Here is a 288,358-nt window from a genome sequence, read left to right as displayed (position 1 = left end):
ACAACAACGTTAATGGTTATGTGGTTTTGGAGGGAGCTAGTTGTAGGGGTTAATGGTGGACAGACTATATCAGTGCCACATCACTCACACCAAGGGGTACAACAGAAGCATAGAAGCAGGGCTATGGGTTAATACAACGGAGGCTCTGACCATCCAGGTATCCAAAGACCCACAACACAGCAGCACCTACTTTGCCAAAACACTCGCAGAGGCGCTGAGAGGAGAAACACACACGTAATGAAACTCATCACTACTAGTAATATCCAAACCAAGAGGAACTGCTGCATACAGTACATAGATGATCTCTGACTTGTGCTTTAAGGTACACCTGTAAACAAAGCTTTTTTTGTAAAGATGTAGATTGTTCACAGGTCGCCATGTAACACTTCTGTTCTTTCTCCAGCTTGGCATAACACAATGTATTCTTGTATAATAATGCTTGACTTATCTCTCCAAGGCATTCTTTCTCATTTTGTCCTTTGATTTTGCTCTTCTTTTTATTTTCTGCACCTGTTTAGCTATTGTAAAGCTTTCAGCTCTGATTCCTATACTGTACTGCTAATGCTGAAGTATATGTATTTATCATATTAAGTGCTGCAGGTATCTCGGTTTATTAGTTTTGTTTTGTTTTTTGTTTCCATTTTTCAGTTCTTCATAAAACGTCTGGGACGCTGATTTTTTAAGTGTATTATCTAAAAAAAATGGAAAAGAATTAAAGTTAGATCAGTGGTTTAGGTAACACCTGTTTGTATATTTATCTTAGCTAGGTCTATTTTGATACTTTTTTGTCTCTGTACTGCATTTATGCATTTTTAAGGAAAGAAAAAAACAAATGGAAAACAAACAAAAAAGTTACTTCATTATGTATTGATACCTCAGAAGGACTTTTTCTCAAAGACAGGACCAAAACCTCTAAATAGAAAAAGAGAAAAAATGTAAGAATATGTAGCCCCTTTGCTTTAAAAAAAGCAACAACAACAAAAAAACAGCGGAGCTCTAGAAAGATATTGCTGTTGGTCCTCTCAGGTGCCAATATGTGTCCCAGCTCCCTGTGACCCCTCTCTCTGACCCCTGACCCCTGTCATTCCTGCGCTGAACTCTGACCCGGAGCTGTCAATTATCTGCAGGCGCCATGGGGGTGTCACTGAGTCACACACCTGGCTGGTGGTGACCAGTCACAAACCTCATCTCCCAGTCCCACAGAGGCAGATCAAAGCCTGACACTGTTGCATTTTTTTTATACTCCTCCTCTTGCGTAGTAGTCCCAATACCAAAATGTGGAATGACTCTCAGAGATGCAGCTCATCCTCTGACTACCAAAGGCATTGAAAGCAACCATGTGCTTAGTCCAAACTCCTTAACTGTAACCAAACTGCAACCAAACCAATGCCACAACCTTAACCAAACAAAAACCAAGCTACTTCCAAAAGTCTCCATCGACTTCACTGATCATCTTTACTGATAGCTGTTATCTCTTTTACATCCACGTAATGGTGTTGTAGGACCAGCCTGCATCCTATTGGCTGGCGACTGACTCAAAGGACACAAATGGGAGCCCAAATCCTGACTTGTGATTGGACAGTTCTGAGGTGTGTGAGGGGAAAGGGACTCTCAAAGTGGATGCATTGCCTGACGGTATTATCAAGTAGAATCAAGTCAGAATCCGATGAAACTACCACTTCAGCTCTCCTCTGGTTAAACCTAAGGAATGTGTGTACATTTTCAGCAGTGACTCTCTGTATCGTTTCTTAGTTTCAGTTTAACTGTTTACCTCTCTTTATCCTTTGGTTTTTGTTTTGTTTATTGTTATTTGAAAGTGTGACCCGAGGAAGAGGCGGGGACAGGGACTGGGTGGTGGCTTTAGACAGACAGTGGAGCCCAGCCCTCTGACCCTCCACCCCGGGTAGCCATGTAATGCCAGTCACTGCCCTTTCCTTCATGCTGTATAAAAACACACACATATATCTGTGTATTTGTAACCTGAATCTTCTTGTGTCTGTCCATGCAGACAATAAAAAACTGTACAGTAGGTCTAGTTGCATGTAATCTGTACTAATTATTGACAATGGCATTATAAAATGCAATAAAATACTTATTACACTGTCCTTTTGACTGCGTCCTTGTTGTTTCTTCTCCAAAGGTATATAGCAGAATAGGAATGAAGAAAAATTAATTTGTTACTGCTTAACTTTTAACCTCCTGAGACCTCATTTGGGTTTGATATATATCAGCCTGCTATGGAAAGATTACACACAAACAAAAATTGAAAAAGCCTTGATATACTTACAGAAAATATACAGTATTAAATGCAGCTACTCCCATCTGTGACCACTGCCAGAGTACTTTGTGTAAATGCTTGACTCCTTAAGTCTCTATCCACTATAACAAGGGAAAAACATTCAAGGAAACTGTTATTAACAATGAATGTCGCATCTTGTTGAGTTATACTGTAAAACTATTAGAATATTACAGTTACACCAAAATAATAATGCTGTACCAAATGTCCATGTTAAAATCAGGTTGACACAAGTTTAGTACTAGTCTTTCATTTGAGTAAAACATTTTTTAAATAATAATAATAACACCAAAGATTTATGTTGTGCTTTTCAAGGTTTTCACAGACATTCTGTTGGACGAAAGAAAAAAACAGCATTAAACTCTTTAATACGGACATAAAAGTGAAAGAAAATATTAGAATAAAATTGTATTGAATAAGAAATAAAAACAAGTCTAAAGGTTTTTTGATGATTTCCACTGAGAAGTGGCGACAACTGAAAATGTCACCCCGGGTTTGGCGCTTTGTCCTAGAGATTTCCAGGATCATCAGGACGGGTGTGCTGGAGGTCAAAGAGGTTTGGGAGACCCAAGTTGTTGAGGGCCTTGCAGATGATGATAAGAGTAAATTAACATTTTACACCTCATAATGTCATCAAAAAGATAATTTTATTCTAAAAACGGTAAGAGTTTCATCCAAAAATCTCCCTTTTTACAACCACTGTCCTAATGTGTTTGCTGGTGAGGGTTCATTATGAATGGAGTTGTCCTAAGGACAGTTAATTTGGCATTATATTAGCTAAGGCCGTGAGCTTTTTTATAAAGAAAATTCTCTTCTTTTAGTTAATATTCTTGATATCGAAAAACATATACAAACATTTAAAGAATAAATAATAATCAAACAATTTGTGTGGTGTCATCACCATAAAGTAGGTAATAAAGCCTAACTAACCCTTATTAGATGACAAACTGCTGCTCAAATGGTAACATTTCCTTGAGTTACAAGTTCAGCCTGTGTCAGCCATGCAAAGCCTTCAGAGGTCAGCATGTGTTGTGATACATGAAGTGGCCACCAGGAGGAGTAAACAAACCGGACAACACAAGCAGCATCTCATAAACACAAACCCAGCAACAAACATCACTGTGGTCCACTGACATCGTCCGACCAACAGGGTGGGCCAGAGAGTGAAGAACAGACACTGAATGAACTACATGTAGTATGTGTGATGGATTGAATGACATGCCTGCAGGTGGTGGCTGAGTAGGTGCTGTATATGGTAGAAACTAGTTTTTGTGACCTATCCATACTTTACTTACTCACTTCCTTTCATTTTTCCTTCTCCTTCATACCTCTGTCTACCGCGCAGGTTTAGCACATTGCCCTACAGCTTATCTTTAAACCTGTGCACTGCATGCATGGTGGATGTGTTGCCACAGGGAGAAAAAATGGAAACTGGCTGGATGTATTTTGGAAAGTTGAAACTTTGTTTAATCTTGTGCTTTTAGTGAACTTCTCCGTTAGTCAGCTGGGAGGAAACTCACTCTTGAAGCTTAAATCCCTGTGACATTTGGTTTGGGGAGAGACCCCATCTTAATCTTATTGCAGACACACATGCACATGCACACTCACACAGAAACACACTCACTGGCAAGCACACATCATGAATACTAAGCAGAAACGTAGTGAGCCAGGGTGCAGAACAACACACAAAGAGGTTATTCTTGGCGTGACACAGTAGTGTTTGGCATTAAACGCTGAATATATTTCTTAATTCTTGTGTGGACAGAGTAAGCAGTAGGTTTCTGCACATGAGTGTTTATGTTGTACGTTTGCAAACCTGGATGTGTATTCATGTTTATGATCTGCTTGTCTGTGCATGTGCATTGACTTGCAACGGTAAATCAATATGTGTGTGTGTGTGTGTGTGTATGTGTGTGTGCGTGTGTGTGTGTGTGTGTGTGTGTGTGTGTGTGTGTGTGTGTGTGTGTGTGTGTGTGTGCGTGTGCGTGTGTGTGTGTGTGGAGTGCTGCTCATTCCAGCATTGGAGAGCACTGAGGTCCAGGCAGACCCTGTGAGTCATAAAATAAATGTACTGAGAGCCATGCTAGCATACCTCTCCCTATTTACACACTGTCATCGTCCCTCGCCCTTCTTCTCCTCCATATTTGTGACTAAAGGAGTGGGCTGTCCCCCAGACAGTATATTGACTCACTCAAAACAACACAACATGCTATGTATCTGCTTCTGCATGCATTCACATGGATCTGCTTATTCAAACTAATGAGATGAGACTATTAATTTATATTGTGTCTACACATAAACACTTATCAACTGATAAGATTCAAAGTACATGCAAATACAACTTGTGTTTGGTTCAGATTGAGGCAATTCTTATAAAAGTCGAAAAAGTCATGAAAAAAAAAAGACCGGGATTTCGAGGACCCCAAACCATTTGTTTTTCTTGAAATTCAAGAAAATATCAATCAGAGTCCATCAATAATCCAAAAATCCCAACATATAATAACATATCATATAACAATGATATAAAACACAGAAAAGCAGCAAATTACTTAAATTCCTAAATTCAAAATTTAGAAAAATAAATTGATTAATTGACTAATTGATTAATAACATTAATCTGTGTAAATAAATCACTGATCAGCAAGGACCAATCAAAAAACATTCTTTGAATAAAACCAATATATTTTGCAAAAAAGAAAATACAATCATACATTTAAAAATCATGGCAGACAAAGACAGCTATACGATAGAGCGAAAGAGAGAGAGAGAGAAAGAAATAGAGAGAGAAAGAGAGAGGGCTCCAGCTACGAAACAAAAGCATCTTTGTGAGTGATTGGAACCACATTTTCAGCCTCCTCTCTCTCACACTCTCTCTCCCTCGCTCTCTCTCTCTGAAGACCACTGAACAATCAACGTCAAAAGTTTAGCATAATATTCAGAGACGGTCTACGCAGATACTCTATGTGTGCATGTGGCTCCAGTTCACCTACACACATTGTACACACACTGTACACACACATTCTCTCCCTTCTCTGGCTGGTCTCTCTCCCTTTCTCAATCTCTACATTTCCTCTGCCTGTTTCCACCCTGCCTCTGTGCTGATCTGATGCTGAGTAAAGGCTCTGGATGTGGCATCTAATGCAGTCTGGGCAGAAGTCCTGGAGCAGTGGAGCAGCTCTCACCTCAGTCCTCCAGTTCTGGCAAGCATGAGAAGGAAACCTACTCTTTCTCTGCCGGATCTCAGTGGACTCGAAAGCCACTGAAGCCAAACAAAGAACAGGTATACGTGCTGTGAGAAAGGTAGAAATGCTTTCACTTTAGTGAAGCTTGACTTGATTGCCTTTGCAAGGACACGTTGCCCTTATAACTTTCCTTATGCATTGGTACTTAAAATTGGCCTTTAAGCTAGAGTCAGAGCTAGACTCAGTTGTCATTGTAAGAACAATATCACTGTCATGTCTCGTACTTAGACTTTATGAACATGGACGCAGTCTCTGTGAAGTCACCCATTGGGCTCTGAAAGCTCAAAGTGTCCGGCCTTTGCCATCTTTGTAGTGATGACACAGCCTAAGGCCCGGCTAATCCAAAATGGCAAAGAGGTGGATAGTCGGTTTAGCGGAGGCTGGCCTTGATAATGCAGCAGTCGAGACAACTAGCAGCTAGCAACCCGGTACGGCACCCACCTGTCACTTAAAGTGACCATGCCCTTAATCATGCCTACATTTAACTTTAATGTAATTGAAGCGGGTGAGTGTAAGAGAGAAAACATTGGCCCATATACAATTAGGAAAATTAGCTAAAAAACAAAACAACACTAGCATTTACTTCCTATCATAAACCCCCTGTGAAACACTCAATTGTAATGTAGTATGGATTATGGATTAAACAAATGAGACATATAGGACTAAAGGTTAAGGTAGGTGGGATTTTGTTACCTTTTGATAAAGCCAAGCTCTTTCATATCTACTGTGCAGTCATGAAAGTGGCAACCTACTTATTTAACTGACAATAATATTCCTCCACTTTTCAGTGCTTGAATAGGAGGGGCGACTGAATCTCGTACAAACACACACCACTTTAATAGCCACAATGTAATTTCAAACGGTCTTCAGGGTCTTTTGAAGTTTCTATTCAGTTTATTTATGCGGGTCTTCTCTTTCAATAACATCATATTTGTACGGCATAATTTCTAGTTGATGTGATGATATCAGATTGAAGATGATAATTCATCTCATTAATACATTCAACACATTGTAATCCTATGAATTAGTTGAAATGAGGGTGTATTTTAAGTTGATACAATTTGGGAGTGGTCTTTTACTACCCTGTTAAAAAGATTTAGTTATGCATGTATTTTAAATGTTTTGATATGAAAGAGACTTTGAAATGCTACCATTGATTGATTATTGTAGTGGTAGGCTTTGTTAAAATAATGGGACAGGTGACGTTTATACTTGGACAGCCTCTCAAGATTATCTGTCTTCATATCTATAAGAATTGCGTGTAACAAAAATACCTGGATGAAAAAGTGAGGTTGGTTTGTAGTACCCAGCTGTCGTGGTAAAGCACAGTATGTCCGAATATATTTCACAAACAAAATGACATACAGACAATAAACAATCCTACAGGAACTCTGATCACTCTAACTGTTAATTATTGCTCTGACCAGACAGGCGCTCAGCCCCCACAAGGCAATAATCATACAACAATTTGTTGTTGTCAAAGCCTGTCTGTCTCAGATGAGTACACACAAATTGAACAGGAGGCCACCTAGTTGTTTGCAAAAAGGAAGCCTGTCTCAGAAAAGGCCTCAGAAGAGTTGTTGTGAATTAACTTGTGTTCCTGCCACGCCCCAAAACATCAATCACAGAATGCATTCTCATCAGCCACAACCTCCAGGTGTCAACATGGCACGAGCGGACAAGGCCTGTCAGTCATGTACTGTATTCCTCTTGTTTGTCATATCAATAAGTTAAGACTATTCTCGACTATTCTCAATAATACCCTAAACAAAGTTAGGTACATTGTGGTTTTATTTGTCAGAAAAATATTGTATAGAGTGACAAAACCCATTTGGCTTCAAATTAGACAAAGAGGCTCATTACGGTCATTATTGGTGGCCAATAACCTATACTAATGTATACTATTACAAATTAAAATACATTACATAACATGCAGTGTTTTTTAGTCTTATTTTCTTATTTACTTTGAAACATATGCCGGGTGAACGGTGGTACCAAGAGTCTTAAAACCTGAATACCTGGCCCCTATTCCTCGTACATGGCTCAACTAAGTCGATCAAATGTCCTATTAGCCAGCTAAAATTAAGGCTTAATTTTTTCAAAGGCTGATCCGCACTCAAACCATCTCGTTAATTTGAGCCAGACGTCAGTTCACAGGATAGTTGCGCGTGCCCGTCCGACTTCACAGAAGCGTCGATCACAGAAAACATGATATTCTAACAGCACAAAAGCAAATTAACCTCTTTTTCTCCGCTGACGAGCAGGAGATGATCATGAACATATATCAGGAATTACAGACCATAATCATGGTAAAATCTAATTCATTCATTCACTTCACTCGCGCTTGAGAGGGGGTGTGGCTTATCTCCATGGAAACTTTTATAACTTCCGCCATGGAAGAAATAACCACTATTTCTGCTTTATACTTGTTGTGGAAATCCCACAAACGTCGGTACATCTAATGCCCTCGTGTTTGGGTTCATAACATCCATCCATCCATCCATTTTCAATACCGCTTAATCCTCATTAGGGTCGCGGGGGCGCTGGAGCCTTCATAACATTAATATCATATATATATATATATATATATATATATATATATATATATATATATTTATACATAATATCCCCCGTAGGCTCACACAGCTCGGTGACTTTCACCGACTAATGTTACGTCTAGATAATAGAGGAGGGGAGGTGAAGGGGGGGAGGAGGTGAGGGAGGGGAGGGGGGAGGTGAGGGGGTGGGAGGTTCCTTCCTTGCCTCCTTGACTGACTTCCTTCCTGTGTGTGTATTAGTGGACACAGAGACACACCCACATTTCCATATCTCTCCTCCTCAGCGATGACCCCACTACGTATTATAAATGAGAATCTGTGTATGTGTATGTGTATGTGTGTGTGTGTGTTTGTGTCTGTCAAACTGCACTAATTAGAACACCTGTTTGCTGCCAACATCAGACTTAACATGGAGGGATTACCTATCAAACTATCTCAAAAAGTCAGTTAACCGTAGCTCTATTTTTTTCACCAATATTTTGAGAGGAAGGATGACTTGATGAACACATACTGTGACCGTTGGGACTGTCGTGTATAAAATTTGTCTGTAGTCTCGATTTACAAATCAGGTCTGACTGTCTGTGAAAAGACGTTTTGGAGGGAAAGTAAATATAATATAATGGAGGCGGATGAGGCAGAGAGGTGGACTTGCTCCCTCGTTAAGGTTTCTCCTGACAAATGTGGGAAACATTGTGGATTCCATCGACACGTGAGGACCAGCACAAGAATCCCTATGTTTTGATCCATAAATGGTGTAAAAAGAGTGACAATTGTGAAACTTGTGGCCAAATACGTTTTATTTTTGTAGGACTTTCGGTGTCTCCCTCTCACTCTGGCAGTTGGCTCTGTCACTCTAGATCTGAACATTCCGTGCCATACACACACATTGAAAACTCTCAAACGACCTGAAGAACACATAAAACTAAAACGGAGACAGTTAAATAAGTATAAAAGCTATCAAAGGTTATAGCTACCGATTTTGTCAACATTTTAAAATTGAGCTGAAAGTATGCGGACATTGGACGCTTTTAAAGTTGAAGAAGTTTAAGCGGATTTGAAGTTTTCCTCCATAGGACCCCACGATTTTGTCAACATTTTAAAATTGAGCTGAAAGTATGCGGACATTGGACGCTTTTAAAGTTTAAGAAGTTTAAGCGGATTTGAAGTTTTCCTCCATAGGACCCCATTAATTTTTTTATTCCATAAAAAAATTAATTATTTGAAGATGTGAAAAGGTAAAAAATATATGAAAATATACAGTAATAGTTGAAGGTTCTGTCAACATTTAAAAATGTAAATGGTGTCTTTAGCTGACAGTATTAAGATCTTATAAGCTTTTAAAGTTAAAGACTTTCTCCATCGTGATCTCATTCAAAATAATAACCATAAAAGATTTATAATAGGAAATATGAAAAGTCTTTCCGCACGATTCCCGAAGGAGCTGAATATTTTAATATTTGAACGGTTTCTATAGCTGAAAATATGAAGGAATAGTTACAGTTCAAAATACGTACTGTAAAAGTTCCGAAAATCTCGAGCTACCTGGTGCTTGGAAGAAGAAGCTCCGAAGCCAGAGATATATAATCAAAAGTATTTAATCATAACAAACAAGAGTCATCTGTATACATACATGGTCCAGGCCCGGACGCGCTCACATGGCTTCGCTTCCACAGTCTCCTGACGTAGCCAGCAGTTTCTGTCTGGCGTCACCAAGTAAGAGACCAAATTCACGTCTTACAATTAGTTTTATTCGCAGTGCATTCACTGAGCTAAGCTCCAATTGTTTAGTGGAGGTATTCATGCAAATACCTTTCAGAGACACAGCATGCTACGCTGACCAGCGAATAAGACATAAGGTTCACACCTGAAGGTTAGTTCCATTGGCCACTTCAAAGAATGCCTCAAATCGATAAAATAGCGGGGTCAAAGCTCACACTTCCGGTCAAGGACAGGAAGTTCCCCTTCAGAATAAAACCCTATTATCCTGCCTTCAGAAAAAAAGCAACATCTCAGGTTTAAATCGGCATCCCTTTAACTATTGTCTAAACAATAAAACATCCATTCATTCTCATGCATCATACAATTAATCATTACATTTGTCATTAACAAACAGAATAATAAAACAGTGATCCTCTCTTATGCTTCATAATACATTCCTCAGAATATTCCTCAAATTAATTATCATAACTTTCTTTATGTATTAATTTAAAACATAACCTCTCTTATCTACATGTGCACGTGTATATAAAATCCACTACAACTCAACAGTACGGAAGAAATAGTAGAGGAATAAATTGAAGAAAGATTACAAGAACAATAGTTGGACTACTGAAGCATTCCAACTAATAAGCCCGCAGGAGTACATGCAGTGTGGCTTGCTGCAGCAAGGCTCTATGAGCCTGCTGCTTCGCATAGCCACACAAATAACTATCTCAACTCTTTCAGAACAAGTAGATAATATATATATGTATATTCATGTATGTGGAGATGACCATATATAACTTTTATTGCATTTACACGGAGATGGCCAGGGAACGTAATGAACACATCCATGAGTTCCACCAAAACCACGGCATACAGCGGCTTTCCCGATGTTCTGCATCGCCAACACTAGAACAATGTACCACAATGTAAGGCTCTGCATACAGTCTGTGAGACAGTCAATGCTGCGGCGTTTCGTGTTCAATGTACGGCTCGAGAAAGTCTTTAATAAATGATTCCTTGTGGGCAGAATTGATAGCGCTCGTATAGGAAGTCAACATCACGTGATAACGGATCTTGGTGATCTCGAAGAACTCTCTACCTATAAAACGTTAATCTAACTAATATCGCTCCTTCATCAATGAGGAAGTGAGTTGCCACTTTCTTCAGGGGGCGTGGCCAGATTATCCAGCTAGACTGAATGAGCCTGCGCTGGAGCAGGTTCAAATTTTTGGATGTGTTGCTATGGTGATTTTTCCAAACTTGCTTGGAGGAAACGAAAACCCTGGTTTGTGTAATCTCATCCGCAAAATGATCCTGCTAAACACATTAGCCGCGTAAGAGAAATAGGGCCCAGATCCTTTGATACACATGACACTGAAGTTACTGAAACATTTACGTGTTCAGTGAATGATGCATGGTAAATCTGGGTCAGTACCTCTGCTTTTGACATGAAAAGTTACTATTACAGCCCAGGCACGTGCACAGATAGACCCCTAGTGGTGCTCAAGCACCTGTCCTTTTGTCCTGGATGGGAAAAGTGCCCCTTCTGCTGGAGCCCAATTTTTTTTCTTCATCAGTATTTAAGAATAAAAATTACTCTGTCATCAATTCCCCCCAAATATGTTTTGATATCTGACGGGGCATTTATTTGAGTTCTTGTGAGTTTCGACCCGACATGCCCCTCCGCGCCCCTCCCTCCTCCTCCTCCACTTAGTGCTCACGCAGTGCTGAGCGCCGCCAAACGGGTGCAGCCTACTTCTTCTCTGACCCGCAGCATCAGACAAACAGGGAATGACAGTGTTTGTGCAATCCCCCAACGTTGTTTGGTGATAAATTAACCACAACATTAGCGCCGCTGAAAACATTACGTCGCAACTGGTCCGATGTTTCCTAAAAAAACAAAACAAAAAGTCACGAAATCTGTGATTTCAAAGCCTTGTCCAGCTGTTTAATGACGTTTGTCATGTTTAACCCTCCAATGACCTTTGGGATCAATTTGACCCCATTCAATGTTTAACGTCTCTAAATAAATGATTGACATCATTTTTTTGCTTCATATTTCATGACTTTTCCTAATTTATTGGGGACAGCTGGACAACGGTGTTCTTTGGGGTCAATTTTACCCGAGGCTTTTTTCCCCTGTGTAAAACATAAGAAATATCAATATTTTACACAGATCGGTTTTGGTTGTTTTGGATAATATTGAGGTCACGATAACATATACGTATAATCTTCAGAAAGTTTTAGGGCCCTAACCTTACATAATGAAGAGAGAGAGACTGGCACCAAGGAGGATGCTCTTGTGAAGATCCTTTAATGTATCCAGAGTTTTGATAAGTTTTAAGTTAGAATATGTTTTGATTGCATGTGGTTATACAATATGGCCTTGTTTTGTCTTTTTGCCTGTTATTCATTTATTTATTCAATTTGATTTGAGATAGTTTGTTAACAAAAATAAATATATAAGTTTAAAATATCCTACTGTGTTTTTTATTGCCCTTTTTTGTATTGCCCTTTTTTAGTGCCCTTTTCTTTTGTTTGATCACCTGCCTACCAAAATGTCTGTGCACATGCCTGATTACAGCTGTTGTATGTATACATTGTCATATTCATGTAATGTGTTTATGTAACTCTGTAATGCTGTTCATTCTGTACACATGACATCTATTGCATCTGTCCATCTAGGGAGAGTGATCCTCCTCTGTTGCTCTCCTGAAGGTTTCTTCCCTTTTGTCCCTGTGAAACTTTTTCCTCATCTGATGTGAGGTCCTGGGACAGGGATGTCGTATGTGTACAGATTGTAAAGCCCTCTGAGGCAAATTTGTAATTTGTGATATTGGGCTATACAAAATAAACTGAATTGAATTGAATGTCAATGGCAAATAGGGTATATGGTGGGAATGTGTTTTCTTGCATTTCTTTGTCATTCCTGTTCGTCATTATCATCATCATCATCATCATCATCATCTAACTACTTGAGGAATGTTTTGTAACCTTAAATATATCATTACATGTTTTTCGAAATTACAAAAACAAACTCTTGAAGGGGATTATTAAATCAGACTCAGATTCACATTCAGGTTTTAAGACTCTTGACCAGTCATGACCTTGTTTGGTCTTGTGCTACGAAATATTAAAAGGTCTCGTGAGCACAACAACATAAACTGAAAACAGTGACACAGCTACTAGATAGTTCCTCAACAAGTAATATTTATGTTTTCACAGTTTCTATAAAGTTGAGAGACAAGAAATGCTGACCCTGCAAACACCTACAGTTATTATATTAGTATAAGAGATTTACAATGGCATGGATATAGCTAAAATCAAGGCAGGCCCTGAGATTTTGGTGACCCTAAACAAGATTTAGTTTTTGTTCCCCCTCCCTCAAATTTGTTTTTGTGGATTGACCTCTTTGGGTGCCATGTCCACCAAAGCCTTTTCCCATCTGAAAACGCCTATAGCTGTGAGCGGAGACAGACCTGCGGGTCGAACAAGGAGGGTTAGGCAAAAACACTACTTGGTTAGGTTGAGGAATAGATTGTGAAATACTTAGTCAGGTTTAGGCAACAGAAATACAAAGTTAGGTTCAGGAAAAGATTGTTGTTTGAGTTAAAATAATTACTGAAGCGCCGTAATTACATTAAGTGTTTTTATTTTTTACATAACAAATTACGCAAGCTGAATAGAATCATATTTGTGTGACGCTTTAGCGCAGCCACAAGACAGCGCTCCCGCCTGTGCGAGGCAGTCAAACTTGACTACGGTTATAGTATTTATACCAGCGGACGGTTTTAGTGACTCCATCAGTGGTTACAGTTTAGCAGTTTAGGTACACAACCCTGTCTAAAATTGTGACTATAGCTGAGCACCACATATATGCTACATATAAGTGATTTTGAGTGAGTATACAATTGTTACATTGTTCTATTGTTAAGGACAAAACATATGGTTCCTGGGCTCATAATGCTGCCCTGTGTTAGTGCTGTGCCTGGTTTGGGTTAAGGGGATAATTATATGACAGTGTAGTTCAGCCCAACTAGTTTGTAGCCTGGAGGAAGCACAATCACTGCTGACTGTAGTTTCCTGTCAGCTGCAGCACAGAAGTCTGAGTCAAAGTAGGCTATTGTGTGAATGAAGAGACAGGAGGGATCGAGTAGCCTACATAGGACATAGCACTGCTCATTTAAAAAGAAGTTTGGGACGGTGGTGAAGCCTATTTGGGCTTTGTTTGCAGAAACATAATAGAAAGTGAGGAAACCCTGCAGTGCAGATAAAGAGTAGTCAGCGCGTTGCCTGCAGAGACACACACACTTCCCAACATCTGGTCTGCTGGAGGACGGGGCGAGCCGAAGAGAGAAACTTTGGAGGCGGAGAGAGAACTATCTTCGCTGGAGAAATATGCATTGCATTGGGAGTTTTGGGCATCTACATGAGCCGAAAAGAGATTTGGCGTTCGTGTAAGGTGGAAATAGTGGAGGAAGAGAGGACGGAGAGGGTCTCCAAGGCCGAGAAGTCCACCTGTAGCGGTGAAAGAATGAATTAGCCGGAGGTTTGTTTGCCCCGTTTCCAGCCAGAGAGAAGGTGAGTCATTTTTTTCTGTGCGTTTTTTGTAGATCAGAGCGCCTTATTCTGCACAATCTAGTCAGAGAAATGATCGCCACACTGCAGCTGAGCTCGGTCTGAGCATGCAGAGTCTCGTTTAGTAAAGCTGGGCAGAAACATGCAATACATGTAAACAGAATACGTACAGTAACGCATATACTATGTATACCTTCAATCGCAGCATACACTTCTCTTGAAAGGTACATATTGCTATTTAACAACGTGTACACGTCATCTACATTTCAGCTAGAAGTTCCGCACTGTTAATGACTGCGCTGCAATGTATTTTTCTTTCTCCCCGAAACTCCTTTACACTTTTTACCTTGTCAAACTTGTCAAAAACTAAGCCCACCGTAGTTATTTACGGGTGAATAAATGTTTCATGAACTCGTTAAACTTCGCTTCATCAAGCACCAAAAACTCAGTTTAAGGTTGTCAAATGTTTTGGGGGCAGCGAGTGCGGAGCAAAAACCACGGGAGCGAACAAACAGCTGTCCAGCTGAGCTTCTCTGGCTGGGTTGGCTCACGCCAAACATACATTGGCACGTGACACACTCAATTAGTCCCGTGTTAATGATGAGAAGAGAACGTGCTGGGTGCTTGTTCTGCCTGCTTGTCTCCTATCTAAAGTATTAGATGAAACCCACGTGACCTCATTAAAGTAAGGTAAGCCTATATGTCGCTGAGCAACCATTTAGTAAGAACTGTGTCTTGGGCCAACAAACTATATACAAAATAACAGTAATTTTATAATAATTTAAGTATTATAGCTTCGTGGTTTTAATTGTAATCATCATCATCATCATCATCATCATCAAACTACTTGAGGAATGTTTTGTAACCTTGAATATATCATTACATGTTTTCGAAATTACAAAAACAAACTCTTGAAGGGGATTATTAAATCAGACTCAGATTCACATTTGACCTTTTATTCCCTCTTTTGTTACTGTCATCTTTTTATCTGATGTTATTAGTAAATATATTGCCTTGCTATAAATACTACCCATGTTGTTATTTTTTGCACAACATAGGTTTAAAAAGTTTAAACACTATTCATTAAAAGTAGGTTATGATTAGGCACATTGACATGAGTCATTGTTATGTTTAAAACTTTACACACAGATAATTACTAATCGTTGAGTTCCAGTGACTCCCACTGAACACCCCGAAAACTGACAGTTGTGTACTGAGGTGATCGGTCTGTTTGGGAGACATGCCGCCTGGGATGATCTGAGGGTTGAGGACCAATTCAAGTTGTGCCTGATTACACCTCTGTCTCTCTTAAGCACGACATGTTGACTTGTTGCTCAATTTAAAAAGATAATGAGAAGTCTTTCACATGACCCCTGATAACATCAATAATAATACATTTAATAATACATTTATTTACATAGCACCTTTAAAAACAGGGTTTACAAAGTGCTCTACATAGAAGCAATGTAAAACATAACATCAATACAAAGTAAACATTTCAGAAAATACATAAGGAAAAGGAGAAAATGCCATATAGGCAATGAACACAATAGAGAAATAGAAAATTACAAATACAAAATAAAGCAGAACAGACAAACTAAAATAGGGGAACCAAAGAACTGCATAAAAGGACGACATCTTGGAGGTAATAAAAGGTGTACCAGTCCGGTTTTGGGGAGTGGAGTCAGCAGGAAGAGTAGAGGGTGCTGGGGGAGCTGTAACAGTTCCTAATTATGTGCCACCATCTCGCTCTTGGGGACTGTTGTTGTGATGACGAGCTGCAGCGATGCGCTCGGGCGACCAGAGGGAGGGGATGGAAAGCGTGGAGCGATCAGGCCAGGAGCAAACAAACCCTACGCGGGAGGCTCTGTGGATGCAACGGGGCCGACGAAGGAGTCCGAGCGCCCCGATGGCCGAGACGAACGGAGGAGCAGAGAAGCCGTTGAGCCCGAGGAGCTGTGAGGTGGAACACTGCAGAACCATGCCAGCCGGGGAGGATGCAATCACCAACCACGGACCGGACCACCGGAGCACCAGGACCGCTGAGAGGCGACCAGCCTCAGAGCAACAGCATGGAGCAGGGAGTCGGCCGGCTTGCCGGCAGCAGCCGGCCGGCAAGAGACCGTCGGCCAGCCAGCAAGAGACTGTCGGCTAGCCAGCCAACGCCAGTTGTCCAGGATTGTTCAGGCGGCAGCGGTGGAGAGCATCCAGCAGGGAGTCGGCTGGCTCGTTGGTAGCCGCCGGCCAGCAAGAGACTGTTGGCTAGCCAGCCAACGCCAGTTGACCAGATCGCAGTGGTGGAGAGCAGGAGCCAACGGCAATCACAAAATAAAAAATAATCCAAGATTTGCAGAATAATTAAGTCAGAAGAATGGCTACACTGTTAAATAAAATTAAAAATAATTTAAATGAATGTTAAATTGTAAAAAAGGTAGAAAAAAAACAAATAAAAACAGTTCTAGACGGAGCGGCGTTAAGTTTCGGCAGTGTCCCCGTTGCCAGGACAACACAACAATAAACTATCAATCAATGTAACAATATTGAATATTGTTGTTAATTAATTGTTTATTATTAATCAAAAAATATAGTTTATTGTTGTTAATTAATTGTTATTAACAATGTAACAATATTGAATATTGAAAACAATACTGTTGGCGATGTCCTCTCTCTGCTTTAGGCTCACTTCTTGGCCCCTCCACCTCCTCCCATAAGAGCCAGGCCTACGCCCATGGATGAGGAGAGGAGTGCCCCTGCCATCTCCCCAGAGCCACCTGATGAGGGGGATCCCAGTATACCAGCTCCACAACCCAATTCACACGTAACCTCAACAGAAGAGTGCACAAACAGCTGCCCAAACCCAAAGCCCTGTCCTAGTCCAGGTAAGGAAGAGGTTGCAAAAACAGACAGACTACACAAACCGCTCTTCCAACTCTGGTGTGCTAGTTATGTGATGGGTCTGAACAAGACTTGAATAGGCTCGTGTTTATAACTACTCCCCCAAAGTTCCATTAAACCATTAAATCCATAAATTGCTTTTTTATGTAGGTAAACCTCATTAAGTAGAAAGTTTGCCAATATGTGAGATAGTATATAGCTGGATGCAACATATTTTCCTTTCTTTACAAGCTATATATAGGAGACCTTCCTTGCCGCAAAAAGAAAAGAACAGTTCACCTTTGTGAAAGGGTGTATAGTTTTCCAGAGTGGAATAGTCTTGAGTCATTGTTATGTTTAAAACTTTACACACTAATTACTAATTGTTGAGTTCCAGTGACTCCCACTGAACCCCCTAAAAATTATTGTGTGTTTTTGGTGGATGTCGTGGTGACTCATAAAGTCAGAGGCCTTCTCACTGACAGATAAAAACAGTTGTGTACTGAGGTGATCGGTCTGTGTGGGGGACATACCATACCGCCTTGGATGATCTGAGGGTTCAGGACCAATTCATCTCTATGGAACGCTTAAAAGGCCGCAATGAGACTCTTGGGAATTAGGGAATGACCCTTCCCCTTTGTGTGATTGGTCATGGTAAGGTTGACTGACACTGAGCCGGGAAGGAGGGAACATGGACCAACTCAGGCCAGTATTATGCCTGAATGACTCATCCAGGATCAGCCAAAATGAGTCAAGTTCCCTCAACATTCAGGGAGAAAAGGACAGCATTGACTTTAGATCAGAGTGCAGACCCTATGAAGAAATTGGGGAAGGTGTGGTAAATGGTTATGGAAGTGTGTATATTTAAGTGGGTTGTTTCCATGTAAAACTGCCAAATCTGCCACTAAAACTTTTTTTTGGTTTGTCTGTTTTTTTAAGTCAAAACCTAATCTATTTTAATTACTGTGTTGAATGTGCAAAACATAGAATCCACACATGCACATCTCTGTTCTCAGCTAACATTAAGGTTCACCATGATGAGTACAGCATCAGATTTAATGATGCAAAGACTTTTAGACTTACTAAACTGTAGGTGTGTGCCTAAACATGTTCTTGTGGCTGTGCTGACTTTACCTGTGCTTGCTCATTGGGCAGCCAACACAAAGTACAACTGTGGCTTCTCCCACTAAAGTTAGACAGCTTGCCTGGCTGACTGGTATAATTTGTGTGTGTGAGTGTTTGTGTGTAGTATGCTGACGGTAGGTAGGTGAGCCAGGGGTGGGGAGGAGAAGATTGGTCAGGCTACTACTGAGGGCAACAAGGCCCTGCTTTCAGCACTCTGCTTCAACCCCCACCCATCCCTCTGACTGCAGAGTGCAGGGCTTTGGAACAACACAACAGGCTCATACATAGATCTAACTGAGACTTGAATCTTTTTGCCCATTTTCGCTGATGGATGCCTTATTAGAAAAGGCTCCAAGATGGCACTCTTTTATTCCAATTGAAGCTGCTTAGCCACCGCACACAACATAACACTTTTCTTCCTGGTTTACAGACACATTGTACAGTTCATGACAAATGTGCAATGCTATTTTTTGTACCTGTTACCCCAAACAATCAATAGCAAAAGACATATCAATCCCAACTACATCATATGTAATTGACATGGAATCGGCGATGACAGTTCCTTAACCTATAAACTTGACTTTTTTCAAATTATTAAATTCAAGTACATTTAAAAGTTGTTATTCCTGTAAGTTGACTAACAACAACTCAGACATCTGTGTAAGTGTCATCCACACCTGTCGTCATATTTATTTTGCTATTTTCCAATGCATGTCGCTTGGTAGCTAGCTAGCTATATAAGAAGATGCCCAGTCTTAATCCTGATTGTTCAACCACTTTCTCCAATATGCTGAACCTATGTGACCAATCTGAAATGTGGATGATGATCCTGACGGCTTGTTCATTATAAAGACGCTCAAAAAGTGGCTAAATACATAACCCTTTAAGGTTTAAGAATGCACATAATACAAATAATTGTGTCCAGTCTAAATCTTTACGATCTGTTTTTTTATAATGTTTTCTGTGCCGTGGTAGATTTGTGTTGCAGTATCACGTTTTGTCACAGGGACAAATTGGCATGATCTCTGCCACGCCGTGCCCAACTCTCTTAATTGATGCTTTAGGCTCAACGCATTGTGTGTCCAGTAGATGCTTGCCCGTCACAAACTATGAGCTAATACTATGAACATCTGTACAATCAAACGCAATTGGAGGCAACAAATCATAATCCTGTTCAGTCAGGTTGATTTGATTCCTACTGTGCTCAGTTTTTGAGGCATAGTTTAAGTATGACAATGCATCAAAGTGGGAGCCGGCAAATCACAATGCATCAGATGAGTTCGGTGAGAGTTTTAGCCCTCTTGTCACCTTACATTTGGATTGCAGTCTTTTCTGCTGTAATTGAATTAAGCTCTGCTCAGCGTGTTGATAGCTGTGTGCCTCTCGCTGTTGTGACATGAAGATGCAATGAGGCTGTCCGTTTGAGACTCCAAATATACCTTGAAATGCTGATTCCCCTTATTCTCTTTCATCACTTACATATCTCTCACTCTTTTTTTACCCTACTTCCCTGTTTTGGTCTCTGCTTATATTTCTTGTTGTCACTCTCTGTATTAGGGATGAGCAGGTTTTTTTCTTTTTATGTTGCAATTGCAATTTGAAAGAGAACAACTTTCACATCACTAGAGCTATAATTCTAGCTTTAGTGATGTGACGTACAAGAAGTGTGTCATTATTTGTCATTAGCTGTCAATACAAAAGTGTAATTATTTTGTCATAACAGAATAAGCTTGCAATAATGATTAGTAGAAAATGTATCTTGTTGAATACAATGTGGACCGCAAATACAGCCCTGGATATATTATTAGATATTAACTGTCAATATATTTTTGTCACTGACCTGTTTTCACAGGTTTAGATGTTTGCTGCTGTCTCTTTATCCGTTTTTCTCGGCGTTCTTTTATTCTGTCTAGAATAAAACATTTACAATTTACTGTCTACAACATTTATTTGATCTCTCTCTGAGCTCCAGTGTGCATATTTGCCTCTGTGTCCCTCTTTAGTCCCTGAGGTTTGTTGAGTTTTGTGTCTAATTTGGTTTCTCACATAGATAGAAATAAACTGGGAGCAGTTTGAGGCATTTTTTTTACAGCATACTTGAACTCAAAACTGAGCATGCTTTTTTTTTCTTCACCTCGCACATATTTGATAAACTCTTGCTGCTGCTTTAGTGGCCTGCTCTCTCTCTCTCTCTCTCTCTCTCTCACTCTTACTCTCACCAACTCCTGACTATCCAAATCCTCATAACCCATGTCATTTACTGTTGACAGTTAGTGTCAGCATGATGTGATAGGACTAACCATCCAGCAAACTGCCTGTCTTGTTGAGACATTTGAGCCAGGGGCCTGTTACTGTACAGCAGTGGTTTGCAAACTGTGGGGCGCAGCACCTTCCTCAGCAGAAAAGTTTAGCGGTTTCACTCTGAAGCTGGAGATGTGGGACAGGCGACTCGATCAGGGGAATATTGATTCCTTTGAGAATCTGAGTGAATTCAGTGTAAAACATGTTAATTGCATCCACAATAAGCTATTTGCCAAATATTAGTTCTTTTTTGCACAACTTTTTTTGCATCGTTCTAACAAAGTGATTGCACTTTTTATTTGTTTTTGTGTAATGGAGCAATCTGATTTAATTAAAAGTGATTGCAATTTTCTTTATTCTATTATTTGAAAAAGCACAGATGGAGGAGTCACAAAAAACATTTTGTTACAATTTTGTTGGGGCATGAACATTTTCCTTCCTCCGAAGTGGGGCGTGACAGAACAAGTTTGAGAACCACTGCTGTACAGTATGGATGGTCACCCCTTCGATTGTGTGGTTGTTGTCTCTTCCAGTGTCAAGTCTACAGTTGTAGAAGAGGTGTTAGGTAGCCTGAACGATACTGTTGATTAAGCTGATATTGATGAATTAGACTACTCTAATACAAATCAGACAGCAATATATCACATTCACATTTGCAATAACTCAACATCTGCCTATAATTGACATTGTGTGCATTAGAGCAGCGGACCCCAACCCCCAGGCCGCGGATGGGTCGGTTGGTACCGGGTCGCACAGAACGAGTGAATGACTTTTTTATCAAAGACGTAAATATGTTTTATTTTGAAAAAGGACCGGATACATCCGTCTGTGCATCTGATGCTGCGTTCACACCAAACTTTTTTCGCGCGAGTGGATCCCATGCGAAGTCAATGCACAGACGCGTTAGCCTCTCACAAGGTCACGAATACGTCACACATCTCAAAAGGTCATGTATTACGTATCAGTAACCTCTTGAGAAAAGCTAGCGAGCTATAGCAAACCCACAAGTGAGAGAAAATGAGTTAAAAAAAGGTTGGGGACCGCTGCATTAGAGCAGAGTATATACAGTATATTTGCCACTGTACTTTGAGATTGACGCTCTTCCTGAGTGTAACATCCGTCGGATTTCTGTTTATTCTCTACTTTTATGACCGTTAAACTGTTTGTCCTTGGTTTCAGTACAGTGTGTGTTCTGATGATGGTGTCTTTCTTTCAGGCTTCTTGTGTTAAATGTTGCAGTACAGCATATTTTCCTATGAACCAGAGGATTCTCAGAGACAAAGTAACACAATTAAATTCCTACTTAACAGTTGAACGGCAGACAGTCTTTGTCTTTAATGAGCTTACACTACTTGATTCTCTCAGCAGCTCTGAATTTTGACATACTACTAGTGCTGCACTCTCACAGCCCCTTTGTGCAGTGTGTGTGTGTGTGTGTGTTTGTGTCTTCTTTACTTTTTCTTTGTACGTGTGCATGTACGGACGGGAGTATGTATATTTGTTGAGAGATGTTAAGGGATCGTTTCTGAAGTTATGTGTTCTTTTCTTTGTGTTTTCCTTCATGCTTGTCCGAACCCCAGCAGTTGTGTGCGGTTTCAATCAGTTGCAGCCATTACTCCTGGCCAGAGAGTGGCTACTGCGTCAGTTCCATGAACTACGCTCTGCTGAACATTATTCTGCTTGGTTGCTCTTCACCTCTTCTCATTGTATCTTATTTCCAATTCTCTCGACTACTATCTCTACCTTTATGCTTTTAGAGATGAGTCAGCAGGGTCTGCACCCACTTTTGTATGTGCGTGCCTGAATATTGCACTTTAAGTAGGGCTGCAACTGTAATGATCATTTGTATTATTGATCTGCTAATTGTTTTTACAATAGATGTATTGATTATTTAGTTTATTAAATGTCAGAGAATAGTACAAAAAAATAGTATTAACATATCTAACACTATTTAATTTTACATTGCATTATATTACTTACATCTAAATATAACAATATGATACAAGATCAGCAACAGAAACACATTTATATTATCGGGATAATCGGGAATATCCTTTCATAAATGACTTGAAAAAGCTGTCTAGCTCCCTATCATAATAGAGAAGTGAAAAATAGAGGATGATTAAAAGAAAAAAAACTGCAGGACTCACAATCCTTTAGTCATGCAGAGGGATCATATGATTTATGATTTATCTTATTTAAGATTGGCTGGTTGTTAGTTTTTTTCTGAAGATGTCTGTCCTCTGTGATGCAGTGAAATGTATGTTTCCGTGCCATTTTTAGAGTTTTAAAACATATTTTGATAATTATTAGTATATTATTGGGATTATTATGGCCAGGACATCGTGGCATGACATTTTCATATTGTCGCATGCCTATTAACAATACTATATTACTAACAGATTGCGATTGTGCTTTTGTAATTTAACATGATATGTTTTATTGTGGGGGCTACATTGTCACCTCACAGCAAGAGGGGTTTGATCCTCGATCCCGGATGGTCCTTCTGTGTGGAGTTTGCACGTTCTCCCCGTGACAGCGGGGAGAACGTGGGTTCCCTCTGGGTTCTCCGACTTCCTCCCACATTCCAAAAACATGCAGCTTAAACTCAGGTTAATTGAAGACTCAAAAATTGCCCGTAGGTGTGAAAGTGAATGGTTGTCTGTCATATGTGCCCTGCGATAAACTGGCGGCCTGTCCAGGTTGAACCCCACCTTTGCCTGATGTCATTTGGGATCGGCTCCAGCCGCCGCGACCATAAAATAGGATAAGCGGTTTGGATAATGGTATAGAATGCTTTTATGTAGTATTGTATTCCACTCCATTATTTCATAGTATTGTTCTACTACTAGTATAGTGGCTCTACTGTATAGTTCACATGCTGCATATATATATATATATATATATATATATATATATATATATATATATATATATATATATATATATATATATACAAAATAAAACATTTGTTAGATTATATTATTTTTATATTTTATTTTTCATATTTAAACCTTATCCTATCTTTTTATCTCAATAAAATGTCCATCACAATTTCCCTGAGCCTTCAAATTGCTTGTTTGGTCCAAACAGTCTAAAACCGAAAAATATTCATATTTACAATGATATATAAAACAGAGTAAAGCAGCTAATGCTCACATTTCAGTATCAATAAACAGTAAGTGACTCATAAATATTCAATTTCAAATTTGTTGTCAGTTAAGTTTCTTTTGATTGAATAATAGTGTCATACAGTACATGTGGGGGGCACATGTACTGTATGTCTTTGGCAAAGAGATGTACACACCTAAGAGACCTAATTATTTTGCAAATGCCTCTGAAAAAGTACGAGTGAAGTTGTAGAAACAGGGTTGAGGTAGGGTTGAGGTAGATTAAAAGGAAGGTGATTCAGGATATGCCACACCATTTGCCAGCTCACTTAGCTGGCAAATGGATATGTGTGTGTTTATACTAACCATTGCCCTTCATGATCCATATGTTTTTGTTTTAATGGTTAACTGTTTAGAGAAATTCTTCCGGATCACCCATTCAGGCCAACTGACACGTGTACATACACCAATTTATAAACTCGCATTTACATGAAGCACACACGCACACAGCCAAGCATCCAAAAACAAATACACATACTCACCCACATGTGTAAACACACAGCCAGATCTCCTCGGCGGCTCTTGCTTGCTCTGGTCTGATTTGAATTAGAGGCTCATCTTTCTCAGATAAAAAAAATGTCTCTGAGGTTGAGCGGTTTGGTGGCTTGATGCTGACGCCAACATACAATTGGTTGAAGGCCTGCTTGGATGGCACAAGGGGTTTGGTGGGGATGTGCTTAGCTCCAACAATCGTGGTTTTGAACGTTTACAGAGAGAATGCTTTGAATCCCCAGACCTTTTAACCCATAGTGCTCCATTGGGAGCAGGAGTGTAAATGAGAATACATAACAAACTACTGTACTGAAGAATAAAGTGCTTCAGCTGACCAGTAAGCATGTGCAGGTGTGAAACAGATATTGAGATACTTGCTGTACGTATTTACTGCGTATCTTTAATGTGTCCTTTTCCAATATGGGCAGCAATACAGACTTCTGTCACACTTCCAAGGAGTATGCACAAATGTTTGCTAATTTTGCTAAATATGTGTTTCTCAGATGATGGATTGTTCTTAAAATTATTTGTTGTGCAGTCATGAACCTTACACCATCCTTTCCTTTCCTGTAGTTTACTATTGCTGGGCTCTCATTTGGCTTTGATAATGACACAATTACTCCTAAAAGCAGCTTCCACAGAATGGGAACAAAACATCATGGGAAAGCAGATGAGTATAACCGTTAAATGCGACGTAAAGCGCTTTTTGTTTGAATTATATTCCTAATCTCGATATTTTCAAAAACCTGCCAACTGTCTTCTATCATAAAAGTCAATTGTTGCCTGCCAGCACATAGTTAAATATTACTTTTTCATGATCCATCCTTAATAATTTGATAAATGGATACTAGCTGCATAGAACGTGTATAGGTACATGAGTTAATTGATAACTGATTATAGGAATATCAAACATGATATTTAAAAAGAAAATCAAAAATACATGACTAAATGTATTGTTGGCATGCTGGGCCTTTGGTGTATTACATATATTGTCTCTTGCGTATATTTTCTTAGAGTGTTATCCGAAGTAATTACAAAGAAGTAAAACAATGACGGACGGGGGAATGGATGTAATGATAGACAGACATGTGCACTTTTTGCCAGTGACATGCATAACCTATAATAACCTAAAATAGACATTTGGCAGTGTTGAGGGCAAATATTTTCACTAGTGGCTTTCATATCTGAAGCTGGCTAATTGAGACTAATAGATACAACATGGGCCTTAGAAAAGGCTTCCACGTGCAAGAGCATGTGTGTGTGTGTGGAGAGACCTAGTACTACATATAGGAAGGTAACATTGGCATACGTGTGTGTATGCGTGTGTGTGTACGTGTAGGTATGTGTGTGTGTATGTGTGTGTCTGTGTGTGTGTGCGTGTGTGTGTGTGTGTGTGTGAGCACAGGAAGCACTTCCCATCCCTTCAGGTCCTGTTCACATCTCCTCCACACGCACAGAGATCCCATTACACACAAAAATGCCTCCATTGCTCAAAACACTGTTCCTCTTCATCAATGTAAGACCACCTTACATAAGTGATTCATACCAGTAGCTTTGTTATACTTTGTTTTCTAAGAAATTAAAGATACAATAAGTGAACAAAACTTTAAGTAGGTGTAGTCAACATGGGGGAAATATTGCAATGAATATAGCAGATTTTCATCTCTTAGTATGTCATATTGAATTCCTTTTCCAAACATAACATTGTAACCAGTAAAACTCATGCCCATCTCATAGTCAAATGCTTTTTACTTTTTTTGTTTCTGTGTATGTGTTTTACAGAGAACACAAACAATTGAAGCTGCTTATTGTTTAATCTGCTGATTATTTATTAATTCATCGTTTGGTTTGGTTTAGTTTATACAAATTTAAAAAACAATGAAAAAAGAGTCTAAGAAGACGTCTTCAATTGTCAGGAAAGGACAAGAATTAAGAGTTTACAATTATATAAAATAGGCAATAGCAGAAATTACTTTAACGATTAATTAATTATCAAAAAGTTGCAGATGAAATTCATTCCCAGATTCCTTTGACTCGTGATGTATGAATACAGTGCGAGAATCGTGTCATTTGTATATAGCAAAATACCCTCACTATTAATTTATTGCTCAGCCCTAGAATGTTGAGTTTGCGTGATATCTTAGTAAATAGGAACTAAACTGGTCCTCTCTTCAGTAGTTAAACTGTGCACTGCCTCAATAAGTTTGACCTCTTTTCTTTCACTTCATACGAAGCACTCTGTCTACAGCTGAGCTACCTGTGCATTGACAGCTAAACAGTGTATGTTTAGCTGTAAAAGTGGGAATTAATCGATGGAGTTATGCCAAATATGAGAAGGAATTTATTTGTATGAGTAAAGAGGGAATGTGAACTGGAGACGGATAGTGCAAGAGGCAGGGGACAGGAAAGAAAGGACAGATAGAGAAGTGAGCGAGAGTGGATAGAGTAAATAAACATAACCGGGAAGTGTTGAGTCCACGCACAGGACGAGGTTTGGTTTGTGTGTGTGTGTGTGTGTGTTTATCAAACCCAGCTGGCTCCCATTTGCCCAGGAATGAGTCTGCACCTCTCAGAGGCCCAAGCCTGCACTGCTTTGAAGGCCTCTGTATGTATGTACATGGGTGCATAATAACAGCTACATTAGAGCTCTGCATGGTACCGGTGAACACAAAAAACACCCAGACATGTCTTTACAGTATGTATATTATGTGTACGTCCTCTTATGTGTTCATTTTGAACACACATACATCCACTCTCAGTCATTGCCACACACACATAGACCCACACATATTTCAGGTTTCACAAGCATGCACATAGACTCCTTAACAGTCCCAAGGGGTTGCATTTAACTGCTTCCAGATGCAAGTTCAGGACAGAGTGCACACATACAGACAAAATCTTCTGCTTTGTTGAAGTCAGCAGAACCACTCTGTTTACATTTATTACGTGCCAGTGGATGGGAAATGACATGGGAGTAGACACGTTTACTACAAGTGGGAAAACACCTTGCTGCTGATACCTGATAATATCCTCAAGAAAAGAACCTACACACTCAAGAAAACCTGAACCCCAAAACCTTAAAAATAATCCTAACATAAAACGTTGTGGTCTTACAGAAAACCTTTTTTTTTTTATTGTATCTGTAATTGTGTGTGTTTTTTAGATGTGGCCCACACTTATACTGAGCCCCTCATATTGAGGTTAAACGGCACCCCAGAAAAGTTGCTAGGCGATGATGGAGACAAGTGGAGCAGCAGCCTCTCACACTCGGAGCTTACAACACCCAACAAGAGCATCAGATGTGAGTAAAAACACACACACACACACACACACACACACGCATGGAGGCACACACTCTGCGAGGCTGGTGAGAGTTTTGTTTCCATTACCAATCATTGGTCTGATGAGTCACATTGTCCTGACCTTAAACAAATATATTTGCACACCCTGAAGAAATAGGTCAGGTAATCATACAGAGAGAATATCTACATTCTCTGCTAAGCAGGTTAAGTTTCTAATTTCTGGTTACAAGCACCCAAATAACCCAATTTTAAATGAAACATCTTTCCTCCTCTTTTGCTCTTTATTCTGCATTGTATTCTCTGTCTGTGGAATTTACTTGACTTATTTAGGGTTCCTTGGAAATCTTGGTATCAGTAAGATCAAAATAAATAGCCCCAAAGAGTCTCCAATTTGATCAAAAGTGAGTTGAGGTCCTGTCATATTGAGGTTAGCTGGTTCCACTAGTGGCTTGAACTCAATGCACTCTCTCATGAAAAAGTCACATGTGTTTCTAGGGGTTTCTATCTATATTTTAAGAAACAGTAGATGAGTACAGCACTTGCTTCTCATAAAAACTAATACCCATCGTATTTTTCCAGCACAGCCATTCCTTATCCATGATATTCATCCACATTCATGTTACGAGTGTCATTTTTCCAACATATTAGCTGTAATCTCTGGGGCCTAGGGGTTTAAAATGGTGACCAATTTATTACAACATCCTTGATTTGAGTCAGATTTGGGGACCTGTTGTCTCAAGCCATCCATCCCTTTCACTCCTCATTTTCTGTCACCTCTCCACTGTCTATGAATAAAATGAAGGAAAAAAAAAAGTTAATGCAAAGAATGCCTGAAGAAATACATCTCTGCAATTTGTCCCTCCCTGTTTATTCGGATAGTTCATCACTCAACTGGCTTCAGTCTGTTGATCTTTTCATGTTAACCCACAACAGTCTTTTGGAAAATGGGAAAGTGTTTGAAAAAGGTTGCTTTAAACTAATATGTGAAACAAACTTACTATTACAAAATTCTGTAAAACATACAATCCCTGTCTAGACAGAAGAACTAAACCACACAACATACATTTAAGTATTTTTTGGGAGAGCTGTATTTTTTGTCATTTGCATTATTAAAAATGTCAATGTGATTTTTAATTAGGTTTTCTTACTTCCGCAACAGAAAGCAGAAGTTGTACTCTATTCTTTAATCTGTGATGCTGTTTTCTGACATATTCTCTCCAATAACATTTCTAATTGCTTTAAGAAATTCTTATGGGTATTCACTGTTGTATTTAAGTAAGACAATTGCAGGAGGAGAAATGACTCTCTCAAATTGTGTTTTTTTATTTACACTCAGGTTTTCAAGTCTAAACTACTTCCCAAAATATACAGCTGTCCAGTCATTACTCTCCACCCTAACTTGCTGACGCCATCCAGGTCCATTACAACACCTGGAAGTTCTCCTTCCAGAGTCATATCACCAAACGCCACCACCCATTTCACTCCCTCGTATTATTAGTCCCACGGTTATGTTTCAGCCAAAGACACTCTCTTTCACTCTCTTTGACGTGCAGTCACTCCAACTCTCTGTAGCAAAGCCAAAGGTTACGTAAGCACGCTATGTCGTTACCCCACCACATATAATTTCCTTGCTTTCACTCCAGTTTGAAATGAGTAGGATCTGAGTCTAATTTTCGAACTAGAGCTTCGCAATAATAAACACCCACAAACTTCTAGCTAAGTTGTCTGGATGCTTAGCCACTAACCTAAAAGCACTGGTAAAACAATGTAAATGCCATTTAGTGATCTAAATCTGCCCTTCCTGTCATTCACAGAAAAAGAGTAGTGTAATAGGGTTGGGTAACCTGTAACCTGAGCAAGTGTTACAAAGCATTTTCACAGGAATCCAGGGCCAGCCTTTACAAACACACAAACCTGCCCCATGGAAATAGCAAGTTTGCCGTAACTGAATAACCAGCAGTTCATTCAGGAAGTAGGTGAATTCAGTTTGTTTTGAGTGGGTGTGTGTGTCTGCTGTCTCTGTCTATGTCTATGTTTGTGCCTCTACCTGTCCTGTCTGCTATGTTTGTCTAATTCAGGCCCAAGCTGAAATTAGATGTTCAGTCTGCCATTTGCTCCCTGCCTTATTTTACATCCCAATAAAAACCATGAAAAGTACCAGCTCCATATGCTGTGCAGGGAGGGTTATTTATGCAGCTACAGCAGGCTTGGACAAAATGTACCGCCACAAACACCAGTCCTCACTGTCTTTCCATTTGCCTTCATATGCCTCATCCCTTCATCCATAGTCTCCTTCTTCTTCAACTTACACAATCACACATGCATTCAAAGGACTTGAACCATGAAGTAAACCGTGAAAGTTCTCAACTTTCTCAGGTGTATATGAAAATCGCCTCATTCTGTGTGCTCTGTCTCGCAGTGATGACATCAGAGCTATAGTATGTGTCTGGCTCTGGGCCTGTGACATGCTGTCTGAGAACAATGTGCACAGAGAGGTGTTAACAGATGTGAGTGTGTGCGTTTTATGGCCTGAGTCAAACACACAAACTCACTCTCAGTGATATCATGAATACACGTCTTTGGCGTCACAGTCACACATGTTCACACTCTTTTGGACTCACAAGAAACCTATGACACATGTAATTCATCACTGACAAAATAATTTTATTTGAAATATCCTCATTAAATGAGATCTTAACATGAACCAGAGAGAAGACAGTCCTTTATTATGCATCAGGGAATCAGGACATGGACGTGTGTGTAAGCGATGAAAGGGGAGGAGTGTACAGAATGTTGTTGGTGGAAAATCTAACAGGACTGTGATATTGCCTTTAATTAGAGACCAGTCACTGTGCTAAAACTGTTTTCTATCTCTGCTCCTCTGCCTTAATTCTCTCTTTCATTTAATGTCTGTCTAGGTTGTCTTACTCTGAATGTACTATCTCTTTCCATACACATGCACACATAGTTTACATGTTCTGTCTCGTGCAAATAATGGTGACACTGTGGGATGTGATGTCACAGGAGTCCATTGTGAATGAGGTGGTTGGTTGATGTCTCAGGTCAAAGATTAGTGTTTCTGTGTTGTTCTCACAAATCCGCAGTCCTTTCCTTTTTTATTCAAAATATAGGCCTAACCCTCTTCTTGAAACATTTGCACACTTTTTCCATTCATTTATCAGGAGACCTTCACGCAAAGGAGTCAAATGTTGCAAACATTTTAAAGGGGGTGCTTTTCCAACAGCTGGGTTCAAGGGAATATATAGTGATTCTGAATGTCAAAATGCCACAAGAAAAAAGTATTTTTGCAGAATTAGTATTAGGCCCGTTGTTCTTTTGCATCGGCTAATGTAATATTTAATGTTTCCATCCAAGCACAGAAACAAAGAAATGTACTAGAGTAATGCCCATGCACAACTGTGTTTTCCCTGCTATAAATATATAGCATAGCATGCACATGTTTGTGGAATACCACAAACATGTGCATGCATGAACACATCAGAAAACTTGAAATCGTCGAACCTTTGATTCTTGAATAGTTTGTTTATATTCAGGCTATTGTATGTAAACACTTAATTTGTGGTTTGTACGTATTCAATTTTTGCAATTGAGGATTTGTTGGGTTTAACATTTCCTCAAATACTTAACTGAGATACATCGTCAGGGGCCAAAACAATGGAATCAGATCTGGCTATTGTACATCTAATTGCATGGTTTAGCTTGCTTATTGGGATGAAGCATATGTGAATTATATTGTATGTTCTGTCAGTATGAACATTGGAAAAAGGTTTCACCACAGTCTTTTATTGGTAGTTACAAATAAGGTGTGGGATGTTTTGCAGGCTTTGGTATCTTTAACTTGGCTGCATAAATTACTTAAACATATAGTAAACGTAGCAGCACCACTGACGACAGTAGTTCATCAAGATCACATTGACTTTTATAAATGTTGTAGGACGAACATTAAGTCTCTAAAATGTTGTAGAGTTAAATTGAATTATGGGATATTGTGAATCACAATGTTGTCGTGCTCACACCTAATTTTGAATGCATTTATCTTACTTTTCCAATACAGTGAATGGGTGCAACTCAACAAGCCTCATTAACACTCTAGTGTTGGTTGGAGCTCTATATACGTGTAGCAGCCAAAAATGTTTTAAATAACAAGCAGCAACGTATCATTTTCCCATCCTCACACTTTTGGCCCACAAATAAAAACAATGCTACAATGCGAGAAAACCTTGAGAAAGGAGTTAGAGGATTTTGAAATGTTGTGCAAATATTGTGAAGCTGCGCCAATCAACTCAAGCCCACATCATGTTTTAATTTCATCATTAATGGCATGTATCCTCATTGACAAAACAATTACACTGCAAGCAATCATAATTTGTGAGCAGAACATATTTGATTGGACACCCATATACTTTGGCTCTTAATAATGCAAAAAAGCACTAAAAGCATGTATGTACATTTTTGTAAAGTTAGTAAGGAGGCAGAGTTGTTGATGATTCCACCATCCATAATAAATTTTTTTTTTAATTGATGTGATGAAAGAAGAAAATGTCTGCTTTTTTTGACTGATCTCATGTCTATAGTTTAGACATTTCAACACTTTGACCTACTTCACCAGAGGAGATGGTAGGATAAATTATCTACCTCCTTCTGTTTCATGGATTGGAGTTCCATTCATACATTGTCATATTCATGTAATGTGTTTATGTAACTCTGTAATGCTGTTCATTCTGTACACATGACATCTATTGCATCTGTCCATTCGGGGAGAGGGATCCTCCTCTGTTGCTCTCCTGAAGGTTTCTTCCCTTTTTTTATTTTTGGGGAGTTTTTCCTGATCCGATGTGAGGTCGTATGTGTACAGATTGTAAAGCCCTCTGAGGCAAATTTGTAATTTGTGATAATGGGCTATACAAAATAAACTGAATTGAATAAAGCAGCTGGAATAGAGACAGAGTTCATAGTCATTCTGGTGACTCATTCCAGCAGAGGATCAGAGAGAGCGAGGGAGAGGGGTGAACAGCGGATCTCTGATCTGGGAGAGAGGTGTGTAAGTACATGGTATCTGAGAGACACAAGGAGAGAAGGAAGAGGTGTGCAAAGTGTGTGCTGCTGCATTCAACTGATGGTGACTCACTCATGCTCGCTCACCAACCAAACACATCTGCACAGACCTACATGTACATACACACACACCACAGAGGTCGCAAGACCCCCAGTCACCAATGCTGCCGGTTAGCCTCACACACGCACGCGGTCTCATGTTAATCACAGTCATTTGGCTCTTTATTAGCTGTTATTTTTAACTAGCTCCCACTGCTGAATCATTGTGTTTATGAGTCACACCCATGCTTCCTCCTGGTCCAAATATGCACAAGCAGCAACCCATTTCTTCAACTTTGTTTTCTCTCTTTCTCACTCAATCTTTCTCCCTTAGCCTGCTTTCTTGATCTCAGACAAAGGGACCTTGTGTTTTTTCAGTGTGTGCGCATGTGCATGAGTGTGTGTCCGCACGTGTCCTTGCATACATATATTTGTGTGTGAGTGGGCCTAACCTCAAGCTCTGTTTGGAGACAGTCCTGACTCCCAGTCTCTCTCTGGCTGTCTGGCCGTTTGCCTGCCAGATCCGCTTATGTACTGTATTCTCTCACACACACACACACACACACACACACACACACACACACACACACACACACACACACACACACACACACACACACACACACACACACACACACACACACACACACACACACACACACACACACACACACACACACACACACACACACACACACACACACACACACACACACACACACACACACACACGACAATACAGACCTAGAGGGAAGACAAACAAAGTGTGCAGTTTCCTTCCCCTCACTAATCCCCTTCTTCGCTTTCCGACCTAAATTCTGTCCATCTCAGAGTATTAAAATACAGTATTGTGCAAAAGGCTAAGAGAGCACAATAAGACAGAGAGACAGAAAGGTGGAGATGCAGTTTTGTAGGAAAAAAGAGGAATACATGACATAGGAGAGCATTAGGTATTGACTTTTGACATACTTTAGATGAGAAAGTATGGCTCCGTCTTTCTCAATTGCCCTGAATACGCATACACGCCTACACACTAATGCACAGGCACACACATACTGGCCCTGCAGCCTGCCAAACATCTGGAGCAAAGTTATAAAATGCTGAATGAAAGAATCTTTAATAACACTGGATTGGTTGTGTGACCACGACCATCAGCCAATCAAAACAGGCCTGGATGGGTTATCTGTCTCTGAGTGGTTATCGAACTGACGCTTTTATTGCCACTTGTGTTTCATAGCCAGAGCTCAGGACCACGCTCTGTTGTGCTCTCCCCTGCACTGTAATTCTCACCACACCTCTTGACACCAGTTGCTTTCAAGTCAAGAAAATGGTTTGGGCTACCTCAATAGGATGGTATTAAATACTACCATAATATATACAAACTAGGCCTCCATTTTATTCTTCTTTTCAAAGTGTGTGTTTGGTTTGGCAGACAAGGTGGTCTTTTCTGCCTCCATCTGTCTTGCTGAATGAATTAAAAACGTTGTGTGCTCTCAAGTGTTTACATTTGTAGATACTATATATGTGGTATCAAAACTGCATTCTTCCAAAATCTCAGGCATTAAAAGGATGGGCTTTTACAGTGAGAAACTGTCCTTTCTTCCTCTCTTACATTTAATTTCTCCAGTTTTTTCTTGTCTCTTTATAGTTATGCAAGAGTCTAGAGATGTAGAATCAGTGGTCAGTTCAGTATACGGAGCTCTGGGATTTGTAATTGAACTCAGTTTCCCGGAGCTTTCCCGCATCAGCACAATTCTGCACGCACACACACACTTAGGGGTGCCTCAGCTGTACAGTGATCCACTGCATTATCCACAAATGATGGCAAACCTGCTCAAGCACTTACGACAATGCTCACATGATTGTATGTACGTTGACACTACTGCTGTTGACTGTAATGTAATTGTTCCTCCTGTCCATACTGGCCCAATTGGTCAAATCTACAGTCTCTTCTTCCGTGTAAAAATATATTCCATAGTACAGCCAAAGCAGTCTGAGTTAGACAAGTTTTTACCAAGTTACAGTCTTTCAGTCTGCCCCTACACTGCGCTCAGAAAGGGATTTGGTAGAAAGAATACATTAACTTTGGATGATACCCATGTGGTTTGACTGATTCAGAGGGCTGAGGCTTCATTTTAGCTTCAGCTGAACTTCAGAATACATTTTTTCACAAGAAGAGGAATGTAGGTCTTGTCCCACATGTAAATTGAAATTGCTTTAGAAAGGGATTTATTTTTAAAGCAACTAACAGTGTTTTCAGTGTATACTGGATATGCGGAAAGAAATGGAAACCTGTCATTCAATGACAATAATAAATAAATAGACTCATCTTAAAGAATCAACATTACAGTAACAGCTAGTCATATTCTCTACTGTACTATAGTACAGTAGAGTGCGACACAACAAGCGCTGAATTTGTTTACTCAATTGTTTATCAAAATTTCTTCACTGAACAAATTCATCAAGTTAAACATTTTTCTGGTTCCAAATTCTCCAATGATTTGCTGCTTGTCTTTATTGGATATTGCATATTGAAAGTCATTGGGCTTTGGCTTGTTTATCAATTCAATTCAGTCAAAATCACAAATTACTAATTTGCCTCCGAGGGCTTTACAATCTGTACACATACAACATCCCTGTCCTTGGACCTCTCATCGGATCAGGAAAAACTACCCAAAAAAACCTTTCACAGGGAAAAAAGGGAAGAAACCTCCAGGAGAGCAACAGAGGAGGATCCATCTCCCCAGATGGAGAGAAGCAATAGATGTCATGAGTACAGTATCAGAGAAAAGGATTAATCGTATCAATAATCAATGGCTGGCAAAATGTTATTGTTAGAATACAGTGTCATACAGGGGGGATCAAAACTGTAACAGCTGTGCAATATACTACAATTCAACACCTAATGGGAGAGGATATTTTATAATTTGTAGGACCTGAACACAATAATGGGAACACCACTGATCCGAATTGAATTTATTTAGCATCATTTTAAAAATGGTTATTGTTACATTACATTTAGCTGACGCTTTTAGCCAAAGCAACTTACAATCATACACCGTAGACACAGCTACAGGGAGCAATTCAGGGTTAAGTATCTTGCTCAAGGACACATCAACGAGGGCTAGCACAGCCGGGGATTGAACTGGTAATCCTCTGATTGAAAGACAGACCTGCTAACCACTGACCCACTGTCACCCACGCTATTGTCCACAGCTTATTGTAAATGGATGTCCTTTTGTCCCTCTTCAGCTCAACCAGCAGCCAGATCCACGCTCAGCCACCACACCCAGCCATGTCGGACACAGCCCAGCAGCCAACTACGCAACGGAGCCAAGCACCACACACACTCTTCTCAAACGCACTGTACGCATTACACGCACACCCTCCAGTCCAACGGGGTCAGGAACGGAGGCCCTCATCCTAAGCTCGGCTCCCTCCCGAGAGGCGGCTCATCCACATCCTCGTCTTCTTCAGCGGGACCCAAACACACCAAGAAATTACAGTCCAACCCCTCCATCACTTCCCAGAGCAGCAAAAGAAGCAAGAGCAGCTCCAAGAGCAATAGCTCTCAGATGCCCACAGAAGCACAGGACGGTGAGATGCAGAAACTGACGGAGAGGCTGGTGGTTGCAGGAGAGGGAGGGATAGGTTAAACTTTAAAGTTTTATTCCACATGTCTTGCCAGAGGATCAGACTTCTTCTTTGCACATCTTTTGTAATTCAAAGGGTTATGTTTGCATTGATGGTTTATATAATATACTGTAAAATCAGCAACTAATGGTTCTTTTGAAGAGTGTATTTTGAACCCACTCAACAATTATATTTATAAATCTTTACTAATTGTAAATGCCAACTGAAAAAATACAAATTGCAAGCCAAAAGAGAAATTCATCAGGATGGCAACAATTTAAATATGTTAACCTTGTCATTCCTTTAACCATTCCTGCTTTGAGGTAAAGATAACTTATTTCCACCAGAAATATTTTACTCCCTATTAAATGCCATCTGGCACTGAAAAAAAACAACTAATCATATTTCATGATTTCTGACCTATCATAGTGACAGCATTTCTGACAAACTCAGTTTCCTTTTTATATTGTAATTTGCTTTATTGGCATGACATGTAAATATATACGTTTATGTATCCAAAGCATATAGAGAAGGACAAATGTTGCATAAAGGAGAAAAAGAAAAGCAGATTAGAAAACAAAATGGCTCCATCAGAATATATTCATGAGTAGTGACTCTTGAGAAACTCACTCTGTCTGTGACTCTTTCTCTCCAGACTGCTGTGTTCACTGTATTCTGGCCTGCCTCTTTTGTGAGTTTCTAACTCTGTGTAACATCGTCCTGGACTGTGCCACCTGCGGCTCCTGCGCGGGGGACGATTCATGTTTCTGCTGCTGCTGTGCGTCGGAGGAGTGTGGCGACTGTGATCTGCCCTGTGACATGGACTGTGGCATTATCGACGCCTGCTGTGAGTCTGCAGACTGCCTTGAGATCTGCATGGAGTGCTGCAGCCTTTGCTTCTCTTCCTGAGGGCCCCAACCACCACCACAGGGGGGCAAAGTAGATGTCTGCTACACACTCCCACAAACACAGGAACAACTTTAACCTATGTCTTATCAGAGCAGAGAAGCACTTCATCCAGTCTTTGTTGCCTGGGATCCTTGGTTTACACTATATTGGCTGGCCTAGTTGGCTCCACACTATGTCCAATGTTTCTTACAAGGTTTGCCAAGCAAAGGATGTTGAGAGCAGTCTCTGGTGAATTATTCCCTCTTTTACGGGACAGTAGTTTCCCTGCCTTGACTTTATTGTCGGTCTATTGCTGCACAGCTGGATGTACGGGGCAGAGCGAGTTCCAGCTGTGGTCCACAAGTGTCTGCCAGGCTATGTGGACCGGGCCTCTGGACCCTTACAGAACGCGCTATTATCACAATAATAATTGTGATAATATTATCACAATTATTGTGTCTGAGTGACTGGAGTTCTCCAAGCATGAAAAATGACCTCCAAAAGCAAATTAGAGAATGACTATTTAACCGGATTTTAGTGTTTCTGTAGATAAGAACAGCAGCATAATGGGAAAATGGACGCTCAGATCTCAGTAGAAATGTAGTATGTCCTCCTGTCCTTGGCAAGGTTAAAGTCTTCCAGTTTGATTGCATACAGCGCCTTTGTGACACACACACACACACACACACCTAAGAGAGGATGTTGATTCCACCACTGTCTTTGTTATGTCTGTTGTTGCAACGTACAAAATGGAGAAAATGTTAATGGTGGCTTGTGGCAATATTATACACACATTTATTTTGCTCATATGATCTCACTTGGCAGACTTATTCAAAGACAAATCATGAGAAAATGGGTCCAATTAAAGATGGGTGCAATTAAATAAGTACTGTCGGTGTTGTGTGTGCATCTGTCATGGACACATGCTCTGATCTTAACATGTGAAGGGAGAGAGTTCTTAATCAAAGGTATCTCCTCATTTAATGTTTCACATATTTTACATTGTTTATTTTGAGGGGCTTTGGCTTTATTCAGTAGATTCCTCCTTGTCTGAATTGTCAGAGATGGTGACAGACTGGTAGAGGATTGGGAGTCATCATCTCTTTTTTAATACGTTACATTTTTTTGTCGTTCTTGCTATGTGAACAAATGGCCTTGGCTTAGCTTAAGGCCTGAATTTTAAAGTAAATTTCTCGCCTTTACCAAATCTCTATTAATCCTTGTTTTGTAGATTTTGGTTAAGATCTTTGCATTTCTCCTCTAATGTGAAAATCACATTTCTGTGTTATCGGGTTTTTGCCGGGCTCTCTGTAAAGCAGACATCGCTCAACATCTAATTTAATTCCTTGAGTGAAAATCTCACGACATTATGCTAAGATAAATCCATATGCTCGTAGTGTGAATGGTACACTTTTGATAACAGGCCCGCACTTGTATGCTCAGATGCATACCTTCTCCAACCAATACCTCTTGAGATGACGCCTAGAACTGTTGTGAATTTTAAAAAGACGATACAAATCTCTCTCCTCTATGATCAAATACTGTTTGAGTAATCCCTTTCTCTTGCAAATACCAATGAGTTTTTTCCTCTTACTGGACCTAGAATAACTTACTTTAAATGGTCTTTGCTATGCTTATGTGGCTGTGGTTGATTAAACCCTTTTTTAAGGGCTGAACTATAACACTGTTGATATAAATATACTTTAAGGCTGATGACACCGTAACTGGTAAAGAAAGTTTTCAGAAAACAACAAATGCAACTTGAGAAAATATTAATACTCTTCATGTCAGTTTACATCAGAATGGATGCGTTTTACATTTTGACATGTTGCAACTAAACTGAGACAACATACTGGACCGCCCTGGAAAACAATGCCATTTTCTATTTTACAGTACAAAGAGATTAATGAAGGGAGAACTGGAGTTTATAGTGTTGTATATAGATGTGATAACAATATCATTTGTTTAGTTTTACTACATTCCAAGTGCAGATTCTGACAACGTTGCTTCATCCAAGGACATGTTCTCTGTCATCAGACCAAGCTTGTCACAAAAATATGAGGGGTGGTATCTGATACATTTCTGGGGGGTTTGCGAGTTTGAAACCAAAATAAAAACACTTATTTCTTAACAACAGAAGTCGATTGTTAAAATAAGAAAAATTCCCCTACAAAAGTAGTTAGCTGCAACAAGCTAACTGGTCTCCACTGTTAGCCGGCAGTGTTGTAATAAACAGTTTACTTTGATTTCATGCAAACCACTTTGTTAAGGTGAGTAGAAATATGAATACATATTAACAAATGTTTTCTATTGCACAATTAAACTAAAACAATAAGTTCACTGAGTATTTACTCATCCCGACTGAAGTGATATTTCCTATCATTTATGACTCGCTCACGCTTGTTCAAGTTTCAGGATTATTATACTGCCGGTTCTCACTGGACTCAAATACAGCTCAAGGGGGCAATCTTAAAAAACTAAATCTATATATATTTTTTACAAAGGGGAAGCTCACTGACAGGCTTTCTGTTAAGTTGAATTGATTTGAGTTTTTTTCCCAGAAAAGAAGTAACTGAAGGAATAAAATCAACAAAAACCTGTGCAAGACAGCATGGCTTGCAAATCTCTTTTTCACAGTAGCACATTTATACACGTCTGACTGTCCTGTGAGGTTCCTGGTTTCCAAAAGTATCTTCACCTGGGTTTTTGAACAGGTCCTATTCGACTGTGAAGCGCAGTCAGAGGGGGTAGCAGAGTGGTATGTCTGTCAATACTACAGCTAACTTATGCCATGCAATATAAATCATGTGTAAGAACATTTTAATAAGGTCTGGATTGAAAAACAGTGAACACATCATTTGAGTTTTATTTAATGATGTTGGAATAATATTTTATGACCTGATCATTAAATACTACATTATGTCTATAGAGAGAAGTGCCTAACACTTTGTGTAGAATGGAGGCAGTCTAGAAGGATAGACAATACTGATTGGTTGGTCTGGAGATGAAGAAAGTCCTGAGTTGAACGACGTGCTTACATGTAGGTCTTTCTCTGGATTGTGGATAAGGTTTAGTGTTTGTACCAGGTAATCTCCAAATATTTATCTTGAACTCAGCCAAGCTATTATACTGGAAGAAAACAAGTTTACTTTCAGTGTTGTATTATCAGTATGTTTGTTAGTATTAAACTTGACTACAGAAATGTCTAACTGTTTCCTTTCATGGATTTATTATCCTATTATGAGATGTAATTTGGATATTGATTTAAAGGGCCAGCTGAATTGTAACTAGAGTGTAGTCCACTATAATGTCATTTTGTTTACACTACCCCCTTTGTATGTCAATTTGAATTGCTGTCCTGAATGTCACATTCAAATCTCTTACTTTAATACCGAATAAACAATGTGAACTCTAGGCTACATGTATCATTCTTTTTTCATTTTCACATAGACACTCCACGCTTATTACATTATGGCCTTATTACATTATGGTTATAAAAATACTCCAGTTGTACTCCACTGAACTATTTCAGGAGTTTATGTGCACAGAACGACAATGAGACTCCACAACAATTCCTCTACCGAGTAATTGGACTTAAACAGAGAATACTGTTTACATCTAACCTTCCTGATGCAAGCATCAAGTACAGCAGAGCTACAGTCCAAGATGTCTTCTTACACGCAGTGTATCAGGGACTGGGACACAAACATAATGATATCCGCAGGGAACTAAAATCACTTCTCTCAGATGCTGAGGTGAAAGATGAGACAATTCTCAGACGTGTGATGAGAATAAATGGTTAGGAAAGTGAGAGACAATGGAAATTAGGCCCAACGCCCCGCCAAAATCAAACTGATGTTCGCAGTGCACAGTTTGGCGCCAGTGCAAAAACAAGAACAGTGTTCTAAGCAGCAGATCACCGAACGTGCAGCTGGAATGGACATAATACAACAACTCTGCAAAAAATTGAAGCACTCACCAGAGTAGTAGACTCAATGAAACAACCCATACAGCCACTGAAAACAGAGCAGATGTGCCAGTGCTCGATGAGAAAAATGACTAACTCAACTTCCGGTTTAGCGAATGGTGGAGTAGGCAGCTCGCCGGAGGGCTCTGTCACTATTTTACATTTATTTGGCATTTGATTTACTAATTACCCATCTTAAAATGAAAGAACCAACTTCTCAAAATTATGTTCAGCATGGGCAAGCCCAACACAGCCAGAGGACTCAGAGGAGGTAAAAAGCCCGAAAGCGATCGCAAGGGAAGACATGATGATGGCGACCTAGCATCAGACCAGGGCTAGTGACGACCCTCTCTGCCACTGGCTCGTGTCCCTGCAGGTGGGCTTGGCCAAGGCTCATCAGAAGAGTGGGAACACCTGAGCTAATCAGCAGCACTGGCAACACCTGGGCCTTGTGTGCAAGTGCTGCACTTAAAAGGCCCTCTGGGCTCAGTAGCTCACTCTCCCGCGCCGTCCTGAGACCCCCTTACTGGCTGTTTATAGGAGAGTATGATTTGACCTAACACCATACAACATCGCACACACACACACTTCCCACGCAACCACTCACCTCCACCACTGTTTTGCTACTATAAAAAAGGGACGAGTATACTGGACGCCTCGGGCTTAAGGAAAAGTCAGGATTCAATAGGTTTAAAATTAACAATATTTAATGGAAAAAAGTACCAGACAAAATAATACGTTCACGATCGTGAGGGCCGGTTGAACAGACTTCCACAAACTAAATCACTTTCTCTTGTGAAGTAGGGAGTTGTCTGGTCAATTCAAGCTGAAAGAAAAGTAAAAAGAGAACGTTTCCCTCAGCACAAATCCCTTTTCTAAGTATTCAGTCACACCTTTAACACCTTTAAATGTTAGTAATTCGTCGGGTCAAATACACATCACCTCTGATTGGCTTAAGGCCATAATAAAAATCACGGGGTCAAACGTCACACTTCCGGTCAAGACGAGAAGTTCCTCTTCAGAATAAAACCTCTTATCTTGCCTTCAGAATAAAACGTCACGGGTTCCCACTCCGCTTTCAATTTTAACAACATCTCTAAACAATAAACTATCATTCATGCTCATGCATCATACAATTATAATGCATACAGTTACAATAATATTAATTAACAAAAACACCTCTTTTCATCCCAAGAGATTATTAGCGACCCAAACGGGAGATATGTTATTGTTACTGGACAACTCTGGGCTAATCCTGTGATTTTGGTAAACGTGTATGCCCCTAACTGCGACAACAGAGGCTATTTCTTGCTATACCTAAGCTAGTCAATGGATTGATTATAATAGGGGGTGATTTTAACCTTGTGCTGGATGTCACCTTGGATAGGTCATCCCAGAATCCTCAGAATCTTTCCAAATCGGCTAGAGTTGTGAACGATTTCATGCATGTGTGGTCTTTCAGATATTTGGAGATTTAAGTTTCCCAACACCAGAGCTTACTCCTTTTTCTCAAATGTGCATCATACCTATATCCGCATAGATTTCTTACTCGATAATAGACTGCTGCCTAAAGTTAAGTCCTGCTCATATAATAGCATTGTCATATCGGATCACAGTGCCATTCTATTTGATTTAGACCTCCCAAACCGCCCCCCCCTCCAAACAGAATCTGGAGGCTCAACCCTCTCTTACTCGCAGATGAAAATTTTGTGAAGTTCATCTCAGCCCAAATACAATTCTTTCTAGAGACTAACTCCTCCGCAGAGATCTCGCAAGCTACATTATGGGAAACTCTTAAAGCATACCTCCGCGGGCAAATCATAGCTTATTCCTCTACTATCAAGAAACGGAAAAACTACAAACTGACCGAAATTTCCCAACAGATCCTGGATGTGGACTCTAAATATGCTCATTCCCCGACTGCAGGTCTTTATAAGGAACGGTTAAGACTCCAAACTGAATTTAATCTCCTATCTACTGACAAGGCAACACGTCTCATCTTAAAATCCAGACATAATGTGTATGAATTTGGAGATAAATCTAGTAGACTACTGTCTATGCAAGCCCGCCAAATGGCTACCACCCGTAATATCACAAAGATTCAATCAGACACAGGAGAAACGTTGATAGATCATAATGACATAAATAAAGCCTTTTTACAATTCTATTCTAACCTTTACACCTCAGAACTTAACAATGACCTTGGCCACTCATGTGCCCTAATAATTTGACTATCCCTACCGTAGAGGTGGCCCGGGATGGCATTAAGTACTTGGGGATTGAGGTCACGCGCTCCTTCCATTCTACTTTTATAAATAACTATATTACCCTTTTGAATAAATGCAAACAGGATATGACTCGCTGGGCCTCGTTACCACTATCCTTAGTGGGTCATGTTAACCTAGTTAAAATGATAGTATTACCAACATTTTTATATCTCTTTCAAAATATTCCTATCCTGATTAAAAAATCTTTTTTCATAAAACTTGATAAAAATATAATTTCTTTCATGTGGGGGAGCAAACCTAGTCGGATCAGCAAGACTCAACTCCAAAGACCAAAGCGTGCAGGAGGCTTAGCTTTACCCAATTTTCTCTTTTACTATTGGGCATGCAATATCCACAAGCTACACTGGTTTAAAGACAGGCCAATTCTAGGAAAGGCGGACTGGGTACGAATAGAATTCTCCTCCTGCCGGCACCACCTCGGCTCAGTGGTCTGTGCAGCCCTACCTCTGCTTGAGTACAAACATAATAGTAAATCACACAATAAGAATATGGGCTCAGTTTAGGAGACATTTTGGGCTACAAGGAACCTCCACCCGCTCCCCCATTAAATGTAATCATATGTTTATTTCCTCCTGTACAGAAGGCGCAATTACTCTATGGTTTGATAAAGGGAGCAGGTCAATCCATAATTTATACATAAAAGACACGTTTGCTTCATTCTCCCAATTATCACAAACCTATGGTCTACCAAAGAAATTTTTTTTCCGCTACTTGCAAATCAGGAGCTTTGTACAAAAAACTTTTGACTCATTTCCGAAAAAGCCCATGAAATCTCATGTTGACAGCCTCCTAGAACTGGACCCGAACAGTAGAGGATTGATATACCAAATTTACAAGCTCATTAACAATATCGACCCACACTCCTTGGATAATTTAAAAATGGCCTGGGATTCAGATCTTGGAGTGGCTATAACAGATAACCAATGGGACTCTATTTTATACTTGATATATACATCATCTACATCCGCTAAACACAACTTGATACAGCGAAAAGTGGTACACAGGGCTCACTACACTAATGCTAGACTGGCAAAAATGTACCCTAACTCTGATCCGTTATGTCCTCTATGTAAAGGCCAGCCAGCAGACCTGTTACACGTGTTTTGGCTATACCTGAATTTCTCCACCTTTTGGATAAGTATTTTTAAAGCTTATCTAAAGATGTTTGCGACTCAATTTGACCCAGACCCAATTTGCGCATTCTTTAGCTTAACACCAGAGGAACTCTGTACCCGTTTACCAAATGAAGCCAATGTGGTCGTAGCCTTCACAACACTCCTTGCTCGACGTTTGATCCTTCTTAGATGGAAGCAACGTGCCCCTCCATCATTCTCCCACTGGGTCAAAGATGTTGTGTATTTCCTGACACTTGAAAAGATTAAATATACTCTCAAAGCTTCCTCCCAAACCTTTGTTAAACTATGGAGACCTTTTCTAGATTACTACGACGCCTTACAAGAACCTCTCGACGAAGACTAATGTCGATCCCTTATCTGTCCCATAGTAACAGTGAGCAGCCCCCCCACCCCCTTTAATTTATTTTTTTAATTTAAATTTAATTTATTTTTTATTTTTCTTGTTTTCCTTAGCTATTAACCATTTTATTTTTCTCACTTTATTATTTGAGGATCGATTAATGCAATTATTTTGATACCTGAATTTACCTAAAGGTATAAATTCCATAGCCTGTAACCCTACATTGGGTGGGTGGGGTGGATGGGGTGGTGGTGTGGGTAGGGTCGGGAATGAGGTTTCAAATGTCAATCTATAACTGTCCTACATGTGTGAATCCTCTTCCCTGGTGGGATAACTGAAAATCAATAAAAACATATTTTCAAAGAAAAATGACTAACTCAAGAAGGGAGAGAATGTGTGGAGCCGGGCCTGTCAAACTCTAACCATTGCTTCTACTGTGGTGAAGAAGGTCACAGAGCCGTAGGTTGTCTCAAAAACCACCAGGGAAACTGGAGCCGGTCGCTGCAGGGGGGGGTGTCCAGTGACCGGGTCTCAAACGTCCCAGCGTGGTGTCAGTGGAAACCAAACTCGAACAAGAAGCATCACCAACACAAACAATGCTACTCCGCCAGTAGTATCTTGTACAAAAGGGAGAAATGGAGAGAGGAGGATCTCCACCGAGTTACCACAAGAACCATTGAACACCAGAAATGAACAAATTGCCAGATTAATTGGTAGAAAAGCCATAATCCAATGTTACCTCGATGGGCTAGCTGTGCATGGTTTACTCGTTACAAGGGCTTAAGTCAGTATTATCGACCAAAACTGGAAAGACAAACACCTACCTCATCTTGAGACCCGGCCAATTGCTGAACTGATGAAAGATGACGATGAGCAGGAAGTGTATGCGGAACGGATGCCTCATCCTATTTAATGGTTGGGTTGCAGTAACAGTGAAGTTGCCTGGGAATGAAAACCCCAACTTGTGATCAGTGTCCCATTTTTAGTGAGTAATCTACCCCTAGAGAGGCCGCTGGTTGGTTTCAACGTAGTGGAGGAACTAATCCTGGGACAACCAGAGAAAATAATTCCAATGCTGGTTACCCTGTTAAGTGGGGCCATCTCAATTCCAACTGACAAAGCAGAGGCAATAGTGAGCTGCATGTCCACCACAAAGCAAAGCCTACAGCATGGACGCTTGAGAGTAGGCCAACATGACATTGTCATTCTTGCTGGCCAGGTCGCCTGGATAAAGTGCAGTGCCATCCAACAAGGATCCATCAGACCGCCTTGTATTGTTTGAACCATATAACCTGCTTTCCAGCACCATGGAGTAAACCTAAGGCCTGATAAATGTGAACTCTTCCAGTGTGAGGTCCGTTACGTGGGATGACTGGTATCTGCGGAAGGAGTGAAAATTGACCCAAAAGACCTAGAAGCGGTGCTGTCGCTCAAAACCAAGACACTATAGACAGTAGGTGATATCAGAAGGATCCATGGTTTCTTAAGCTACTCCCGATCCTATATCCAGGACTTCTTACGGATTGCAAAGCCTCTTTACGAGTTGCTGCATGTCAGTGAATACAACACACAAATACAATACAAATCCAAAGGACCCCAAATGTCCTCCAGGATTCCTGTGGAATGGTCAAAACAACACCAAGCAACACTAGAGTGTCTCGTGGACATGCTCACAAGCCCACCTGTTTTGGCATACTCGGACTTCAACTTACCGTTCATACTGCATACTGATGCATCAGAGCAGGGCCTCGGGGCAATCCTTTACCAGCAGCAGGAAGGGAAGTTGAGGACCCTTGGTTATGGATCGAGAACTTTGACAGCTGCGGAGAAAAACTACAATCTACACAGTGGTAAATTGGAATTGCTTGCCTTGAAATGGGCAGTGTGCGAGAAATTCAGGGATTACCTGTATTATGCCCCGCAATTCACGATCTATACAGATAACAACCCCCTCACCTCATAGGTCACGATGAGCTTGTTCGAGCACAGGGAGAAGATCCCACCATTGGAGAGGTCTTGAAGGAAACAAGCGAATTGCTAATTACTTTAAGTTGGAACACCTGGGATTGGACGGGCTCTCAGTGAATCTCTCAGGAAACATGTCAGCAGAGAGAGAGAGAGAGAGAGGCAAGGAGGATTCAACTTATGGTACAGCCAAAGAAGCCACTGGTACTGTAACAATACTTTTGTTGTGATGTGCTTTCTTGTTTGAATTCATTTGTTGTGAGGATCTTCTCAAACAGGAGGTGAGACCTGAGACACCTAACCCACTGACTAGGAGGGTACTCCTAAGCCAAGTAGCTGGACTGTACGACCCAGTTGGCTTAGTTACACCTGCCAAACAGAAAGGGGCAATCCTTGTCAGGAAAGCATTCCAGGAAGGTGGAGTTGGAAAGCTGACCCATGAAACCTGGGATAAACCTCTTTCAGAAGGTCTCAGAGAAGAAGCCATTCAGCTTTTTGAGGAGTATGTGCAGCTTGGACAAAATAGATTCCAGAGGAGCCTCACACCAGTGGACTGGACAGGTAAACCATGGGGGATCACATTCTCAGACGGAAGTGACAGAACCTATGGAGCTGTAATTTATTTGAGGTGGGAGACAAGTGAAGGAGTTGAAGTCCGATTTGTGGAATCGAAAGCGAAGCTTACACCACTGGATCAAAAGTAAGAAGCAGTCAAAGCTGAGGTCTGTGGAGCTGTCTTTGCAGCCAGGATCAGGAAATATGTTGAAAAGCATGGAAGGTTGGAGATTGAGAGATGGTTCCATCTAGTTGACAGTCCTGGGGGCCATTCAAAGATAAAGCTATGGTTACCAGACCTTCTTCGCAAATAGAGTGGGGGAGATCCAGAAGGCTGGACCAGTGCAAGACTGGTGGTGGATACCTGGAGATCTGAACATTGCTGACATCATTACAAGAGGCGGCACTCCAGAGGATCTAAAGGAGAGTTCCACATAGCAGAATGGACCAGACTTCCTGAAGTGGCCAGTGGAGGAGTGGCCTAAAAAGTCTGCTGGAGAGGTTGCAGCTCGGGCCAGGGAGAGTGTAAACAAACTCCAGAGGAAGGCATTCGCAGCTGTAGTGACGAGAGCTCAAGCAAAAATGGGCCAGGAAAAAGAAAACTTGCGAGCCCTGCAGGGGAGCCAAAAAAGTGAAATTCAAGAGGAAGAAACTGCATCAAACCCATGTCCTCCCCTTCCAAGAAGAAAACCTGCTGGTTGGGTAATCAAAAATCTTGTGGAAGTGAGGAAGTTCAGTAGCTTGTCTAAACTGGTCAAGGTCATCGGCTGGGTGTGGCGAGCTGCACATAAGTGGCTGGAGAAGAAGGGCCAGCCCAGAGGTTAGTCAAAGTGGGAGGCAATGTCACTCAAGGAAAAGACCAAGGGAGCTGTGCTAACTGTGGAAGAACGTGAAGATGCACTCAGTGACCTCTTTCTCGCAGCCCAGGAAAGTGTCATTTTTCCAGACACGACTCTAAGCAGATTGGCAGTGTACAAAGATTTGGACTTTGGACTTCTTGTTTGTGGAGGAAGGATTCCGATGTTTGATGATGACAAGACTGCAGTGCCAGTTTTGCCATATGAAGCATGGGTGTCTACATTGTTGACACAAGAAGCCCATAACACAAACCATGAGGGAGTGGCGGGGACCCTTCTCAGAACGAGGCAGAAGACATGCTAAGAAAATTGTAGACAGCTGTGTGGTCTGCAGGAAAAACAAGGCAAGGCAGTGTCGACAAATCATGAGTGAACTTCCACCAGAGCGAACAGGCATAGCGGCACCATTTGAATTCCCAGCCATGGACCTGTTCGGCCCTTATGAAGTGAGGGATGAAGTAAAGAGAAGAGTCAGACGCAAAGTGTGGGGAATTGTGTTCTTTTGCATGGCCTCCAGAGCAATACACACTGATGTGGTAAGTGACCAGTCATTGGAAGGATTCCTGCTGGCTTACCAGAGGTTCACTGCACTGAGGGGATACCCCAGGAAACTGTGGTCAGACCCTGGCACTAACTTTGTTGTGGCCAAGCCTGCTCTGGAGCAGCTTCACACATTTTTTGAGCAACTGAACAAGTCGGAGCTTGAAGAAAACGCTGCCAAGCATGGAACGATGTGGTCTTGGAGGATCCACCCTGCAGACTCTCCCCATAGGAATGGAGCAGTTGAGGCAGCTGTCAAGATTGTGAAGCGGGCTTTGAGCAACCTTGATGGAGATGGAGGTTTCACCTGGGGGGAATTTCAAACAGTTCTCTTCATGGCAGCCAAGCTCGCAAATGAGAGACCCATCGATGCCAGAACTCAAAGCAGGGAAGAATGTGTGGAGTATATCACCCCCAATTCTCTGTTGCTCGTACGGGCCAGTCCAAAGGGTGACCCAGGAGACTTCAAGTTTGACAGCCACCCATACAAAATACTCCAAAGTATTCAAGGAGAGGTCAGCAGATTCTGGAAGAAGTGGTGTCAGTTGGCTGGTCCTAATCTGTTTGTAAGAAACAAGTGGCACACAAAGGAGCGAAATGTTGCAGTAGGAGATGTGGTATGGCTGGCTGACCAAAATGCCCTGAGAGGTCACTACAAGGTGGCTAGAGTGGTCAGTGTCAACGCTGATAGGAAAGGCATCGTAAGGGATGTACATGTGAGAACCTTTCCCAGCTACCCCATCCTAGTCACAAAGCCAAACAAAGGAGAGATCACAAAAACAAACAAGGAAGGAACCAAGAGGCTCTTAACAAAAATCCCTGTGACAATTCTGCATAGGGATGTCAGACGCCTAGTCATCCTACTACCCTTTGAAGAACAAGCAGAAGCTTGAAAGACTGGTGTGACCTCCCTGGGTTTAAAAAACCAGGAGCTCAAGTGGGAGGTGTTGAGACAAAATGGTGTAATTCTCCAATTTTGCCATTAGTCAGGTTTCTAAAATACCGCAAATCCCATAATGCACCACCGGCAGGCCAGTGCAGGCTGCTAATTACTTTAAGTTCGAACACCTGCGATTCTCAGTGAATCTCTCAGGAAACATGTCAGCAGAGAGAGAGAGAGGCAAGGAGGATTCAACTTATGGTACAGCCGAAGAAGCCACTGGTACTGGAACAATACTTTTGTTGTGATGTGCTTTCTTGTTTGAATTCATTTGTTGGATTGAAGTTGTTTAAAGTTTATTTACATTTTTGTATAACTTTTGCTTTTTGTGTTTTGAAGGTTTTCAACCTGATGAATCAACCAGCCAACAACTAAACAAAGAAATATTGAGCTGTGTTGGAAAGAGTTGTCCCGTGCATCCTTTGGGGTTCATGTACCAGGCCATTTCAAGTTGGGCAAAAGTTGAAGCAACCACGTAGGAACTTGACAGTGTGGCCAAAGCAGTGAGTGGGTTTCTGTACTCTCTGAAAGAAGCCAATCGAGTCCAATAATTAAATAAATGCAGCACTAAGGCAATCATTATCAACATCCACATGAATATTAAAATCTCCTACAATCATAATAATAATAGCGCGATGACCAGACGTGAATGTGCTTGGTGTCATCTGTGTGTCCTGTTTGCAGAATCACATCATCTGGCTACTTGGTACCAATCCTGGTACCTGTAACAAAGACATAAAGTTAACATCCAACCAATAATTAACAGATGGAGAATAAAGAGACAACGAAGTTTGCCAAATAGATAGCGTTTTAATATGACGCTGGAACTCACCTTAAAATAACTTCACAGAGTAGCGCTTCAACATTCGCCATTCTGCCTCACGCAAAGGACGTCTTCAGTGGTTAACAGCGCATGCGTATTCGAGTCGAGCGCTGCTGAGTGCGGCCGAATTTCTTTTGAGCTTTTGAAGATGGTTCCTCGTCACTCATTCTTTTAAATTAAGGTTACTTGAGATGATAAGTTTACTCACCAGAAAGTGTTCTTTTCCAAGTTTCTTTAAGTAAGGTCAATAAAGTAAGCAGAAAAGAGTTAAGCTCACTATTTTTTTTAAAGTAAGGCCATTGTATAAAGTACAAAAATAGCTACAATATAAAATGTAATATTTTATAATGTAAGTATGGATTTTTGTACTTTATAAAATGTTTATCATTTAAACAATTGGAAAGGTTGTAAAGGGGCTATCGGTGTATCATTCTAATACACATAATCAATAATAATAATAAAATATCTCAAGAAATGTACACATAATGTACTGACTTGTCCTTTAACTCCCACGTTAAGTAAATCTCAAGGACTGCATTTTTTCATCTATGTAACATTTCAAAAATCAGGCACATCTTGTCCCAAAAAGATGCAGAAAAGCTGGTTCACGCGTTTGTTACTTCCAGACTAGATTACTGCAATTCCTTATTATCAGGCTGCTCTAATACGTCTCTTAAGTCCCTCCAGTTGATCCAGAATGCTGCAGCTTGTGTACTCACAAAAACTAAGAAAAGAGATCACATTACTCCTGTATTAGCTGCTCTGCACTGGCTCCCTGTAAAATCAAGAATCACTTCTCCTCACCTACAAAGCCTTGATTGGTGCACCATCATATCTTAAGGAGCTTGTAGTACCATATTTCCCCACTAGAGAGCTGCGCTCACTAAATGCGGGGCTACTCGTTACTTCAGTTATCAAGCTCCTCTTTTATGGAACCAGCTTCCACTTTCAGTCCGGGAGTCACCTCATTTAAGAATAGACTTAAGACTTTCCTCTTTAATAGTGCTTATAGTTAGGGCTGAATCAGGTTTGCCCTGGTCGAGCTCCTAGATATGCTGCTATAGGCTTATAGGCTGCTGTGGGATGTTTTAGGATACACTGAGCACCTATCTCCTCTTCTCTCTCTACTTATGGATGAATTCACATCTCTCCATTGCACCTTATTAACTCTGCTTCCTCCCCGGAGTCGTTGTGACTTCACATCTCATAGGGTCCATTGGACCTGGCGGTGTCTGATGCCTGGTGAGCCAACCCTGCTGATCATTCTGTACACATGACATCTATTGCATCTGTCTATCCGGGGAGAGGGCTCCTCCTCTGTTGCTCTCCTGAAGATTTCTTCCCTTTTTTCCCTGTGAAAGGTTATTTTTGGGGAGTTTTTCCTGATCCGATGTGAGGTCCTGGTAGAGGGATGTCGTATGTGTACAGATTGCAAATTTGTAATTTGTGATATTGGGCTATACAAAATAAACTGAATTGAATTGAATTGAAATATAAGCATGAATAAGATATACTAAACGGCAACATATCAACATATATATTTTATACTTAAAAAATGTGTGCATTTTAATACTAATACATTTTAACACATTCCAAAATAATAATACAATTAATATATTAAAATAATAGCATGAATAAGTTTACTTACTAATTACAAAGAATGTGGTATATTTAAATTGTTATACATATATTTAAAATATACTTTTGGTATAATACAAATATAATTTAAGTGAACTATCACACATAGTGTGATTAGTACATAGACAGCCATGTACTTAAATTGTACTAAGTGTACTTAGCACGATATTGATTTATTTAGAATGTGATTAAAGTACACCAAAGGTATACTTTTGGTATACTATTAGCATACTATAAATGTATTAATAATGTGATGTTTAAATCATTGTAATATACTCAAAATATATTTAAAATATACTTAAAATACAATAAAAATAATCTTTAAGTGAACTATCGGCAATCATATTAGCACATACACAGTCATGTACTTAAAGTGTACTAAGTATACTTAAAGTTGTTCTAATTTAGCATAAAACAATATACTAAATATACTTCAAATTGTACTTAAATACTATTTAATCACAACTTAAATATATTAAGTATACAATTAATTGTTCCAAAATAGCACACTTTAAGTATACTTATTATTAGGGCTTCAAGTATGCTAAGATTAAATATACTTAGCATATTTATTTATAACACAATTAATATATCAAAAATAATAGCATGAATAAGTTCACTTACTAATTACAAAAAATATATTTATCAAATGTGCTTTAAATACAAAGTGTCAATGCTAATTTAGGTACGTGAAAGCATGACTTTAGTATACTTGTTATATATTTGCAGAAAGTACACTTCTTTGATAGTATATTTGCAATATAATATTGACATTAAAGTATTTTTTTTTTCGCCTGGGCAACTAATTAATTATATGATAGTATTTAATGAAGTGACCATCTGTGGTAGAATCAGTGTTGTTGCTCATCTTTTCCCTGCTGTGTTTTATTATGTATCTATTATTATATTGTCACAATCATCTTCTAGCATGTGCAGTTTTTCCCATAATGACACCAGATTAGCTGCCTCGGAGCAGAGCAGAGCAACAAAGGGGATAAAGGGAGAAAACAGAGCAACAACTGGGATCATGCAGAAAAGAGCCCTTTAATGTTTTTTTTTAAAGGTTTGCCAGTCATTCTGTAGGAATGCGTGTTCAGGCCAATACATCAATGTGTGGAGAAATGCCGGGGAATTTTACTGTTTGAGGTTTTCTTCTTATTCTGCCCTAATCTTTTCTCTTTTCATTCTCTTTCTTTCTTGAAAGTGGCAAAAGCAGTAAGGTCTCATGAAAAAAATTCCAGTCTTCTTTGTTTGTGCGTGTACATGTGTACTTGTGTGTTTATATGTGTGTGCTGTCCACTAGGTGTAAAATGTGGCCCATCCTATGCTTCTTGTGTCTAGAGTTCACTGATAAGAGGATCAGAATTCGGCTGTGAGGCAAAGGCCTGTAGAGGTCAGCTACTGTAGATGTGTGTGTGTGCGTGTGTGTGTGTGTGTGTGTGTGTGTGTGTGTGTGCGCGTGCGAGAGATAGATAGAGAGAGAAAGATGAGTATAGTGTGTGTGGGAGGAGATTCAAATGTCAGAGAGGCAATTCAAACCCCTCAGTGGGAGTAAAGACACAGAGGACATCTCTGGACATATGCAACTGTTTTGCAGGAAGCCACAATGTAGTCAACCCTCATTTCCTTTTCCATGTATGCACACATGCACAAACACACCTACACAAACTCAACAAATCAAAAATGATACACACCCGCTCCAGAAAGTTCACATGCACAAAGCGGGCACAGGGGACAAGTGGCTATTGAATATTAACCATGAAATTACAAAGGCTGCATTCTAATGGAGGTGAAGAGGTCAGAAGCTGGGATGGAAATCATAAATTAATACCCCTGACATGACAAGCAGCTTGCCCTTGGCTCCCACCAAACACAGCTCTACCCTCCTCAACTGAAGTCACAAAGACACCTAGGAAATACTTGATTTTTTATTAATTTTGGGTCAAAGGAATGCCACAACAGACACAATAACTCATACAATATGCCTAATACATTTCTGATGTGACTATTATATGAGGTAATAACCATGTAACCTTCATGTGTGGCTACATCTATAGGGGTTATTGTAAAAGTGTTCTCAAGGGACTTCTATTACAATTTCAACTATTTTGCATCCTTTGCAATCCATTCAAATCTGCTCCTTTCATATCAACGCTTTGGCAATGTAATTTGTGATGATTCTGAATGGCAGTTATAGTACAAATGGTTGCTGATGGTGTGTGAGAGTTAGACTTTGCCAGACACAGAGAACATAATGTTCAACTGCAAACTTGAATATGTTTCTACTACTTGTTCTTTCACCCAGTGGCTCTCAAACAATGGCCTTCAGATGAATTCATGAGTGCTCAGGCACACATGAAACTCATGAAAATACATTAGTTTGTCTGAAAGTTGATTATTTAATTGATTTATAATATCATGTACATGAAAGTGCTAAGATGAAACAACACACAAAAGATTATTCATTATTCAAAAAACTCAACATGGTGAATCAAATAATGTTTCTCCTCTCAAGCTCACCAAATAAATTGTCACAAAAAAGGTTATCTTTCTAAAATACAGTTCAAGTCTTTCAGAGTCATCCAACCAGGATAAATGTGTGGAGAGGGAGGACATTTTTCTGAAGCGTAGTTCTTAAATCTTTATATGGAGCAATGAAGCATAACATGAACTTTGTTTTAAATCTAAATCACATAGCATAATCTTTTTGCTCAGGGAGAGTATTATCAGTTTCTTTATGCACGTAGAGTTCTTTGGAAGTTGGTTACATTTTGATTTACGTATACGGTTCAAAGTAATAGTTTTTTGCAGGTTTACACAATACATCAAGAGAAGCATCACATACAACTCTGATTCACATCCAGAGTGACTTACACAGGTTTCAGATGAAGAGCCAAACATTCCAGCCAATACAAAAGCAGCGGCCAAGAACTCCGACAAGGTACTGAATATCCAATCCAAAGGACTTTTTTTTTTTTTTTCAAGTTAACTCTCTTTATTTATTGCATAAATCACATCCTGTCACATCCTGTAAAACAGGACAAACATATCTGCACACATTGCAGAAACACAGACAGATGAATTGAAAGTGCCAATAAATAACTCTGGAAAACAACAAAACACTTATAATACCACTACTGGTTGTAAATCAGAGAAAGCAGAGCTTTATTGGGACAGCTGTGTGAGTCAATGGAAGTGGTGCCAGTGACGATGAAGAGGAGGGGGAGCTACTTTGGCATCACCTTTGTACATGATGTACAGATACTATTTTCGTCTCTAAACATTAAGATATGATTTAGACCGATTCAAATTAATTAATTTAAAGTCTACAGCAACAAATCAACATAATTTAAGCGCATATAACCATCTTTCATAACATGGCACACTTTTTTCATTAGACGCTGATTACATGTTCTCCTCTTTAATGGCAAAAACTGTGTTTTACAAGTTGAACTAAACTAAAATCATGGCAAGCAGACAAGCTAGGATCAGCAACAAAAATGTCTGTACTGTATCAAGTTACTGCCGCTGCAGGACTAATGAGGGAACCGCAGCCCAGTGGGCTTCCATGGAATACTCACATACATGCACACTCGTACAAATACATGTGCACACTAGAGTTGGCAGGACTGATACATTTGTTTCTGCTTCTGTCTCCCGGAAGCAGTAGGAGCAGCAGAGCAGTCGGCCTGAACAGTGAGAGTGGGTTGAACACAGCCTGAGTGGAGGATAGATAAACATTTGCAGGTGTAAGCCTTAAAACGGATCCCAGACCATCTGATATGTGTTTTGATGTCAGTTAGTGTGAGAGAGATGAGACAACTAAAAAATGTCTATAGCAGCTGGAGCTCTGTTTAGTAGAACTGCTTTAAAGGGGGAGGATTTGTGTTGAGTATCTCTTTATAGGACATGCACACAGTAGCCCCCGATTCCCAATATGAGCTTGGAGTGATGTTCTCATTAAAAATGTCTATGTCCAGTGCTGATACAAACCCGCTCCCTTACTTCATCCCTGCTCTGTTGAACAAAGACCATATATCTTCCTTATACAACGATGACAGATATATTAATCTCTGAGCAAGATCCCGTTGCTGTGAGAACATTCGTTCGATAATGAATCACTGATGAATCACCTGAAAGAGCTCACTCCAAGACAGAGTAAAGTCATTTGATTTAATGGCTCTGCATAGCTGCAGTGTAGCACATTACCTGATCAATCTGAAGTGCTGATCAGGGTTCAGTTTGGGTAATTTTCCTGCAGAAGTTCAGAATCATACATACTCAAGTATTATGTTAGGTTACAGTTTTTCATTTTAGAATAAAAAAATATATTATTAAGAAAATTAAGAAATGAGTATCAAAAATATGTGCAGTGTAGTACAATATATAACAATAGTGTAAATTACATTAATGTTGAAAATGCAAGTCTGTTGACTCCTGTCATGTCCAAGAAACTCGATTGTTCACCGTTGGCAGAGCGGGAACATGTTATGTTTTCATGTCATGAATTTGGCTGCTTCATAAACTCCTGTCTTTGTTGTTCCTCGTGCTTCAGGTTCACGTTGAGTCACAGTCCAGCAATGAGTTTCATGTCCAATAAACACTGTCAAGTTAATTTAATCAGTTTGACTTGTGTCCACGTTGTCTCGTGATTTCCTGTTTTATTTTTAAAATTAACTTTCCTCTCGTTTCAGGAAACTTGCTCCTTCCCCTGTGTGTTTCCCTTCTTGTCTGATTGTCTGCGTTCGTCTTGTCCTTTGTGCCAGAGAACCAGCGTTTCCATGTCATTTGCCATTTACCAGGTTATTTTGTTCAGATTAGTTTTTTGCTATTTGCCAGGTTTTGTTTCTTTGCTACTTTATTCATGTTGGTTTTCAGTTTGTTTTTTCTAGTTTATTAAACTGTTATTTTTTTGTTGAAACTTTGCCTCGAGTCGTGCATTTGGGTTCAAGTCCATAGTTCAGTTGTGACAGAACGAACTGGCCATCATGAACCCCGCTGAGTCTGCCCACCTGACGGCAGCCATTCGCTTTCAAGGCACCCGCCTTACTCAGCAGGAGGATCCGTTGTCCGCCCTGCAACGCGAGGTGAATCGCCGGTCTAATCGGATTCATCAGATGCTCACTCTCCTGACCAAAGACTCCTCAGCCACGCCTGCTACGGCGGCTGTCAAAGCGCCACTGGTTCCGCTTCCGTCTCTAGGAGGGCATCTTTACGCACACAGCTACCCTGCGGCCAGCAGGTGCAAGGAGCTCGTGGACCGTCTCCTAGTTACAGTGAGGGACCTGCCGGTTGGTCTCACCCTAGAGATGCAGCAGGCCATGGCCGCCCCCAGCTTACCGTGTCCCGTCACCGGCCTTGAGCTCCCCGTGTCCCATCGCCGCCCCCAGCTCCCAGCTTCCCGTCGGCACCCCGGCCGACCCCAGCTCCCTGTGGCCCGTCGCCACCCCAGCCGACTCCAGCTCCCCATGTTCCGAGTTCAAGAGTTGAATGGTTTGACGTCAACCTGTGGCAGCTGGCCAATAGAGGACGCTGAGGTGCCGCCCCTCCACTCCCCACTTCCTAGACCTTGATTGTATAAGAGCAGTGGTGTATAGTAACGAAGTAGAAATACTACAGTGCTCTTTTGATTCCCAGTGATGCCCAGGATGCTAGCTAACGAGCGCAGTCATGAGTAGATGACTGATTTCATAATGGAAGCAGAAATGGAAGCACTTGCCCTGCACAAACAACAGTGGTGACAAAGACCAACACCAGATTGGATTATATTTTTGGCGGGGAGGCAGGTGTTTGATCTTCTAATGTAGCTATACATGGTGTTTGTTAGGCTAACGTTCGCTAGCTATTGTAAAGTATTCCCAACTAATCTTATAACTCAGCTCATTAAAGAAATGCATTCAGTGTAATACCGCATTGTACCGCTGTGATATTTAGTGTAAGGTATCCGAAATAACTGGTTACATTGAGCGCACCTGAAAGGATTACGTGCCAAAAGGCGTGGACACGCCTGCGCCCCAACTTTAACCAACATTCTGCTAGTATATTTACCTATCCGCGAGCTCAGTTCGAGGCTTGTGGGTGAAAGTGTGAGACAGTTAACTACACGCAGAGAAACTGCATGTGGCCTGTGGAACATAGAAGCCTACGAGACCTCAGCTGACAGTGTGATCTGTATCACAACGTTGTTTTTCACTTGATTAAATACGATTTATTATAACTATCAATCCAAGATGTCCCTTTGTCCTTAAAGAAGACAAATGCAATCTGATCTGACAATGGCATACATTTTGCAAACAAAAACCTACAAGAAGTTGAGAGGTATTTAGGTATCATATGGCGCAGTCTATCACCCACAGTCACAGGGGATAGGTGAGAGCGCTAATCAGACCATTAAGTCTAAAATAGCTAAGATATGTCACGGGACCAAACTCACCTGGTTGGACGCTTTACCTCTGGCACTAATGTCCATGAGATCCTCACAGGAAGGGAAAGCTTTCCTCTCTCCCCATGAGTTGATGGCAGGGAGAGAGTTAAGAGACAGTCCTATACTGGACATATTCCAAGTTGAGGAATCAGAATATTTTGGAAAGTTAACTGATCAGCTGATCAGTCAACCAGATGCCAACTGATGAGAGCATGTCATCCGCAGAACCAGGTGACTGGGTAAGGTTGAAAGTTCATAAAAGAAAGTGGACTGAGCCATGGTGGACTTGGCTGTTTGAAGTCATTGCAAAGACTTCACATGCCCTCCAGGTAAGAGACCATACCAAAACCAAGTGGCACCATATAACACCTTGTCTACTTGCAGATCCGCCGGCCAAAGCATCACAACCAACTGCTGAAGAATTGCCCAATCAGGAGGGTAATTCTGAGCAAAAATGTGAGGACATGTCCACACATAGGCGCAATATTTTTGATAATTATGTTAGTATTTCTCTTTATTTTTTGGGAGGCGCAGCAGCGAAACATTTGAACAAGAGTTAGGACCGCAACACAGAAAGAAATGTTCACAAACGACACCAAGATAGAACTCACACTGCTCACTATACCGGACTTGCCATTAACCGCACCACCAGGTGCAACAGTTTTGTTTTCCCAAAGAAACCGATCCAGGCGTTCGAGCAGAAAGAGACAAGAGAGCTATGACAAAAGAGGACTAGAAATTGCCACACCTGTCTCTCTATCACCGACCTCCATCATGCACCTGCCTGCCTTGTCAGCCTCACCATCAGATGAGCCCCACACACATGGGAACAGGTAGTATCATACAATTGCAATACATTGATGCAAAACCTAACAAACCACAGAAGTCTAGAATTGTTAATGATCATGATGATAAATGAAGTGTTTGAACCTGTTCTTATATCTAAGGAAATCAAGGACTGGAGGAGCGCACAGGAGGGAGATCATGAAGAGGAAGAAGGAGCATGCAGAGAGGAGCAGCACCTTCACACATATCTAGATCTAATCATAACACTCAAAGATTTTAAGACTTTTTACCTTTGTGATGATTTAGAACCACACTGATACTTAGTATATATTGGACGCACGTGATCCTCTCAGGTGCGTCCAATATATACTAAGTATCAGTGAGCTAAGTATCAGGTCAAAAAGGTATTGCTTTTCTGAGAATTATGATAATAAGTTCATATTTATCCACTTTATCCACAACCGCTTGTGAATTCAGCATAAAGGGAGAGAAGTGCAAACAATAAAAAGGGAGGAATAAAAAAATGGGGAGATATAACTCAACTAACTAAATAAATAATGGAGGCAATGTTAGCCAACACACAAGCACACACCAATCAGCTCCATCACAGTGTTGGCCCTCTTCTTTCTCGCTCTCTTAGTGCAGAGCTCCTGTGTCAGACAGAGGGAGGTGCATACAGAGCAGACACTGCCACATAATAGTTGTTTTTTATCTGTGTGGGTGGGACTGGCACTTCAACAATAAAGCACTGCCTAAATATTGGCTAGGGGTATTCCTCCGGTTGGCTGCTGCTTTATGTGCTGTATTTTTGGCATGATGATTCACCCGAGACCTTGTAAAAAAAACAGTGAAACTGACTTTAGAATGTATTTCAATCAGGAGAGACGCTGATTGGAGGAGCCTGGGGGTGGAGGAGGGTTGCATCGGTTTGCAGCAGAGAGGAGAACATATTTAAAAGACTGACAATGACGCTGTGATTGGCTTACAGAACTGCGCTGCCTCCGATTGGTTCATTCACCGTGCACGCCCCAATCAGCTGATGGAGTAATCTCTGCAAGACTAAGAGACTGCTTATGAATAAACCAGAGTGTAAAGAGTGTCTTCCTGACTGAACTTTGGCTTAAGCTACATTTTAATCATGGATAATTTATCAGAGCTAAACTCCTCTAAACTCTAAACTCCTCGCCAAGTGGCAAGGGCAAGTGGGGGATGTTGACTATGAAGTGGTGCATTCTGACAGGGGCCCACGTCCCAAGACTAAAAAAGGGGTGAGGCAGTTTCTGGGGCTGGCGAGTTATTACAGACGATTCATCTCGAACTTTGTAGATCTGACCAGCCCCTTGACTGACCTGACACAGAAAGGTACCTCAGATCCGGTCCAGTGGATGGAGCAGTGCCAGTTGGTGTTTGAGAGGGTAAAACAAGCTCTATGTGGGGAACCACTCCTTCATACACCTAACTTCTCTCTCCCTTTTACTTTGCAGACTGACGAATCGAACAGAGGGCCGTTTTGTCCCAGCAGGTAGAGGACGTTGACCGCCCTGTGCTGTACATTAGCCGGAAGCTGTCAGAGAGGGAGGGCAGGTACAGTACGGTGGAGAAGGAGTACCTGCTAGTACGTCCTGGGACGCTCATTCACCTTCTGTTCGGACCACTCTCCACTCCAATGGCTCCACCGCATGAAAGATACCAATGCCCGGATTACTCGGTGGTACCCTGGCCTAAATCAGGCGGTGGGGGTATGTGGTGGCTGGGGCGTGGTTAGGCTCAGCTGCGGGGGGAGTGGCTCAGGGAACAGGTGCCAGAAAGAGGCATAATTGGCCTCAGCTGTAGGGGATCAGGGGTTTGTGTCTCTCCCCGATATTAGGTGTGATGGAGATGGAGGTACGAGACCGGCAGAGCAGAAATCCAAATAAAGTATCTTCCCAAACATTGTGTACTCATTCCTAAAGCTTTTTTTAGAGTTGACGCTTGTGATTGATTAGTCATGACTGCAGAAGTCTGAAGGGGGAGCTGCCGGCCACATTGGCCCAATCCCAGGCCCAATCCCAATGTTCCCCCTAATGCTGCGTTCACACAAAAAGCGTTGGCTAAAGATCATGTGACTGGTCACTTGTTCTTGTTCTGAGGTGTAGAGAAAATACCTGTTCCTGAGGCATGTTCGAGTTTACTCGCCCGACTATTTGTCGTTAATTTGCACCATTTGCTTCATTCGTGCCGGAAATAGATAAAAACAGTTATCATTACCGCTATCCACCATAGAAATAACTACTATTTCAGTTTTTTCTTGTTGTGAAAATTCCACAAACGTCGGAACATCAAACTCCCTCATACGTAGACACACATAGCTCGGTCCAGCGCTACTAGAGTACCAGTAGCCAGTCTGATTCACCAAGGGCATGACTTGAGTGATTGCGGGCGGAGAATCTAAACGCTGATTGGCTTTCGCAACCCAGCGGCGGGCGAATGTTTTGCCAAAGCTGAAATATTTATATGCACATTTTTTGCGCTGCGTTATTCGTTTCAGCCATTCTCGGAAATTTGCTTTATTCACATCCATTCACGTCTATGCATTGACTTTGCATGGAATCTACTTGCATGAAAAATGTGCACCGCTTTTGGTGTGAATGCAACATAAGGCCTCAAACCTTGAACCCTCAGGGATTTACTAAGGCTGTAACAGCTTGAAAAGGTGTAAATTTGAATGGGACAGCACTTTGCTGCAACATATCACGTTACCATGACAATATTTCAATTCAATTCAGTTTATTTTGTGGGGGGGGGGGGCAATTGTGGGTACTTATTTTATACTTTTAGTTCAGTTGTACATGACTTGGTATGACATTGTCATAGTAACACAAAGTGCTGTCCAGGTGGAATTATCTGATGATCACATATGTTTGTCTCTGTGTACGTCACCAGTAGCCCAGGGCCCTATTTCTCGTACGTGGCTAACGTGTTCAGTGGGATAATTTTGCGGATTAGATTACACAAGCCAGGGTTTTCGGTTCCTCGAAGCAAGTTTGGAAAAATCACCATAGCAACACATCCAAAAATGTGAACCTGCTCCAACGCAGGCTCATTCAGTCTAGCTGGATAATCTGGCCACGCCCCCTGAAGAAAGTGGCAGCTCACTTCCTCATTGATGAAGGAGCGATATTAGTTAGATTAACATTTTATAGGGAGAGAGTTCTTCGAGATCCCCAAGATCCGTTATCATGTGATGATGACTTCCTATACGAGCGCTATCAATTCATAATCATTTATTAAAGACTTTCTCGAGCCGTACATTGAACACGAAACGCCGCAGCATTGACTGTCTCACAGACTGTATGCAGAGCCTTACATTGTGGTACATTGTTCTACAGTGTCGGCGATGCAGAACATCGGGAAAGCCGCTGTATGCCGTGGTTTTGGTGGCACTTAAAATTAGACAATACATTTTCCCAACACTGATGCTGCGTTGCGAGTAGATTCCATCAAAGTCAATGCACAGACGAATGGATGCGAATAAAGAGGATCCACTTATCTAGAAGTAACGTTAGTCCGTGAAAGTCACCGAGCTGTGTGAGCCTACGGGTGATGTTATGTGTATATATATGTATATGTATATATATATATATATGTATATGTATATGTATGTATATATATATATATATATATATATACATACATATACACACACATATATATATATGTATATGTATGTATATATATGTATATGTATGTATATATATAAGTATATGTAGGTATATATATATATATATATATATATATATGTATATGATATTAATGTATATGATATTAATGTTATGAACCCAAACTCAAGGGCATTAGATGTTCCGACGTTTGTGGGATTTTCACAACAAGTATAAAGCAGAAATAGTGGTTATTTCTTCCATGGCGGAAGTTATAAATGTTTCCATGGAGATAAGCCACGCCCCCTCTCAAGTGCGAGTGAAGTGAATGAATTGATTAAATTTTGCCATGATTATGGTCTGAAATTTCTCAAATACGTTCATGATCATCTCCTGCTCTTCAGCGGGGAAAAAAGAGGCTCTTCCTTTGAGTTTATTTGCCTTTGTGCTGTTAGAAAATCATGTTTTCTGTGATCGACGCTTCCCCCTTTTGAAGTCGGACGGGCATGCACAACAATCCTGTGAACTGACATCTGGCTCAAATTAACAAGATGGTTTGAGTGCGGATCAGTGTTGCCAGGTCTGCGGTTTTCCCGCGGGTTGAATTTTTTGTCCGCTGGTTCGGGTAGACCTATTTTGCATGCAAATTACATGAATATCTTTAAATAAAAATCCATATTTTAAATGAATTAACTTATTTATACCCAAATCCTACCAAACTGACTCCAGATCAGCACGTACACACATGGACATGGGACACGCCCACATACACACACGCACCTAACGCTCTCAGTCTCTCTAATTTGTCCGTCAGTGAATTGGTCTACACGTTCACAGAGCTATATTTTATTTATGATAATATACTGTATCTAATTACACAAGGCCATTTTAGGACCTAGGTGAAATAACTGTTTAGGGAAAACTGCTTTTAATGCTGGCATACTAAACATTTGGTGTTACTTTGTAGATATTACAATACATTTGGCAATGATAGCAATGCTGTTGGACTTTAAAAGCAGTGTATATGGTTTGGCACAGGCATATTTTGAGTTCTGATATTGGGCTGGTTTTTGGGCTGGTTTTATTGGCCTTTGGGCTGGTTTTGATTGGCCATCGGGCTGGTTTTGTTACACAGACCTGGCAACCCTGGTGCGGATCAGCCTTTGAGAAACCGGGATAGCCTGATGTCAATCATCTTGTTAATTTTAGCTGGCTAATAGGACATTTGATCGACTTAGTTGAGCCACGTACGAGGAATAGGGCCCAGGTTTGGGTAGGATCATGTATGACTGTTGTTGTTATTATTGTTATTATTGTTTATTATCTACCTCCTCCCACTTGGACTCATTTTCCGCAAACATAATATTCAATTCCACGGACGACCCCCAGCTCTATGTTTCCTCCAAACCCTCTTCCACTTCCCCACCCCCCTCCCTCTGTGCCTGTTTACAGGAAATAAAAAACTGGTTCACCTCAAACTTCCTCAAATTGAACAGCAATAAAACCGAGGTTGTCCTCATCGGCTCCAAGTCCACTCTCACCAAGCATCCCAGTTTCGCCCTCACAATAGACAACTCCTCGGTCTCCCCCTCCCCTCAGGCTAAGAGTCTGGGTGTCGTCCTCGACAGCACACTGTCATTCCACACTCACATCAACACCACCATCCGGTCTGTCTACTTCCACCTCCGAAATATCAACTGCCTCCGCCCTTCACTCACACCCAACAGCGCCGCAATCCTGGTCCACTCTCTTGTCACCTCCCACTTGGATTATTGTAATTCCCTCCTCTTTGGTCTCCCCCACAAACTCCTCCATAAACTCCAACTGGTCCAGAACGCTGCTGCCCGCATCATCACCAAGACCCCTTCCATCTCTCACATCAACCCTGTTCTACGACAACTCCACTGGCTCCCCATCAAGCACCGCATTGACTTTAAGATCCTCCTCCATGCATTCAAGGCCATCCACAACCTCACCCCTCCATATCTGTCTCACCTCCAAATCAACATCCCCACCCGGTCTCTCAGGTCTGCCTCCTCCATCAACCTGACTGTCCCCCCAGCTCGTCTGTCCACCATGGGGTCAAGAGCCTTCAGCCGCTCTGCCCCTCGCCTCTGGAACTCCCTCCCCCCTGACATCAGAAACATTGACTCTATCATTTTATTCAAAACCCACCTCAAAACCCACCTTTTCAGGCAGGCCTATGCCTGACGTGTTCCCCTCTGGGTTGCTCTGCTGCAGACTGTTCTGCTTTTAACTGTGCTGCTTTTTAAATTGTGTCCGATTTTTAAATATGTTGTACGGCGACCTTGAGTGCCTTGAAAGGCGCCTTATAAAACAAATGTATTATTATTATTATTATTATTATTATTTGTCATTGGGTATAAAATGTGACATGTTTTTTTTTGTTTAGTGGACTCAAGACGCCGTGTTATTTCGAGCTTCGCTGTAGATCTGTACAAAACTGTGGATAACAACTAGAAGACTGTGCCGGAATACAGCACCCTGGGCCCACCAGCTAAACGGACTGTGGTGAAGTAGCATGGGGTCAAGGAAAGGTGCCTCACCACGTTTGTTTGCCGGCTTTTGGGGGGTTGATTTGTCATTTACTTCCTTTTGGGGACATTAAGAGACTTCGGGACTTTCGGGTTCCGGGGATGGAAGTATACTTTGGGAGGGGTTAATTGTTTGTTATGCATGTTAGTTTTGTGTGTTGCATATGCCGCATTGATTTTGCTTTAATAATAACATTTGGTGTCTGCAATTGACTGTTTGGTTTCTTTTATGACTATTTCCCATTTGCCGTTCTTGGTGGTTTTCAAATATATTAAGCAGGGACACAACACTCAATATCAGATCTGCCCATTCCTTTAAAAGGGAGAATTTTTACAAAGTGGTGGCCAGTATGGGGACTTGCAAGGGTTATATAATTAATTGTGATGTTGGTGTTAATTGTTTGCTGCTTAAACTGGAGCGCGATATTTCTTTTGAATGATTTGTTTCTACGCCAAGACAGTTATAGGTACAGTACTTGTGGCTGCATTAATAATATTAATTCAGCTATGGCTAAGTAAATTGCATTTATGTTTAACACAGAGGGTTTTCTTGTTGAATGAATGTCTTTAGATGTTTAATGTGTAGAGCTTTAGGGCAGGGCTAACTTGTGATTTTACTCTAAATTGGACTATAATTTACGAAATGAACATCATGTGTATTGAAGAAGACGTAAAAGTAGCAATTGAGACTATAAACTCATGTTTACAATGTTTACTAAGGTGATAAATCAAGTTAGAAGTAAACCATTAGTATAAAAATGATTATAAATTAACAACTGGGGGTGAAAGGTGATGTTAGTGAAGTCCCTGAGCGTTCAGGGTTTATGGCCTCATGCGGGACATTGGGATTGGGCTTATGGTTATTATTGAGTTTTTGGGGCTTTCTGACAAATGTTTGTGTCTGATATGTAAACATGAATCAACTAAAGTTGCTCAAACTGCATTTTCAGTTAGAACAAACAAAACAGTGGAATGCTAACCCTAAACATATTTACTAGTGTATTTTATTTAATTAGTGTAAAACTATTGTTTAAAATGTTGGCACTACAATGTCTCTGCCTTATCAGCTCTTTCCCTCACCTTTACCTGCTGCGCTATAGCCAACTGGCTGGCTGGCCAGCCGCCCTCGCAGGCAATTATTTTTTAGATGCGGCATTAATGAATAAAGCCTTAAACACAATTGATTTCTCGCCTCAACATTTCTCGGTAGGGAATTTGGTGATGGTTTTTAAAAATAACGATGTCTCCTTTCTGAGCAGCCAATGCTGATATGTATAATGTATGATTTTTGTATTGTGTTTAGTTCACTAAAACCCATACAGAATATGAGTATACACAATAATCAGCTTTTTCTTTGTTCCAATGCATCTATGTTCAATACGTTAAGTATGTTTACTGATTAGTCCTTTGTTTAACTGAAAGGGAGGAGGTGAATGATAGCATGTAATGTAAGGTGCTATGAGTCCATGGACAATTTACAAAATTACACTTGTGAAAGTTGGAAAGTTAATCTTGAAATGGAAAGAAAATGCATATCTTGAAATAACTTTTGTACCTATGCAAATACTTCTTAAAATAGTCCATTCTCAATGAAGCTGACAAAGAGGATGTTCTATCTCCAAGCATCTTTTAACCCTTTAAAAACAAATTAATTCAGGTAACTCGGCAATGCGTTGGGCGATTTCTGAAAATGAACTATCCCTTTAATCGTTAGAGCCAATAGAATCAAGCTGTAAATGCAAAAGAAGATTGACAGCACTTAAAAGGCGTCGTCATTGGTGAAGCGTACGATCCGATACACTGATAGTCTTTTCCATCATATGGGTTCAGAACTCTAAGAGACAGGTAGAAGGTTTAGAAGTAGAAACCGTTAAAGACAATTGGTCAAGGTTGATGGGAGAAAAGCCATATAAATACATATGAAGGCAAATCACTGTCAAAATTCGAGAGCACAAATGTGAGCCACGCACTGTTGTTCATGAAGTCAGTAGTAATGACTTCATGAACTTCTTCAATAAAAAGATTCTAACTATTAGAGGCAAGATTAATAATCTCCTGCCCTCAACTAGTACCGATCTATCCTCAAATAGAGTAGCCTTAGAAACAGCTGTAAACCCTGATATGTATTTATGAAGGCAAATCACTGTCAAAATTCGAGAGCGCAAATGAGAGCCACGCGCGTGCGCAAATCAAGCAGCCGCGCGTTTAATTTACTTTGACGAGCGCTTTTACATCACTCCGCGAGCAAAAGACCCTCTCGCGCGAGCAGAAGTTGCTCGCGAATTTTTAACCTGTATCTCTACATCTAATTGGTTACAATCCTTGTCTTTGGATTGGCTGGATATTCCGTTTATTTTGTATAGCCCAATATCACAAATTAAATTTGCCTTAGAGGGCCTTACAATCTGTACACATATTACATCCCTGTCCCAGGACCTCACATCGGATCAGGAAAAACTCCCCAAAAATAACCTTTCACAGGGGAAAAAAAGGAAGAAACCTTCAGGAGAGCAACAGAGGATGATCCCTCTCCCCGGATGGACAGATGCAATAGACATAGGCGGTCTTAACATAGAGGCATAGGTAGGCGGCTGCTCGGGGCCCGCTACCAGTGGTCGTAGTAGGGAGGCCCCCAACCAACCTCAAAAAGAAAAAGAAAAAGCCCCTTATCATCATGAACGCTTCAAAAGCATGGTCAATTGTATTAATATTCTTAAGAAATACGTTGAAACGTTGAAGCAGTAGTTAAAATGTTCAGTTCATGGTTATCTGTCGTGTCCCTACACCCCCTACTTTCACCATGAAATGGACTAGTCCGTAACGGTGCGCGGCGCGAAAGATAAACACAGTGACAGGAGGACGATTCAGAAGCAAGACAAGAATAAAAGCAAAAATTAAACAAAGTTATCCAAGCGGCTCAATTAAAAGAAAAAAAAGAAAAGACGCCAATAAATATTTAGAAACGCTGCCAAAGATGACACACTTTTTTACGGCTACTAGGGATACAGGCAGGAACGTTTGGTTCTGCTAATAGCCCTAGCACAGGGCTATTAGCAGAACTAGAGTAAGATTGGTAAGAACATGATGAGAAAGACAACACAAATGCATGAGGAGGAAGAGATGGAGGAAGAGAGTAAGGGACAGAGACAAAAGCAGATGGAACACTCAGCATTAACAGTCATAAAGAACAGGAGAAGAACAAAAGAAACATAAGGGAGAGAAAGGAAGGGACAGACACAAAAGAGAGAAGGTAATCATTTAACAATACAAAAAATCATATTTCTTAATCCCAATGATGGACTGCTGTTGTTTTTTGTTATCCTCTCACTTCATGATAGAAGAAATAAGCTAATTTTGTTGATAGATCATATTGTTAGTTGGTGACAATGTTTTTTATTATTACTATCATTATTATTTTACAGGTACAGCTCCTACATCTGCGCATCATGTTGGTGTGAAGACCTGTGAGAAAATGGTTCTCTGCTTTACATCTTCAGTAAAGAAGTGTATGCAGGGTTTAAAGGGGAAGGTTTTTTTTCTCCTCTCCAACCTTTAATTCCCTGTAGATTAGCTTTACCTGCCTATCCACCATTCAGTCGGTTAAATCTTTTTTCGTTCTCTTTTAAAGATCGGATGGGGGGGGCCATACATACCTTCGCCTTGGGCCCCCAATTTGCTAAATCCGCCACTGGCAATAAATGTCATGTGTACAGAATGAACAGCATTACAGAGTTACATAAACACATTACATGAATATGACAATGTATGAATGGACCTCCAATCCATGAAACAGAAGGAGGTAGAGAGGAGGGGGGGCGGGCCGATCAGCAGGGGCGATCAGCAGGGCCAATCCGGGAGGCCGGCTCATCAGGCATCAGACACCGCCAGATCCAATGGACCCTACGAGAAGTTAGATCAAGGCACATCGTGAGTCGTGAACGTGTGCGTGAAAGATCAGGGACTGGATAAAACTTTCGTTAAGCGTATTGCTTCACTTCCGGTTGCCAGCGTGTCTGCTTTCTGATAGCGTATTTTCGCAGCTCCAGCTAAATTAAGCTAATTGTTTGATATTCTTTAATACAAGTGGCTGATTACCTGCTGTACATCTTAAACATTTAAACACTTGGATCTCTCCTTTTAGCGACTTATCGCTCTTATTTTTTACACTGTTTTGTTCTGCTAACGTTAGCTACTGTACTTTAGCTTAGCAGCTAGCAAAGGCTTGTTTCTTCACTCCTTCTCTTGCTCAGTGTGTCAAATGTATAGCTATTCCTCTGCCTCCCTGAATGATAACGGTATATGTAAATAAGTGTAGTTTATTTGCTAGGTTGGAGGCAGATCTCACCCACTGGGGGCGCCCATAGTCGGTGCGGACCAACCAGGCGTAGCTTCTGCTGGCCGTTCCCTGGCAGCCGGAAGGCTGAATAAATGTCAATGTTTAAAGAAGCGATTCCTTCTGCATTCAATTCAATGCCACCTCTCAATATATTAGAGGACTCTTGTGCTAAATTTAGTCCGTCCCAGATTGATCATTTTGTCGATAGTGCTACAAGCTCACTGAGAATGACACTAGACTCGATAGCCCCTCTAAAAAAAGGAGACAATATATCAAAGGAAGTTTGCTCCCTGGTATAACCCTCAGACCCACAAATTAAAGCAAAAATTGCGAAAGCTCGAAAGAAAAAGGCGTTCCACCAATTTTGAAGAATCGCGCTTAGTTTGGTGAGATAGTATTAAAACATATAAGAAGGCCCTCCGTAATGCCAGAGCAGCCTATTACTCATCAGTAATAGAGAAAAATAGTTCGCGAGTAGTTTTTCTTTTTGACTGTAAGTGGGCGGTACCAGTCACCATTGTATCTCCACATCTAATTGGTTACAAAACCTATTTATTTAGTAAGTGATTGGTGTAACATAGTGTATCATGTTCTTTGCTTTACAGTTAAGTAAGTCATTTTAATATCTCTCTTTGGGTTACTACACACCATCAGAAGACTGTGAAATGGCTGTTGGGTGTGGACCAATTTTATTTACCCTATATATGCTTCCTTTGGGCAACATTATCAGGAAACATTCCATAAACTTTCATTGTTATGCAGATGATACTCAATTATTTCTATCGATCTAACCAGAGGCGACCAACCAGCTTGGTAAAACTCTAGCATTTCTTAAAGACATAAAAACTTGGATTATTGTTAAACAGACAAAACAGAAGTTATTTTACTCGGCCCTGAACACCTCAGGGATCAATTATCTGGTGATGTGGTTTCTGTAGATGGCATTGCCCTGGCATCCAACACCACTGTAAAGAATCTCGGCGTTATCTTTGATCGGGACTTGTCCTTTAACTCCCACGTGAAGCAAATCTCAAGGACTGCATTTTTTCATCTACGTATTTCAAAAATCAGGCACATCTTGTCTCAAAAAGATGCAAAAAAGCTGGTTCACGCGTTTGTTACTTCCAGACTAAATTATTGCAATTCCTTATTATCAGGCTGCTCTAATACATCTCTTAAGTCCCTCCAGTCAATCCAGAATGCACTTGTGTACTCACAAAAACTAAGAAAAGAGATCACATTACTTCTGTATTAGCTGCTCTGCACTGGTTCCCTGTAAAATCAAGAATTACATTTAAAATTGTGCGACAACAACAAGCTCTCCAGTGCATCTGAGCTGTGTGTCCACTGACTTCTGGGACTTCCTGTATCTTGCTGAGTATATTCTTTAAAGAGGTTTCTCTGCTATATTACTACTGTATCTTCTGTATTTAGTTATACTAGAATGCTAGTATGTACTGTCTTTCTAATTTAAACATTTTGAGCTGTGATTTCTTGCTTTTTTACACAAGTGTCTGAAAAGTCAACCAAACCAGCTAGGATTTAAGTATTTTACATTACATTACATTACATTACATGTCATTTAGCTGACGCTTTTATCCAAAGCGACTTACAATAAGTGCATTAAACCATGAGTCCAAACTCAGAACAACAAGAATCAAGCAAGTACAATTTCTTCAATAACGTTAAACTACAGAGTACTATCCGTAAGTGCCATTTAAGTGCTACTAAAGTGCTAAACAACAAAGTGCTATGGGTAAAGGACATTTAAGTGCTACTACGGCATTTAAGTGCTACCTATTCAAGGTATAGTCGAAAAAGATGTGTTTTTAGTTTGCGACGGAAGATGTAGAGACTTTCTGCTGTCCTGATGTCAATGGGGAGCTCGTTCCACCAATGAGGAGCCAGCACAGCAATTTTGTTGAGTGTTTAGCTCGAAGTGAAGGAGCTACAAGCCGATTGGCAGAAGCCGAGCGAAGTGAACGGGCTGGGGTGTACGGTTTGACCATGTCCTGGATGTAGACCGGACCCGATCTGTTCGCAGCACGGTACGCAAGTACCAATGTTTTGAAGCGGATGCGGGTGGCCACCGGTAACCAGTGAAGGTTGCGGAGGAGCGGAGTAGTGTGGGTAAATTTCGGTAGGTTGAAGACCAGTCGAGCAGCTGCATTCTGGATGAGCTGTAGAGGTCGAATGGCATTAGCAGGTAGACCTGCCAGGAGGGAGTTGCAATAGACCAGCCGTGAGATGACCAGAGCCTGGACCAGAACCTGTGCCGCCTTCTGAGTGAGAAGGGGTCGTATTCTCCTGATGTTGTACAGCATGTACCTACACAAGCGTGTTATTGCGGTAATGTTGACAGTCAGGGAGAGTTGACTGTCGAGCGTCACTCCGAGGTTCCTGGCAGTCGGAGTCGGAACCAGCACTGAGTTGTTGAAGTTAATAGTTAGGTCGTGGGTGGGAGAGAATTTTCGTGGAAGGAGGAGAAGTTCAGTCTTGTCCGGGTTAATTTTCAGGTGGTGAGCGGACATCCACTGAGAGATGTCGGTCAGACAGGCAGAGATTCGTGCTGCTACCTGTGTTTCGGATTGGGGAAACGAGAGGATCAGTTGGGTGTCGTCAGCATAGCTGTGGTAGGTGAAGCCATGCGAGCGAATGACAGAGCCAAGAGAGTTGGTGTACAGAGAGAAGAGAAGAGGACCAAGGACTGAACCCTGAGGGACCCCAGTAGTCAGAGGACAAGGTTCAGACACAGATCCTCTCCAGGTTACCCGGTAAGAGCAGTCGGTGAGGTAGGATGAGAAGACTGAGAGCGCGGTGCCTGAGATACCCAGGTCCTGGAGGGAGGACATGAGGATCTGGTGGTTCACTGTGTCAAAGGCAGCGGAAAGGTCTAGAAGGATGAGGACAGAGGAGAGAGAGGCTGCTCTAGCAGTGTGAAGCTGCTCAGAGACAGTAAGGAGGGCAGTCTCTGTTGAGTGGCCTGTCTTGAATCCAGACTGGTGGGGGTCTAGAAGGTAGTTACAGTGAAGAAATGAGGAGACTTGGTTAAAGATAGCTCGCTCTAGAGTTTTGGAAAGGAAGGGGAGGAGAGAGACAGGTCTGTAGTTATTGACTTCAGATGGGTCGAGAGTGGGTTTCTTCAGGAGAGGGTTGACTCTTGCCTCCTTCCAAGAGTTAGGGAAACAGCCGGTTGAGAGGGAGGTGTTAATAAGATGGGTGAGAAAGGGAAGGTCAGGAGCAATGGACTAGAGAATGTGAGACGGGATGGGGTCAAGGGGGCAGGTGGTTGGGCGGGCAGAGGTTACCAAGGTAAGAACTTGATTAGGAGACAGGGTGATAAAAGAGGAAAACAAGGGGGAAGAAGGTGAAGTTACTGGAGGTGTAGTTATGGAAGATGGATTAGTAAATGAAGAGCGTATGTCGTCTATCTTTTTTGTAAAGTAGTCAACAAAGTGGCTTGGTAGAAGGGTGGATGGAGGGGGGGGACCAGGGGGGTCAAGGAGGTTTACAAAAAATGTAATGTAAAAAATGACATGTGGGCGTCAGTTGGGTCATCCTACAAACGGCAACATCACGTTTCATATCCCCCCTTTGCCTGCTTCGTAAACTTTGTTAGCCAAGAAGCTAGTGTCAAAAATGACCTAAGTTTCAACTTTGTCTCTCACTCAGACATGTCTCCCAGGCCAGAAAAAACAGCTTGGAAGCCAAACAGACAGCGAGAAGTCTCAAAACAGAGATATTTCCAAAAGCCATTTCTGATCCTAGGGAGCCCTCAACGAAATGCAATGACTGTGACAAACTGTGTCCAATCCATAAAAAACCTCACCCTATACGCAAATGCCGTGCATTCAGAGAAATGCCCATCGAAGACCGTAAGACATTCTTAAAAGAGAATAACGTCTGTTTCAGATGCTGTGCTTCATCATCACACATTGCAAGGTACTGCACATTTAATGTTCGTTGTTATGAATGTAAAAGTGAAAAACACCACACAGCGCTTCATCCTGGACCTGCTCCCTGGGTTGAAGGCAAAGACTCTGCTCCAGAGCATGGTGGGGAGGAGGATAGCTCTCCACAACCCCATGTCACCACCAAATGTACAGATGTCTGTGGTGGAGAAGTAACGGACCGATTCTGCTCTAAAATATCCCCTGTGAATGTGTATCCAGCCGGCCACGCTCACAAAGCAGTGAAGATGTACGTGATTCTGGACGAACAGAGCAACAGATCACTAGTTCGTTCACAGTTCTTCGAAGTCTTCAATGACCAAAGTCCAAGTGCTCCTTACTCACTGAAAACATGTGCTGGAGTAAAGAAAGCGACAGGAAGAAGGGCCAGTGGCTACATTGTGGAATCTTTGGATAGGACCGTCAGCATCCCACTACCCAGCCTCATAGAATGTGATGACATCCCAAATAACAGAAGTGAGATTCCAACTCCCAATGCAGCTTTTCATCACGCACACCTAAAGTCAGTCGCACACCTCATCCCAGATATCGACCCACAAGCCCCAATTATGCTTCTCTTAGGTTGGGATATTATCAGTCCATAAGGTCCGCAAACAGGTCAATGGCCCACGCAACCTACCTTATGCTCAGAAGTTGGATCTGGGATGGATCATCGTGGGTAATGTATGTTTAGGCCGCGTTCACAAACCATCGACAGTCAACGTCTTCTACACGAACACCACGGAACGCGGACGCCCTACTCTCTTTGACCCGTGTCCTAACATGTTCCGTGTAAAGGAAAAATACAGTGACACCCAAACCACAAACCACCTCCAAACACATCCTAAAGAGATATCAAACTGTGATGTTGATAGCCTAGGACATAACATATTCAAGCAGACCAAGGACGACACAACAACATGGCTCCTTCTATCAAGGACATCTCCTTCATGAAAATAATGAAAGAAGGACTCACAAAAGATGCAAACAACAGTTGGGTATCTCCATTACCCTTTAAATGCTCACGTCAACGGCTCCCCAATAACAGGCCACAGGCATTGAACCGTCTCAAGTCGCTCAGACGCAACTTTGAAAGGAAGCCTGAAATGAGAGACCATTTTCTCAGTTTCATGGACAAGATGTTCAAGAATGGTCATGCTGAGTTAGCCCCTCCTCCCAGTGAGGATGAAGAACAGTGGTACTCGCCAATATTTGGTGTGTACCATCCAAGAAAACCAAAACAAATACGAGTGGTCTTCGATTCCAGCGCCCAGTACAACGGTATGTCGCTCAACGACGTGCTGTTGACTGGGCCTGATCTGAACAACATGCTGCTTGGTGTACTAATGCGCTTTAGAAAGGAAGCAATCGCCTTTACAACGGACATAGAACAGATGTTCTATTGTTTTTCAGTAAGGGAAGACGATAGGAACTTCCTACGCTTTCTATGGTTCCAAGATAACGACCCCTCCAAAGACATTGTGGAGTATCGGATGACGGTCCACGTCTTTGGAAATAGTCCTTAACCCGCAGTAGCGATTCATGGACTGCACCAGTCTGTTCAGGTCAGTGAGCTTCGCATTGACCCTGACGTCCAAATTTTTGTGATGCGTGACTTCTATGTAGACGATGGGTTGAAGTCCTTGCCCACAGTCGAAGCTGCGGTCAACCTGCTGAAAAAGACACAAGATGTTCTCTCCAAATCAAACCTCAGGCTGCACAAGATCGCAGCAAACAACAAGGAGGTCATGGAGGTCCACCGAAGATCAAGCAAAAGACCTTAAAGACCTGGACCGCAGTGCAGATACGCTGCCAATGCAGCGTAGTCTTGGAATCAATTGGGACCTCCAGACCGACTGCTTCCACTTCAGCGTCTTCGACGAGATAAAATCCTACACTCGACGGGGTGTCTTGTCTACAATCAACAGCCTCTACGATCCTCTAGGGTTTGTAGCCCCAGTCACAATACAAGGCAAGGCTATTCTGAGAGAACTCACAACTGAGAAAGGTGACTGGGACTCGCCTTTGCCCCAAGAAATGGAAGACGCATGGACATCTTGGAGAGCATCTTTGAAAGAACTGTCCCAGCTTTCTATTCCCAGAGCCTACACTACAACTTCACCCCCAGCAGCTGTCAGAAGGGAATTGTGCATCTTTTCTGACGCATCCACGAAAGCTATCGCCGCTGTGGCATATCTAAAAGTAACTGACTCTGCTGGAAATAACCATGTGGGATTTGTAATGGGCAAAGCCAAGCTGACCCCCCGTCCTGAACAAACAATTCCGAGACTGGAACTTTGCGCAGCAGTGCTTGAAGTGGAGTTAGCAGAACTAGACCTTCAGCTCGATGCTACAACCTTCCACTCAGACAGCAAGGTAGTCCTTGGCTACATTTCTAATGAAAGCAGGCGCTTTTATGTATATGTAAGTAACCGGGTATTACGTATCCGAATGTCCTCAACGATTCTCAAAGTTCTCATCTTGGAAGTCTCTAACACGGGCCATTGTTCGCCTCATACACATAGCCCGTCTTTTCAACATGACCTTGAAGAACAGCCCTTGTAAGGGCTGGCATCACTGCAAAACAGGATACACTGTTGAGGAGTCTGATCAAGCGTCGCACATCATCATTCAAGCAGTACAGGAAGAAGTCTACAGTCAAGAGATCAAATGTATCCAAAAACATGAGCAGATCCCTAAAAGTAGTCCTCTCAAAAATCTGGATCCTTTCATTGATGCACACTGCCTTCTGAGAGTCGGGGGCCGCCTCCACAATGCAAACCTTGATCAGAGTGAAAAGACTCCAGTGATTATTCCTGGCAAACATCAAGTTGCAACCTTACTCATCAAGCATCACCACGAACGAATCTATCACCAAGGCCGTCTGTTTACAGAAGGGGCTGTCCGTACAGCTGGCTTTTGGATTGTTGGTGGCAAAAGAAAAGTGAGCAGCATCATCCACCAGTGTATAACCTGCAGAAGGCTTAGAGCCCCACTTACAATTCAAAAGATGGCCAGTCTTCCAGCGGATCGTCTCTCGACAGAGCTTCCCTTTACGAATGTCGGCCTTGATGTGTTCGGCCCTTGGAGTGTCTCTTCACGAAGAACAAGAGGAGGTTATTCACACAGTAAACGCTGGGCTGTAATCTTCACGTGTATGAGCGTACGAGCGGTTCATATTGAAGTCATAGAATCCCTTGACACATCCAGCTTCATCAACGCGCTAAGGCGCTTTCTTGCTGTGTGCGGGTTGATGTTGAAACATCCAAACATCAACCCAGGAAGTGTTGTTGTCCTCAAGGATAGCCAAGTACCAAGAAATGAATGGCCTCTTGGACTGGTAACACAGACCTTCCCCAGCGAAGACGGGAAGGTGCGAAAGGTCGAGATCAAGGTCACACGAACAGGAGTGACTAAAATCTTTCTTAGGCCTGTTTCTGAGATAGTGCTTCTTCTCCCCCCAGAGGCCCAGTGAAGTGAACTGTCTAGGATTTATTGAGTGGCGTACCAAGAAATGAATGGCCTCTTGGACTGGTAACACAGACCTTCCCCAGCGAAGACGGGAAGGTGCGAAAGGTCGAGATCAAGATCACACGAACAGGAGTGACTTCACGCCAGGCGGGGAGTGTTTTGTTACAATTGTCAAATCAGTAAGTTATATGTTTTATTTTGAAACAGGACATTTTATTTTGAAACAGGAAATGTCTTGTAACTTGTTAGGGGACTTGTAATCAGGAAGTGAAGTAAGAGCATGGCTCAGTTCACAATCCAGTTGAGTCTGCTTGCATCTTATGCCTTTTGATGGCATCGTTGGTATGTATTGATTTGTTTTATTGTTACTTATGATCGCAGATGATTATTTTTGTGACAATGTTTAGTTTGGGAAGTTTTATGCACAAAGTCCATCGAGTCATAGTTAATGACTACTCCGCTATGAATGTTGTTCATATGATGAATAAATATGAATAAATAGTTGTTATGTTAAAATACAGTGGTTTATAGGAACATTGTTGACTAGCCTCCCCAGTTGCGTTTCTGGAGTAAGTTTTGATGTGTTTTAAGGCGGAGAATGTCCGCTCCAGAGTGGCAGTAAACTCCAAGACGCTCAGTCGCAAATAAGGCTGCCTCAAACGTCCTCCTTGAGAATGGCGTTGGAAGTAAATCTGCCACCAAGTCTGGTTCTAGTACTCCTCCTTCAGCCATAGATGAAATAACTAAAATACTATAAATTCAATTACTTCTCGAAAAAACAACAGTTTCAATAACATGAACCGTGCTATAGTTTCCTGTTAGACAACGAGTCACGGTAGCCGATTGACCAATCACAGCGCATGTTAATGGTCAAGCGGGCTGTGTGACTCTCTCAAATAATTAAAACGGGCTTCTTCCAAAGGGAAGACGAGCCCGTTTAAAATAGTTGACAGAGCCTTCTGGAAGCCTGGACATGTGATTGGTCACATGGCCCGCGTGACCATTAACATGCAATGTGATTGGATAATGATGCTGTTAAGCAGCTACCTATGCATGAGGAATACAAGAGGCTTGAAGCAGACATGAGATTCCTGTCTGTGCAATGATAAAATAAGCTAATAGGGAAAAATAATAAAATAATGCAGTGTATTTGTGAAATACAATTACATTGTAAAATAGATATAACTTTTAATTATAAAATTTAAATACAAATTTAAATAAAAAATTAATAAAATAGCTAAACCTTTGTTATTCTGTTTAGGCCTTCAGAGAAGGCTTTGAAGGCCCTGACGGCCCACCACTGCTGGACCTCTCCCAAACCGGACATGCATATTCTGCAGAGTAATATAGCACAGGGCCAGAGCAGTAGATCTCAATGTATGTGCTGTGCCTCCCCATTTGAAGTTTTGGTGTGTCAACGCACCAAGGTGCACCGCCACATAAAGGCCCCATTAGTACAGTTCTCGGTTCCAGAAAGGAGGTTCGATCATGTGAATGTGGATCTGGTGGGACCCCTTGCTCCGTCCCGGGGTTTCACACACCTCCTCACCATGGTAGACCGAACCACATGTTGGCCAGAGGTCGTCCCGCTGTCATCAACAACATCAGATGAGGTGGCTCGGGCGTTCATTGGGACTTGGGTCGCCAGGTTTGATGCCACAACTGACATTTCCTTGGACAGAGGCCCACAGTTCACGTCGGAGCGCAGTTGCAGACAGCCTGGGGGTGAAGCTCCACCATACTACTGCTTATCACCCACAGGCAATTTGGTTGTGTGAGCGGTTCCATCGCTCAATGAAAGCTGCTCTCTGGGACAGCCTCAAGGACGGTGGCTGGGTGGACAGGGTCCCATGGGTCGTATTCGGGCTCAGGACAGCCCCCAAGGATGACCTTCAAGCTTCATCCGCGAGTTGGTTTACAGCCAGCCGCTGCGGGTCCCTGGGGAGTTCATCCCCAAGGTCACAGACCATTGGTCTGCAACACAGCAGCGGGCCACTCTCCTGGAAAAGGCCAGAGTGTTCACACCTGGCCTACGTCGCAGCACGGCCTCCCACAGTCGCATGTCCCGTCCAGTCTCAAGGTAGCAGAGTACGTGTTTATTCGCCAGGACGGCCGCCATGGGCCCTTTAAATCTCCCTACGAAGGCGTCCTCCTACACTTCCAACACGCCACTACAACGTTTCCTTCGACGGCCGCTCTGGCACCTGTTCCTGCTTCAGCGAAGCTGGCTGATTGATTCGGACCCAGAGACTTTGATTGTTGTTTTTTGTTTTCTCTAGTCTTGGTGAATTATGGAGGGGACATATGTAGGGGACTCGGCTTGGAGCACATAATTCTCCTTACCGTGATGTCCTTGTCTCCACACAGTCTGCTGCTCCTCCCCCTACCCCTTGTGTCTTTTCTCTAAGAACCAACAATGAAGACAAGTGAGCTCCTTAACAGAACAACACGTTAAAATCCATTATGCTTGCTTTAAACATACTTAAAAACTACTACTACTCCTGCTTTCTGTTGTGACGAAAATAATCAATCATGTTATCATGTTGCCTAATGAGGAGAGACAAAAAATGTATATTTCATGTGGACATGACATATATAAAGATTCAACCATGGTCTTTCTAAGGGTGAAGTGAAGAAGCAAACACATTAGTTGTGTATGGGCAATTAATGATTATCTCCAAATTAGCCAGAAAGTGTCAACTAATATGTTAAATTTTTAGAAAGATAATTTGATAATTTCTCTAATTTTATTGTCTCATGTGATTGGAGAGACCTGGATGTGATATGGGCTGTTTGTGATGGGAATTGGAACTCTTTGCTGGAATAATGAAAGTTTAAGAAGACCATAACATGTTGACACTCTGGTGACACTGTTGACACTTTATATTCATTTTTGTCTGACACGTTCCATTATGCACATCCACATGATTTGTCAATGCAAAATATAATAAAAGACAACAAGCTCAAGATGTAAATTAAAACAATTCTTTACTTTTCAATGCAATATTTTGTGATCACATTTGAGAGATACAGATTGAAAGTACTGTTGTATGTGGAAGACTATCTAATCTGGAGAAGATGATTTACAAGAAGTGTTTAACTTGAGAAATATCATCATTGCTGAATTAATTCCAGTTATATCCACATCAAATAAAAGACTTGGTGGTAGTTAGCTAAACTTGTGTACTCTTACTCAGTTATATTGATGACTTTAACTTCTCATTCGCTTATTCGTGCCTTACAGGTAATGTACCAATTGTACAAACCATTAGCTAGCTGTAATGGACACAGCAACCATGTGTTTGTTTGTTTTTGTAGTAAGCAGGGACTGCATGTAATCTAGAAAGTAAAGAGGCGAGTGAATTAATGAAACAATAATGTACAGGAGGCCGGAGTATAAATGGCTGACAAATTAAAACCCGAGGTTGGTGATGTCTTATATGATATCAGAGTACTTCAATAACCTTTTTTGGTCTAGAGACTCAGGTTAAGTTGTAGTTATTTTTCCCCCTAATCACCAAAGCCTAGGAGAACATTTGAATCAATTACCATTTTTGATTTTCTGTGAACAACCATTCGCAGGCGGTACATATCTTTTATTTTTTTCATACTTGTCAGTCTATGGTAAATATATGGAGGAGAAATTATTCATTTGATAATTTGACTTGCTTTACCCATTCCCTCCAACAATGTACAGATGGTCAGCCAAATTAACACACAAATCTGGCAGCTGACGTCACGTTAACTGGTTGAGTGTGACAGACTGTAAGTGCTTGAAATGGTGTAGATACGAATGGGACAGCACTTTGCTGCAAGATTTCACGTTACCTGACAATGTAAAAAAATATGATGTACAATTTTTTTTTTTTACTCATTTGAACGTCTTCCAGGCTCTTTCCTCACAAGATGAGAGTAATTTCAAATAATCAATTTACTTGTTTTTGTCAAAACAGCTTTATGTTTCATCTTTAATCCTAAATGTTTCTTAGTCCATGTAATTTGCAAAGTTGAATACCCATGTGCTGTCCTCTTTGTCGACAGTAGGACAGCCCTAAACCCTCACAGACTTTGCGTGAGCCTCAAGTGTCTGTGAATGTGGCGATTGAGATCTCGCCAAACAAATGCAAGGGGAACAGTGAAAGGCTGATGAGACAAATCTAACACAGGTGAACCACAGAAAAAAGGAGAGAACAAGACAAAGACAGGAAGCCAAACAAACACAACAAGAGGCAGAGAACTTCAAAATAAAACTGGAAACAAACTAAACCAAAATCAAGATTGTGACACACATACATATACATATTTTTATATTTGCTTTGCTTTGAGGTGTAGGATAGATATCAAAGCACTATCATGACATTTTAAACAAAATCAGTTTAAGTAGGTAGTTGCTAATTGAATTGTTGTTTGCAACTTTTCTTTACAAAGAAAATAGTTGTCTTCGAACTATTGATTATGATAAAAAGCAACATATTCTTAAAAGTAAAACATGTTCATTTATCTGTAGATATTGAATTTTTGCTGAAATTTGATGTATTATTTAACATGTTACAAAGTTCAAAAGCTAGAGAACTTTGAACCTTAAAAATTACCTAACTGCCATGTTGAATAGTTGTTAATGAAACTAATGAATTATTATGAGATTAAATTGCCTTTAATGAAACAGTCAAGCCTAATATTTGATTAAGGCACATGGAAGTTCCATCTGACATATGATTATGAAGTCAAAAGATAAAAAGCAATGGTTGGTGCTAGAAATGTATCAATAGGAAGAGACTAAAAGCTGAGGTGATAAAACCAAAGAGAGGAGAGAGGCAGAGAGCTGAGGAGACATGGCACCCCACTGGTGTAAGGGCATGGTTATGCAACGTCAGGCCTGCAGCCAAACCCTTCTGGCTGCACATAACTGCAGCAATGTGGCTCGGAGGGGCATAGGGGCGGAGAAGACTGGGAAACTCTCCCCTCTAACACATCCATATCCTCCAACCCAGCTGATACCAGACCCCCACATCAGCACAAACTCAGCGTTCTCCAATCCTGCATGAGTTGTCCAATATATGCCTTCAACTCAACTTGAATCAAAACAGAATTATTTTACTTTTGGTGGAAACATGAGCTCAGAAAATGAACATTAAGTCGATGGAGAGCTATGGGCAGCTTTGCTCCATAAAGTGATGTTGACTTGCAGCTGAGAGAGAGAGAGAGCTAAATGTCAGACAGGCAGTTGGCAGGCCACACAAAAACAGGCTCTTGTTTTTGAGTCAAGCTGACTCATGCCACCTTAAGCAAACAGGGAGCACAGACCAGACCCTTGTGCTCACACGCTTGTGCGCACGCGCACAAACACACACACAGAATGCAATGGTAACAAGTCAACATCTCACAGGTCTAAACAGTCTCTCCGGTTTCTGCAGCATCTATTTGGCTTTGATACAGTTCTGTCTACGTGAACTCATTTATTGGGTCATCTAGTGCCAAAAAAGGTCAAATCCACAAACAAAACTATATTGTTTTCCATAGCCAGTAAAAGCAGAGAGAGTAAGGGAAAGAGTGACATAGTGAGGATTAAAAACAGACAGAATGAGAAAAATCCAGAAGAGAAAGCGTGTTCATATAAAATTATATGAAGGTGAAATCAGAAGCGCACATTGAGCTTGGATTAGGGGGGTGGTGGCCCTCTGGGTACGCACAGGAAGGGGCGCCTCGTCCACATAAACACTTATTTCCTGTACTGTGTCAGACAGAGCGCTTTGGACTATTGTCTCTGTGTGACTTAAAAGGAAAAAAGGACACACTAACAGCATGGTGGGTGGGTGGGTGTAATGGCAGAAATTCAAAAAGATCTGGTCCAGTTGACCTCAAAGCAAGCACCCACAGTATGAAGGGGGAGAGGGAGTAGCGTGGGTTGGGGTATTGACCCAGAGTCTGTTTGGGTCATAACGCTCTCATTTCCATGACAACCTCAAAGGCCATTTCCTTTTAGTGCCTGTTGCTCTTGTGTTGCCCACCTGCTGCCACATGTCCACCTCAGAGAAAAGACGGCTTTCAAGCACAGTCACACACAATCCTCCATCATAAGCACCAAAATCACAATCATTGTTTACCAAGGCAGAATTGCAAACCTCTCATATGTGTTTTCATTCATTTGTGAAAAATACACTTGAAATCTTACTCTGGCTGTGTTTTACTGCTCTATTTTATTACATGTAGTTTATATAATGGCCTCCATAACTTAGAGTTCACTGCTGTTTACAAAACACTGGCCCTTTAAGGGTAAATTTACCTAAATCACAAAAAAAATTGTTAAATATATATATATAGTTAAATAGCTAAATAGTTGAATTGTTGATCTGTAGGTCTAACACTTTGATCCAAACTGAAATGTCCCAACAACTATTGGATGGATTGCCATGAAATTTGATACAGACCTTCATGGTACCCCAGGGATAATTCCCTGACATTTCCTTTAGTACATACACCCCTAAGCTATAGCTGATATATCCTAATGTCTTTGTAGATCCCCTGACTTAATGCTGCCTTGAGGTTCACATTTGTGATTCTGAGGGAAATGTCTCATCAATCCTATTTGGTACACACATTTATGTTCCTGTCATAATGAAACATACTCACTTTGGTGATTCTTCAATGTTAAATATAGCACCATGGTGAGCAAGGTCATCCTTCAATCAGAGGATCGGCGGTTCGATCCCCGGCTCCGCTAGCCTATGTAGATGTGTCCTTGGGAAAGACACTTAACCCTAAAATTGCTTCTGTAGCTGTGCCTACGGTCTGTGGATGTGTGTGAATGTTAGTTACCGCTTATGTGTTGGTGGAACCTAAGCTCCTCCCATCAGTGTATGAATGGTTGAATGATGTCATGTAGTGTTAAAGCGCTTTGAGTGGTCGAAATACTAGAAAAGTGCTATACAAGTACAGGTCCGTTTATACAACACCAAACTAATGAAGCTGTACTTTGCTTTTAGTGCTGATTGGCAAATGTTAGCATGCCATGTGCTCTATTTCCATTGTATTAGAATGACTGAAAATATCCACATAACTAGACATTGCAAGGAGTAAGGGAGACAGTAGTTTTTTTGGGTGAATTCATCATCTTCATGAATGCACTTTAACATTCAGTGGCTTCAGACTGGTCTAATCTTCTGAAGCTTAGCAGAGTGGCTCTGTTTCAGAACTGCTGTGATTAAATGTATCTCAGTATGTCTTGTGTCTGAGATGGGCACTGGTCATCTGAACTTCTGACTTGATGAATCATGAGCTTCACCCCATTATCAGCCTAACGGAGGCTAGAAAGCCACCTGCAGGCTGCAGCTATCTCTGTGTCTTATCTGTTTCTGTGACAGGTGGGAATGAGGCTGCTCTCAGTTGCCGGCCTTGCACTGGTTCTCTTTGGACGGGGTCGTTAGATAGGATGGTGTCAGCAGAGATAGGGGCAGGATAAAGCTCTGCAGACAGCTGGTAATGATGTCCTCTCACACACTGCCCCCTGTGGATAATGGCTGTGGCGAGGCCCGGTGAGTAGATCGAGATGAAGCAGAATAGTTTGTGTAACCGAGTCCAGGGTGCAATCATCTGAACAGCCTTGTCTAGTCATCTAGCTCTGTTTCTATGCTACGACGGTTAACTCAGTGTAGTGTGCAGCTCATTTCACACTGTGATGATTCTTTCTCCTATCTAGATCTGCTAGCTGCCAGATTGAGTTAGAGGAACACAATTAAGTTTTTTCCAGATGTGATGAGAAGTTAAAGGATTGGACTTTCGGTGCAGGAGTTGAGCTTGTCTTCAGATGCATTTCTGAAACAATAGTATCCATGGCCCCAGAATACATGCATCTCTAATGTCTTGGTCTAAATATTGCTTTTCTAAATTGAAATAACTTGAGTTCTAACACATTTTAGGAGGAAGCACATCTTTGTAGGTTTTCGCTGTTGTTAAAAAAACAAACTGGACTGTGCTATGGCTGATATGGCAGTGTTCTCCTTGTGAATTTCTTTTGTGCCCTCTCTGTGTGACAGCGAGGAGCTGAGCTGCAGTGTCAGCTGCTTCATGGGTGAGGACATCATTGAGGCCTGAGAGCCAGATAGCTCAATTACACAGCACTGCTACTTCTGTACTACTAATGACAGATTGACTGGTTGGATGGAGATATTTAAAGGTGTACAGAAACACACACAGTGTGCATCTGTGTGAGTTTCCTCTGTCGGGGCCTGCAGTGGATGGTGCTGACCTGCTACAGAAAAGAGAAGAGGAGTGGAAAAGCCAATTAAAGGAAAGATCACTTGTGTGTCTGCTGGAGTGTCTCTGAGAGCCTCTCACAGTTAACCTTTCCAGCTGGAGAGTGAGGAAACGAGGGAGGAACGAGGGAGAGGATGGAGAGGGAAAACCGGCCAGGGAGATCAGGCGTTTCGACTTTAATGGTCCCTCAGTGTTAGAGTGAAGCTGGTTAATTTGTCTTTCCTTCTCTGGGTGCTGCAGGGTATAGCTTGTCAGGCCAGCATTCTGCCAGGAACTTATGCAGGAATAATAGGCCACATGGATGTGAGATATTGTATATGTGTATGTGTGTGTGTGTGTGTGTGTGTGTGTAGGTGTGTAGGTGTGTAGGTGTGTAGGTGTGTAGGTGTGCATGTGTGTGTGACACAAAAAAAGTGTGTGCTAGCATGGTAGATATTTAGGGATATTTGCTAGTAGTTGATTTGATCTTACACTTCACCTAGGAGATCAAAAAGTGGCAACATCAAAAGCAAATGACATCAACTCTGCGTGACCTGCTATTGCTTTTGTAATGAGAAAGTACAAAACAGTGTTTTGTGTGAGTTCTGTCTGCATTTTTTATTGTGTGTGTGTGTGTGTGTGTGTGTGTGTGTGTGTGTGTGTGTGTGTGTGTGTGTGTGTGTGTGTGTGTGTGTAATTGGGGGGCAGGGTTGCGACTGACAGTGTGTGGCAGCATAAATTGGGGTTAGATTAATGGGATGCAGATCTGCCTCTGTGCTCTGACCCTCATCAGGGCAGAGATGAGCTGTGTGTCTCAATTAACCTCAGCAGCACACAGGAAGCATGTATACAAACACACACACACACAATTAACAACACAGCGCTGAAACGCAACATATATATGATCAAGCTTGGGCTCAGTCCCCAACAAATAACATGCATTAAGAAACAGCTTGTCTAGAAGTACGTCTTCATTTATGTGTGTGTTTAGATTTGGGCTGGGTAGTGCATACAGCCATGGTGTCAAGGAAAGAAAGTAGGACCAGTCTCTCCTCTTCCAATTTTATGCGTGGCATGTAGATCCCTGCAGTGCTGCCAGAATGATTGCAATTAAAGGCAATCCCTCCTTCTACTCTCCTCCACCTCTTCACACACATACACACACTCTCTCTATGACACACACACATCTCTCCAGTCCTCCCTCTTCCATTGAAGGCCGCTGCTGCTGGTGTGAAGTAGAACCACCCAGACTGAAGTGGTCTTAATCAAGCTCGAGAGTCACAAGTATCTTTCGCCTCTTCCATCCCTCCTTCACTGTCTGCTGTCTTTCAATCATGCCTTTCTCTCCGTCTGCCTCCCTCTTCCTAAACACACAGAAGATTGAAAAGAACAAGATGGGAACACATGTGTGACCTTGATGTTTGCTTTCAATGTGAAATCCAATGATGGAAATCCATATAGAATACCAGGTAAGACATATCTATATAGAATATAATAAGCAGCAGAGTTGATTAAAATGTTATTGTTGCCCAATCGCAATAGGTTATGAGACTGAACTGTTGCTGTTATCTCAAATTACAACACGCCATCTGCATGCATTTCCAGCAATCTTATTATGGACAGTAGCAACTCTATTAAGAAGTGAAATCAAGGAGTGAGTCTTACAGGATCAAAAGAAAAGACATTGCTCCTCCCAATGGCAAAAAGCAACACTGCATGGGGGTGAGGCAAGTAAAGGTGAGTGGCACTAAAGTAGGGAGTAAGAAAAATACGTAACCCCTTTGTTTTGGCAGACAAACATGAAGGACATTAACGACAAACAGAATGAACTCACAGACAACAGGTCAGCTTTCACACTTTCATTGACTACATTGCTGACAGAGAAGTAGCAGATAGAAATATGTATAATGTGACAGTGGAAGAGAGAGTGTGTGTTGCTTTTCTTCTCTCTTTTTCTGTGTGGCTGGCCCACTGACTGGCCCAGATGTTGGCTAATTAAAACCAGTGTTAAAGACGCTCTTCATCTGGGTGATTAAATAATCAAATAATTAATTAATTAAGCAGGGGCTTGCACTGCCTCTTATGATCTCTGGCACACAGCCTGTCAGGGTGGGAAGAAGAGAGTAGAAGAGGTGCAGGAGAGTGGGAAGCGCGCTGCCGAGAGACAAAGAAGGGTCAAAATGACAAAAGGGGAACTCCGCATGTCTGCCAGAAGGTGTATTTAAAACTCATAAAAGCATTGGTCATAGATACGCATGCATTTAGCAATTTTAAACCAAACAGTGTGTGGTGGCAGATGGAAGGACTGCTATTTCCCACTGCAATAAAGCTAAAAGCCTTCAACAAACAGATTAGACTACAGTAACGGTTTCATTATCTTCCAAGACAAATTAAATTAAACAAAAGCCAAATGCAGTTGAAGAAAAATGTCATCTATGTGTACATGTGGAAGTGTGTTAGAGACAGAAAAAGATAATTTCTCATTACTTGGAGAGAACATTGCCGTGCATTAACAGAGTCAGACCAGACAGATAGATGGATCTGAGATATGAGCCCATAGGGGCCAGCAGGGAGGAGAGACACAGAAGGAGGAAGGAAGAGAGTGACAGATGTTTTATCATGCTTATTTCTACTGGTGTAAGGTGGCAGCATCAGCTGGGCAGGACGGGGGCGAGGGGGTTAGGGTGGAGGGGGTGGCATGCACCACCTTCAAACAAAGCCCTCAACACATATACACACACGTCCAGGCTTTCGCAGCCCTCATTTTAAACACTCTTTTAGCCATAATCATTTTCATATAATTCACTTTCATACAATTCCTTCTCCTAATCATTATCAGGCCCACTAACGTCTTAATGACTTCATAAATTTAAGCTATAAAAAGTAATGGAGAAAGACAAATGAGATAATTAGGAATAAATCTTAGTGGAAAGCCATTTATCAAAACATGGAGAGGCCCTGAATATTCCCCACCATTAGGCTCTGCTGTAATTAACACAGGCTCTCAGTTATGAAGGAAACCTGGTAGCAGAGATATTAAGATCCAAAAGCCTCACTGTTATTAAATTGACCGATGAATCTGCGACGTATAATATGATGTGGATTATTAGAATCCTTTTTAATTAAAAAGAGCGTTAAGATTTTTTTTAATATATTTAAATTTTTAACGCTTTAATGGTGGCTTGAACTCATCTCTCTGTGGTTATGGGGCAATGAGATGGAGAGAGAGAGTAAAAGAGAAAGAGAATGAAACTGAGGGAGAAAGAAAGCGAGTGAGTGAATAAATGTGCGCCTGTATGTGCGTGCGTGCGTGCGTGCGTGCGTGCGTGCGTGCGTGCGTGCGTGCGTGCGTGCGTGCGTGAATTACAGGAAGAGAGTGTGTGTGTTGGGGGGCAGCAGTGCAAGAAAAAGCAATCTCTTACACTCGTACTTTCATTCTCTCCTTTGGTGGAGACTATGTAAGTACATGAGAGAAAATGGTGTTCTAATTTAACAAATTCCTAACTAATGCACATATAATATAATAATGCATATACAGACAAGACATTAATTCTTATTATCTTTAAATGTGTAAAATGTAATGTAATGCTTTGATCTGATTAGTGAGAGTAAGAATCACATTCAGCATATTTTATTTTTTTTATTAAAAACTATATTTCTATTTCTTTCTCTCGCTCGCATACACACACACACACACACACACACACAAGCAACACTATGTTCTCCTTTGTCCTCTAAAAATATTCATCCACCACTTTCAAAAGGATGTCATACAAAATGTTGAGGATTTTCCTTTTGTTTCCCTTGACTTTTATTCTGTTTCTGGTTCTTAGACAATGGGCACTGTTTAAGATTCATCACATCTCCATTGATTTTTTTATTTCCATGCATTCAAAATGTACTTATTCTTCCTCTGACTTATTTTAAAATGATAATATGAATGTATTGTATTTGCCAGGAGAGCAATGCATATTCAAAATAATGTTGTCCATATCAACATTTAAGAAATTGTAAATTGTAGAATACTTTCAACAATGATTAATTATATTTGATTGCTAAGGCCTTGAAGCATTACATTCAGAAAAAATACTAAATGTATTACATTTATGAAATCAACTGTAGATTGTTTTTAAAGTAATGCACATTCTTATACAATGCTCTGTCTTCTGCTGTTCACTCTGCACTCAGGAGCAGAGGCTCTCACTGGGAGAAGAAGAAGAAGAGGAGGAAGAAGAAGCAAGTAAGTGCTTCAACATATAGAATCTGTAAAATGCTTTTGAAGTGAAGGTGCATTGCTGCGTTATGCAAATTATCTTCATATAAATGAATGACATGCCAACCTCCAATCACTGACCAATTAATGACCTTTGGGGGCATCTTGTGACACATCAACGGCACTAATTTATACTTGACAGCTCCCCTGGTGCATGCAGGCAAAGTGTGTGCGTGTGTGTGTGTGTGTGTGTGTGTGTGTATGTGTGTGTGTGTGTGTGTGTGTGTGTGTATGTGTGTGTGTGTGTGTGTGTGTGTGTGTCTGTGTGTGTGTGTGTGTGAGGTGCCCTTATACACCAGTTGAGCTCATTACCGTAGAAACCCAGAGTGCAGATGTGTGAGTGTCACTGAATTGAGCATCCTTATCACAACTACTGCTGCTGGTTTTATTCAATGTGTATATTACCCTACCTATGTGTTTAAATGTTTGATGTGTGTTTGTCCATCTCAGTCCAGTTTTGGTCAAGCTATTCTCTGCTCCTATTCTCTGCACTATCAACTCCATCAGCTTCTGTTATGTCCCATCAATCATTGTAGTTAGTACATCTCTCAGTCTGTCTCCTCTGTGTGTGTGTGTGTGTGTGTGTGTGTGTGTGTGTGTGTGTGTGTGTGTGTGTGTGTGTGTGTGTGTGTGTGTGTGTGTGTGTGTGTGTGTGTGTCTCATTCACTCCCTAACTGCCTTATCAGACTTCTGAACCAGCAGCTCTCATTAGAACATTAATTGAAAAAGTGTAATTAATCCTGAGAGGTGGTTAGACTGGACTGTGGCCAGAGAGAGAGAGAGAGAGGGGGATGGACAGCGAGCTGGGTGTTTAGTATGACCCAACACTGCCCCCTGTTGTTGCTTCACAGTGTTTCTACATCAACCTTGCAGCCTAGACGATGCTGCTGCTACTTCTCCTACTTCATGTACATTTCAATATTTTTTAAGTAACTAAGTCATACTGTCATGAATATTTAATTTCAACAAAATGATTCAATTTTAAGTTATTTTAGTATTTTTAAATTAGATAACACACAACCTCATAATTTAGCCATAAGGAGGATTTGTACATTCGTTCTTAAGTCTATATGTATATATCCTTAATGCTGTGTGTACATGTTTACTACATGTTTATATGATGTGAACAGCAAAGCTGGATCAAAGATGAATGTCCATTGCCTTGCAATTTATTTCTTCTGATTTTGTGAGAAAAATAAAATCTGCACAGCGAGAGCTCATCTATGTTGTTTAATGGGCTACGATCTTTAAATTATATGGTTAATTTAAATGAATCTAGCATTTAACAAAAATAATCAATTGCTTTAAAAATATTATCCTAATTATATTTATTAAATCAGCTTTTCACACGGACAAATAAGTGCTCACTAAGACTATACAGTAAAATTAAGATGAGGAAACAGAAACAGAAATAAATGAAGTGACTTGTCTTGTTCTACCTCCTCCGTGCACCTCGTTGAGAGAAGAAGGGTGGCAAGCCGAATAAAAAGGAGGAGCAGTAGAAGGCCTGCTCTATTATTCTAATCCTTGGTTGTGTCTGAGTGACCTTTGGAGGGATGATTGTTTCTCATTTAGGAGTGTGAGGTGTGATCTTCCCACCCGTTTGATCCCACTCACCTGACCTTTGTAAATTGGCTGTTAAGCATAACGCAACTCAACCCTCATGCCTCACACATGACTTGACAATACATACAAGCCGAGCAGCCACACCCTCATAGGTATGTAGGCCCTCACACACACACACACACACACACACACAGACACACACACACGTGCCAGTGGATCCTGTTTTGGCCATCACACATTTAATTCTCATTAAAGAAAATCATTGCTGTGGTTATTCACCCCGTTTTACCTCCTGACGTGAAAAAAAGCAAAAAAGGAAGAAAAATGTCATAGGATTTTGTACATAGGTGATATTTGTCTTGTCATGCATACAGTGTACACACATTTGTGATTACAGAATAATGTATATGCATGCCATCAAAAGAAAAAAAAAGACATAATAAAATTGTCCATTGTGCCGATTACCTTTTCTTGGCTTGGTTAATGAGTGGCAGCGCTGAATGGCAGTGAGGTGATTTTTCCATCAGTCTGATGAGAGGAGAATTAAAGCCCACAGCTTGGGGTCTGCAGACTGGAGCACCATTACAGAAGCAAGAAGGTCTGAATTAATTTGGCCTGGCCACGATTCTAATTAACAACTCAATCCTGCACAGCCAGAGAGAGAGAGAGAGAGAGAGAGAGACAGACAGACAGTGGTGAGTAGGGAGGGCGACGGGGGCTTGTGTATTGTGTGTAAGCATCCCTCTTCAGAAATGTCCAAAAGATTGGTTCATCTTTGATCACACTGTAGCTACACAAAAACGTTGCAACATCTAGCCTTTTCAGATACCCCTTGACTGTTTGTCACAGATTGTTTAAATCATCCAAACATCTTCTACTTTTACAGAGCTCAGTGTCTCTCCCTTCAATCCTCTGCCTCTTGCCAAATTTATCCTGCACTGTGTTGTCCGCTGCACTGTGCGCCGTGCGTCCCGTGGTTCTCTTAAGCTGTAGGTTTATGGGGGACATTTCCCTGGATTAAAAGGATGATTTCATTAGCCTCCACGGGTGTCAGGTTTCAATCTAGGGATTAAATCCTGCAGATTAGAGGCAAAGGCTATTCTCTGGCATCTCATTAATATCTAATAGCAATAGAAATGTAATTTGGAAAGCCTGTCTTTCTGATTACTAAGCAAATGAGTGCTTTAAGATCATAAATTGGGTTTTGGACACTGTCTCTGTCCAGGGTATAGCCTTCATCCCCAGGCAGGGTCATACAGACAGTCTTCCTCACAGCCAGCCACATGAAGCACAACTCAGGAAGGTCAAACTATGTGCAGCAACTTTTATCTCGTTGCAGGCAATGTTGATCAATATTCGCTAAATTTCCAACTAAATTCTATAATCACAAAGAATTACTGAAGCCGTGCTAGGTCACAGCATATCTCAATCTCTACTGGTCTCGAGTGAGCTTGTTCTGAGATGTGACTTCAGCATCACTGAGGATGCCTTCTTCTTCTTCCCTCACAGAACATTAGAGCCCTGTCCCGTCAGCCTGGGCTGGTCTGGGATGGTCCCCACAGAGGCCTGCTCTGAGTGCTGTGTGCCTCCTGTCAGTCAGAATGCCCCTCAGCAGCCTCCCTTACTGATGAAGTATGGACAATGGAGAACAAGGTGGGCGCAAGGGGAGCCAACCGACTTAATGAGCCAATTTCTCAGATAATAAGATTGGTAGGTATGCTAATATTTCTACCTTAAGGAGATAATTATGATGTAGAAGATATAATATTTTATCTTAAAGCAACAGTGCACTGGTCCCAAACCTATCTGGGATTTTATTTCTTCAAAAGGGTATGGGGAGGAGAGGAAGGGTGGGGGTGCTCAGTTTTCTGTGTTTGAGCTGTGGGACAGTAGAAAAACAATGCCAACAAAGCCTTGATGCTTTTAGTGTGTCGTGTTTTTGGGCTGAGCCTTTGATCATGCTGAGCATTTGACACAAGGAGGAGAGGCAGGGGACTTTCAGCCTTCATAAATATTTATCTCATTACTGCGGGCTAAGAATCACACAAGAAAGGATAAGGAGATATCAATTGATCTTTATTGTTAATTGACCCAAAAGTATACTAAAATTGAACAACAAAAACATTGTTCATCGCCTTATTCCTTTGCTGTCCCCTCCCTCTTGTGTCTTAGTATCTGATACAAACTTGGTCAACTTTTTTTACTTTGTCCTCGGGCACCAACTCGCTGGTAATTTTGTTTTTGTGTTTAACTTTCTTATCAACAGAAAGCCCCCCCCACCCCCCTCAATTCCCCAAATGGAACATGCTCTGCCACCTTGATGCGTATAACTAGAGGTTAAATGATAAAATGTGTTATTGAAATGTAGGCCTGCTGATTATGACTGTAGCTCGTGGCCCATTCCATATAGCCGGGGGCAGACAAGAGGGAGCAATAGAGACCTTGTGGGTTAATAAAAGGGGAGGGAGAGAGAGGGACTGAGTGCTCCTAGTCTACGTCTCTCTCCCTCACCCTGCTCTTTTGCTCATTCCATCTCTATACCCTGTGTTTTACCATTTTAATTAGGCCATAACAAGCTCAATCATGTAATTAAGAGCTCAGCTGGACCAGAAAACAAGTCCGCCATTAGCCCCGACCAGCCCAGATTACCTACAGCAGCTGCTAAGGTGAAGTAGATATAACACTCACGCAGATGCCCACATATTGAAGTGTCACATATTGGAGAAATCACTCCTGTTCTACTTCTTCTGAAAACTTCAACTGTTTGAAAAATATAAGATTCCACTGGTACTGTGGCAGCCTGTACAAATAAATATCTTAAATATCAGCTCAGGTTTTAACCAGGTCTAGGTTAAACTTACACTCAAACACACTTGACAGCTTGCATGTGCAAGTACACATACACAAACATATATATATATACACACACACACACACTTTTGTACTGAGAGGAATCTCTGCAGTGACAGGTATCCCCCAGGTGTTGTTTCACAGAAACACTTTATTTTCTTTGTTCCTAAAAAAGTGAAAAGTGAGAGTGACAGCACGATGGCCCTTTTTTCTTTTACAGAACACACACACACACACACACACACACACAAACACTCTTCATCAGACTGATGGATGTGAGCAGCTCCCTCACCTGCTCTCAGTGAGCATTGCTGCCTTTTGTGCCTCCCTCCATTGCCAGAGTTGCCTAATAGAATTCATGTATATGTACAATAAACTGCTTGCTGTATCCGTGGTAGCACCTGGTGAGTGGCACAATCTGTCAAACACACCCTTTCCAAATCAAATTTATTTAGTTAGACCTCCATTCAAACCCACTCATGTAAGCTAGCATGTTACACTCTGATCTGAATAACTACAGGCTGGAATCTAATTCATTTCATATTCACAGCACTGCCACATCCAGCCCTCTAACAGGCCTGTATCAGTAAATTGTCAATTGTAGATGCGCTTCCACGCAACATTACAATGGAAACAAGGTTCGTTTTCAAACACTTGATTTAAATAAGCTCAACAAGGAAACATATCAGACAGCGCTGCTTCAATGGTCTTTGTATTGCTTCCAGGAGAGGTGAGGGGGGGAAGGAACGGAGGGAGCAGACGGAGGAGGTGCAGGGACACTTTTGCAGGCAGGGTGATGCCGAGCCGATAGCACCGGAGGAATGGCAGTTAATTTGAATATGGCACCTCAAGCCACAATGATCATTATCATCACCAATTCAAGGAAATAAATGAGAAGAGGGGCTCCAAAAATAGCGTTCAGAGCCTTTTGTGCATAGCAGGTAGGCCCAGTGGGGGGGAAGGGAGAGTGTTCACTAGCTCATTATGCAGGGCTGGGCAGACAGAACAGAGGGATCTAGAGAGAAATTGCATTAATGTGACCACGGACAATCTTTTCATAAGCGCCCACAAACACACACACACACACACTCTCTCTCTCTCTATCTCTATATATATCTCTATCTTTCAGTCCCTTTCTGTCTCACCGTCTCTCACTCTCTCTATATGCCCTGTTTAATTTGACTGCCAGCGGGAGGTAATTTAGCCATGCTGCTGTCACCTGCAATGAGGCCAGAGATAGGGGTGTGAACGGTGAGAAACTAGTGATGCTTGAGACCTTTCCTTTCACTCTCCTCAACCCCCCCCCCCCCCTTCCATTGCCATCATCTTGTCACCTCTTTCTCTCTATATTTCTTCATAAACGCTAATAGTGCTTTTTCAGTCTTCCTTTCTTCTTTAGACAGCACATATCCTGCATCCCACGCTTGTTCATGTATCCCTGAATGCTCTCTTTCTGTGACCCCACCACCCCACCTCTCCTTTCAGCCCACTGTCCACTCTCTTCTTCAGACCCCTCTCCGTCCATCGTTTGTCTCTGTCTGACGGTATAGGAGATGGTGTTGGTGAGTCATCCTGGCAGTCTTTTGATTCATGCCACTCCAGGCTCTCATCTCTCCAGAGAAATTACCAGTCATTTTAACCGGACCCACGTCTCTGATTCATTACACAAGCCCATCCTGACAGGTGCACATGCACGCACACGCACACACACACATACTCAGACATACACACACAGAAAAACCTCTCAGTCAGATAGCTACCTTCACATAGTCACCTCCGTCTTTGGTGTCAAACGGCACTTAACATCCCTGTCAGTCACACATATTCAGAGGAGAGCTGAAGAACGAGAGAAGGGAAATGGTGCAATGGGGGGGGGTATTTAGCTTGCAACCCATTTGCTTTTCCACACTGTCTATTAGTTCTCCACTTAGTCCTCTCCTCTATACCATCTGTTCTTATCTGTCGGCCTTCCTAAATAGGTTCACTACTTCTCTTCTAAAATACCATCATCCCATTCCCTTTTTTTTACTTCCAAGTTCACTATTAAATAGATGCACTTCTATTGGCACTGGAAAGTTAAAGGTGAGAGTTTTGGTCTTCAAAAATCAATAGCGTAAAAATTTGTGGACAGGAAGTTGTGATTTTTGCTCTACATTTTCGATACTTCCATGACTACTACCTGTTAAATGATGGACATTTGGACTTTTAAACACAGGTTTAAGTTATAACATTAATGGCTGCATTCCATTTAGCATTCCCAGTTTTATTGGCTTGCTATTGTGCATTTATTTAATTGTATCTTTGATGGAACAAGGCTATCATAAAAGTAACAAGTTACATATTCAATCTTCCTATTGAGACAAGTATGCAATGGAAAACAAAAGTTATGTAACTATGGTTCTATGAATCCTGGATGACCGCCAGAGGCAGTTGCTTCACTGGATATGTTCCGTCTCGGCCACATGCAGGTTGAGTCTTTATAACAACAAAGTCACCTGTGACTTCAGATGACCCCAGCCGGGTATAAGTTCCGGTGTCATCCTGAGATCAGTCCTATGGAATCTTCTCGCGAGATTTCGAGTGACCAAGAACTCTGGCGGTCATCCAGGATACTCTGGATGGCGGAGCACGGCCGTTCACTCTGTATACACGGGCAATGGCCTCCACTGGGACAGGCACTGTTTTGCAAGGGCACGACCCTTCTTACGTCCACCATAACAGACAAACAGTTATGGTGGGGGTCAAACTGTGCAAACTGGATAGGATCGTTGAGAAACGAGCGTGCCAGTACCTTTGGGAGAAACGTTGAACTAGGCCAGTGTGACACCTGAGCTATCTGAGTTCCACCTCAGACATGATTCACTCACCAACAGGGCATGTGGTTTGTCTATTCGCTTTTGCCGAAGTGATGGCAAGGAGAAAAACTGTCTTTGCCAACAGCCAGCCCAGCTCTGCCAAGGGTTCAAAGGGAGGCGAGCAAAGGGTGTCGAGTACCATGGAGGAGCCTTCAGGGTGCTCGGAGGACGCGGTAGCTGAGCCATCTATCAGAAGAGGGACACCAGCCTGTGGCTCCTTATCGTGTCATTGTCAACTTTAGCATGCTGCCATGAACACATACACCTTCAGGGTAAAGGGAGACCAACCCTTATCTAGGAGGGATGGCAGAGACTTGAGTACAGAAGACACAGAGTACTATACTGAGTCCTTGTTGTGAACCACACACCAGTCGGAAAACAGCCTCCATCTACATTCGTACTGAAGACGGGTAAATGGCGCTCTGGCATTCAGAATAGTCCTCCTGACCCGGTCATTATTCTGAACTATAAGGTCTTTGTGCCTTCTTGCCTCATAGGGTCCATTGGACCTGGCTGTGTCTGAAGCCGGACCTGGATCCTGGGTACTGGTCCCCCACCTGCCTCCTTGCCCCTGCTTCCTGCATCCAGCTCCTGGCCTGGCCTCCTTCCCAATGGCCCTGCCTCCGTTTTTGTGCCTCCGGCCTGGCCTTATTGGTCCGGCCTCTTTTACGATGCCTCCTGCCTGGTGGGCCGGCCTCCTGCCTCTGTGGCCCTGCCTCCTGCCATGGCCCTGTTGATGCCCCTCCTCTCTTCCTCTTTCTGTTTCATAGATTGTGGAGGTGTGGATCATGGTACATGCCTACTACTCATTATTCATAATTTCTGTCATATTCATTGAATGTGTTGTAACTCTGTACACGTGACATATATTGCTTCTGTCCATCTGGTGAGAGGGATCCTCCTCTGTTGCTTTCCTGAAGGTTTCTTCTCTTTTTTCCCCGTGAAAGGTTTTTTTCCTGGTCAGGCCCCCCTGGTGGTCTATGTCGATCGAAGCTTGATGGTCCGAACGTAGAAAACGCACAGTTCCCTCCTAAGAGGGACAGCTTGTCTCCGCCCAGTGGCCACAAGGCTACAAGCGGCAAGCTTTTTCTTTACACAAGTTCAGCTTTAGCTGATGCTAACATGGTAGTTAGCCTGCATAGCGAGAAGATGAAAAGGACCGATCTCAGGATGATGCTGGAACTTATACCCAGCTGGAGTCTTCCAAAGTCACAGGTGACTTTGTTGTTATAAAGACTCAACCTGCGTGTGCGCGAGACGGAAGATATCCAGTGCACTGCCTCCTGACGGTCAGGAAGGAATTTAATGGAAATCTGCAAGTTTGTGGCATAAAAAGCTAATTTTTCTATTCATTTGGTCATGGCCAAACCATAATGTCCTTTTGATAGGATTTTAATTCCAAAATATGTGTAGTCGTTTGTTCACTTTGATCCTTCCCCATATTCTGGGCCTTTTCTGGAATATAACCATTTAGCAATGTACAACATTTATTTTGTGCTAAAACAAATAGATTACAGTACAATTAATGTTTTACATAATATTATATGATATTATTTCAATTCCCTTAAAATGTGAAAGACACATACACACACAACCACTTGGAGCTGAAAAGCATGGTTAAATCCAGGGTGAAAATACTCAACTCGGTCCTTGATGCAATGCCCTAATTACAGGGTCTTGGTGCATAAAAAGTAAACTTTAGTCGGCACTTGCAGGTCATCATAATCACTCCCACACATGAACACATCCGTTTGTGTATGTTATATAATGCGTGCTTACTGGGGGCCACAGGTAAGCAGCTGTGACAGCATAAAGGCCAGATGGACGGTTTGCTGATGAGAAGTGACTGAAGGGGAAGGTTAGAGGAGAGGGGGCCACCGTGTTGGAGCCGGCTGGAACAACTGGAGAGGCTTATCCTGGCTCTAATTGGCTCTTTACATGGAGGAGAGGTTCATGGTGTGTCAGTCGTCCTTCCCCATCACCTCCTCTCGACTTATCTCCCTTCCTTTTCCTCTTTCTCTCTTTGTCAGGATGAAGCTGTGATGGGTCACTGATCAGGATTAATGGCTATGTCTTTTTGATTCTTCGCTCATCCTGTTATAACATTACCTATCCCTCTCATTATTACTGTGGACATTTTTTAAGATACTGTGGTTAATTGCAGAATTAATCTTACAAGTACATAGATGCTTATCGTGGGATTGGGGAGGAATGAAACAAACGCCTCTTTTGAGTTCTCTCCTGTCCAAAAAAAAACATTCCTCCTCCTGCACGTTAATCCCCCCACACCTCCCTTTTTAAAGATTCTTGAAAGCAAGCCAAGGTGTACAGTTGACAGCAGGCTGTAGTGATTAAGTCTTTTCATTGGCTAATTAGCCCCTGCAGCAGTCACACACAGGCGAGGCAAACAAGGACCCCCTCACCAAACGATCAAAGACATACCCTGTCAGGAGGCTTAAACACTCTCTGTACCTGTGGGACCGTCACACAGAGACACATACACCAACTCACACACTCGTACCTGTGGGACAGTCTCTCTCTCTCTGTCTCACAAACACACCCAACACATACTCATCATGTATCGTACCTGTGGGAGATTCCCCCGTGTGCCACAGAGTTGAAGTGATGGGCACACAATGTGCACACGCAGGCGCACACGCACACGCAAACACACACACACACACACACACGTGCGCATTAACGAGAAAACAGGCATGTGGTTGCACATACACACATATAAAATGAAATATATAATTCATATAATTTACATTCTGCAAACAAAATCTTAAGTTTTTCACAAGTCATAACAAGTAGCATCACCTGAGGATTTCCTACTTTGTGGTACAATCATTACCATCCCAGAAGGTTCTTCTGCCATGGAAATGTTGTTCAGTACTCCAGTAAATAGAACGAACCGTAGCTATACAACATGATATTCCTAGTCCGCTCAACTCATAGAACCAGAAAGCTCACGTTATGCAAGCAAGTCTAAGAGTCAATAACATTGCATACAGTTGACAAATACTAAATTTGACAGTATGTTTAACAACAAGACTAAGTAGCTATAGAGGCCATGTCCTTGTCCCTAAAATAATAGTGAATGAGAGATGATTTGAGCAGTTCTATTTCATTCTTCCTGAGTTTGAGGGCTTTTTTCCCAGTGGTGCACGACACATGGTGAGGTACCAGAGAGCTCCCCGATGGCCATCATTCTGCATTTCCTGCAGTCATTGTAGATGTGTATCGACTTTGAAAGTATATGCTGCTGCGATATCAGCAGGGCATATGAGAGTAGTGTGGCAACACAGACATAGAGGCAAGATTCAGTTATGTGACTAGTGGCTGCAGCACCTGAACTGGATAGAAGAATCCCTCTATTGCCTTCCCCAACCTGAGCTTGGGGATCTTCTCCCTGTGCTGGATCTGCTCTTCTTTCCCCCTGATTCCCCCCTCCCCTAACATGTGTAAGCACAACTCCAACCCCTGATCCTGAGGCATGGACGGCGACTGTGTCCTCAAAGTTTGGTGTACTCTAAACCGGCTCGGTGCATAAGGCCTTCTGAATGGTGGCAAACGTTTTTTGTCATCTCATGTAAAGGGTCTGCAATAGTAGCAAAGTGTGGGATAAAACACTGGTAATATCCCAGGAACGTTTTTACTTGCCGTTAAGTGGTTGGCTTAGGCCAGGTGGTGATGGCCTCCACTTTCCGAAGTTGGGGTCTTACACTGCCTCTCCCATTAGTGTAGCCGAAGTATTCTGCCTCTTCTAGACCAGGAATAATTATCTGCACTTGCAGCACGTAATGGAACTGCCTCTGGATAGCGGGTGGCATAATTCATGATGAAGAACAACGAACTCTTCTGGACTTTGGCAGGGGTCCTACAAAATCCATGGCCACTGTCTGGAAGAGGATGTCAATTAGGGCTAAAGGGATCAAGGGATTCTGAGAGTGTACCTTTGGAGTTGTCTTCTGGCCCTCCAGGCAGCTTTTGCAGTAGTCCTGGACTGCCCTGTTCACCCCTGGCCAGTAGAAGTCGTCTGTCTTCTCTACCCCTAGATGAGCTCCCAACAGGTGTGAATGAGCTAGGTACAACACTTATGAAACATAATGAGTGGTAACACTCTCCCCTTCTACCGGTTTCCACTCGACAACTCCCAGGTTCGATCTGGATTGCCCCAGTTTAGGATCTTCTAAAAGTCCCAAACTGCCCCGGGCTGATATCCTATTTGTCTTCTGCCAGGGGGATCTCAGAAAAAACTTAATTTGATGTGGCCTCGTCTGCCTGTGGATCCTCCCCTTACCAGGGACTCTGCTGGGGCCATGGTGCCCACATCTGTCTCCCCTCCAGATGAAAGGTTGCGCTAGTTGGTGCTCCACAGGCATGTACCATCTTGGCTTTCCGCTTGCTCTGTGGTTTCTTCCTGGTACTTCTCCTGGGGCCAGCCGTCCTGTGGGCCCACCCGCCAAAATACACACACATGGGCCTAATCAGCACTGGTATTGGCACTTTTTCTACGACCCCTGCCATGACCTAAAAAATGTAGAGTGTGTTCTCTATAGCAGCGGTCCCCAACCCCCACGTCTGTTGGTACCAGGTCACACAGAACGAGTGAATAAGTCGTAAAAAAAAATATTTTGAAAAAGGACCGGATACATCCATCTCTGCATCTGAGCCTCTCACGAGGTCACGAAATATATCACACATCTCAAGAGGTAACCTCTTGAAAAAAGCTAGCGAGCTATAGCAAACCCACAAGCAAGAGAAAATGAGTCAAAAAACCAAATGTCTTTGGAGAGCTTCTTTGTGAAGCGGGTTTTCTGCAATGACAGCGACGAAAACTAAGTTACGGAGCAGACTGGATGTAACAAACACACGTCAGGTGTCATTGTCTCTCGGCCTGCTGAACCTGCTGCCACCGCGACCCGACCCCGGATAAGCGGGTGATAATGGATGGATGGATGGAGGTTGGGCATTGGCATAGCGGCTCTCTCTGAGGTGAGGCGGCCTGGAAGTGACGAGATCAGCGTGGATGGATACACCTACTACTGGTCTGGCCCTTCCGATGGCTACCATACCCAGGGAGTGGCTGTGGCCGTTGCCGATTGGTTGGCTCCTATGGTGCTGGAGGTCACTCCTGTCAACGAGCATATCATGAGGCTGAGAATTACCCATTCCTTAGGGGTGATATCTCTAGTCTCGACCGGGGTGAGTGATGTTTCCGTGAAGGAGGCATTCTACGCCAAACTCAATTCGGTGATTGATGGTTGTCCACGAAGGGACACCCTCCTTGTCCTGGGAGAATGCGTCATCCGGTACTGACAGAGTTGGCTACGAAACATGTGTCGGTCCCCATGGCTCTGGGCTAAGGGATGAAAGCGCCTCTATGCTCCTTGACTTTGCTAAAGGTCGAGGGCTTAGGATCGCTGGATCTTGGTTTGAGCGTTCTAAGCCACGACGCTGGACTTGGTATTCAAATACTGGCACCGTGGCGAAGGAGATCGACCGTGTTCTTGTGGATAGTCGTTGGAGACTGTTGCGGAACTGCAGAGTCTTTCGGAGTGCTCAGTTTCTCTGCACTGATCACAGGCTTGTCGTGGCGACTCTTGGGCTGCGACTCAAGTCTGCGAGGTCATCGGCTTCCAGGCAAACTCGCTTGGATGTTGGTAGGCTCCGGAACGAGTGGGTAGCTGGGGAGTTTGCCCGCAGGCTTGGGGATGGTCTTGGAGGCTGGGTGCTTCGGGTGGCCCTGAGGAACAGTGGACGGGCTTCAAGACTAAAACTCTGGAAGTGGCGGCCGAGTGCCTTGGAGTTTCGCATGGGTTGAGGAGGGGGTTTCTCTCTTCGGGGACGATGGGAATCATTGAGGAGGGTCGCAGGGCTAGACTTGGCGGCAGAGCTGGTCTGTATCGGGAGCTAAAACGTGCAACTGTACGTGCTGTGAGGAATGACAAAGAGGCATATGTGCGACGAATCTGTGAGATGGTCGAGGGTAATCTCTGGTCGAGCGACTCTCACCCCGCCTTCAGAGGAATCCGTGCATTACGTGCCTCCAAACCTTCTCCTCGCATTACTGCGGTGAGAGCGGCTGATGGTGAACTCCTGTCAGAAGAGTCTGAGGTCAGAGCCCGCTGGGCCGAATACTTTGAGCGTCTTTACCAGGCGGACGCTCCGTCTCGTGGATTGGACGATATGGATGCTGTGCCTCTGCCTGCGGAGCCCCCGATCGACTGTGCGCCACCTTCGCTTGCTGAAACATGAGCTGTGGTCAAGCAGTTGAAAGGGGGTAAGGCGGCTGGAGTGTGCGGTATCCATTCTGAACTCCTCAGGGCTGGAGGTGATCCGGCACTCGTGTCCTTGCATGTAGTCCTGTGCTCTGTTTGGAGTACGGAAATCTTCCCAACCGACTGGAAGAGGAGCCTTGTTGTCCCACTCTGGAAGGGGAAGGGTAATCGCCGGGATTGTAACAACTACAGGGGTGTGACGCTGCTCTCTGTACCAGGCAAGGTTCTGGCGAGGATAATTCTGAACAGGATTCGCCAGCACCTGCTCACGCACCAGCGCCCGGAGCAGTCTGACTTTACACCCAAGAGATCAATGATAGACTGTATTCTAGTGCTTCGGGTCCTCACCGAGCGCCTGCGTGAGTTTCGGCAGGGCTTGCTTACAGCCCACGTTGATCTCCGTAAGGCGTTTCTCGGTGAACCGGGCAGCTTTGTAGCGGATCCTTGAGCTGCGTGGAGACACTATCTCTGACTTCTTCCCAGTAAATACTGGGGTGCGTCAGGGATGCGTCCGAGCACCCACACTGTTCAACGCGTGCATGGACTGGATACTTGGGAGGATGTTGGTGGCTGCGGGGTTTCGTTTGGTAATGACAGATTTTCAGATCTGGACTTTGCCGACGATGCAGTCATTTTCGCGGAGTCATTGGATGTGCTCACTGGGCCCTTGTGTCACTGGGTGAGGAGTCGGAACCGCTGGGACTGCGTATCTCCTGGATCAAGACCAAGGTTCAGGCATTCAATGATGTCTTGGATGCGGCTGTCGAGTCTGTTCCTGTGTGTGGAGAGAATGTTGAGGTCACGGAGACATTCACTTAACTAGGCAGTGTTGTCCATGTCGCTGCCGGAAGTCAATCAACATCTGGGCCGCGCCTGGGGAGTGATGGACTCACTGGATGAGGGTGTGTGGCGTTCTCGGCATTTGTGCAAGAGGACAAAGGTCCGAGTCTTCAGGTCACTGGTATTGCCTGTCTTACTCTATGGTGTGAGACTTGGATGCTAACCAGTGACCTCAGACGAAGACTGAACTCCTTTGGTACCATGTCTCTCCAAAGGATCCACGGGTATCGCTGGTCGGATTTTGTACCTAATGAGCGGTTACTCCGGGAGACTCGAATGAGGTATGTTACCTGCATTATACGAGAGCGCCAGCTGCGGCACTATGGGCATGTGGCACGATTCCCTGAGGCTGACCCGGCCCACAGGATTCTCTCTTTGAGAGACCCTGTTCGGTGGAGGAGACCTAGGGGGCGCCCATGTGCCTCGTAGCTTCGTCAGGTTGATCGTTACTTCAGTGGGATGGGGCTGGGACGAGTGTCCGCCTGGAGGATGGCCATACGGAGACCCCGAGAGTACCATCGGTGGACGCAGCAACGCGCTGCCTTGGCGCATGCCCCCATACCTGACCTGACTTTTATTACGTCATATTTATCGCCCACACTGTGAAGGCTGGTCCGTGAAAATATTGTCTGACACGAAACCGGTCCGTGGCTCAAAAAAGGTTGGGGACTGCTGCTCTATAGCACTGCGTGTCTCTCTTTGAGTACCTATTTTATAGTGAATCTTTAGCAATGCATTCACCAAATGTGGAAAACCAGGGGACATGGAGGAAAGATTCAGGATAAAACAGTTTTTTTTGCAAAAAGTCTCCTTTAATAAATAGGATGGGATAAAGGGGATGGGGTCAAACTTAACTAAAGATTCCTCCCATTCAAGGTCTCTGGCCTTCAGCCTATACTCCCTATGCAAGGCAGTTTCTCTGTCCTGTGTAGCTCGAGCAAAGAAGAGAGATGAGTCTGCTTGATTACCTCAGGTTTGATACAGCTTGTTTTCAGTGTTTCGGGATATCCTCCTGGTCTTCTTCCTCTGAACCAGTACATACAGGCTTTTCAGCGGCACCTTTGTAGTTTGCATCAGCTGATTGGTTTCCTCTAAACTTTAGTCTTGCTACGGGGACGCTGGTGATTCTAACGCCGCTCCGTCTGGGACAGTTTGTGTTTGATTCAACCTTATTTACAATTTAATATACATTGGAGTTATTTTAATTTTATTTAACAGTGTAGTTAAGTTTAATAGCCATTCTTCTCTGTCTTCAATTATACTTCAACGCTTCATCTTGGATTTGTTTGCTTACCGGTTTTACCTGCTCACCACTGCTACCGTCTACTCCCTGGACAATTAGCCGGCTAGCTGGTAGTCTCTCGCTATCCGGCGGCTACCGACGAGCCAGACGGCTTCCTGATGGATACTCCTGTCCATGCTCCATGCTACTGCTCTGAGGTAGGATGCCTGATAGCCTCTCAACTGTCCTAGTACGGTCAGTACGACTGCTACTTCTTCAACTAGCTGTTAGCTTGCCGCCCTCCAGTCAGTGTGTAGCTAACATCCTGCTGGATGCAGGAAGCAGGGGCAAGGGGTCAGGACCCAGGACCAGCTTCAGACACAGCAAGGTCCAATGGACCCTATGAGGCGACAAGGCACAAAGACTCCGGGGAAGAACTAGAGTTCGTAATGTGCAATGGACGTAAAGAAGAGAGAGAAGAGGAGAGAGGAGCTCAGTGTATCCTAAATCGGCCCCCAGCAGCCTATAAGCCTATAGCAGCATAGGGGCTGGACCAGGGCAAACCTGAGACAGCCCTAACTATAAGCAATGTTAAAGAGGAAAGTCTTAAGTCTACTCTTAAGTAGACTCAACTGCCTCCTCTGTTTCCTCACCTTATCCATCACCACTTTTTCACTCAGCTCCGATCACCTGCCTGCTGACGATTATTCTGACGTGCCTGTCACTTCTCCAACTCCGGTCATCAAGTTTGTGGCTACTGACAAAAAACCTCCGGCTTTTTATTACACCTGGCATGGTAATACTCCACCTCGCAACTCCTCAAACTCAAAAACTCTGCTCCTCCTTTCATCTCAGCCATCAAAACACTTGGACTCCTCCGTCAGCCCCGTTACATCCACAGAGCCTGCCGCAGAAAGTTTGTTTACTCCTGGCCTGATCGCTCCACTCTTTCCATCCCTCTGGTCAGCCAAGCGCATTGCTGCAACTCCTGGACGTCATCACAACAACAATCTATATGAGCGAGTTGACTGCCTTCCTCCGCCCCTTTACCAAAGCCCCCACGCCTGTCCAAATTCATCCACATCTCAAAATTGCTTTGTTTAACACATGATCCCTAAACAAAAAGGGCCTATTACTCAACAAATTCATAACTGACAATAATCTGGACTTCCTCTGATTAACCAAAACATGACAAAACCAACAGGACTACTTTTCACTAAACCAAACCACACCCCCTGGATATGCATACATGGACAAGCCAAAAATGTTTGTAAAAACCCTGCTTTCCCCTCTGGTCTGTCTGAATTTCTCACACAACTCTGCGCCATATCTCCATCCATTCTGGTTACTCTGTGACTTTAACATACATGTTGACTCATCTGACTCCACAACCTCTACAGAACTCCTGGACATCTTTACCTACTTCAACATCACCCAACATGTCGACTTTCCCACTGATAAAAAAGGACACACTTGACCTGGTCTGCACCTCCACTATCAGCAATCTAACCAGCATCGACCTCACCATCTCTGACCGCCTGGCTATTACCTTGAACATTGACATCCCCCCACCCCATGTTAAGCAGAGTCGCACCATAACGTTCCGGAACATTAAATCCATCAACCTCCCTTCGCTCTCCTCCACCTTGGCTTCCACCGTCTCTGCCCCTATTTCGACTGCCTCTCCCACTGCCTTGGTCAATTTCTATAATGATGCACTCTCCTCCTGTTTTGACGTCGTAGCCCCCAGAAAATCCAAACTCGTATCCTTCACCCACGCCGCCCCCTGGTACACTGCACAACTTCGCTACCTCAAAGTGCAGGGCCGTCAACTGGAATGTCTTGCCAATAAAACTGGACTCACTGTTCACCTTGATGCCTTCAAACTCCACCAACAACAATATAAAGATTCCCTCAACACCGCTCACTTCTCTCACTACTCCTCCATCATCTAATCTGGCTCCAACAACCCCAAAACGATTTTCTTCCCCATCAACAAACTACTCAAGCCCATGGACACCATCTACACCTCCTTCACCACAAGAAAATGCAACTCATTTCTATTCTTCTTCAATGACAAGATCATCGCAATACACAACCTGGTCTCCTTCCCAATGGCCCTGCCTCCTTCTTTGTGCCTCCTGTCTCAATGGGCTGGCCTTTTTTGTCCGGCCTCTTTCGTGATGCCTCCTGCCTGGTGGACCGGCCTCCTGCTTCCGTGGCCCTACCTCCGGCCATGGCCCTACTGATGCCCCCCCCCCAACCCCCCTCCCTCTTCTCTTCCTCCTTTCATGGAGTTGTGGAAATCTGGATCGTGGTCCATGCCTACTACTCAGTATTCAATTAAATTCAGTTTATTTTATACAGCCCAATATCACAAATTACAAATTTGCCTCAGAGGGCTTTACAATGTGTACACATACGACATCCCTATCCCAGGATCTCACATCGGATCAGGAAAAACTCCCAGCAGGGCCATCGCAAGAGGCCGGCCCACCAGGCAGGAGGCATCAGACACAGCCAGGTCCAATGAGACCAATGAGACCAATGAGACCCTATGAGACGTGAAGTCACAAAGACTCCGGGGAGGAAGCAGAGTTAGTAATGTGCAATGGAAAGATGTAAATTCAACGATAAGGAGAGAGAGAAGAGGAGATAGGAGCTCAGTGTATCCTAAACTGTCCTCCCAGCAGTCTAAAAGCCGAAAGCAGCATATCTAGGGAATGGACCAGGGCAAACCTGATTCAGCCCTAACTATAAGCACTATTAATATTTATTATTCATTCATATTCATTATTCATACATTTCTGTCATATTCATTGAATGTGTTGTAACTCTGTAACGCTGTTCACTCTGTACACATGACATCTATTGTTTATGTCCATCCGGGGAGAGGGATCCTCCTCTGTTGCTCTCCTGAAGGTTTCTTTCCTTTTTTTCCCCGTGAAAGTTTTTTTTTCTGTTCTGGGACAGAGATGTTGTATGTGTACATATTGTAAAGCCCTCTGAGGCAAATTTAGAATTTGTGATTTTGGGCTATACAAAATAAACTGAATTGAATTGAAAAAATCCCCCCTCAATCTCCATTATCTCTACGAATTCTCATTCATGCCCTCATAACATCCAGACTTGATTACTGCAACAGCATCATCTATGGCTCTCCCAACAACATTCTCAATAAACTTCAATCTGTTCAGAACTCTGGCGCTCGACTGCTCACCTCTACCCTTCGCTATGAACACATCACCCCGGTCCTACGCAACCTTCACTGGCTCCCGGTCAAATACAGGATAGACTTTAAATTATTACTCACCGCCTACAAATACCTAAACAACCTGGCGCCTCCCTACCTTTCAGACCTCCCCCTCCACGCCCCAACCCATTGCCTCAGTTCCGCCGGTGCAAACACTCTGAAGAACATCAGGACCAAACGCTGGACCTGGGGTGACAGGGCCTTCTCAGCTGTTGCACTCCCCCCACCCCCCCGGAACACCATCCACATCCACATCCGTCAGGCTCCCACTCTATCATCATTCAAGTAAGCCCTCAAAACCCACCTCTTCAAACTTGTCTTCACCTGCTAACCCCTGCACCCTACCCTCCACTACATGACTCACTTCTCCAGTTTTTTCTTTTTTACCCGAAATGTTTGTTTGTTTTGTTTGATCCTTATCTTTCAATTTTGTGTTTTGTTCTGTTTGTCTATGTCCTATGTAAAGCGTCTTTGAGTGTCTAGAAAAGCGCTATATAAAATCAAAGTATTATTATTATTATTCTGTCCAGCTGGTCTCCCCAGCCTGTCTGACCCTGCTGCTTCCTGGCTCAGTGAACATATGCTTGCTCTAATCACCTGATGGGATGCTGTTGCAGCGGCAGTCCTAACTAGTACCTAGGTGGCTGCAGCACCTGAACTAGAAGACGCTCGGGGATCTGCCCCTTATGCTCGATCTGTTTGTTACAGTAGACAACCAGACAGTGCGGTCAAACTATCTGGTTCGTCAGTTTTTAAGGTATAACCATCAAGGGACACTGTAGTGCCATCATGAGACTTGAAATTGGTATTGTAAGTCTTTGTGTCTGCCCCCATTTGAACCTTTAGGTCAGACATAATTGAGATGGTTGTCTGCAAAGTCAGCATTTTTGCTGTCTGTCACATCAGCAAAGAAAGTGGGTGTACTCCACGACCTATCAGTGAGCCATTGCATTGGTACCCGGAGCGGGCACTCAAATTGTATGTGGAGGCCACTGCCAATTTACGTAAGACGACAACCTTTTTGTTTGCACAAAAAGGGTTGTATTCTGGGCGAACCTCTGTCCAAACAGAGGCTTTTGGATTATGGATATTGGATTATGGATGTGACTCTCCACGTGTATAGGTCACAGGGCCTACCTGCCCATAGTAATGTGAAGTGTCACTCTACTCTGAGTGTATCCACATCCTGAATCTTGAATAGCGTCTCTCTGTAAGAGATCTGTGTGACTGCAATCTGGGATTCTGCATGTACCTTCACTCGCTATTATCGTGTCAATGTTGTTGCTCCTTATGCCATGGCAGCGGCAGTCCTAACCATTCCTTGTGACCTTGCTGGTAGTCTGGCAGTCAGGAAGAATACAATAGAATGAGAGTTACAAATGTAACTACAGCTCTATAAATTCTGGACGACCGCAGAGCTTGTCTGTCACTCGGAATCTGGGTGAGAAGATTCTAAAGGAACAGATTGCGTGATGACATGAGAGATTTCTACTGAAGTGCGCCCTACATCATTGCATGGTCACAGGAGACTTTGTTGGTATAATGAGTCATCCTGCGCATAAGTGAGATGAAGATATCAAGTGCTAAAGCACCAGCATCTGGCGGTCATCCAGAACTCATAGAACCATAGTTTCATTCGTAACTCTCGTTTAACTTACTTATTGCAGCTTGTGGGTTACAATCGCCACCCTGTGACCCTAAACTGATGTAAATACAATCTTCCGATTTTTTTCTGAAGCTAGCGCAATAATTTTGAACATTGAACAGACAGTTTTAAAAAAAGGGAACAGGTTGGACTTATTTACAAAGACTGAGTTGGCTGTTTACATATAAAACAGAATGTAACAGAAAAAAATGTCTTACCTAGACTTAGATAAGAAGATTGATGCCACTCTTGTATTCTTCCCAAAAATTGCATTAGCCTGTGGGAAAACACTAAGCCTTTATCAGTGTAAACTTTAGGTCCATTTGGTGTACAACTTGTTTGAAGTTTAGCACAAAAACTTAAAAGTGTACTGAAGAACATATTATAATAATGTTATTCTTTGTGTTTTGTGTTTCCGGAAGGTGTCTTATTATTGTTTTGATGTTTGACACAGAGCCCCATATGGGATGTCAATGATATTTCACAGATACCATCATTCTGCCTCTCCTCAAAAAGGACTCACAGAAAGCAAAGTTCTAAAATATAATTTTTTTCTATTGTGTATGTAGTTAACAGTGAAGAAACTGACTATTAGATCACAACCCCCCCTTTAAAAGGTAGTCATTATATAATGGTGGGAACAGTTGATGAGCAGTTGACGTGTCTCAGTAGGCCCCCATGGCATTAGCTTCTTAAGTGCATTCTGCTTTTGAAATGATTTAGTGCCGTTAACCCACTTTGTACAAGACTGCATAAGATGCTGGTCAATTGCCTCAATGACATTTGTGACAAAGTAATGGTTTAAAATGTTTGATTTTGAATGCTGTTGAGTGTTGATGGACACCACAAAGGAAGGAACACACTAAGCATAGCCACCTCTGTGCTAGTAGCTGGCCAACAGCACTAAAGAACAGTAATGGTTCTAATTCCAATAAAGAGAAAATCCAAGGTCACACTGTGAACTTCCTCCCCATCAGAAGACTACAGAGACTGGCTGGGAGAGTGCATAATATCCTCACAGCTATTTTTACCCTCAAATTAAAATCTATGACATGTTGAAATGACTGCAGTGTGCAAGAGGGGTATTCAAAGCAGACACTAATGACGCTTATTAATGGCGTGAATGAAGTCTTGACAGGTCGTGTGTCATTCTGCAGGCAATGCTCCACTGGCATAATGGCTAATGTAAGTGGGGATAATTATATATATTATACCCTGTCTTATGGTATTTTGGCAGGAGTATGAGGAGCCAGGCAGTTAGAGTGGAGAGTGAAAGCGCTTGCTCTTTTGGTGACAGAGATGTGCATGTGTGTGTTTGTGTGTGCGCACATGCATGTATATATGTTCACCATCTCCAGCAGTGGTCCAGGGGATGAATAATAGTAAGACAACAGCACCAAACAGTGGTCAAACAAGAATTCTGCATAAAGAGACGTGCATCAAATAAGCAAAATTCACAACATCCGTTTCCTGTGTTCTGTTCCAGCCAACAATGTGATGCTTAGAGACACTGAACACTGTGTGTTTGAGGGAATTAATTAAACAATAAATAAATAAATAAATAAAACAAAGATGGCTTTCTTTGACAGAACAAATGTGCGCATTGTAAACGTGATTAGGTATGCACATGTGTGTGATGCATTGTGGTTTGATTGCTTTGTCTGAGGCAGAGAGACAAGCAATGACCATTAAATCCATGTTCGAGGCCGTGAGCTGTCAGGAAGAGCCTCATAGATCAGAAGAGAGAATTAGGATAGTAGACAATATAGGAAGCCATTGGTTAGAACATTACAAATTAAAAAATATATCAAATAGAAAATAAATTCAAGAGTTATTATTATCATCACCATAATTGTATGATTATGGGTATGATAATCTTGAAAAAGAATAGGGCGATTGTTTTATTAAAAACATATTTAAAAGCCTTTAACCTCTAAACAAACACTGATAAAGAGATAATTTGAAACAATAAGGAAAAGGGCACTATTGTGTCACTAAATACAAATCATGAAATAAAAATCTCATGTGTGCACTGGCCTTTTTTAAATAAAAAAACAATAAACATTATTAGTCTACAACACTTTGAAACCCTTTTCTTCAGCTTCTTATGATGATGATGATGATGATGATGATGATTATTGTTTTCAAAGTATATTTTAGCACTAAATGTCACTAAAATAGTGCAAGACTATATAGTTGTATTTTTTTGCTCCAGTTCAATTGAGTTCAGTACAACTTTCTTTATCCCTATAGGGGCAAATGTATACAGCAGCTTGCCAACCAGGTCGACAGTGGATGTGTGTGGAGAGCCAGGGACAGCTGCGAGGGGCCAGTGGGAGGTGGTGGTGGTGGTGGGAGGGGAAGGTTGCCGGCTGAGTGGATGTTGGTGGCTCTCTCCTCTCTGTGATGTTGGCGGGATAGAGTTGGCTAATTGGAGGCCCGGCGGTAAAAGCTGTTCATTACTGCCTCTGCCTCTTGGTCCCCCTGCTCAAACACCTTGCCTCATTTAGCTCTGTATTTACCTCCCCCCCTCCCAATTCCAACACGGGACCTCAGAACACACCAAAGGTTCAACTTGGAACAAGGGGAAAAGGAAGGGAGAAAGAGAGATGGGGAGGAGGAGAGAAAAATAGGGAGAGAGGGAGCGAAAGGGTAACTTATGTTCAGTGGGAATTAACAAAGCACTTAGTAATTAAATCTAAATTGACATTCTGGTAATTAGCCTCTTGATTAGGAGCAATAACACAATTAGCCAACCAGTCTTTGCTAATTGTTAATTAGTACAAGCAAAGTTATTGTGTGTGTGGCAGAGGGAGGCATGTAAAAGAACAAATGTTAATCTGTCTCTCTTTCAACATTCGCATCCCCTTTCTTTTTTCTTGCTGCCTTTCTATTGAGCTAGCAGGCAGGTTCATTGCATTTCTCTTCACTGAAGCTGCATTCAGAAGCAGCAGTCAGTAATTAGCTAAAAGTCTTATCGAGGATATCATCAGAGAACAGACTGAGCCGTGCTGGCACATCTCCATGTCTTTCTAACTTCGCCGAAACATCCCTCTTCCCCGCCTGCATTCGGCGAGGTGTCATACAGGGGGGATTTGTTCTGAATAAAGATGTGATGTGGATTAAATACAATCATAAAAGGGGAAAAGAAGCCATGGTGCTGGAGATGAATCTTAAGGAGATGTAATTCATCTAAAAGGTTTTAGTTTATGAGGCAGAGGATCAGAACACCTCATTAAAGCCATGGAGAGAGGAGAGGACACAGGAAAATAGATGGAGGGACAATAAAGATGTTCCAGGAAGTGAAATTGACATTGGCAACAAGTGAAACATGCGTTATTTTCAATTAAGATAGACTTAGCAGTACAATTAATTTAATTTTCACAAACCCAAAGTAAGTGAAGGCTAATCAGCCAGATCTAAAAAGATAGACAGGAAATATCTTTGGCCAAATGATACCCTGGTCAAGAATGGAAGATACACACTGGTTTTAGCAGCATTGTAATCATTCACATACACACATAAGAACACACATAACTGATAACCTTGTGTGTGTGTGTGTGTGTGTGTGTGTGTGTGTGTGTGTGTGTGTGTGTGTGTGTGTGTGTGTGTGTAGGTGTGTGTGTGTGTGTGTGTGTAGGTGTGTAGGTGTGTGTGACACAAAAAAAGTGTGTACTAGCATGGTAGATATTTAGGGATATTTGCTAGTAGTGTGTGTGTTTGTGTGTGTGTGTGTTTGTTTGTGTGTGTGCGCGCGCGCGCGTGCATGTGTTTGTGTGTGTGAGACCTGGAGTGTGTGTGTGTGAGTCAGTGTGTCAGCTTCAGATTAGCTGGCCTCCAAACACAAATATTTGGCAGCAGGATGAGCTGTCTCAGGACGCACCGGAACATGAAATTAAGCAGGAGAGGTGGAGGTGCCAGCGAGAGCTAAAGCAGCCCTGCTGAGATGAGAGGTGTATTGGGAGAAAGAATTGGATGGGCAGCTGCTCAGCACCACTCCAAACTATGATGTAGAGATTAAAAAAAAGGAGAAAAATGAGAACAAGAAAAAATGGCTCTGCTTGCAGTAAATCTGTACATTTATACTCAATTTCCTGTAATGAAATTTGGAGATGAAAAATGCAAAAAGCGAGTGTGTGGGTATGTGTCTGTGCGTAGGTGTTATGGTCTGCCTTGTACCAAGCTCCTGCTGTGCCCCACCCACTGAGACTCTAATTGGATCCTTATTACCAGGCCAGCCTCCATCCTAGGAATGATGGATTCATACCACGCAGAATTCCATTAATCATTCCTTATTCACAGTCCACTCTGAGGAGAGGGCAAATTCATTTCTTGTCCCGCCGAGCGGCCATCATAATGAATATTCATGAAAGGAAATTTGGGGTCAGGCCTAATAAGGGAGGTAATTTGTAATTTGCGCTGTTCCCGCTCGGGTCTTGTTCGGCAGGTTAACCTATAGAACAGGCAGGCACATGCGGAACAGACAACGGCACTCTCTGCAACCCACACTTAAACATATTGTATTTTTTACTCCGAACCTGCTGGGCGCCAGCAGGAGTCGTGTACATATTCAGTCTCAGTTTAAATTTGTATAAACCGAATATTAAAGCATTATTATGAGGAATTTTTGCTGAATGTCACCCTAATGTGTGCCGATGTGTGCTTCTTGTGGCTTTAAACAATAGATGTATTTGTTCTTCCAAAACTTCAGACACATGCTGAAAATGCTGATGTGTTGTATTTATATTTCTAAAAAAGATTTACAGTGTGGATCGAAGTTACATTAACCAAGTTCCATCCAGCAAAAAGTAAGATTCAGTGAGGACTACTACTACTACTGGAGCCCTGGAATAAAACAGAGAATGAAAACTGGCCATAATTTTTTGCAAAAAGGCGGATCTTCTCTACCTGACCAAATAAGCCCTGTAGACTGTTGAACACTTTGAGAAAATCACTTTTAAATAAAACAGCTGCTTTAAGAGAAGAATAACAAGCACCTTCGCTCTGCTTTCACATCACAGCACTTCATCCCCAAAAGCATTTTACTACTCCTGAAATTATGCCCACCTGGCATCACTTAAAGTCACTTAATTAATAATGTATCAATACATTTGAAGTGATTAAAATTCATGACCAGAAAGTGTTTTTTAAAATAGTGCCCTTGTACCCTCAGGGTTTCCAATCAGTGCATTGCGTTTGTTAGATCAGGAAGGAATAATTAATTGTACCTGCATGTTTAGTTGGGTCAGGCAGTGGGGGCAGGATGCCTACAGCCCTGAGTGTGTATGTGTGTGTATGTGTTTTTGAGGAAAGAGGGTGTTAGTTACAAGCACTCGTTGGCACCACAACACCTGTGTGTAGAGTCAGATCCAGTATGCAGACAGATAGACATTCTATTCCACATGTATTTATATTTATACCACAAACACAAACCTCTAGTAGCATCCCATAATTTGATCTGCCACCCTGTCATCACCTTCTTGTCGTCTCTGCCCTTTTTCTTTGACTCCATCATCAACCTCTGTTGAAAGGGGAACAGCCATTAAGTTCGAGATCGAACAAGATCAAGACGTAATGTCAAAGACCTGTCACTTACAAACATGCATGCATGCACGCACACATACAGGCGCGCGGCACGATTGACAGCTTATAGGCTCCTTGCTGGGTCAGCACGTGGAGACACATATCATACATGCATACATGTACATAGAGGGGGTTAGTAACTAAGTCGATTTAGCCTAGTGTTATTTAAAATTTAAGTTTTTTAATTCCAGAATATGATCAGTGTAAAAATATCAATCACTTAATTTGTACAGCACTTCCATTCAAAGTGCTTTACAAATTCCTCTGTGAAGTTCAGAGAGAAAAGTATTTACTTAAGTAAAATGATTAATGCAAAGATTTAAATGTATTCTTTTACAAGTAAAAAGTACAGAAGTATTATATGTAAAAGTACTTATAATACAAAATGGCCCCTTTGACAATGTTTTTTAACAATAAATTAATATCACTGGAATATAGCAATATTAATTGCTCATGTTTACAATTTGCTATACTGATGTGTAATGCATATTTTTATATCCTGTGTTTTACATATACAATGTTTACCTGCAAAGTAACTGCTGTGAAATAAATGTAGTGGATTAATATTTTTCCTTTATGATGTGGTGTGTTGGAAGTTAAGTAAAGTCCAAGTTTGGGGAAATTATTTCTCAAGTAGTAGTTGAGCAAATCAAACATAAAGGAATAGGGACCATTACAAATGGGCTAGTAATGCACACTAAAAACTGAAATAATATTCAGTATGTATTTAATCAAAGCATCACCTGGATGGCCTGCTACATTAAAATGCTGCTTACAAATTATTGCCTCAATAATTTAAATAATTTAATACTCTGAAAGGAACCTTTCAGAGTATTAAACCTGGATCAACCTACTTTAACTTATCATACGTACAGGATATTTTAATGCTGATTTGTCCTTGTTTTCTAGAAGTTTTCTTTAAATTCAGTATTTTCCATTCGTAGATACAGATGCAAAGATGCAGACCAGATACAGGGGAGTACTAACCTGTTTTTGAAAACTTTGAAACTTGAGCAACGCTGAACTGAACACTGAAGGGACCAGAGGAGGGCAGAGGGGTGTCAGAGAAGCCACTCTGCAAAGAAAGACAAGTGCCATTGAAGGCCTAAATAAGGAACATTGTGTGTCTTGCCATAAAGGTGAGCAGACTGTTTCTCCGTCCTCTCATGTATAATACATCTTTCTCTGTTTCACCCCAAGGTTCAGAAGCCCAGGGCCCTAGAGACCAACACAGTCTTTTAAAGATATGTGCTCACTTAATCACTGAAGAAAATGGCCCCTAGAGCTAGCCTAATATTATAATTAATTAATTCAACCAAAGAGGGGTATTAAATATCCTCCCTCTTAGGATATCAGCTGAATACATTGACCTTTGTGGAAATCACCCTCTAATTCGAATCAGGTTTTCGAGCCGCTTATAGACTCAACTTGTTTCTTTTTCTCTTTTCTCGTCTTTTGGTTCTCTTTGTCCGTATAGAGTCAGAATGATTCACATGCAAGGGTGAAGCTTGTGTATGATGGTGCAAGTTTGCCTCTTTGCCTTTACTCTTCCTCCATTTTGTGTCTTGTTAGTCATGCTTTGCTGTGTGTCTTTCCAAGATCATGTATGTGAGTGTGTTTCTCAGCATATATAAGTGTGTGTGCACAAAAGTGCATGCGAGTTATCCCTAGTTTTATCTCCCTGCTGTAACACAGAAAAGAACAGAAAGTTTTCTTATTACCGGAGAGAGTGGTAGAATAGCAGGCAGCTAAGTCTCTTTCTAACTCTGTCTCTTTCTCAGCGGTGTAGCCGACTCCCCAGTGTACTCTGGGTCTTCAGTAACTCTGACTGAAGTTCAGAGGGGTTAGGTAGTATACTCAGGAGTAAGAGGGGAGACAAGAGGGGGAGGGGAGGGGAGGGGGGGTTAAGCAGGATTGTAACGGTGGCAGTTTTAAAACAGAACTTTAAATCTCCACCTACGAGAGAGAGAGGGAGGACAATGCCGTCATGTGGCGTGTCGTTATCTTCAGGTCTCTGAAAGGCAGGAGAAGAGAGGATGAAAATAAAAAGAAGCTTGAAGAAGGGCATAAATGTGATAACAGCTGTGGGCTGTATAATCTATGCTGCTTTTCAGGGAGGTATGAAAAAAAACATAAAATCTTTGCGACCTTCAGATTTTAAGTTCAGTGAAACAGCTTCTCACTCACAACACCAAACGGAATGGAATAGGATTTGCAAGATGGATGGATGAATGGATGAGTGGATGGCTGCATGGATGGATTGGCTGATAGAGAAACAAACACAGCAAAAAAAACAAATAGATGTCAGAAGCTTGTACGCCAGACCATTAGTTTGTCAGTAATCTTCATGGTTTTTTGGTTATCAAGGACACTGATATTGTCCTAATCTGAAGTCCCGCTCAAGATAAATTCACAGTCTAAAAAAAACTGCAATTAAAACATGATGCAGGATTCATCACTCTCATAGCCCCTCCATCAGCTGCCACAGGAAAGGATGGAGAAGTTAACCTTCAAAGTAGTTAACCTTCATAATGTGACAAATTCTAAATCAGACACATTATTTATCTTAATACTGATACGCTTAATTTAACACCCCTCCCACCAACTCACAAAACTAAGAGACGTTAAGGTATTTGTGTTCCAACTTTGATCATTCAAACAGCTGAACAACAGTTTGCCCATTATGTTTCCGGGGAGCCTGTGGGTGGAATTTAGAGACACCATGTCTTAATTTTTCGGAGGTTGCACCAGATGCTCTTTCTGTCAGTGGATGACATTCACTGCAATTCCAAACATATTAATTTTCAGTGTAAAGAAATGTCAGTCAAGCCTTGTTGGTTTTCTGTATAACTGTGTTGTGGACCACTACCTCCCCCTACTGGCCATCTAGGAGGAAAGACAGTCTTTTACAGCATACAAGGAGAAATTACTGTAAGAATCCAGGATGCGTGGACTTAATTTTGGTACAAAATTAGATTTCACCAATAAAGAAGCGATGATGAAACTACTTCTAATTTATCTTTCATGATGATCTAAATTATAGCTTTTGGAAAAAGTACAGTTTTTTAAACTTGTTTCAAAAGAACAAAAAGTAAAAGACTCATTTTAGATTTTAAAGTGAACTTGTTGCAGTACGTGCATGTGCGATCAGCTTCCCAGTTCACCACCACACACTTCTCTCAGTAACTATTCTACTCTGTAAAGGCTACATCTAGTAAATCTCCAGACAAGTCACTCCTCATCTCTCTTCTGCTTCTTCATCCGCTGCAGAGGAAAGTTAAAAGATTAACGTTAGAATGAGCGATAAATACCTATACCAGAGCCCACCACCACCGTCACCCAGTTCTCACCTCTCCTGCAACTCATCTTTTTACCTCCCCACATATGAAAAGACTGATCCTTCCATGTGACAGTTAATGGCGGGGACATTATTCATCTCTCCTGCCAATTTGAGATGCTTTTCTTTGAGGAATAGAGGCACGAGGGGTTGAAGTGAGTCAGTGAGGAGTATTAAATATGTAGAGGAAGATGGACAAAGGTGTGTCAGAATAAAGAGGGGCAGGAGAGGTGGGAATGAAGAAGGACGTGGGGTGCGTGGACACAGAGTTAAGACCAAGTTACTTAGTGAGAGACTGTGAGGGAAAGAAAAAGGAAGGAGTTATCGCCTTGACAGTGTGAAGAGATGTTTGTGAACTCTCAGTTTTGACCTTTCAAAGAGACAAAGCCACTTTTACAATGTGAACATTAATTTTATCTTTTAACACTCAACTGAAATCCAATACAGATCTAAAAAATCTGGAAATGGAAACAACTAAATAACTTTCAAACTCTTAATTCCTCCAATCTGTTTCCAGAGGTGCCCCCAAAACTTTAGAAACATCTTCAATCTGTGGTGGTGATGAATTATGGATCTAAAATCAATGTTGTGTTATGGTGCCATCTTCATTAGAGCCTTTTTGATAGTGGGCCATCAGGTCCTACAGAATTATGCATGCCTGCAAAAGCTATAAAAACTGTCTCCAATCTCCATCCGTATGCTAAAAGACAGTATTTTTGGTGTGACTTCCAGTCTGCCTGTCAGTGAGAATGTACGGCGTGTGGCCTGAGCAGAAGAGATCATAAAGCAGACTGTGATTGACGGTATCTTAATGGAGGAGGACGGATCAATAAGTAATATCAGCAGGTTTTAATTCAGGCAATACACATAAACCTTTACCAACTTCACAATGTCACTCAGTGTTCATAAAAGTTTTCTCCACATCCCCTTGGACAAAACGAGATAAATCCATCAAAAAGTCGTCTTAGTTTTATAGTCATCCCTCCCTCCTCTCTTCTTTCCCTCCTCACATCCGCCCTCCCCCCTCATCTCCATTTTGATGTCTGTCTATTAGCAGAGGGTGAGGCCTTTCCTGCTCTCACATCCAGGGGCTAAATTAGCTCAATCAGGCCCCTTTCACCTCGCTTCCGTGGGCTTTAAGCTGAGTGACACACTGCTCCCCTGGGAGGGAGGACTCTCATATTCACAAACACACACACGCGCACACACACGAAGAGTGCTCTGTGGGCAGGTAGAGGGGGTTAGGAGGTGGAAGAATGAAAAGGAAGATTGGAGGATCCATCCTCAGATCTGAATGGAGCTCCTTGTTGAACACAGAAGAGAGAAACAGTGGAGCTCAAGATCCTGTGCCAAAAAATCCTTCAAGAGGCCCGACCTTCAGAAAAAGAAGTGATGAGTGTTTCTCAGTGTGTGTCCCCTCACTCCACAACCAGCACACAATGCCAGGGCCGAATGCTGCGTTCCTGTGCCAACATTTTTCAAATCGCACCTTCATGTTTCATTTGTCTCAACCCTTCCCCTCTCTCCCGCTCACAAAAAAGCCACCCTAGTATCTGTGCAAGTGCAAGGCAGGCACTTCTGCTGCGTTAATAGCAGTGTGTGTATGTGTGTTGGTGTTGGGGGGGGTGCAAAAAGGTGGCGATCGGAGTGAGCCATAAGATCTAATCTTTGCAGCTCTACAGGGATTTATTAGACTGGGGAGGACATTAGCATCATAAAGACTCAGGAGAATGGGCCTGTGGATGGGCTGCAGACACCACCACTACACTTAAACATGCTCTGCAGCATCAGTCAGTGTATGTGTGTGTATGGGGAATAAGATTACCCCGATTTAACTTAAGAAAGGCTGTTAAAAGGTTTTATGGATCATCCTGAAGCAGCCCTGGACTAATAGATCAGAAGATGTATGAAAGAGCATCAAAAGAGGAGAAAAGATGCCAAAAAAAGAAGGCAGGTGAAATGTTAAAGGCACCACCTCCAAGAAAATAGGGTGATTTTACCAAATTGGCACCAATAAATGTAATTTGTAAAAACTGTTATACTTCTTTTTGTCAAAAGTGTGTACTGGGAATGTGCCCTGCTATGCTGGGATTTTATGTAATGGCAGGGCAACACAAAAAAAAATCAAAGCTATCAAAATGCTTTGCTGCCGTTTTCTGGACAAAAAACATACCGTGGATTACTCAATTTTACTCGCCATTTGTGAACAAACTCAAATCCAAATTTTTGTATTTAGTATTTTAGTATTATTTTTTGTATTTAGTATTTAAAAGAGCAGCAGCTCAGTCTTTTCTATGAAAGTGGTATCAAACTGTTTAATGAGACACAGGAGGAGCATTGTGGATCTCTGGTGCTCTCTGGTGGATTTATAATGTAACAATATTAATTAATCTGTTGTCATGCCTATATATGCCAAAAACTACAAAGACAGTGAGACAAACACTAACATAAACAATATATACAAAGAAACCATTCACTTATTTTTTACCACCTACATTTGACTCATGGACAGGACATGGACATTTGACAATATCTAATCTTCAATTACACTCCCAACATTTTAACTGCGTTGTTACTAAATCTATCTCTCAGAATAGCCATGTTTCCAAATGAAATATCTATTTTAATTTATATTTAGTTATATTTCTAAATGCTGAAGGGGCATTACAATATATTTAGATGCGTGTCTATTTCTGCACCTGAACTTGTCTTCCTTTACTTTAGGAGTATATTGCAATTACTTACACCAATCTCAACAAGTTGTAAACCTAAATTAAAATGGTTAAATGAGACAGATATGGCCCGTGTTTTTTGGCATCCAAACTAATTCTGATATCAGAAGATCATGCTTGAATTTACACATATTAAAGTGAGATTTAAGTTAAGCATAGAGAAACTTAGAAAACAACCTTCTAGTGTAAAACTATGCACACACTGTACATCATTCTGCACAGTGAGGCTCAGACAACAAGCAAATCGCATTTTGGAGTGAAGGGAGACTTTAACCTTGTGGACACACAAACTTATTTCGTAAGTCGCATCAATAAGAAACACTAAAAGTCAGTGAATGGATTCTGGTAAAACATTTTATATTTCGCAGTAAAATCAGAAACACTTTTCCCTGTGTACTTTGGTCTGCAGAGCGTCCTCTAGTGGAAGAGTAGAGGAGGCCTGAGCAGATCTTTGGAGTGTTGGCTGGGTGAAAGTACAACAAGAGTCAAACTGTGGCTGATAGGGAAAAGGCACAACTCTGGCAGAAAGAAAGTGGCCGATGCAGAATCATTGATACCCCGCCATGGCAACCATAACTCCTCAGCTCAGAGTTATTTTGAAGTCAGTCATCTTCTAGTTTCCATGGAAACCAAAGTCAGGAAGGACGGGAGCATGGCAACCTGCTTCAGTCTGACCAGAACCACTGATAAAGCTTACATTCATAAAATGAGCAATTTGAATTTAATCAAATAAAATAATCAAGTTTCTGTCTGGCTCCACAAATTCAAAGTTAAAATAGGGAGACAAATAAAATCCCAGTCATATAAAAATGGCATCGTAAATGTACATAATCTCTTTGAAGTCAGTTCTGGAAGTTTATAAACGGCTCCCCATTCCATCCTCAATAAAACATGGGTGGTGTGTGTACATTTACAGTGTGCTTACTGAAAATGGCTCTGAGAAAAAAGGGGGAGTTTTGGAATAAAATTGTAAAATAACTAAAACAACAAATACAAATAAAATACATTTAAGTGGCTTAGTGGCATATAACATCTGAAAGAAATTGTATTCCATCATTCTTCCATGTAAAAAGTCAAAATAATAATATAGTTTCCAGTGCTTTGAGAGATAAAATAAACAACACACTATAATAAAGAAAACAAACACTTCTTTTAATCAAAATAAAAATCAAAGTTGTTTTCTACCTTCAATCAATACTGATATCAAATCAAAGCCAAGTCCCAGGTCTACCACAGCAGAGATACAACTCAGGCCCACCTCTGCCCTCCCTAACCATCACCGTGACAGCTGCAGCCAGTTGGATAACAGATTCCTTTTTCAGTGGCAGTTTGAAAAGCGGACCTGAGTTTTACTTCTGCGGCCAGTAGCTTCAATCGACTCGTCGAGGGAGAGACTGCAGCCTCTTTAACATGCTGATTTGAAAACCGCCTCAAGGCTGCACTGTATTTATTGTATGTATGTGAACACTATAATGCATGTTTAAGAACTACCGGGTAAGCATCTGCATGTATTTGCATGACTGCTTGTGAATCAAGTGAGAGTGTGAATGCATGTAAGTGTGTGCTGATGTTGTGCTTTAACAGTGGAGATTACACAACTTCTGCTCTCAGCTGAGACAGACTATCTCTTTCTCTCTCCCTGTCACTTTAATTTCTTTCACCCGGGCTTCACAAGCAAGTTGGTTCCTACAAAGACAATTAGTGAGAGAAAAACGCAACATTTATCTCCTGCAACAACCCTAGTATAGATGGTACAGAAGCAAACACGAAAGCATCAACAGACATAATTGAAGTTGACATTAAATCTAAAATACTGGTGGTGATCTCCAACCTATAAAAACATGCCTTTGAGGAGCGGCAGCTGCAAAAATGAAAAGGCACATTGATAGGTGTTATGAGCCAGACACGATTCAGGGTAACATTTGCTACTGCTTAAAAATGATCTGACTTGTGCATTCTGTTCCAGTACCTGAGTATTTTGACACCTCACAGTTGAGGACGACATGCCATATTCTGAAGATCATCCCAATGTTTTCTCTATTCTCTCCACAGTAAAGGTTATGACTGTGTCAAGTGTTAAAGGTGTAGAAACTGGGGGACAGCAATGTGTGTTTGTGAAAAGACAACAATTACAGTCAGAAGTGGAGTAGATGCAATACATTAAAAGGGGCTTTGCTGAAAACTGGATTATCTGCCTCCCCCAGTGTGTTTTCAAATGTTTCCTAAAATGTGGGCGCTTATAGAATGTTGGCTTAGCAGGCTAAAATAGATCTGTTTCAAACAACAGTTGGTGCGAGAAGCAAATGCCAACACTAGAATATCAGATTGAGGAAGAGAACAATGTGACCGGACTGCACCCCCTTGAGATAAATTATGCATGCCGGACCATGAAGCTGTTTCCATTATATTCACTATCATTCATTCAATCGTTTATGGTTACTAAAAGAAGTTGATGTATGAGACAATGCACTTGGTTGTCCTTGTATCCGATAACTTTAATCTAATTAACTGCTGGTTTTGTCCCTTGTTCAATTATGATTCAGAGCCACCTTTATGAAAACAAGGACAGGCAAGTGTGCAATATAACTCCTGAGCTGGCAGTGTTGTTTTACCACTTGTAAATGCTCTGTTGGGCAACGTTTATCTATGTGTGTGTGTGTGTGTGTGTGTGTCTGTGTAAACATTTGTACTATACATAATATGTACCTTTTTTTGCTTGTGCCGTTAAGGGCAGGGGATTAATTGTACCACCAATGAGTGTTATTGGTGTGTGTTCAAATAGTATCATGTGCATAGTATTGGTGTGAACCGGGGGAATAATGTCACGTCTGGTTGCTGTTTCATTTCTATTGTATGTGCTGCAAATCTGTCGTGCCGACGTACCATCACTTTTTGATGCTGTTTTCACGCAACCTTTCTGAAACCTCTGCATGTGCTTGTGCCTGCGTTTGTGTGACTGCATGTGTGTGTTAGTATGCACGTGTCTACAATATGTCTCCATCCTCTATGCTGAAGCTGGATCTACGGCTGGAGTCCACCGAGGCTTCAGGTGACATCGCAGAGAGCAGTGGGTCTCCTCCCATAGGGGACAAGGGCTCGTCCATCATCAAGAAGCCCAGCTCACCTCTCCTTCCCTGGACATCCAGTCCACCCAAGTCGCCTAGCCCCGACATGCCATCTGAGAAGCCGGGTATCCCATCACACAAGTCCAGCGACTGGGTAAAGTCAAAGGGCTGGGAGCTGCCGACAGCTGGGAACTGGATGGGTGGCTGGGGCTGCTGCAGGTGTTGGGGAAGCGGTTGCAGCTGCCTGGGCTGTTGCTGAACCTGGCCTTGGAGATGGAGGTGGGTCTGCTGGAGGAAGTGGTGCTGCTGGGCCTGGGGATGAGCCTGGTTCTGGGATAGGTGCTGGGGCTGGTGGTGGGCTTGTGTCATGGGGTGAGAGAGGTTCTCCTCTGGGCTGGTCTCTTGTTTTATGTAAGAAGCCATCAGGTCAGTCGGGTTCAGGGCAGAAGGAGAGGTGCTGGGAAGACCATGTATACGAGCCTGCATCTCCAACTCCTGTAGTCAGAGGGCAACATCATCAGACTATTTGCTGTTATTCTGTTGATCTGCGTGTGTGCGTGCGTGCGTGTTTGTGAGACCTGGATGCGTAGCATCAGTTGTTTGTTGGCCATCTCCATCCTTTTGAAGTTATTTTCCACCTCTCTGGATCTATGTGCATCCTTCTGCATGCGTTTGATGTATTCCACAGACGCCCGCAGTATAGTGCCTTTGTTCCAGCGCAAATCACTATGCACACAGTAAAGTATACACAGGCCATTTCATAGATAAGTAACTGGCAGTAACAAAACTAAATATGCGCTGAAAATACAATGTTATTAAAGCAACTCACAGGTCATTGGTTTTGGGGATCATGGTGCCTAACTCTTTGATACGATCATTGATGTTGAATCTCCTCCTCCTTTCAACTATTGAATAGGCAAGAGACAAAGAAAAAAAGATTGGGGTTTTTGTAAGTAAAAAGGTGAATTATTAAGTATGCATAGCATTCATAAAAACAGTAAACATGAAACAGGGGCTGCACTGTGGTGCATATGAAAAAAATGCAGATATATGCACACTGGATATATACAGCAAAGGTAAAAAATTAACAAATGTTTTGGGGCGCACACACACACACACACACACAGTCACAGGCAATTACCCTTAAGTGCCAGGACAGCAAAACATACCTGGTTAACCATCCACTCACTAGTTGCACTACATCAGCTAAATCAGTGCAAGGCTATAAAAAAAACTGTTTTTGCAAGTGACAGATTATGGTGGGTGTGTGTGAGCTCGTTTCATGTGTAGTACTGCTGATGAGAAAGTAGAAACGGAGTTATATTATTTGGGTAAAGTACAGAAGCCCTAAACGGACATGATTCAAACTTTTTAATATCCTTATCTCGAGAAATCAAGCTTCGACAGTTAACTCGTTATCACAAGAAAAAAAAAGGTAATTTCCTCTTAATATTATCCAATGGTATAAAAACAGCCCAGAGTGAACTGACTTGTTACACGTGTGACTACATCCAGTTTTCAAAATAAGGTGTTAAGAAGGGTACATACAAAATACATATTTAGAAATAGGATTACACGGATTATATTCACAACCATGTCCCAAATAAATTACTAAAAATCATCAGGGAAAAGTCTTTAATCTTTGGTTTCTGAAAAAAATACAATTAAAATAATTCCTGAGTTGAAGACATCTCTGACGACATCTCGGACAAAATTGACAACATTGTATCAATTCAGGGATTTAACCAAGTAAAATAGTAATTTCAGTATATATGGTCAAAGATGTCCTGAAGTTAAATATATAAAAATAAAAACTGGAATTATGTAAAAATCTATCAAAGTTTTATAATATATATATATAAATATATATATGTATATATATATATATATATATATATATATATATATATTAATGTCATCTTATTTCCATGTATGCATTGTGTATGTACCCTTGTTAAAATCATATTTTAAAAACTGTATGTGTATCCTTCTGCTAACTTTACCAGGTCCATCACCATCAACTCAATCTGGGCTGTTCAAATATATTCGCTGTTGTGTGATTTGATCCAAATATTTAAAGTAAATTACCTCTTGTTTTCCTGTGGTAACAACTAAATAAACAAGTGTAAATCCTGACTATTTAGGACATCCATATATAAAGAGCATGCCGATGGAAAAACTTACTCAGATTGTGATTGTCTTTCTTCTGTCTCTCCTTGGCCAGTGCACGGGCTTCTGTATCTTTGCAATAGCAACAAGTGATTAATGGGTCAGACTGTGCCATTTCATCAATAGTGTCAACAAATGCTACAGCATACATTACAGGACCGGGTACTGTGTGGGAGCAAAATGTTTTACATTCCCTCAATGGCAGTCTGTTATTGATCTTAGTAGTTTACAAAGTGTACAACTTCATCTCTCGCACCTGACAGTTCTCGTTTGATTGTCAGGTTGGCAGGACAGGAGTTGCTGGTCATAGCAATGGCTGGACCCTTCATCCCCGGACCTGTATACACATCCAGGTGACTGCTAGACAGGGGAAGCTGGGGGAACACACACACACACACACACACACACACACACACACACACACACACACACTTAGAAAACCAACAATCTACACATGAAATGTACTTAAAAATAATCACTTCCACTGTGCAAAATGAAGGAATAGAGTGAAAAAACATTGATGGACACCTTGATGCAATGCTTTGCTGTCCATAGACAGTTGTGAATAAAGCTACTCAAAAGCACTCAGTTGATCAAGGAGTAAAGTGAAAACCGAGACACACACACACACACACACACACACACACACACACACAACATAAAGGCATCAATGCCTCTTCCAAAGTCCGCAATTTAACTGAATGTTAAAAAGATTATTAAAAAAGAATTAAAACAGAGAGTAATGCTGAATCAAACTCAGGTCACACTGGTGTTAAATCCAGATTATTTATCTGTTTCCTAGACTACAGCTTTACAGCTCCATACACCTTTGTAAGTATCTTTATAAAAAGGCAGTGTTCGTGTTTAGTGCGCTGTAAAGAACAGATAGCAGAAGATAATGCAATAATATTACACCTCAGAGCAGCCTGCCAAACACAGTGCAATGATTGACTATCATCCTGTCTGCCTTATCTCTCTCTCTTTATGGCTTGATTCTCTCCTCTGCCTTCTACAGCTCCCGAACTCACACTTGTGGAGTGGGGTCCTAACTCTTGCACTTTAGACATTGTATAAAAGCTTTGACTTAGTTTTGTATGGAGTCCTAAAAAGACGGGATTTCCTTTTAATTGTACTGTATAGTTTGACTGCAATGGACTTTTGATGCCTTGTTACAAATTGTATCGTACGCCCTGAAGTGAGGGCAAATGTGACACTGCTAATGAGGCCTGAAAGATAAGAACCTGAAGGAAAAGATACCTTATCGGTTAGCTACTGTGAAATCAAACACATTTACACGCATAAATACACACACCTCCTCAGGTTCACTTCAAATGATACTCTTTATTAAAAATTTCACAAAAGAGTGGGGAGATGAAGTATAATCTTCACTAGTGAGGAGGAAATTATATTGTTGTGGTTTACACCTTTGCCAACTGTATGGAAAATCACAGCTTAAAGTGTTTTGTTGATCTTCATTAGTGTTTCCCAGAGGATGTTGTAGACTCTGATGGGTGGACCTCAGACCCTGACCGAGGGAATGCAAAACATTTTGTACATTTTGAAGTTAAATGCATCAATCTGCTGCACTTTGAGAGCAAAATTAAGAGGCTGGACATATCAAGTACTTTGTGCACTTGTACACACTGTTGTAGTTTAGTAAACAATTTAACCATAAACATATTGGTTGTATAAGTAGTGCTGACACAGCAAAAAAAGTCACAAAATTGTATGGTAAATAAGCTTGGGGTCCCTGTTTCAAGACAGGTCACAGAACCCAACGGCTGAATAGTTTGATATTTCCGGTTCATTATGAAACTGTAGCGGGCCTACCTAGACCGTGACTTTCAAATAAATACTACAGCTGGGAAAACCTGACATATTAACTGCTTTCTATTATTAGTTTTTAAAACAAAACTGTGCATCATTATAAGAGACAACAACCCAAAGTAAAATCTGATCATAATGTCTCACCCTAATATGGTTACTTCATGTTTTCTGCTGACGATAGAAAACAAATACACTTTTATTCCCAGACTCCTCTATGCTTTTTCACTGACCTCCCATGTCCAGGTCAGGCAGTCTAGCTCTGAAAATGCAACACTCCAACAAGATCCCATCTAACTCAATTAAATAAGCAAGTATGACTGGGACACAGTATGGCTCAGTGTAACCATCCATACACACTCACACAAGATTCGAACTGTTCACTTGTGCCTGGTATTCAGTGGAATTCCAAGCTTTTACTTAACTTTGAGATTCCAAGAATTCCATGGAGTTTGCTGCTTTAATCCCCATCAGGATTAGCAGGTATTTTTTTACTCACTGGTCTGTCAATTGGGAATAAGGTTCCGAGTTTTGGTTCCAGTGTATTTGAACACAAAACGCTGTACACATCATCTATAGTATGTTCTGATGCAGCACTATTAACATATTAATCTGCGCTTTGAGTTTCTCTCTCAGTTGGATAATTGTGCTGGCTTTACACACACTGATCACCCTCATGGTTGATCATTCGCCTAATCTAATCAATCAGTGTAATGTTACAAGAACATAGATATACATATAAACGCATGCAGACACAGTGATTAAAGCCATCAACAACAGAGGATATATTATCAGATAAAGCTACAGATAAGGCTTTTTGGGTTTCACTCACACACACGCATGCACGCACGCACGCACGCACGCACGCACCTGCAGAAACACAAATATAAAACCTAAAACCTCCCCCATCCCGCCACCCCTGCTTTGGCTCATTTCATAATCAGGGACCCGAGGCTGGGAGTTAGAGCTGTCAATGCATCCTGTGGTTCACTCAGAATGAAAGCTAAACTGCAACAGTAACTAAAGTCATGCAAAACAGTCTGACAAACAGCGCTTCATTGTCTTACCAGCTGAATCTGTTCTCCTTCAAAAACTTCCACAATGGCATATGTCTTATTCATCTCCTTCATCCTCTGCTCTTTCCCTCACTAGGCCAGTGGTGTTTCTTCTTCTCTCTCAGGCACCAGCACACACACAGCTGTCTCTAGCACTGCCACCCCTGTCTTGGGAGACTGACCTCGGCAACACCAACCCTGTCTTTCTTCTACCTCCGCTCCCCTCCAAACAAAAGTGAACTTTCCCCTAACTGGACTTTCAGCCTGTTTTCCCCTTGCACAAATTGCCCACATCCCCCTTTCCCTCCTCCCTTCTTTTCCTCCCCCTCTACTTCTCCACCTCCCTATCTTCCTCCAAACATCTTGTAAACAAGTTGAACTCTAACTGCTGGCAGTTTAATTGTTAATTTTCTGAGTTTGTTTCCTCAGACAGAGCACTGTACAGTTCTCGTCTGAAATGTCTTCCCTACAATTTTTAACTACTTCCATCGTGGATTAAGGATGGAATGTTTAGTACTTAAATCAATTATGCACGTTTTCATGTGTGGATATGAGTTTGAGTATATGGGTGCGTTAGGACATATGGGGACATGCAGAAAGAGACTGACAACAAAGAAAGCTGGTTTAAAGCTACATTTCAATGGCTGCCTTGCAATATTAAATAATTGTAATGCTCATTGTGTTTTACCAGGAATAATAACTGCAACAACACCATCACCATCCCCGATAACAGCAACACAAACTAACATTAACAATTAACAATAAATGAAAGGGGAGACCGTATAAGACTGAACAGAATCCTGAACAGAATCCAAAACAGTTATTACAGAAACTACTGAAAAGCCAACGTCTGAGAATTGATGATTTGACATGTCCAACCCTATGACTAAATTAGGGCAAACTGGGCCCAAAATATAACCTAAAGTGGACAAGGGTTTTAGAGGACTACATATTCTGTGAATACTTTACAACATTCTAGAATTATATAAGGTAGTGCATTCAAGGTGCATTCATATATTGTGAGGTAATCATTTGCAATAATTCAATTATGATGTGAAATAAGGTGATAATAGTTTGAAACTTTTAGAACTTGCTTTTGTTCTCAGGAAAAGAAAAAATGCCAAAAAGTATCCATGTCAAGTTGTGCCAATTTTCTTTACATAGCCCAAATTTACAAATATGTCTAAAATGGTTTTACAATATGTGCATGATATCACATCCTGTATTGTTAGACTTCCTACAAATATGGATTGTGTAAACATGTGTCACGTAGACTCTCTGTAGTATAGTACAAACAATAATAATATATATATATATATATATATATATATATATATATATATATATATATATATATATATATATATATATATATATATAATCATGTTCTATTTACGGGATTCAAACTTGTATCATTGGGTGGTAAAACAGTTGAAAGTCGGGGATCGTACCACTACTCAATTAGCTCTGTTTATACTATTAAAACAACGTACAATACAGCCAGCAGTCGCCACGAAAGGTAGAGGGCAACCAGATCAACTTGTGACCACACTGCCGACTACCATGTAGCATGTTGACGTGAACCACGGTTACAATATTGCTGGTTTCTCAAACAAACAGTTGGATGTTTTAATTCAAAACGTCTTTAAAGTGCTGCAAATTCATGAGGATTCATCTCAGTGGTCAGTTTTTGAACACCACAATGTATTGAATAAATACAAATATTGTGAACAAACATTTTTTGACTCTTCAAAACTATTTTTTCCTATTCTGTTATACATACTGTAGCAATCACACAAAGTTGTATTGTAGAGGGCAGCACGCAATAGAGTCCTATGCAATTATTCACAGCCTCACAAAATACCGCATAGTGTCCTCCTTTTTGGTGTTATGGGTCATCCTGCTCACCCTCCTCCAAAAAAAAACCTTAAACTTTCCTGAAATATGTCGGAAATGTTTGGTGATAATCTAAAATAAGGAACTGAAGAAGCAGTCCAAAGTACATTTGATGTTGTAGAAGACGATAAAAACAAGAAAGTCCTGAAATCACACTTTGTTCGTGGGTTGGTTCTACTTACTGTGTTTGGCATCTGGACCGGGTCAATGTATGCCTGAATATCATCGTAATTGGACTGCATGCTGATGATGTCATCAATGACCTCATCCATCTGGAAAAAAAAACCCTGCGGTGTCACTGATTATGACAATCTTAAAAGACCTATCATGGATAATTTGTGTGCCTTTGCATGCAAATACAATACAAAGAAGGCTGTCACTACTCAAGTGTTTATCAAAGCACCTGAAACCTGCTAGCATGAAGGCCTCCAGGTGCATGTCTCACTCAAGAGAAGACTTTAAAGATAACTATCATGTCACAGAGGCTAACGAGCAGGACTGTTTTCTCTCAGAGACTAAAAGAAGAGAATGGGTCAAAGTCTGATAGGTTCAAAGGGCCTTACATTCTGCTGTTCCCCTGTCACTTGTTAAGCTGTAATTACTGTTGCAAGGCCATAATGGAGAGTTTAAATTCCAATCTCAGTTATTGCCACACACCAACTGTACGCACAACACATTAACCTGGTGTATTAATGTAGTCACAAATGTTGCTTTACCCTACCAAAGACCTATTAAATCATTATGATGCTTACATAAAATGTGGAGATAATGTCACTTTGGGGGCTATATTAAATCTTCATAATTGTATAAGAGTGTATTTAAGTCATATTTTTGGGATATTTGTTTAATCTAGTTATTATAAACTGTACTTAATAATATGACCAGGAATTAATGTGTATGCCACTGTCTGCCCACGCTTGCAGGCGTCTACCTCTGTCTCGTGGCTGGAGCTTATGTTGAGCATGGCCATGGGGCTGTTGGGGGCACTGTTTCCAGACATGAGCTGCTCGGTGCGCATGTGTGGGGAGCGAAGGGGTGGGGGGGCAGACGCTGAACCCCCTGTAGGTCCCATGTGTGTGGGAGGAGAGGGCGGCACCAGCCCTGCTACTGCATGCACTGTCTACAGAGAGAGAGAGAGAGAGAGAGAGAGAGAAAGAAAGAGAGAGAGAGAAAATGGATGATGGTGTTAATGACTGAGTACTGGCTTAGATCTAGTACTGCAATACTGTGTGGATTGTTGGACAAACCAGACAAAAACACAGAGAGACGGGCTATTTAAATGGAGTGAATCTAATGAGAGGCAAACAGATACAGAGCACAGAGTAAAGGCATCCAGAAAGGTACCTGTTTGGTGGCAAAGGTGGTGGACAGGTATTCTTTCACCTGTTGCCGCCGAGACTGACGGATGTGGTAGTCTGTAGGATTCTCGAGGTGGGTCTGTACCTGTATTAGGGAAGGACAGTAACAGGATGTGATAAATTCTTATTCCATTATTCATTTTGCACATTGATCCAATTCTTAGTTGATACTGTTTATGATTCATTTTGGACTACACTTTGATGGAAGCAGTATACACATGATGTATAGTAAGTAAGTAAATAAGGAAGTTAATGTTGTTTAGAGACACAATATGTGACCAAATCCAAGCTTTGAGTACAAGACAACATCACATCTTTATGTGACCATATTGGCATTTTCACTGGAAATATTGAATTTTGCCAATGAAGTCCACTTACCTGTACTCGTCCCTCGAAAATAAACTAAATCAATTAATTAATTAAACACATAGCACACTAAGTATGTGCTTTAGATGCACACCTCATTATCCTTGTCCCATAACACTGTGATGGCACAAGGACTTTGCAGCATTAAGTCAGTAGTAAAACCTACAGGAGTAAAGCCACTAAATCCTCTGGTGTGGCTACATAAAGCAATGGGCTGGCCTCATTCCTTCACATCAAAGAGTAAAGCTCAATAAAGAACAGGCCTACTCCCCATTACAACGGAGAACGACTCAACCCCTCAGCCCGCCGAACCCCCCTCTGTTTTATAACCAACAGCAGGATTATATCAAATGAACCAGAAACTCTTTAATATAAACATGTTTTAACACCTGCATGCTAAATTGTATGTGTTTTTTTCTTTACAGCACATATTGACAAACTGGTGATTGGCTCATGAGACCCAGAGGCATTTTAAGCCAAAGTAACAACTATTCAGTCATAACTATTTGATCTATTTGGCCCAGCGTGTGTCAGCACACATGAAGTTCAGAGACACACTCAGAAACACTGATCTGCCTGGAGAGACTGATGGACAGAGAGATCACCCTCTCAACAAAATGAAAGGAAAGACACAGACACACACATGCATGCACACAGAGTAAACTGTCTATGCAGCAAATTGCTCGAGTTACTTGTGCATAAAAAAGATTTACAGTTCAAAATACCATAAAGCCACCCACACACACATAATGGAGTATTGTGCAAACCCATACACTCACAAACACACACTATCAAAGATAAGGACACAAACAAGCATCTTTAAAACCAGGCAAAATGTCACTTCAGCCACATCAGTCCCTGTACGACTCAGTCTAGCTACATCGCTCCTGTCTGTCCTATCGCAAAGCATGGCGAACATCTCTTGTCTGCCAGTCTTCTTCCCCCTACCTGTTTGCTGATCCACCGCATTTTTCTCGCTCTGCGCTTTTTTCAAATCTGTCCCTGATTTTCCCCCTGTGTGGCAGTGCTGCTTCGTGAGAGGCCACAATGCACAGTGAAGTCCTGACCACCTCCTCTGCGCCCTGCTGCTCAGCAGCATGTGAGTGGATTAATGGAAGTGCCCCAGCCCCCTGTCCTTTTGAAAGCCCCCTTAACCAACATCGTTTCTCTCTTTTGCCAATCCCCTCAATGAGGTCTGTTTAGCATTTTGTATTTTGAGTGCGTTTGCATGATGACCAGAAATTAGACTTTACTCCTCTCATTATTGTATTACAACGGTCCAGACTGAGCCTGAAAGAAGAGATTTTGTACAAGGATGAAGGGGATTCAATTAACAATGGATCAAATCACAAATACCCGTTATTTTTACCTTATTCTAAATAAGCAATATCCACAGACTAACTTCAAACAATAAATCAATTAAGTGACTAAAATAGCTAGAATTAAACATTTTAAAAATGTCAAAGTTTTTCAGAAATGTCAAACGTTCATTGGTTCTCCTTCTCAGATTTGTTTTCATATCATTGTAAATTCAATATATTTGAAAAGGTGTCACCATGAATCCTGGGAAAATGTGATGGGACATTTTTCACACATTTCTGAAATTGCATTGGCTAATTGTATTGGCTAATTGAGCAATGTATTTGATAATAAATCAATAAAGTCAAATAGAGACATTAATTGATTTTTTTTTTTTTATTGTTGCAGCTCTACTGACCTTAAGAACCTCCACAGGGACCTGCATACTCTGGTGATGCTGTGGGGTGCTTATGGCAGGTGTAGGTGCAGGTGGCCCAGCCATGTAATGCTGCATGTATTGCAGGGCTGCATTCTCCTGCTGATGCTGCTGTATCTGTTGTATCTGCTGCCTCTCACGCTGATCCTCTTGCTGCAGCTGGTCTCGCATCAGCTGGACACACAACACACATGTATCATAGGAATGCTCATTAAAGCATTGTGACCTATAAGCTGCCTGTGCTGGGTGATGTTACTTTTGACTTTTCTCTGTCTCCCTGCTTTTTCAAGAGCGGACACAAAGAGCTGCTAGAAAAAGCACAATTGGTGACTCACACATCTATTAAAATAACCTGTAAGAAAAGTATGCAAGGGCCAAATAGCATGGCTAAATCTATCAGTAGTTTCTGAACGTAGACCCCGTTCAAATGACATTGACCAGAATACCTTCCTCTCCAAGGTCCAGTTGATGAAACAACACTAAAAACAGAGTTTGATATTGAAAGCTAATGAAAGGGTTGTATGTGCTGCATATTGGATGGTGGTTGTATTGTACCTGCATCCGCAGACCAACGCGCGAGGCCATTGCTGGGGGGCGAGGGGGCAGGGGAGGGCGAGCCGACGTCAATGCACCGCAGTCCAGCCCGAGAGGTAGAGGAAGCTGTTGAGGAGAAAGGAAAAGAGAGTGAAGTAAGAGCTGGATCAGAGGAGGGAAAGGGAAAACAATATGGATTCCCAAACAAGAGTAGCCATTAAGAGTTGATGCTACACGTCAACTGACCTGATCCAGTGTGCATTGCTAATGGTTGCATTAGGAGAGAGATAGGAGAAGGGGATGTGTGCAATGTTGTGATATACTTTTTTATTTTGTATTTGTCTCTGTTGTTAGATGCTCTTTACACTATACTTGTCTTAAGTGTCAGGTTTGTTTGACAGTGCAATTGATCATCAACTGTGATTTGAACATCATCTTCCTCATTTAAAGAAAATGATTAACCACAACAGATAACCTTGGTTAAAGCTAACTATGACACTATGTTTAGTCAAGCTAGGCTAAATATATTCTGGACATATTATTGTCTGCCCAGAGGTGACACTGGTTCTCAATTAGTTCTGGGTAAGACAGTAAACCATCATCATAATCATCAGTGGAGGCTCTTTTTACAGACACCTGTAAGTTCTGGGACCTTGTACTTTTCCAGCAAAAATGTGTCTGCGTCCATCACTGGGCAAGCTGCTGGATCAATCACCCGTCTTCCACTCATATGACCTCTATGTTCCTACTGAATCAAAAGGCACCCAGTCATTGTTTGACAAGTTGCACAAAGGTTGTCCGACTCGTAATCCTATTTACCTATGCAATGGCTTAAAGCATACACTGCTGTAGTTTCTCTTTCTGTCTGCATAAGGCCCCAAATAACTGCCTCTAGAATAAATCAGGCTATTTAAAGGATGTGCAGTGGACTCATGCCACAGCTGTCTCGAAACAGAGACCATAAGGATTTTGATGTCTAGGCGTCGCAATATTTTTGACACATCATTCAACAAAAACAATCAGCAAAAGATCTATTGAAAAACAATTACGAATGCTGCCTATATCAAATACAGTGTACACTTCAAAAATGATATCAGATAATAAACCAAATGAAAGAATCAACTAAGTCAACTAAGAATATATCAAACCATTCAAAGATTAATTTATATAAAAAGCTTTATGTATTAAATGTCTTTGCCAATATGAGTTGGATTTAAGATCCATTCCAGAAATCCCACATCCTATAACTCTATCATATGGTCCTTTGTCAATCCATTTTACTCCATCCTTTCTTTACAACCCATAACAGTAAACAATCCCACAATTATTTAATGTCTTGAATCAAGTAAAGAAACAGTTGAATTGAAACTGTGCTATATAATCAAGTGGCTGTGGATAAATCACAGAAACAGAAAAATAACAATAACAATAAAATAATAAATTATACATATTGCAATGGGCCCTGTTGTGCAATTAGAGTAAAACAGAGCACATTTCAAGGCTAACATCTCTTTACTCTCTGTTTAGGTCTGACTTCATCCAATAAGATTTCATATGAAATATCATGTTTATAAGAGGGCACTGGGATGACATTAGGTTAGACGTAGCTCTGACTACCCCCCCCTAACTCTGTTCCTCCCAAAAAATAAATGCCAAGGTACTTCCTCGATAATGTTGAAGAGGTCATGTGGGAGTCATGTGGTCTTGTTGTTCTTGGGTTATCATGTGAGCAGAAGGACGATGGGGAACACCCATAAACCCCTTACAACACCTCCTCCTCTTTTGTCTCACACATACACACTCACAACTATGTACAGTGGGGAGTCCCAGGACTGACAGTTCCCCTTCTGCAATGACTTGTGTTCATCCCCTGGACCCCTGAATGAATAAGCTTGTCTGGACTCAAACAGGTGTAATGAAACCTTTTAAGGGACTGGTGTCTACTGCTTACTGTATTGTGATACAACTACACACAGAAAAGCAGGGACAGGGACATCAGGGTCTAAACAACCAATCAGAATCTGATTCCTCCTGTCTCTCATCAGAAATGCTGTCTGTATATGGTCATAAAGGGCGAAAGACAGAGAGAAAGACAGAGAGAGTGAGAGAAAAGCTCATTGTGCGTGAGGTACAATAAGAAGGGCAGCTCCTATTGAGGACTGAAGTCGCCTGTTGTCCGAAGTGTACATTTCAGCACCCGAGGGGGCACACACTGCCCGCTTTGTGCCCATTGGATGTCCTACATAAAAAACACACACCCAGGCAGAGATGCACATTGAAACACTCCAACACAAACATGTAGCCAGACTTGGACTCAAGGAGAGGCCCACGCCACACCAGTAGATCCAAACTGCCAAAACAAACTGAAATACATCAACAAAAAATACTGAAGTAGAGACACAATATTCACAGAATATATTTTCCTATAATGCTCACAACTACTGCTGATGTTGGAACAATTTTTGTACCTGTTGCTAACATCTGCAGCAACAGGCCCTTGTTGTCACTTTCAAAGTGCCTACTTAAACTGACAAACACACATACACACAACGTTGGAATAATGCACAGTGTATTTATAGAGTCTGACAAATAGGGTGATTACATCTCCAAACTCAATCGACAAGTTAGGAATGCCAGCTAGAGGAGGATGTGCGCTCTATGCCTCAAGAGTCTAAGGATACACATCTAGGCGGTATAGACTGTAAAACTAGAGGGAAATTGTCATAAAGAACATTTTAATTCTTGATATGGACAAAAAACGTTTTGCGTGAGTTCACTGTGATCTTTGGCCACCTAATCAGCTCAACTTTGAATGCAAGTGGACATTTGTGCCAAAGTTGAAGAAACTTGCACAGGGCTAAGATATCTTCTTCACGAAAACGGACCTCATGGATAGCATAATAATGAATACCTGTAGCTTTACATGCTAAACTCAAAGCCATAATGTGGAACACCCAGTTCTGCAGAAGGAGAACGCTTACGACACCATGTTTACGTAACACAGACCTACATTTCCAACAGAAGTGAAGCTATATGCATTTCATAAACATGAACATGGCGACTGTGGGTCTGTGGTTAGCAGGTCTGTCTTTCAATCAGGGGGTTGGTGGTTCAATTCCCGCCCTAGTCGATGTGTCCTTGAGCAAGACACTTAACCCTGCATTGTTCCCTGTAGCTGTGTCTACAGAGTATGAATGTAACATGATTGTAAGTCGCTTTGGATAAAAGTGTCAGCTAAATTACATGTAATAATGTAATAATAATAAAGCCTTCAACTGTGACTAAGCCTTGACACAGAATACGTATATGTCCTTTAACACATACACACTGACAGGATATCACTTCATGATATCAAATAGTGACACACTGCTACCAGGCAGCATGATCCCCCACATGGGCCTTCCCATTGCCTGGCATCCACTGGGGTAAGCAGGCATCTGTGATGCAGTAAGGGCACACAGCAGCCATTGTGTGTCTAACGCTGTGATGTCACAGCACCTTCACTTCAAACAACGAGTGGGAGAATTTAGAGCGGAGGAAGCCCGGGTCAGAGGTCTACTCTGGATTGTGCCATAGATTAGTTACAAACATACATGCCAACAAAAAGCACACAATGGACAACATGGAATACATTAAACTTGCTGTGTTTAGCTTTAGTTCCTTCCTATACATATGTACATGCGCACATGTCGCACTCATACACATTCATAGACATAAAACACACTTGGGGAGCAGTGTGGGGCAATGGCACCTGTGCTCAAAGACATGGTGTTAATTTGTGGAGTGTGTATTTTTAGAATGGACTGTGCCATGCCAAGAAAGGCCTTTACAACAGCCTACATTGAGCATTTAAATGTGGGATGTGAATATGCGCAAACACTCAGGAGCTCTCTCACAACAAATCTTGCGTGCATCCACACATACATGAGGCCATTGCTGCGGCAAAAAATTCAAATACAATTTACTGAGATATTGACAAGTGCAGAAACATGTTTTACAATACATTTTATGTCTGTATTATGATCACAGCAATCCAGCATGGCGAGTAAACTCAAGCTCACACAAATGCTTGAACATCTCTTGAAATGTCTTTCACAAAACTGAGTTTAACACTTTTCAAGAACCTCAACCGAGTCAAGTCATGATAGCATTGACAACGTTGTTTAGGTCATGTTGTAGCATTTGTAAAACCACTTTTGATACTAAGTTTCAGGTTATCAACCGCTTTAGTCCAACCAGCTTTTCCATCACTGTACATACTTTCTCACACACATAGACACACTTTCCGCATTAAGCTATCTGTCTGCCTGCTCTAATGACTAAAATAACCCCCTCTGCTCTCTGTTCTCCTTTTCAGGAACACCCTGTTCCCCTGAGATTTGGTGTGTTTTTTGGTTTTGTGTATGTATCTGCAAATAAGGAGGATGCACCAATATCTGCACTTTGTGTATGTATCTGCACTCCGTGTTCGTTTGTGGGCAGTTGGGGGTAATAGGTGGGCATGCACACAAAAGGTAAGGTGCTTGTGTATTGTCGCTCTATAGCATCTGTTGCCTTTCAGGACATGTAAACATATCTTAAGTATCAATATTCCCTAAACCACGGCTTCACACACTCAACGGGTTTAGTTGGTAGGATTATGTGACAATACTGGCATGGCAAGTATGGTTTCCCTATCCCTTCCTCTTTGGTCTCACACACACACACACAAACAGCTGTATCCCTTAGCGACGGAACACACATTCGGACATGCAGTCCGACTGGACAGTCAGATAATGTTCAAACACTCAGCACTGGTATTCTGTTGGGTCTATATAGCTGCTTTAGATTATTTTTTTTTTATTATAAAACAATCCTCTTCCCACCGAACATCTCTACAAATTACATCAGACACTCAGGGTTTAGTTACAGCATACAGGGGGACATTTAAGTCAGGATTGTCAGCTGTATTTAGTCGGTGTAGCCCCACAATCACTGAATCGGCATATTTGTATAATATAGAAGCATTTTAGGCACAGAGACAAATGTGCAATTACCTGTTTAAGAGGAAAAAGAGTTCACAAGCGAGGTTAATTACGCTCTGCTTGTGCTGCTGACTACATATCGGGATGCTGGAGAAAGTGGATGGCAATCTGCAGGGGGAGGTCATGGGCCAAGGACAGATGAAGAAAGGCGATGGAGTGATGACAAATGACAAAGACACAAACAAAAACAAAAACAAAAAGGCAGAAACAAAGTAAAAAGGATGGTTGGTTAAAACTGCAAAATGTACAGATGGAATGAAGAGCTGTTACATAAAGTTACTGTGAGTGTGGAAAAGCAACACAGGAAGCAGTGGGGTGTTCAAAGAGCAGGTGTGTAACACACACACTGACAAACTGAGAACATAATTTCAACGTCGGAAATGAGGGAAGCAACAGACCATGATTAAACCTGAGTATAAAACACATTTTTTATTCAGTTGTTTAGTTCAGTTTTCCATTAAGCAGATTTCTGCAAGTTTTTTGCAGCTGGTTCTCGGATATCATAGTGTCGAGTTTGCTATGAGGGGCACCTTGCTATCTGGTTTCTGGCTGTTTTAGCACCTTAACATCCAGAATGCTGCAGCTTGTGTACTCACAAAAAATAAGAAAATAGATCACATTACTCCTGTATTAGCTGCTCTGCACTGGCTCCTTGTAAAATCAAGAATCACATTTAAAATTATTCTCCTCACCTACAAAGCCTTAATTGGTGATGCACCATCATATCTTAAGGAGCTTGTAGTACCATATTGCCCCACTAGTAAGCTGCGCTCACTAAATGCAGGGCTACTCGTGGTTCCTAGAGTCTTCAAAATCAGGATGGGAGCCAGAGCCTTTAGTTATCAAGCTCCTCTTTTATGGAGCCAGAAACAGCTTCCACTTTCAGTCCGGAAGGCAGACACCTCATTTAAGAGTAGACTTCAGACTTTCCTCTTTAAGAGCGCTTATAGTTAGGACTGAATCAGGTGTGCCCTGGTCCAGCCCCTAGATATGCTGCTACTGGCTTATAGGCTGCTGGGGGATGTTTTAGGATACACTGAGCTCCTATCTCCTCTTCTCTCTTTATTTGTGGATGAATTTACATCTCTCCATTGCACCTTACTAACTCTGCTTCCTCCCCGGAGTCTTTCTGACTTCACGTCTCGTAGGGTCCATCGGACCTGGCTGTGTCTGATGCCTCCTGCCATGTGAGCCGGCCTCCTGCCTTGGCCCCTACTGATGCGCCCGCCCCCCCCCTCCTCTCTACCTCCTTCATGGATTGTGGAGGTCCATTCATACATTGTCATATTCATGTAATGTGTTTATGTAACTCTGTAATGCTGTTCATTCTGTACACATGACATCTATTGCATCTGTCCATCCGTGGAGAGGGATCCTCCTCTGTTGCTCTCCTGAAGGTTTCTTCCCTTTTTTCCCTGTAAAAGGTTATTTTTGGGGAGTTTTTCCTGATCCGATGTGAGGTCCTGGGACAGGGATGTCGTATGTGTACAGATTGTAAAGCCCTCTGAGGCAAATTGTAATTTGTGATATTGGGCTATACAAAATAAACTGAATTGAATTAATTTCTCAAATGAGTAGCGGTTCAAGCATGTTCTTCTTGTTCATGTTCTCATCTGAATGAATCACCATAACTCAACATTGTGTGTGAATCACCTTCTAAAAACAATCTATTAATAGTTGACCAATCGGGACCCTGGTCCAGAGTGAATCTGTGAACTCAGTCCTGCTCTCCTTAGGTCACAGATCATAGAGACGAGAGAGCAATGTGAAACTAGCGAGGAAAAGACAACAATAGGCTATCAGCACAAATACATTTACCACCATGTCGAATAAAAGTACGACACAATGAGATACAGGAAAGACAATAGACCAGCATCACCAATTATAACCACAATGCATCACTTCCCCTTTCCTTCCATCAGTTTTCACAACTCCCAGTTTTGTCAGTGGTGAAGCAACTTCCTTTGCAGGAAACCCTTGGAAAAAACAAACGCTGTTTGTCATGCCACAATCTCTTTACATAAAAATTTGATTGTAACATTTTTATATCGATGACCACTTATTGTGCAATACTAATGATAGGAAGGAAAACTAAAGTAAATGTTGTTCAATCTTAAGTCAATAAGGCTATTTCCTGTACAGAGGATTAGGCACACACACAATGCACATACGGTAACATAAATAATGTTCATACGGGTTTTCATACTGGTGGTGTTTGTATCTATTCCCCTGTAGCTGTGTCTACGCTGTATGAATGTGTTGCAAGTTGCTTTGGATAAAAGCGTCAGCTAAATGCAATGTAATAATGATGTAATAACTTGCAAACACACAACATATCTCTTAGCAGTCTGGCTTCAGTTTACCTTACCTTTTTTTATTGATGCTTTTTGGCAAAGATGTTAACATTAGAGAACTGTTGTACTTTTTTGGTAACTTTCATTGTCTCCCCACCAAACTGCCAAACAATCAGTACCATCGCTCTGACATTCTGCCTCCACTTAGCTGCACACAATCATTAGACTGCTAAACAATGGAGTGATGTTTCGAGATCTCTAGATCCTATTTCTGTTTTAGAAAGGTCAAAATGCAATATGTTATGACCAGTTTACTGTCTACATATTCAAGTTAAAAAAAGAACTACAATTTAATAAAAATACACTAAACCTGCTCAGACATGTTCAGTTTCATTTTCAGATTTTACTTTGAGAGTCAGCCTGAATGGAGCTCAGATTGACACCGATACATAAAGTAGAATACGTATAACTTTAGATCCTTACCAGTAACTCTTCAACTATCCCAAAGATAACATAGTGTTGCCAAGAGATATATGCTCACCCACGTGTTAAGCACACACTCCCTGACAGTTGTTTGCCGGCTGGGACCGACCAACTAGTGCATTCAAATGCCGGTTCACTCGTGGTGGCGGCACACCCCCTCCACCGACAGGCTACAGTAGGCTGAGTGACAGTCACTATTAGTCACCTTCCTCCTATAACCACCAGCTCAGCTTCCTATTCCTCCTCGTTTTCCTCTTCCTCCTCCAATTCCCCTAAATTTCCTGAATGCCTAGTCTTGGGCAACAACAACGAAAGCCCTGTGTCCAGCAAAGTTATCTCCCTTGCTCATGTTCCCCTCTTGTGTGGAACTCCTCCTCCGTCCACCCTCATTACTGAAGCAATGCACAGCATTTGCATTTAGTAACACCTACACATGTGCATGCATAAACACCGATAGACCCTAGACAGAATTTCCTTATTTTGTCTGCCAGGTCATTGTGAATGTGTTTTTTCTGGTGACACCTGAGCGACCATCATCAGTGTATGAATGGGTGTGAATGATGTCAAGTGCTTTGAGTGGTCGAAAAACGAGAAAAGCGCTATACAAGTAGATGTCCATTTACAACACAAGCTTGTCAATCCAAAAACAGACACACAAACAACAAATCAAAGAAACAACAAAAAGGTAGACTGATGACTGCTTGCTGACAGGCCCATTAAAAGGAGCCTCCTAGTGGGTAGATTATGCAGAATATATAGCAGAATATTTTAACCACAGAATATGGAAAGAAAATATATGGACAGGTCCAAAATAAGGAGGATGCACCAATAAGGTAAAACAACAAAAAAGATTTTGAATTAAGCAATTGTCAATGTTAACTTGTCACTTCATTATGAAGTGACATGGCTCTGATTTCAACTGTTGAGCCAAAAAAACTACCTATCAGTGGAGACATTCCTCCTCATCAGACCTCGGTTGTAAGTTCAATTTATTAAACTAGAATGCAGAGTGGTCAGCTTTAAAATCAATAAGCAAGTCAATCCGCATCTGCCTCGGGTTGCAACACACACGTCTGCACAAACAGACCTTAAAGGCCGCATGCAGAATGCCGATTATGTGCAGCACCCAACGATTACTACCTCTCCATCCACACTCTATTACCATCTTGTATCCCTAAATGCAGAAACACAAACACTGGTATCAAAGTGCCACTCAGCTAGTTGTGCCTATCACAACAGAGGAGAACACTGGCCAGCATGCTTCAGCAGTACAAGGTTGACAAGCATCCCTTGTTTGTACACAAAGCATTTAACAGTGGTCCAGCTCCAGCTCTCATAGTGCCTGCAGTGTATTTACTGGGCTATTTTGGTCCAGGGGCAGGACCCCCCCTCAGGCCCTTAGCTCATTGGTTGGAAAAGCTGTGTTCCTGTCAAACCTGGCCAATCATAAGGCGTATATACACAGTATGTAGGAGGGGAAATCATTGACCAAGACTGCCTTGTCCTTTTTCGACAATGGCTATAGAGAAGGCTCGACCCACCCCCACCACACACACACACACACACACACACACACACACACACACACACGCAGGACAACTTTCCCTTCGTTTACTCCATCCGTCACCATGGTTGCAAACAAATATGACATACATAGACCATTGCTGTAGCTCTACTTAAAGTGAACGTCTGTGGTGATATTTATGAGTGAGGTTTCACCCAGCTCTGCTAACATAAATCTATCTCTTTGTTAAGTTGGCGAAAAAGTGCAGTCACTGTCATAAATACCATACAGCAGGGTTGAAGGCGATGGATCTACAATTTGGCCATTTATACATGGATTTGCACATAGCATTGTGTGCATAAATATTAAGTCCTCTTTAGGGCTTTAATAACATGTCACCTGTCATTTCCGATGATATTAATCAAAAAAAGAAATATGATTTTATTATTGTTATAATTTCATGGATCTCTGCATTGTATTTCCATACTTTGGCAACCTTTGCACAAAATTGTAACTCACAGGTTTATTTTTTTGGGGCTAGGCTGGATATCCCAATCACAAAGCCACTCAATTTCTATTTTTAGAGCATTCTTTTCCTATTTGGAGAATATTAATTAACAGTCATGAATTCTAAGTAAACAAAAGTGTGGATCTATAAGTGTGTTTGTGTGTGATAGAGAGAGTAGTGCAATAACCAGCCAACCAGCTGCACAGCATTTCTTTTTGCATGAGTGAGAGTTGCCATTTATGTACTTTGAGATCGAATGGAAGGTATATTTGGGAGATGAGTTGTGAGATAAAACCTGGTCTTTAAAAAACGTTCAACTCCTCCCTCTTTCTCTTATTTTGTTTCAAAACTATAGACCATTAGTATGAAGAACTTGGCTGCCAGACTTTTGAGAGGAAGAGAGAGAAAGTACTGCAGAGAGAGCAGAAAGGGTAAAGAAAAGGAGGACAGAACAATTAAAATCACTGGAAGAGTTCAAGGAGAGGTCAAGAGGACGATAATAAATAAATAAATTAATAAATAAGCCTACAAAGAAGCTGCATATGTGTACCAGATCAGCATCCATTTCTCGAAGGCTGACCAAATATGGGGACAGTTTTTGATCAAACAGTGCAGACAAAGGAATGCTGTTTCTCTATACACAGAAGCACATGCACAACCTTATACAGTAGATCACTGTATTTCCGCTACAGAGGATTTTGCCATGGCTAACACTAACAGAGAGGAGGAAGAGATTGCCCAATAAAAATGTCAATAAACTCAGGCAGAGTACTACGGTACAGCTAGTAAAATCATGGTGCTTTTCAGCATTGCTAATCCCAGCAGATTGTATTCTTAAAAATATAAATAATCTGTATGCTTTGGAAAGATTGGCATGGTGAAAATCTTGAAAAAGGGGCAGCTTAGTGTAGTGAAAGCACAAAAAGATGCCTTTTCCAAATTAATCCGCATTAGTGTGTGAACAATGTAGAAGATAGAGGCAGGATTCAAGAGTGTAAACACTGAAGGCAGACTTAAAAGAGGAGGTAATTCCACAGTCGCTCTCATCCTCATTTACCTACAGCGATCAAACAACCAACGGCTTCAGTTAAAACTGCACATCGTAATATGTAAAAAAATTATGTGATGTAAGACTTTAGAGACATATGAAAGAGCTAAGCGTTTAAAAATCTTGTCAACAGTAAGACCTTGTATTTATTTTTGATCTGAAAGCCAAGTGTCATCAGTATGTTGGAAGGAAATACTGTATTTCTGAATTATCAAGAGTGAAGATGGAGAGCAATGTGACAGACGGTGTATGTGAGCCAGAAGGAGTGCCAAGTAAATGAGAATAGAGAAAGAGTCCACCTCGACACGATAAGAGATGAAAACCAGTCTCTGGCATTTATACTAACCCTAAAAACAAGTCATGGCTGCCCTATCAAAGACAGACGTGCGATCCAAAACGCGTATATTCGCAAAGTCATGTTATTAGTGAGTCATTTACATTCTCATATGAAAACAGACTGAATCCAAAATGTTATTGAGAGAAACAGACTTACTGTTTTGATTGCAATTAGTTTGGTTCGAAAGAACACTAGGAATTTCATAATGGAAAACCTCTTTGAGGAGCCCGCAGGGCATTTTATTATGAGAGCGAAGAGCTCATTTGAAAGTTTGTGAGAATGTTCGGTAGCAACAGACTTTCGAAAGCAATAAAATATAAAGATTGTTTGTGTCTGTTTGTGTGTGTGTGTGTGTGTGTGTGCGTGTATGTGTGTGTGTGTGTGTGATATAAGCAAACAATTTATTTTTAAATCTTCAATGCTGTATAGAGCCTTAAAAATCAAATGTTCTCTTTTCAAAATGATTTTAAGATATTTCACAACACACACCGACAGACACGGTTTGCTGAAAGAACGGAAACTGCAAGAGAAACAAGTGTGATTGCCTCATATTATGAGGCTTTTTTTTCGGTGTACCTGTGAACATCGTTTACAAAATCATCAACATTATAACATAAAGTGTGAAAAATAAGCCTAAATATGTATATAAATGTATTTAAAAAACATGGCTGAGATGACTGATGAACGTCTTCATAAGGAGATAAAAATATAACTGAAAATATGTAGGCCTCTGAAGTTGCAGAAATCTACAACTACACCGTTGCAGTTCATCAAGCCAATTGTGCAAATGTAAACAGGTCAGCTGCCACGTGGGTTTACAGATGCATTTGAGACGCCGTTCTTACTGATAAAAGACAGACTGTGTAAGACAATCACTACGGTCTGTCAGTCAAAAGAGGATATGAAACAGTGGAATGGAGATAAGATGAGGAAGTGGAGTCACACATTCAGCACATGCGCTAAAAACCCCACCTACCCTCACCTCTCATGCCAAGATGTAACTATTGTGGTTTAAAAGGTCTGAGCTTTAGTGACAAACATATTTAGTAGTTTATGTTATGTGTCTCTTTGTATTTTTAGGGGAAACACCATGAAGACACTTCCTCATTCAACTTGTCCTGGTCTAGTCACGAAGTGGCGAAAACACTGTCCGGGTCACGGGAGATTTGTCCATATGGCAGTTGGATAGAGCTGTGTTTACACACACCTGATGCTCTTTCACACTAGAGTACATCCATTGAGCCTCATCAGTGTGCCAATGTGCATGTGTGTGTGTAACGCTGCCTTTATTTACCTGAAGAAAATGAACCCCATCTCCAACACTTACGAGCGGATGCGAGTCCAATGATGCTGAAAACATGACCCAAGCACACGCCTTTCTATACAGGATGAAAATAAGCTTACGCTTATTTGTGCACTTTTGTGATCCGATTGTATGCGTTCAAACATACATGCCAGGGGACAATAAATTATACAATATGGCCAGTGGCTTTGGTAACTAGGATATCATTTTGACCATTTATTCAAAATGCTAACCTTTGGTTTGAGGTTGTAGTGCTTGAAACCCAACTCGGTTTTCTTTTGCTGGCCATCTGAGCAGGCTGCTGCTGTGCTATAGGAGAGAGTGCTGAGTCTGCCAGGTGTCACCGCTGCTGCTCTACATAGTGAACAATTCCCTCTGACCTTGCTGACAGTGACCTCACAGTGTTTACTGACCCATAACCCTTCATACTGTGTGCACTCCATAACTCCACTGCCTCCTCAATGTGCATCTGTCCCATTCTTAACAGTGCTTCTACACTGTACAAAAGCTTGTGTTGGCAATGATCAAGCCCTGGTAAAGATCTTAAGCCTTGCATCTATTTTCCTCCAACCTTTGTCTTATAAAGAGTTTTGATACTGTATTATTAGGCAGGCAGCAGATATCCTTTGACAGGATTTTGGATCAGAGGCATTCCAAGGAAACATTATATGAACACTGCAAGAAGCACATGATAAAATTACAAGCCAATAATTAAATTCAGTTAAAATGATTCATTGATCGGTGGCAGCCCTATATTAGTGTCACATGTCCAGTAAAACTTGGTGCCAGTAGATCTATCTTTTGGATCTAGTTACACAACGGAAATGTTTTCATTTATTCATAGATTCACAAAAATGAGGCAGTTCAAAGGCGATGAAAAGGAGAGACAGAGGCAATCCAAACAGAGACAGTGGGAGAAAGGTTTTGCGTCTTTCCAGGTGAATGGTGATTCAGGTTTAACTGTGCAATGAAAAAGCTGCTGTTTAACTACCCTGTGTGCTACAACTGTGTATCAATGTCATGTGGAAAAAGACCCGTCCTCAACACACATCCGTTGACACAATCACTCAGTGTTTGTCTGGGTTTAAATACATACATGTTTATGCATAAATACTGTGTGTGCCCGAACATAACAAACTACTCTAATGCATCAAAACACACATTATTTCCTCAGAGCTGCAGCTGAAACTGCCTCCATGCATGTGGATGCCCATCTGTGTCTCAGTGACAGTGAACAACAAAGAGGTTGAAGTTCTCTTGTCCTACAGTATCATATTTCTGTTTGCCTATATATCAAAACACAAAAAGGAAAATACATGTGCCACTAAGAAACATCACTGTGGTTGACTAACCTCAGTGATCCAGTTCAACTTCCCTGCAAAACAAAATTGTACTGGTGGTGATTGAAGGTGAAACGGGATTAAAAGGAACACCTTACCTTACAAGCATACATCTACAGACCTACAGCCATTAAAGACATTTTGAACTGCTGATAGTTTGATCATTGCTCTATTTAGGTTTTCCTGTGTATTAACATGGCTGCTGTTCCTTAAAATTCATCTTTCAACAATGTAATCACAAAGTGTATTAGGACAGCGGAGCCCTAGGTTTTCTATTTCTGGCAACTCACTTTAAGATTTGTCATCATCATAGTGTCTCGTAACACAACATGGTCATCACTGGATCAGCTATTGGTGACGTCAACAGGGACATTTCTTAGAAATGGACTAAAAACGAAAGTCACGAAGGCAAGCAGAACCTCAAGAAAAAGGTACTCATCAGTTACAAGCTGTCAGACATATTGAGACATTTCTTCTCTGACCTTTGGCCCTGATTGTGTGTTCTGGAGAATGTTAAGGATGATCATAGATGCTAGGTGGAGAGGTCAGAGGTTAGGGACCGGGGTGTAATGTCCTTGGTGCTTTTCATTAAGCTAATTTATGTTTCCTCGCATCCTCTGTCCTGACCTGCACCTTGAGGAGCAAAGAAGTTTCTGGAGGAGCTTAGAGCAAGGAAACACAGGTGTGTCTTACACAGAAGTCTTTTATCAAGGGGCTTTACATGTAAACATATGGCACATAGTTTAATGCAACTGAAATTGCTTAAGACGAACACTCTGGAGACGAGTATTTGTCCTTTGACATAATAGGCTCCTCCATCCTCATGTCTTTTCCTTGCATCTCTCTCTCTCTCTCTCTCTCTCTCTCTCTCTCACTTCCTCACCACGAGGAGCTAATATGCGAGGAAAAGACACGAGGGAGGGAAGCAAGGAGAGCGTTAGCAAATTAATGATAAGTAGAGGGGATAAAGTTGGACATTAACTACAGTAAGTTTTCAAAACTACTTTTATCATGGTAAGTAATTCTAAATGGCAAAAGTAACAAAGACTATACCTAATATAATTATTTCTAGGTGGATTACTCTACAAATATTCCACTTCTATGCAGACACGTTGCCACATTCTACAGTAAAACAAGATCAAACATGTAGTTCCTTTTGAAATCACAGCTAAATCCCAGGTAAATAATCATTAGAATAAAACATTGACATTGCATTACTGGATAGTGTTAGGCATAATAACAAACTGTTCCTTACACTGCGAACACACACAATTAATAAAACATACAGTATGAAGCCCACTCCATAGAGGGGACAAAGGTTTTTTTCTTTTTGCACCAAGAAGGATTTTCAAGCAAAGTACTTGAATAGGCAGCAGAGTATAGTCTGTGTGGTTTACAGTCCCACAATTTATACATAGCAGCATACCCTGGGGCTGAGGTGTTGTTACTGATACCAGCCTGGCCACTGCTTATAAATGGCAAGAGGGGAAGTTCTCAAATGATGACAGTAAAAAGGGGAAAGTGGGGCATTATAGTCTAAGCCAGCGGTTTCCCAAATGGTACCAGCGTCCCCGTCAAAAAGGCAAATAGACAAACTTTAACAGTATTTTATTTAATACTATTATGTTATTTGAATTTTATAATATTGCTTATTTATCAGTTGTATAAATAAGCAATTTAGTTGTATAAATAAGCAATTTAGTTATCAGTTGTATCGGCGAAAAATACATTTCAAAATGACACCAACAAATTTGGTGTGTGCTCGTCTAAATCTTTCTACAATTATTTGTACTACTTGTAGCCTATGTCAAGTTGTAGGGTGTACAGCTGTACGTATATGTATCTTGTCTACAATGCAGAGATTGTTAAATAACATTTTTTTGGCAATGATTTAGCAATATGTAATGGTCAAGTGCAAGACAGTATTGCCATTATTTTCACGAGGACAAATAATAAGTTGGCTACTGTTCATTTTGAACTTAATACATCGCGAGACTTCCATGTAATTCGTGAAATACTCACTTTGAATTAGCGCTCACGAGTTTCCAGAGGTACTGGTGTAGTAGCAGAAGCCACATTTCAGTGTCGGAGGTGAAATATCACTTACCCGCTCTGAAGGTCAGACAGAACAAAGTAAAGAAGTCAGGTTGCCGAAAAGTGCGTGCCCACTTCTCTCATGCGCTCTGATAATACCAAACTTGCCGGGCAGTATCGGAAGAAAAAAGTCGCGAATAAAAGAAGAGTTTCAAGTTTCTCTGTATTTAAACAAACTGCTATAGCGTGTACTACCCCTGGCACTTCGCAGGCTAATTTGTTTTCGTTTCGTCCGTCGAGATGTTGTTACAACTCGGAACGTGTGCGGTCACCTGTACCACCACCAATAGCAAAGCGCAGACGGGTTTGTGGGAAATGTAGTTTTCCTAATATCTACCACAGACTTGTATTTTGAGGCGATGACGTGATGCCTGTTGACTGCATAGGTTTTATGAGGTCCTCTAACTTTAGCCGAAGACTTCGAAGAGTAACGACACGACTAAATGGAGACACTTCTTTTATTCTACTTCTATATTGTTTCATACTCATAAGGCAGTTATTTTAGGCCCAATTAACTTTCACTGTAATGTATCAATGTTAGGATGGTGTTGTGTTGAAACTATGTGCAATTCAATGGAACCCAATAAAAAAAATGTTGTGGACACTTTTTTAGACAAGTGGTCTTATACTTTGAGGCCATAGTTTTGATGAATTTGGACAGGTGTGCAATAATACATACCAGGTCCTATAATGTTAGTCATAGGAACCACATACAGTTGATTCACCTTTAAATTCACATTTATGTCAGTTTTAAAATGTGGTTCATTTGCCATTAGCCAGCAGGTCTGACTGCAGTATTTCAGGATGTTGAACATCCACTTATTTGTCAGCATTTTTTTCTGTTTCACTGGTCTGAAAAGAATATTGCATGTTCACTTGTATAAGTGTACTAACAGCATGATAACTTTTGTGTAGCAGAGCGGTAATACCCAGTATGAACATTTCATGTCAAGGCTGTAGGCATTTTGAATGTTTCAGATTTTATTTCTGTGTGTGGAGTACAATTTTTTATCAATTAACTCATCTGATGAAACTACACTAACCACTTAAAACAATCAACTGCTGATAACCACAACATCCAGCTGTTTTCAACCTTCAATCTTAGAAATGTAAATGATTTGTGGTTAATCGATTGTTTTTTCATTCACAATATATGTATATGTGTTAATCAATCCAGGTTTAACTATTTTGACTGCATCTGATGGGTGGATACATCAATGGTAACTCTCTCCCAATCATAATCAAGCATGTAATTGGTATGATTCAACACCAACTCAAGAGAATGAGATTTCACAGCAGGCATTAGGGTATGTGGCTCACATATTCAGGAACAAGACAACCATTTTTTGTTTAGAAAAACTACAAAGAAAAGAAACCACACCCAAATCAGCAGATTAGTAGAAGTCTGAGGTAAATCATCCATTTGGCCCCTTCCGTAAAGAGCATTGTCATTAATATTCACATAATACTAAGTGATACTGGCTTAAGCTAAATACATAAAGAAAAAAAATATGATTTTAAAAGAGTACAACTCTGTTGATGCTGTTTGTACAAATTCAAAACCAATGCAAAATCAAGATACTTGTGTAACCTTTACATGTTTAATGTAAAATAATGTCAGAATTGGGACTCGTTATGCAACTGGTAGCTCTAAACATACATGTTCCACTCTGCCATGTCTATAGTGTTGAGCAATATATATATCATCTATCACTGTGATCTAATCACAGTATTTTCTATACTGTAAAACATTATACACTTTTGACTAAGATATCAATGTTAAACAATTTGCAGTGAGATCTCTCCCAGCTGTCCTTTCTGATTTCTTTTCCAGAATATTGAACCCTACTTCTATGCAAAAAGACTACAGGACTGTTGGAGCTGACGACGATTGAAAAAGTAGAGGGACTGCTCATATGGCAGATATGTTTACATAGATTACAAGATCAGTCTTCCAAGGAATAGTGTTCATACAGGACAATTATGTGGTAAATTATTACATCCAGGAAGAACAATGATGTTCAAATTAAACTATAAGTAGAGTGTGGAGGTTAGAGTGGTTGCTGGGGCATGCAACAATGTTTGATTTTGACACTGGAAGGTAGCGTTTGCATCCCAGCTCAGGCCAGTCAACTTTGGGTTTCTTTAACATCCAACAATGATTGAAATGTGAAATGTTGAATCAACTGTGAATGAAAATAATCCAGGGTTTTGCAGAGTCATCCAATATCAATTTCTGATGAGGGAGGTGTGATAACAGCAGGGTCCTTGATGTGACGTTCTGCCAACAGGGCAGGATTCCTATATGTAGGGTGAGGAGGGGTACTGTGGGTGCCACCAGTCCATGAGCTTTACACCGTGTACTGGGTCCAACACCACCTGGGTCCCGCCCTGATCCCCCCTCTTCTTCCCCCGCTGGAGTGGTGCGTCCTGGAACACCAGACGAACACGGTGGTGTCGCATGTCTGTGCTAACGTTGATTGTGAACTATAAGAAAGACAGAGACAAACCAGTTAAAATTAGGAGTTAAGGATCTTAGTACACCATTTCCTAATCAACTAGAATTACAGCCAAGTGGTTGAATGCCTCCACCAACCAGTCATGTTACAGTTGTTGGGAAAATATTTTTAGACTTAATTTATAATTTGTTTTTTGGCCCCATATCTGGGTGATGCCTTATTATTACTTATATATTTTTAATAATCATATTGACATTAATAATTTGTTGAATTAATTGACATTATAAGCATATGGATTCTTGTGTTTTGTGACCACCACATTCTAATCAGTATATCCATGAGTTGAGGAGGACGTTTGTGCCTAATCTTGTTTTAACTCCGTAACGCTGTACACATCTGTACACATGACAGCTATTGCTTCTGTCCATCTGGGGAGAGGGATCCTCCTCTGTTGCTCTCCTGAAGGTTTCTTCCCTTTTTACCCTGTGAAAGGGTTTTTTCTGTTTTTTTTCCCCCAGATCCTGGGACAGGGATGTTGTATGTGTACAGACTGTAAAGCCCTCTGAGGCAAATTTGTAATGTTGGCCTATACAAAATAAACAATTGAATTGTGCCAAATGTGTTCCTGAGATATTGCGTTCATAAGATCCGAAAACATACTGCCTCCGGTCAAATCTGTCACCGGTGCAGAGGTATAAAAATGGCATTTCAACCTTTTATGCAGAAGTATGATATGCTACAACAATACTGTTGGAAAAATAATAATACAATTGTTAGATTATAATGACAAAACATGTTGCTAGTTGGTGGGAAGAATCTGGATGTTTTTGGACGTGATTCACATGACACAGACAACATTTATGTGATAGTGTTATCACTGTCACATAAACCTACACCTACAAACTCGTATAGACTGTAACTCATAAGTTCTTTTGCTCCTCAAGGGCCATTGTAAAAAAATTGTTAAAATAACTTTCTGTGCTCTCTTCACCAAATAAAGTAGTACCTAATATTCACAAAAAATCAAGAGATACTAACCAGGGACAGTGTCATGCCCATAACCACAGGGGTGAAGATGAAGTTGAGGGTGGTGACCTGAAGCATGTAGCAGTCAGAGTCTGGGTTCGTGTGGACATCTTCGTATTGTCTGGGCATGCACAAGGACTTTGCACAACCAGTCTTACTTTGTCCCTGCTGGGATTAAAATGACCACAATAATACACAAAAATAAACATTAAAGCAACGGCAGGTTATTACTGACTATGTCAAAGGTTATCAAATTAGGAAAGAAGTGTAATTGGTTTCAAACAACTCTTTTTACCTGCTTTAGAAACTTGAAGTTGAACTCCCACAATGCCTCAGGCCGAGTACCTAACACCTTTCTGACCCAGAACAGTAAACACTGCAACATGAAATATTAAGCACATAAAACCAACATTTCCATAATGAAAGGCTAGTTTTAAGTTTGGACATACAAATGTGCGTTTTCTTCCTGGTGTCTTTCTTGTTTTAAATATATATAAATGAGACAAAATACAAGACCATTGTAAATACAAAATACAAGACCAAATGAGATATGTCAAGACTAAACAAGGGGCCTCTATCATGAAGAGTTCAACTTATTGAAAATGAGAATTGGTTCTCAATTGATTTTACCTGGTTAAATAAAGGTCTAATAATTAGTCTGACTCCCTTTGAGCTGGCTGGTTGTGGAAAGCCTGAATATCACATCAGCAGGCTCGATTAGCCCTGGATTTTCCTATTTACTCATTGGTGCATTTGCATAAGGATATCTTAAGCTAATAACTGGCAATACCGACACATCATAAATACAAAACATAAACTCCACATCCGTAAAGTAAGGTGGCTGAACACATCAAATTGTTTACCTTGGAGTTAAGCAAGGTTGTGGGTGTGGATTCTGGCAGGGCAGGGATTTTTGAGACACGCAAGCTGAATGGCTCATACAAATGAAAAAGGGAGAGAATCACACGGGCACGTAAAGAGCACGCCCTGTCAATACAGTCAGGCTGGAGACGGAATGGCAGGTCAGCATCAATCTTGTAGTGCCTGTGAGAGATGGAAGGGCAAGAAAACATTATTTATACAAAATGCCAGTTTATTGGATATAGTCCTCATTTTATGAATAAATCATGAACTTTACATGGAAGATAGTTTTCATTCTCACAAATATATCCTTTCATTACATTGATCAAAACAATTTTGAAGTAAAAGGATGGAAGGAAGGTTTTATTCTGAGCAGTACTTTCACTATTACTGGCTTTTGAGGAGGGAACCAGAAAATTAGTCTTTAAAGAAATACTTTGATCAACCAAAGTCCCATGAAAAATGCTTTCCATTCAGTTATAAATTGGGCCTTGAGGGTCAGAGACACATTCTTCTGGTTAACTTCACAATAATTTGTCAAATAAATATTATTAGGAACAAAATAGAAGCACTTCTTAACTGTTCACCTTTGACTGCATATAGTAAAAAATAAAATCACTTCACCTTCTGTAGAGCCTGGTCCAAAACGCAGCGGTGCATGTGACTATCCAGGCATTCCTACAAATTAAAGCAAATCTGCACACATCCTCAGGCCGAATATAGGCGGCGAGCATTAACCAAATATCCACTGGATACTCCCCCCCATCACTGCTCTCACTGCTTTCTGTGAAAATATGCAAACATCACAGTTAACTGTTCAGTCCTAAATTGTATGCCTCCCTCTAAATGCATTACAGATTTTACAAAAATTACAAATACCCTTTCTTCTCTTGTTTTTCTTCTTGTGGGCCACTTTAATATCATTTTCTCCATCCTTTTCAGGGTCTAGGTCATCACTGCGGTCCAAAGCGTCAGCTGTGACCTCCTCTACAGCACCCTGAGATGCCTCCAGCCCACAGAGTAATTTCACTGACACACAGTGTGAAGTTATACATTTTAATCATCTGTCCAGACATAGCAAAAGGAGACTGTAATGACAAATATTACTATACTGAAATGCCAGGTTGTGACGCCATTAAAGGTTGTGACACCATTCAAAGTTAATGTCACCTTCCTTCTCAACTGCATTTGCAACAGCCTTCTTCACCCTCCCTGACTTCACAACGGCCGGGTCGGCATCAGCATAATCAGCAACAGTTACTAGGAAAAGCAGATAACGTATGTCTTTCAAATATAACAGCAGAACCCGTTATGGCCACTATTGTCAGTAAGCTAACTAGCTAACTGTTGACTTTAACTTAACGTTACGTAAGCTAACCGGTCAATTACGTTAGAGATGACGTTGGACGCATCTACCTTTTAGCTCATGCTAATAACAGAAAACAATCACTAAAAGGTCACCGCAGTAACTACTCACTTTAACTATACTGTAGTATACCTAGCTAGTTAACGTTACCTGAATCTGAACAAACGTCCCCGGCTCTAAATTTCAGCCGTTTTCGGTTCCCTTTCTTGGGCATGTCGACACGAATGATCTGTGAACGCTTAACGGGCCTGTGGGCCCTGCCATGTCTCTCTGGCAAGCTGAGGTAGAGAGAAAGAAAGAAAAATGAGAAAGAAAATGAAAAATGTTCCGCCGGGATCTTCAGCCATCATGGAATGACGTAACTATGCAAGTAACGCGAGAGTATCGTCGTCGTTTCCCCCTCTGCTGCTTTACTGCCATCTGCTGGTTCTTGCGAACATTTAAATGACCAAATGAAAAGTGGGTCTGTCGCCTTATATTATTATTTTATCAGCCAATTACGACTTTGATTTTGGAAGACCAGTAACACGCTCTGAAGCAGCTGTGGTTCTTTTCAGAATGCGTTATGAATACTAGACTTAGATAACATTCATTGGTTAGAGAAGGAAGACATTGGCCAAACAATCTCTTACATTGTTGTCAGACCCAAGAGTCACAATCCTAAAATGATCCACATTGCTGTGTTCAGTGACCTATGTAAGTATTTTGTAAAAGCGCTACAGGCTACAGCAACCCAAAATGGCTGTTGACAACATTGTTGTCAAAGCCTTTAAAACTCAATTTACAGAGAGCCACATCTCACAGAGTGAAATATATGAAACAAAGCTAAATTATTTTTAAATGCTATAGTTCAGAGAAGACCAAAAAAGGCAGAGGTGATGCCTTGCTTGCAGCCTTTGAACCTCAACTACAAAGAGACACATCTCATAGAGTGAATTATATGAGACACAGCAAAAAAAAATTAAAATACTGTAGTTCAGAGAAGACCAAAACAATCAGAGGTGATGCCGTGCTCCCTGACAAAAGCCATCACAGTAACTGTCTTGTGTTTTCCAACTTTAGATATTTATCAGATTTCAGGAGAAATCAGGTTATTCTCATTTGTAGCCAGAGCTTTCATCAAGCTTTTTACTGTCTGCATTTCAGGTGCTTAGCAGTTGTTTCCCCTTATAAGTAACAGTATCTATTCTCATTGTTACTCATCCAACCTACAACTACACCAAGTAGGTCAACCATTAAAATCAAATCTCACTTGCTAACAGCCCTGTAGCAATTTGTCATGAAGCAAAAAAAATCTCTATACATACCAATTTATATCCTTTATCTAACTTCCCAACATGATCCTTTGTATTTAAATGAAAAACATAATTGCAATTAAAACTGCAATAAAGTACAATTGTGAGGTACTTTGAATATTTCCACTACTATTCAGAGGAAAATAGAGGGGAAAGTACTTTTTACTACCCCACATGTACAGTATTTGATACCTTTAGTTACTTTGTAGTTTCAGATTAATAGTCAACATACCTAATCAACATATCAAGTATGAAGTATTATTATGGGTTAAGATAAGACAACACTGATCTTGTGGTGAAATTCACAAACTGGGCATTATGGCAAAAAATATTACAGTTGCAACATTGAAGTAATGTACATATTAGTAATTACAATTACAAATTAATAATATATCATTAAGCTTAGAGGTTAAATATAATTGAGAGGAGGCTTTTAAACCCAAGTTGTGATCTTCTTGCACTGAGTATGTGAAAGAATAATCATTATTTACTCATATTAAAAAAGTAATGTGAATTTATAAACAAAAGTCTGTTAAAAAATAAATCATCTATATTGGCACATAGTAGAACATTAATATACAATTGAAGGAATTAATGATGTGTAATATGTTATGGATTTAGACCTCTTTCATAATCAGGAAGGAAACACTTCTTCCAACAAGCTCTAAATTAAAAAAATAAAGTGTCATCAGTAGCCAAAATTATTTCCACAATTCTTTTTTATTGATTTAGATATATCAAATTATTCTTTTATCAAATTCTTACCCAAATAAAGACATCCACTTCGTGTTTTACAGCAGCCAAACCCCTGCAGAGTTTTGTCAGAGTAGTATTTCAATACAAATCTGATCATAGTGTGGTCAGGCAAGCATGCTTTCACTTTCTCGTGGCTAATAATACTTTTCTCTCTACACTGAACTGAAACTGTCATTCAATCACAATTTCAGTGTTCATTTTAATTAACACAGCTAACACTGTTCACATAGAACTGTGAGCTTAATGGAAATGTGGGGATACATTGGCTCTATCATGCTTTAAGACATAATTTGGCATATCTTTAATGTGTCTGAATAATTGCATACACCACATAATTTACACCGCAATCATTATTATTTTCACAGTAATAACGAAACTTCAGAACTACTTCCAACCATCACGGTTAGAACTTAGAGATGGAAAATAACGTTTTTGCTGCTTTTTTAATTTGTTCATATTGCAAAATGTATTGCCACAATACGTTAAACAGGTACTCTTTTTACTATGCATGTAAAGTGCAATATAATTATTTAAATGATGCTGAATCAAAAAACATCTTTAAGTAAAAATATAGCTCAGTATATGTATTTTATATAGATTATCAGACAGTTTGCTCAATGTAGTCAAAAGAGAGCAACATAGTCATGAACACTGCAACATAAACAACAACAAAAATGTAGCGCTTGACAAGTTCAATTAAATTCAATTTATTTTGTACAGCCCAAAATCTTAACAATCTGTACACATACGACACCCCCTGTCCCAGCACTTCAGATCGGATCAGGAAAACTACCCCAAAAAACAGGAAAAATGGAAAAACCTTCAGGAGAGCAACAGAGGAGGATCACCGGATGGACAGAAGTGCAATAGATGTCATGTGTCAATTCAATGCATATGACAGAAATTATTCAAATGAGTAGTAGGCATGGAGGATCCCTCCCGGATGGACAGAAGTGCAATAAATGTCGTGTGTACAGAATGAAAAGTGTTACGGAGTTACAGCACATTCAAGGCATATGACAGAAATTATTCATATAATGAGTAGTAGGCATGGACCACGATCCAGATAACCAGGATCCATGTAAACAGGAGATAGAGAGAAGGGGCATCAGCAGGGCCATGGTAGGAGGCAGGGCCCAGGAGGCAGGACCCGGGAGGTGGCCTAGCCTTCAGGTGTTAAGGAAAAGATGGCAATTAAACAATTTAGTGAGACTCATTGTTAGTCACTCAGAGCAATGCACAGCCAACACAGTGCAGTGAGACGACTGCTAATATTTATAATCTTAAACTGAATTTTAGATCCTGCAGGGTGCGCTGCTCACTCTTTGTGCACAGCCTGCCTCTGTGACTTGGTTAAACTGCTGCGAGAACGCCATCGTGTCTCAGGAGCTGTCGGGTCATGAAAGCGTTTAGTGGTGCTGATATGAAAAGTTATATATAAAATTACATTTTACCAGTTAATGGTCAAGCCTGTGAAAACAGCAGAATCTTGATAACAGTACAGAGTTTAAAATGTGTGCTGCGACTAGTGACTGTCCTGCAGTTCTCCGTTTTGCACGCGCATGTGGTGCCAAACGTTTAGCCCTATAGGTTAAAAGCTGGGAGTCGGTCCCTTATTTCTAGAGCTGCAGCTTCGTAGTAACAACTGCAGATTCCCCTGTGCGTGCGTGCGTGCGTGCGTGCGTGCGTGCGTGCGTGCGTGCGTGCGTGCGTGCGTGCGTGCGTGCGTGCGTGCGTGCGTGCGTGCGTGCGTGCGTGCGAGGAGTGAGCGTCGGTTCGGTGGCGGTGTGTGGAGAGATGGAAGCGGAGAAGGCGGATGCAAATATCACTCGCTTTCCCTGTGCCCAATTCTAAGGACGCAGATTAAACATTTCCTCTGGGATATTTTTCCTTTTTTTTTTGACTGCCAATGTGCTATTATCTACGTCGTGCTCGCGGGCAACACCCCTCCAAACGTACCCATCTATCTCTGAGCTGTCAATCATATTACGCCGGGATTTCTACATGTGAGTGCATGGCGCGCCGGGCAGGGCGGATCTGCTCACGGGGTGAAAAAACGCCGATTATTATGGATGAAAGGTTCATCATCTCGTCGTTTCAATCACTCTGATAAGGTAAGGCGATACAAGGATGCATGTTTGATGCAGGAGGAATGTAATGCAAAGAGAGTATAAAGACACGTATCTACGATTGCATTGGCGGTCCGTTGCTATGAGGCGTTAAAAGGCCTTCTTAACAGTTACTGTAAATATGTTTATCAGGTTTATAACCCACATACATCCCATTCTCAATCCCGACAGCGACACTGTCATATAGCGTTGCCCACCACAGAGCAGGTAAGATGATGTGCGAGGTGATGCCGACCATCAACGAGGGAGACTCGGCTGGTCCTCCCAGAGGCACCAGCGGCGTCCCGAACGGCTCGGACCAGGAGGCCAACTTCGAGCAGCTGATGGTCAACATGCTGGACGAGAGGGACAAGCTCCTGGAGTCCCTCAGGGAGACTCAGGAGACCCTCATTCAGTCTCAGACAAAGCTGCAGGGGGCGCTGCACGAGAGGGACGTGCTCCAACGGCAGATTAACGCCGCGCTGCCTCAGGTGAGGAGGGTCGGGCTGTTGTGTGGGGTGGACGGATGATATTGAGGTACAGTAACGTTATGGTGTTGAATTGGACAAATGTCTACACTGTGGGCCGGGCATTGGTGATATTGAAACCTCTGGTACTGAGGCTGCATGGATTTCCAACTGTAGGCAGAGTGGGCAACTCAGTAGCGTAGTATGTGTTGTGCTATTGTAACTGAAAATGTGATAGGGAATATGCACCAAGTGGCCTTAAAATGGCATCAAGGTGGAACCAGCTCGATCTAATCTGTGTCAAAATGTAATATTAGGATGGAGGGTTTTTACTAACACAAGGAAGAATGCTGGCTCAGGACCCTAGAGGTCTCGAGAGCCTTGCTGGTCAGAGAAGAGGACAGGGCTCACCATATCATTATATGGATTGAAACAGCCTCACCTGTATTCGGTGGCCTGCCTGTCAGTAGTTATGTGATTGAAAGGTGCTGATATCTTTGATGTTTGTCGCCCATGAGTAAGTGTGTGTATTTGAGAGAAAGAGAGCTGAATAAGGGCTGGTTCAGTCACTGAGCATGACGACAATGAAGCCTCACCACATAAAACTGCGTTACCATCTGACCCTCTGCTCTAAATGCGTGACATGATATCACAGTCAAGTGTGTGTGTGTGTGTGTGTGTGTGTGTGTGTGTGTGTGGGAGAGAACCATGCTGACGATGACAGCCTCACTGCAGCCTCTTGTGAAAGAAACATGGCCGCTTGCTAGTGTACATGGCCGTGGGCTGCTTGCCTCTACACATGCATACATGTCTGTTCATCTGTGTGTGTTTGTTTGTGTGTGTCAGAGAGAGAGAAGAGTGGGAAGAGGCTGTCATGCTTGTTTTCTAATCCTGCTTGGTTCAGCGTAATGTTTTATTCTCTCAATAATACAAGTATTAGTTATACAGTCATAGACCTCTCTCTCTCTCTCTCTCTCTACAAAGCAGTGGTCATTTCTACAGCTAAAAAAAATAACATACAGTATCCGGTATCTCAAGCCATGTTGTAGCAGTAGGCAATGCTGCTGACCCCACCATCCTATATGTGTCAGCAGTAATTAGGCTGATTCGCGACTGCGATTAACATACAGTAGTTGGTGTGTCCCTTGGCTACAATACAACATCACAGCTATCCGTTTGCTCTTGCCACCTTTGTTGTGTAGCCCTCCAGTCAGTCTGTCGATATGTGTGTTGCTGACTATGTGAGATGTATTTTTCTCTGTGTGTGTTCAGTTCTCTCTGCTCCCAAGGTGTAGACTGATGTACAAATGTTGGCATGGCAAGGCAGCTTTTTTTGTCCAAATCCAACCACTCTCCTTCTTCCGTTTGCCTACAAACATTTGTCATCTTCACCTACAAGGTGTGCACGTGTGTAAAAATGGGACAATGTTGCCATTTTACCACACACACACACACACACACAACCACACAAGAGACTAGAATGGATATGTTCATTAGCTATAGAGAATAGAGTTTAATGTCAGCCCATTACAGTGCAAAATGCTTCTAATTCAGCCCTTAGAGATGGGTTTGCCCAAAGACAAACACACAGGCATGCAAGCTGCACACACATGCTTATGACGTATACACACACACACAAACATTCTGCCTGTTCCTTTTCTGTGTGAGAAAAACTGTTCTGACACTGGCAAGTACAATGTGTGTGCGTGCGTATGCGTGTGCATGTGTGTGTGTGTGTGTGTGTGTGTGTGTGTGAGCAGACAGTTGGTGAACCAAGCAGGTCATTGTTGCTCTCCCATATATATTCGTGGGTCATATATTCCTATATTTCTATTTTTCAGTGTTTGCTAATGAAAGGCCAATAAACATTTAATTCTTCTTTAGTGCTTCTTTTATAGCTGTGAGTAGATGAGATGATTGATACCACTCTCAAGTATGTGAGTCATGAGTCAGGAGGCTATTAGCCAACTTTAGCATAAGGAATGGAAGCAGATGCACATGTACACATTAACACAAACATATAATGTGCACATAGGTCTACAATCAGAGTGGTATATATTAATATATGTAGAAGAAGGAACTGTAATGATGAATAAAAAGTTGGCAACCTAAGTAAACAATCACCAATGCTTACAAAAGTAATGTAACATTTCAGAAAAAGGGGACTTCTCCGCATTTCTCTTGAAACTATATTCTCATAACTAGGGGCATCTGCAAATCTTGTTTTTGATACCATACAGTTACCTCTCACCTTGCTGCAGAGACGGACAGGATTTATCAATACGCTGTGACATCCCTGTTGATTGTGGTTACAGGTGCAACAGAGCCCACTTTGTTGGGCGTGGTCAGCGTTAAAACACTGCTGTTCAGCCTGGTGTTTAAGTACTCTAACATTTGGGAACTAGTAGAGTTTAAGTTTTTTACTCGACTCATTAATACATGGTCTTATGGTTAGCTCGGCCAATAGAGTGCAGGGTATTTTACCTTACTTGAACCAGGGCCAGCAGAAGTGAGCCTTGCAAGCTTGGTACTCAGCCATCACAGTTATTGTACGAGAGAGTTTTTTTGTTTGCGAGGGGTTGCACGTCAAAGCTAATATTGGTCTGCTGCTGGAGTCCAAATCTTGTGCTAGGTATTATGTAAGCACCAACTACTGGAATTTGGGTTGATGTGAAGGAAAGTGGAGCATGAAGTAAGCAGCTGAATGTCACCAAGAAACCCTGTAAGAAAAGAGAGGCAGAGAGAGAGAGGCAGAGAGAGAGAGAGAGAGAGAGAGATTTTTAGAAAACCTTTATTTTTCATAAAAAAAGGAACAAACAAACAGAACATTGCACTCACTTCAAAACCAAATCAAACAAAAACAACCAAAACCAACAAACGCAACGCTTCTGTCCGCTGGTGGTCCTGAGACCCCGTTTCAATGCCATAGTTTCAGTCAAGGTTTCTCCTCCTCTGGGCTGCTCCTCCGGGTCGCTCCTCCGGGCTGCTCCTCCGGGCTGCTCCTCCGGGCTGCTCCTCCGGGCTGCTCCTCCGGGCTGCTCCTCCGGGTCGCTCCTCCGGGCTGCTCCTCCGGGCTGCTCCTCCGGGCTGCTCCTCCGGGTCGCTCCTCCGGGCTGCTCCTCTGGGTCGCTCCTCCAGGCTGCTCTTCTGGGTCACTCCTCCGGGCCGCTCCTCTGGGTCATTCCTCCAGGCTGCTCTTCTGGGTCACTCCTCCGGGCCGCTCCTCCGGGCTGCTCCTCCAGGCTGCTCCTCCGGATCTCCGGCCTCCTGTGCTTGGCTGTCAGCCTCCTCCTTCAGCCCTTTATTTACCACTGTCCTGATCTTCTGAAGTCTATAGATCTCCTGGCGTGTAAACCCTCTCTTCGTCTTGTTCTTCATGTGAAGCCGGATAGATTTAATAAGTTTTGGTAGATCGGTGAAGTGCTTCTCCACTTCACACTTCCTATTTTTTGTGTCTTTAAGTAACCATTTCAGCCTGGCCAGACTATATTCCCTCAGAGAGTCACTTTCATCAGAGGACCCACTCTCTACCACAGAGTCCTCGTCCATACTGGACTCAGGCTCATACCCTTGGCCCACAGGTCCCTTTTATTTTTTGCGAGTCTTCCTCGTCCCCCCCCCCCCGGCCTTCCTCTTCAGAGGATGAAGCTTCTCCTCACCCTCCTCCATTTCCACCTCACTTTCTCCTACCATGACCTGCCCACACTTTTCATTCCCTCCTCTTTCCTGCCCCCTACCCACCTCCACCTGTCCTCCAGTGCACCCCTGGCTGTCCTCCTGAATATGTGCTCCCCCCTGGGCCGCCCCTGCCCTCTCTTCTTCCACCTGCAGTACTACACCTGCCCTCTCCCCCTCCATTTCCTGGGCCACCTCAGCCCCTTCTTCGTCTTCCTCCTCCTGCTGACCCATCTCAGCCCCTTCTTCCTCTTCCTCCTCCTGCTGACCCATCTCAGCCCCTTCTTCCTCTTCCTCCTCCTGCTGACCCATCTCAGCCCCTTCCTCTTCTTCTTCCTCCTGCTGCCCCACCTCTGCCCCTTCTGTGTTCAGCTGCTTCACCCCACTACCCCTCTCTGTGTTCACCTGCTTCCCCCCACTTCCCCCCTCTGTGATCACCTGCTTCGCCCCACTTCCCCCCTCCGTGCTCACCTGCTTCACCCCATCTGCCTCCTCCTGTTGCTGCTCCCGACCCCCCTCCGTGTCCTCTCCGTCTTTGGGGTCCCCCCTGTTGTCGTCCTGTCCACCAGCCTTCCTCCGAGGACAGGCCCTACTCTGATGCTCTTCCCTCCCACAGTTAAAACACTTCATATTGTCAGTTTTTGCATAAATGATAAAAAGAGCGTTATCAGCTCTCACCGTGAAAGAGATGTCCAAGTCCTCGCTCCTGCCATGAAGCAGCATGAAGCATTGCCCCCTGTGTGACACCACGTATTTCAATAGTGGAGAGCTGCTCCCAGAGGACATCTTCCTCACCTGGGACGTGACCCTCCCGTGCTTTGACAGCTCCCCCACCAGTACCTCGTCCTTCACGAACGGCGGTACGTTCGCCACCGTCACCGCCGCCGTGACCAGGGAAGAGACGGGGACGTGTGTGTCGAACACCACGAGCCCGCTCTCCACCACCGTGTTGACCTTAATGATGCTGTCCAGGAATAAGACCACAGCCTTGTTTATCCGGGCAGCGGACTTCACGCTGCTGTAGCCCACCACCTCCCCCACCGCCAGGCTGCAGTCCTCCACAGAGCACGGGAACACCGGCATAAGCCGAATCCCGTGCCTGCGTGTGAGCCAGCTCAAGTCCATCTCGGCGTGCTAACTCTGCTAGCACTCTACGCGTTCACAACCTCTGACCTCACGCTCAGAGAGAGAGAGAGAGAGAGAGAGAATAAAACATTACGCTGAACCAAGCAGGATGTCATTTAGCTGACGCTTTTATCCAAAGCGACTTACAATAAGTGCATTCAACCATGAGTCCAAACTCAGAGCAACAAGAATCAAGCAAGTACAATTTCTTCAATAACGTTAAACTACAGAGTACTATCCGTAAGTGCCATTTAAGTGCTACTAAAGTGCTAAACTACGAAGTGCTATCAGTAAGGGACATTTAAGTGCTACTAGAGTGCTACTACGGCTCTACCTTCCCTATTCAAGGTATAGTCGAAAAAGATGTGTTTTTAGTTTGCGACGGAAGGACGCAGGAGAAGTTCAGTCTTGTCCGGGTTAATTTTCAGGTGGTGTGCGGACATCCACTGAGAGATGTCGGTCAGACAGGCAGAGATTCGTGCTGCTACCTGTGTTTCAGGAAACGAGAGGATCAGTTGGGTGTCGTCAGCATAGCTGTGGTAGGTGAAGCCATGCGGGCGAATGACAGAGCCGAGAGAGTTGGTGTACAGAGAGAAGAGAAGAGGACCAGGCACTGAGCCCTGAGGGACCCCAATAGTCAGAGGACAAGGCTCAGACACAGATCCTCTCCAGGTTACCCGGTAAGAGCGGTCGGTGAGGTAGGATGAGACACACACCGTAGGCACAGCTACGGGAGCCATTTTTGGGGGTTAAGGACACATCGACATGGGCTATAGTGGAGCCAGGATCTCATGTCTTTGCTTAACCTTCAGTGTTGATGGACAAGTCAGATACCTTCTGGCCATAACTTTGGCAGCCCCAAAATGTTGCGAGTGAGAGATAGAGGAAGAAGTGAATCTAATTAACAAGGTGTCTACTACCTCCCAGCAGCTGACTGACATCATTTCTATATTATCCTCTCTTCCCCTCCTGCTGCATCATGACAGCTTTACATCATCTGTAAGTCTATTTTCCTCCACTCCTCAGTAGTTCACTTCTCTTCTTCCTGAACTTGTTGTCCAGTCTTGATTCAAGCACACCCAAACACTCTGACATGGTCAGACTGGCTCCTGGCAAGGGGCTTTCGGGCCCCTGAGCACTAATAGATTGTAAGTGTGCAAATCTAGCTCCCCCACACTGCCCTGCCACACCATGGCTTCTGTGCTCCATCTTCTCAGTGGCATCCATCCTTCGCTCGCTCTATCCCTCTGCCAGTACCATCTGGCTCTCAGCATGACGCACATTTAGCTCCGACGGGCACCAATTTGTCCCCCTGGCGGTCCGGGAGAGAGAAAGCGAGGGAGGGAAGGAGGAGTGGGAAAGAGAGATGGATGTGGAGAGTCAGATTTAGCAGAGAAACAAAATGAGAGTACGTCAGGAAAAGAAGAAGCAGAATCAAGCGTACCTGACAGTCCCCAGCAGCGAGAGACATGCGCTGGTAATGGATAGAATGAACAGTCAATGTGTGTGTGTGTGTGAGTTCCCTCTCCCTGGTAATAATAGAAGAGTGATTGGAGTTGCAGGACTACCAGAGGGGATGGCGATCGTAATGAAGGAGGGAGGCAGGAAAGGACAGAATGAGAAAAAGAGGAGGAGAAGGAGGAGCAAGGGGATGTGAGATGAAGTTTTTCAGCCAACAGTTAAGCCCACAGCCCTGCCATGTCTAACAACTACACTATTGGAACTCTGTCAGTTCGCTTTCCCTCCTGCACACCCTCCGAATGAAAGATAAGGCGTTGGTGAGTGGGAGGGGGTGTGGATATTTGACTGCGGTTTGGATGTGGAACTCAGACTGTGTCTGTTTCAGAAAAGTATGGCAAGGTCTCAATGCCCAAGGTTATGAACTTCAAGGGCATACAATCTGAAAGTATACTCACTCACACATGTGCAAAGACACACAGTATAAATGGTGACATCTTCTAGATCCAAGTTTTTCCCAGCTAGAGACTTAAGCAGCTGCAGCACAGGCGGCTATATCAGAAGCTAAGTCCCTGGCTGGACCCTTAAAGGGATTTAAAGAACTTCAAAATGCTTCATCTGCTCCATGACATACAGCTTGTCAGAGTCTCACAACATAGTACATATGTTGACTTTCTGCTGACTTTCAATAACACACACACACACATTTGAGAGTGTGGCGGTGCAAGTGAAATGCAGGATGTGGGAGAAGGACACAGTGCTGTATATAGCTAATGGCTCCTGTGAAGCAAATATGTGCATGTTCATGTTATGTGAAGGCTGCATAACAAATCATACCTTTATGTCTATTTGTTTAATCATTTGTGTTGAATTGGTTTCAGTATGTGGATCATAAATAAGCATATGTGAGTGACATGTGAATCATGTTTCTGTCCATATAATAAATGTCCAATATCCACTCTTCCTTGTTCTGTTTAGCTCTTTACTAACTACTGAGAGAAATATCTGGATTTTCAACTGCTCAATGCTCCACTGTGATCACCAGACTTTTGGTGCTGAGCAAGTAGTGAGTTTATCAGAGCATTTACTGAAAACAGCAGTAAGCTAAAAAGGGATTTAAAAAAGGGTCGAGACCAAACAGGAAAAGTTAAGTTGCTGGTTGTAAAATCAAACTAACTAGATAAAAATGCAATTTGTAAAGCCCTCTGAGGCAAATTCGTAATTTGTGATATTGGGCTATGTAAAATAAACTGAATTGAATTGAAAAGTTAATATACAAATATTGATCACTTATTTAGAGGCAAAAACAGGAGTCAACATACCCAAAGTGGAGTTTAGGTAATTATTGTCCACTTTGGTCTAGCTGTGCGGTTTAAACTTGATTGTCATTCTTGTCTTTGTCTTCTTCTTCTGACGAATCCCCTTTGCTTTAAATGAGTTCACATTTGCGTAAAATGTTCATGTAGTTGATAGATTTCATGGCAGACACTTTAAAAAAGGGAATCAGGCTGTAAAACATAGAATACGATCATTGCCTCGAATAGTTCTCAATTAGTTACTCCTGGTAAATAGATGCTAAAGGTATTGATTTCTTGCATAAGAAGTGATGAATTGTCCACAGGGAGTCAGCACTTCCTGGTACTGTGTGTGTTGAATTGGGTGGATACGTCCCACACCCAGCCACACATGCATAAACACATACAGAAGACTCTTGGATGTGTCTCCCAGGGAAGATGTTTTTGCTTATGTGAATGAGGTGTTAGCTAGCTGAAAGTGCTATCATGGCTGGCCAGACAACAACATATGCAGTGTTCTGAGGATAGGTTTTGATAAATAGATGAAGATATGCACCAACTTTACACTTCTAAACCAGAATTTACTAAGTACACACTGGAGAAACTAATACAATATTTTCAGTGCACGTACATCCACAGAAAGCTTGCAGATCGTCTTGTCTCTGTATTAAATCACGATCCGTTTATTCAGCACCACCTCCGTTTTCCTGCAAACCTGTTGTTTAAAATTACTTTATGAATAAACTTGAGTTGACTCAGTGAGGACCCCATATTCATATTTAGATTGCAGAGACACTGATGTGTTCCCTCTCTTCAAGGTATTGTTCTTCTCCCTTTCGTCTCTCCCTCAGTCTGAATGACGCTCTGTCTCTTGCGCTTTTACAATATGTACACATACGACATCCCAGTCCCAGGACCTCACATCGGATCAGGAAAAACTCCCCCAAAATAACCTTTCACAGGGAAAAAAGGGAAGAAACCTTCAGGAGAGCAGAGGAAGATCCCTCTCCCCGGATGGACAGATGCAATAGATGTCATGTGTACAGAATGAACAGCGTTACATAAACACATTAAATGAATATGACAATGTATGAATGGACCTCCAATCCATGAAACAAAAGACAGTAGAGACTATATATATATATATATATATATATATATATATATATATATATATATATATATATATATATATATATATATATATACACACATATATACATATACATATATATATATATATACACATATATATATATATACATGCGTATATATACATATATGTGTGTGTGTATATATATATATATATATATATATATATATATGTGCATTAACGTACCAAGTGGAAGTGTATTTGTGTATATGTCCTGTAGCAATTGCATGTGTGCATTGAATTAATCTAAATCAGCTCATTAAACCAGGAGGTCTTCACATCTTCATAGTAGCCTGAGACCATTTTACTATGTTTACATGACATGTGTGCGTGCGTCTTATTATAGCATTGTTTCACTGGTACCAAGGAAATATTTGTTGTGTGATTGCATTGTTAAGTTGATGTAGTTCATCTCATTCCAATGGTAACAGCCTGAACCACTCCCACATATTGTAATTGTATGAATAACTGACAAGTCACTGTCATCTCTGTGGCTAGCTCAGTCTGTCGATGCTGAAGGTCAGCAAGCATTGTGGTGCCCCATAAGAATAATGGGGGCTGTGACTAGTCTGCCCCAGTGCAAGAAGAACATCATTCACACTTAGCTGCTTTCCTCTTACTCTCTCTGTTGCCGTATGCCCTGCACTGTCTCTTCTTACCCTCAATTCCAGACTCTAATAGCCATTTCATTTACTCATGCTGACTCTCACCCACTCTACACTCGTGCACACACACAATTAGACTTTAAACACTCACGCTCTGTGTCAGTGACATCAGATGCCCCTTCGATGTTTTCGAACCCCTCAAATTTCAAGTAGTGCACTCATTGTAGATACAACAGTAACAAACACTTTAAATGCTTGATTATATAATTTTATACACAATTATTAATTACTTAGATCTGGATAATTGAACACCTGTATTAAGTTTGACTTGAACTTGAAGGTAGCTCTGTTTGCTATAACATACAGCACATCAGGTCTGTCGGGACTTCTTTCTAGAAGACTTTCTTTGTAGTGAAACAGTGCTTTTTTGGCAGTCCTTGTAAGACAAACCGTGGCAGCAATGGCGTGGCCACCCTGACATGTAGAGAACATTTGAATCCTTTCATAATTTCAGTCCAGTTTGTGGTAGTTGTATATTCAGTGTTCAATTTGGTTAATGCATATTTAGGAAAATACAGATAAATGGAGAATGTCTATTTTATAGCGTGGAATCTGTATAGTGGATTTTAAATTTTCTCTCAATGTGTTATTGAAGTTGCAGCTCTGAACATGGGGTATCATTTTTTTTTTTTTTAAATGAGTCTGAGTTTCTTAGAAAGCTCTCAGATCCTAATGGGGCTCCAAGTTAGTGCTTTATTAAAGGCAGGTGCACAGAAAAGATACTTTATTCCCAGGCAGAAGACACACATAATTTACTGAGGCAAAGTCAAGGCAAGAATCTCGTGGTCGAGGACAGAAGGCTGAGTTGTTTACCGGGGTAGAGGCAAGGTGGAGAAGTCCAAACAGGCAGGGGTCGGAGGCGGGGAAAACAGTCGGAGGGTAAACACTGGAAAGTTGGGCATAATGCAGAGAACGATCGGGCAGTGAATGTGTGTGAAACTTAAAGGGAGTAGGTGCAGCAGTGTGGGCAAGTGAGAGTTATTGAGCTGATGAGGTGGGTGTGACTAACAGGTGCACTGAATGAGCCGATTAGGTGAGTGAGAGATAGAATGGCAAGGGAGAAGAGAAGCTGAACTGTGACAGTTTGCTTCAGATGTCTGTGTCTGATAAAAGTGATCCTGACAATTGAAGGAGTTTTAAAGTTTTTCTAAAAATAATATTTGTTTCTTCTGTTAGTTTGTTATGGTGGTGTGGCTCTAAATACTACAAAACCCAAGTAATAATAATAATAATAATACATTTATTTATATAGCACCTTTAAAAACAGAGTTTACAAAGTGTTCTACATATAAGCAAGGTAAAAACATAACATCAATACAAGTAAACATTTCAGAAAATACATGAGGCAAAGGAGACAATGCCATATAGGCAATGAACACAATAGAGGAATAGAAAATTACAAATACAAAAAAAAGCAGAACAGACAAACTAAAATAGGGGAAACAAGGGGAAACTGCATAAAAGGACGACATCACTTAAAAGCAGTTCTATAAAAATGGGTTTTAAGAAGTGATTTAAAAGAAGCTACTGATCCTGCTAGTCTTATCCCCTCAGGTAGGTCGTTCCAAAGTCGAGGGGCTCTGATGGCAAAAGCACCCTTTGATCACCCTTTGATTTAAGCCTTGACTTTGGAACGGCCAGAAGGGCCCCACCGGAGGATCTAAGGCTGCGAGCTGGCTCATATGGGGCTAACATTTCAATGATGTAGCTTGGGGCCAGACCCAGGCGTGCTTTAAAAGTGAGCAGCAAAATCAATTCTAAAACTAACAGGGAGCCAGTGGAGAGAGGCCAGGACTGGAGTAATGTGATGCCGTATGTTAGAACCAGTCAGAAGCCGAGCTACTGCATTCTGGACTAGTTGGAGGCGGGAGATGGATTTTTGATTAATGCCGGAAAGGAGGGAGTTGCAGTAGTCGAGTCGAGAGAAAATGAGTGCATGAAAGTAGCAAGTAAGACGTCGTTGAAATTGGTGGAGAAAATCCCACTATACTGGCATCATCCAAAATTAACCCAGAATCTAAAAGTAAGCAGATTTAAACTGTTGATGGTTTTATCCGGTTTTTACAAAGGGGTACGTTTGAGCTTCCAGGATAACTTTAAGCCCCTTAACCGTATTCTTCTACAGGGAATCTTGGTGGCCCTCAAATGTTCTAATGCACACAGGCATGTACCTTTGACTTCTTTATTTTTAAATAACTCTGTTAAATACCCAAATCCTTCCACAACATTTCCCAGTTCTTGTATTCCTTTTCCTTTTTTTACAATGAGTCACATTTGGGGGAGATTGTGGTTGTTGATGAAACTTGTTTGCCTATCTATTTTCAACAATGTAAATGAGTGTATGTCAGTTTGATATTCCATGTTGTCTTCAGGCCAACTCCTCAGTGTGTTGCAGAGATTCATATTACACCAGCCTGACCATGCCAAACGGCACTACATGCATTACCTTGGCAAAATATGATGTGGCAGCTGTGAGCTAACACATTTTAAAAATATTGTAAGGGAAACATAATAATTTAATTTGAATTGCAGGCACTGTTTGTGGTGACGAGTGGAGGGGTTGGCGGGCAATCGTCCCCTCTACTTAAGGTTAATGAAGGCTGCTTAAAGCTTCTCTGGAAAGCTGTTTTAATTTGGTGTCTTCTTGCAAATGAGAGAGGGGATGAGGCAAGACTATTGTGAATGAGAGATGGACTGAGACAGAGAGGAAGTTCCTGTAGTTAAAGGTCATAAGAAGCTCCGCCATTTGCTTCAGACAGTGCCACCCCTCCTCCCATCCCCCCCTCTTCACTTCTGCTGCCATCCTCCGATATTCCTTTCCATCCTCTGCCTCTCCAGTTTCAGTTACATCTTTTTGTCATTGCGATCTGTGTTCTCTCAGCCTGTGCTGGCATCTTGTGTCAGCAACCTCTTCTTTCTTCTCTCCTCTCCTTTCTCTGCTATCTTACATGAGTTGAGTAATGAAGGGGGGTTCAACACAAGACTTTTGTTTAATATTTCTTTCCTTTCCTCTTTCAAAAACATATAGTCATCTGTAGTCTGTCTAATTTTTTTGTAACCCTATACTGTTTCCATGGTTGCCAGATTACAGTAATATACCTCCCTGCTCAAAAACAAGTCAACATATTGAAGAGCAAGGATAAGTGATAATAAGAGAATGCAGAAAGCAAGATACACAGTAGAAGTGATAAAATATTGAATGGAGCCCTTGATGATGTTGCAATAAAAAATATCATCATGTGATCAAACATATATTTAATGGAAGCACTGTACAGTTTTTGTCCATCCGTCAGGTTTAATATTCCTTTTGATTAAAAGGTGCATAATACAAGATTGGGAGCATTTTGATTGGCTCTCAACAGGAAAAGGCTGGAGCCGGTGGCTCTTGGTAATTATGCCAACAGGAGAAACTACACAATAGGCTGACAGAGCTAACTGTGTTTACCTGCGAGGGAACCGGCGGGTTGGTGCTGCGGACTGTCGGTCTGGACGGCGTTATCAGCTGTAACCACTGTATGATGAGCAGTGCAGAGTGGATCTGACTACAGAACATACAGAGGGGGAGTGACTTCCTTCTCTGCTCAGGTAGATATCACTCCACTATATCTTTAGACAATAGTTGTTTGCTGCTATATTAATGCTCTGAATGTCATATGTTGCTCCTTTAACAAGCCACACATCTTTAGAGCCAGATTAACAATTATTTGGAACAACTGCACTGGCAAACTTTTATAAACAGCTGCATAAATCCCTCCAGCCTGCGTAAATTAGAGCATTTGATCTGACACCCTGTGGGTGTTCTACTAAGCATTATAAAACTTAATTTTCGAGAACTATACAAGCTGATGTAATTGCTTTCAATAACAAATACTGGGCATTTATTAGAACTGCAAGATCATCTAAAATTGTCATCAGGTTATAATCACTTCTCCCTCCCTCGTTAAAAATTACATTTCATTTCAGCGTTGCATCATTGTCATCACACACACACGCACGCACGCACGCACAAACCTAAAGACTACACACAACAGCGCGGTTGGAATACACTACATACCCAGTTGGCGCTTGTTTAATGCTGACCCAACAGAACATATGTCCCTCCAGTGTTCTCTCTCACTCTGAGGGCACACCACCAACGAATCCAACAATTTCTCAGATACATACAAAACGCAAAAAAACGCATACTGTATATTCCTTCGATATCCTGCATCCCTCTGTCTGTCCTTTTACCTACTCAACATCTCTGCTTGTTCATGTGTCGCCAAGTTAGACTCCATATACTTCATGCAAAGGGATCTCTGGAGGTGGCCAAACTGTGATTTCAATTTTTTATTAATGCATTAATATCCAATTAGTAATAGTCCAAAACATAAATGAATAGGCTGCATAAGTATACATTGTTGGTCATTTTTCAGAACCTTTTACAGTCTAACTAACAAATGACAAATAAATGGGACCTTCTTCTGCGCTCAACGAGACCGGACGGGAGCAGCAGAGCTGATGAGAGCAAAACCTTTTAGAAGCATTGCACTGTAACGTTCCACTGAACTTTGAGTCATGCTGGCTTCCCGGTGTTTGCAAGTTTGTTGCGGTGTTTCCGTTGATTTGTGATGCGCCAATTAAACAGTGCACAGTATTAATCATACAGGCATAACCAAACATGCTGGCCAATCACCCACCCCACAGCTAGGTAGAAGCCAGTGACACAGCAGACATTTCAGAGTCCGCCCCCGACCACTTCTTTAAAAACGGTGCATGTTCTCGTGAGACTCAGGGTTTTCTCTCCTCACCTCTCAAAGCCCTGAAAATTCAGTCTCCATGGGAACGGGGGAAGGAGAGGGACGGGATGATGTTGACTTTCTGACACCTTCTGTCCCATGGGACACCAACTGTCAGCAACTCCATATGTGTGTGTTTATGGCTGTGCGTATGTGTTTTATCACATGTGATTAATATGAAGTATAATCTTAGCCTGCCCAGAATGAGTCTTGAAATCATAATAGCAGGTGGAAGTAGCTATAAAAGTGACGATTTGACACTTTAAAGCTAAGGCTTTTTCTTTCTGTGTGTATATTCGTTTGGCTGTGAAGCTCCAAACTTGATGGCTGCTTTTGATCTGCTGCCAAAGCTGAGCAGCTCAGTGTGTTAGTGGGTCTGGCTGGAAAACTATGTGGAGGACTCTCCTGTTCACTAGGGCAGGATGATGAAAGCAATAATGGACCAGTAGAGAACAAACAGGAAGTAGTAGCTAAACTAACTGTAATGGATGTACTGCATGTTTCATCCCCTTGCGATGTCCCATCACCAATAATGGGTAGTTAAATAATAACATGTGTAGAGAAATCCTGCAATGCACCTAAAGGTGTTGAAGAAGATGTAGAGTAGGTAAAAGAAAGGAAATATAGAAGTTGTTTCGTGTTTGAGCTGTGAGATTCATTAAACCAGGGGTCTCAAACTCAATTTACCTGGGGGCCGCTGGAGACTGGGTGAGGCTCAAGTATTCAAAAAAAAGTACAACTGATCCAATCTTCTCAATCTTTCTTAATATTAATTAACGTATTAACGAACATGAACGGCTCTTCAGAACATGAACGGTTGAACGGGTTATTCAGAACATGAACGGTTGAACGAGTTCTTCAGAACGAACATGAACGGTTGAACGGTTTCTTCAGAACAGGAACGAACATGAACGGTTCTTCAGAACATGAATGGGTTCACGGGTTCTTCAGAAAATGAACGGTTCTTCGGGACATGAACGTTTAAACGGGTTCTTCAGAACACAAACGGTTCTACAGAACATGAATGTTTGAACAGGTTCTTCAGAACATGAACGGTTCTTCAGAACATGAATGTTTGAACAGAATTAAACATGAACGGTTCTTCAGGACATGAATGCTTGAACAGGTTCTTCAGAACATGAACGGTTCTTCAGAACATAGGCTTCTCTTGTCTACTCCTTGCTGCCACAGACCTGGCAGTACTTCCTCTCACACAGCTGAGCCACATTGGGCTTGAGGGAGGAAGCAGTGGAGACCCTCAGTCTGGCAGTGAGTTTGGACCTGTACTTTGACTTATTAAAGTTCATGTTGGAAGAAGAGCTTTTCACACAGATATGTGCTCCCAGAAAGGCACATGGTCCGCTTGAACATCCTGGAAAGCTCAGGGAAGGTGGGGGCGTGTCTGCTTGTCCACTCACCTCCCTGAACTTGGCTTTGAGTTCAGAGTTGCACTGCAGGCCCATGATCTCCATCTGAAGCACAGGAGGGCATCTTGCACATCGAAGGAGAAGGTCAGCAAACATCTGAAAAGTGTCTCCTGTGTGTCCAGTGCCGTAACGGAAACACATGAGGCCCCCCTGCAGAATAACCCTGAGAGCCCCCCCCCCCATATGTAAGGGATAATGTATTGTCCGGATAATGTATTGTCCGGCGGTCATTATCATTATCCAACAGTACCCAAGCTTTTCTTTTGAGGGAAATTTATTCAATCAGAAAAAACAGCTCAAACAGAGAACAAATGAATTCCAACAGAAAAAAAGCATATACTAGGGCCTATCAAACAGCTCAAACAGAACATATGTTACAACAACATAACAACTCCACGCTCTTTACATTCTCTATGCTAAGGATGGCCAGACCGGACAGCCTCTCTTGTAACATGGAGCTTCTGAGATATGTTTTGATCAGTTTTAGCTTGGAAAATGACCTTTCTTACTTAACGGTTACTTTTATTATTTTGTACAGAGCCGTTGTCTTCTCAAAAGGGTTGCAGTGTTGTACAACGTGAAATGAAGTAAACAACGATGTGGTTGTGGAGATAATTAAGGAGGGGGTCCGATAATGGGCGCAGGGGGTATAGTGAGAGCATAGGTTTAATAAGGTTAATGTATTTTCAAGCACAACACATAGACAGAGCAGTACAGCTGTCAAAGTATAACGTTAGCTACGTGGTAATGTTAGCTAACTATAGCAAACAGTACAATACCTGTCTCTTCTGGCAGATGAGTGCATCCTTCAACAGCTGGTCGAAAAAGACTTTTGGGAAGTTTGGCATTTAATTCAGAAATGTTCTGTTTTGAATGCCGCTTTTGGGCACCACTTTTAAATGTGCGTTTCATTTTTCCTCAAGAGAAATTTCCTCGTAGTTCTCCCAGAATACACCGTGGCCCAACAATAACACCAGTCCGCGTAGCAGGTGGCCCTAGTGGTTGCCTGTTACGATTGCCTTTACAACTATTATTTAAAACTTATAAAGCCAGTTTAAAATACTTTTTTTTATTGTGTAGCTTTATATGAGAGAGACAACTTTGAGGGATATCTTAATGTTATTACGTAATGTAATATTATTTATTTATTACATTATTCAGCCCAGATTCGGCAGCCATCATCGGCCAGAGTCGATAAACCGGTTGCCATGTCTCAGACAGAATCTGCCCATGTCCGTAACAGCTACACCTGGGCCAGACATGGCAACAGTGAAATGTGCCAAAGGTGGCTCACATTTGGCCGCATCGAGCCGGAACACAGCCGAGTCAGCCGACACTTAGCCGCAATACAGCCGAGTCCTGGCTAGTGTTGGATTAAAAAAGAAATTAAAAAATTGCCACGCGAGGCCCCCCCGCGGTGCGGGGGCTGCGGGAGTGATATCTACGGGCCTGTGTGTGTCTTGTAGTCCTCAAAGCTGTGATCAAATTCCCCCTGTAGCTTTACAATGGCATCAGCATACTTCTCACCACTGAATGGTGTGCATACATTAGTCGGCTGTAGTTCAGTGGGGAGAGTCCCGTAACCACAAGGTCTCCGGTTCGATCCCCGCTCTCCCCATAGTTTCATGTTGAAGTGTCCTTGAGCAAGACACTGAACCCCCAGTTGCTCCCGGGGTGCTTCACTGCAGCCCACTGCTCCTTAATAACCGAGGAAGGTCAAAAGCAAAGAAGAATTTACCTACGGGGATCAATAAAGGATATATTATTATTATTATTATTAGTGCGTTGCATGCTGGGAAATGGCAGAGGTTTGTCTGAGAGAGCTGGGCTTTCCATAACACACGTTGTGTGGAGAATGATCCTGTCCTTGTGACTTCAGCTCCTGTGTGACGTCATGAGCCATTTAGAATCACAGCACAGGATCGGGGCCGTTCTCTGGAGGGGGTTTCACGGACTTCAATCCCATGAAAGTGTCCGAAAATCTAACGCTGTATTTACGCCATGCACGCAGAATTATGGGCAGCTGGATGTCCCGTACTTCGGCTGGAGAAAGTATTCAAACGCGTTCGACATTTGGATGCGGTACTTCCGCGTTGAGCGGCCGTTCTCCGATGACATTTCACGGATTTCAATCCGATAAAAATGTTTGAAAATCGAACGCTGCACTTACGCCATGCACGCCGAATTATGTGCTGCTGGACGTCACGCACTTAGGCTGGAGAAACCGTAACCGTAAACTACTTTCGGATGCGGTATTTCCGCGTTGACCGGTATTTCGGTTTATCAGGCGACCCTGTTAACTGGCGACTTTTCACGTGTAGCGTTCCTCGTGAATAATAATAATAAATTTTATTTGGAGGTGCCTTTCAAGTCACCAAAGGTCACCTTACAATAAAATAATAGGCTACAGGATAAAAGATAAAAGCATGAAAGATAGGAACAACATTAAAACAGAACATCAACATAAAAACAAGTGAAGTGCACAGGGTCCAGTTATAAAGAGTATGCCAGTTTGAACAGGTGAGTTTTGAGTTGAGACTTGAATGATGTGATGGAGTCTGATTGTCTTATGTGTGGGGGGAGGGAGTTCCAGAGCCTGGGTGCTGAGCAGCTGAAGGCTTGAGCACCCATGGTACTGAGGCGTGACGTGGGGATGGTTAGCAGTCCAGAAGAGGATGAACGGAGGGTGCGGGAGGGAGTGTATTCCTGAAGGAGGTCGTAGAGGTATGGGGGCTAGATTGTGGAGAGCTTTATAGGTGAGGAAAAGGTTTTTGTAGTTGATGCGGTATTGTACAGGGAGCCAGTGAAGTTGGATGAGTGCAGGAGTGATGTGGTCCGATGATTTGGTACAGGTGATGATCCGGGCGGCAGAGTTCTGAATGATTTGCAGTCTGTTGATGAGTTTGGTGGGGAGTCCGGTGAGGAGGGCATTGCAGTAGTCGATGCGGGATGTGACAAATGAGTGGACCAGGATTTCGGTGCTGGACTGGGTCAGTGATGGGCGGAGTCTGGAGATGTTGCGGAGGTGGAAGAATGCAGTCCGGGTGATGTTTTGAATATGGGGTGCAAATGAAAGGGTGCTGTCCAGAATGACGCCATGGTTCTTGACTTGGGGGGAGAAGGGTACAGGGAATCCGTCGACGATGATGGGTGAAGCTTTGGTAATTATGGATTTGGAGCCGATGAGCAGGGCCTCAGTTTTATTGCCTATAGCTTTAGGAAGTTCCTGCTCATCCAGCTTCAGATGTCATCAAGGCAGGTGATGAGGGAGGTAGGAGGTATGGCAGCGGTCGGTTTAGAGGAGATGTAGACCTGTGTGTCATCGGCGTAGCAGTGAAAATGGACCCCATGGTGACGGAGGAGTGTGCCCAGGGGGAGGAGGTAAATGGTGAAAAGAAGGGGACCCAAGACTGACCCCTGGGGCACTCCCAGTGAAACACCCGAACACCAAGACTTGTGGTTCCTTAGTTGCACGAATTGTTGGCGGTCGGTGAAGTATGATGTGAAACAGGAGAGTGCAGCGCCAGTGATTCCAATGCCAGCCAAGCGGTCCAGGAGCAGAGGGTGCGAGATGGTATCAAATGCTGCGCTGAGGTCGAGGAAGATGATAATTGTAAGGAGTCCGGAGTCAGCTGCACGGAGGAGGTCGTTGGTGATTTTGACCTAGGCTGTTTCAATGCTATGTTTTGGACGGAAGCCGGATTGGAAGGGCTCATGGAGGTTGTTTGTGTCAAGGTGGGACTGTAATTGTGCGTCAACCACCCTTTCAAGTGTTTTGGAGATGAAGGGGAGGTTGGAGATGGGCCGGTTAAGGACAGCTGGGTCAGCACCGGGTTTTTTCAGGATAGGTGTGATGGCAGCCAGTTTGAGAGTGGGGGGGTACAGTACCAGTGGTGAGGGAGGAGTTAATTATGTTGATGATCATGGGGGAAATGGATGGCAGACAGGCTTTGACAAGGGAGGTGGGAAGAGGATTGAGCTGACAGGTGGTGGTTTTGGCTTTATGGATGAGTTTCGAGATGGTGTGTTCTGATACTGGGGTGAAGTCGGAGAGGGAGCTGATGAGAGGTTGGCCAGTGGTGATCATCCAGGGTGGATTGTTTGAGGAGGTGCAAGATAAGGCCAGTTGTTGGTGAATGGTGTTGATTTTAGAGCTGAAGAAGTCCAGGAAGGCAGTGCACTGATCAGCGGAGATGTCTGGAGGGAGGGTTTTAGGAGGCTGAAGTAAGTGGCTGACTGTTGAGAAGAGGACTCTGCTGTTGCCTGTACCAGTGTTGATTAGGTTGGAATAGTATGAAGATTTAGCAGTGGTGAGGGCTGTAGTGATGAATGTGGTCCAAGTACATTTGGCTGTGTACCGTGAGTCCAGTCTTTTTGTAGAGTCGCTCCAGTTGACGGCCAGTTGCTTTGAGCTGGTGGAGCTCCGATGTGAACCAGGGAGCAGTGTGAGTAAATGAGACTGAGCGACTTTTCAGGGGGGCCAGGGTGATGAGGGAAGAGGAGAGGCAGGAGAAGAGGAGAGGTTACAAGGTCAGCCAGGGAGGATGCTGTTGGTGGGCTGGGTGCCTAAGGGTGGAGAGATCTGTGGTGTCGAAATGTTTGATGTTTCTGAAGGAGATGGTCCGTTGTTCTTTGGCTTTGTGTAGTTGGGTGTGAATGTCAAAAAGTACAGCTTTGTGGTCGGAAATGGGGAAATCAGTGACATCAATGTTAGTGGGAGTGATGTCAGTACAACAGATTAAGTCGATTATTTGACCTTTTTATGGGTTGGGAGGTTGACATGTTGTATAATACCAAAACAGTCCAGGAGTGATGTGAAGTCTTTAGATACTAGATGGGTTGTCAATGTGGATGTTGAAATCACCGAGGAGGATAACAGTGGGGGACATTGCACATACAGATGTTAGTAGTGATGAGAATTCATTGAGGAAAACAGGGTTTTGGTGGTCTGTAGATGGTTACAATGATAGCGGGTTTGGGGCCTGTGAGTTTTACAGCTAAACATTTAAAAGAGGAGTGATGGGGGATTGTGACAGCAGTGACTTTGATGTTATCACGGTGAAGGAGAGCGAGACAACCCCCCCCCTCCCAGTCGCACGGGATTTACTAATAAAAGAAAAACCCGGTGGGACAGCCTCATTAAGCTGGGAGAAGTCATTTGGCTGTTGCCAAGTCTCAGTGAGGCATAGAATGTCTAGCTTATGGTCAACAATAAAGTCAGCAATCAACAGAGCTTTGTTACTGAGGGATCTGATATTCAACAGACAAAGTTTCAGACAGGTGAGTGGTGTGTAGGTGGTTGCTTTGAGCAGGGGGGACAGTGCACTGTGATTGACAGGACGGGCAGTGTGCGGGGGGCGGGGCCCTGTGGACAAGAAGGAGTGGATGTTTGTGTTGCTGTTGTGTTGAGTGTATTGAAAGTTCTGTCCAGAGCCACGGTGGATATATCTTGGTCGTTTGAGAATGTAATGGTGGGATGCAAGCTGAGGTGGGGGAGTCCTTGAGAAGGTCCGGAGACGTAACATCTCTGTTGCCGAGTAACGGAGTGGCAGTGATGCGCTCGTGAGAGTCGAACATAGCAACAGATTAAAACTCCACATGATGTGAGATCGGGAGTGACGTAATCCAACGGTAGATGGTCCAGGTGATAATGTTGAAGCCACAGAGCCAGTGCAGCTGGGGCAGAGGAGCAGAGCGTGCCGGTAGTAGCTTCGCTGGAGACGGGGAAACCAGCCGGATGGCGTCGGAGATTAGCAGCAGGCTAGCCAGTCGGCTGTTGGACACTGGTGGGCATGGGTATAGCAGAGAGGCGGCGTCCTCCGCGTTGACAGCAGTCCGCGGGCGCAGGTGAGCGTCCAGGAGAGCTGGCAGGGTGACAGCGGACCAGTCCGAACGGGTGTGCTTCGTGGGGCACACCAGAGCAGGCTGTCCAGCCACTGAGTGCGGAGATGAGCCACAGGAGTCCCATACAGGTGAGCCCTGTACCGGCGAAGCTAGCTTCTGGCTAACAAGTGGCGAGGTACCAGACAGGCAGAGACCGTCCGACTGCTGCTCCGGTGACGGTCGAGCAAGCCAAATCCAGCAGGCGGATCCAAAGTCCAACATTCACACAAGACAATCCCAACCAATCAACACGAAACCCAAAAAAGAAAGACAAACAGTGGAGGAGGCGCGGCAGCAACTTGCCAGCGGACCCGTCGCCATCTAGATGAGCATCTCTGCAGCGGCAGTTATAAAGTTGACCAGGATTGTCCAGGCGGCAGCGGCGGAGAGCATCCAGCAGGGAGTCGGCTGGCCCGTTGGCAGCCGCCGGCCAGCAAGAGACTGTCGGCTAGCCAGCCAACGCCAGTTGAACAGATCGCAGTGGTGGAGAGCAGGAGCCAACGGCAATCACAAAATAAAAAATAATCCAAGATTTTCAGAAGAATGGCTACACTGTTAAATAAAATTAAAAATAATTAAAATGAATGTTAAATTGTAGAAAAAAAACAGTCCTAGACGGAGCGGCGTTAAGTTTCGCCAGCGTCCCCGTTGAATGCCGCTTGGTTTAATTTTGTAATGAAGTATAATAATAATATAATAATATCCATCCATCCATTTTCAATACCGCTTATCCTCATTAGGGTCGCAGGGCGCCTAACTGGAGCCTATCCCAGCTGACATAGGGCGAAGGCAGGGGACACCCTGGACAGGCCGCCAGTCCATCGAGGGCACATGTAGGGACATACAACCATTCACTCTCACATTCACACCTATGGGACATTTAGAGATCAATTAACCTGCAGCATGTCTTTGGACTGTGGGAGGAAGCCGGAGAGCCCGGAGAGAACCCACGCTGCCACGGGGAGAACATGCAAACTCCACACAGAAGAACCGCTCCGACAGGGAATTGAACCCGCGGCCCTCTTGCTGTGAGGCGACAGTGCTAGCCACTACACCACCGTGCAGCCCGGAATAATTACGTATTATTCTGAAATGGGCTATTCGGCATGATGAGTACCATACTTTTGTACACTATTTTGATGCTTTTGTTTTTTGCAAGTAGAATTTTAACTTTTGATGCTTTTGTTTTTTTGCAAGTATATTTTTCACTTTTACTTGTTAGGCTATTTTTACATTAGTACTTTCACTAAAATATCTGTGTATAGGCTATACTTCCTACTCCACTGGTGCTGATGCAGATGAGCACCGTGCAGCCCTATATAATAATATATACTATACAAATTAAACAATGCGGCATTCACGAGGGCAGCTACGTGTTCTCTTCCTATTTTCAACAGCTGTCTAACTACGACAACAACAGACGCGTTTGTTCAAAGTCGCCAGTTAACACAGTCATTTCTTAAACCGTAACACCGGCCGTTCTCCGGAGGAGGTTTCGCGGACTGTCCGAAAATCGTGCGTGTGAGAAAAACGCTCGCGCCGCACTAACACTAAACTTTGAGGTCAAGTAGGGGGCCACAAAATATCGGTCCGCGGGCCAAGGCTGCGAGTTTGAGATCCCTGCATTAAACAGCAGTGGGCTCTGCATCCCTGCGTGCGTGCGTGCAGTAGCTTGCTAAGGTCTACTGCAGGTACATGGCATCTACAATATTTATAGACCCCCAGAACAGATGAGCTCACTCAGTGTGACTAGTTTCACACACACAGAGAGATACACACAAAGAGTAGCAGAGAAGTTACTCACGCAATCCGTGCCACATAAATATTTCCTCCTTGCATTCTGGTATTGAGTGTTCTGCGTACAAGTTGATCATACAGACATCACAATGCATGCAGCAATTATTAAACTACATTCAGAACGACCCTGATGCGGTTAAGGATTATTACAGTTATTATTACTGTATAGTGAAAATATGAGAAAACACACATACACATAAAAGCCTCTGTATTTTCAGTGAAAATGAGCTGCCTCATTTTTCCTCATATCCCTAAATAAACAAAATAGTTTCTTTGTGTGTGTGTGTGTGTGCTCTACAAGGCAGGAGAGCTCCAGAAAGAAAAATCACATGGAATAAATAAATCATCCAGAGCCTTGCGATGCAGATATGCACAACATACACACGCAAGGCAGCAATGTTCATTCCATGGCCATCATAGTACAGACCAGATTAGAGGCGAATCATTTTTAAACAGATGTGTGTGTTCATGCTCCTAAACTGACGGTGAATCTTATGTGACCTGTTGTCCACAACTCTATTGAACCAATACCCAGCCATGAATGTATCCTCTAACACGCAGTTAAGTTTGAGCAGAAGATTTTGATGATATTCCATGTCAAAACAAAATTGTAGAAACATGCTTATTTTGATTAATAAGCATGTTGGCTTATTCAATTCAGATTTTTTTATAGAGCCCAATATCACGAATTTGCCTCGGAGGGCTTTACAATCTGTACACGTACGACATCGCTGTCCCAGGACCTCCCATCGGATCAGGAAAAACTCCCCAAAAATAACCTTTCACAGGGAAAAAAGGGAAGAAACCTTCAGGAGAGCAACAGAGGAGCATCCCTCTCCCCGGATGGACAGATGCAATAGAAGTCATGTGTACAGAATGAACAACATTACAAAATTTGTGATATTGGGCTATACAAAATAAACTGAATTGAATTGAAAAGTTCTAAGTGGGTTAGATGCACGGCTCCCCACCATCAGCGCCGTAGGTTCCGCTAGCTGTTCCCCGGCAGCCCCGGAGCAGCCGGATGGCTGGGTGACTGTTCGAAGGAGTTTTAAGTCTAAACAGAAGCCCGCTGAGCACCACCAACCTCTTCACGTTTCAAACCAGTTTTCCCCACTCAGCGACGCACCCGCTTTCAGAGACCCACTCTGGTTATAGGTAGCTCCATAGTCAGAAATGTGAAGATAGCGAAGCCAGGGACCAAAGTCATATGCATCCCGGGGGCCAGAGCGGGCGACATTGAATCTTGTTTAAAACTGCTGGCTAAAGATGAGCGTAGTTACAGTAAGATTATAATACACGGCGGTGGTAATGACTCCCGACTGCGGCGATCTGAGGTCACACAAATTAATGTGGAATCGGTGTGTACTTATGCCAAGACAATGTCGGACATCGTAGTTTTCTCTGGCCCTCTCCCCAATCTGATCAATGATGACATGTATAGCCGCATGTCGTCATTCAACCGCTGGTTGTAGGTGGTGCCCAGCAAACAATGTGGGCTACATAGATAACTGGCAGACTTTCTGGGGGATCTGATGAGTCAAGACGGCATTCATCCCACTTGCGATGGAGCGAGTCTCATTTCTGCAAACAAAGCCAAGTTGATTAACAGACTTAATCCATGACCCAGAGTTCAGATCAGGAAGCAGAGTTGTAGTCTTCCACCCTTGTCTGCACTTCCATTCGAGCAGTTACCCACCCTTAACCTTAACTCTATAGAGACTGTGTCTGTCCCACGGCCACTTAAATTAATTAAATCAAAAGTAACCCAGAAGAGGAGTCATACAAAATAACCTCATAAAGGTTAACAACACTACTGCAACAGTGCAACAAAACAGGATAATTAAATGTGGACTCCTAAATATTAGATCTCTGTCATCTAAAGCTGGATTAGTAAATTATTTAATATCATACAATCACATTGATTTATTGTGTCTTACTGAAACCTGGCTGAGCCATGAAGAATAGGTCAGCCTAAATGAAACAACTCCTCTAAGTCATATTAATAGAGTAGCAGTGATCTTTGACTCAAGCCTATTAATGAATCCTAAACCTAAACTAAACTACAACTCATTTGAAAGCCTTGTTCTTAGTCTTTCACATCCAACCTGGAAAACATTACAGCCAATTCTATTTGTTATGCTGTACCGGCCACCAGGTCCATATTCAGAATTTATATCTGAATTTCTATCAAGTTTAGTCCTTAAAACTGATAAGGTTATTATTGTAGGATATTGTAATATTCATGTGGATGTTGATAATGATTGCCTTAGTGCTGCATTTATCTCATTATTGGACTTGATTGGCTTCTGTCAGAGAGTACAGAAACCCACTCACTGCTTTGGCCACACCCTCGACCTTGTTCTTGCATATGGCATTGACATTGAGCATTTGGAGGTCTTCCCACAGAACCCTCTTCTATCAGACCTTTACCTCATAAGTTTTGAGTTTATACTCCCGGAGTGTACACCGTTAGTCCAAATCTTCTACACCAGATGTCTAACTTCCAGATTGGTGGAACTGAATATGCTTTCAAGCTTTCGTGAAGTTTGCTTTAGTTTGCGGGTCTGAGGGTTATACCAGGGAGCAAACCTCCTTTGCCTCACTGTCTTTTTCTTCAGTGGGGCTATCGAGTCTAGTGTTATTCTCAGTGAGCCTGTAGCACTATCAACAATATGATCAATCTCGGACGGACTAAAGTTAGCACAGGAGTCCTCTGTCACATTGAGACGTGGTATTGAATCAAATGCAGAAGGAATCGCTTTAAATTTAGCTACAGCACTGTCAGTTAGACATATGGTGTAGAAACTTTGGAGTAACGGTGTACACTCCGGTAGTATAAACTCAAAAGTTATGATGCTTAAGATCAGTATTACTTGTTTTCACCTCTTTGACACCTCTTAGATAGCTCTGATCTCAATTGTAACACCTGCTAAATGGGTTTAATATGTGTAAATGAATTAACATCATACCCTGTAGAAAGTGACTGTTGTAGTCCACATGGGGCCAGTCCATTATATGTGTGTGTTTGTATCTGAGCTATGAAAAGAGTATGTTAGGAACGTGGGTGAAGGGAAAGTCATTCGGGCTACATTCTTCATACTGCTCCCTCTGTCTCTTCGTCTGTCTCACTCGCTTTTCTCCTCCTGCCACCGTCACACACTGATACTCCCAAAGGTTATGTTGTTGAATGAGCAGTTTTATAAATTTCACTGGCTGGAAGGGGATTTGAGATGGAAAGGAACCCATGATTCAATTCAATTCAATTCAGTTTATTTTGTATAGCCCAATATCACAAATTACAAATTTGCCTCAGAGGGCTTTACAATCTGTACACATACGACATCCCTGTCCCAGGACCTCACATCGGATCAGGAAAAACTCCCCAAAAATAACCTTTGACAGGGAAAAAAGGGAAGAAACCTTCAGGAGAGCAACAGAGGAGGATCCCTCTCCCCGGATGGACAGAAGCAATAGATGTCATGTGTACAGAATGAACAGCATTTACAAAGTTACATAAACACATTACATGAATATGACAATGTATGATAGGATTCATCGAGTGATGAAATGTAGTAAGCAGATAGGGGGACTTCTTTGTTTATCTTGTATAGTGCACTTGGAATTTGTGGGCGACTGTGGCTCAGTGATAGAGCAGGGTCGTCCTTCAATCAGAAGATCGGCAGTTGAATCCCCGGCTCCGCTAGCCCATGTCTATGTGTCCTTGGGCAAGACACTTAACCCTACATTTCTCCTGTAGCTGGTTCTTACGGTATATAAATATTAGATAGTCCTGATGGGCAGGTAGTCACTACCATAATTTTATGAATGGGTCAATAATGGCAAGTAGTATTGAAGCGCTTTAAGTGGTTGGAGGACTAGAAAAAGTACAGTCAACCAAAAAGAAACAGTGTAATCTCGCAGCTATATATATATATATATATATATATATATATATATATATAGTTGTAGTGCATCCCTGTAATTAGTGTATCCCTGAGACAAGATCAAACTCAAGGGTATTGCAGTCCCATGGGATATGTGTGGACTACAAAGATGGAGGATGTAGTACAATGCAACCATACAACCATACTATTGGGGCGGCTGTAGCTCATGGGGATGAGGTGGTTGTCCCGTAACCAGAAGGTACCCGGTTCGCATAAGTTGCATGTCGAAGTGTCCTTGAGCAAGACACTGAACCCCCAGTTGCTCCCCGGGCGCTTTCACAGCAGCCCACTGCTCCTTAACAATTAAGGATGGGTTAAATGCAGAGGACAAATTTCATATATATGTAAAAATGTAATATGACAATAAAATACGGTTTAAGTTTTTTAAGTTTAAGTTTTAAGTATGCGTGAAAAATAAAATGCAGTATACCATTCTGTCGTATTTTGCAGCTTTCAAGCCAGGATGCTTCTCTGGCTATTCTTACCCTAAATCCTCTCTGCAGCGGATAAATGAGCAAGAAGGTCAAGGTCAATGTTCAGGGTGCAATGTTATGTTATTCAATGCATACTACATACAACAGTAGGTACTTTGTGAAGGCAGCTGCAGTTTGTAGATGTGGAACACAGAGTGTATGTAATAACATGCTTATATACTTGGTAACCAATGATTCTATGAAACACTTATTTGTGGAACACTTGTTATTGTCTTTCAAGCACCAGGGTAAGCTTTTAAACTAGGTGAGTGTTGGACACTTTAATTAGCATTTGTAAACAATTAAACTCAGATACTGGTTCTGTTTTCAGTCCCACTCTCCATGTTTCAATCCACATGTTTCCCAGTCTAAAAAGGACAGAGGCTTTGGGCGAAGGACGGGACAGCAGTATGACGCCTCACTTTCAGGCACGCGAGGTGCTTGTCGTTCCTCTGTCATTACAGTTATTGTAGACTCTCTCTCTCTCTCTCTCTCTCTCAGTGGTGTTGAGTTACTTCCTGCCACTGCAGTTTGCACTCTGTGAAGGGCAAGAGCAGCGTTCCTGACCTCCATAAACACACACAAACACATAACACCTCGGCTACTCATTACTCTCAGACATTTTTAGCTCCAAGAAGGATTGAGAAGAGATTATGGAAAATTATGCCAGAGGTACCCTCGGAGCAGTTTATTTACTCTGAATATGAAGATTAATTTTAATACAGCTGTGTTTGGTACATTTCCTGCTTTTCCTCTAGTACCGTGATACACTTTCATCTGCAAAGAAGAGCAGCTGGGACTGACCGAGTGTGTCTTTGTGTGGTCTCTGGAGTATATGTTTTAGCTTGTGTATTTCTCAGTGAATGAGGCAGTGTGTAGTAGCAGAGTGTATATGTTATCAGCCAGACTTGACTAAAACTGTGGACACGTGTATTATAAATGGGTGAAGCATTGTTTTTATATTGACTTGATCTTTTGTATTATGAATAAGCATAATCTGAACATATTTTTTCTTAAAATGTGATAATGAAATGTCTTTACTTGGAAAGACAGAGAGCAGAGTAGTAGTGGCTGTATGTTCAGAACATGGATACAAACAGTGCCTGTTTGCAATGCTTGTGTGCACTGCGGTAGTAATGGGCTTACCTCTGGGCTGACCGGGAGCTTGAGCAGGACACGGTGGCGGATAGATGGAGAGGGGTAAGCCGTGCGCTCCAACTGAGTGATGGGGACAGTGGGAGAGAGAGACAGAGCTGACACAGGTGCTTTAGACAGGGCCAGAAGGGAGGACGTGACAGAGGAGACTGAAAGAAATGAGAGGAGGAGCAAAAGAAAGAGGTGATGAGGAAAGTGTTGATCTAGAAGGACAGATACATCTTCCAAAAACGAGGACTACAAAGCGTTTTACAAAGGAGTAATATCCCCGTTTTGTCAGTTTTACAGTTTTACATCTATTTGTCTCTATTCATCCAGCATAATCGAGATGGGCTCTGAGTTGATAGAAATGCAGATATCTTCATTTAGGTCGCTTCAATTTCAACAATGCGCTCACAGCTTTGTGAGCAGCAGCAACAAATTCATGGACTTTTTTTGACCTTGGTTTTGCCTTTCAGCCTCCCCCTCTTATTGGTGGAGCTAATTGGCACATGGAAGAAGTTTGCCCTCAAGCAATCTCCTTAGGTTTAGAAAAATATCATGTTTGGGTTAACGTTAACTATTTCTGGCAGAAAGCCTTGAAGACAAATGTGCAGCTTATTGGGACTGGACGCTGCCTGACAGAAGGCTCTGCAGACACTCCGCAGTACTTAAGAAACGTCTTCTGCCTCTGCATGTTTTTACAGAAATACGAACTGATTATTCTAGTTAATCAATCTGTCGATCTGCAACTATTTTGATAGTCTTTTATTTGCTTGAGACACTTTTAGCTATGCCTGTCAACCAGTCGGTCGACAACTTTGGTCCAGACTGAAATATCTTTTGGAAGAACATTTTTGTACAAACATTTCCAAGAATTAAGCCAACAAACCCCTTTCCTCCAGAGAAATATCTCAATAACTATTGGATGGATTACCATAACATTTGATCCCTGTAATAACTTTGGTGATCCCCTGACTATTTATCTAGCACTATCATCATGTCAAAAATGTATTTTGTCAATATTTTGTTTTATGACCAAATTCCATGTACCTGCAACATAAATAACATCTCCATCATCTTCAGCTGTAGTTTGTTTTAGTGCTAATTAGCAAAAGCTAAAGTGCTAAACGAAGATGGCAAACATGTGAAATCAGCGTATAAGTATTGTCACTTATACGCTAATGTTAGCATTCAGCTAAAAGCACTGCTGTGACAAAGTGCAGCCTCAAAGAGCTTCTAGTTTGGCTGAAGCCTGTTAGCCTTATGTCTTATCTCAGTCTAAGTTATATATCAGTAAAAAGTACAGCCTCAAAGAGCTTCTAGTTTGGCTGAAGCCTGTTAGCCTTATATCTTATCTCAGTCTAAGTTATATATCAGTAAAAAGTACAGCCTCAAAGAGCTTCTAGTTTGGCTGAAGCCTGTTAGCCTTATGTCTTATCTCAGTCTAAGTTATATATCAGTAACCCTCTTTAATATGCTTAGTGTATTAAACTAATCCAGTGTTTCCAATTCTTCTGTTAGACTTGCGGAAGAAACCTAACTATTTTCGTTATAATGTTGTTTGTTTGTGGTTTAGATTCAGTGCAGGCATTATTCTCTTCTAATACCAAATCTACACCCATTTGTTCACAAATGTACACACATATTCATGTACACACATGAATATGTGTACATTTGTGAATGTATTTGTGGTTGTGTTTTGTATGTGACAGTGGAGGTGGTGGGATGAGGTGCTTGCCCTCTGCTCCAAGTTGTTATGATTTAAAATGGCTGCTATTCATCGAGGGAAGGTTCAGCTGAGATTAGCAACGCTTGATAAAAATAAAAGAGAGGAAGAGCAAAGGAGGGAAAAAAGAATGAGAGAGCAAGCATGGGGGAGCTGAAGTGGATAGAGTGTGAAAGAAGTAATCAAGTGTAGTTAGGCAGCAGCAGGAGGAGAGAGACTAAGTAAGCAAGGTGGAGAGAAAGAGACAGAACAATTGTGAGAAACGTCGGATAGAGTTCTCCTACTTCTCTGAATTCTGTTACAGAAAATGCTTTTTAAAATGTGTCAAATATTTGGAGTTTTTGTCAACACTGCTGATGTGCATGTGTGCTGTGTTTGTCTGTTCAGTTCTTGTTGAGTGTTTTTTTGTTTCTGTCTCTGACAATAGCTCTAAGGTTGTGCCAGGTGTAGCTCCCAGTGATGTCAAGGATGAGAAGTTATCACCATGCATTCTGAATTATTTACAGCTTCTCTTCTCACACTTGTTTCCTTGCGTCTCCTTCCTCTCAATTATGGACCATGTAGTCAAACTCAGAGCTTCCTCTTTCTTTGGATACCACTAGCTAATCTAAAGATGGTAAACTGGCCTCCTTCAGTGCATATTTTTGCCTGTTTCTTTGAGAAGATGTAGATATTATGAGTTTGCTTCTACTTTGTGTGAGCACCATGTGTTACCAGTAGGGGTCTCTGTCTCACCACCAAAATAGATGGCAGCAGTGACCGGTTTGGTTGGCTACTCAGAAGATGTGAGGCTGAGGTTTGAGTCTGCAGTGAGCTGCAGTCAGTTATGTCACCACAATCACTAAAAGATGTTTTGATGTGTAGGGACTTGTCTGTCTTACTGGTTCATCTTCAGCTGTCTCTCTCTCTCTTGTGAACCCTGTTTCCTTGACAACCATGTGCAAGCAAGTAGATCTGTGTCTTTTTCTATATATATTCACTGCCACTCCCAATGCTTATGGTATTAAATGAGCACTTTAGTTAATTTTGTACTGACTGAAGATGGAGCATAAGTGAGTGGCTGAGCCCGGTCAGTGAGAATAGAGGGATACGAATAAGAATACGTGAATGCATAAAGAGGGGAGAAATGCAGAACGAAGTTAATGAAGTCAAACACACTTGTTTGCAGCTCAAACTGTATAACAAAAATCAACATCAAGCTTGAAAATTGCATTTTCTAAATGAAAAAATATCTCAATTGTTTAAGAATGTGGGTTCTAGTGAAGCAGCTGCTGAGGGGCAGAACCAGAAGGATCCTGAGGGGGTCGGAGGGGACAGTCAGGAGGGGCAGGGAGGACAGGGGGAGATGAGTGGTGCCGAGCAGGGTGAAGAGAGGGTTCAGGAGGGGCTGGGTGGTTCCCAGCAGGGTGAAGAGGGGGATAAGGAGGGGCTGGGTGGTGCCCAGCAGGGTGAAGAGGGGGTTCAGGAGGGGCTGGGTGGTGCCCAGCACAGCAGGGTGGAGGGGGTTCAGGAAGGGCAGGGGGAGACGGGTGGTGCCCAGCAGGGCGAAGAGGAGGATCAGGAGGGCCTGGGTGGGGCCCAGCAGGGAGATAAGGGTCATCAGGGAGAGACAGGTGGGGTCCAGCAGGTGGATCAGGTCGACAAGGGAGGTCAGGGAGAGGTGGGTGTGGCTCAGCAGGGCGGTCGGGTAGGTGCTGGTAAAAATGATAATTGTGGGCAGGAAGCAGTTGTCGTGTTGACAGACAGTGAGGTTGGCATGGAGGAGGGTGAGGAGAAGCTTCAGGTTCACTGTCTGAAGAGGAAGAGCAGGGAGGACGAGGAAAGCTCACAAGCGAAGAAAGGCGCTTGGGGCAAAGGGGACGGGAAGTCTGAGTCCAGTATGGAGGAGAACTCTGATTCTGAATGTGGATCCTCTGAGGGCTGTGATTGCCCAAGAGGGTACAGTCTGGGCAGAATAAAGTGGTTTATCCATAATAAGAGGACCCGGAAGGGAGTGACGAAAGAGCAACACTTTTCTGATATGGTGAAGCTCTCTAGCTCTAGCGCCACATGGCCGGTAAAGGCAGGAAAGGCTTTATACCTCAGGAGTGTGTTAGACTGAAAAAGGTAGTGCAGAAAATTAATGAAGAGCTAAAGGAGCATGTGAAGCACACAGGGCCGGAGATCTAGAGGAGCGACCCTGAGGAGACTGATGGTGGTAGCCTGGTGGACTGGGAGGCGTGGCTGCGGTGGGCCGAGATGGGGATGCTGCAGCAGGGTGCAGGAAGAGGAATCTCCCGACTCCACAGAGACATAAAACTGAATGGGGTCTCAGGACCACCACTCGGGGACACAAATGGTGTTTCATGTGCTCAGAAACACCAGTGAGCCGACACAGTAAAGGCAAAAGCCTTTAGTTGTTTTGGGTTTTATTTGTTGTTTTATTTGGTTAATGTAAATACAATGTGTCTGTTTGTTCGTATTGTTTTATGTAAAATAAAGGTTTTGTAAAAATCCAAAACTCTCACTCTCTCTCTCTCTCTCTCTCTTTACCCCCGTTCCTGCTGTCTCTCGTCCTGGCTGCAGTTAGAGCAGGCTGACTAGCGGAGTGCTGTTGTCCTGAGCAGAGGGCAGAGGGAGCTGCACAGGAGTCCTGCTATACTCAGTGTTGATTAGGACTCAGAGGAACTATCCCTCTTTTTCCCTCTTCACCACACTCTCTCCTCGTCCTCTTTACCTGTCTCTGTCTCTCTTTTTATGGGGGGTCTGTTTGAGGAATGTGATATGTTTAACCTTCACCATGAACCCAACAGTGAAGATCCACCTTCAGAATGGGACCCACTTTACCACCTACATGTACCAGGTAGGGACTCACCACCCGTAGAGTTTGTGGATGTTACTGGTGAAGGATTGTCTCCAGCTATAATATCTCCCTCTCTCTGTGGTCTCAATGTGTCCTTGACTGAGTATTGATTTCAGTGCTGATGATTCTTTTACGACTGAGATGGCTGCAGCTTCACCTCTTCCTCCTTTCACCTGTGTGTGTGTGTGTTTCTCCTTTTGCCCACCATACCTGAATCAAGCTGTGCATGTTTTAAACCTCCAATTGTCCAAGACAATAAGAGATAAATATATCTGTCATGCACTGATGGGGAATGCTCTCATTTTCTGGGACTGCTGTGCATGCTTGTATGTTTATTGCAGCATGCATGTGAGAGACTCGACTCTGCTGATGCACAACAAAACCTCTTTGTGTATCTCCTTTCATCTGAGCAGAGGAAGTATTCCATTATCTTCCTGCCTCTTTCTTTGTCCCTCTTTCTGAAGCAGGTTTTTGTTTTTCTGAAATGAAGAAAACCTAGTTACACTAATGGATGCTATTCTGAGTTCAGGCCTTCAATAGGCACAGATGAGATAAAGTTGGAAAATATTTGTTTGCTAAACATAAGAAAATTATATTTTGGAAAACACAGACAGAGGGACATATGTGTCAGCTAAGCAGTGAAAATGCTTTTGCTGTGTCAATCAACTTCATGGACAATAGTCAGGGTATTTCATTACTTTTGATTTGATTAGCATGCTTGGGATTTCACATAGAAATCCCCTTTTTCCAAGGTGTTCAGAGTGGGATTTACTGAGTTGTATTCACGCCAAGTGCATTTGCTGTTGTGTTATCAGCGCTTCAGAAGTGAGTCCAGAACTGGCACAGCTTCAGTCAGTCTTGGCATTATCCCTAATGTGCTTCACTTAGGCTGATTTGCTCATGACTCACAGTGATTATGCAGAAGCCTAATTTTACTACATCTCTCTTAGCCATTAAGAATAAAATGAAAATGTGTTTGCTTTTCTTTGTTCCGCATTCTGAAGAGAGAAGCATCGACGTGTGTACATGTAAAGCTTCCCCATATGGGGGAAATTGTTTTTAATAAGTTTAAGAAAGTTTTCAGTGAGAGTTCTTCCTCCAGTCAGGGTGGAGATTTGGCAAGGGCTGCAGTCAGCTATTTCACTCCCCCGTCTCGAGAGCTGTCGCATCATCATACAGAAGGAATATCTCTCAGCGGCTTTGTGTATGTTTTGTGTTTTAGAGATGTGTGCGCTTAGTTGTTGGCTCCAGGAAGTGGTGTTCTGGAAGGCCATACAACGAAGCCCTGTCTCCATCTCCTGGTTGTAACGCCCCCATTTGTCGGCAGAACTCCTTCCAGAACCCGGACACGAACTGGGGGCCACGGTCAGATACTACATCCTGTGGGAGACCATGAAGACGAAAGACCTGGGAGAGCATAATCTCAGCAGTCTGTTTAGCAGAGGGGAGCTTGGGCAGGGGAATAAAGTGGGCCATCTTGGTGAACCGGTCAACAATGGTGAGAATGACAGTTACCTTCGGACAGGGGCAGGCTGGTGACGAAGTCCACGGAGACAAGCGACCAAGGCTTTCTCCTACAGTCTCTCTTAAGTTCTTTGGTGGATTCATTTAGCCAGGGCTGTGGTGTTCTGTTTAACTTGTTGACCTTGTAGGGGGCAACAGAGTACAGGACAGTCTGACAGGTGTGATTAAAAAGAGAGACCAGCTCCTCAGTATCAGAATGTGGATTAAAAGCAGTTAAAGAAGCAGCAGTAAAACACTCTGAAAATTTGCTAGCAGACATGGAATTAAAAACCCGGCAACGGGCAGGTGTACTGTGAGTTGTGGGAAGTTGAGATAAAACCACAATGAATAAAATTATGTATGTATGTATGTATATATGTATGTATATATATATATATGTATGTATGTATGTATGTATATATACATATGTATGTATATATATATATACATACATATGTATATATATATACATACATACATACATATATATATACATATGTGGTGAACATAAGGAGTTGTCATTCATATTTACTTTTTCAGACAAAGTGTGTGGTGTTGGTCAACACAGGACAAGCATACTTACAATAGACCATATATTTTTGTGCGTGTGTCTTGTGTGTTCCCTCTTTTCTCCTCGCTCTCTCTCTTTCTTTTATTTTCATCCTTTAATCCCAAACTGCTTAAGGAAGCAAAGGGGAGAAATCCCTTTACAATGTCTGGGTGCGTTGGGTGTTTGGTAACCGCTTGCTATCTCACATTGTGGTTGGAGGCAGAGGAGCTAAGTTCCTCCAGACGGCTAGAACCTTCTTTCCTCTTTATATCATATACTTTCTGACAGATGTTGACGTTGTGTCGTCAAAGAACTGCTCTCTGTATCTGACTGTATAAAGTCGAATAAACATCCTTGGATTTTTCATAGATAGATACAGTTTTGGGTGTATCATGATTGCATAGTGCACAGAGAAATAGCATGTGTGTGTGTGTGTGTAACAGGTTTGAGTCTCGGGCAGGCACAAAAGAGGGCAACGCACACACGATCTTTAGTGCAGTAACTCGTTTTATCCCATTTCCGCTTCCGAACGCGCCAGGCATCTGCTACCCGCTCTCCTTCCTCGTTCTCCAGCTACTCCTGCTCTTATATGGAAGACACAAACACAGCCAATTGACCCCATGATGTGTAATGAGCTGAGGCTCATTACACATCATGGCACCTTTCCCCCCCCCCCCCCCCCCCCCCCCCCACACCAACCCACTCTGCAGCGGAGCCTAACCACACCCCGCTGCCACAGTGTGGAAAAGAACAAGAACAAAAGCAAAAGCAGGTAGAAGCTGCCAGTGGGGAGATGTTAGACGTTATCTCTTTAATTTCTTATGGAAGACCTCCCTAAGAAATTAAAGAGATACGTTTTCTGTCTAGAAAGTGATGTGTTATACTGTACTTTATATAAAACACTTGTCTGATCACTGATATAATACCCCTATCAAATGGTTATTTGTCAGTGCATGATTCCCACATTTGTGTTTTTTAGCTTTCAAGCAGTTTGTGGGGAGAAGTACAGAGCTTCTGAAAGGCAAAAGGATGAAGGGATGAATTAGAGAGAACGAGAGGTGGTGGATGAGCCTTTTTGCCATGATTGAAAGAGACAGTGAGCTCTAACATCTGTTGGTGGATTTGGGCTGAGCTCTTGTCTATTTGTGCGCCCCTGTGGAATAAGGGAAAGTAAAATGAACACGCTGACCCATTTTCCCTTTTTTCCTCCCGATGCTCCTTCCCTCTCTCTTCCCTCTCCTGACTTGTTTTTTTTGCCTCCAACGTGATGCTCAGGGTCAACAGAGATCCAGATCATTTTGTAAGAGTTTGCGTGCAATAGTGTCACAGATCTTAATTCTGTGCTTTAGATTAGTTATTATCAACTCAGTTCGGCTTTCAGACTACAATTTAATGTTTTATGTTATTTATATATATCCTATATTTAAAGAAAAAACACTACAGGTCAGTTTATAGGGCAAATAGTAAAAGCACATTTGTGTGATGACACTTCAAATTGCAGATCAGACGTTTTGCTCCTCATCATTTAATATTCCGCATCTTAGTTTGATTTATTTGTATCAACCTACATTTAGGCATTTTCAGTAGTGATGCGGGGATCGACCCACACACGTTCTGAGTAATATCTGTAATATCTTACAGAAACACTACGTGCAATAGTCCACCTTCTCTTCTCCTCTCTCTGTTTCTCTCTAACACACACCTGACAACTGTGCTTCCATTGTGCATAAAGTTGGAGGTTTGTAGTTCAGGGTGGTTGTGTCTGGTTACACTGGTCTTCTTGATAGGCTCAGACAGGTGTCAGGTGTATTGATGGCAAGTTAATCAGACATAGCACATTATGCTTCACAATAATATTTAAAGGGAAGCAAAGTGGAATATTCCCAATACCAACTTTAAAGTAGAATTTGTTAGTCATTCCAGCACTTTAAAAACGGTGTGTCTGTGTTTTAGACGAGCAGAGAGAACAGACGCTTGGTATTGGATTGGACGCAAGCCAAGCTTACAAGAAATGCCAACAAAGTACCAAGAGATGTTAAAACAACACAAACTACACAAACTAACTCAGATACACATTGGCACACACACAGATGTACTCACTTTAAGAAACAAACAGCCAACAAATCTCTGCGCCAGTGTGATCAAACCAAAGAAAATATTAGAAACGAACTTCCAGCAGAAACTGTGTGTGATTGGCTCCTTCTGTCGTACACTTTAACAAAAGCCCTGTTTACCGCTCGCCTTGTGTAAATCTAATCAATGGCAAACAGAATATCCATCCATCCATCCATTTTCAATACCGCTTATCCTCATTAGGGTCGCGGGGGCGCTGGAGCCTATCCCAGCTGACATAGGGCGAAGGCAGGGGACACCCTGGACAGGCCGCCAGTCCATCGAGGGACATACAACCATTCACATTCACACCTATGGGCAATTTAGAGATCAATTAACCTGCAGCATGTCTTTGGACTGTGGGAGGAAGCCGGAGAGCCCGGAGAGAACCCACGCTGCCACAGGGAGAACATGCAAACTCCACACAGAAGGACCGCTCCGACCGGGAATCGAACCCTCGGCCCTCTTGCTGTGAGGCGACAGTGCTAGCCACTACACCACCGTGCAGCCCACAAACAGAATAACAAAACATAATATGGGAAAGTGGATTAAGTATTGGGCTTGGAGACCGGGAAATTGACTGCACAAGACAGACCTTCAAATATTAGTTGTACAGGAAAGACAAAAGCTGGGGCTCACATTTCACCCATTCTCTTTCACTGATTTGAAGAGACTTGTGTGAGGATCAGTTTACGTTATTATATATTTGAGCGAGACAGAATGTGGAGACATTATAATCCCACACCAGAGCAGGTGAAACTTATCATTTCCAGCAAAAGACATCTGAAATTTGTAGGATTTATAAAATATGTTCTTTCAGTAATGGACGCGTATGGTGTATTACAACGAGTTGATAGATATCGGATATTCAGTCAGATACAGAAAGTCTACTCTCTGTGTGTGTGTGTGTGTGTGTGTGTGTGTGTGTATATATATATACACACACACACACAGAATATATATATATATATATATATATATATATATATATATATATATATATATATATATATATATATATTGTGGCATCACAAGGGGACAGGTAGTGGATGGGCGCTACAGAGTGGCCACCAGTGCAAAAACTACATCTCCCAGCCTGCCTCACCGCTCACCCAGCTGCAGCTGCTTAAGGCACCTGATTGAGGCAGGGCTGGGAGACTTAAGGGAGAGCACCTGGGAAGGAGAAGGGAGAGCGGAAGGTGAACCCACGAGCACCTGGAAGAGGACAACAAGGGAGAGGACCTCGTAGCCTGGATTCACCAGGATTGAGTTTTTGTTTGGTTAATTAACCACTTTCTCCTCCGGGATGTTTTGTGTTATCTAACTGGACCTTTTTTTTGATACTTTGTTGTTTTTGAATGTTACCTTGCTGGTGGGATGGGAAATAAACCTGGACTTTTGTTAAATACCCTCGGACGTGCCTGTGTTCATCTCTCTCTTGGCACCGCCCCAGGCTAGCCTGTCCTAGCGACAGCCCTTGACACTACAATATATATATATATATATATATATGATGATCTGATCAGCTCTTTATCGTTTATACATCGGTTCTTCTTGTACTCCGACCATTTTGTCGTCTTTCTTCATTCGCTGAGCAGCATGTGACCCTGCATTGTGCTTAATCTTCTTCTTTGCACTCCTCCTTCCCCCGTCTACTGACTCCTTTACATACTGAAGCGACATGACCATATTCTTGACAGCAGCAAACATCTGAGAGGAGCCTTTTCATATGTCCTCATCCTTCAATTCCTCTTGAAAAAGTTGAATACACTGAAATACTGTCCTCCTCCTCCCCATCTCAGAATAGTGTCAGTCTTCATGCTTCACAAACACCAATATCCAGAAATGAGAACATGCCACTTACTACACCCGCTTTCTTACTTCGGGACTCTGTCTCTCTGACACATTGATACACACTCAATGACAACTGTTCCATTTTATTTCTTGTGATCCTGACTAAACTCAACAAGTTTTCTTCAACGAACTTTCCAACCACGTGTGGCTCTTTGAGAAAAATGCATCTCCTGTCCATCCATCCATCCATTATCAGCCGCTTATCCGGTGTCGGGTCACGGTGGCAGCAGGTTCAGCAGGCCGACCCAGGCTTCCCTCTCACCCGCAACACTTTCCAGCTCATTCTGGGGGATCCCGAGGCGTTCCAAGGCCAGCCGGGAGATATAATCCCTCCAGCGTGTCCTCAGTCTTCCCCGGGGCCTCCTACCAGTTGGACGTGCCCGGAAAACCTCTAATGGGAGGCGTCCAGGAGGCATCCTGACTAGATGCCCGAACCACCTCAGCTGACTCCTTTCGACACGAAGGAGCAGCGACTCGACTCTAAGCTCCCCTGATGTCCGAGCTCCTTACCCTATCTCTAAGGCTGAGCCCGGCCACCCTACGGAGAAAGCTCATTTTGTCCGCTTGTATCCGTGATCTCGTTCTTTCGGTCACGACCCAGAGTTCGTGACCATAGGTGAGGGTTGGAACGTAGACCGACCAGTAAATGGAGAGCTTTGCCTTCCGGCTCAGCTCCCTCTTCACCAAGACGGACCAGTACAGCGCCTGTTTTACTGCTGCAGCCGCACCGATCCGCCTGTCGATCTCCCGCTCCACCTTACCCTCACTCGTGAACAAGACCCCGATATACTTGAACTCCTTCGCTTGGGGTAGGCAGTTTGTCCCCACCTGGAGGGAGCAATCCGCCGATTTCCGGCAGAGCACCATGGCCTCAGATTTGGAGGTGCTAACTCTCATCCCTGCCGCTTCGCACTCGGCTGAAAAACGCCCCAGTGATTGCTGGAGGTCACGGTCCGAGGAGGCAAACAGGAACACATCATCTGCAAACAGCAGAGAGGCGATCCCGAGACTCCCAAACTGGATCCTCTCCGCCCCCTGGCTGCGCCTAGTTATCCTGTCCATGAAGGTCACAAACAGGACCGGTGATAAAGGGCAGCCCTGGCGGAGGTCAACACCCACCGGGAACGTGTCTGACTTACTACCGAGGATACGAACACAGCTCCTACTGCAGGCGTATAGAGACCGTATGGCCCGTGCCAACGGTTCCGGCACCCCATACTCCCGCAGCACCCCCCACAAAAAACCCAGAGGGACCCGGTCGAAAGCCTTCTCCAGGTCTACAAAGCACATGTAAACTGGTTGGGCAAACTCCCAGGACCCCTCCAGTAATCTTGCGAGGGTAAAGAGCTGGTCCACTGTTCCATGACCGGGACGGAATCCGCACTGTTCGTCTTGAATCCGAGGTTCGACAAGCGGTCGGAGCCTCCTTTCCAGCACCCTGGCATAAGCTTTTCCCGGGAGGCTGAGCAGTGTGATACCACGATAGTTCGAGCACACTCTCCGGTCCCCCTTCTTGAAGATGGGAACCACCACCCCGGTCTGCCAGTCCATGGGCACTGTTCCCGACCCCCATGCGACACTGAACCAAGACAGCCCAACAATGTCCAGCACTTTCAGCATCTTAGCTTTTTGACTACCTTAGTGATCTCTGCCAGGGATATGGGTGAAACCACCACAAAGTCTTCCGGCGCTGCCCCCTCTCCGGGGGACATGTTGGCCGGGTTTAGGAGTTCCTCAAAGTGCTCTTTCCACCGCCCGACGATGTCCCCAGTCCGGGTCAGCAGTTCCGCCCCCCTGCTGAGAACAGCCTGGGGTAGACCCTGCTTTCCCTTCCTGAGCCGTTGGAAGGTTTGCCAGAACTTCCTTGAGGCCAACCGAAAGTCCTTCTCCATGGCCTCCCCGAACTCCTCCCATGCCCAAGTTTTAGCCTCCGCGACCATCGCAGCTGCAGCCCTTCTGGCCCGCCGGTACCCGTCAGCTGCTTCAGGAGACCCCTGGGCCAGCCAGTCCCGAAAGGCCTCCTTCTTCAGTTTGACGGCTTCCCTCACCCTCGGTGTCCACCACCGGGTTCTCGGGTTGCCGCCACGACAGGCACCGATGACCTTCCAGCCCCGAGCAGCCGCGTCCACAATAGAGGCTTTGAACAAGGTCCACTCAGATTCCATGTCCCCAGCCTCCCTCTGGATTTGTGAGAAGTTCTTCCGGAGGTGGGAGTTGAAGACCTCCCTGACAGGATCCTCTGCCAGACGTTCCCAGTTCACCCTCACTACACGTTTGGGCTTGCCATGTCTTTCTAGCCGACTCCCCCGCCATCTGATCCAACTCACCACCAGGTGGTGATCAGTTGACAGCTCTGCTCCTCTCTTCACCCGAGTGTCCAAGACATACGGCCGCAGATCAGATGATACGTTTACAAAGTCGATCATTGATCTCCGGCCTAAGGTGTTCTGGTACCAGGTACACTTATGAGCCACCTTATGTTCGAACATGGTGTTCGTTATGGACAAACTGTGGCTAGCACAGAAGTCCAACAACAAAACACGATTCGGGTTCAGATCGGGCAAGCCGTTCCTCCCAATCACGCCCCACCAGGTTTCTCTGTCATTGCCCACGTGAGCTTTGAAGTCTCCCAGGAGAACTATGGAGTCGGCAGGCGGCGCCCTTTCCAGGACCCCTCCCACCGACTCCAAGAAGGCCGGATACTCCGAAATGCTGTTCGGTGCATAAGCACAAACAACAGTCAGAGCCTTACTCCCCACAACCCGTAGGCGCAGGGAGGCGACCCTCTCGTTCCCCGGGGAAAACTCCAACACAGTGGCGCTCAGTCGGGGGCTCGTGAGTATCCCCACTCCCGCCCGGCGCCTCTCACCCTGGGCAACTCCAGAAAAGGACAAAGTCCAACCCTTCTCCAGGAGCTTGGTTCCAGAGCCCATGCTGTGCGTGGAGGTGAGCCCAACTATATCTAGCTGGTACTGCTCCACCTCCTGCACCAGCTCCGGCTCTTTCCCCGCTAGTGAGGTGACGTTCCACGTCCCTAGAGCTAGTCTATGCCGCCGGCGATCGACCCGCCCAGGTCTTCCGCCTGGCCCGCCAGGTTATTTTATATAGCCCAATATCACAAATTACAAATTTGCCTCAGAGGGCTTTACAATCTGTACACAAACGACATCCCTGTCCCAGGACCTCACATCGGATCAGGAAAAACTCCCAAATAATAGAAAAAAACCTTTCACAAGGAAAAAAAGAAGCAATAGATGTCATGTGTACAGAATGAACAGCGTTACAGAGTTACAACACATTCAATGAGTATGACAGAAATGTATGAATAATTAGTACTATGGATGGGCCACGATCCAGACCTCCACAATCCATGAAACAGAAGGTGGTAGAGAGGAGGGCCATGGCAGGAGGCCGGCCCACATGGCAGGAGGCATCAGATGCAGCCAGGTCCAATGGACCTTATGAGACGTGAAGTCACAAAGACTCCGGGGATGAAGCAGAGTTTGTAATGTGCAATGGAGAGATGTAAATTAATCCATAAGGAGAGAGAGAAGAGGTGATAGGAGCTCAGTGTTTCCTAAAACGTCCCCCAGCAGCCTATAAGCCTACAGCAGCATATCTAGGGGCTGGACCAGGGCAAACCTGATTCAGCCCTAACTATAAGCACTATTAAAGAGGAAAGTCTTAAGTCTACTGCCTCCCGGACTGAAAGTGGAAGCTGGTTCCATAAAAGAGGAGCTTGATAACTCTCTGGCTCCCATCCTACTTTTTAGGACTCTAGGAACCACAATTAGCCCCGCATTTAGTGAGCGCAGCTCTCTAGTGGGGCAATATGGTACTACAAGCTACTTAAGATATGATGGTGCATCACAAATTAAGGCTTTGTAGGTGAGGAGAAGAATTTTAAACGTGATTCTTGATTTTACAAGGAGCCAGTGCAGAGCAGCTAATACATGAGTAATGTGATCTCTTTTCTTGTGTTGAATGTTTTTTGGAGTACACGAGCTGCAGCATTCTGGATTAACTGGAGGGACTTAAGAGAGTATTCCTTAAACTAGCAGTGGGCTTATTCTGTGCTGCTTTGCGCTAGAGGTGTGCTTGTCAGCCACGCTACATGTGTTTGCACCTTGAGAATTAGCTGCACATGTGCTCAGCTTCACGAAATATAATATTATGTTAATCACTGATACAACAATAACCTCTGCATTGGTTGTGTGTGTTTTGTAGGAGTTTGCAACCCTGACGAAGGAGCTGAACATATGCCGGGAGCAGCTGCTGGAGAAAGAGGAGGAAATATCGGAGCTGAAAGCTGAAAGAAACAACACCAGGGTATGTGTGTGTCTTTGCATGTGTAAGTGTGTGGTGATGCTAATGAAAACAAACAATGTTTCTAAGTAAGGTGTGTGTGTGTGTGTGTGTGTGTGTGTGTGTGTGTGTGTGTGTGTGTGTGTGTGTGTGTGTGTGTGTGTGTGTGTGTGTGTGTGTGTGTGTGTGTGTGTGTGTGTGTGTGTGTGTGTGTGTGTGTGTGTGTGCTGTAGCTGCTGTTGGAGCACCTGGAGTGTCTGGTGTCTCGTCACGAACGCAGTCTGAGGATGACAGTGGTGAAGAGACAGGCACCCCCACCATCTGGAGTCTCCAGCGAGGTGGAGGTCCTCAAAGCCCTGAAGTCGCTGTTTGAACACCACAAGGCTCTGGATGAAAAGGTGGACACACACATACACACGCGAACACTAACAGAATTATACATGGGAAACAATTGTCTCTTTTGGTGTCTTCAGTACATGGTATTTCCATCAGTCTGGTCATTTTCACCGCAAGTATTTTTCAACAGAATTGCTGTCAAATCAGTTTTGTTCAGCACTTCTTGAGTTTCAGAGTAAAAGTTTGGCATTGACAGATAATAGATAAAAAACAGAAAATGGGAGAAATATGTGTATATAATGTATAACATTTGAAATGAAAAATTATAAAACTGCTGTTTAGTTTTGGTTTCAGTTTCAGTTGAGGTAAATCTTGAATTCTGAGACCTTCTCTATTTACAGATTTAAATAATATCCAGGATTGTGCTTCAACAGAAGTGTGTCCTGGACTGTTTCTGGACTTTGTCTTGATGTGTGTTCTTTGTGTATTTTGTCAGGTACGTGAGAGGCTTCGTGTGGCTCTGGAGAGGGTGGCCACCCTAGAGGTACAGCTAGCAGTTAACACACAAGAGGTGAGGTGTGTGAATGCTTGTGAACGTGACTGTGTGTGTGTGACTGTGTTTACGCGTGCCCTATGTGTGGTTATTGGTAAGGGAAACATCTGTTCAGTCCCTTGCAGCATCTGTTAAAGCCTCCAGTCTGATCTGATATATGCTTCAAGTGTCACGCTGGGTAAAAGGCTCTGTCTTCTCAGCCCTCTGTTCATACACACGTACACACGCACATGTGCATTGCACAAACTCACTTCTGCACTCTTCTCTATAAATATGTCATCATAGACTTCATTCTAAAGTTAAAATTATGTTAAATATTCACAGCAGGCTCAGTTAAAGTAGAATCCCAGTGGGTTATGTAAGATGTGAAGTCAAAGCTTGTTAAGTTGCACTGATCACACATTTTTTTTAAAAGAGGAGCAGAACCGCACTGAAGCGATCCCTCCCTCATCTAATTCATATTTGTAGTAATGTAAAATATGGTAGGGCATACTGGCAGCCTGGAAGCCAGGCTTCACTTTGGGAAGTTGTGTTCTTGGATTCACTGAGGGAACAGAAAAGAGAAAGTTAGCTTATTGTTTGTTTGTTTTTTTCTTACTTTTTAATCTACATTGCAGTTGAACATGGTGAGACAAAGGAAGGATGGTGACTCAATGGAGCGAACAGATGGATCCAAACCTACATGGAAGGTCTTCCTGGCTGTGTGATTGTTTTTCTGCTCTGTGCTTTATGTCCACCGATAGTATTTGTCCATCTGGCTGTCAGTCACTTGTCTTCTTTCTATCTTTCTCCAACACATTAACATAGCTGCTCACGCGCACACATGCACACAAGGTGGCGCTAATTGTAGCATAAATCCTCCTTTATCTTTCTAGTTTATTCTGATAATATTCAAACTCTTGCTCTTTATTCAAGCCTTTTGCTCCATGGTTTGAGGCCAGCCCTGAACCGAGCACACATTATGTAACTGTGTTTCATTCCATCCATAAGGAATATCAAACCTCCCAATACAAAAGAGCCTGTTTGTATTTGGATGGAAAATGTCTTCCTCTTACAGGCCGGCAGCATTGGGGGAGCACCACAAGATCCACTTAACCCACTACTATTTCTTTGGCTTCAGCAAAACAAAAACAAAAAAGGCTAAATGAAATGTCAATGTACAGTCGTTTGATGAAAAGAATAATCAAACTTGATACAATCAATAACTTACCATTAAGAAGGGAAGAGGGCAAGGAGACGACTGTATCAGAGAATAGCCTCAGAGAGAGAGGGAGAAAAGACAATGACAATGTCCTGACAGAGTGTGACACTTACTGCCCCGGGATGCTGCAATAAGAGGATATTTTAATTCAAAATGCCATAACATTATCATGACCACATGTACTTTTTCAGCAAGATAATCATTGTAGGGCCACATTGTACCTGATGTTTGTCAGGGTCTGTGCAGTGCTATTTCCAAAATCCCTGGAAGTAAATCTAATAAGTTTATATAGCTAAACTGGAATCATGCACAATTGCACATATCACCAGGGCTGTTTTATTACACAGCCTCAGACCTTTTAGCCCCGCCCCCCCTTTCTGTGTATGTTTCTATAAGGTACTCACGGACAGGCAAAATTGGAACACGGATGGAGGGGGTTCTACTAACTTTCACTGCCCACTGTGTTGCCTTTCTGGATATGCGTCCCTGTAGGCTTGTTTAATTAAAGCCCTGGAATTAACTACACTTTGAGCTGTGAAGAGAAACATCAAAACAACAACATGGCAGCCTAACCTCACATAGCCCACGCTCCTATGCATAACACCCAACACTTGTATATCTAGGTCATACAACTTTATCAGTTCTGCAACAACTATATATACCCTCTGCCCATAGTGTTCACTATTGTGTGTCTCAGTCCTAAAATACATTTCATGGGAGAATGTGCATATATTGCCATTAATGTTGTGTGTCCAACTTACAGAGACTACCCAACGGCTCCATAGATGCCCACGATGATGGCAGCCGGGTGTCCGAGCTTCAGGAGCTGCTGGATCGGACCAATAAGGAGCTGGCCCAGAGCCGTGAGCACTCTGCCAGTTTCAACGGCCGCATGGCCGACCTCGAGGCAGAGCTCGCAAATGCACGCCGAGAACTGAGCCGCAGCGAGGAACTGTCAATCAAACAACAGCGGGAACAGAGAGAGGTAAGAGTAAACATGTGTTTTGTTCTGGGACGAGCACTGACAATCTTTTTAGGTTCTGGTCTTTTTAAACACGGTTCGATATTAATACATTACTTTTTTTAAATGCAAATTTGTTACTCGTGCTATTTATTAACTTTAACTGACATACTTTTGTGTCATTTCTTTTAATTGAAAAACAGTAAAGTACATACATGTCTTGTATGCTCACTTCAAAAATGCAATATAGTATGAACATTTATATTGATAATGTATCTAAAATGTGGGAATTTGGCCGTACACTGGTTATTGCTTTTGGCCTCACCATGCACATTGCTGAAGACTTGTCGCTAATGTTTTTCCTGTTGTTGTTGTTGTTGTTGTGTCTCTGCATCAACAGAGGGAGGATATGGAGGAGAGGATAACAACGTTAGAGAAACGCTACCTGGCTGCTCAGCGGGAGACCACACACATCCACGACCTCAACGACAAACTGGAGAATGAACTGGCCACAAAGGACTCACTGCACCGACAAGTAATACAACAACACTAGCCATAGAGGGTTCCTGACTGGTATTTAAACAGTGTATGAAAAACAACAAAACGTATCTATCACAAATCAGTTAATTAAGCCTGACATAAGGACTAAATCAATATTTATAAATGTGCTGTATAATTATTCTGCTATGTTCTTCCTTGGATCTTACAATCCTAATGTGTTGTTAATTGACACCAAAAATGGCACATTTGTCTTGATGTAAGGTGAGTTATAGATGCAGTCTAATGTGCTCTCTCTCTTGCAACATTGTAATATTTCATGCCTCTACAATGTCATCTTGAAGAAAAGAAAATTCAGATTTTGTAACTATTACAGCTTTATTGTAAAGTGTGACAATGTATGTAAGGTATTAAATAATGTTATAGTTAGTGTGTGAGCATGCAATAGGAACATCATCAAGCTTCATGGGAACTCAGGGTCAATCTCTGTCCAGCTCCACATGGGGAATACCAGAAACATCCTCCGTGTGTGTGTGTGTGTGTGTGTGTGTGTGTGTGTGTGTGTGTGTGTGTGTGTGTGTGTGTGTGTGTGTGTGTGTGTGTGTGTGTGTGTGTGTGTGTGTGTGTGTGTGTGTGTGTGTGTGTGTGTGTGTGTGTGTGTGTGTGTGTGTGTGTGTGTGTGTGTGTGTGTGTGTGTGTGTGTGTGTGTGTGTGTGTGTGTGTGTGTGTGTGTGTGTGTGTGTGTCAGAGCGAGGAGAAGGTGCGCCAGCTGCAGGAGATGCTGGAGATGGCAGAGCAGAGGCTGGCTCAGACCATAAGGAAGGCTGAGACACTTCCAGAGGTAGAGGCTGAACTGGCACAGAGAGTAGCGGCACTTTCCAAGGTAACACCCACACACGTTTTAAAAAGATTTGTAGTGGAAAGCCGTCTCATTGCAGCCACTAATGCTGATAAAACATGATGGCTCACAGATATCTGTACTCATTTTGCACAGGATGCACAATATTGATTCAGTGTAAAACTCTTCATTGCCAAATATTTGAACTTGTTTTGTTTAGTTTTTCACAGGTTGCACTTTATTGTTATTATCTTGAAAGGATATTCAATGCGAAACAGGTTATTGCAGCCACAATAAGCTATTTTTTGCCAAATATTAGTTATACTTTGCACAGATAGTTTGCATTGTTCTAACAAAGTGATTGCAAAATCTTTTTTCTCTTGTCTGATGGAGCAATCTGGTTTACTGGAAAGTGATTGCAATTGTATTTATTCTATTATTTGAAAAAGCACAGATGCAGGAGGCAGGAGTCACAAATAGTGATTTAAATAAAATTATATTTGTTGGGGCGGTGGCCGGGGCATGAAATTTTTCTTCCTCTGAAGTGGGGCATGACAGAAAAGTGCTCAGACTGCCTGTCTGTGCTTATGAGCCCAACTACAAGCACACAGACAGTGTTCAGTCACAGACATCACACTGACTTGAGTCACATGAATTCTGATGGCATTGTGTTCGGACACAGAGTTGAACTGCACTTACATTAGTTACACTGAATGAGCATGTTGTCAGTATTGTATTGTAGCTTCAGTTGATAAATACAACAGTTAATATTGGGAGTTCATCCAGCCTGCTCATTGCAAATGTGTTTTTTCTTATAATAATAATAAGATAATAATAATTAACTTTTTATGTTTCACTGAAATTAAGTCATTTAGTGTGTTCTTGGTCACATCAATTTGAAAGCTGGACCAACGTGTTTGCTTTAATTCAATTACAATTGGGCCAAATAAAAAGCCTCAAGTTGTAAGTACTATCTGGACAGTCTTTTTCTCTCAACGCCTCAAAAAGTAGATCTTGCCTGTCACCAAGGCAGAGGTCAGGGATCTTGGGCTTACAAAGGTTGATGACCACTGAGATAAACAATAAACACTGTTACAGAGGCAGTTGTACTTACATGTGTGAGTGTCTCCCCCTGCAGGCTGAAGAGCGCCATGGCAATGTGGAGGAGCGGCTTAGACAGCTGGAGTCACAACTGGAGGAGAAGAACCAAGAGCTAGGAAGGGTGTGTGAGCATATGTGTGTTAGTGTGTGTGCACCAGCCCTGCAGGATTTGTCTGACCTCTCACCTCTGTGTGTGTGTGTGTGTGTGTGTGTGTGTGTGTGTGTGTGTGTGTGTGTGTGTGTGTGTGTGTGTGTGTGTGTGTGTGTGTGTGTGTGTGTGTGTGTGTGTGTGTGTGTGTGTGTGTGTGTGGGCTGATGCTTCACATTAGTTGGACGCCTTGACTCATGACTGTGCTCCCTCATGCATACACATACAAACACACAGGAGACGCACATATGAGGAGCCCTCCATTTTCCCGGTGCATTGTTGCATGAATTTGGAACAAATCCACATATCTTGCTGCAACACAAAATGATTGGCTGCTATATTTAGACTCTGAATAATTCAAGCAATGATAATTCTTCTCTCTCTCTCTCATGACTATATTTAGTTAATAGAGCTGTCTGAGGATGCAAATTTGTGTTTGTGTGTGTCTGTGTTCATTCATTTCCATGAAATTACCATAAAATACATATTTAAGCACAGCACTTCCCATTTAAGAGAAGGCGTTTAACCGTTTTTCATCGTCATGTAAATGTCTATAATTAAATCACTCTGGCTGTGAGATCCATTGTTGGCCAAGAAAACCTATATCTGGCAGCTGGTGATCTTGGGCTCAATACACACTTCATCTTTTAATCCGAACAGAGATGCTTGATTAGCAGCATAAATATACCCAAATGGTGTCTGGGTCAAAAGAGAAAATTTGATGATGTCATTCCCACTCATCTGGTTTTCTCTCTGCTCATCAGGCTCGTCAGAGAGAGAAAATGAATGAAGAGCACAACAAGCGTTTGTCAGACACCGTGGATCGTCTGCTCACTGAGTCCAATGAAAGACTGCAGCTCCATTTGAAGGAACGCATGGCTGCCCTGGAGGACAAGGCAAGGCCTGTGTACATGCATTCATTTGAGCAGCAGCTCATACTTCTGTTGTTATTGCCTAACAGATCAAAATAATTAACTATAGCACAGGCTATACACAATGTTTTGACATTGTTTCGTGATTTCTTTTGTCCAGAACTCCCTCATTCAGGACCTTGAGAACTGCCAGAAACAGCTTGAAGAATTCCACCACACCAGGGTCACTGAAAACTGCAATTATCTCCTCACTTCCAACTTATATGCCCCATATCAGCAGAATATTTACTCAAGTGCTGGCCTCCAGTTGAAAAGGCTATCAGTTTTGTTTACAAATAAATGAACATTATAACCTGAACAGAAAGAAAATCACGCAAATAACAGACATTTTGCCATAATAAATCTTTCAAACCACCAGAGCACTCCTGTGCTGTCAGTAACATCCAATCACAACGTGCATCATTGGTGACGAAAGCCCTCCTTGCATGCCACTGTAGTTGCAGGCTGGTAGGTATGGGGTCAGATCAGCCTCAATAATTACAAATGCACACACGAAAATTCACAAATGCGCACAGAACAATTCACAAATATATTCAATTTATAAATTAGACTCACAAATGCACACAGAACGATTCACAAATACATTCCAATGCACACATAAATAAATTGTGTGCATTTGTAAATCGAATATATTTGTGAATTGTTCTGTGCGCATTTTTGAATCTTTGTGTTTGCATTTGTGAGTCTCTCTGTGTGCATTTGCAATTATTGACACTGATCTGACCCCATACGTAGGTAGCTAGCAGGTGTCCAGACAACCAAAACTAGTTCATTGTGTCAAGTTTACATAAAGTACATAATGAGACTAATGGCTCAAGAAAATGTCCAGCATCCGGGCCCTTAGCTTCCTGAAAATCGGGGCCACTGAACAATATAGTTGATTACCCCTGCTCTAAGTGCATTTTACTGATAATATTAATGTACACTTTCTTAAGACACATTTGAAATGCAGGACTTTCACTCTATACATTTACTTTTAATGGAGTAGTCTTAAGGAACAGCGTTGCTACTTTTACAAGCAATCTGAATGCATTGCACATAATGCCTTTCTCTCCCTCAGGAACGGCTGATTGGAGAGATTGAGAAGTTGAGAAATGAGATTGACCATTTGAAACGTCGCAGTGGGGCGTTTGGAGATGGAACTCACCCTCGGTACACACAGACATACAGCACACCTCCTCCACACATGCTCTCTCCACACCCTCTAACATAGTCCAATATGCATTATTGATGACAGACTGTTACATGTGTCTCTCAGGTCACACCTGGGCAGCTCCAGTGACCTTCGCTTCTCTGTGGTGGAGGGCCAAGATGGCCACTACAGCACAACTGTGATTAGGCGGGCACATAAGGGCAGAATGTCAACGCTACGAGATGACCCAAACAAGGTGTTAATGATGACTTTATCAGGCCAAAACAACCCCAGATCCTCACACACACAACCAGCGGGATGGGCAACTTACAGATCACAAGATCATGTGTCAACTGTTCTTCTAACCACATACAGCTCTTGATCAGTGCTTTTATCCAAGTTGATGTCTGCTTTGCTAACAAGTGTCAGTGCTTGGCTCCCTAACTTTTCATTCTCTACTAACCTCTGTCTCTCTTTCACCTGCTGCCATGGATATGCTGTCTGATGTAAGTTACCTGTTCATTAATTTCCTCTCTCAACTGGCCACATACTTCCACAAGTGTCATATTGTATTTTTGTACATGTAATCAGAATGAATCCATATAGCACATTCTTCAGGTACATTTCTTCATGATCAATGTATGTTTTATTTAACATGTTTACTCCTTCAACAAGTGTTAAAGCTTGTGTTTTATTGTGTCCAGGTGTGCGCTGTGTTTGAACAGGACTACCCGTCTCTGCGTGGAAGCGTCAGCCACCTCCTCGGCAGCGACATCGAGGCAGAGTCAGACCTGGATGATGACGTTAGCTCGACCCTTCTTTCCCCCAGCGGCCAATCTGACGCTCAGACTCTCGCTCTAATGCTGCAGGAGCAACTCGATGCTATCAATGAAGAGATAAGGTGACAAAGCCCATGCACATTAGATTACAACACATGACAGTTTCTTTTTTTACATTTTATTTATTTTTGTCTTTTCACCACAGATAGAAGATACAGAAATGAAAAACATGTAAAAAATAACAACAACAAGTAAAGAAGGGGGTCTGGTTTGCTCTGTCCTCTCAAAAACTTGATAAATCCTGATAACAATTCAAGCATTCTTTTCTTGTGTTATCGTTGACGTGTAAACACTGTCCATTTCGCCAACTTCTCACGACACTGCTCCTCTTGAGTTCTTATTCTGTGAGTTAACACTTCCATATCATGTATATCAGTCACAATTTTCAACCATCCATCTTGTGATGGTGGTTCTATCGTGTTCCATCTCTTTTTGGTTTCATGATCCCCATAGGGAAAGTTGGTCCGTGCAGCAGCGAGGACTACTGGCTACAGATAAAAAGAGAACAAAGTGTTCAAGATAATAGAACAAATAATTACAAGAAAAGTGACGTTTTGAAGATACAACAGCAACATAAAGGTGCTGCTGCTTCATGTTAATCAATGCATGAAGGCCTGTGGCCAGACAAAATGTAATACATCTGATATTGGCATTAAATACAAAGATGATGACATGTAGACTCCTCCTATGAATCGCCACCTTAACGTGGTGGGGGAGTTTGAGTGGCTCAGTGATCCTGGGAGCTATGTTGTCCGGGGCATCAGCCCCTGGTAGGGTCTCCCAAGGCAAACAGGTCTCGGGGGAGAGCCCAGACTAAGAGCGGTTCAAAAAAACCCTGATGAATAGCAGCCCACGGTCTGAAGCTACCTTGCCCGGACAAGGGAAGCCGGGGCACCCTCCCGGAGCCAGACCCAGGAGGGGAGCTCGTCAGCGAGCGTCTGGTGGCCGGGCTTTCGCCCATGGGGCCCGGTCGGGCTCAGCCCGAAAAAACAGCATGGAGCAGCAGTCACCCTGTGGACCCACCACCCGCAGGGAGAATTATCGGGGTCGGGTGCTATGTAGACCGGGCGGCGGGCCAGGCGGGAGACCTGGGCGGGTCGATCGCCTGCGGCATAGACTAGCTCTAGGGACGTGGAACATCACCTCACTAGCGGGGAAAGAGCCGGAGCTGGTGCAGGAGGTGAAGCGGTACCAGCTAGATATAGTTGGGCTCACCTCCACGCACAGCATGGGCTTTGGAACCAAGCTCCTGGAGAAGGGTTGGACTTTGTCCTTTTCTGGAGTTGCCCAGGGTGAGAGGCGCCGGGCGGGAGTGGGGATACTCACGAGCCCCCGGCTGAGCGCCATTGTGTTGGAGTTTTCCCCGGGGAACGAGAGGGTCGCCTCCCTGCGCCTACGGGTTGCGGGGAGTAAGGCTCTGACTGTTGTTTGTGCTTATGCACCGAACAGCATTTCGGAGTATCCGGCCTTCTTGGAGTCGGTGGGAGGGGTCCTGGAAAGGGCGCCGCCTGCCGACTCCATAGTTCTCCTGGGAGACTTCAACACTCACGTGGGCAATGACAGAGAAACCTGGTGGGGCGTGATTGGGAGGAAAGGCTTGCCCGATCTGAACCTGAATGATGTTTTTTTGTTGGACTTCTGTGCTAGCCACAGTGTGTCCATAACAAACACCATGTTCGAACATAAGGTGGCTCATAAGTGTACCTGGTACCAGAACACCTTAGGCCGGAGATCAATGATCGACTTTGTAATCGTATCATCTGATCTGCGGCCGTATGTCTTGGACACTAGGGTGAAGAGAGGAGCAGAGCTGTCAACTGATCACCACCTGGTGGTGAGTTAGATCTGATGGCGGGGGAGTCGACTAGAAAGACATGGCAAGCCCAAACGTGTAGTGAGGGTGAACTGGGAACGTCTGGCAGAGGATCCTGTCCGGGAGGTCTTCAACTCCCACCTCCGGAAGAACTTCTCACAAATCCCGAGGGAGACTGGGGACATGGAATCTGAGTGGACCTTGTTCAAAGCCTCTATTGTGGACGCGGCTGCTCGGGGCTGTGGCCGGAAGGTCATCGGTGCCTGTCGTGGCGGCAACCCAAGAACCCGGTGGTGGACACCGAGGGTGAGGGAAGCCGTCAAACTGAAGAAGGAGGCCTTTTGGGCCTGGCTGCCCCAGGTGTCTCCTGAAGCAGCTGACGGGTACCGGCGGGCCAGAAGGGCTGCAGCTGCGATGGTCGCGGAGGCTAAAACTCGGGCATGGGAGGAGTTCGGGGAGGCCATGGAGAAGGACTTTCGGTTGGCCTCAAGGAAGTTCTGGCAAACCTTCCAACGGCTCAGGAAGGGAAAGCAGGGTCTACCCCAGGCTGTTCTCAGCAGGGGGGGCGGAACTGCTGACCCGGACTGGGGACATCGTCGGGCGGTGGAAAGAGCACTTTGAGGAACTCCTAAACCCGGCCAACATGTCCCCCGGAGAGGGGGCAGCGCCGGAAGACTTTGTGGTGGTTTCACCCATATCCCTGGCAGAGATCGCTAAGGTAGTCAAAAAGCTCCTTGGTGGCAAGGTGCCAGGGGTAGATGAGATCCGCCCTGAGATGCTGAAAGCGCTGGACATTGTTGGGCTGTCTTGGTTGACACGCCTTTTCAGTGTCGCATGGGGGTCGGGAACAGTGCCCATGGAGTGGCAGACCGGGGTGGTGGTTCCCATCTTCAAGAAGGGGGACCGGAGAGTGTGCTCGAACTATCGTGGTATCACACTGCTCAGCCTCCAGGGGAAAAGCTTATGCTCCTGGAAAGGAGGCTCCAACCGCTTGTCGAACCTCAGATTCAAGACGAACAGTGCGGATTCCATCCCAGTCGTGGAACAGTGGACCAGCTCTTTACCCTCGCAAGATTACTGGAGGGGTCCTGGGAGTTTGCCCAACCAGTTTACATGTGCTTTGTAGACCTGGAGAAGGCTTTCGACCGGGTCCCTCGTGGGTTTTTGTGGGGGGTGCTGCGGGAGTATGGGGTGCCGGAACCGTTGGCACTGGCCATCCGGTCTTTGTACGCCTGCGGTAGGAGCTGTGTTCGTATCCTTGGTAGTAAGTCAGACACGTTCCCAGTGGGTTTTGGCCTCCGCCAGGGCTGCCCTTTATCACCGGTCCTGTTCGTGACCTTCACGGACAGGATAACTAGGCGCAGCTAGGGGGCGGAGAGGATCCGGTTCGGGAGTCTCGGGATCGCCTCTCTGCTGTTCGCGAATGATGTGGTCCTGTTTGCCTCCTCGGACCGTGACCTCCAGCATTCACTGGGGCGTTTTGCAGCCGAGTGCGAAGCGGCAGGGATGAGAGTTAGCACCTGCAGATCTGAGGCCATGGTGTTCTGCCGGAAACCAGCGGATTGCTCCCTCCAGGTGGGGACAAACTGCCTACCCCAAGCGAAGGAGTTCAAGTATCTCGGGGTCTTGTTCACGAGTGAGGGTACCGCGACCCGACCCCGGATAAGCGGGTGATAATGGATGGATGGATGACATGTAGACTCTTTCTTCTTCAGTTCTGTTTCCCCCTTGAAGAGGACACTGTTTATTGCAGTTTACAGTAAACAAGGTCAGAATATGCTCCTGGGGAGATGCAAAATAGATGCAGAGTATGTTGCAGGGGAGCCAGAGTCTCTTGAAGAAATACATTTAAAAAAATGTCCGTACTACAATTAATATTTTTTACAAGGCATTTATTGTTAAGATCATTTGTAAATAGTAAATACATGATTATTATAAATAAGAAATAAAATACGTCAAATTAGTGGAACAAATGAGTTTCAAACTAATTGATTTTATTGTGACCTTTTATTTATATATATAATAATTTCTATTTTCTAAGTATTCAGAATGTGTTATGTTATTTGTTGTTAATCATTAATTGATTGGTTCTATGCTCCACAAAAACAATATGTATGTGTTTGTGCAGGATGATCCAGGTGGAAAGAGAGTCAGCAGACCTCCGCTCTGACGAGATTGAGTCTCGCGTGAACAGCGGTAGCATGGACGGACTCAACGTGACGCTTCGACCCCGGGCACTGCCCACCTCCGCCACTGCTCAGTCCCTGGCATCATCCTCTTCCCCCCCCACCAGTGGTCACTCCACACCTAAACACCACTCACGCAACGCCAGCCACCATCTAGGCATCATGACTCTGGTCAGAGAGCACAAACGCTCCATATTTTGTTCAGCCGTATGCTCATTGTAAAAAGCTGTAACTGTTTGTTGTTTTGTTTGATAGCCAAGCGACTTGAGGAAACACCGCAGGAAAGTAGCAGTAAGTTTGCTAACACAACTAAATCTGTTCTGTTTTTCCCCGACTGATTTTTGTGACTGAGCCAAGTTACTTTTGTGACTCTTATAGTCTCCAGTGGAAGTGGACAAAGCTACTATCAAGTGTGAAACATCGCCTCCCTCGTCTCCCCGCAGTTTACGGCTAGAAACCAATTTTGCGCAGTTCACAGGCAGTCTAGAGGATGGCCGAGGGTAAACACACACACACACACACACACAGAGGTAGCACAGTATGATAAATCAGCATCAGTTCAGACCTATGTCAGATTGTTTAACGGTTCTAAAGATTGGAGCAGCTGGATTTAGATCAGAATCTTTCTCTGTGCTTCACACACACAAAAACTGTTTTTTACCTTGCTTTTTCATAGTTGACAATAATGAGATAATGGGTTTAAACATAATTTGCTGTTTGCAGCAAGCAGAAGAAAGGAATCAAGTCATCTATTGGCCGATTGTTTGGGAAGAAGGAGAAGGGTCGATTGGAGCAGACTGTAGCCAGAGATGGACAGCCTCTACCGGCCTTAACAGGTACACTGTAGACTAAATATCAGTTGATGCGGACAATGTGAAATGGTGTGTGATTTACAGAGATACAAATCAACACTGTTTTGCTGTTTTCCAGACTTTGAGATGGGCATCGGTGACACGATGACTCTGGGAAAACTGGGTACACAGGCTGAGAGGGACCGCAGGATGAAGAAAAAGTAAAAGCATACTTTCTGTGTCTGAATTTGTGTTTCTTTTTTTCTCTCATTCTTGTTATTTTAATTTGTTAACGAAGTCTTCTCTCTGATAATCCTCACTTCTCTTTTTCTGTACACTTTTAATTTGCTTGTTAGACACGAGCTTTTGGAAGACGCTAGAAAGAGAGGCCTGCCATTTGCCAATTGGGACGGCCCAACTGTTGTCTCGTGGCTAGAGGTACTCCCCTAGTTTAACAACCAACCATGAATTAATTTCAGAAAACCTCCCTCTATCTATCTTGAATATCTTGATGACTCTCACCAGCTGTGGGTGGGTATGCCAGCGTGGTACGTGGCAGCCTGTCGTGCCAATGTGAAAAGCGGTGCCATCATGTCAGCTCTGTCTGACACAGAGATTCAGAGGGAGATTGGCATCAGCAACCCTTTGCACCGACTCAAACTCCGCTTGGCCATCCAGGAGATGGTGTCCCTCACCAGTCCATCTGCACCACTTACCTCCAGAACGGTAAAATAAATACACCTGAAACACATGTGCATACAAAAGCATACAAAAGCAGCAAATAAATAAATGACCATATGCACATAAACAAAGATGGGATCCAGGATGTAAATATTAATATGAACACATTACCCTACACATACACACTCAGAATCTCCTGCACTGTTAGACTTAACCTTCACTCTGCACCCTAGGTTGATGACTCCTCACTCTTTGATTTGTTTGGACCACAGTACTGGGTTGTTCTTTTCCACTGCCATTAATTGCATGGGGCTCTGTGAGAAAACAACACATCAAATAGTGCCACATATAGCTACAAGCTACCTGCCTGAAATACACCACCTCCCTGGACATCACATAACACAATGTTTGTGTCTGTGTGCCTGTGTATGATTGTCTGTGTGTGCACGGGGGTTGTGTGTGTGTGAAAAAATACACAAGTGCATTCTTGGGTGTGTTTGTGTGGGTGTATGCGTGCTTTGGTATGCATGTGTGTGTTTTCGTCCTCTGCGCAGTCCTCCGGAAATGTGTGGGTGACTCATGAAGAGATGGAGAACCTGGCTTCCTCCACTAAAGCGGTCAGTACCATCTGGGTACTCCCCTCCCCCCCATCCACCACTCACACTGTCCCCACCTTGTCACACATATGTCCCTCGGAAGACCCTTTCAAATACATCAAACACTAACGCATGTTTGCGCTCATGCTGGTATTTGTATGTGTGTGTCAGATTTATAACCTGTGAAAGTTCAGTCATTAATGTTGGAGATTTGTGCGTGCGTGCGTGCGTGCGTGCGTGCGTGCGTGCGTGCGTGCGTGCGTGCGTGCGTGCGTGCGTGCGTGCGTGCGTGCGTGCGTGCGTGCGTGCGTGCGTGCGTGCGTGTGTGTTTCTGAATATGCCATATGTGTAGTTGTTCCCTGTCTATCTGACCTTGTATATTGTCTCTGTCATGCTGCCACTCAGGAGAATGAGGAGGGCAGCTGGGCACAGGTGAGGTTGCTTACATCTTTGTCTGTGATTTATGACGCTGCATCTTGATCTGTGTTTTTTTATTATACTTCATTTGGGTATTGCTTTAAGAATTAAAGGTAGTTACAACCTGTAACCTGTTACAACATCAGACAGATTTTGATCAATTTTTGATAGAATAATTTAGTATTTCATTTTAGTTCCATAATTGTATGGTGAAATTGTTTTATTTTGAATAAACAAACTAAGTAAACATCTGTCTGCACACACTGAAACCGAGCCCATGCTCTTCCCTAACGGGTTCACTCATACATGTATTTGAATAATAGAGGGAAGCCAATTCATTGTCAATAACATGCACAGTAATTGGGAAAGTGAACACAGAGGCAGAGTAGAGGAGACACAGTATATTTGGAACCAAAACATGTTGCCTTGTCTTGGAAAACACAGGTAATAAAAGTAAGAATGGCCCAATAAGTAATGACTTATAAATAACTGGGCCATGGACCTGGAACATGAAATGTAATGTAATTAGCAACACTTGTGTAGTGTATCTGAACACTTGTGTTTATTAATGTATATGCCACCAATTTGAGAATAATTTTATATTAATTTTAATTTAGTTTTACAAAATGGCAGATTTTCCATGTACACGTACAGTATATCATTTAGAAACAAAGAGCAGGTTCTCTCTCTTTTTCTGTTGCACAAATTAGTAAAATGATGTACTCCTCTCCATGTAGACGCTGGCGTATGGTGATATGAATCATGAATGGATAGGGAACGAGTGGCTGCCCAGCCTCGGCCTGCCTCAGTACCGCTCATACTTCATGGAGTGTCTGGTGGACGCACGCATGCTGGACCACCTGACCAAGAAGGACCTGAGGAGCCACCTCAAGATGGTGGACAGCTTCCATAGGTCTGTAGCTATTAGCTATCAGCAATCAACTTAACTGCTGTTTGATCAGCCTCCCCGGATAACTGGAAACACAGCAATGGAGATGAGAAGCCTGATGATTATGTGCTTTTCTATGTGTGTGTGTGTGTGTGTGTGTGTGTGTGTGTGTGTGTGTGTGTGTGTGTGTGTGTGTGTGTGTGTGTGTGTGTGTGTGTGTGTGTGTGTGTGTGTGTGTGTGTGTGTGTGTGTGTGTGTGTGTGTGTGTGTGTGTGTGTGTGTGTGTGTGTGTGTGTGTGTGTGTGTGTGTGCGCGCGCGCGTGTAACAGGGCTAGTCTGCAGTATGGGATTATGTGCTTGAAGAGACTCAATTATGACAGGAAAGACCTGGAGCGCCGGAGAGAGGACAGCCAACACGAAATGAAAGGTACACTTTACACACACCCTGATACACACACAGTGACAAACACACACACATACATACACAGTCTCATCAGGCCAGAGTACCACCTTGTGGTTTTACTTGATATTGTCAATTTGGCCTAAGCGTTGAAACAGCTGCCCCTTGGACTGTCAGAATGCCAGCTGAACAGGCCTACAATCTTATGATCCAAGGCTCCACATACCAAGAGTAGTCCCAAACACACACACACACTTCAATCTAGCCAGCCCTCTCGCCCTTTTGACCTTGAGTTCTGCACGTGAACTTGACTCAGCTGTCATGGGAAATCAGAGTCCTGCGCTGTTTACACACACACACACTCACACCGCCTGTTCCAACTTGGAAAGCTGTTTGACAGCTGTTTAGAATGAACAAAGAGAGTGTGCCAACGAGTTGACACCATGAACATTATCTCTTTACCTCTCTATCGCTTCCTAGCTCTTTTACGCTAAATCAAGTTGCTCTTATTTGCTGGTAATGACGTGTGCTGACACGCTATAATATATGACAATATATAATATATAATATTTGACCTTGAACCTGAGCCACTTTCTTTTACATTAGATGTGTTGGTGTGGACCAATGAGCAGGTTATCCACTGGGTCCTGTCCATTGGTTTGAGGGAGTATAGCAGCAACCTGCTGGAAAGCGGCGTCCACGGAGCGCTCATCTCTCTGGACGAGACCTTCGACTACAGCAGCCTCGCGCTCATCCTGCAGATCCCTATGCAGAACACACAGGTGGTTAAAGAGGAAAACACAACTGTATGCAAGGATTCTCTTCATTGGTGGAATGAGCTCCCCATTGACATCAGGACAGCAGAAAGTCTCTACATCTTCCGTCGCAAACTAAAAAATCTTTTTCGACTATACCTTGAATAGGGAAGGTAGCGCCATAGTAGCACTTTGGTAGCACTTAAATGGCTCTTACTTGCTTGATTCAATTCAATTCAGGTTATTTTATATAGCCCAATATCACAAATTACAAATTTGCCTCAGAGGGCTTTACAATCTGTACACATACGACATCCCTGTCCCAGGACCTCACATCGAATCAGGAAAAAACTCCCCAAAAATAACCTTTGACAGGGAAAAAAGGGAAGAAACCTTCAGGAGAGCAACAGAGGAGGATCCCTCTCCCCGGATGGACAGAAGCAATAGATGTCATGTGTACAGAATGAACAGCATTTACAAAGTTACATAAACACATTACAAGAATATGACAATGTATGAATAGAACTCCAATCCATGAAACAGAAGGAGGTAGAGAGGAGGGGGGGCGGGGCATCAGCAGGGCCAACGCAGGAGGCCGGCTCACCAGGCATCAGACACCTCCAGGTCCAATGGACCCTATGAGATGTGAAGTCACAACGACTCCGGGGAGGAAGCAGAGTTAATAAGGTGCAATGTAGAGATGTAAATTCATCCATAAGGAGAGAGAGAAGATGAGATAGGTGCTTGATTTTGAAATCATCACCAAAGTGATATTTAAGTAGGCACTTTGCTTCCTCGTAACTAGTTGTGGCGCTCATGTGAAAGCAGCTTTCAACTAGTTATTTTGGCTGTCCAACAGTATACTGCTCCAGGAAGTACAGTCGATCCTCGTTACTGTTGGTTTTGTCCTCGATGTTGTGCTTAAAAGCCTTCATGAATGGCCTGAAAGTGAGAGGATCTCCCTCCGTCAAACACATTTGAGCACATCCCTTCTTGGGAGTTTAGATTCTTTCTGTTGGCTCGTGTAAATTCATCCATAAGTAGAGAGAGAAGAGGAGATAGGTGCTCAGTGTATCCTAAAACATCCCCCAGCAGCCTATAAGCCTATAGCAGCATATCAAGGGGCTCGACCAGGGCAAACCTGATTCAGCCCTAACTATAAGCACTATCAAACAGGAAAGTCTTAAGTCTATTCTTGAATGAGGTGACTGTGTCTGCCTCCCGGACTGAAAGTGGAAGCTGGTTCCATAAAAGAGGAGCTTGATAACTGAAGGCTCTTGCTCCCATCTTACTTTTTAGGACTCTAGGAACCACAAGTAGCCCCGCATTTAGTGAGCGCAGCTCTCTAGTGGGGCAATATGGTACTACAAGCTCCTTAAGATATGATGGTGCATCACCAATCAAGGCTTTGTAGGTGAGGAGAAGAATTTTAAATGTGATTCTTGATTTTACAGGGAGCCAGTGCAGAGCAGCTAATACAGGAGTCATGTGATCTCTTTTCTTAGTTTTTGTGAGTACACGAGCTGCAGCATTCTGGATCAACTGGAGGGATTTAAGAGACTTATTAGAGCAGCCTGATAATAAGGAGTTGCAGTAATCTAGTCTGGAAGTAACAAACGTGTGAACCAGCTTTTCTGCATCTTTTTGAGACAAGATGTGCCTGATTTTTTAAATGTTACGTAGATGAAAAAATGCAATCCTTGAGATTTGCTTAACGTGGGAGTTAAAGGACAAGTCTCGGTCAAAAATAACGCCTAGATTCTTTACAGTGCTGTTGGATGCCAGGGAAATGCCATCTACAGAAACCACATCACCAGATAATTGATCTCTGAGGTGTTCAGGGCCCAGTAAAATAACTTCAGTTTTGTCTGAGTTTAACATCAGGAAGTTGCAGGTCATCCATGTTTTTATGTCTTTAAGACATTCTTGAATTTTAGCGAGCTGGTTGGTCTCCTCTGGTTTGATCGATAGATATAATTGAGTATCGTCTGCATAGCAATGAAAGTTTATGCAGTGTTTCCTGATAATATTGCCCAAAGGAAGCATATATAAGGTAAATAAAATTGGTCCAAGCACAGAACCTTGTGGAACTCCGTGATTAACGTTGGTGGTCATTGAGGCTTCATCGTTTACAAATACAAATTGAGATCGATCTGATAAATAGGATTTAAACCAACTTAGTGCGGTACCTGAAATGCCAATCGACTGATCCAGTCTCTGTAATAGGATGTCATGATCAATGGTGTCGAACGCAGCACTAAGGTCTAATAATACCAGTACGGAGATGAGTCCTTTATCTGATGCAATTAGGAGGTAATTTGTAATTTTCACCAGTGCTGTCTCTGTGCTGTGGTGTTTTCTAAATCCTGACTATTCTGATGTAGGAAGTCGCACAACTGATTTGCGACTACTTTCTCAAGGATCTTAGAGAGGAAGGGAAGGTTAGAGATTGGTCTGTAGTTAGCCAACACCTCTGGATTAAGAGTGGGCTTTTTCAGGAGAGGTTTAATTACAGCTACTTTGAAGGAATGTGGTACATGCCCTATTAGCAAAGACACATTAACAATATCCAGCAGATAGGTGGCAATTAAAGGCAACACATCTTTAAGCAGCCTCGTTGGGATGGGGTCTAAGAGACAGGTAGACGGTTTAGAAGTAGAAACCGTTGAGGACAATAGAAACCGTTGAGGACAATTGATTCTTGTTGTTCTGAGTTTGGACTCATTGTTTAATGCACTTATTGTAAGTCGCTTTGGATAAAAGCGTCAGCTAAATGACATGTAATGTAATGTAATGTAATGTAACTGATGTGTAAAAAATATCAAGTGTTGTATGATCAGGTTTTTAAGAGACGTTTGGTTCGTTCCCAGCACCACATGACAGGCCATTTGGCCTTTCCTCAAACAGTCCTTCTTCCAAAACTCACAGTTGTTTTATGAGATTAGTTGATTTACTTTTTTGCGACTCTGCTTTGTGTGCCGTCAGCATTTCCTTATACTGCAGGCCACATGCTGCCAACATTTACTTGTGCCTCAGATTCTGTATCAGTTGTTCTCCAACAAAATCCTTTTCTCACTCAGAATTCACTTGATAGTATTTCCCAGTCACAGGCTTCGGAACAGATTACAAAATCTGTTCCGAGAGGCGTGCAATAATAAAACATTATTTTGTTTACCTGTTGACAGGTGAACAAAATAATGACAATAACTCCTGATTGTTAAAGGTATTTTAAGAGCTTTTGATGACATTTTACCATCAGCTCTTGTTCATTTCCAGATTTTTTAACACACAGGTTTACACCTGAGCTCACAGAGGTTGTGTGTGCTTTTTTGCAGGCCCGGCAGGTCATGGAGAGGGAGTTCAACAACATATTAGCCCTTGGGACCGACCGCCAACTAGAGGAGGTGACCATTCAAGCTGCTGCTTTGATCAAATACATATCAAAACTAATAATAATAATTAGAAAAGGGCCGAAGTCTGAGCGGTTTTCTCATCCCGTCCCAGCAGAGTGGGGATGACAAGTCTTTTCGGAGATCTCCATCGTGGCGCAAAAGGTTTCGGGCACGCGAGGGAGGGGTGGGCCTCGGCATGATGGCGGGCTCCATGGAAACGCTGCCTGCCGGTTTCCGCATGCCCTCCATGATGCCGCCCTCTGTGAGTTTGATGTCCAAGAAGCAGCTCCAGCCTGAAGGTATGTTACAACACTAACTCCTCTCGCCCATGTATTTTTGTGTGTGTTTCTATGTGCCTCTCTCTGCTCATCCTGACTGACTAACACACATGTTATGTATTCTTTGTCCTGCTGTGCCTAAACCCCTCTGTGTCGTGTCCGCTCAAGCTCCTCCCCCGGCGACCCCGAGACTCGATCCCTCAACCGTGCGGACCTATTCATGCTAACATCTCTCTGCTTACTAACGGAAGCGCTAATGCTAACAGGTAAGCGAACAAATCACGAGCTGAAACTGCTGAACTGACAAGCGCCTTTAACCAGCATTGCCCAGCTGTGTGGCATGAGGTAGGAATGTGGTACTGACTTTACAGCACCAGGCGAATGTACCTGTATATCTGTCAGATTTGAAAAGCCAGTGTGTTTTATTATCTTCTTCTTGGAATCATTAATTTTACACAGCAGCATTGTGTACAGCCATAATGATATGATTGTACAGGATATAGTTCTGCTAAATGTCTGTATACGATAATACTGAATAATCGCTCATCCCTTTAATTTGAAGATGTGTATTTTTTCCACCAATTTCATTCAGACATCTGCTTGTACTTTACACTTTAAAGCACAAAGTATTTCTCTTACATCCCTTCTGAAGTTCCTCACAATTTTTTCTCTCTTCCAGTGCATTCTCATTACCTATACGGACACATGCTTGCGGCCTTTTGAGAGTGATATGCCAAATCTGGAGACGAAGTCCTTGGTGCCAATGGAGAGGGGTCTTCCCCCCTTTTGTTGCCCGGCCTCACCTCCCATCTTTCACCTCTCACATCTCTTTCGGACACGTGCAATACAGAGGCCAACTCTGACCTTTGAACTCTTGAGAGTGCTCATTGGCTGCGCTTGGAGACTCATCCCTGTTTCTCCCGGTTTACCCCAGTGCTCCCAGTAGCCTTGTTGTTGTGGTGTTGTGCTCCTGCTCTCCTGGTCTCAGCTGTGGGTTCTTGTCTGGTTCTAATCTCTCAACATGGCCAAGTCCAAACCGATCTTCCAGTGTCATCACATCCTCAGCAAAACAAAAGTCAGTTGGTGTAAAAAAAAGAAGATTTATAGGGATGGTGAGACGTTGTTGATTTGGATTTGGGAATGATGAATACTTGTATAAATGGCAGATCCCACTGAACATTGCCCCTCTGCAAGGTATTACTCATTTATCGTCTCTGTACATAAAATGGATGATTTATGTTTTTTATATATATTGGAAATATATATGGAAAATAATATAATATCATTGCTGTATGAAACCCAATGCCCTGTATTGATAGTGACTGTTCTCTCTTTCTCTTTCTTTCTCTTTCTCTCTCTGTGTCGGACCTTTGTGTGTCTTTTACTGTATGCTGTAAGTGTGTGAATCGATAGTGAGAGGGTCTCACTAAGGAAGGGGTGTGTTTCTACAAGGACTCATCACAGGTTCATGGGTCCAATTTCAGACTTCTCTCTTTGCCTCTTCTCCAGTTCATTCCTTTTCCCTCCTCCTTTTTTTTGACACTATGTAGCTGTTACCTCTCCTCTTTTCGCCTCTCTCGCCTTCAGTATGACACTATGTAGCTTAGAATAGAGAGAATCCTTTAATTATGTGTGTGTGTGTGTGTGTGTGTGTGTGCGTGTGTGTGTGTGTGTGTGTGTGTGCGCGCGTGCAAGAGATGTGTGGAGAAATTGTGTGGGAAAGGCCGACCCCAGCCGTGTGACCATGACTTTTCTCTGTGGACGGGTAGTGTGAACACTGTAGCTCCTCTCTGTTGAATCCTTACTTTCTCTCAAATCAAACTGTAAACTGCTGCTCAACATCAGCCAATGATAAACACGAAAACTGCTCAATTTGACGGACTCTTCTAATCGTGTCCTGTCACCTCCCATTTAGTTGCCATGGAGACTTGCCAGCGAGCAGTAAGTGCTCTTGGCTGACCAACCCCTCATCCAATGAGAACACAGTATATGAACCAGTAAAGTGCTGGATGGGTGTTTTTTTTTTATTTTAGAGTTTTTTTAAAAGGTGTCTAAAAGGTGTAATGTGCTATGTGGCAGCTATGAGTACTGTGTCTTTATTCCAGGTGTGAAACAATGCTGACAAATCAAGATTTTATTATTTGGCTATTTAAAAAAAGTGAATTGTATTTATGACACTATATAGACATGAGTAAAGCTGTTTTTTAAAGATTGTGGATGATGTTTTCTTTTTTTAGGTTATCGTAGTCAAAGTATCTCATTAAGGACGATGACAAACACTGTATTGAATATGGTCTTTATTGAAGATTTGGACAGAAAATATCACTTTTCAAAACATCTACAAATACACAACCATCTTATAAAAGTCAAAAATAAGTTAGCAAAAAATAAAAAATAAAATGGCAAAACCACTCTGTATAAAAGGGAACGTACAGTATTTACATCACTAGCATTCATAACCAGTTTAAATTAAGCAGATCTTGGTCAAAACTGCAATGGTACATATTGGCCCCACAAATGAACACACACAAAGATCAAGGGATAAGGGAAAGGTTTCAAAAAGAGGAAAACTTAAATTAAGTAAGATGAAAACGAGGCTTTATCATTCCTTTGTGTCTCTATCAGACAGAAGGCAAACCAAACAGATCCATTCTAGTAACTATGTGTTGGGTTCATGCAGTAACGTCCTTGAATCTCTAGTTAGACTAAGCTCCTGTGGCTCTGACAGACAGGTCTGGACCAAGGATAAGGCAGGAAATAAAGGGAATAAGGCCTCATTGTGAACAGAAGGAATTCAGTTTGGCTAGCAGACCCATTGATCAGCAGTTACAATTCAAATACTTAAAAAACATTTTAGCATAAGACACTCACATCAGTGGAGCTGAAAAATAAATTAAATTGGACCGGTTATCAACCTGCTTTGCCAATTGTTATTTTCGTTTTTGTCTGTGGCTGTCTGTGCACCTATCGGTCCGCTGTGTGGGGGCTCTATTTGGAAATGTCCACAGGAAAGGCTACAGGTCCGCCTGCAGCACTGATGCCGTCAACGATGGAGGTCAGGGCACGCATGTTCCCCTGCTCTGGAGAGTCAGCAGCACTCAGGAGATCTGCAAAGAGACCAATCCACACATTAATTGAGTGAGGGTACACAGATCTGCTTGTGCCGTCTAATGAGACTGTGTTTAAACTGTACTCACCCTCGCTGCTGTAGCTCTGTGTGCACTGCTCTGGAGTGCTGCTCCACTCTGGGCTACTGCAGCAGGTGCTGCCTGAACTGGGCTCGCTTGATGAAACCTGTTACCGTGGAGATGCACACACAGAAGGTGCTGTCATTCACTCCGGTTATGACATGACACAGAGACACAGCTCAAACACACACACACACACACACACACACAACCACCACCACTAATGCATCCTCTAACAGTCCTTACAGGAAAATTAACATGATGAACAGCATCTAAACCAGAGAACAAGATTTTTCAATCCAAAAATACAGCTAAATAATATTTGTCGGATTTATATAATTTAATTTTTATATAATATAATTTTTAGAATTTGTCATCATTGTCTCTTTGAACTTCAAATACGCAAAAAGTGTTCTGTAGTCTGACACATTACAACTGAATACTGGATTATAATCTTGAAAACCTCTTTAAATAACCGCAAGACAACAACAGAAAGTGTATCTGTTTGTTCTATGCCTAAATACAAAGATGGATACAACAACCTTTCTGCCCCAAAACTCAAAACTTAGCCACACTGATCAATTGTGAAGCTTGCTTTAATGTGTATCAGTTCATCAAAGTTGCACATTGTCTAGAACATTTTAACTTTGACAATGTTTGCCTTGTCGACTATCTCTTCCTCTACTTACATTTAATCTTTGTTCTACCTTTTTTCCTTGGCTTTTCTTTAGGCTGTATTCTCAGTCATGAAAATGTGACCTTCTACTTTTAATCATCACTCCTCTGTCCTACTCACTCTGGGTTGGGCCGTGCTGGGTCGGTAGTGCAGTCCCTGCTGTCCCGTCTCAGAGTCCTGCTGGTTGAGGGAAGACACCAGGGCCTGCAGCCTTTCAATATACTGGATGGCACTCCGCAAGATCTCAACCTTGGGCAGTCTCTGGTTAGGGTTCATCAGGGTGCTCCTCTTCAGAGCATCAAAGGCCTCGTTCACCTTCTTTAGACGCCTCTTCTCTCTCATTGTGGCCGCTCTCCGGCGGTCCATGGTAACCGTCTTTCTTTTGCACAGTTTACAGGCCCATGGCAGGCACTGACCCGGGCAGTGGGGCTCTAAGTGAGGTGACAGACTGGATGGAGAGGCTTTGTCCTCTGTTCCTGTCAACCCAACTCCAACACCCCCAGACAGACTCCCACACAAGCCCATCATGGAGTTCCTATCCTGGTAGGGGGATTGGTCGTACCCCCCAGGCAGACGAGAGGGGAAGTAGCTGTCCCCTCCCTCGTAGAAGCGCTGGTCAGGGAAGAAGTAAGGGTTGGTCTCAAAAAGCTCCATACTGCACAACACTGTGGTCTGAAGGGGACAAAGATTCCTATTTCCCCTGGAACTGCTCTACTGTATGTGGTGTTCGGCCCTGCCCCTGGGCCGTGTGTGTCGGAGTGTGTGTGTGTGTCTTCGTCCCCAGCCTGAATTTGTGATGAGTGGAAGACGTGTGGAGAACAACTGGTGTTGAGCAACTGGAGGCTGGCATTTAAACCCCTCTGCCTGCTGCAGGATCACAGGGTTAAATTTAGCACGAGCCCCCAGAAACCTGACACAACGTTTAGCTGTTGCTGCACATCTACACTTCACATCTCTTTTGGACCCTGCTCTCTAGGGCTTTAAGATGTGTGTGTGTGTGTGTGTGAGTGCGTGCGTGCGTGCCTGCATATTCGCGTGCGTGCATATTCGCCGTTGTGTTGGTTTGTGCGATCTTGTGTGTCTTAAGAGCCAGGATATGATCAAGTTGCCATGGAAATTGTAGTTATACCTTTGATCAAAGATGTCTGACTTAATGAACTAATCCCAGACTCGCGCCTCCCTACATGACACCACCATACATAAAGTCCCCTGCTATAGGGGTGGAGGATGGGGCAGTAGTGACAGTCTGGAGACAGCTGTCACTTCTACGAGGAGCCAATGATAAGTAACGACAATAAGTAGTTTGGCTCCGAGTTCTGGATGGGAAGGAAATGAGGCCAGAGATTGTTGTTTACTCAAAACTAGGTCACACATTTGCACTCTGTTGTGACAGAGTTCAGAGTGATCAACTACGTCGATACTAAATATGTAAAAGCTTTGGTGGCATGCCAAAGCTCATGCCATTGCTGGGTCTTGGTTTTATGTAACCACATTCATATCTACTGACTTTCAAAAAGTATTCCACAGGGTGATGCAAATGACCTTCTCAGCTATAGTGGAGTCAGACAGGCCTGTGCAGGATTGGACAGAGTATAGTAAAGTAAGTCAAGAACCAAGTTGATAGTGGCTCAAGTTACTCTCAGAGATTGAGGAACAACAATCAGATGAGCCTGCAAAGGTATGACCTACTTTGTTGTCCGGACCTTTTCCAGTAAGTCGCAGTGTTAGCCTAGCCATCAGGTGTTAATCCTTTCAGGACATGTCTCACCTAACACACCAGCTAATTCAGATTGGCTTCTGCTAACAAACAGCCAAAACACACACATTTCTGTCAGCAGAGAAGTGGCCTTGAATGAGTGACATAGTGTAAGATGTGTTACATTCCTGTGTTATACTACTTTTAAGGGGCGACTGTGGCACAGGGTCGTCCTTTAAGTTTTCGGCGGTTCTGGCTCTGCTAGCCCATGTCGATGTGTGCTTGGGCAAGACACTTAACCTCAAAATTGCTCCCGTAGCTGTGCCTACGGTGTATGAATGTTTATGAATGTTAGTTACTGCTGATGTGCAGGTGGAACCTTAGCACCTCCCATCAGTGTATGAATGGGTGTGAATGGGTGAGTGATGTCATGTAGTGTTAAAGTGCATTGGCTGGTCGGAAGACTAGAAAAGCGCTATATCAGTCCATTTACCATTTACTGTAGTTTTATCACAGTAATACACAGACCTGACATGGATTGGAGTTCCATTCATACATTGTCATATTCATGTAATGTGTTTATGTAACTTTGTAAATGATGTTCATTCTGTACACATGACATCTATTGCTTCTGTCCATCCGGGGAGAGGGATCCTCCTCTGTTGCTCTCCTGAAGGTTTCTTCCCTTTTCTCCCTGTCAAAGGTTATTTTTGGGGAGTTTTTCCTGATCCGATGTGAGGTCCTGGGACAGGGATGTCGTATGTGTACAGATTGTAAAGCCCTCTGAGGCAAATTTGTAATTTGTGATATTGGGCTATACAAAATAAACTGAATTGAATTGAATTGAACCTGACAGGACATTGAGATTTGTCTTGTGGCCACACTACATAATGTCTTGCCAATGATTCATCAAGTCAAGTCTGATACATCTTTGTCTTTACCTCCATCTTTCTAACAGAGACTTGAAAATGCAAAAAAAAACAGTCAAAACATGTTTCTCATAATGAGAAGACAAAATTCGTAAAATGAGGTTGTGGTTTTTGTCTTGCATCACTCAACTATGTGGCCCCAAAGACAACTGAGACAACCAAAAAGATAATTAATTTAATAAAAAAATAAAAGTACTGTTACATAGATATAAAGGACACTGAGACTAGATAAAATAATGTTCAATGATTCAAATGGAGAGTAAGTAGAAATATGAAGCGACAAGGTTATGTTTCATTTAACCTCCAATCAGTTGATGAAATAAATTAAAACCTGATTTATCCAACTCTTCTATAATGTAGCTATTCCAATCTTCTTCGCACCAGCCTTTACAGCTTGCTACCGAGCTACCGTGCCGATAGTTGATAGTTATTCCTATGACATTTGATAGTTTATAGCACAGTGCTCCGTTTTTTTGTTTAGTAAGCCAAAGTCTGAGTAATAGTGTCTTGTACTGCTTTCTCCAAGCACATCACTTTAAAGTGCATTAATAACATTACTTATAGGTGCATCTTATATATGTGTGTCAGTTCCAGGGTCATGGTATAGTTAAACAGGCGATCGTTTACTACACTTAATGTAATCATTGTACTTAATTACACCTGTGTTTTTGCTGTTATTACAGGTTTAAATGACCGCTTTTAGATAGCTCTCGAGTCTTCATTGTACTCTTAATGAGCTTTTTGAGTGATTAAGACATTTGCAAGAAAGTCACTACATTTCTATATTCATTATTCTCTTCTTAAATTTGAACTATTGTTATTCAATGTTGTACTTATGTATACCTAGTCCAGTATTTTACTTATTTACGTATGTTACATTTTAGGATATTAACAATAAAGTTACATTTACAATTAATACAAAAAGGATGTTCGATGAGTGAAAACATCCCTCTCAATGTAAGATGAAATGACTTGTTTATGCAGACACAATAACCCTTTGGGAGGACCGGCAGTGGTCTGGCAGGACTGGCTGGTGGCTCATTGACTAGTCCCATGCTTTGGGCTCGGGTTTGGGGTTGAGGCAGAGCACAGTGTGCAGTGTGCAGAGTCAAATGCTTGGCGCAGGGCTGTAGTGGGCTGTCAGGTTAGTCTGTGATGGATAGTCACTGATGGTGGAGTGAGCACAAAGACGCCTGTGTTGCTCTCAGGGTTACAGCAGGGTGGGGGTTTGCAGTGTGTCAGAGTCACTCATAACCCTCTGCCATCGTAACCCATTGTCAGCAGAACCAGAGATCTTGCGCGTGTGTGTTTTGTAGTGGTTTCAGGCACACATTTGTGTCTTGTTTGAGGAACAAGTCCCCTCTCAGCATTTTGAAGTGAACACTTGAGATATAGTAAATTGTGTGTGTGTGTGTGTGTGTGTGTGTGTGTGTGTGTGTGTGTGTGTGTGTGTGTGTGTGTGTGTGTGTGTGTGTGTGTGTGTGTGTGTGTGTGTGTGTGTGTGTGTGTGTGTGTGTGTGTGTGTGTGTGTGTGTGTGTGTGTGTGTGTGTGTGTGCGCGTGTGTGGGATTGCCCTGTCACTGGCAACACTGTTCCACTTCTCCTCAGTGACAAGCAGCAGCACATTGTGGGACAGCTGAGCAGGAGGGGGGAGGGATCAGTCCTCCTCACCCCTTAGCCTCAAGATCATCACTGACCTGGAGAACTGTCATCTGACCGTAGTTGGGAAATCTCAGATATGTAAGAGGAGAATAACATAACAAGAGTATAGAGCAGTGTTGATTAAGGGGGATAAACAAGGACCTCTATCCAGTGAGATACAATATGATACACAATAACCAGTGACCAATACGTTTCCATGATATAACTATTGTACAATTTATAGTAAAAACCAAGACAATGTTTGTGATTTGATATGCTGTAATTGCTGGAAAAGCTGACAGAGAATTATTTAAATCAAAGTAAATATTAATTGATCATCTAAAACATTCATTACATGTGTTTGAATTGTATGCTTGACTAAATACACATTTTACATTTTCTGTGTTCAATAGTATTTTCCTGCTAAGAACTACTAAGGAAAGGTTAGCTAGTAATTGGAAGTGTACTATTTGAACAATACGTTTTTCCTCAAATTAAAACCAAAACATAGTCTTTCAAAGGCTCCTTTACAATTCATTTGAACAAATTAAAGTTAATTTTGGTAACTTTTTTATTATCATTTTGTCTTAAGCAGATGCGTTTTTTCAACTAGTGTCACGAACTCCCCCAAACACGTGTATCACTCTATAAGTTTGCCCTCTCTCTTATAGCCCTTTCTCTTTTTAAACATCGCCATATACAATTTCATAGAACTTTAAATAGTTCCTTAATATGTAATGCAATTAATTGACATAATTAAAGTTTCTGTCAACATACAGACTCAACCTCTATATCAATACTCAAACAGTGGGTATATTTAAATATATGGTGAACATGGTTGTGGTAAGAGGTATTCAAGGTAGGTCTTGAATAGGTAGCACTTAAATGCCGTAGTAGCACTTAAATGTCCCTTACCGATAGCACTTTAGTAGCACTTAAATGGCACTTACGGATAGTACTTTGTAGTTTAACTTTATTGAAGAAATTGTACTTGCTTGATTGTTGTTGTTCTGAGTTTGGACTGACGGTTTAATGCACTTATTGCAAGTCGCTTTGGATAAAAGCGTCAGCTAAATGACATGTAATGTAATGTAAGAGCAACATATTTTAAAGTATGTACAATTAAGGAAAAGGAAGGGAAATGTATCTATTTCTGTATTTAAACTCGAGTATTTCTGTACTGGCACTAATTCTGAGTAATTAACCTCACATAAGCTGCAGTGTTGTGCTGTTTGACTGATGGCTGAAGGTGATGTGACACAACTACGACCCATCATCAGTAGAATACTCCCATTCACTGCAATTCAGAATGAAGTGCCCACACCTGTGTTTTCACAGGGCTCTGGAGGCCTGGAGAAAGGTTTCTAAGTCAGGGAGAAACAGTAGTTCTGTAGCCCAGACATGCTGCTGCTCACTGGGGCTTTTATCGCAGGGTAATCCCCTACAACAAACAGAATGGCCGGCATGTGCATATGCAGCTGTCGAAGTCTTAGTGCAAGTGGTGTCATGTTAAATCACAGGAATGGACTGAGCCCCTGAGCCATCCGCTGCCCTTCCCTGTACTGGCATCCCGCTCACTGCGAGGCTCCAGCACACATGGACAAACACATATATGTACATGCTCAAATCTACCCGCATAACCCAATTCCCACTAAAATACTTTGCAGCACTTGAAAGAACCTAAAGATATTCACTGTAAATAGCCCATGCTCCACTGTTAGAAACACGATTATTTACGTGAAATCATATTCCAATACTGCTCAAAATAGGGATGCTATTTCCTTTTAATCAGAAAGGTATATCACAGGGCCCTCATACAAATCTATCCAGTTTAATTTAAAGGCAATTTACACATAGACGTTGACTAATTGTAAACCACAATCTGAATTGCTCCTCTAGGAGACACGGCGGAATCCTGTCTGAGGCCAGTGGTGTGTGTATGACTGCGGTGTTGCAAGATGTGAGTGGATAGCTATGTGGAAACTATGCCCTGAACCCAACAAGCCTAGCTTCTGTATATCATCTTACATATCAGACGGTGGGTACTAACAAAATCTCTAAAATGTTTCTCCTCAAATCTAATTTTAATGTGACACATCTCTATTGTCAACTCTTATTTTAAAATTATCTTTGTCTTTATGCCTTTTTTCTGTAAAACTGGCTTCACTGACCTTCTCCCATGTCAGCACCGGGACAAATTTAGCGGCCTGCTTTCTGGTGCGACCAAATAGCATACAAAACAGAGGGGAAAGTTACAGATATCCAGACACACAAACAGAAGAAATCATAGGAGGATAAACAGGCTAGAGGTATCAGACACAAAAAGAGAGTGACACAGAAATACTATGTATATTTATAAAGGTACATCAAAAGTACAAGAAAGCCAGTGATACAATGATGAAAATGAGCAAAGGTATGGGAGCAATGTTCAACTGGGAGCTTCAATCTTAACCGTGTTCTCTGTAGGAAGTATTGCATATGCAATAGGGGATAAAAAGAGAATGTGGTAAGTTATTCTGGGATGTTGGGATGGATGTACTGTTGCCATGGAAACATGCAGATCCCCTACCACTCCCTGGGCCGTGCCATTGTAGAGCTGCCAAGCTCTGGGTGCCATGTCATCAGGAGTGTTGTACCATTCTTTGTCTCTACGCTGTGTGATGTGATGTGTATGCCATTCTTGAATTAGAAGCAGAGTGGGGAAAGCATTTTAGTATGGCTGTCACACATTAAACACTGTCGGGCAAGTCACAGGGAGGACAGCAACACACCCTCAAACAGGATTTTGGTGGAATGTAGGCCTGTATCCAGTACTGTACCTGAGTACAAAATTAACAAAGTAATTTTACTTAAGTATTTCCGCTTCACCACAATAGTTTGAGTTTGAGGTTAGAAAATTAGGATGTCATACAATATGATGCATTGCTGTAGATTAAACTACCCAACAGTATATTAGATTAGAGCTGTGGGGATTATCTGATTTATTGATTAGTAGATAGATATTAAGTATTTTCATTTATTTATTTTTTATTTTGTTTCACTCATTTCTACAAATATGCCGCTTAGTTCCAACCTCTCAAAAGTGAGAATGTATGCTTTCCTGCTGTAACATTATAGTAAACTGACCGCTCTTACCGGGTAACCTAGAGAGGAGCTCTTACCGGGTAACCTGGAGAGGATCTGTGTCTGAGCCTTGTCCTCTGACTACTGGGGTCCCTCAGGGCTCAGTGCTTAGTCCTCTTCTCTTCTCTCTGTACACCAACTCTCTCGGCTCTGTCATTCGCTAGCATGGCTTCACCTACCACAGCTATGCTGACGACACCCAACTGATCCTCTCGTTTCCCCAATCTGAAACACAGGTAGCAGCACGAATCTCTGCCTGTCTGACCGACATCTCTCAGTGGATGTCCGCACACCACCTGAAAATTAACCCGGACAAGACTGAACTTCTCCTCCTTCTAGGAAAAGGCTCTCCCACCCACGACCTGACTATTAACTTCAACAACTCAGTGCTGGCTCCGACTCTGACTGCCAGGAACCTCGGTGTGACACTCGACAGTCAACTCTCCCTGACTGCCAACATTACCGCAATAACACGCTCCTGTAGGTACATGCTGTACAACATCAGGAGAATACGACCTCTTCTCACTCAGAAGGCGGCACAGGTTCTGGTCCAGGCTCTGGTCATCTCACGGCTAGACTATTGTAACTCCCTCCTGGCAGGTCTACCAGCTCATCCAGAATGCAGCTGCTTGACTGGTCTTCAACCTCCCGAAATTTACCCACACTACTCCGCCCCTCCGCGACCTTCACTGGTTACCGGTGGCCGCCCGCATTCGCTTCAAAACATTGGTACTTGCGTACCGTGCTGCGAACAGATCGGGTCCGGTCTACATCCAGGACATGGTCAAACCATACACCCCAGCTCGTTCACTTCGCTCGGCTCCTTCACTTCGAGCTAAACACTCAACAAAATCACGACTGTTTGGTGTGCTGGCTCCTCATTGGTGGAACGAGCTCCCCATTGACATCAGGACAGCAGAAAGTCTCTACATCTTCCGTCGCAAACTAAAAACACATATTTTTCGACTATACCTTGAATAGTGAAGGTAGAGCCGTAGTAGCACTCTAGTAGCACTTAAATGTCCCTTACCAAAAGCACTTTGTAGTTTAGCACTTTAGTAGCACTTACGGATAGTACTCTGTAGTTTAACGTTATTGAAGAAATTGTACTTGCTTGATTCTTGTTGTTCTGAGTTTGGACTCATGGTTGAATGCACTTATTGTAAGTCGCTTTGGATAAAAGCGTCAGCTAAATGACATGTAATGTAATGTAAACTGAAATATTTTGAGGTTTGGACTATTGGTTGGACAAAACATCAATGTGAAGATGTCCCTTTGGGCCCCAGGTAACTGTGATGGACTTTTCTCACTTTTTTTACATAACAAACCAATATCATCCAGACTGGGCATAGTCATTAGTTAGTTCTAAAATGAGCTCCACCTCAATTAACAATAGTGCTTACGCATTAAAGCAAACATATTCGAATTATATAATAGTATGACAGTCGGAGGCCATTTCCCTGCATTGAGTATGTTTACTTCTAATACTTAAAAGTACAATTAATTAACTGATCATATTCTTTTACTGAGGTAACATTTTCAATGCAGGACTTTTACTTGGAATTAATTGGTATCAAAGTAACACATCTGAAAACTACCCACCCACCTGTAAAGCCCTGAGTAAAACCTGCAGTTTTTAAATATATTTCTCTCAATTGAATGAAATAACTCATATTTGATGAATATATATAAATACAAGCTATTTCTCTAGGCTTTAGTGAACCTTTGTGTTTTCAGATGGTGTAGTTACACAGGGAATTTTCCCTGATTGGTAATTACTATCTATACAAAATCCTGGGATAAGATAGCTGTCCTAGGAACAAATTAGAAAGCAGAAGTGTTAAAGCAAAACAAAATTATATACTGTAGACAAGAGGAATGGTCTGTTCCAAAAATACAGCAGACACAAGCAGCAGGATAGTGAGTAAGCAGAGGAGAGTTGCAGGAGCTGGAGCCTAGTCAAGTAGGAGAGAACGCATGACAGCTGGCCTGTCACACAATGACTTATTCTTTGCTCGTAGCAAGGGAACTGAATGCAACAATTCTTTATTTCTTTACAAAACAACTAATTTTATTCCATGACAGGTTGAAGAAAAAACATGTACCATGTTTCAGCACATTAAAGTCTTATTGTCAATTATTGTAACACGTCTGTCATTCTGAACCAGAAGAACAAGGGTATAATATGTAAGCTAAGCCGTTTTCATGACATGTTTATCAAGAGGTTTGTTTTTCTCAAAGCACAATTATGGCAATACATACAGCAGCCTATATTAACCTATTATTGCATTTTATATATCTAATATAGTGCTCACACTAGCTCAGTGCTGGCTCTAGTCACGACAAGACGCATGCTCTATATGCTTTACATGTTGTTTCTGGTACTGTACACCATCTGATGGCAGAAAGATTAAACGCAAGTAAAATGCAGTTCAAATATCTGTAATATTCCCTCTACGCAAAGCAGAGCCAAGAGTCAGATGTTTCATGTCACTGAACACCTACTGTGAGCGTTGTAGACCCTTCTGTATTTGTAGGCAGCTTAAGTAAATTTTTATCTACGTGGTCCAACAATACATTCTTCAAATAATCCACCAAAATAAAATCTATATTATACAAATTCAAATTCAGAGTCATTACATGGCAGTGTAATGCTGAAATCAAACCTCAATCTCCCAATAAGTACTCTGCAGTCATTTGGTCAGATGGTATATTTAGTCATTTAGTATAATACTTTCCATATATCAGTCAGAAAGTATTTTTTCTAATTATACATTAGAGCTCTGGAACAAGTGAAGCCTTTTCCTGCTTCATTAGAGGTGGTGGTCAACTAATCAATCAGACTTTAAATCATAAATAAATAAAATACAAATTGTTAATTTAGCATACGTTCAAGAAGGGCTGTAAAGTACCTTTTCTGAGCAGTAACATTTAAACATTAACCAACAATTATAGAACTTACTGCAGGCATACCTGTCAACAGTGGCTTGGCAATTGCAAACACGGTATTGAAGACGGATTAACATCAAATTACTACACCCGAAAGGAAATTACAGTAAATACTTCTGCTGTGCATTCTCAAGCAGGTTAAATTCTATTTTTTGAAACACTTTGTTGAGAAACAGGAGTTAAACCACCCACATTTGTATTTTACAGTGTGTGTGTGTGTGTGTGTGTGTGTGTGTATGTGTATATATATATATATATATATATATATATATATATATATATATATATATATATATATATATATATATATATATATATATATATATATATATATATATATATATATATATATATACACATACATACATACATACATACATACACATATATATATATACATATATGTATATACATATACATACATATGTATATATATATATACACATATACACACACACACACGAGAATCAAATTAAATAAAATAACTCACACAAACATGCACTCTCGGGTGATATTCTAATTAATAAGTAAATATATATGTCTGCCTTTATATGTCCCTTAATTAAACCTGGCACCAATTCGGTAGGACAAACTCTTGTGTTCAAGCTTACATCCAAAAATGTGGCAGTGTGATGCAGAATACACCATGCAAACAAGAGCAAGCTTCACCAAGTTCTATATTTGGTGTATACCATTATAGGTTTTAAGGGTATGGTAGACATTTTGATTGTATCTACGAGCAGAGAGTGTGATCCAGAGTGCGTGCATCTGTGTGGTCAAATGTGGTTTTTTTGTTGAGTTTCCCAGAGCTCGACAAATGTGCGTGTATGTTCCATTTAGAGGATGAATATCTTAATAACTTTTTGAATGATCTTCCCACATCCTGGACAAGGAGCATGGAATTTGTGTAGCTTTCTTGCACATGGGAAACAGGTTATAAGGTGAGCCGTACGTCCGTGAATTATATTTCCGTTGCGTGGCCGCACTCGACACAGCTTGCAAGGCTCCAAAAGTGCCTCAGGCTTAACCTCTTCAATCTCCATGCTCAGATTTCCCTGACTCTTCCCTCCTGAGAGCTGCTCATCCTTGTGAAAGCTGGAGAGCCATGGCCCCTTGCCTTTCCCTGTGGCCATAGTGGGCAATGGTCGGTCAGTTGTGGAGTGGGAGGGCAGGATGACAGGGTCAGAAACTGTCCTGCTGCAGTCTGGAATGTCAATGCCTGTGTCACTGTCATCTTCCTCATCATTGATGGTGAGAGAACTGCATGCTGAAATGTCTGGAACAGAAAGGGAATGGGCGAGCCGGGGGACATCTTTGTACCAGTTCTTACGTAGAGCCCAGCAGCGAACACAGTACCTCTGGAGAGGTGTGTTATACTTTCTGCACTCAGTACACTGCCACGCATCCTAAAGTGCAAGGTAAATACAAAAGTTACACATCTGCATTGTTTAAGTTTGAATCTACAGCTAATCAAAACCTAAAACTACAACATAAAGTGAAATAAAAACATAGAAACCTGTGTGGAGATCTCTGTATCAGTGTCATCGCTTAGGCACTGCAAGTCTTCGTTTGGCTCTTCCTGCATCTGGTTAAATATACAAGTCGTTTGATCAAACATCTCATAACATTAACCTAGAGTGTGAATACATTTATTTAAAACTTTATGTAGTATGAGTCTGTCCAAAGAAGTCTGAAACAAACCCCTACCTCACGATCTGCTTTCTCCTTCTTTCCTCCTTCATCATAGTCCTCAGGTAGAGCCTCCCCTTCTCCTATGCTCCCTTCCTCAAGTGCGGCCTCCTTCATCTCCACGCTCACCTGTTCACTCCCGCCCTCGGTCAGGAACCAGAGGTCATCGGTGGTGTCCGACACAATGGCCGTGTCCTCCTCCTGTGCAGGAGACAGCTGACACATCAGTCAGACCAACACTGTTACACCCCAATTAATGATATTGGCCAACAGGTGTATGTTTTTAAGCTTGAAATCTTTCAACTTAACCCCCGAACGAGCTGTTACTACTGTGATTTGACAAACTTTCAAACAAAAAATGAAGTTTCTTACTTGGTTTGTGTGGATGTCAGTAGAGCCATTGCTCCTGCGGCTATAGTTACTACGGAGATTACCCAGAAACCACCAGGGCAGGCCAGAGAGGTCCCACTCGTCCAAAGAAACATCCAGTTTGGGCCGTTTGCAGGCTGACCGTGGCAGGCCTTCAAGGAAGTCTGGAGAGGTTTTGAACCGTGAAATTCAGCATTTTGAACAAGTCTTGTCCTGGGCATATTTGGAACCGTTTGCTTACCATCATCTGGCTCCCGAGGTCGTCGCTGGGAAGGGGTTTGCAGGAGAGGCCCATCACTGCAAGCCTCAAGCCCTGCTTTGACCACAACTCCACACACCTAGGGGGAGAAATGTGAAGGACAAAAATCAGAACACAGAGCCATACCTGGGTACTTGGAGATCTCACAGCTCCTTTTCAAGATGGCCTGTGGGTATGCGATCATTGTAGAGGGGAAAGGGCTGGGCAGTTAGGGACGGATCAGTGGGAGGGGAGGTCAAAAACAAATTTAGGATATAATAAGGGCACCAAAACCGTGTGGAGGGTAAAAAACACAGAAATTGATAGAGAAAGATGAGGTAGGAAAGCCAGTGTACCAATTAACACTCTAGTGCATCAAAGTTTTTAAAATCCAGTTAAAACTGTTCTAATACAATTTTTATATATATATATATATATAATGTAAGTAATTACTTAGATACTGTAAAAAAAAAATAACTGGTCATGTACAGTATATATATATATATATATATATATATATATATATATATATATATATATATATATATATATATATATATATATATATAGATAGATAGAAGAATGATCAGATCTTAAATCAGATAAACTTAAAATGGATTTAACATGGGCAGTAATTAGAAATATAGTAAGTCATTTGATTCAAAAGCCACTGACGAAGGACAAAATTTGGACTGAAACTCAAAGGTTAGACAAAGTCTGACACATAAGTAGGTACTTCAAGGTAGATTTTGGAAGGGGGTCGTAAAGAAGGGTGAACACAGGAGAGGGTTATTGCTTGGCCTGTTGCTGGATCAGGAGCTGTGATCCTCCAGTTTCGGAACAGAGAAGAGAACTCTGAGACAGACAGAGAGGGTGACTCTGCCCCCCATCCACTGGGTGGTGATGGTGGATCGCAAAAAAGTACCACCAGACCAAACCAAGGATGGGGTTGTACAGAGACGGTGCCACTCTGTACAAATGCACACCAATGAAGACAGCAGCCCTTACCCTCCTTCGTCATTACACACAAGCAGACTTTTTTTTTTCTTATTATCTTAGTGACTTGCAGCTAAAGTATTGGTCTTAATCCAGCACTGTGATCAGTGCTTGTTATGACAAATATGTATGAACAGCTTTGGACTAATGCTGGGTTCACACCAAAAGCAGTGAGAATTTTTCGTGCGAGTAGATTCCATGCAAAGAAAATGATAACCGTTTCAACAAATATTCACAACGCTTTTGGTGTGAACGCAGCATTGGCCTGCCAAGTGTTGTATGTAGTTAGGTGAGAACGATGGGGGGGGGCTCTGTTTCTCCTTAGCACCATGCTTTGGTTTTACCTGACCACGATCCTCCACTCCGCCCTCTACACAATCATGGCCCACAGAAAGATTCTCTGCAGCGTCTGCATTTCAAATGAGACACAGTAACAGAAAAAGGACACCCCCACCCTTTAATTATAGCATAATACACTCACACAAACGCCTGTTTTTTGTAGCTTTGTCGGACAAGCTGGAAAATGGGGTAGTTCTGGTCCTCGCATCCCCAAGAGATGCAATAACGATCACAAGCACTCACAAAGTATGCAAAAAGAAAGCTGGATTTAGAATATATCACCATACACCCAGGGATCTTCACTTCAAAACAAAATGTTAAAGAAGCCAATAACACATAGAATCCAATCACAAAGTTAAGAGGAAGAAGACACAACTGAACTACAGGATGCACAATGTATTCATACATTCCTTGTTCTTTGATAATGCCCCCTGACAGAATCATTATTTCACAAAAATATATGAAGTAGAAAATGAATGCGTCACTTACCAGAACAACCAAGCACAACTAAGTATTTCTTGAGCATTTCATACACCGGGCTGTAAAATGAGATTATGAGAATTAGGAATGGGCCTCTGTATTTTAGATGTATACGTTTAGATGTATAGACAAGCATTACTGAGTGTTGACCATTTTTTATGTGAGTGAATACCTTGGGTTTTTGACAGAGAAGCTCTCCACCTCCAGCAGTTCTCCCAAAGGGTCATCCTGGCAGTGGACTATGTGCTGCCTTTGCTTGTCGTACAGTTGCTTCCCCATGATGTACTGACCCAAGTAGTGCATCACCTACAAAACATATTGGGTTTCAGACAACTACAAGGATCCACCTACAAGGCACATTGTTACAGATAGGGACCCAGTATAAAAGACTAATGAAACCTGGACCGAAGACTTTTCAGATAGCACTTTGTTATGAGCGAGTAAAACAGGCTGCATATTAACAAACATACTTGACTCACCTCTTTGAGTGTGAAGACTTCTTCCTGTGCTCCGGCAACACGCAGAATCTGCAGGAGTGGGGCTTTTGGTTGTACCTGATAAAGAACGAGTAAAGAACAAAACCACCGCATCGCATTTAATATGAACTAGAATTCTGACAGGCAAAGCAGCAGTCATTGTTATTGTTCTAATTGTACCTGATTTCCATCTCCAGGTAGTGTCCTGCATGCTGTGCTTATTAATGCAGGAAGCTGGGCCGATAGGGAGCTCATAGTAAACGAACAAAGTCTGAAATAGAGAATCTTAACGGGTCAGATTTCAAATTCCCAATCATCATTTACATTATCATTACAAAACGCTGGTATCTTCACTAATTAGACGTTACACGTAATACCAACGCCCACGAAGCCAAATTGACAAATAATTGTACGCTTGAATTATGTAACAATGTTACATTTAGCGTTAATGACACCGCCTACAAGACCAAAACATTTTAGCAATAATAATAATAATGCTAAACAGACTGCAACAAATTGAGCTGGCTTGACAGGATTTTGGTTTAGCGTTAACAGTTAGCTAACTAACTTACCTAAAGTTACGCCACTCCACCATTACTTTTTATTTTGCGACAGTTAACCACTGTCTTCAGTTAGTAAGGCCAAACTTCTCGAAAAGCCGAGCTTGCGTGATGGCGGAAGAACGGGTGAAATGTCAGTTAAATAAAACACATATGCAACAACTGTCGACATTTAGACTGGAATATCGGAGAAACGTATAAGTGACAAACCTGCCAACGTTACCACCAAACGTGTCAGCGAGCTAATGTAGCTAACTAGCTTAGTTCCTGAACAATACGTTGGTAAAAGAAAATGCTTCTTACCAAGATGAGTTGACATTACTTCACAGCTGCTACATTGTTCCACACACACTGCTGCTTTAACAACCAACCGACATCTTGTAAATATATACACAGCTAATAAATCTTTTCTAGTCAACTTTAGCTAGCTACAAGTCAACAAGCAGTAGACAGTTAGCATAGCTGAACTAGCTACAGATTCAAAACGATGAATATGGCTAAACAACTTCCGGCTGGACAACTAACTAGTTACTGCCGCCGGGGGTGTGGCGCCACCTACTGTTTCATAAATAGCGCACCGTAGGGTGGCATCATGGGCTGACACACGTAACGTTGTGTGTTACGTTAAAAGATGATCTGAGATGATGCTCTCGTATAATTTAATAGTGACAGTAAATAATGTCAGTGCGATTTTTTAATTTAGCAGCTCTCTGAAAGATTATCAAAATGTAACTAATGGCTTCATGATTGGTTAATGAATCCAGCCAAAAATGAAAAACATATTTTGGTTACCAGTTTGAGAAAAATCTTGCTCGTGTTTATTATTCATATCTGGTAATAATGGTTATATTGGGTTTTTTTACTCCATTTTTAAATAAGTCGTTAAATAGATATCAGTGGCAATATGGTCCAATAAATGAAAACCTATCAAAAATATGTACATTATAATGTAAATAATTAACTATTAAGTAGTTACAACTGATATAAACCCTTCATAAACGGTGCCTTGTTTTAAGTGCCACTAAAACTTTCTCTTAAACATTTGCTAACACTATTACGTAGAGTTATTGATATAAATCAGTGTCCAATGATTTAAAACTGCCCGTTCTTAATTTATGATTGTTTTCTCATTGTTTATTACATCAGTATAGCTTCATAGTTGTGCTGTGTGTCAGGCGTGTCCATGCACATTATTGTCATCCTTCAAGGTTACAATAACAACAGCAGTATATTGTACAGCAAAGACAATTTGACTTCTTCTCACCCAATAGTAATAGTAATGCAACACTGTTAACGATAACTACATCTTAGCAATAGATACTTTTACTTTTTACATTTTAGTAGGCTGAATTTTGGAATGAACTTGACTTGACTTTTTTAATCAAGTATTACTTTATTTATAGACATTTTGCATTAACAAAACCTAAAACCGACTAAGAGGATGTAAGCCATCATAACTGTACACCCTGCAGACCACCAGCCCCTCCCCCTCTCCCCCACAGATGTGTGGATTGCGCTGAGCAGGATCAACGCACGCAAGGCTGCGTCCCCTGATGGCATCCTCGTACATCAAGGCCTGTGCTGGGCAGCTGACTGGGGTCCTGACTGACATCTTCAACCTGTCACTGGCCCAAGTAGCTGTGCCAACGTGCTTTAAAACCACCTCAATCGTGCCAGTGCCAAAACACTCCACTGCAACGAGCCTTAACGACTTCGCCCTGTTGCACTTACACCCATCATCATGAAGTGCTTCAACACCTCAACCCTGGTCAAGAAGGCACACCAGCGTCTCTTCTTCCCAAGGAGACTGAAGAAGATCCACATGTCTCCTTAGATCCTGGTGAACTTCTACCGCTGCACCATCGAGAGCACCCTTACTAACTGCATCACAGTTTGGTATAGGAACTGCTCTGCTTCAGACCGCAAACTACTGCAGAGGGTGGTTAAAATGTCCCAACGCATCACCGGAACTTCACTCCCTGACATATCCACCTCAAGTGCTGCCTGCGGAGTGCATGCAGCATCGTCAGGGACCCCACACACCCCAGCCACTGTTTGGCCCTCCTTCCCTCTGTTCCAGGACCAGTTTCGTCCCCTCAGCGGTCAACACCCTCAACTCTGGACCACGTTGACAGCTCCCCCTCCTCAACCATCTTCCCTCCATCATCGCCAACCTCTCCCCACACCCTCCCCCAATCACACTTGCACCTTAATGTCTATACACACTTGAACCTTAACTTTAATATGCACATATTTACTGTTTATACATACTATTTAGATATATTTACACATACCCACTCTATATTATATCTGCATTGCACTTATTTCGTATATATACAGTATACTGCTTTCTTTGCAATGCTCTGGTCAGATGCTAACCAACATTTCATTGTCTCAGTACCTGTACTCCTTGCAATGAGAATACATTTGAATCTGAATCTAAGAGAGATTTTGTAATGTAATTCAATAAATTCAAACGTTGTTATAAAATGTTTTGTGCTACAGAATAGTTTAATTCAGAGATAGTCATCTTAGATTTTCTAGCAAAAAGTCAAGAAAACAAGATGGAATTTAGATCAACTCATGGACTGAACGCAAAAGAAATGAGATACATGCAACTTTTTCACAGATCTGTAGATACAGTGCAACAATAAATCAATACATCAAGTATATAGCTAGGTTTGTTTTTACTAACAGTTGCTTTCATATCTGACAAAGTCCAGCCAAGATACCTTGAGAATATGCCTCTATATCAGGCCAGCTTATTACAATATCTTATTTGCTGGGATATTACTCACTCTGCTGGAGAACACAAGCAATGGCCATAAAACCTGCATGTCTCAAAAGTTACTGTTCTCAAGTTGCAGATAATAAAAATAGTAGCCAGCCAACATCTCATCTCAACAGTTCATATAAAACAGTGAAGTGTCTACTGGAAAAAATATGTAACTCAATTAACTTGATAAAGTCAATGCTCGTTATGGCAGGCACATTCATCTGATGAATTAGTTCTCTTGTTATGTATGTTTTGTAACATCTGTGAGATTATTAAATTGGAATGCACCAATATAAAAGAAGACTAAGAGTAGCTTTAAAAAGGAAGTATCAGTAAAATTATGGAGGTATTCATAAGCCGTACAAACAGCATGTTGTGTCTAAAAACTGTTGATTATCTTGATGATTACGCCTGCATCTGCCTTCAGATTGTTAGACAAATGCATATTGGTATTGACTGATATGGGGAAAATATTAGACAAACTAAAAAAAATTTAAAAAAATTAAAACACAAGAACAAGAATATATTGGTGCACCTTGTTAAGCTAAAAAAATAAAGGGTTTGGGTTAGCATTATCATCATACTTTATATAATGCTGGGCTAAGATTTCACCTCCACACACAAAAAAAACAAAACAATAAAAGTGCTTTGGCAATAATTTAACTCTTTCATTTTCATCACACATACAGGGGAGAAGATACTGCTTGTATAAAGCTGCACTGTATACAATAAATGTTTGTTGTTATATCTTCACAACAATGGCAGCCCCTTTTTAACATTTATTCTGAAAGTCTCAATAGGTACGAAAGATTAACATCTTTTATTCTTAGACAACATAATGCATCTTGTAGCTGATAGTTAGTAAATTACAAGTTCTTCTAAAGTAAGTCACTAATTTGGCTTAATATCTAGTAAGTACTTACACTTATTTCTATGTTCTGATTACAATTACATTTTAAAACAAAAATAAAAAGATGAAAACAAAAATGATGGCATATGTATGAACAACAAATTTGGACTAAAATAGTAATTATTATTATATATTTTATAGTGGTGTGAACACAGTTTCTATTAAAAAGTAATTTATGTTATATAAAAAAAGCCAAATAAGTGTGTACTGAAAGGTTCATATCTAAAGTTTATCACCTGATTAAAATGCTGGGCCATTTCTAGCGGGAAAAAAGTATACTGTGTATGGTAAAAACAAAAACACAGCTAGCTATCATTAACATTAAATGAGGCACTGCTGCTCTCATTAGCTGCTGTTAAAATGAAAAGTGCTTACTTCTATATAATAATCCATTTAATTTATATAGTGCTTTTCAAGATACTCAAAGACACTTTACATTATACACAGCTACGGGGAGCAATGCAGGGTTAAGTGTCTTGCTCAAGGACACATCGACTAGGGCGGGGATTGAACTGCCAACCCCTTGATTGAAAGACGGGCATGCTAACCACTGACCCATAGTCGCCCCACGACCATATAACATGTGAGTAACAGGTAACTCATAGTGGGTAGCCTAGTCTTTAAAAAAATTTTAGTGCCTAATTTTAGTCACTGGTGAAGCTGACAAAATAAATGTTAAAATGGCCACTATGCACAACATATATTGTAAGTTTTTAATTTACTGAGTACAAAAACAACTTAACTGACAGTTGAGATATATCTGATTTAAAAACTGATTATTATTTTCTGTGTTCTGTTGCTTGGATGTAACCTAACTCTTATTATTATTATTATATAAAACTTTATGTAAGCGTCTATATATCTAATCTCTCTATTGTGCTTCTGTAGTTTATCACAATATGAAAGGCCATATCTTCTCAGTTTAGCATGAGAGAAAACATACAGAGCACGTATTCAGTCTCAGTGGTCTCTAGTTCACTCTTTGTGATAGAAACAACAAAAGCTCTCCAGGGACCCCAAAGACTTTCTTCTGTTCTGCGCTGTGTTTGTCCCCCTCACCAAACCACGGGTCGCCTTTTTGCGGGACTAGTACAAGGAAGCAATGTGAGTTGCTGTTGAGTCCTCCAGCCACCAGGGGATAGCAAGAAGTGAGAAGCAGATGTTAATCATCATGTGGGAGCAACAGGAATGCTCAGGCATCATGAAAGAATGTGTGAAACTTAGACCCTTTGAGTAGAAAAATGTTCACTTATTCTAAAAGGTCCTGTGGAGAGACAAAAGGTCCTGTGGAGAGACAAAACACAAAAAGTAGACCTAAAATGGTCTCTTATACAAAGTATTAGATACCTGAACAGAGTCTTCATTACACTGTGACTTTCCTGTCTCCATGTAGTGAGTGTCAATATCATCGATTCATAACAGAGGATCTGTGCACAAGGAACCTGATGACGACATGAGTGCATATTAGGAAACAAACAGAGATGAAATGCAGTATTTACAATGTGTATTTGTCTGCATAAAGTGTGTGTGGAAAGATGACATGCAGTTAACTGACCGTCCTCCGCAGACATATTTCTTAACCAGCCAAACGCTTGCAACAGTGCTGGTCAGAAGCATCGCTATGACAACCATCACTATAACAGCAGTGTTCGGCGTACTGTTTTCAATCTGTTACAGAAACCGAAATGGCTTAAAATGGGAAGAAATCACAATGCAGAAGCCAACCTTTGAAAACACACTGCATAATTCACCTGACAGCCTCCATGCTTCCAAATCGTCTAACAGCGGATGAATTGGCTAAAATACAGAGTAACTGAGATTACTCTGCTGAAATCTGACAGTGTATCAGGACCTGTAACAATGCATGTGTTCACACAATCCCATGTGCACAGTGGAAGGTCGACAGCCACAGTCGACTCACTCTGCCTGACCTTAGTGCAAAATATGCTTCATTGGCTATTTATCATACCTGTTTGTGAATAAGTGTGTGCCACTGTTTACACAACAGGATTTGTTCAGGGGCCGGAGGATGCCAGGTTGTAAGAAAAAAACGCAAAAAACTGATATACTCAGGTCATTTGAGTTTGATCTGTGTTAAAGATTATTAAAGTTCTAACAATAGATGTGTTTACATCCACTTACTGGAAATAAAAAAAAGGTGAAATATTCCAAAAAACACTTTATGTTTGGCTGTGGTGGAAATGTATCAAGAAAATCAAACTGCCTTGACAGATGTAAAAATATATATATATATATACACACACACACACACTGCCGGTCAAAGGTTTGGGGTCAACCGCCACAAAAGCTTGATCCACTGACTACAGCCTTGTTCCGCTCTCAGCCAGGCTGAGAGGACTGCTCCCTATGTGGCATGTTTTTAGGTTTTAAAAACACAAATATATGTTATTTTGTATGAAAGGGTTTGTAAAAAAAGTTGTGAAGTACATGGAGAACAAAACGCTGGACATGTCACGGCGCGAAGACCAAGCACGATGCACAAAACGGAGGTAGCAAGTAATAATTCTTTACTGAGAACATTCAGGAACAGAGAAATAAACTACAAAACGCTGGAGAACTTGGTTGAAAAACACAAGACAGTCTGGCAGAGGACTATGGAGGACAGAAAATGAAGTATAAATAAATAAATACAGGAATAAATAAATAAATGCAGGAATATATAAATATAAGTTATACCTAAACAGGACATCATTAAATAGATATATTTCTACATTTCTGTATTTCTTCATTTATTTATTTCTTTGTTCTTATATGCAAATGAGCTGGGCGGTCCGAACCTCTGTCTAAAGCACGATTGGTCACAGGAGTGTGATCGCACCTGGTATGTTATGTCTACTACTTCTTCCTTGCACATGTTGTTGAAGTTGGTAAGCTCAGCTAACCGTTAGCAGAAGTCGTCGTTAGTACTTGGCAACATGGCATTGTTATTGCAAGCCATTTCAAATCAATTGCAATCTTTAGCAGACGATTTAGAGAACCACGTTTGATAAGCACATTCTTCAGTTTCGGCTGGATAAAGTGACAGACGACTTGGCTCAGCTCAATGCCAACATGGATGTGGAAGTTGACCAAACAGTGTTCGACAGTCTGGAAGAAGCTGCCCGCCTACTTGACATGTTGTGGTTCCTAGAGTCCTAAAAAGTAGGATGGGAGCCAGAGCCTTCAGTTATCAAGCTCCTCTTTTATGGAACCAGTGGAACCACTTTCAGTCCGGGAGGCAGACACAGTCACCCCATTTAAGAATAGACTTAAGACTTTCCTGTTTGATAGTGCTTATAGTTAGGGCTGAATCATGCGGCCCGCCCCCCCCTCCTCTCTACCTCCTTCTGTTTCATGGATTGGAGTTCCATTCATACATTGTCATATTCATGTAATGTGTTTATGTAACTTTGTAATGCTGTTCATTCTGTACACATGACATCTATTGCATCTGTCCATCCAGGGAGAGGGATCCTCCTCTGTTGTTCTTCTGAAGGTTTCTTCCCTTTTTTCCCTGTGAAAGGTTATTTTTGGGGAGTTTTTCCTGATCCGATGTGAGGTCCTGTATGTGTACAGATTGTAAAGCCCTCTGAGGCAAATTTGTAATTTGTGATATTGGGCTATACAAAATAAACTGAATTGAATTGAAAATTCACATGCTGCTGGGGACATAGCGAAGGTGTTCGGAGTGTGCGAGAGAACGATTCAGCGGAGGATGGTGCAGTATGGAATAAGGTAATGTCAAGAGTTTTTTTTCTGGTTTCATTTATTGTCTTTTAAAAGTAGCAGTATATCTGTTTGCAAATGTACGTGATGTTTATCGATGATAATGTTATGTTAAAAAAACCTATAGGCTGGGACGAGGAACTTCATGATTCGTTATAATAAAGTGGTTTAAATAAAAAAACATAGAAGTTGTGATACAGAGGTTTCCTGAGCTTTCACAATACACAGTCCACTATTATCTATCAATTTATTTCTGCAGCACATAGCTGGGTTTAGACTAACGCAGGAACTAAAGCACACCCGGTGATTTAGTTTCAGATGAGGCTTAATTTTAAACTGCTGTATATGACAGACCAACATCGTCATTGTGTTCTGTTTGTACTGTGAATTAGGTGACATTTCTTTTGTTGTCTCTTTTGACGTTTGTCTTGTTTTTGATGATCAGAGTCCACGATCTACTAACTCCATTAGAGGACAACGATTTGGATGAAGCTGTGACTCAAATTCTGCGGCAACATCCCAACACTGGATACAAGATGATGGTTGGGCAAAGTAAGTGACAGTAGTCACTATTTGTTTGGTGGTTATTTACCTTTATGCTGCAATGTTTCCCCTAGGTTTACTTTCTGATTTCCTCACAATTTGGTAAAAGGCAGTTTTACTTAGAACCAGTGTAGATTTTGTGGTACTTTAGAATTTACTGTAAGATTGGGGGATGTTTTACTTTTTTTCAGTGCACCATATTTGTGCATTGTTTTGCATATTATAGGACAGCGTGTCCAGGAATCCATGCGGCGTGTGGACCCTGGTGGGGTTTTTGTGCGCACCCTTCAGCTGAACCCAAGAAGACTCCGGAGGTACTCTGTACCAGCCCAAAACAGTTTATGGCACATTGACGGAAATCATAAACCGATAAGGTATCAAACCAACATAAACCATATCAAGCATTGCTCAAACATTCACTTCATTGTAGATTGTATTACTTTAGGAAACTTACTATCCAGTATACTGTACATCCAGAGAGTTACAAAGATATGCCCATGTACAATTTTAATTAACCCATCAGCATCACTGCAAGCCAACCTTTGATTTATCCATTAGAGTTCTAGCACATTACTATCAGTTGTACCTGGCTTGTGCCAACATCAACATTAAGAGTAAAGCTGGTTGGTTCTTTAAACTTTTAGGGCTTTTTAAGTGGTCTGTATGCACAGGTCAGTTAGAAAATCTTTTGAAAATGAAACTCTCTTTTGGATTTGTTTACAGTCAAGCAGTGACTTTTAGTGGTACTGATATTGATCTTTGCTCATACCTTTCTTTTTCAGATGGCGTATTGTTGTGCATGGTGGTATTGACGGCTCTAGTCGTTTAATCGTGTTCTTGAGTGCCGCCACCAACAACCGAGCAGCAACAGTGTTAAGAAGTTTTATTGAAGCTGTCGGTGTCTACGGTGTGCCGTCTGGTGTGAGGTCAGATAAAGGCGGGGAAAATGTTGATGTTGCATGCTACATGGTGGAGAACAGAGGACTGAACAGAAATGTACACATTGCTGGCAGGAGCGTCCATAATCAAAGGTACCATGATCATCCATTCAAACATGTATCAAAATAACACCTGTAACACTGTAAAAGATGGCAAAATACACTTTCTTCAATTTTATGTAGTCAAAGTTAGTAATCAGCTGTTTTCTCCCTCTGCTTTTCTTCAACAAGAACTATTTCAACGTTTAATTATAAAAGTAGAATCAAGACACCAAATATTTTATTAACATTTTAAATAGTTTTGTCCCCATAAAAATAATAAAATGATTAAGACTTCCCCAGCGGAGGTCTCTAGTGTGACGTTACAGAAGTATCCTTTTGAACTTGATGTTGAATTAGTTTGATTAATGAAGTGTGAATATTGATTGAAGAGTTTTAAACTGTGATCAGCTAATATTCCAACAGTGCTAACCCTATACTAACCTTCTATTTATATTCTGAAGTCTGAAGAAGAGCTTTGCTAAATGGATTTTAAGTGGCATGTGTGGCACCCTGGACATGTTAAGGGATAACATTGTTGTCAGAATTGTTGTTTTATATTGTGTTAGTACCTTGCCCATGCCATCCTTATTTTATGGTTATAATAATTTAAAACGCTTTGTGTTCCAATTTAGAACTAACCTGTTTCACCCAACGCAGCTGCAGGGCGATGTTCATGTTCGCCAACAGGTGGCAGTAGCGGGTTTTAGCATGATTGGCGCGGTAATTCTTATCTAAAAGCAAGCAAGTTAGACCAGCGGCACACAGACAGTTAAGTTGTGACGCAGTTGTTAATAGACTGTCTTGGTGTGTTCACAGGTGAGAGAAGTACACACGCGCCATATAGATTCATGTTTCGCTTGCTTTTGCAGTGCTATGTTGTGATAGTTATTAGCTAAGTGTTTAGGACTGAAAGAGAAGACGGCTAACTAAGGCTAGCGCAATTAGCTAAATGATGCTAATCGCGAGCTAGCGTTTTAGCGCCATTGTAGCATCAGTAACCTGGCCTGAGAATTGCATTGTCCCATGTAATATTCCTTACATGTTGTGTCCAGTAACAGATGTAAACAGTTGTGTGTGTGAGTGAGCATGTATAGTTTCAGGTTGTCTGTTCACAATTAATGTAATTCTTGTCTAAAAGCAAGTAAGTTAGACCAGCGGCACACAGACAGTTAAGTTGTGACGCAGTTGTTAATAGACTGTCTTGGTGTGTTCACAGGCAATAAAAGCATCTGAAATACTGAATAGCAACTGTCATCCTTCCGTGTTCAACTTACCAATACAGGAGCAACAAATAAGCTATGAGTAGTATGTGGGAAAATGGCAATCCCAAATGAAAGAGGCTTATGAGATTGCTTCAACAACAGCTCAGAAAGAAGCCTTGAGAGGCAAAAGATACTACGACAAAAAGAGCTACGGAGCTCAACTTCACCCGGGCAACAGAGTCCTGATCCGCAATCTCAAAGAAAGAGGAGGGCCTGGAAAGCTCCGTTCATACTGGGAGGATGCAGTGTATGTAGTGGTGAGTCAAAAGAGCCCTAACATTCCTGTTTTTGAGGTCAAACCAGAAAAAGGAGGAAAAAGCCGTACAGTGCACAGAAATCTGTTGCTTCCATGTGACAGCCTGCCGCTGGAAAAACCAGAAAGAAAAGAGCAAGACAAAAGAAAGAGAAGCATGAGACAAGACAGAGGAAAAACCCAACAACAGCTACTACAACCTCAGGACTCGGACTTGGAGAGTGAGGATGAAGGTGAACTGGTGTGGAGGTTTTCACACCAATGCAACCTTGACAGCAGGGTTACAACTCCTGACACTGAGACCTGTGAACAGGTGTGGGAACGTCAAGTAACATACTGTGAACCAGACCTACATGATGTGGGAACTGAGGAAGAACGGGAGCTGCAGATCACACAGGATCATCACAACCCACAAGAACAACAGAGTGAGCAAACCTCGGATGAAGAAGACCAACACAAACAAGGAGACAGAGACTCTGACACAGAACAAGGGTCATCATCTCTGGCACTGAATAATCACCCTCAGAGAGAGCGGAGACAGCCAACGAGGTTGATGTATGATGCACTGGGACAACCTACTGTCAGACAAGTTAGTATGGACCATATCGAGGTTTGCAACCCAGCACTTTGCATTCAGAGACTTTGGAGACCTTGGGCATCCACAGAGGTACAGACAGTCTGCTAGAGACTATAAAGAACTGAGAGACGTTAAGGACAATTAAGACTCTAAAAAGGTGAAAAAAAGTTTAGTTACTGAACAGCTACTTAAAGAACATGCTTTAGTGTCACAAATTGAAATTGGAGTGTGACAAACACATGCTATGGTGTCTCAATGTGTAAACAAGGGAAGAGTGGTAACAGACTAAAGTGTTGGCTGATTATTGAGTCGTTACAGTAGAGAATTCATCCTTGTGGGGTGAACAGGTTTATGTATCTTGAAGGTGAAATAACGGTTACTCTCAACAAGACTTCGTATTTTGTATCAATTGAGCAGTACTAACTTTTACTATGGGTTTAAATGTATGTAACAGTGCCGGTTATTCAAGTACAGACACCGTCAGTACAGTAATAAGTGTTTATAGAGTTATGAAGAAAAAGGTAACAGCATTTTTTTATTTTTCTTCTTATTAAGTAGGGGAGGGTGTGGCACCCTGGACATGTTAAGGGATAACATTGTTGTCAGAATTGTTGTTTTATATTGTGTTAGTACCTTGCCCATGCCATCCTTATTTTATGGTTATAATTTAAAACGCTTTGTGTTCCAATTTAGAACTAACCTGTTTCACCCAACGCAGCTGAAGGGCGATGCTCATGTTCGCCAACAGGTGGCAGTAGCGGGTTTTAGCATGATTGGCGCGGTAATTCTTATCTAAAAGCAAGCAAGTTAGACCAGCGGCACACAGACAGTTAAGTTTTGACGCAGTTGTTAATAGACTGTCTTGGTGTGTTCACAGGTGAGAGAAGTACACACGCACCATATAGATTCATGTTTCGCTTGCTTTTGCAGTGCTATGTTGTGATAGTTATTAGCTAAGTGTTTAGGACTGAAAGAGAAGACGGCTAACTAAGGCTAGCGCAATTAGCTAAATGATGCTAATCGCGAGCTAGCGTTTTAGCGCCATTGTAGCATCAGTAACCTGGCCTGAGAATTGCATTGTCCCATGTAATATTCCATACATGTTGTGTCCAGTGACAGATGTAAACAGTTGTGTGTGTGTGTGTGTGTAATAGACTGTCTTGGTGTGTTCACAGGCAATAAAAGCATCTGAAATACTGAATAGCAACTGTCATCCTTCCGTGTGCAACATAATTTGGCGAGCCAGCCAGGAGGACTGTATTGGAAAAGAGAGATGCAGTTCCTTCTTGAGAGACGAACCTAAAAATTTTTTTTAAAAACCGAGACCAGCACAAAGTAAAGATGGAGCAACTCCAGGAAGAGATCATCGCAGCGTTGTGGACACTTGAAAAACCAGAACTCATCAAGGTGTGTCAGTATATAAAGTGCAGTGAACCAACAGGGGAGGGATTTAGAGGACAGTCCCATCGGGCCCTGATTCGGCTAACAGAGAGCACTTTGGAGGACATTGAAGAGGGTGAGGAATCTCAAGTTTTCCGGCAGTTTATCATTGATCTCCATACATTTATACAGTCTTTACAAGAACTGGGTATTGACAAAACAGAAATACATCAAACTGATCCAAGTGAAATAGAGAGACTGAAGCAAGAGTATACACAGCTTCAACAGGCTCAGGCAGAAGCACGTCGGGTTCTAGAGGAGAAGATGGAAGTTTTGGGGACACAGTTTAGCACAACAGCAGTAAAAGAGAGGGAAATCAAGCAACTTCCAGCCCTCACAGCACCAGAAGTCACTCTGAGAAAAGATTTCCGGATCTGGGGTCAGATAGGGGAGGCCGGACAGAAGGACAAAGTATCTTTCACTAGCCTGACAAACCAAATCGAGTCTGGGCTCAAGAAGGGCTACTCAGAGACTGAAATCATAGAGGCTGTGATTAAAGCAGTAAGCCCTGGCTTATATATGCTCCATAGACTCATGAAAATATTCCAAGACACTAAGGAATCTGCTCAGGGTTTTTTGTTCAGGGCAATAGAGCTCAGAGAGAAACTGCTCTGGAAGTCTGGTGACGAGGATGAAGGGGAACAGTTCAGCCCAGATTTAATCCAGCGTAAATTCCTGCGATCATTAGAGACTGGTTTGCTTGATGAGGCAGTGAAGTTTCAGTTGAAACCTCATCTTAGCAACCCCAGAGTCACAGATGAGGTTCTGATAGAAAAGTTAACTGAGGCTGCCAGTCTTGAGCTAGAACGTCAAAACAAATTTCGGAGACACATTTCAGTTAAGCCACCAAGAGTAAATGAGATACACACAGAGCTGCAATCCAACATCAGTCAGTTGCTTCCGACTAGTGAAAGAGAAATGCATGATGAAACACAGGCGAAAGGGTGTGTGTCAGTCTCCACAAACAAAAAACAAGGACAGGGTAAAGTACCTGATCCTGAAACGGTCAAGCTTATTGATGGCCTCAAGGCTGATGTGCTCGAAATGAAGAAAATGTTCGATAGAACATTAGAAGCAACCAAGTCAAGGCCCAGTACAGATCCCTGGCCATCACCAGCAGCAAGAATGGCTAGAGGATGCCAGATATGCAGAGAGGCTCACATCGGTGACACATGTAGACACTGCTATCGCTGTGGGCAGGAAGGCCATATTTCTCGTGGCTGTCGACGAAACAGATTCACGCAGGGAAACGAGAGAGGGCTGCTGAGCCGGGACCCACAGTAGCCCACCCACTCTAGGCCTCAAGTAAATTCAGTTTCTCTGCAAAACCCCCCTTCATTTTCACAAAACCCACCAAATGATCACAAAAACACTCTCTATGCCACCCCACAGCCAGACAGCAGCAAACCCCGAAGTGATACATCGACTGGCTATGTACCCTCACAACGCCAAACTCAGCTCATCGGTCTCATCGGGAGAAGATGTATGGTCCAATGCCACCTCAACAATGTTCAAGTAGAGGCTCTGTGGGATACAGGCGCTCAGGCGAGTCTCATCAATAATGACTGGCAGAAACAACATCTTCCACACAGCACTGTCAGGCCACTTTCTGAGCTTTTGGGAGAAGAACCACTGGTAGCAGTAGCTGCAAATGGGAGTGAAATTCCATATGATGGATGGGTAGAGATAGAGTTTGTTTTGGACTGTGACACTCACCCAGAAAGGATACTCCTTGTTCCCATGTTAGTCTCCAGTGATCCTCACGTTGCAGAACAACCCATTATTGGATTCAATGTCATTGAACAAGTAGTGGGTAAGTGGACCAAGCGGCAGTCAAAATCACACAACATACAGAAAATTAGCGGAATCTTCTCGGTGTCAGTGAAAACAGCCAAATTGATGCTAACGTTACTGCAGACACAAGCCAAAGTGTGGGAATAGTGCGGACAGGAAGGAGGGGGATACGCTTGGCTGCTGAACAGATAACCACTGCATATGTCCATGCACATGTTGGAGACCAGTTGGTGGGACAAAGCCTGCTGTTTGTTCCAGATAAACTGTCACCGATACCAGAAGGTCTGATCATCCAAGAGGGACTGGTTACCGTCAGTGAGGGAAGGTCAGTGTACATACCAGTCTCAGTTGCAAACACCAACAAACGTGATGTCACTTTGATCCCTCGCACCATTCTGGGACACTTGGAAGAAATAAAAGCAGTGTATCCCATCACAGCGGATTCCTCTGACAAGACACCAGGCACAGCTGGACAAAACACCACGCAACCTCCAATCCAGCTAAATGAGGTCAGCAGTAACACACAACACAGCCAAAAGCCATCTCACTGGGATCCTCCTGTTAACCTAGACCATCTAAGCAAAGACCAGCAGCAAACTGCAACACAGCTGTTACGAGAGGAACGTCATGCTTTTTCTTATGATGACAAGGACATTGGATGCATTCCCACTTTAAATATGCACATCAAACTGCATGACACCACACCAGTACGAAAGACCTACATATCGGTACCAAAACCTTTGCATTAAGAGGTGAAGGATTACCTCCAGGATCTGCTAAATCGTGGGTGGATTTCAGAGTCAAGGTCACCTTATTCCTCCCCGATTGTCTGCGTCCGGAAAAAGTCTGGTGAATTGAGGCTGTGCTGCGACTACAGAGAACTTAACAGAAAATCGGTACCAGACAGGCACCCAATCCCCAGAATCCAGGATATGCTAGATACCCTGCATGGCAGCTCCTGGTTTACAGTGCTTGATCAGGGCAAAGCATATCACCAAGGGTTTCTAGACCCTGAAAGTCGCCCCCTCACAGCCTTTATAACACCGTGGGGCTTGTACCAATGGAACTGCATACCATTTGGTCTCAGCTCAGCACCGGCAGAGTTCCAAAGAAGTATGGAGGACTGTTTAAGGGGCCTTCGCGATGTCACCTGCCAGCCGTATTTGGACGACAACCTTGTCCACTCTCCTTCGTTCGACAGTCATGTGGACCACATTCGCGCTGTTCTGCAGAGATACCAAAAGCATGGTGTTAAACTCAGTCCACGGAAATGTGATGTCTTCAAGCGGAAAGTTCGCTTCCTTGGCCGGATGGTGTCAGAAATGAGGTACACCATGGATCCAGCTGAAGTAGCTCCGGTTCAAGCACTCAAAGAACAACCACCATCTACTGTAGGGGAATTGAGCCGAGTTCTTGGTTTCCTCTCCTACTCTAGGACCTATATCCCAAACTTTTCAAAGGTTGCAAAACCGCTGTACCAGCTACTGACCCTGCCTCCAGACAGAGCACCACCTGTGTCCAGAACCAAAGGAAAAAGGGTTAGTACAAAGCAGAAGGGCCGACCACCATCCAACACACCTATTAGTTGGACTCAGAGTCACCAGGATGCTTTAAATATGTTGACTGTCTGTCTAACAGAGCCACCTATTTTAGGCTATCCTGATTTTGCAGAGCCATTCATTCTTCACTGTGACGCCTCACAAGAGGGCCTGGGGGCTGTCTTGTACCAGAAACAAGCAGGTGAGAATTTGTGAGCGCTTTCGGGACTATCTTTATTATGCCCCACATTTTGTTGTCTACACAGACAATAACCCCCTAACCTATGTTCTCACAACAGCAAAACTGAATGCAACAGGTCATCGTTGGGTGGGTGAACTGTCAGACTTTAACTTCACAATCAGATACCGTCCAGGCAAGAGTAATGCAGATGCTGATGGGCTATCCAGGTTACCACTCGACATAAGCCATTATATGGCCCAGTGCACAGCGGAAGTAAAGCAGGACGTTATCAGTGCTACTGTGGAGAGTGCAGTGCTACAGAAGGGGAGCACGTTTCATGAGACAACTAGTCAGCCAGAGTGCTATCAGGCTAGTGCAAGACACCACATCACTGTCAGTTGGAAAGTGTCTCTTGCAAGAGGACATCAGGTTGAGTCAGGAGCAAGATGCTGTGATTGGTCGCTTCCTACAATACAAAACCAGAGATTATCTGCCAAAAGGGCGCATCCTCAAAACAGAACCATCTGATGTCAAAATCTTGCTGAGACAATGGAGAAAACTGCACATAAACGATGATGGAGTTCTTTACAGGAGAGCCAATGGTAGAGACCAGCTTCTCCTTCCCAAAGAGCACCATGGCACTGTATTCAGAGAACTGCACAAAGAAATGGGACATTTAGGGGCTGAAAGAACTCTGGGGCTAATAAGAGATAGGTTCTACTGGCCCCGAATGCAGAATAATGTGGAGCACTTTGTAATGCATGCCTGCGAATGCCTGAAGACAAAACGACCAAGTAAGATCACCAGAGCTCCACTGACGTCCATTAGCAGTACCTACCCCTTTGAGCTTGTGTCTATAGACTTTCTACACCTTGAGACTTGCAAGCATGGCTATGAGTATATTCTAGTGGTCATGGACCACTTTACACGCTTTGCACAAGCATATGCAACAAAAACAAGTCAGCAAAAACCGTGGTGGAAAAGGTTTTCAATGACTTTGCCCTCAACTTCGCCTTTCCCGCCAGAATCCACCACGACATGTGCAGGGAATTCGAGAATCGTCTCTTTTCCCAGCTGCAAAAAGTCTGTGGTATGCGTGGCTCTCATACTACCCCATACCACCCACAGGGAAACGGACAGGTGGAGCGTTTCAATAGAACTCTCTTGTCCATGCTGAGGACGCTGACTGACACTGAAAAGACAGATTGGAAGAACTCACTAGCAAAAGTGGTTCACGCCTACAACTGCACTAGGAGCGAGGCTTCTGGGTTTTCTCCCTACTATCTGATGTTCGGCCGCACTCCTCGACGGCCTGTAGATATCTTGTTCAACTTACCAATACAGGAGCAACAAATAAGCTATGAGTAGTATGTGGGAAAATGGCAATCCCAAATGAAAGAGGCTTATGAGATTGCTTCAACAACAGCTCAGAAAGAAGCCTTGAGAGGCAAAAGATACTACGACAAAAAGAGCTACGGAGCTCAACTTCACCCGGGCAACAGAGTCCTGATCCGCAATCTCAAAGAAAGAGGAGGGCCTGGAAAGCTCCGTTCATACTGGGAGGATGCAGTGTATGTAGTGGTGAGTCAAAAGAGCCCTAACATTCCTGTTTTTGAGGTCAAACCAGAAAAAGGAGGAAAAAGCCGTACAGTGCACAGAAATCTGTTGCTTCCATGTGACAGCCTGCCGCTGGAAAAACCAGAAAGAAAAGAGCAAGACAAAAGAAAGAGAAGCATGAGACAAGACAGAGGAAAAACCCAACAACAGCTACTACAACCTCAGGACTCGGACTTGGAGAGTGAGGATGAAGGTGAACTGGTGTGGAGGTTTTCACACCAATGCAACCTTGACAGCAGGGTTACAACTCCTGACACTGAGACCTGTGAACAGGTGTGGGAACGTCAAGTAACATACTGTGAACCAGACCTACATGATGTGGGAACTGAGGAAGAACGGGAGCTGCAGATCACACAGGATCATCACAACCCACAAGAACAACAGAGTGAGCAAACCTCGGATGAAGAAGACCAACACAAACAAGGAGACAGAGACTCTGACACAGAACAAGGGTCATCATCTCTGGCACTGAATAATCACCCTCAGAGAGAGCGGAGACAGCCAACGAGGTTGATGTATGATGCACTGGGACAACCTACTGTCAGACAAGTTAGTATGGACCATATCGAGGTTTGCAACCCAGCACTTTGCATTCAGAGACTTTGGAGACCTTGGGCATCCACAGAGGTACAGACAGTCTGCTAGAGACTATAAAGAACTGAGACGTTAAGGACAATTAAGACTCTAAAAGGTGAAAAAAAGTTTAGTTACTGAACAGCTACTTAAAGAACATGCTTTAGTGTCACAAATTGAAATTGGAGTGTGACAAACACATGCTATGGTGTCTCAATGTGTAAACAAGGGAAGAGTGGTAACAGACTAAAGTGTTGGCTGATTATTGAGTCGTTACAGTAGAGAATTCATCCTTGTGGGGTGAACAGGTTTATGTATCTTGAAGGTGAAATAACGGTTACTCTCAACAAGACTTCGTATTTTGTATCAATTGAGCAGTACTAACTTTTACTATGGGTTTAAATGTATGTAACAGTGCCGGTTATTCAAGTACAGACACCGTCAGTACAGTAATAAGTGTTTATAGAGTTATGAAGAAAAAGGTAACAGCATTTTTTTATTTTTCTTCTTATTAAGTAGGGGAGGGTGTGGCACCCTGGACATGTTAAGGGATAACATTGTTGTCAGAATTGTTGTTTTATATTGTGTTAGTACCTTGCCCATGCCATCCTTATTTTATGGTTATAATTTAAAACGCTTTGTGTTCCAATTTAGAACTAACCTGTTTCACCCAACGCAGCTGCAGGGCGATGCTCATGTTCGCCAACAGGTGGCAGTAGCGGGTTTTAGCATGATTGGCGCGGTAATTCTTATCTAAAAGCAAGCAAGTTAGACCAGCGGCACACAGACAGTTAAGTTTTGACGCAGTTGTTAATAGACTGTCTTGGTGTGTTCACAGGTGAGAGAAGTACACACGCGCCATATAGATTCATGTTTCGCTTGCTTTTGCAGTGCTATGTTGTGATAGTTATTAGCTAAGTGTTTAGGACTGAAAGAGAAGACGGCTAACTAAGGCTAGCGCAATTAGCTAAATGATGCTAATCGCGAGCTAGCGTTTTAGCGCCATTGTAGCATCAGTAACCTGGCCTGAGAATTGCATTGTCCCATGTAATATTCCATACATGTTGTGTCCAGTAACAGATGTAAACAGTTGTGTGTGAGTGAGCATGTATAGTTTCAGGTTGTCTGTTCACAATTAATGTAATTCTTGTCTAAAAGCAAGTAAGTTAGACCAGCGGCACACAGACAGTTAAGTTGTGACGCAGTTGTTAATAGACTGTCTTGGTGTGTTCACAGGCAATAAAAGCATCTGAAATACTGAATAGCAACTGTCATCCTTCCGTGTGCAACACATGCAGTTATCTTATCCTTTTTAAGAGATCAACGCAAATATTTGTAACAAACTGTCATTGTCGGCAGACTAAATCATTTATGTCCCCATCAGAATTGAAAGGCTCTGGAGAAACGTTTACAACAGCGTACTTGATCTCTTCTACACCATCTTCACCAACCTTGAGAGAGAAGGCCTTCTCAATCCTGATGATGAAATCCATCTCTATGCTCTGCACTGGTGCTTTGTACCCCACGTACAGAAACACCGTCAGTTTTTCCGGGATGGCTGGAACTGCCACAGACTGCGCACCGAGGGAAACCAGTGCTCGCTGCAACTGTGGCGTCTCCATGAACAGCAGGATTGATTAAACTAGAAAACAAGTTTCTATTAATTTACCATTCTCAATAAATGTGCGAAGGAATCCTGTGATCCGACATGTATCCTCCAAAGAGACATCACTGTCTTCGTCCTCATCTTGTGTTGGCCACTTTATCTTCTCCAAGACCATCTGACTGATTGATTTTATACTATCAGTTATCACTCGTTTCAAAACAAACAAGAGATTAGAAAGCACAATAAACCAGCAGAAAGGAAAATGAGACAATGTCAATTCTAATAATGAAACTTTAATTAAATCAGGGCATTGTTGTTATTTTAAAGAACCATACTTGAGGCTTTTGCATTGTAAAACATGCCTTTTAGGCAGCAATTAAGGTCAGTTCATTTCTATGAAACTCAACATGCAAAGACTTCAGACAACCATGTTTGAGCAGTACTTGCTTATGCAGCGATGTAGGTTTAACTTAAAATGGGAAAAAAGGGATCAAATTATTTCCCTGCAACGTTTCACATCTCACACGGTTTAGGTTTATTGTAATTAACTGAAACAAATGGCTGCCAAAGAGAAAAACATATCATTTCTGAGAAAGTAATTTGTGCGAGTTCAGAGGAGTGTTTTTGACTTAGCATCAAGGGGTCACTGACCTGTGGTGTGCACTGTAAAGCAGATGCTCTTGGAAAGAGGAGGGGAATTGTGTCTTTCCTCTCAGTTTACAAATGCCAGATCAGTGTCTCTTTTAACCCTCTTCGTAACTGTTTAACTTGTCTTGAGGTTCTTCCAAGGACCTGCAAAACATTTGCATCACAAAAGAAAGCAAAGCATCTTACTAATCTTGAACTAATAGCCTAATTGGCAATAATTAATAAAACTCAACATTCATCGGTGTATAGCACAAAAAAGACAACGTCTGAACTTCAACTCTGATTAGTCAGTCTGATATAAATGATCTGTTAAGTACAGATCAGAATACTCACAGCGTGGAGGATCAGTTTGTCCAGGAGCCATCTTCTGTTCTCAGATGTGACTTGAGGCAAATCCCAGGACACAGCCAACTCATTAATGATGACCTTTTCTTCTGATTACAATTCTTCTGTACCCTTCAGCTAATAATGACAATTAGAATTGGAATAGATTAAAATTCCTGATTTCTCAAGACTTGCATTACATTCAGAGTTGATACAACAAATAGGGATAGGAAAATTTGTCAATAACCTTCCATCACGCGGTTGATAACACAGGTCTCAAAAACACATGCCAAATAATATAATTCTTAACACTTTGTAACAACATGTGGGGAACCTTTTTTCTAAAAACACATTTTACATGATGACATCAGTCACTATAATTGCATGTTTTAAAGAAATGTACTTACGTTTATGGTTTAAATATTGCTTCAGCACCCCGCTGAGAAATATCTGACATGAGGTATTACTTTTATTGTCCTTGCCCCAAATTTGTACCATTAAAATCTTACTGAAAAAATGTTTTGTACCACTGTGATTGTCTCACGGATAACAAGGTCAGCACAATCCCATGGCTTCTTCCGGGGATCCACCGAAGAGCACATGCAGGATAGCTGGGCTGAGTCCTCCAAGGCATGGCCCATTATGGAGGAATGACTGACCAATCATTCGGCCAGCAACAACAAAGAAATTACTCTCCAAAAGGCAATGTGAAGTGGAGGGAATAAGATGATCTTGTTCCCCCTCGAAAAGAAGAGCTCCTCCTGGTACTTCAATTAAAAGAGAAAAAGTGAAAGAACATCAAAAGGGCAGAATGTAAAGGACAGATATTCAAACGTTCATACCGAATTAGTAAGGAAATAGCAATCAGGGTGATCCTGTAAAAAACCTACATGATCACAGCAGATCAACAAATTCAGATCAACAAATTCTCTAAAGTCATCTGGATTAGTAGGAGTACCTGAAAATAGAAGATAATAATAATACAATCAACCGATCAAACTTGAAATATAATAACATTGAATGTTTCTGAAAGGTTACTTAATTCATGAAAGATACGTCTGTCAATCATGATGCCTGATATACCTTGGAATGTAAGACGTTTTTCTCCTAGTCCTGCAGCAGCAAGTCTATCTTTAGCGTATCGGTTGGGGACTATGGATGCATTTTTATTCTTAATACAACAGAAAGAGTGAGTGTACGAATGAACTTGTGCAGGAGCAGCAACAGTTCGCCTCCTTGTTGTCGTCCTTCCTCCATTGTACCGACCAAACAGTCTTGAAACCTCGGCTAGAATCAAGTGAAGATAGAGCATAAACTATAAATCAGTACAAGAGAATAAGGACGTTGCAGAAGAAACGTGTTGGCCAACTAAATCCTAGCACACATGACACACAGCATGAATAAATAAATCACTCATCACGGCGATAGTTATTTAGTCTACACAAGCATGGAAACATGTACCCTTCAGAAACCTACCATCCACTGGGTGCCTGGGTGTTATGTTATGTGGCCCTGGAGGGGAACTTGGGTTGTTTGCGATTCTTGGTGCTGCAAAAAAAATTAAAAAAAGCAGTGAACACCACATGGCTCCCAAGTTCAGCTTAATATAATGTTAGTATGTTGGCACCTTGACCAACAGTATGTATGTAGCTAAACAACTGCTGTTGTTATGCTGCCTAACGTTAAACGTTTAAACAGAAACTTACAGTTCTCAAGCTGCTCAGCCGCATCCCGCAGCAGGTCTGCCAGCGGCCGCCGGGTCGAAGCCATGAGTGCTGCAAGCCTAGACAGCTTTATGACTTGGTCTACAGGGGCCATGTGCTAGCGATCGATTGCTTCTGTCTTGCTCCAATACTTCACCAATAGTGTTTAACAATGAGGTTTGAACCGCCACAGCTCATTTGCATATAAGGACACGGAAATACAGAAATAAATAAATTAAGAAATACAGAAATATATTTATTTAATGATGTCCTGTTTAGGTATAACTTATATTTATATATTCCTGCATTTATTTATTTATACATTTATTTATTTATTTATTACTGTATTTATTTATTACTGTATTTATTTATTTATACATTTATTTAAGCATTTATTTATTTATACCTGTATTTATTCATGCATGCATTTATTTATTTATTTATACTGAAGTCATTGTCTGTCCTCCATAGCTAAGGGCACGTGAGGGGACCTAAATAGTGAGTGACTAACAAGGGAATGGGCTGCAGGTGAGATGGGCGTGAGAACCAGGTGAAGGGAATGAGAGATGATCAGGTGTGAAACTGCGGTCAACTCAGCAGACACTCGGATCTCCGTCGTTAAATCAGCCGGCACTGAATTTGTTGTGCACCGAATTTGTTGTGCACCTATAGGCGGACAATTATGGTAAACACGTTCAAACGACCCAGCTCGGCAGCGAGCGAGGGTTTTTGCAAAGTTAGCGGAAAGATCCAAATGACACAACATCCGGTTTTCAAAATAAGATGTCGACAAATCGTATACCTGTATGGAAATTATATTAAATAAATAATATTCACATTAAGTATAAAACATGTGACCTGCTTCTAGTGAATTAAGGTGAAAAAAAAAACTCAATTACTTTTTGCAATAAATCCAGGCAATGACTATGCAACTGTGTTAAGGACATGTATGACGTCATACATGTCCTTAACACATGTGCATTAGTCATTGCCTGGATTTATTGCTAACAGTATTTTTAATTAACTTTTAATATCCATACATTTTCTTTCTGAAGAACAAAGATACAACTTTTTATTTGAAATATCTCATAATCTAAACAGTAAAATGGTTTCACTGTCAATATGGGTGAAGTCCAACTTGTCCTAAACACATATGTATTGGTCATTGCCTGGATTTGTTGCAAAATTTATTTTTAATGACCTTTTAATTTACATACATTTGCTTTCTGAAGAACAAAGATACGACTTTTAAATTTGAAATATCTCCTAATCTAGACAGTAAAAAATATTTGATTGTCAGTATAGATGAAGTCCTACATATCCTTACCACATGTACATTAGTCATTGCCTGGATTTATTGCAAAAAGTATTTTTAATGACCTTTTAATATCCATATTTTCTGTCTGAAGTAAAAAAAAAAATACAACATTTAATTTGAAATATCTACTAATCCAGACAGTAAAATTGTTTGACTGTCAGTATAGGTGAAGTCCAACATGTTCTAAACACTTGTGCATTAGTCATTGCCTGGATTTATTGATAAAAATATGTTTACAGCACCTCTAATATTCAGAAATGACGAATGTAGGACTTTCATTTTGAAGAATCTCTTACTTTGAATTATTGAGACAATTATCTTTATACTACCTACATATTGCAGAAATGATTTATTTGAAAAGGTACAAAATCAGTTCAGCTTTTATTTTGTAAAATATCTGAATTGGTAAAGTTAAGATATTTACTTTTTGTTTGGATGTGGTCAGAAAATGTGGTCAGATATAAAATAATTAATAAATACACGTCATGCCCAACTGAGGTTTATTTTATCTTTAACTCACTAGTTGAAAGTCACGTTTTATACTTAAAGTGAATACAATGAATTTAATCTAACATCCTTATTTGCAAGTATACGATTCGTCCACATCTTATTCTGAAGACCGGATTTTGTGTCATGTGGCTTTTTCCGCTAACTGTGTTAAACCGGATATTGTGTTTCGTGGATCTTTCTGCTAACTTCGCAAAAACCCTTGCTCGCTCCCGATCTGGGTCGTTTGAACGTGTTTACCATGAATGTCAGTACATAGGCGCACACCAATTTCAGTGCCGGCTGATGTGACCACGGAGATCCGAGTGTGCTGAGTTTACCGCAGTTAGGGCCCCACGGATGCAAAAAGGTGGAGAGAATATTTCATAATAACTGTGAATATAAAAAGATTTAAAAGGCGCTGGATTATTTACAATATATTATCACGTGTGTATTAATAACATATTATCAATATGTATTTCTTCTTTGTCATACGTTACAGTAAACTGAATATCTTTAGGTTTAGTAATGTTGATTGAAGACCGAGCAGGGCTGCAACGTACTATGACATCGTATTATCATTTTAATTATCAGTTATTCTGCAGATGGCTTTACTGTAGTATTTCTCCCCTTTATGACATCCCACAAAGCTTCCAAATCACTACACCACTCATCTTGTCTCGTTGGAAAAGCTCGCGTTAAAGCATCGCCACGATCATCTGTTTGAGTGAGTGATTTGAAAATTAAATTAAAGTTTAGTGTGGACATGAGCGGCTCCATGTGCTGAGAGACCACAGACACAGTCTGTAGCCCGTGAGTTCATTTGAACTTTAGCCCACAACCAGAAACACGAAGACTGTTTCACCTCAGGGAGTTTAATGTTGTCATGTTGGGTTAAAGGAAACCTGAATAAGTCACTTACAGAGTGGGTGCTGTTGTGCAGGGTTGACTCTACTGCAGACAGAGCTGTACATTTCTGTTCATTCAGTGCTGTGCTGCGTTTCGAGAGCTCCGACTTCTCCAAACTATGTCGTTCCTCATCCCCGCCAAACTCCCGCTGCAGCCTCCTAAAACCTGATACGTTTTCTCCCACGTAGAAGCCCAGCGCAGACGAAAGCAATCCGAGCGCCAAAATGCAAGACAGGGAGATCATGTTTACGAGAAGACTGCCCAACTTTGGACTCCGCGAAGAGCTTTTCCGTCAGGGCAGTTGGCTCCACATGACCCCATCATCACCTAATACATCTTCAATAACTGCCCATCCACCGTGAAAGAAGATTGGCCAGCGCCAGAATAACCCGCGCTCTGATTGGACGGCAGGAATCTTCCTCCTTCTCTGGTGTTACGCTGCCCCCTGGTGTAAAGACCGCGCAAAGGTTTTATTGGAGAGTTTATTCTTTGAATTTAAATTCCAAGAAACCGAAGAAAAGTAGAACAATCTGGCTGATGCTTTTCCAAGAATAGAAATAGTTTACTATTTTTTTTTGCCGTTATCTTGCCAGCTCCTGGTAATGAAGCCCTGAAACTGACCCAAGGATAAAACAATTACCTGATCTGCCTCTAAGATCATGCATAATATTGTTAGTCACGTGATCTAAACGGAATGAAATATTGCTATTGTATTTGGCACTGGTGTCAGTGTTTCTTATAATATACTTATTACTCCATTATTTATGTTTTAATTTTACTAATCTTTTCTTAATTCTTCTGTTGTAATCTTAGAATCAATCTGGCACAATAATTTCCATGGGGATTAATAAAGTTCTATCATATTTTATCAATCACTGGATTTCATTAATTGAAAAAGCATCTAGTTTACTTTTGTATTGCAAATTAAATGGAAAATGAAGGACGTAAGAAAAGAAAAAAGGGAAATTAAACCAACTAATTGGTTGTATAAGAAAATATAAAACACCCAGGGGTGACAAAGGCAAACTGTGTGTATAAATACTTGAACTTATATAATCATGATTGGGGACAATGTTTGCCTTCCTTTAATAGTGACAGCAAGTGGAAAAAGAGATGGTATAGAAAAGAAAAACAAATGGTCAGCACCGTAAACCCATACATCTTTTTTTTTTTTGGTAGTGGACATTTGAAACAATACATAAACAGACCACTTTCTGAAAACAGTTTAATTCTAGAACTGATTCGTAACAAAAAAATTCCCCGCCCCCTCCCACACTGTTTTCTTGCCACTCATTTGTAAGCGCTGGTCAGATTCTTGCAAAGAGTTGTACAGATTCTGAGACAAGAATTAAATTAGCACATTAAAATAGAAACCTCTTGTGCAATCAAAAAATAATCTGAATTCAGAAAGAAGAATGTGCTGATCTGATGAAAAGATATGGTTGTGTTGTGACATTGCGCCAAGGTGTTCTTCAATGTCCTGTCCTCTCCATTGAAAGCAAGATTATCATGTTTTTGATGCTTTAGATATCCTTAATTACATCCTCCAGTTCCTCTTTGGAATACATGTGGAAGGTCTTCCCGGGCTCTACTGTCGCCAGCTACAGAAGAGACACAGATAAAGAAAACCTGAGGAACTCTGGAAGTAATGTGCAAACTGAACACTGATTAGTAATATGTTCAACTAAATGCAAATATGACTACACTGGGTATGTGTACCAATATGTGAAAAGTACACATTTTCACAGACAAATTCAAACTTTAAGCACCTTTCCATACTAAAATCAAGTATTCAAAAAATGGGTGAAAAATATTAACAAACCTCAATGTTGGTGGCATTTAGCTTCTCCTCCATCACCTGCTTCAGAATGGTGAGAGACGACTTGATGGCATCTTTTAATGTCATAGACTGCAAGTTAAACAGTGAGAGGGGGACAAAGAGAAAATACACAACTCTTCAGTCCTTGTGATTTGCATTTCTTTATTTTACTTTTCTGGTAAATGTAAATATGCAGCGGTTGTACCTTGTGGTAAACTTCTTGCAGAGAGCTCTGTGCTCCCTCAGAAGCTGAGCCGATGGCCCGAGCATCACACTGCACAAAGGTTCCTGATGGGTCCATGTGGTACCTGCATTCACAGACAAATAACAGTAAAGTCTCTGTGGAATCAGAATTTGAAGTAAACGTGCCTCTGTTTGAAATGTAAAGTTTGTAGGGAGCCCAAATGGTGATCTTCACATACAGCTGGGGTCCTTTTTCATCAACTCCCCCGAATAGAAGTGCAACACCGAATGGTCGACTCTGTATAAATAACAGCCCGGAGGAAAAAAGCAGAAAGAAGATTACAGGTTATGGTAGTTTACTTGAACACCATCAAACACTATGCCTTTGGAAAAAAAAAACGAACAACATTTGCTTGAGGAGTATGTCAGCATGGAAACGAGCCAAGTGACTGACCATGGCACCGGGATCAGCGTCCTCCTCTCCAAATTGCAGCGCCAGGTTGGACACAGCCTGAGTCACACTCTCCACGGTCATCGTCTCATTGTATGTAAACCAGTGGTTCTAAGGAAGAATGTATACAGATTATACACTGGTATATCATCAGGTGGTTAATGAACTGGATAAATGACTGTTTGCTCAGCATTCATACCTGGGTTTCCACTCTTGCTTTGTCAATTAGAGTCTTGGCATCAGCTATTAAGCCACTCATGGCGCAACCTTTGAGGCAGAAAGAAAGAAAATACACATGCTACAGCATAATATAATATACACCATATACTTTTTGATTTTCTTTATTATTTGATTTTCTTAAATTAATTTGATTGTATAGTGTGCTTTTTTTCCATACTTAATATTAATATTTTATGTTTACTCTGTAACCTTGTTTGCTGTTGCTACAACCACATTTCCCCCTGGGGATGAATAACGTATCTATCTAACTATAAAGCAGCAATCAGCACGGTCAAACTGGGAGAAATGTAATGTCTTCCATGTTATTAAAGTGAACATTATCATGCAAAATATAAGACTGAGGTTCAGTAAATCTGTCTGTCAGCTGAATATTAGTTTATCCTGTTACTCACCGATGTGACTGTCAATCTCCACAATCTTTTCAATGCTGTTGGGCTCCATCAGCGGTGAGGTAATCCTCTTTTCCACAGCCAGACAGACCCCCTCTGATGTCTGGATACCGATGGCTGTGGAGCCCAACTGAAAAGGCAATGCCAGATCAAAAAAAAAAAAAGTGTGAGCATTTCAAGGACATTTAGTAGACAATAAGACACAATAAGACTATTGGTCAACCTAAGGGATGTAATACTCACTTTGATGGCCTCTATGGCATATTCAACCTGGAACAATCTCCCTTCAGGAGAGAATGTGTTCACACCCCTGTAAGATAGATGTGAACAAGAATGATACTAATAATAGTTATCAGCTTGACATCGGTGGAAAACAAGAGAAGACATATGTTTAGCATTATGTTTCGTTTGTGTTTAGAGATCCCGCTTAAAGAAGTATTTTAGCTGAACATCTATCTGGAGTGGAACACAACATTTTAATCAAAATTAGGTTTTCCGGATGAAATAAAGTATTTTTTTAAATAGCGATACCGAAAGTGAAAGCAGGCTAACTTATTGCCAAGTGACTCACTAGCTGCCAGCTAACTACATGCGATAAATAGCAACTAGCTATCTAGTTAAGTAACAACAATGGATAGAAGCAGAGGAACTTTCGGAATTCCTTGAGCAGTCAAATCCATTAAATGCTCGTTTAAACAACTTATTAACATCATTTTGCATTATTAATGTCGCTCGTTCCCACTAAGAAGCGCTCAATAAATGACAAATCCGTTTGTGTTGCACTTACCTGTCATATTCCGATCTGGTCAAAAACATCTTCAAACGTTTAGCGCAGGACCTACAAAAGAGAGGAATGGTTTATCGCACTATTTAAAAAAAAATCAATTGTAAAAGCAAGGGCAACCGGGAGATTAGCTAGCTAAAGTTAGCTGCGTTACAGAGCAGCATGCGAGCTAACTAGCTGACGGAGCCAATCCCTGAAATGTACAGAACGTGCTCACAGAAGCATATCGTCAATATTAAGACATTAATATAACATTTAAAAGAACAATTATCAACATTTTCGCGACATGCGTTTAAATAGTTGTACTTGTTAGACTCAATTACCTCCAGCAACAAACACTTGAATGAGTTCGCTTGTTTGAGGGGAAGCGTCTGAGGTGTAACACTCAAAAGCGCCGGTCGTCAAAAGAATCGAAAACGAAGGTTCCGGGTGTGCAGAGTTGTAGCATTCATGTGATCCTAAAATCTTAAATATTAGTTTGCTAGCAACGAGGACACGTCTGCTATAAAATAAATGTAACACTGATATAAAACAAAATGTGATGAATTTTCACATTCAATTGAATTCAGTTTATTTTGTATAGCCCAAAATCACAAATTTGCCTCAGAGGCCCTGTCCGAGGACCTCACATCGGATCAGGAAAAACTCCCAAAAAAACAGAAAAAAAACTTTCACAGGGAAAAAAGGGAAGAAACCTTCAGGAGAGTAACAGCAGAGGAGCCCTCTCCCGGATGGACAGATGTGTATGTCATATGTACAGAATGAAAAGTGTTACAGAGTTACAACACATTCAACAATTATGACATAAATTATGAATAATGAGTAGTAGGCATGGACCAGACCTCCACAATCCATGAAACAGAAGGAGGAAAAGAGGAGGGGGAGGGGTAAGTGGTGGGGGGGCATCAGCAGGGCTATGGCAGGAGGCAGGGCCATGCATCGCGAAAGAGGCCGGACCAATGAGGCCAGGCCCTTGAGGCAGGAGGCACACAATTCACATTGAACATTACAGAGCAGGTTATTGTAATAATGGGACAAGAATAGAGATTAACAATTCAGCTGAGAATGGTAAGATCTGTCCAGAGACATTATTTAGGGTTTAATATAAATTATGTTTTCTCTTGAATGACTAGTTCATGAGAATTGTTCTCGATCAAGAATATATTCCAATCATGATCAAGTCAGATCAGAATATACACTCGATACTTCGATATTACAAAACATATCTTGTAATCTATTAACACTGTATACATATTCATAATTCATTTGACTCTAATCAATAATCATCATTAATCATCATTTTGACACAAATAGACAAGACAACACTGTTTCACTTTTAAGCCTTTGCTGCCTGTGTTTTGTGTTTTATGTTTTATTTCTTTTTAAATGTCTTGTTTTTAAATCAGAATGTCCTGTCTTAAATGTGTTTATACATGTTTTACCTGTTACTGCTGTACTAACTGAGTTGCCAACTTAATTTCATTGTATGTTTTTTTACAATGACAATAAACATCCTTACCTTACCTTAGCTTAAAGAATTATTAAATTCATTTTGTGATTCGGTCATGTTTTACGGCATCCCTTCCCATATGGATTAGCGGTTAGGATTCCTGGTTTTCACGCGGGGGCAAGACGTGTGTAGCTGGAACTCACTGACAGCCAATGAAATTGCAGCATTATTAATTCCTTTTTTCCCCCTTTACTGTTCACTATAATGATTCACATATTAATGAGACATGTAGACATTAGTCCATGAAACATATTTATTCACCACAACAGGGACAGTAAATATTGAACACAGAGCCCATTGGGCAAGGTCACACAAACATGTAAAACAAATACAATAATGTATATAATAAAAATAATGTAAATATTAAAAAGAGAAAAAATATATACATGACAAAACACTCCCCATTTCTCTTATTTTCTCTTTTCAACTCCCCATCTGTTTTTTTCTGTCTCATAAAAGGCAGACACCTGGAACTCTCTCCATGTCATCTCCTTCTCCATGCCCTGGTCTTTATACAGGAAAAATACTTTAGCAGGGCAATACATGTATTTCCCTGCTACTCCAGGGAACCCGGTGTGAATATGAGGATTGTTTGGTCCTGCTTCAGTCCCATCCTACAGAAGCGACACCTTGGACCAGTGTGCTGGGATTCAGTGTCTCGGGATTCCGTGTGCTGGGATTCAGTCCTCTTCCTCTTTTGCTGGCCTCTCTCCTCCACCCTTTTCTTTGTGGCATACAGTTCCTGCTGAAATAACTTTGTTCCTACAAAGTCTTTAAAGGGCATTTTGGGGGTTGTCAGACCTTCAGCACCATAAGCTTAAAACACTTTAGTGGAGCAGTAAAAGTATCTGACAGGGCCCTGCTTGTAAAAGAAGTGGATGGAGGAACCATCATTCTCATACCTGGACTTTGGCTGGCCACAGGACAGGCATGTTTTCTATGCTTCTTTTTTTTGCACTAGTTGTTGTTGTTGTTGCTGCTGTTGCTTCTCTATGATATTTTGGACAATTTTCTCAATGGAGGCTTTAGGAAGAGTCTGACCAGGTGGTAGTGGGTTAACAACTGCAACAGGCATAGTTACAACTGGCACACGGGTAGTCTCACTGCATTTTGTCAGAGAGTACCAGAGTTCCTGCCTCTCTTGCAGTTTTTCTGGGATGGTGTTCAAAGATGAGCTGGTGTTTAGTAACTTGCAGAGGGGTTTTACATATTGTAAGATATAGTGTTTTGTTGTTGGGTGCAGCATGCTGTTTGGGTCTGTACAGGAGTTGTGAACTAGAGCAGCATAGTCCTGGTCCACAAGCTTGAGCATGTCGTTCATCCCACAGTGTTTATTGAGCAGGTTGTCAATAGCTGCCTTCATGGAGGGCAGCCACCGCTTGTGGTCCAACACAAACACTCTCCCTCCTTTTTTCACAGGTCCAGTTGGTGAGGACAGCAGGGGCAGAGACGGCCGACATCCATCCATCCATCCATTTTCAATACCGCTTATCCTCATTAGGGTCGCGGGGGCGCTGGAGCCTATCCCAGCTGACATAGGGCGAAGGCAGGGGACACCCTGGACAGGCCGCCAGTCCATCGAGGGCGACGGCCGACATGTTTCTATGAAAACAGAAGACATTACATTACATGACATGTCATGTCATTTAGCTGACGCTTTTATCCAAAGCGACTTACAATCATGTTACATTCATACACTGTAGACACAGCTACAGGGAACAATTCAGGGTTAAGTGTCTTGCTCAAGGACACATCGACTAGGGCGGGGATTGAACCACGAACCCCCTGGTTGAAAGACGGACCTGCTAACCACTGACCCACAGTCACAAAGAGCACAATAAATTATTCTGACCTACAGAAGGGAAAACCTCATACAAATAAATGATTGAAATTCAGTTCCTACTAACTAATGCTGGAGTTTCGTCCATTATTTTGTCGGTCTGTTTGATGGTTATGTCAGAACTCAGCCCGGTCGCACAGTGACACCCGGTACCTCAGAGCACGCTGCCAGGGAGCTACGGGCTTGGAGGCGGGGTCGAGCCGGGCGTGCTCCGGCTCACACCTGAAGCCACTCAGTTCATTCCGCAGCTGTAGCTTGTCAGCTCGTTGTCTACAGGGGTTAAGGATCAGGACTGTCAGTAGCTCGTTGCGAGTTCGTACTATGATGTCCGTGGAGGTAATCGCTCTTCTCCCTTGCATCTTTTTGCTGTACTCTTCCGTGTGGATTATCCCCGTGGACTTTTTGTGTGGATTATCGCCGTGGATTATCTCTGTGGACTTTTTTGTGTGGATTATTTTCTGTTAACATTTAAGTGGATTTACCTGGGAGAATTGTGTTTTTTCCAAGTGACTTGTTTTGCTCCGAATTAAACTACGCCGTTTGTTCGGCTAAACCAAGCTTTGCCTGTTGTCGTGCGTAACAGGTTACCTGGACCTGTCTGAGGCCCGGGAGTCAGGAGTGCATGGAGGAAACTGAAACCGATTCAGTGGTGCCATTGAGGATTAGGATGACTGGGCAGTAGGCACGCTGCTTTGAGGAGGTGGACTCAGGGCCAGGGCAGAGTCTTGTCTTGATCCTGTGCTTGTCCTAGTCCACAGAAACTGGGCGGCAACCAGGCTCAATGTATTGCAGTCCAAACTTCTCTCCAGTGTCTCTGCTAGAGAGATGAAATGCTGGATATTTCATGTGTCCCAACACCCGTTCGGAGACTGCGTTGAGCTGGGCCATTAATGCAGGATCAAAGATGGCTGCTTCAAGTCCATCAGGCACTGGTAATTCCACCATGCCATGTCAGTCATCCCCTGAGCTTGAAACCGCTCTGGGGAAACGCTTGTTCCAGTGACCCACTGGCCCTGGTGGAAATGATATCCCTCCTGCTTGGATGTACCTCTGATGGGGATCTAAACAGGAACTCTGGCCCCTTCACCCTGCACATGATTCAGCTGCACAGATCCTTCACGCCTGTACAAAATCCCTCCTTCAACCACAGGATCACTGAGGCAACCTCGCAGGATGTGCACTCACTGGATCCGCCATAGCTTCAGCATTGAGGGCTTGAAGAGAGGAGCGCCCTTTGGATCACTGGCCAGGTGAAACTGCTGTAAAACTCCCACTAATCTTGATGAGCTCCTCAGGCTGTGTGATCCTGGTCCTCCAGTGCTCCCGAATGTGTGGCTTGGTTGGGTTGGCAGGCTGAATTCCACAGAAGGCATAAGCGTCTATAAGCCTCTGCAGGTCTTCCTGGTCCACCACAGAAAAGGCTGCAGAAAGGAACTGAGCAAAATAACTGTACAGTGCACGAGTCACACACTCACGGAGGAACCTCCTCATACAGTGGAATAAGTCCATCTTGATGCTCAAGTTCGCACTGAAATGGGACCGTGACGCACACGTGTTCAGCAGGTTACCAGAAGTAACCTGGGCAACGATGGCATCAGTAGTTTGCCAATAATCCCAATTCAGATGCTCTCCTGCATACAATTCTCCCACTTTGAATGCTGCACAGCAATCCCTGAAAGAATAAGTACAGCCATGAATGTTAAAGCAGTTGTATGAACCACCACTTGGAGTCCAGTGTATATGGTCATACGATGATTCTTAACAGCTTAATGAATGCTATGTAATTTTCTTTTATTCAACTGGAAATATGAAAAGCAATATAAATTGTGATTATGAGCCATTTGAAAAAAATATAGATTTAAAGGTACCTGTCTACCCAGTGGTATTTTGCCTTCTCTATCCCTCATACATGGGCTTCAGGGACTTCTCAGTCTCAGACTGCACCATGAAAGGATCATCCAGTTCTCATTCATGACCGCATACAAGGACATGGTGCCGGATGAGAAGGTGATCTTCCTCGCAATTTTGCGGGTGTGGTCTGAGCGGAAAGCCTGTCCAAAGGTCCCCTGCAAAAGTGTGTTGATGGTACTCTCCTGGTGTTGGTACTCGTGCAGCAAGCAGTCAACCAGGTAGTGAGAAGACACAATGATCCCGTTCCAGCCATCTGAATCACTGTACTCTGCGAAGGGAGCCAGCTTTGTTTCCTGTCTCAAGAACTGAGCAATAGTTCCTTGGTCATACTGTCCTGCCTCCCCATCCATGATGTTTTGGCAGCTGAGGAGGTGGGTCAGGTGAGCCCGCTAAAATTTCAGATGCATCACCTCCATTACCTGCTTTGTCATGTTGCTGGGGGAGTTACCAGTCCGCCTGAGCTCCTCCATGACGGATTTGCATATGGCCTTCTTGTATGTCAGGATGGCTGGCAAAAGGTTTGTGTACCTCTTTGGGAGTTTGTCAAGCCACAGTGGGTTGTCAGCGTACAACTTCTTTTTGCACACTTTGCAGCACAGCCTGGATGACAGCAGGTAGTACTGTCCAGTGACACCAACAACCACACAAGGTCTACCAACACCTGCAGAGGCCACTTGAGAACGGGCACAACCTCCCATACAGGACAGAGTGTCATTGTTCCTCATTCTTCCCATGAGGTTATTGTTCACTGGCTTCCATATAAAAAATGGATGGAGCTGAAAGTGCTTTGGGGAAGGAAGATTGGAGATGCTGTTGATCAATTCAGGCTGGGGAGGTAAAGGCCACAATGACACCATCTTCATGGGGTTCCGCAAAGGAATGGAACCTGGTCAGAGACCCATAGAGTCCAGCTTTGTCTTCATCCAGATCCTCTGCTGCTGTGAACAGTTCCACTGGCTGACATCGTGGTCGTAGCCCGGAAGCTGTGGGGACAGCTTTTGGACTGGGTAATGGCTCACCTGGTCAGACGAGAATAAAGATATAGTAAAAAACTAATTAGTACGATTTTGGGTGTGAATTTATTTCATCTTTTTAAATGTACACAACCAAATTAAAAAAACATTAAAATACTGACTTTGATCTCTCTGTGGAGTTGGCAGTTGACCGGGCTCTGCAGACATCTCAGGAGAAATCAGGAGCGCCTCTGACCCTATAGGAAACATTGAACATGTTATTATTCATCCATCCATCCATTATCAGCCCCTTATCCGGGGTCGGGTCGCGGTGGCAGCAGGTTCAGCAGGCCGACCCAGGCTTCCCTGTCACCCGCAACACTTTCCAGCTCATTCTGGGGGATCCCGAGGCGTTCCAAGGCCAGCCGGGAGATATAATCCCTCCAGTGTGTCCTCGGTCTTCCCCGGGGCCTCCTACCAGTTGGACGTGCCTGGAAAACCTCTAATAGTCCAGGAGGCATCCTGACTACATGCCCGAACCACCTCAGCTGACTCCTTTCGACATGAAGGAGCAGCGAATCGACTCCAAGCTCCCCCCTGATGTCCGAGCTCCTTACCCTATCTCTAAGGCTGAGCCCGGCCACCCTACGGAGGAAGCTCATTTCGGCCGCTTGTATCCGAGATCTCGTTCTTTCGGTCACGACCCAGAGTTCGTGACCATAGGTGAGGGTTGGAACGTAGACCGACCAGTAAATGGAGAGCTTTGCCTTCCGGCTCAGCTCCCTCTTCACCAAGACGGACCGGTACAGCACCTGTTTTACTGCTGCAGCCGCACCGATCCGCCTGTCGATCTCCTGCTCCACCTTACCCTCACTCGTGAACAAGACCCCGAGATACTTGAACTCCTTCGCTTGGGGTAGGCAGTTTGTCTCCTCCTGGAGGGAGCAATCCGCCAGTATCCGGCAGAGCACCATGGCCTCAGATTTGGAGGTGCTAACTCTCATCCCTGCCGCTTCGCACTCGGCTGCAAAACGCCCCAGTGAATGCTGGAGGTTACGGTCCGAGGAGGCAAACAGGACCACATCATCCGCGAACAGCAGAGAGGCGATCCCGAGACTCCCGAACCGGATCCTCTCCGCCCCCTGGCTGCGCCTAGATATCCTGTCCATGAAGGTCACGAACAGGACCGGTGATAAAGGGCAGCCCTGGCGGAGGCCAACACCCACCGGGAACGTGTCTGACTTACTACCAAGGCGACGAACACAGCTCCTACTGCAGGCGTACAGAGACCGGATGACCTGTGACAACAGGTCCGGCACCCCATACTCCTGCAGCACCCCCCACAAAAAAGGGACCCGGTGGAAAGCCATCTCCAGGTCTACAAAGCACATGTAAACTGGTTGGGCAAACTCCCAGGACCCCTCCAGTAATTTTGCGAGGGTAAAGAGCTGGTCCACTGTTCCACGACCGGGACGGAATCCGCACTGTTCGTCTTGAATCCGAGGTTTGACAAGCGGTCGGAGCCTCCTTTCCAGCACCCTGGCATAAGCTTTTCCCGGGAGGCTGAGCAGTGTGATACCACAATAGTTCGAGCACACTCTCCGGTCCCCCTTCTTGTAGATGGGAACCACCACCCCGGTCTGCCAGTCCATGGGCACTGTTCCCGAACCCCATGCAACACTGAAAAGGCGTGTCAACCAAGACAGCCTAACAATGTCCAGCACTTTCAGCATCTCAGGGCGGATCTCATCCACCCCTGGCGCCTTGCCACCAAGGAGCTTTTTGACTACCTTAGCGACCTCTGCCAGGGATATGGGTGAAACCACCACAAAGTCTTCCGGCGCTGCCCCCTCTCCGGGGGACATGTTGGCCGGGTTTAGGAGTTCCTCAAAGTGCTCTTTCCACCGCCCGACGATGTCCCCAGTCCGGGTCAGCAGTTCCGCCCCCCTGCTGAGAACAGCCTGGGGTAGACCCTGCTTTCTCTTCCTGAGCCGTCGGATGGTTTGCCAGAACTTCTTTGAGGCCAACCGAAAGTCCTTCTCCATGGCCTCTCCGAACTCCTCCCATGCCCGAGTTTTAGCCTCCGCGACCATCTCAGCTGCAGCCCTTCTGGCCCGCCGGTACCCGTCAGCTGCTTCAGGAGACCCCTGGGCCAGCCAGGCCCGAAAGGCCTCCTTCAGTTTGACGGCTTCCCTCACCCCCGGTGTCCACCACCGGGTTCTCGGGTTGCCGCCACGACAGGCACCGATGACCTTCCGGCCACAGCCCCGAGCAGCCGCGTCCACAATAGAGGCTTTGAACAAGGTCCACTCGGATTCCATGTCCCCAGCCTCCCTCGGGATTTGTGAGAAGTTCTTCCGGAGGTGGGAGCTGAAGACCTCCCGGACAGGATCCTCTGCCAGACGTTCCCAGTTCACCCTCACTACACGTTTGGGCTTGCCAGGTCTTTCTAGCCGACTCCCCCGCCATCTGATCCAACTCACCATCAAGTGGTGACAGCTCTGCTCCTCTCTTCACCCAAGTGTCTAAGACATACGGCTGCAGATCAGATAATACGATTACAAAGTCGATCATTGATCTCCGGCCAAAAGTGTTCTGGTACCAGGTACACTTATGAGCCACCTTATGTTCGAACATGGTGTTCGTTATTGACAAACTGTGGCTAGCACAGAAGTCCAACAACAAAACACCATTCGGATTCAGATCGGGCAAGCCGTTCCTCCCAATCACGCCCCGCCAGGTTTCTCTGTCATTGCCCACGTGAGCGTTGAAGTCTCCCAGGACAACTATGGAGTCGGCAGGCGGCGCCCTTTCCAGGACCCCTCCCACCGACTCCAAGAAGGCCGGATACTCCGAAATGCTGTTCGGTGCATAAGCACAAACAACAGTCAGAGCCTTACTCCCCGCAACCCGTAGGCGCAAGGAGGCGACCCTCTCGTTCCCCGGGGAAAACTCCAACACAGCGGCGCTTAGCCGGGGGCCTGTGAGTATCCCCACTCCCGCCCGGCGCTTCTCACCCTGGGCAACTCCAGAAAAGGACAAAGTCCAACCCTTCTCCAGGAGCTTGGTTCCAGAGCCCATGCTGTGCGTGGAGGTGAGCCCAACTATATCTAGCTGGTACCGCTCCACCTCCTGCACCAGCTCCGGCTCTTTCCCCGCTAGTGAGGTGACGTTCCACGTCCCTAGAGCTAGTCTATGCCGCCGGCGATCGACCCGCCCAGGTCTCCCGCCTGGCCCGCCTGGCCCGCCGCCCGGTCTACATAGCACCCGACCCCGATAATTCTCCCTGCGGGTGGTGGGTCCACAGGGTGACTGCTGCTCCATGCTGTTTTTTCGGGCTGAGCCCTGGGTCTGGCTCCGGGAGGGTGCCCCGGTTTCCCTTGTCCGTGCATTGTAGCTTCAGACCGTGGGCTGCTATTCATCAGGGTTTTTTTGAACCGCTCTTAGTCTGGGCTCTCCCCCGAGACCTGTTTGCCTTGGGAGACCCTACCAGGGGCTGATGCCCCCGACAACATAGCTCCCAGGATCATTGAGCCACTCAAACTCCTCCACCACGTTAAGGTGGCGATTCATAGGAGGAGATTATTGTTATTGTTATTATTATTATTATTATTATTATTATTATTATTATTGACAATAAGATTAAGCAAGAATGTAACACAACATCTACACTGCAGTTTGTGAAACTCAGCGAGCTGTACACTGGAGTGCTGCCTACTTTTGGTCCGAAAACCGTGCACCAGTATCTAATTTACAACCATGAAGATTTTAAAGAATAAACAACCATTTTGATATGGATATTTTTAGAATGCAAATACAGGTAAAATACTACACACCAGGAACTGTGACAGTCGCCTCTGTTGACGGATGACCTGCTCCTTCTGGCATCAGACACATGAGCTCCTGGGGAATGGGCACAGGTCTCATTACAGATGGTAATGCAGGGGCTGCAAGGAGAGAAGGATGCAAAAACAGCTGTTAAACACAAAACAATATCATATGCTAAATAGAATACACGATTAATAGCAAATCGGCTGAACTGTAAACGATTGTGAATCTGTGGAAACAAAGAAATAAAAGACACCAAATGTTTACTCATAGCTCTGCACATGTTGTTTGGAAGGAGAGATACTCAGCATCTCTCTCTCTAGCTCTTCATCTCATCTTCATCCATCACTGTGATGCAAACAGACAAGAGTTAGAAGGTCATTAAAGAAATAGCTTCTTGTATTTGGGCTTGTATGACTTGTATGATGGAGGTGTATTCTATTCTGTGTGTATGACAAAACAAATAGGACACCAGACCCACCAATGGCTTCAGCAGGAGCATGCGAGGCGTGTGTCATCAGAGAGGAAACAGTGGGTGGATGCAGTTTCTTCTGGACGTAGAGTTGAAGCTTGTGCATCTTTGTCCCTGCAGCACAGTTTTTCTACACAATGAAGGATGAATAGCCATCCTCCCTGCTGTCCCAAATCTCTTGCCAGGTGTTGTTGGCACGAGAGCCAAAACCAACCAGATGGTCATCCTCCGATGCTGCTGCTATCACAACTGGCTTTTGTTCCTCGTAGCTGAGAAGATACTGGATTTCTCGAAAGATGAGGGAATTTGGTCACAAATGACAGTAGGCTGTCCTTGTTGTGGCCTGCTGCCATAAACACTCCTGCAGCCTCCTCCTTTTGCTGGTTCCTGTTCAGGTAGATGGTATACCCAATGTCATTCTCCAGAAGCCAGCGGAAGGACTTCCCAAACTGCAGGATGTAATCTCTAGACAGTTCAGTTTTATCTGAAGGGTCTCCTCCTCTCTGGTGGACCATAGTCAGTGCATTTTGCCTGACCAGCTCCTCCTTGACAGGTGCAGACTTGTCCTGCAGAGACGGGTTGTCTTTCAGGACTTTGGCTGCATCGGTCGGATCCTGGCGGAGAAATCCCCGTGGTCCGTTACGGAATGAAACTGCCATTCTCCCAGGGTAAAACAAATATTTCCGCATTTTTCCTGTTATAATCAAAAGTAGAGTATATTAATAAGTCTATTAATACGTTAGACAGGAGGGGAGGTGATGTGAGGTGAGGGGCAGGTAAGGGTGGGGGGGGGGAGAGTTGAGGGGAGGTGAGTTGATTTGAGGAGAGTTGAGGTGAGGTGAGGGGAGGAGAGGTGAAGGGAGCTGGAGAAGAGGTGAAGGGAGGGGGAGGGGAGGGGTGGGGAGGAGAGTTTAGGGGAGGGGAGGAGAGAGGTGAGGTGAGGTGAGGTTGAGGTGAGGTTAACGGTCAGTTAACCGTAGCTCTATTTTTTTCGGCAATATTGTTTTGAGAGGAAGGACGACTTGATGAACAGATACTGTGACCGGTGGGACTGTAGTGTAAGAAATGTGTCTCTAGCGGCGATTTAGAAATCAGGTCCGACTGTGTGAGAAGACGTTTTGGAGGGAAAGATATAATGGAGGCGGATGAGGCAGAGAGGTGGACTTACTACCTCGTTAAGGTTTCTCCTGACAGATGTGGGAAACATCGTGGATTCCATCGGCGCACGTGAGGACCAGCACAAAATTCCCTATGTTTTGATCCATAAATGGTGTAAAAAGAGTGAACATTTTTGTAGGACTTTCGGTTCCTCCCTCTCACTCTAGCAGGCGGCTCTCTCACTCTAGATCTGAACATTCCATGCCATACACACCCATTATAAACTCTGAAACAGCCCGGAATTCAAATGAATGGGACAATTTCTCACTGTTTTTTGGCGTTTTGATGTATTTCTTACGCATATGCGAGCAACCCTCCCCCCCCTCAACTCACCTTCCCTCACCTCACCAGGAAGGAAGCCTGTCAAGGAGGCAAGGAAGGAACCTCCCCCCCCCCTTACCTCAAGTTTCCTTTTAGCTAACTTTGTCTTTAGTTTTCTTAGAAACTGTACAGTAAAATTTCATGAAGATAACCATGGACATAGCAGAGGTCCTCCTGAATAACAACCTATTGTCTTTTGTATATACACTTTTAAGGATTTGCTTTAAGAAATTCAAATATTAGGAAATTATGAATATAGTTTTCTCTTTTTAGCTGACTTTGCTTTTGATTTTCTCAGAAACTGTACAGTAAAATCTCCTGAGAATAACCATGGACATAGAGGTCCTCGTGAACAACAAACCAGTGGAAATATAATATAACCTTTTAAAGATATGCTTTAATAACAGTTAAAATATTGGGAAATTAGGAATATGATCTTTTTATTTGAGCCAACTTTGCCTTTAATTTTTACAAACTGTACAGTAAAATCTCAAAAAGATAGACATGAACATAGCAGGGGACCTCATGAACAACAATCCAGTGGAAATATAATATAACCTTTTAAGGATCTGCTTTAATAAGTTATATTGTGAAATTATGAATATAATCATTGAATTTCAGATGACTTTTAATTAAAAACAGTACAGTAGTGTAACTTCATATGTTATAATATGTCCAAATGAATGTTATTTTTTACTTGTTTTTTACAAATCATTGCTTAAATAAGGGTCTATCTCCGTGCTTTTGGGCCGTACAAGCCTCTGTATTGTAACACACCGTGAATAGAGGTGCATTATATTGTAAAGCCCTCTGAGGCAAATTTGTAATTTGTGATATTGGGCTATATAAAATAAACTGAATTTAATTGAAAATGTAATGCCCAGCTCACATGACCGCAGTGACTTATGGCAGAGATGTTGATGTTAACGTTATTTAGTAAACACATTCACACTACTCACCACTGCCGACAGCAAAGTCATGCTGTACTCTTTGGAGATGTGGAGTGTCCCACACAAGAGTATACTGGTACTCAGGGGTGTTTCTAGACCCCCTGGGGGGCCCTAGGCAAGAAGGACCATGGTGCCCCCCATAATGATGATAAATGAAGTC

At 42.4% G+C, this 288,358-nt stretch overlaps 8 protein-coding genes across 23 annotated transcripts in view; 3 read left to right on the top strand and 5 right to left on the bottom strand.

Moving 5' to 3' along the window:
• Positions 1 to 2,105, top strand: part of foxp4 (forkhead box P4) — a 55,317-nt gene extending 53,212 nt beyond the window's left edge. The window contains 1 exon segment of the mRNA XM_034532001.1: positions 1 to 2,105. This exon segment is cut by the window's left edge and continues 3,360 nt beyond it. The gene's annotated coding sequence lies outside the window, so the exon portion shown is untranslated.
• Positions 2,106 to 17,106: 15,001 nt separating this feature from the next.
• Positions 17,107 to 37,299, top strand: mdfi (MyoD family inhibitor). Its single transcript, XM_034533455.1, has 4 exons — positions 17,107 to 17,257; positions 27,504 to 27,641; positions 36,010 to 36,354; positions 37,046 to 37,299. Exons 1-4 carry the CDS (start codon positions 17,107 to 17,109, stop codon positions 37,297 to 37,299), a joined length of 888 nt encoding a protein of 295 aa, XP_034389346.1.
• An 85,196-nt stretch (positions 37,300 to 122,495) lies between these two features.
• On the bottom strand, positions 122,496 to 152,400 carry tfeb (transcription factor EB). 7 transcript variants are annotated; one of them, XM_034531930.1, is made up of 11 exons: positions 152,025 to 152,400; positions 136,183 to 136,287; positions 135,610 to 135,801; positions 133,513 to 133,611; positions 133,100 to 133,288; positions 132,351 to 132,440; positions 127,650 to 127,767; positions 127,409 to 127,465; positions 126,054 to 126,129; positions 125,803 to 125,959; positions 122,496 to 125,719 (listed from the first exon to the last, which is right to left on the bottom strand). In XM_034531930.1, the coding sequence occupies exons 2-11, from the start codon at positions 136,210 to 136,212 to the stop codon at positions 125,144 to 125,146; spliced, it is 1,584 nt and encodes a 527-aa protein (XP_034387821.1). In that variant the 5' UTR covers positions 136,213 to 136,287; positions 152,025 to 152,400; the 3' UTR covers positions 122,496 to 125,143. The 7 variants fall into 7 exon arrangements, with proteins under 7 accessions (XP_034387821.1, XP_034387819.1, XP_034387825.1 ...); XM_034531928.1 differs by having other exon boundaries at positions 152,110 to 152,400; XM_034531934.1 differs by having other exon boundaries at positions 125,803 to 125,950; positions 152,110 to 152,400.
• Positions 152,401 to 153,056: 656 nt separating this feature from the next.
• tmem183a (transmembrane protein 183A) lies at positions 153,057 to 158,171 on the bottom strand. 3 transcript variants are annotated; one of them, XM_034532178.1, is made up of 8 exons: positions 157,959 to 158,171; positions 157,613 to 157,702; positions 157,322 to 157,471; positions 157,067 to 157,226; positions 156,445 to 156,625; positions 155,877 to 155,957; positions 155,594 to 155,749; positions 153,057 to 154,583 (listed from the first exon to the last, which is right to left on the bottom strand). In XM_034532178.1, the coding sequence occupies exons 1-8, from the start codon at positions 158,020 to 158,022 to the stop codon at positions 154,398 to 154,400; spliced, it is 1,068 nt and encodes a 355-aa protein (XP_034388069.1). In that variant the 5' UTR covers positions 158,023 to 158,171; the 3' UTR covers positions 153,057 to 154,397. The 3 variants fall into 3 exon arrangements, 2 of the variants coding, with proteins under 2 accessions (XP_034388069.1, XP_034388071.1); XR_004609466.1 differs by having other exon boundaries at positions 155,877 to 155,937; positions 157,322 to 157,702; XM_034532180.1 differs by lacking the exon at positions 157,613 to 157,702.
• A 3,485-nt stretch (positions 158,172 to 161,656) lies between these two features.
• On the top strand, positions 161,657 to 228,059 carry ppfia4 (PTPRF interacting protein alpha 4). Of its 4 annotated transcripts, XM_034532174.1 has the most exons (31): positions 161,657 to 161,973; positions 162,160 to 162,458; positions 206,062 to 206,163; positions 206,373 to 206,537; positions 206,972 to 207,046; positions 207,646 to 207,717; positions 208,993 to 209,214; positions 209,591 to 209,725; positions 210,437 to 210,571; positions 211,665 to 211,748; positions 212,540 to 212,671; positions 212,808 to 212,870; positions 213,768 to 213,859; positions 213,966 to 214,095; positions 214,544 to 214,740; positions 218,620 to 218,848; positions 218,933 to 218,968; positions 219,056 to 219,177; positions 219,401 to 219,513; positions 219,608 to 219,689; positions 219,825 to 219,906; positions 219,994 to 220,194; positions 220,704 to 220,766; positions 221,151 to 221,177; positions 221,900 to 222,075; positions 222,381 to 222,478; positions 223,058 to 223,233; positions 226,542 to 226,610; positions 226,711 to 226,897; positions 227,045 to 227,142; positions 227,556 to 228,059. In XM_034532174.1, the coding sequence occupies exons 2-30, from the start codon at positions 162,201 to 162,203 to the stop codon at positions 227,101 to 227,103; spliced, it is 3,582 nt and encodes a 1,193-aa protein (XP_034388065.1). In that variant the 5' UTR covers positions 161,657 to 161,973; positions 162,160 to 162,200; the 3' UTR covers positions 227,104 to 227,142; positions 227,556 to 228,059. The 4 variants fall into 4 exon arrangements, with proteins under 4 accessions (XP_034388065.1, XP_034388066.1, XP_034388067.1 ...); XM_034532175.1 differs by lacking the exon at positions 227,045 to 227,142; XM_034532176.1 differs by lacking the exon at positions 227,045 to 227,142 and having other exon boundaries at positions 226,714 to 226,897; positions 227,556 to 227,663.
• A 1,805-nt stretch (positions 228,060 to 229,864) lies between these two features.
• Positions 229,865 to 231,449, bottom strand: myog (myogenin). The gene is made up of 3 exons (XM_034532977.1): positions 230,861 to 231,449; positions 230,074 to 230,170; positions 229,865 to 229,983 (listed from the first exon to the last, which is right to left on the bottom strand). The coding sequence occupies exons 1-3, from the start codon at positions 231,392 to 231,394 to the stop codon at positions 229,865 to 229,867; spliced, it is 750 nt and encodes a 249-aa protein (XP_034388868.1). The 5' UTR covers positions 231,395 to 231,449.
• A 9,373-nt stretch (positions 231,450 to 240,822) lies between these two features.
• On the bottom strand, positions 240,823 to 268,915 carry mdm4 (MDM4 regulator of p53). Of its 5 annotated transcripts, XM_034533871.1 has the most exons (17): positions 268,680 to 268,915; positions 268,450 to 268,521; positions 268,057 to 268,260; positions 267,864 to 267,931; positions 266,983 to 267,740; positions 266,653 to 266,793; positions 265,847 to 266,037; positions 245,846 to 245,936; positions 245,669 to 245,743; positions 245,362 to 245,495; positions 245,199 to 245,248; positions 244,715 to 244,779; positions 243,378 to 243,474; positions 243,140 to 243,300; positions 242,786 to 242,983; positions 242,595 to 242,663; positions 241,498 to 242,484 (listed from the first exon to the last, which is right to left on the bottom strand). In XM_034533871.1, exons 8-17 carry the CDS (start codon positions 245,918 to 245,920, stop codon positions 241,915 to 241,917), a joined length of 1,494 nt encoding a protein of 497 aa, XP_034389762.1. In that variant the 5' UTR covers positions 245,921 to 245,936; positions 265,847 to 266,037; positions 266,653 to 266,793; positions 266,983 to 267,740; positions 267,864 to 267,931; positions 268,057 to 268,260; positions 268,450 to 268,521; positions 268,680 to 268,915; the 3' UTR covers positions 241,498 to 241,914. The 5 variants fall into 5 exon arrangements, with proteins under 5 accessions (XP_034389760.1, XP_034389762.1, XP_034389764.1 ...); XM_034533873.1 differs by having other exon boundaries at positions 266,983 to 267,111; positions 267,501 to 268,260; XM_034533870.1 differs by having other exon boundaries at positions 266,983 to 268,260.
• Positions 268,916 to 272,442: 3,527 nt separating this feature from the next.
• On the bottom strand, positions 272,443 to 275,666 carry psma5 (proteasome 20S subunit alpha 5). Its single transcript, XM_034533875.1, has 10 exons — positions 275,579 to 275,666; positions 275,259 to 275,309; positions 274,715 to 274,781; positions 274,475 to 274,601; positions 274,042 to 274,109; positions 273,846 to 273,953; positions 273,631 to 273,689; positions 273,414 to 273,516; positions 273,212 to 273,298; positions 272,443 to 272,990 (listed from the first exon to the last, which is right to left on the bottom strand). Exons 2-10 carry the CDS (start codon positions 275,285 to 275,287, stop codon positions 272,913 to 272,915), a joined length of 726 nt encoding a protein of 241 aa, XP_034389766.1. The 5' UTR covers positions 275,288 to 275,309; positions 275,579 to 275,666; the 3' UTR covers positions 272,443 to 272,912.
• Between the last annotated feature and the right edge of the window lie 12,692 nt (positions 275,667 to 288,358).

Source organism: Cyclopterus lumpus, chromosome 5 (assembly GCF_009769545.1).
Source record: "Cyclopterus lumpus isolate fCycLum1 chromosome 5, fCycLum1.pri, whole genome shotgun sequence".
Lineage (NCBI taxonomy): Eukaryota > Metazoa > Chordata > Actinopteri > Perciformes > Cyclopteridae > Cyclopterus > Cyclopterus lumpus.
Note: the sequence above shows the minus strand (reverse complement) of the source record. Positions and strands in the feature narration are given on the sequence as shown.

Excerpts from the sequence above, each read along its gene's own strand:
- mdfi (XM_034533455.1), top strand. The coding sequence starts at position 17,107 with ATGGATGAGGAGAGGAGTGCCCCTGCCATCTCCCCAGAGCCACCTGAT. Across the intron at positions 17,258-27,503 it reads AAAGCCCTGTCCTAGTCCAG|ATGTGGCCCACACTTATACT; the intron begins GTAAGGAAGAGG and ends TGTGTTTTTTAG. Across the intron at positions 27,642-36,009 it reads ACCCAACAAGAGCATCAGAT|CTCAACCAGCAGCCAGATCC; the intron begins GTGAGTAAAAAC and ends GTCCCTCTTCAG.
- tfeb (XM_034531930.1), bottom strand. The coding sequence starts at position 136,212 with ATGGCCTCGCGCGTTGGTCTGCGGATGCAG. Across the intron at positions 127,768-132,350 it reads CGGTCCAGATGCCAAACACA|CTTCCCCTGTCTAGCAGTCA; the intron begins GTAAGTAGAACC and ends GTGTTCCCCCAG. Across the intron at positions 125,720-125,802 it reads AACTGATGCTACGCATCCAG|GAGTTGGAGATGCAGGCTCG; the intron begins GTCTCACAAACA and ends CTCTGACTACAG.
- tmem183a (XM_034532178.1), bottom strand. The coding sequence starts at position 158,022 with ATGCCCAAGAAAGGGAACCGAAAACGGCTGAAATTTAGAGCCGGGGAC. Across the intron at positions 157,472-157,612 it reads AAATGCAGTTGAGAAGGAAG|TGAAATTACTCTGTGGGCTG; the intron begins GTGACATTAACT and ends ACTGTGTGTCAG. Across the intron at positions 157,227-157,321 it reads GAAAAACAAGAGAAGAAAGG|AAAGCAGTGAGAGCAGTGAT; the intron begins GTATTTGTAATT and ends ATATTTTCACAG.
- ppfia4 (XM_034532174.1), top strand. The coding sequence starts at position 162,201 with ATGATGTGCGAGGTGATGCCGACCATCAACGAGGGAGACTCGGCTGGT. Across the intron at positions 206,164-206,372 it reads CTGAAAGAAACAACACCAGG|CTGCTGTTGGAGCACCTGGA; the intron begins GTATGTGTGTGT and ends TGTGTGCTGTAG. Across the intron at positions 219,690-219,824 it reads GACCGCAGGATGAAGAAAAA|ACACGAGCTTTTGGAAGACG; the intron begins GTAAAAGCATAC and ends TTTGCTTGTTAG.
- myog (XM_034532977.1), bottom strand. The coding sequence starts at position 231,394 with ATGGAGCTTTTTGAGACCAACCCTTACTTCTTCCCTGACCAGCGCTTC. Across the intron at positions 230,171-230,860 it reads CCAGCACGGCCCAACCCAGA|GTTTCATCAAGCGAGCCCAG; the intron begins GTGAGTAGGACA and ends CCACGGTAACAG. Across the intron at positions 229,984-230,073 it reads ACAGAGCTACAGCAGCGAGG|ATCTCCTGAGTGCTGCTGAC; the intron begins GTGAGTACAGTT and ends GTCTCTTTGCAG.
- mdm4 (XM_034533870.1), bottom strand. The coding sequence starts at position 245,920 with ATGAGCTCCCTATCGGCCCAGCTTCCTGCATTAATAAGCACAGCATGC. Across the intron at positions 244,780-245,198 it reads AGTTGTGCTTGGTTGTTCTG|ACGCTGCAGAGAATCTTTCT; the intron begins GTAAGTGACGCA and ends TTTGAAATGCAG. Across the intron at positions 242,984-243,139 it reads CTGACATCCACACAAACCAA|CTGTCTCCTGCACAGGAGGA; the intron begins GTAAGAAACTTC and ends CTGATGTGTCAG.
- psma5 (XM_034533875.1), bottom strand. The coding sequence starts at position 275,287 with ATGTTTTTGACCAGATCGGAATATGACAG. Across the intron at positions 274,782-275,258 it reads ACCAGATCGGAATATGACAG|GGGTGTGAACACATTCTCTC; the intron begins GTAAGTGCAACA and ends TCTATCTTACAG. Across the intron at positions 273,954-274,041 it reads AAGCAAGAGTGGAAACCCAG|AACCACTGGTTTACATACAA; the intron begins GTATGAATGCTG and ends ATTCTTCCTTAG.